This window comes from Acartia tonsa, chromosome 13 (assembly GCF_053477335.1).
Source record: "Acartia tonsa isolate MP-2025a chromosome 13, ASM5347733v1, whole genome shotgun sequence".
Classification (NCBI taxonomy): Eukaryota; Metazoa; Arthropoda; class Copepoda; order Calanoida; family Acartiidae; genus Acartia; species Acartia tonsa.
Genome location: NC_137272.1, coordinates 37,521,161 through 37,764,953, shown reverse-complemented (window position 1 = coordinate 37,764,953; position 243,793 = coordinate 37,521,161). Strand labels below are relative to the sequence as shown.

General features: G+C 33.9%; 5 protein-coding genes and 1 long non-coding RNA gene across 7 annotated transcripts; 1 reads left to right on the top strand and 5 right to left on the bottom strand.

The window, feature by feature from the left end:
• Positions 1 to 6,401: 6,401 nt before the first annotated feature.
• Positions 6,402 to 10,520, bottom strand: LOC145304412 (uncharacterized). The gene is made up of 3 exons (XM_080146293.1): positions 10,408 to 10,520; positions 9,672 to 9,738; positions 6,402 to 7,285 (listed from the first exon to the last, which is right to left on the bottom strand). The coding sequence occupies exons 1-3, from the start codon at positions 10,426 to 10,428 to the stop codon at positions 6,984 to 6,986; spliced, it is 390 nt and encodes a 129-aa protein (XP_080002419.1). The 5' UTR covers positions 10,429 to 10,520; the 3' UTR covers positions 6,402 to 6,983.
• A 4,537-nt stretch (positions 10,521 to 15,057) lies between these two features.
• LOC145335416 (uncharacterized) lies at positions 15,058 to 16,130 on the top strand. The gene is made up of 2 exons (XM_080181162.1): positions 15,058 to 15,126; positions 15,190 to 16,130. Exon 2 carries the CDS (start codon positions 15,202 to 15,204, stop codon positions 15,838 to 15,840), a length of 639 nt encoding a protein of 212 aa, XP_080037288.1. The 5' UTR covers positions 15,058 to 15,126; positions 15,190 to 15,201; the 3' UTR covers positions 15,841 to 16,130.
• Positions 16,131 to 17,205: 1,075 nt separating this feature from the next.
• Positions 17,206 to 66,194, bottom strand: LOC145303888 (uncharacterized). Its single transcript, XM_080145549.1, has 11 exons — positions 66,113 to 66,194; positions 65,585 to 65,639; positions 40,196 to 40,296; positions 37,702 to 37,775; positions 31,804 to 31,869; positions 23,832 to 23,921; positions 20,871 to 20,937; positions 19,858 to 19,917; positions 19,401 to 19,499; positions 18,638 to 18,756; positions 17,206 to 18,088 (listed from the first exon to the last, which is right to left on the bottom strand). The coding sequence occupies exons 3-11, from the start codon at positions 40,292 to 40,294 to the stop codon at positions 17,938 to 17,940; spliced, it is 825 nt and encodes a 274-aa protein (XP_080001675.1). The 5' UTR covers positions 40,295 to 40,296; positions 65,585 to 65,639; positions 66,113 to 66,194; the 3' UTR covers positions 17,206 to 17,937.
• Positions 66,195 to 73,913: 7,719 nt separating this feature from the next.
• LOC145335282 (uncharacterized) lies at positions 73,914 to 212,839 on the bottom strand. Its single transcript, XM_080181020.1, has 12 exons — positions 212,546 to 212,839; positions 174,343 to 174,399; positions 163,749 to 163,795; positions 109,565 to 109,730; positions 108,628 to 109,182; positions 108,086 to 108,379; positions 107,063 to 107,205; positions 88,177 to 88,244; positions 81,513 to 81,561; positions 80,358 to 80,450; positions 75,058 to 75,196; positions 73,914 to 73,975 (listed from the first exon to the last, which is right to left on the bottom strand). Exons 1-12 carry the CDS (start codon positions 212,721 to 212,723, stop codon positions 73,914 to 73,916), a joined length of 1,851 nt encoding a protein of 616 aa, XP_080037146.1. The 5' UTR covers positions 212,724 to 212,839.
• Positions 212,840 to 220,148: 7,309 nt separating this feature from the next.
• On the bottom strand, positions 220,149 to 221,856 carry LOC145335362 (uncharacterized). The gene is made up of 2 exons (XR_013885192.1): positions 221,481 to 221,856; positions 220,149 to 220,570 (listed from the first exon to the last, which is right to left on the bottom strand). It is a non-coding gene; the product is annotated as an uncharacterized LOC145335362 (long non-coding RNA).
• A 565-nt stretch (positions 221,857 to 222,421) lies between these two features.
• Positions 222,422 to 230,846, bottom strand: LOC145335361 (eukaryotic translation initiation factor 4E type 3-A-like). 2 transcript variants are annotated; one of them, XM_080181099.1, is made up of 8 exons: positions 230,239 to 230,846; positions 226,836 to 226,885; positions 226,371 to 226,451; positions 225,853 to 226,000; positions 225,390 to 225,512; positions 224,724 to 224,859; positions 224,451 to 224,541; positions 222,422 to 222,612 (listed from the first exon to the last, which is right to left on the bottom strand). In XM_080181099.1, the coding sequence occupies exons 1-7, from the start codon at positions 230,293 to 230,295 to the stop codon at positions 224,525 to 224,527; spliced, it is 612 nt and encodes a 203-aa protein (XP_080037225.1). In that variant the 5' UTR covers positions 230,296 to 230,846; the 3' UTR covers positions 222,422 to 222,612; positions 224,451 to 224,524. The 2 variants fall into 2 exon arrangements, with proteins under 2 accessions (XP_080037225.1, XP_080037224.1); XM_080181098.1 differs by having other exon boundaries at positions 224,456 to 224,541; positions 230,239 to 230,845.
• Between the last annotated feature and the right edge of the window lie 12,947 nt (positions 230,847 to 243,793).

Below are 243,793 nucleotides of genomic sequence, written 5' to 3'. Positions count from 1 at the left end.
TAAGTATTGGTTTTTTTTTAAATTGTTAATACCTGGAAACAAATGGGCATAATCTTTGGAATCCAACATTCCTAGTATTCCACCAATTTGCTTTCTCAATAGGGGTAGAGCTTGCAGCAAGATAGCAACTGGATACAAGAGTATTCCACCCGCAGAAAATATTCCAATAGATTTCAAAGTGGACATTGTGTATGCTGATATGGTTTTTGAGTTTCTCTCCATTTTAGAAATCTGAAATAACACTTAAATTCATTTCCTAATTCAGTCAATAAAAATCCGAATTTTTAAAGGTTTTACATTATTAAAAATCAATGCAACTTAAAAGCACAAGGTCAATTGCTAGAAAAGAACAACAGCAATTTAGTGTACATTGTAAAAAAATAAGCTAAATTCAAATAAAGATATATTTGAAAGAGATGGATATTTGTAATTTTGAAAAAGCCTTTAAGCTGTAATAATACCTTTACCACTTTAAGATTGTTGATTTCTTTGCATACATATTTAGATGTAACATTTACTCACAATGGATTTAAAGTTTTTCTGATGAATATGATAAATTAACAAGAAATTTAACCCGATATATTCCTAAGTAATAAGCTATGAATGTCAGTTTTTGAATAAAAGTTGTTTTTAAGGGTTGTACATAAATTTTTTTTGGGGGGGGAAGAACTCACAAAAATTAAACTAAGATGGGTAAGCTAAAGCCATCATTAGGGTTATAAAATTTAGGTTGTCATTCCCCCCTCCTCCCAAAAACTATCCTATTATATAAAGTAGTAGGTTTTTATGTCTGTAGTTTAAGATTTTGATAACTACTGAAAAATCCCAACCAAGTCCCGAGATGCTAGGGGCACAGCTGCTAGTATCATATAAATTACATAAAATTTATAATTAAATAATTTTTTTGAAAGAAGTAGAAACTTATAACAAAATGCATTAAATGTATTTGAAAGGAATAATGATTATCTATTAAAAGCAAAAAAGTAACAATCTGCTTTTATTAATGTTTACAATTATAAGTAGACAGTTTTCTATATAATTGGATTGTCTATTTAATGATCCAAAATTTGAACTTGTACAGAACTTATTCAGCAAATTACTAATATGCTAGGCATTTTAAACATAATTTTTGCTCAAAGGGTTGAATCCAAGCCAATTGAATGAATAATCTGCTTTTAGATAACCTTTACATTCTAACATTAGAAACATCCATGAAACAATTTTATTGTGTTGTATAAAAAAAAAACATATCAATGAATTAAGATATTACTAGAGTCTACACCCATACAGGGCGATGTTTGTTAGGATGCTGGTGATACCCACCAGACTTGCGGGAAGTATGCGAGAATAATTCAATAGTAATTAATTCCAAAACAAGTACTACGAGCTTGACAGAAAAAATGAAATTTCAACAAAAAAACAATAAAATACCATGTTGTATATTAGGGCGGGTCGATTTGCAATCTTTTTTGGATTTTCACATTAGTAGACATTGGCAGGGGTTACTGGGCCAATATAAAACCCTTTGAAACTTGAAAGGGGTTTTTAAATCCAAAAACAATGGGCGCGCAGGGGGTTTAAAAAGTGCCCACCCTCTTATAAAACCAAAAATTTAAATTACTTTAAACACAGGCATGTTGCATATCATATGACCGTATTGAAATGCTGATTATGAATCTGAAAACCGTTTTGAAAAATATTGCTCCTAGTTCGAATAAGATCTCATTAAATACCTAAAAACAGCTGATTTAGTCAAAATTGTAAATTGTGGTATGTTATTTGAAAATCATTTTAGACTGAAACAATATTTTTCAAATCGGTTAATAAAAAAATCGGATTTTTTCTTTACAAAGATAAAGATGAAGAATTTTTGTTTTTTTGGTATTCAATTCTATACCATGATTTTAAGGGCTTAGTAATGTTTTGATGTAGGAGAATAATTAATTTGACTAAACAAATTGACTATCACACTTGAACTAGTCATTGTTTTCCAAGTCAGAGCAATATTGGTTCTGCCCTGTTTGTATTACTTTCCACCCCTATGTTGGAAATTTAAAGTAATGGAAAATGTATTCTCGTATTTATTCGAATCCGGAGGATAGGAACCGGTTCTCATCCATACGAAAAAACTATGTCTAGCATCTTATTATACACAGCTTTCTACGAATATAAAAATGTACAATCAAAAGATTAAAATCAGTTTTTTTAGCCCGTGCCTTCGGCACCTCGGGGAAAAAAACTGGTTTTAGTCTTATAATTGTACATTCTATATCCACGGAAAGCCGTTTATAATACGATGAATAAGATAACTATTCTTTTTAGGCAATGTTATGGAAAAACCCAAAATTTACTTTCCTAGGGGATATATATGTTGTGACTACATAAAACTAAGTTAATATCAAAATGATTATGAATAAAGTGAAACTTTTAGGCATCAAATGAGAATATAAAACTAGGATTAGCGACTATAATAAATAAGAAACTATAAATTGGCCCTTAACTAATTGTTAAACTTATTTCATACTTATTTTGTTAATGAATTTTTGTTTAAAAATGAGCAGTGCATTTTGAATATTTTAGGCACTTGAAAATCCTAGTTTCCTATTTTTTTTCAATTGCTTAAAAGTTTCAATTTATATATAATCATTTTAGTAAATGTACTCTATGTAATATATTACTTTACAGCAATTGAGGTTAAAAGTGTTACCAAAGCAAACATTAAACAATTAATAATGGATTCTTGGAAATTTTCTTGTGTAAATTATATTGTTGACAGGACAAATTAAAGCTTCTCTACAAATTATAGCCCAACTTAAAGCTTGAATAAATCAGTAGTCGCAATTAAATATATTACTAAAATTAGAATTATGATTTATACTTATTTATGAATAGAAAAAAAAACATTTATTTAAAATGCTTTATATATTGGAAAACATGTTCTGGTACATTTATGAATCAAATATTTTGGAAAATCCGGTTTTTAAGGCATGTAATTTGTTGAAAACATATATGTACCAGAACAATTTTTCCAAATATATAAAGCATTTGTTGTAATTGTTATTTTCTATTCATGATTAAGTTTTAAAAAATCTTTTCTCTTGAAAAACCCTGTACAGTAGACCTGATAATGTTGGCTCTTCGGCACTTCAAAACCATAATACAAACATGTATGACAACAACAATTAAAGAAATTGTAAAAAATTAGTAAAAGGACATACATGAATTGTAATCACAGAGCAGCAGCACCAACTATTTGTTAAGACACATATTATTTTCTATTGTCTATTGCAAAGTTGATTAAAAGGCAAGATTACAAGCCTGGGATATATTTGAAGATTCCTTATTATTAATATTATTAAAATTTTTAAGGTTCCAACCCACTGCTTTGTAAAATTACATGGTATACATTTTACTTATAATAAAAAGACTTACAATGCAAAGTAGAACAATTGCTGTTTATCCATTAAAAAAAATAAAATTAGAATTAAAATAAAGAAAGATTCTTATAATTAGTTTAGGTGCTGAAATGTCCTAGCTCCCATTAAAAGTCTCTCCCGTTTGAAGAAAAGTCCCTAGGGGTAAAAAAGAAAACAATCCTTTCTAAAACTTATTAAGGGAATAAAACGCTTTTAATGATACAAATACTAATTTTAACAAATAATCTATTTTATCCTTTTCCAATTATCGAACCTAAATCTTTTGTTGATTTTAACCTCATTATAGCAAAGTAATGGCAGTTTCCTTAGCTGTTTTATTCATTATTTAACACTAGGTTTACAGTCCTCTATATGCAATGGTAGTGTGATATAGCTTTATTAAACAAATAAAAAACCTACATAAGGCTTAAGTTTGTTTAATGATTTTAGATATAAAAGGTATTGACGTAATATTTTCTTCTCATATGACGTCAATAGGATTAGTTTGTAATTGTTACATTTGTCTCTTTTTTTGGAGACATTTTTACTACCAGCTTCTTTGTTTGGCCCGTCGGTCATGCTTCAAAAATGAAAAAAAAATTTCTTTATACTTCCTTCGTATTATAGGATTTATACTATCCATCTTTTTTTTTCTTTTTTTTTATGACAACTGAACACCTAAGGTTGATTCTTTAAAAAATTGCCCTACTAATCGCTTAGTGGGGCAAAATTGTTTTCGTGAAAAATCCTCCAATATAATCACATGAAAAATCTAGAAAAATTAGGTAAATAAAATCTTATGTTCATAACCTTTCATATGATTTTGTTAACTTTTTGTAGATTTTTAATGTGATTTGGGTGGATATATCACGAAAACAATTTTGCCCCACTAAGCGATTAGTGGGGCAAACTTTTTTTAAGAATCCACCTCTGCTCTATAACTGATATGTCCGTCTAAGGAGGGGGGAGGGGGGGGGGTTATCATTTAAAAAATACATTAGATTACCGATGATTATGTGATTATCAGATAAAATAATCTGATTTTTTAAATACTGATTCCTAGGACAACAAAGTACAAGGTTATAAGCGAAGCATCTTATAATCAATTATTAAACATGTAAGTATGTCCTTAATAAACAATATCCTGTATTTATGCAGTTTTTCAACAAATTTACTTATATTTTTGCTTCGACTGTTATACATTTATATTCTGATTATTTAGTTCTGACAACTACAACTGTTAATGTTCGTTTCTCCTACCGTTTCAGAGCTTTCTTTTTTGGATTTTGCCATTCTTTGTTGGAATAGACACACCCAGTGCATTGTTTACTTTAAAGGCCATTACAAACTATAACATGTATTTTTTATCATGTTTTAACCTGGTGGAACTATTTAGTATTTGATCAAGAACATCAAAACCTTTTCATTTTGAGGGGTGGTAAAAAATCTTAATAGTAAAAAACGTAAAAGAATTCCTACGGCACTCCCAAATTCGTGTATTTTATTTGGGGGGGGGGGGGGGTAATCACCCCTTTACCCCCGTTCCTAAAGGCATCGTTCAATATTGATTACGAAATCCATATTTTAAACAATAGCCTTGTGTCCTGCATTTTTTTGGCATATCGGGTTTGGTGACGGTTTGCATACAGACTCAAACCGTAATTTCCTTTGACTATCCGTGGAAAACTGTCTATAATACGATTCGATAATTACCAATAACCTTATTAAAACTAATCAATGCGTAGTATTCAATTACTTAAAACATAAAAGACCAGAAAAAATTAAGGGCTACATATGATATACAAATATTTGGTGGAGAGAAAAAAAAGGGAAAATATTGAATTCAAATCGTTTTTAAATTTTAAAAATGTAATAGACAAGTAAAGTTTAGTGTTATTAACCACGCCACTAGAGACCTCTAGGGGTACTGAACGTCAGAGAGAGGGGGGATTCGTCGATTTATAAGATATTTTTTTGGAAGAAATCTAGGGACGATTTCTCTTGGGTGGGTGGAGGTACTGTCCAAAAAAATAGCTATAAACCTATGAAAAGCTATACTGTAAAGGAGAACCATATCGGTTCAGCGGTTGGCAAGGTCCTTCGGAACAGACAAACAGACACAGATCCTGTTACTTTTATATAAGGATAAAATATGATATTTAGATAATGTAATATTTGAAAAGGTTTTTAACCCCTGAAATTATCGAATAATAATAATGATAACACACATTAAATTGATTATTTATTGAATTATGGCATACATATATAATAATTGTAATAAAATTAAGCATAATTGTAACTAAGGATAAACAAGTTCAAAATAAGCAAAGGACAAACAGGCACAGTGGGTTATAATATTATAATAATAATAATAACACACATTAAATTGATTATTTATTGAATTATGGCATACATATATAATAATTGAAATAAAATTATGCATAATTGTCGTTTATCATGTAATGAAGGATGAACAAGTCCATAAGAAGCGAAGGACAAAACATCATTGATCGACAAATGGACAAAGTGAGTTATAAAGCAGATGTTCAGTGGGCATAAAGAGAAAGGTGTGATAATTAGTAATAGAAATCACGAAACCTTTCAAAAATGAATATTTTTTTGCAGCACGCCATACAGACAAAGTAAATTGTGTGCTGGATGCTATTTGGTAACAGGTATCTTGACGTGCAGACACACATCCAAAATCACATGTAGCGAAGCACAAAAATCATGGATGGGAATATGAACAAGGAGTATTTTCGATGATTTGTTAAAATTGAGAATATACATATATTGCAGGAAAAAATCATGAAACCTTTTGCTTAATTTTTTTTATATATTTTCTAGTGTAAAAAATGAGCCATCTTTCTTGAATAGCAAAAGAGCACATTTCCCCCATAGCGTTACGGACGTACTGGTAGACAAAATGTACATTAGAGTAACTTCACTACTCAAAAGTCAACTCTTGAGCTAAGTGTGAAAAAAGGCATTTGAAAGTATTTATTTAATTTTGATATCAAAATTACAATAATTAAAAAAATTTAGATTTTTTATTCTTTAGGAGACTAAACATTTTAACCTCTAAACTTTGTTGTAATATCAATTTAAAAAGTTATATCTTTGTTTGATTTTATTGCCTCAAAAATGATCAAAATATCAAAACAAATGTTCTTAATTAAAGTCGAGGTTTGACAGTTTAGATAATTAAATATACATAAATATTAAGTGCAGTGCATATAATAGTGCATTGTGATTTTTTTTTCTTTTAGAATTTTTATTAATATTTTTAAAAGTATAATTTCTAAAAAAATATAACTGTTGTAGCCCCTTAATTAAAATAAGTTTTGTATTAATTATAAATAAATGGAAATTAAAATTTTTCTCTAACATTTTTGAAATTTTACATTAAAAACAAAAAAGCTTAAAGAAAAAAAATATAAGGGCTAAATAATTCTTTCAGGGATAAGTAAATTTAAAAAAATATGATACTTCCCTCTCCCTTTTTCTTAGATTAAGGGAAGCATTGATTTACATTCCATTTACCTATCCCAGAATCCCTTTGGTTTTTTAGGAAAGATCATCAGCTTCTTCTCTTTTAAGACAATCCTCTCCAATAGGTAGACAGAAACCACTGGGGGGGTTTGGCTTGCAGCAGTAGGTTCCTTCTGGACAATGTCCATTCCCTCTGCACCGACATTCTTTTGGACTTTTGACGCATTGACCTGTAAGAGGGCAACAGTAGGTTCCGTCTGGGCAATCTCCATCTTTGCACTTACATTCTTTAGGATCTCTGACACATTGACCTGTACCAGGGCAACAAAAAGGTGTATCTGAGTGGCATCTTATCCGGCTGCAAGGATTAGCTTTGTCTAAAAAAGATTTTCAAATTGAGAAATCAAAACTTACAGGATAAATGATATTTATGTTCATATTCTTATTAGCAGTGTTGCTCTATCATTTCAAATGTCCCGCCGTCTGTCAACTATGCTTAGTTGGAAATGTGATTTGTTTTGGCATTTATTTTAAATTAGGCGGCTGGATTTTCTGTGAATATAATCTAGACAAATTAGCACCTAGCCTTAAAGTGTCTTGATCTTTTCAAACAAAGTGCCTGGTTTTTTTCTTATACCTAACCCCTGCAAGGCTTATTCCTTTAGCTCTTATACCTGCAAGGCTGCCCAATTAAAATAAACAGATCATGGAAAGAAAACAAAGCAATTCCTTAATTAGGACAGAAGTCACCTTCCTAGGAAGGACATAAGTAGCTTCCCTTATGTGAGAATTTGTTAGATGAAGGGCATAACTTGTCTCCCTTAACAAAGATTTTGCAAGCTGAAGGACATAAGTAGCCTCCCTTCACCACACAAAACCTAGCTTTTTGGTCCTTCACATAGCAAAATCTAGCATAAAATAGTTTATCTGTCCTTCACATAGCAAATTCTTGCAAAACATAGCATTTATGTCCTTCACATAGCAAATTCTTGCAAAACATAGCAAATTCTTGCAAAACATAGCATTTATGTCCTTCACATAGCAAATTCTTGCAAAACATAGCATTTATGTCCTTCACCTAGCAAATTCTTGCAAAACATAGCAAATTCTTGCAAAACATAGCATTTATGTCCTTCACATAGCAAATTCTTGCAAAACATAGCAAATTATTGCAAAACATAGCAAATTATTGCAAAACATAGCAAATTCTTGCAAAACATAGCAAATTCTTGCAAAACATAGCAAATTCTTGCAAAACATAGCAAATTCTTGCAAAACATAGCAAATTCTTGCAAAACATAGCATTTATGTCCTTCACATAGCAAATTCTTGCAAAACATAGCAAATTCTTGGAAAACTTAGCATTTCTGTCCTTAACATAGCATTTTGGTCCTTCACATAGCAAAATCTCACAAAACATAGGTTTTTCTGACCTTTTTCTACCAGGAGATCAGAACTAAATCAGAACACACATAACAAGAGTTTTTACATAATACATTAAGATTATCAATTATACATTTAACTCTGCATAAATTATGATAATTCATTATTATTACCCCTTAATAACCTCTTGTTATGTGTGTTCTGATTTAGTTCTGATCTCCTGGTAGAAAAAGGTCAGAAAAACCTATGTTTTGTGAGATTTTGCTATGTGAAGGACCAAAATGCTATGTTAAGGACAGAAATGCTAAGTTTTCCAAGAATTTGCTATGTTTTGCAAGAGTTGCTATGTGAAGGACAGAAATGCTATGTTTTGCAAGAATTTGCTATGTTTTGCAAGAATTTGCTATGTGAAGGACATAAATGCTATGTTTTGCAAGAATTTGCTATGTTTTGCAAGAATTTGCTATGTGAAGGACATAAATGCTATGTTTTGCAAGAATTTGCTATGTTTTGCAAGAATTTGCTATGTGAAGGACATAAATGCTATGTTTTGCAAGAATTTGCTATGTTTTGCAAGAATTTGCTATGTTTTGCAAGAATTTGCTATGTTTTGCAAGAATTTGCTATGTTTTGCAAGAATTTGCTATGTGAAGGACATAAATGCTATGTTTTGCAAGAATTTGCTATGTTTTGCAAGAATTTGCTATGTGAAGGACATAAATGCTATGTTTTGCAAGAATTTGCTATGTTTTGCAAGAATTTGCTATGTGAATGACAGAAATGCTATGTTTTGTGAGGTTTTGCTATGTGAAGGACAGAAAAGCTAAGTTTTGCAACTTGAAGGACATAAGCAGCCTTCCTAATGTAAGAATTTGTCAGACAAAGGACACAAGTCACCTCCCTTAAGTTAGATTTTGTTAGATGAAGGACATAAGTAGCCTTCCTTAGACCAATTTCCAGTGACTTCTGTCCTAATTAGGAATGACTTTGTTTTCTTTCCATGATCCAAATAAACTAATCTAACCTGACCTGACCTAACAGTAATAAACAAACTCAAACAACCCCACCTCTTATTTTGAACTAAAACGGGATGGGTGCTCAACAATGTGCATTGTGTTATAGCAACGCATAATTACCAGGGAGGGGGCTGTTTAATAAACTAGTCCTCAAAGTTTTATAATAATATTTTCTTATTTGTTTGCTGAACAACATTGGGGAGGGGGGGGGGGGGGGGGATTTTGTTAAATTTTGATTGGTTGGTGTTGAAATGTTTCAACCACAAATTGTAATCTACAGAAGCGGTAATTTTGTCTATTATCATTTGGGATGTCCGTCAATATATCGGCTATTGTATTATCCTTTTAGATCCCTGATAATTACCTATGGGCTTCCCTGGAGCCTCCTTCTGACCTACAGCCAGGCAAACCATCACCAACATTACTGGAATCTTAAATTAAGGAGGAACACAAAATATTTTTTGAGATGCAATAAGTTCCTTGAGTGTAAATGAATTATGACAACATCTATAAATACAGAATGCTTTGTGGCTTGAATATCAACAGCTATAAATGTATGGTAAATTAGTTACTTACGAATGGATGTAGAATTGTCAATTTAGGTTGCAATATCCAGTTAACTCGCACTTATTGGTCGTTTATCCAGTAGGAGGGGAGGGAATGGGCGAGATTGTTATTTTATCCCGCTGCAGATCCAAGAAAAATATAAATCCATTTAGGTGCTCAGAAAACAATAATATTTGTATGATCAAATAGTCAAGAAAAGAATTATTATTTTGTCATGTGCATTACATACATATAAATACGGACATTTATAGAGAAACTAAGCTACTAAAAAAGTGTAGAATTTATCAGGGCTCGGCAGCCCCACTACTATGCCTTCTGCAAGCATCGGGGAAATCATCCTTTTGCTATTCTAAAAAATCAGCTGGAAATCTAAACTTGACCGAATATGGCAATCCTTTTTTTTATACAAATTTTCTAAGCAGTCAGACAGATTTGAATATTAGGTTAAGTTACGGCTGATGTATGGCTGCTGAGCCCTGGAATATAAATTATTTGGTTTAATTTTTTTGGGTTTTACAAAATATTATACTTACGACAAAAATTTTGGAAACCATGTTGTTTCTTCAAGTTACTAAGAGGAACTGATTATTCACAAAACTAATGTTAACTTTAAATATCCTCTCCTACTAAAGATGGGATTTCTAAATGGGGTCTTTTTAAGTGAATATGCATTGGTACTAAATGGTTAGAATATTAAACTTTTTACCATAAAAATGAAATTAAACAAGGATGGCTACAACAAGAAGCAATACCAATATTCCCAATAACATTTAACAGCCAAGAAGATGTAAGTAAAATTGATTATATGAATTTTTACAAATAATTTCATCAATATAATAGTTATTAATCTATAAAAATACAGCCGTCTATCTTTAACAGCATAAGAAAAAAAATATTACTCCTAAATAAATTAGATGTACCATACATCTTGGGGCGACTTTTCTTGGGCGGTACTCTCCCCAAAAATATTTATAAACATTCCCAGGCTCTATGAGAAGCTACCCGGTAATAGAGAGCCATATCGGTTTAGTGGTTAGGTCCTTAGGTACACACAAACAACATCATATAGATCCTTTTACTTTAATATAAAGATAGAAGAAGAGAAAAACATTTTACTCCTAATGAAATTAAATGTACACTATCTTGAATAGATGAAGAGAAAAACATATTTCTCATAAAGAAATTAAATGTACTCTTGAGCATTACAGACAGACCGACAGGCCAAGAAAAATATTTACCGGGAAAATCAGCCTTCTATCTAAATAGGCAAAGGAGAAACTACCTCTTTAGAAAACATTATGACGATTATAGCATTTCAGACTGACTGACGGATTAATTGAAATTTTTAATCATTAAAATCAGAAAGCCGCCTATCTCAAAGTCGAACAAGTAATTGTATCTCCTTTCAAGAACGGACAGACAAACTGACAGATAGAAGGCTATACAACCAGCCAAAGTGAGTGGGTTTGCTGCTAAATTAAAATCAATAAAGTAAATTTTAAGAAAACGTAATCTCATAAAACAGACAATTATGGTTATTTTTTTTAAAGCGAAGCTTTTCTATACTCAGGGCCAGTCCGTCCTAAACTGTTGGCTCTTTTCGTTAATCTTGACATTTTAGAGTTGTCTTATCAATTTCAAATTTTGCATGATGATGCTTCTATCAATAAGGTATAATTTACTATCCACTCTATAATCGTTACCAGAATGTCTGTACATCCATTTGTAACATGTTGATTTTTACCTTTTTAACAACAATTTTATATTTTATATAATCTTCCTATTCGTCTAATTTTTGGAATACTGTTCCCATTACAACAATGATAAAAGCGAAACATCTTTATAATAAAGTCCTAAAAATGTGATTATTTCCATAACAGTATTCTGTATTTTAGCAGTTTTGCAACAAATTTACAATTTTGTTTTTTCTTATATTTTCTTATTCTACTTTTTCTGTTCTGACACTCATGTGGTCATCCTTGTTTTTAAACATTTTACTATTGTATCTATTGACGCCAATGTTTAATTGAGGCCCCTTCTTCCACGGTCCAGATCCAAGTAGAAATTATTGGATCAAGTTAGAAATACAACAAGGATGAAAACATCCATGAGTGGCAAAGAATAAAAAATCATGGATGGGAATATAGACAAGGAGATTTAATTTTACTATTTGATGATTTGTTAAAATTAAGAATATAAATAATCACGAAACCTTTTTGAAACAAAGTAAATTGCAAATTTGACGCTCATTGTCGTAGGGAATCCTCATAAAAAAATCAAACGTCGATCTTTAAATGCAGCTGAGAAAATCACATTTCCCCTGAAGCTGACAGACTGACGGATAGACAAATTGAATTATAGACCCTTGGGCAAAGGCCTAGTTTTTCTATCTGTGTAACTGTAATCTTTTGGCGACCAGGACATTTTTAGACAGCATCCGCCAACGTAAACCTGGGTCAACCAGCCTCAGTCACCACCAATTTCTTCAGCCATAAAATTCTAATTCAGCAACCCTAAACCGCTGTTAGCCCAAGTCACCCTCATTCGCAGCTGCAGAGATTAATCCCGACAAACACAAAAAACATTTCAAATCTTTCTTTTTCGCAGATTTATTTGCACTACAAGCTCCTAAGTTATGCTTAAATCTTATGTCATTTCTATTCATGCAAATTTGATAGGTTTTAGAATGCCAAGCCTAATCGCTCATTGTGGCTTCGACTGCAAAACCTAAAGAGATAAAACTTTTATTTGTAATTTACAATTTTTTTCTGCTTTGCTCCCCCCCAAAAAAATATTTTTAAAACTAAAATTAAAATAGTTGGGTCTACTACCCCCCCCCCCCAAAAAACCCCCCCAAATTTTTAAAAAAAATTTTCTTTAAAATCTAAAACACGAAAAATTACTTTGATTAAACCTCTTGGGCCAAAGCCCCTAGAGGCTAGGGGCGAAACCGCTAATATTCAATAAATTATTTACCAACATCACCTTTTTGTTGTAAGAATATTATCTACTAAAACAAAATCCTTATACTACAGTAACAGGATGTTTGTGTGTTTGTTTGTCTGTACCGAAGGATCTCGCTAACCGCTGAACCAATCGGGTTCTCCTTAACAGGGTAGCTTCTCATAGGTCCCGGGAAAGTTTATAACTATTTTCTTGGGGGTTGGGACACCCCCAAGCCCCCCAAAAAATGATAAATCCCCCGCCCCGAAATTTTTTTGTTGAATTTTTTTTAACTAAAATTAAAAATGAGGGGGAAGGGCATCCCCCCCCTCAAAAATTTTTTTTTTACTTTTTCTTTTAAAATCTAAAATAAGAAATTGGGTTATCAAATTCGACTTTTTCCTCTTCAAGTGCCCCTAGAGGCCTCTAGGGGCGTAGCCGCTAGTTTAACATAAATTAATACATATATCACAAGGTATCCAGCGATATCTATTAAATTACTTATTGCTACTTTGTAATTTTGAACAGAATTTGCATGTGCAAACTTTCCCACAATCTTAAACTGATTATTTTATAAGTTTAAGACATATCCAACAGACAAACAAATCTTTGATTGCACGATCTTTGTCTTAAAAGTTCTAGCTGTGCATGGTAATGAGTTACGCCTTTCCACTCCTATTTATTGTGACACCTAGGTTACTTTAATTGGTTTGACTGCTGTAGTTGGAATTTTGACAAGCGGTCTTTTCTCCCCCCAGTTACAATTTGCCTAACTTAAAAAGACATATATTTTGTGGTATCTATGTTAAACAGAAAAAAACAATCAAAAAACGACATACGGGTGGGGTAAATACGGTATCTCCCCCTACACTGATCAATTAGGGTGTCCCATAGTGTAGTGGTTAGCGCACTATGCTGTGGTTGGGAGAAACCTAGTTCAAGTCCCCACATAGACTTTGCACTTTGTAGTGTAGTATAATTCAGTTTTAAGTTTTGGCTTAAAAGTAGAAACATCATTTACTCTTTATTGCTCTGTAAAAGTTAAGAGAACATTTAAGAGAACATTTAAGAGAACATTTAAGAGAACATTTATTTAGTTAGTCAGTTGCAATTGAGAGTCCTTACACAGAATACTATCTGGTTTGGGGTCGAGTCTTATTAGACCAATTCAGCTATTTACAGACATCCTACTACTTCAACTAGTTCAACACAGACAAATATTCCACCTCTTCAGAGTTATACAGCTAATTAATACCTTTGTATTAATACCTTTGTAATACCTTTGTATTAATTAGACAGACAGTCATCCTGCTACTTCAGAGTTATACAGCTAATTAATACCTTGTATTAATTAGACAGACAGTCATCCTGCTACTTCAGAGTTATACAGCTAATTAATACCTTTGTATTAATTAGACAGACAGTCATCCTGCTACTTCAGAGTTATACAGCTAATTAATACCTTTGTATTAATTAGACAGACAGTCATCCTGCTACTTCAGAGTTATACAGCTAATTAATACATTTGTACTAATTAGACAGACAGTCATCCTGCTACTTCAAAGTGCATAGTTAATTAATACATTTGTATTAATTAAACAGACAGCCATCCTACTGCTTTGGTGTCCTGACATACAAACAGACATCCCGCTACTTCAGAACTTTCCAGCTTAAATAATCAGTAGTTTGACTTATTAATATATTTAACCATTTCTAAATAAAGTATACATATTTAATCTTATTTACCCAAAAACTGCATTTAATCCAATATAAATAAATACTTAAAAAACTGTTTGTATTTTGAATTAAATATTGAATCTACTCTATCATTAACTTATGTAAGTCCGTCTACATCTCATTTGGCGCAGTCTTATTGTGCTACGTGTTATTTAGACCTGCTGCAGAGTTAAAGGTGGGGGAAGTGGTGTTTAATTTGAATTCGATCACTTTTTGAGATTGTTTATCTCGGATTTTTCACAGTTTTGTTATATCTTTTATATTTATAACTTGATTTATATTTTAGGTTTCTGTGGAATTTCACTCTTTATCTTTTCTGATCTAAATTTCACGGTGAATCTAGTTCTAGTGCTCGGATATGGCTGATGAAAAAGGAGAGCGGGGTAAAGGTGAAGGCAAGCGTGGACGGCGGCCTAAGCGGCCTCGGGAGGCTGAAAGTCAGGATGATGATGGAACTCCCGACAATTGGGAGGAGGATGACGATGCTGTTGATGCTGGTTCCTGGTCAGTTGCAAGAGGAGCACGAGAGGTCTTTAGAGAGGTTGGAGGATGGTAGGACCAACAGGCGGCGGGTGGTGTACAGAAAGGATGATAGGGCTGGTCCCAGTAGAAGACAGCATAAGGATGGGCGGCAGGTGGTGTACAGAATGGATGATAGGGCTGGTCCCAGTAGAAGACAGCATAAGGATGGGCGGCCCAGGTATGAATTTAATGATGAGTTTCTGAAGTTTCTGAAGAATAATGATGATATTGGCAACGACGGTTTGGAAGTGAATCTTGATGCATGGGACAGGTGGCCGAGCGGTCAAAGTGGTCTGGAGGAGGGCGAAGGAGGGTCAAGAAGAGGTGTGGCCAAGCGTCCTGCTGTTGGGTTAGATAATTTGGGTTCTAAAAATAAAAATTTGAGAGTAGAGGTGACATGTATTTTAAAGGTGGAAGCAGTAGTTCAACAGGTGGAAAATGCTTTGACAAGTCATGGGGCCAGTGTGAAGGGGGCTAATTTAGACATGTCACAGAAAGAGGCAGAAGTTCAGAGACATTTGACAAATATATTCAGCGAGATCAGGCGCAAAATAAGTAAAGATCTACCTGCTGTACCTTGGCAGCTGCAACAGGCTGGGAGTACCAGTGGGGCGGTGGCTGCCAGTGAGGTGATGGTGGTTCAGGGAGACGTTCCAGATATTGGTGCTGAGTTGGAGGTTCAGACTTCAGTGCCTGCTGAAGAGGGTTCTGTAGCTGCTGCTGTAGATAATGCGGTAATGGCTGCTGATGTAGATTCAGATTAGTGAAGCCTTGACGGCGTCAGGAGGGGGAAAATGTAGTATAATTCAGTTTTAAGTTTTGGCTTAAAAGTAGAAACATCATTTACTCTTTATTGCTCTGTAAAAGTTAAGAGAACATTTAAGAGAACATTTAAGAGAACATTTATTTAGTTAGTCAGTTGCAATTGAGAGTCCTTACACAGAATACTATCTGGTTTGGGGTCGAGTCTTATTAGACCAATTCAGCTATTTACAGACATCCTACTACTTCAACTAGTTCAACACAGACAAATATTCCACCTCTTCAGAGTTATACAGCTAATTAATACCTTTGTATTAATACCTTTGTAATACCTTTGTATTAATTAGACAGACAGTCATCCTGCTACTTCAGAGTTATACAGCTAATTAATACCTTGTATTAATTAGACAGACAGTCATCCTGCTACTTCAGAGTTATACAGCTAATTAATACCTTTGTATTAATTAGACAGACAGTCATCCTGCTACTTCAGAGTTATACAGCTAATTAATACCTTTGTATTAATTAGACAGACAGTCATCCTGCTACTTCAGAGTTATACAGCTAATTAATACATTTGTACTAATTAGACAGACAGTCATCCTGCTACTTCAAAGTGCATAGTTAATTAATACATTTGTATTAATTAAACAGACAGCCATCCTACTGCTTTGGTGTCCTGACATACAAACAGACATCCCGCTACTTCAGAACTTTCCAGCTTAAATAATCAGTAGTTTGACTTATTAATATATTTAACCATTTCTAAATAAAGTATACATATTTAATCTTATTTACCCAAAAACTGCATTTAATCCAATATAAATAAATACTTAAAAAACTGTTTGTATTTTGAATTAAATATTGAATCTACTCTATCATTAACTTATGTAAGTCTGTCTACATCTCAGTAGGAAGTTAGGATTCTACAAATCAAGCAGCTCTAACCATGCTTTCCCTCATCCATGCTCCTCGTATGAGAGTGCCATTAGTTAGGGTGGCTTAATATGGAACACCTGCCAAAACTCTAGGCCAGGGTGATGTAATAATTGAGTAGCTTCCACGAGAATTGCGAGTCAGCTTGTAATGTAACATAGAATACAATCAGCTGTGCGCGAAGCTTGGCCAAAGGATTCTCACTTCCAGTCTCCGTGTGAATCTGAGTCCTAACTTCAGAGAATCATGGTTACAACAACAACAACAACACTGTTAAATTAGGAATAAATGCGTTTTCTCATCAGTTGTAATGTACAAAATAGCAGTGTTATAACTTTTCCATTCCATTTAATCCACAATGAGTCAAATAACTTTATCGTCCATTGTCTTATCGCCTAATCCCCTGAAAATATTTATTATAAAAATCCAAATTAATTTCAAATTTATTTAATAAATATAACACAAAAAATATGCATATGATTCTTTGCATTTTATGTACATACAGTCCATGGAGTTTTTTATCACAATCTATTATTTTATGCAAAAACAATATAACAAGAAAAACTATGCAAATACAAGCTTAGAAAATTAAAAAAAATTGTAAAAAAAATTGTTTGGACAATATTTGATTAAATAAAGAAAAATCACCAAACTTTAATAAAATCAGAAAAAAAACATAAACGTAATTTTAATCAATCGTAGTTTTGATTTTAATATCATTCCATCAAAAAAAAACGAAGCGGTTATGATTGTCTACTATACTAGTTATAGAGTAGCTTTAACTATTGGTAAGGAGAAAACAATGCTGTACAATTTTATTTTTACAAAGGTTTCGTGATTTAAAATATAGAAACTGAATTTGAACTTTTAAATTGAACAACTGCTTTAAGACCAATTTAAGACTATGCCAATTTACAATTAAAATGGTATGCTTAATATAAAAAATATTAAATAGAGCCTAGAATAAATTTATATATTCTATAATTATATATTATAGTTTATATCTTAAAATTAAAAATAACTTTCGTATTTCTTACAGATCCAACAATGTTCATGAAAAAAAGGGAATTAAAGACAATTTTCAAAGTTTATATTAATGTCTAATCTATACATATATGTGTTTTGTTCAACTATTTATTTAAAAACAGCCTATCCACAAGTACTTACAATTTTTCAAGGCAAAAATTCTGATTACTTTGATAATGCTCGTTTATATTATTAATTTCTATGAGGTAGTTTTCAAGTTGTAGACAGTGGCTGAATTTAGTTCTAAAGTTGACACATCCAGTGCTCCAGTAGTAATCTTGTAACATCCTGAAATTATCATCCTATTAATTTGAGATTTAACAAGATTATTGGGCAGTTTTCATCAAAGTTATTAGCGAGCACAGAGCCCCCCCTCCCCCCCTCCCAACAATCTTATTATTGAATATAAGGTGGGTAGTTTTTCGAGTTCTATTAATCTATCTTAGTTTAGGTAATATAAGGTAAAAAGTAGCCCCAAAAAAGGGTTTAAGTCTCCCGGCAGTGGTAAGAAATGAAGAAAAAAATCCATTCCCTATTCTTAATTTATTTCAAAATAAGGTTTCTGTGCTTGCCAGGCAGTTATAGTCAAATATCCGATCAAAGACTTCCCAAACGCCCGAAGTTTGAACCCAGACAACCAGCCCTTTGATTTTCTTTACAATCGTTATAGTTCCTAACAGTGCTTTCCTCCTTCTATTACAATTCACGACATGCACCTATCACAACAGCAGTAAATAGGATTTTTATTGTCTCTAGTCTGACGCATTGCGGGCCAGACTCGAACCAGAGACATTCATGACAAAAGGCGCGTTACTTCGCTTAAAAGTAAAATTTAACCTGACAAAAATAAATTTGATATGTTCTACTGGAATAACAAGGATAAGTATTGATATGAGGCACACAGCTTTATCTTGGATACATTCTTGCACAAGGTTGTATAACATTCGATGCTTCTCCTAGATATAAATAGAATATAGATGAAAGGATAGGTATAAAGATGAAAAACAAGGATAAAATAGATAGATAGATTGATGTACTGTTTATCGATTATAGATGGTTAAATATATTAGATGGATAGGTAGCTTGTAAGATAAATCGTTAGGTAGGGTAATCCGATAGATAAATGGTTCGGTAGATAGATGGATAGATTAATGATTAAAATAGTTAGATAAATAGAAGCTTAAATAAATAGACAAATGGTAAGATAGATACATAATTAGAGTAATTAAAGTAACAGGATGTTTGTATGTGTGTCTCTGTATCTGTGTGTCTGTCTGTACCGAAGGATCTCGCTAACCGCTGAACCGATCGGGTTCTCCTTTACAGGGTAGCTTCTCATAGGTCCCGGGAAGGTTTATAACTATTTTCTTGGGGGTTGGGACACCCCCACCCCCCCCTCAAAAAAAAAAAAAAATTTTTTTTTGCCTCTTCAAGTGCCCCTAGAGGCCTCTAGGGGGCGTAGCCGCTAGTTATATATATATATATATATATATATATAGAAAGATGCCACAGTTCAGCTGAATTAATCAAAAAATATTTTACGAATACTAAGTTACCCCCAAAAAACAAACACAGAATTGCTCTAATACATAAAGATTACCTCTAGTTGTTTGGAAAGGCACCATCCTGCTAGGTACAGGTTGTCATAAGAATAAGCTCCTCCCTCACCACATTCATCCTCAAATAAATCTAGTCCCTGCACATTTGGAAACATTATTATTGGTAGTAATTCAATTTCTACTTACAACATAATAAAAAATCGAATCTGAAATTTCTTTATTGCAATAGATTAATAAATGAGTTAATATTTGCTATTTTTAAGACATTAAATCAGAATTTTTAATGACGTATTCATGTTGTTTGTTGCTTACATGATATTTTTCTTCAAAAAGTGAGCTTTTAAGGCACAAAATATTTTTTCTTTTTTACCAATATCTACTAAGAAGGATTATGAGAAAATGTTTTATAAATATAGCACCTCATACTGGTTTTATGATAGTTATTTTTTTTTGTTTTACACATGAACAACGTATAAATTGTATAATAATTGTTTCCTGATCAATGCCAATGAGATCTGCAAACCAGTGAGACCATTGTACTTCTATTGTCTGCATTACCTACAAACAGACAGACATAACTATCTAATCAAAAGGACGTCCAAACTTTTTTTTTATTTGGGGGGGGGGGGGTGAGATAAAAATAAAAGAATATTTTTTTTGCAGGAGAATGTAATGCTGTACCGTTGGATGTGCAGGATACATGTGGACGCCTTACTTCTGGTTTTTCTGTTGGGGTGGGGGGGGGATCACCCTTTTACCCCCCCCACCCCCCCTTGGAGGTCCCTCTCTGAGAAAATAGGGAAAACAAGGTTGACCACATCCATAAAAGTAAAGCCCTGATAATGCAGGACAAACGAACAGTAACATTAGTAGAGTGTCAGAACTGAATAATTAGAATATTAATGTATAAAAGTCGTAACAAAATTTTGAGTAAATTTGTTGAAGAACTGCTTAAATACAGGATAATGTTTAAGGACTTACATTTTTTGGACTTGATTTTAGAAATGCTCCGCTTATGATATTGTCCTATTGGACATTCTGGTAAAAGTCTTAGAGTTGCCACGCTTTCTAAATACAAACTAACTACTACAGGAATCACCATGCAAAGTTAGAAATTGATAGGACAATTCTAACATGCCTAAATCAACGGAAAGAGCTAACTGTAACGGAATGACCGACGGACCGTTTCTAATTATAGAAAAGATTCGCTTTATAAAAGGAGTAGGGAGACCATTTGTTACCAATATTATATAAAATATGTGTGGATATTAAGATAGGGAAAATATTGTTTTCATTTTAGATTGCTACCATGAAACTCATTTACTGATCAGTTGTTCACCCAGTAGGAAGGGAGGGAATGGGTTAAAGTGGGTAAATTAGGGGTATTTTTATTTTAGCCCGCTGCAAGTTTCGCTTTGTTAGAGAACATGAAAATCGGATGTAACCTCCAAGTAAAAATATATCCATTTTGTTATCTAAACACTCTCACATGTAAATATAAATGTACTGACCTGTAATAAGAGATCTAATAGGGAAGAAACTTGTTTTAACCCATTTTCTTCATACATACTCGTTATACTAAATATAAACATTTATAATTACAAGCTATCCTTATAATAACCCAAGGATTAAATACAACATAAGTGCTCTTCAAGATCAAGACAAGCTAAATACCTTTAAGCTTAACCTTCATAATCGTTTTGAGGCCTTGACACCCACTGAAGATGATACTGTTGAAGAATCCTGGGAAGAAATCAAAACTGTCTATAATGAAGTCAGTAAAGAATATCTAGGTTTCAAGAAAAATGAAAAGCAACCATGGATTTCTCAAAATACCATCAACCTTATGAACGAAAGACAAGAGTTGAGAAAAAAAGTCCTTGATACAGAAAATGAGGCTGACAAAGCTTCTTACAATAGACTTAGCAAGGCCATAAAAAAGAGCGCTCAAAGAGATAAAAGATCCTACACTGAAGAACTTGCAACAAAAGCTGAGAATGCTGCAAGACAAAATAGGATGAAAGAGGTCTATGATATCACCAGAAAACTGACTGGTAAATTCAACAAATCTAGTTCACACATCAGAGACAAACAAGGTAATCTGTTGAAAACTGATGAAGATAATCTGAACAGATGGGCTGAACATTTCAATGATATCCTAAATGTACCCTCTTCTGAAGAAGAAGTTGATATCCCACCTTCTGAAGATACACTTGATATTCTCACTGAGCCCCCTAGCCTGCAAGAAATCAAGGAAGCGTTAAAGACTCTCAAGAATAACAAAGCTGCTGGTCCTGACAATATTCCTGCTGAAGTATTAAAAGCCGACATAGAACTCTCAGCCAAGTCCTTTTTACCCCTCATACACAAAATCTGGAATAATGAGATTTGTCCCGAGGACTGGAAAAATGGTCACATCACCATTTTACCAAAAAAAGGAGATTTGACTCAATGTGGAAATCATAGAGGAATCATGCTTTTATCAGTTCCCGGCAAAATTCTAAGCAGAATTATTCTAAGCAGGATCAAAACTAAAGTTGATGAAAAGCTTAGACCAAATCAAGCTGGTTTTAGATCAAATAGATCAACAATTGATCAAATTACAACACTTAGAATAATAATAGAACAATCTAAGGAATGGAACTCTCAGCTTTTTGTAAACTTTATAGATTACAAAAAAGCATTTGACTCACTGGACAGAACATCACTGTGGAAGATCTTGAGACACTATGGCATCCCAATCAAGATCATCAACATTATCAAATCTATGTACGAAGATGGTGGTGGTAAAGTGATGTTCAAGGGGAAACTGTCTGATCTGTTTGTTATTAAAACTGGGGTCAGACAAGGATGTCTCCTTTCCCCTTTTCTCTTTCTCCTTGCTATAGACTGGATCATGAGACAGTGTGAAGCAAGAGATGGTATTCAGTGGACCGTTACTGATCATCTTAATGATCTGGACTATGCAGATGATATTGGTTTACTCTCTACAACCAGACATCAAATGCAAAGAAAGACGAATAGGATTGCAGAAACTTCCAAGAAAATTGGATTAAATATAAATGTTCCCAAAACTAAAATCCTTAGAATAAATGCCACATCTCAAGAACCAATAAAGATTGGCGACATTAATTTGGAAGATGTTAGCACATTTGAATACTTAGGCAGTAAAATTGATGAATATGGTGGAACAAATGCAGATGTTAAGGCTAGAATATGTAAAGCTAGATCAGCTTTTGCTTGCCTAAACAATATCTGGAACTCAAGAACCATCTCTGTTCGCACAAAGTTAAGACTTTTTAACTCAAATGTCATGTCTGTTCTGCTCTATGGAGCTGAAACATGGTTTCTAAATAAAACCCATGAGACTAAGCTCCAGACTTTCATCAACAAATGCCTGAGAAGGATTCATAAAATCTTCTGGCCTAACATCATATCAAATAAAGATTTGCTTCTGAGAAGTGACATGAAAGATATAAGATCAGTGATAAAGCAAAGAAAATGGAGATGGTTAGGACATACCCTAAGAAAAAGTCCCCAAGATATTACTAGGCAGGCCTTACACTTTAATCCCCACCAGGGGAAAAGGAAACCAGGAAGGCCAAGGAACACCTGGAGGAGAGAGTTGGAGAAAGAGATGATTGATTTGAAGATGGAATGGAGTGATGCTGTTGCCTTAGCAAAGGAAAAGAAGAATTGGAGAGACCTTGTCCGTAGCCTATGCCCATCATAGGGCTACCCAAGGCATAAGTAAGTAAGTATCCTTATAATAAAGTAACAGGATGTCTATCAGTGTATTTGTGTGTTTGTATGTTTATACCGAAGAATCTCGCTAACCGCTGAATTGATCGGGTTCTCCTTAACAGGGTAGCTTCTCATAGGTCCCGGGAAGGTTTATAACTATTTTCTTGGGGGGTGGGACACACCCAACCCCCCAAAAAATTAAAAATACCCCCCCCCACAAAAAAAAATTCTTTTTAAAACTAAAATTAAAATAGTGGGGTCAACTACCCCCCCCCCCACCCCATAAAAAAAAATTTCCCCCTCCCTAAGAAATTTTTTTTATAGATTTTTTTAAAAAATCTAAATTACGAAAAATTGGTTTAATCAAACCTCTTGGGACAAAGCCCATAGAGGCTAGGGGCGAGGTTTATAACTATTTTGGGGGAGGGTACCACCACCCTCCCAAGATAAATCACAAAAAAATCGAAAGACTTGAACATTTAAAGTGCCTCTAGGGGCGTAGCTGCTAGTATCCAATAAAATGCTTTTGCTTTAGGTAAGGTGGTGGGTTCGAATCTCGGCTTAACATCACGATGGGGTAGGGTAACACCCCCCCCAAGAAAAATTGCTCCTAAAAAATACCCACCACCATAAAAAAATATTAAAATTTGAGGGCAACAAACTATCCTAATTCCATCATGTACCCCTAGAGGCCTCTAGGGGCGTAGAAGTGATAAAAATTAAACCACCTAATATGGGTTGGTTGAAAGGTATTCTGTTGATTGAAGCAATGTTGCAGAAAGTCGTCTTTTTCCAGGTTATTTATCACATCAGACCACCTGCAAATGGAAAAAATATTATATATAGTAGGACCTGTTTTATGGTTTGTTAAGATCTTTCCTCATATCAGGGAGGCTGCTTATCACTCCCGGAATGGTTTTAAGCTTTTTAATGTCCTCCCTTCCTTAGAGGTGAGAGGCGTAACAACTAAGAAAATATGCTTAGAAAACCAAATATTCTTTAAGCGTCTACTGGTTGTCAGAAAGATTATATTTTCAAGCCTTGGCCAAAATTATTAATTATTTATTATTTATGCTCCTACCTTTTGTGTTCACTAGCGGCTTCGCCCCTAGCCTCTAGGGGCTTTGCCCCATGAGGTAGTTTAAAAAAAAAAATAAAAAAATTTCGGGTGCCCCGAACCATACTTCCCCCACCCCAATTTTTTTTGAGGGGGGGGAAATTTTATTTTTGGGGGGGTTGGGGGTGCCCCACCCCCCAAGAAAATAGCTCAAAACCACCACAGGCTTCGCCCCTAGCTTCTAGTAATTTCGTAAAATTCGTAAAATTCGTAAAATTTGTAAAAAAAAAATGGGGGGGGGGGTTTGTTTTTGGGGGGGTTGGGGGTATCCCACCCCTCAAGAAAATAGCTTAAAACCACCGCAGGACAAATAGGTACATTCCCTGAAGAGTAGAACCCATTCGGTTCAGCAGTTACCGAGATCTTAAGCTTCAGACGGACAGACGGACAGACATCGTTCTACTTTGTATTATAGATATGTGATACCTAAGTAATTTAATTATAAAATTTGCAAATATCAGAATTTGATTGTGTTGACGAAGCCCAATCTGTACCACTTTTGCACCACTTATGACGTCATATTCTCCATCTCTTTTTTGGGGGATTTCTTTCATCTCCCTCATTGTATGACGTCAATGGAATTAAAAGTTGTGCAAAAGAGGTACAGATTGGGCTTCGTCGATTGTGTTAACTAAAAGTAATAGACTGTTATCTACCATAGTAGTTAAGCTATATAGTAAGTAATAAATGAAAAATCACGAAAACTTTCTTTTATTTAAATAATCCCGTATGTTGTCTTATGATGAGCAAAATTACGTCTTCTTTAGATTAAAAATATTGATGGAAAAGTTTGGACACTACTACTTTAGAAAAACCAATAAAAACCCAATGTTTTTAAGCCAAGAATAAAATAAAGGAATAAAGCACCATCAGAATTTGTTCAAACCATTCAAATCATTAAAAATTGTGGTTATGTAAAGCTTTTTATCATTTATAAAGGTTATTTTAGCTTTTATTTGCCATAAAACTAGTTTATTTCCAAAGAAATAACCGTAAAATTTTCGCTATCAGCTGTTTTTTAGGAGTATGTGTTTGAAAATAGTTATTTCTCGCATCATATTATAAACTGCTTTCCACGGATAAAGAATGTACAATTATGAGATTAAAACTAGTTTTTTTAGCCCCGTGGTGCCGAAGACACCGGCTAAAAAAACTGGTTTTAATCTTATGATTGTACATTTCTATATTCGTAGAAAACTGAATATAATACGATGCTAGACATAGTTTTTTCGTATGGATGAGAACCGGTTCCTATCCACCGGATTCAAATGAATACGAGAAAATGTTTTAAACCAGGAAAGGAATTGTTAGAAGATTAATTCACCTTCAGCTGTATTTTATATATGAAACAGGAAAACGCCTTTCTTTGAAAAGAAGTCATAGCGTAATGCAACGTTAATTTATCATATTAACCCTATAAACTAATATCTTTTTATTATGTAACAAGATTTTTAAAATCCGAAACATACTACGATGATCAAATTTAAACATTTTTTTTGTGAATGGACTAATAATTATAACCTGATTTTAAAATATAACTCTTGTTAGGGTTATACTAAGGAAGAAAAAAAATTGAGGTGCTTTCCCCAAAAGAACCTTCCAATCCCCCCTTGTTATTTTTAAAATTAATGAAAACAAAACGGGTGGATGGATCTTTATGCCTCATCGGGAGGTCTAACCCTGCACTGTAAGGCTAATACCTAAAGGGCAATTTTTACCCAATGAAACTTAACCTAACCAAGCTAGAGGTACAAATAAACACCAGAAAACATCTCCCCCTCTTATTTTTTTTATTTATTTTAAAATAAGTAAGAAAGGGGGGGGGGGGGGTTCTCTGCTCTACTAGACACTTGGAGGAAAACCGCCAAGATTAATCTATCTTTCTTTTGCCAAGCTAAATAACACCTCTGTTTGAAAAGTAAGACAAAATACATCTGCAATAACTATTTTTCATGTCATTGCAAAACCATCAGTCGAGACATTTATTCTAATAAATTTATAAGCTTTTTTGTCTATAGCGAAGGATATAGCTGACCACTAAACCATTATGGTTCTCCTTATCATTGAAGCTTCTTAAAGGTCCATTTTGGGGGATGGTATCTCAACACTTCCAAAAACATGACCCCCCCAAAAATTCGACTTTTTCTTTTAAAAAATTAAAAAGGGGAGAGGTTAAATTCCCTCCTCCCCCCACCTCAAGACTTATCTATTCTAAAGAGGAACTAAGTATGAAAATCTTAATTCTTATATAAAAGTAACAGAATATTTATCTGTCTGTGTGTATGTAGGGAATCCTTTGACCAATAAGGTTCTCCTTTACTGTGAAGCTTCCTATAGGTCAAGTAAATGTTTTTACTATTTTAGAGGAGGGTACCTCCACCTTCCAAACAGAAATCACCCCTGGAAATCCTCCTTCCCTTAAAAAAATAATAACGTAAAAACTAAGCTTTGAACTGAAGGGTTAACTTACCACCCTACCCTTTACCATCAAAGTCTCCTAGAGACCTCTAGGGGCATAGCAACTAGTTTTAATAATGAAATATATAGAGAGGATAAAATCTACCTTAGGTAAAAAGTGATATTTCTGCAATTTACAAATCTGTATATCCCTTGAAATATGTACATGTATTAATCATAGAATATAAAATAATGCATAGATAAATTATTCTCATTTGCCACCATTACATATTAATGATACAAACCATTTATCTAACATGATTAAAAAGACACTAGCTGACTTGTATTTTGGATGTGATGCAATTCACGTTAAAATGTTCCGGGACAAATTTTATGAACTGTAAAGGCTGCTAGCTGCCAAACAGGACAAAGCCCACATTTTGTCAAAAATGATTCATGTGACGTAATAGAAATGAGGGATTATCAATCTCTTTTTTAGGGGTTTTCTTTTCCTCTCATCTCTCTTATTTTTATGACGTCACATGGATCATTTTTGACACAATTTTTACATAATCTGGGCTTTGTCCTAAGCAGCTGAGGTCCATGTTTTGCCTGTACATCATTATAAGCAACATAAGAAGCAGGGGCGTCCAAGCTTTTTATTTTTGGGGGGGTAAAATGGCGAAATTTTTTTTACCCCCCCCCCCAAAAAAATTTTTACCCCGGGGGTAAAATTTGCTTGGGGGGGGGGAGGAATTACCCCCCCTGAAATCTGTTGGCAGGGGTAAAATTTGTTTACCCCCCCGCAAAATTTACCCCCGGGGTAAAATTTTTTGGGGGGGTAATTTAAATTTTATCAAAAATTTAGTATTAGAAATGCGCGCGAAGCGCGCAAAAAATTTTTTTGTTAGAGATTTTCTATTTTGGGGGGGGGTATTTACCCCCCCAAAATTGTTTGGGGGGGGGTAAATACCCCCTCCTAAATGGTTGAGGGTGCCTACGGCCCCCCCCCCTTGGACGCCTATGATAAGAAGGCCTATATATTATCTGGAAAAGCCAACAACTAATGATGAACAGGAAAAACTTAATTTAAGAAACATAAAATATGTCTTTTTTCGCGCATTTATGTGCGCTGCGAGATAAATATTCCTTAATGAGTAATGGCCATTCCAGTTTTTTTGCCATTGCTCCTGTGAAGGTTTATAACTATTTTGGGGGAGGGTACCCCTACTCTTCAAAGTGAAATCGCACCCCAAAAAATATATTCATTTTTCTTTTTCTTTTTAAAAACTAAAATTAAAAGCGGGGAATTTGACTCCAACCCCATCCCCTCCCATCACCCACCTCGAGTGCCCCTAGAGGCCTTTAAGTGTGTAGGTGCTATACAAGTTAAAATGAGTGAGTGTCTCTTATTAGAAGTACAAATGCATATAACAGTGTTGTGCCTGTCTGTTTTAATCAAAACTCAAATATTAATCTTATACACCTATGTATTTAATTTTTTTCATGGGCAGGATAATCGTTAGCTCTTTCCGTTAATTCAGACATGTTAAGCTGTTCTATTGATTTGAAACTTTGCATGATAGTTCCTATAAAAGTTAGGTACACTTACCGGAATGACCGTATGTTCATTTGAAACATGTCGATTTTCATATTTTTGGCATAATTTAAGTCAATTTAAGTCAAGTCCTTAAAATGAAAGTATATAACTTAAAAAGTATTCTGTATTCAACATTTTTTAAAAATTTTGTTAAAACTTGTACATTTATATGTAGCTTATTTAATTTTTTTCAAGAGTTAATGTTTGTTTGTCCTACCGTTACAGAGCTTCTCTTTATGGATGTCGCCATCCTTGTTTACTTATTTTTTCCCTTCTAATGTCCAATAAGTGAAGCTTCTCTATAAGTATGGCACACATATTTAAAACTAGTGGTGTCGCCCCTAGCATCTAGAGGATTGAGAGTAATAAAATAGCATAAAACCATCGACAACCAACATATGTTTAAACGAGATTTTGTAGTTTGGCAGCTACGACTATATAACAGCAATAAACATGAATAGCAGCTGCCGACTAACAGTACAAAAAGTACAAGGCAAATAACATAGTTAAAACGAAATGACTGGACAGGTATTGGATTATGTGCAGGGAGGATGGGAATTGAGGTGGTTTTATTAATATAAAACTCTTTACCCCCCCCCCCCCCTTTTATTATTTATTTAAGAAATTAATTTTCTCCTATGCCCAAACCCTGCGTGGCCTATACCTCCATAACATTGCGGGGCTGACCAGTACCCAAAATAGTCCGACAAAAATTACAAACAAACAAATATAAAACTACCTTTCCACTTATTTTCAACTAATTTCTTAATAGGAAAGAAGGGAGGGTGTGTGTGTGTGTGTGTGTGTGGGGGGGGGGGGGGCAATATGTGATCGACAAATCAATTTGAGGGAAATATTATTTTTGACCAATGTTCTTTTCCCTAATCCCTGATTGCATGCCAGAATTGCAAAAACTAATATGTAAGAATGATGTTGGCTTTACCCAAATGTATAATTGAGTGTGACCAAACAAGAATTGTTATATCCCAAAGAACTAAACTTCGATAAATACTTTAAACCAATTGAGTTCTCCATACTGTAGGGAAGCTCTCTACATGGTTATAAAAGTGGTTTTAAGCTTTCCCTCTGCTTTTTAAAAGCGAAGCTTTTCTATAATTAGGGTCGGTCCGTCCGTACGTCTGTAACGGATAGCTTTTTTCGTTAATTTAGGCATGTTATAATTGTCCTATCGATTTCAAATTTTGCATGGTGATTCCTTTAATAGTTTGGTACGATTTAGAAAGCGTAGCAACTCTATATTCATCACTAAAATGTCCGTACTTCCATTTTAAACATGTTGATTTTTTTACTTTTTTAACAACAAATTTTTATGTGATCTAATCATCCGATTGATCTGATTTTTGGTATATTGATTCCTGGGACAACAAAGTATAATATAATCAGCGAAGTAACTCTATAATCAAGTCCTAAAAATGTTAGTATGTCCATAAACATTATCCTGAATCAAGCAGTTTTTCAACAAATTTACTTACAATTTTGCTTTGACTCTTATACATTTATATTATGATTATTCAGTTCTGACACTGTACAAGTGTTAATGTCCGTTTGTCCTACCGTTTCAGTGCTTCGCTTTTATGAATGTTGTCATCCTTGTTTTACTACATCATAGAAAACAGAGCCCCTAGGCCTAGAAAAGAAAAGATTAGGCAGAATCTAAAAAAAAGTTGGAAGGATGATTTTTGGTGGGTATTTTATTATATCAAATAGTAAGTTCTCATTGTCTGAAGCTTAAAATCTCAATAACTACTAAAGTAATTGATTTCTTCACTTTGAGGAAAGCTTCACATTGGTCCGTGGGTAGTATTAGGCTATATTCTTTCCGAAACTAATCTTTACATCAATTTATAAGATTCGGTAATATTCTTCAAGTATAAAAAATACTTTTAATAAAAGATATACGGACATGGCAAAGTAATAGGACAGATGCGCTACTAATAATAGGGAATTACACAAATAATATAATGCTCCATAATAAAAATATTTAAAAGAGTAGTTCAGGCTGTCTGGCGATATTTTCTTAGAAATGCCAAGAAAGGAAGTAGTTGCAGTTTATACGGAGACAGTTTTTTTATTAGTACAAAGTAAAACGATGCTCTTTTGCCCGTCTAACTAGGTAAAGCAAAAGATGTCAACAACATCTGAACCGAAGTTTTGATTTTTTTCAGTTAAAAGTTTCTGGATTATTTTGCTGTTTGCCTGTTTTTGTAAAGTAACACCCATAAGACAACCAACTCTTTGATAGTATACTTTTTGGATGTTTATTTTATGGATTTTGACTTATGGGCTTTTTTTGCTTGCAAGGTCTAACTATTTTAGGAAAAACATCTTATAATTACGCATATTTCATATTTTAATGCCATCTTTAGTATGACGATGTTAGATCCTTATTTTTTAAAATTCAGTATTTCAGAGTCAGAGTCTACATTCAAATCAGGTTGTTTGGGTGATCGGACAAAAAGTATAAATAAAACTGAGGTGGATTCTTAAAAAAAAATTTTGGCCCACTAATCGCCTAGTAGGGCAAAATTGTTTTCGTGAAAAATCCTCCAACATCACATTTTAATGTAGATTTTTAATGTGATTTTAGTGGATTTTTCACGAAAACAATTTTGCCCCTCTAAGTGACTAGTGAAATTTTTCTTGAGAATCCACCTCTGGAATTTTTTTTACACGCGCTAGCTTATCATTACTGCAAAAAGACCAGCATCTTTTTTGTTTCCGATTTTTTACGTATCACCCTCATCCTATCTCAATATTTACTACTACCTAAAAAAGCTTCAAACTATAAAAAATCTAAATTTGAAAAATCAAAAATTTGAATGTATAATAATGTATAAATCGCTTTGTGGGTAAATTTTTTCCCCTTTTACCGGAGTAGCTGAAAAAAGCTTTTCCAATAGTTGGGTTATCTGTCGTACAACTTCGGAAATTAGGGAGCAAATGGGTCATTAATTGTGGGTTTATCTGCAAAAAGTAACTAACAAATAGCAAACAAGGATGACAACATTCATAAGTAGCAAATTAAGGACAAAAAATTTGAAGGACAAAAAATAAAGTAAGTAAAAAATGTGGGGAATAAAAATGAAACCTTTCTTTTAAAATAAACATTTTGAAAAAAACTATTGACCGACAGACCAAGTACATTGTATACCAGATGCTCGTTTGTACACGAAATCTTACCAAAATATTTAGCTTATCTTTAAATAAAATCCGTATAAATTACATTTTTCCCATAGAAAGAATAAACAGACTGACAAAGTACATTATAAAGTAGATTTATTACTTTAAAAATAAACAGCTAAATTTATATGTGAGGAGAAATAGAAACACCATGGAAAGTATGTTCAAGATGGAGTTTTCATCCGTTTTATTACACTTTGATACTATCTTTATTACTTTAAGTCATACAAATATAACCTTATATGTGATACCGTAGGCAGCCCCAAATTTTTTCAATTCCTCCCCCCCCCTAAACTAATATAATAAACTGATATAAGGATTACCTCCCCCCCCCCAAAATCAAAAAGTTTGGACGTATTTAATGCCTAAATAAAAACTATTTTACCTTACTGTATATGAAGTAGATTGTTGTTGTAGTTGAATAATAGGTTCTAATACACAATTCCACAGCCTAGATAGATAGATAGATAGATAGATAGATAGATAGATAGATAGATAGATAGATAGATAGATAGATAGATAGATAGATAGATAGATAGATAGATAGATAGATAGATAGATAGATAGATAGATAGATAGATAGATAGATAGATAGATAGACAGGAAGACATTGGTATAAATGTAGTAACAAAATTAAACAATCTAGAATTAATAAGTTTCTTTTATGTTAAAGAATTTTCAATTACACTAGTATTGTTGTACCAAACGATACTAGTATTTATAGAACTTTATTGTTGTGTCATATAATTTATGTACTTGTCTTATTATTGGAGACTTTTATTTCATGAAACAGTTGGATAATTGAATAATATTAATGCAGTTAAATAGCAACCAAGAAAATTATATTTCTACTTTACATCAGAGACAGCGTTATGTGGCACCAAAAAAAATAACGTCATACAATAAAGGTGACCAATGAGAGGCCAGTATACACTGTAATTGACCACTGGTAAAAATTATAATGGCCTCTCATTTGTTATTTTACATCAGAGAGACAGACAGTCAGACAGACAAACAAACAGATAGAGAGACAAACGAATATGAAACAGATTAAGAGTGTTGAGGCTAGAAATATAAGATCGATATTTGAAATAATTTAAGCTTAAAGACTTTATTCACCAGGGTTCAACAAAATAGATTTTTTAAAAGCGAAGCTTTTCTATAATTATGGTCGTTCCGTCCGTCCGTACGTCTGAGACAGATAGCTTTTTTCGTTAATTTAGGCATGTTAGAATTGCCCTATCGATTTCAAACTTTGCATTGGATTCCTGTAGTAGTTAGGTATGATTTAGAAAGCGTAGCAACTCTATAATCATTACCAGAATGTCCGTACGTCCATTTTAAACATGTTGATTTTTTACTTTTTTTACAAAACATTTTTATGTGGTCTAATTATCCGAATGTTCTGATTTTTGATATACTGATTCATGGGACAACAAAGTACAATATTATAAGCAACGCTACTCTATAATCAAGTCCTAAAAATGTAAGTATGTCTATAAACATTATCCTGTATCAAGAAGTTTTTCAACAAATTTACTCACAATTTTGCTTTGACTCTTATTCATTTATATTCTGATTATTCAGTTCTGACACTATGCAAGTGTTAATGTCCGTGTGTCCTATCGTTTCATAGCTTCGCCTTTATGGATGTTGTCATCCTTGTTTAATAATTATTCAACAGAATTAAAAAAATAAGGAGTCAAATTAAAGATTTTTTCCATTTTTTGTTCATAATGGCAATTTTCTTCTTTTTAAAAGCGAAGCTTTTTTATAATTAGGGTTGGTCAGTTGTCAGTCTGTCAGTCAGTCCGTAATGGATAGCTTTTTTTTGATAATTTAGGCACGTTAGAATTGTCCTATTGATTTCAAACTTTGCATGGTGATTCCTGTAGTAGTTAGGTACAATTTATTAACTCTAAAATCTTAACCAGAATGTCCGTATGTCCATTTTAAACATGTTGTTTTTCTAACTTTTTAATAACAATTTCTATGTGATAAAATCATCCGATTGATCTTATTTTTGAAAAACTGATTCCAATTACAATAAGGTACAATATTATGAGCAAAGCATCTCTATAATCAAGTCCTAAAAATTTCATTATGTCTTTAAACAGAATTCTGCATTTAAAAATTTTTGCAACAAATTTACATATAACTTTGTCAAAATATATTCTTATTTTCTTCAAAAAGGTGTTGCAAGCACCTAACTGAAGATCTAGATAAATTGAATTGCTTAGTAGTATATATAATCCTAAGTGTTCACAATGGTACTTTGGTTTTAATAAGATCGCACTGTAGATAATTCAAATACTACAACTAGTGACTTTAAGTTCAACATTAACCCTTACAGATCGGGGGGGAGGGGGGGGGGGGCTCCAAGAGCCCCCCCTCTAGTTTTTTCAATCTCATTTTTTTTGTAGGTAAGACTGGCTGTGACTTCATGACTTTTTAAGTTTAGTGATTATAAGCCGTAAGAGTTGATTTTATTAGGATATCTGTTCTGTGTCGGTCGTGGTGTCCGGTCAAAGTTGGTTGGGTAGCACAAAAATTAGAAAAAAATTCTAAATAAATCTTAATTTCTACATTATGACTTTTGTGTATAAGGTAGAAACCTAAAATTTTTTTGGTGATATATTGATACTTAGATATCAATGTTCTTCTGAGAAAAGTGGTGTTATGGCCGTTTGACCGCTCCCTGACCGACTTTATGACCGATTTTTGTCCGGCTTTTACTACAGACTTATATCATGAATATCGTGGCTTCTATTACAGCTAGAGACCTATAAATTTTTTTGGTAAAACCTTGAGCAACAATAAACAGAAAAAATATTAATTGGCGCCGCCAACCGCCATTTTACCGCCGTAACCGCCGAAAATGGCGGTTTCCGTTATTTGCCGTTTTTCAGAAAAAGTAATTTTTTGTTATGAAAAATAAAAGTTCGTCCTAAAATTTGGTCATCCTAGCTGCAAAATTGGCCGCTCTACAGCTGTTTTAAAATTTAGCGGCTGGCCGCTAAAAAGCGGCTAAGGAGCGGTCTGACCGCTATGACTAGAAAAAGTAATAATCTCTAAAAATACACATAAACCACCAGAAAAAATTTTTACGTCTTTATCTGTAACAGGAGCCGAGATAGAGGGGGGGCTCTTAGAGCCCCCCGCCCGATCTGATGAGGTGGGAATTGGGGCCCGATCTGTAAGGGTTAAGAGATTGGTGGTTAGCTGAATACCTCGAAAAAACAATGATTGAAACAATCACAAGATCAACGGATCAGACACATGTAAACGCCAATGAGGGGTGTAATTTTATTATCAGCAACACTAGAATACTCAAAATGCACTGCTATTTTTTTATTAAGGCTTGTATTATCAACATCTTAAAATTTCAATAAAAAACAATTTGGAACCTAGTAATAGTGTCTAACTTTTTATCTTTGTGACGTAACAAAAATCCATCTCTTTTTGGGGGGTTTCCTTTCCCACCTCCCCTCTCATCCTTCGATTTTTGTTACGTCACAAAGATAAAAAGTTAGACACTATTACTAGGTTCACAATTTGAATTGATTTTAGGAAACTTCACATAGGTCCCAGATTGGTCTTGGTTATTTCATTTTTAGATTTAAGCCTTTGGGCTACTGTATTCTCTTTTCTGATCCTTCAAATTTAAAGCTCCTAAATGCTATGGATGCAGCTGTTAACAGCACAAAAAAAAACAGGATGAACAGTGAACATTAGTAAAATATCTTTTGACTATAAATTTGAATAATTGAATGTCTATGAATTATTCACACTACTTCTGCAAATAAAGTACAAACCGAAGAAAAAAAACTTTTCAAGTATTGCAGCTATTTTAATGTAATTTTATCATAGCTTTTCTATAATTAGGGTCGATCCGTCCGTCCGTACGTCCGTAACGGATAGCTTCTTTATGTTAATTTAAAATTTACTATCAATTTCAAACTTTGCATGACGATTCATGTAGTAGTTAGTTACAATTTAGAAAGCGTATTAACATTATAATCAATACCAGAATATCTGTACGTCCATTTCAAACATAATGATTTTATTATTTTTTTTTAAAAAAAAATTTTATATGATATAATTATCCAATTTATTTGATTTTAGGAATACTGATATCTAGGACAACAAAGTACAATGTTATAAGCGAAGCATCTTTATCATAAAATCCTAAATCATTATCATGTATTTAAGCATTCTTGAATTGAATAATCAGCATATTAATGTTTTAAAGTCGAAACTAAATTTTTTTTCAGCAAATTAACTTAAATTTAGCTTCGACTTTAAAACATTAATATGCTGATTATTCAATTCAGTTCTGACACTCTACAAGTGCTAATGTTCGTTTGTCCTACAGTTTCAGAGCTTCGCTTTAAGGATGTTGTCATTCTTGTTTAATGTTATCCCATTTATAAATCTTAATCTTTAACAACTTGATTTAACAAGAAAAAGTTGATACATTTGTTAGACTTTTTATTAATGGGGTTAAAGATATAATTGATTGCCTTTGACGACAACATAATTCAATGTGAAACAAGGATGGCAACATCCATAAAGGGGAAGCTCAACAAATCAGACGAACATTAACAAATAAAATAACTTTAAATATTTATGAAACTAAATATTATTTCCAATTTTGGACACACACAAAATTTATATTGAATAATCTTACATAAATATGCTGTCTTTTGGTAAAGGAATTCTGCTTCCAATCGAAATTGACCTTATTATTTAAAAAGATATTTGCTAACGTCAAGTTTTTGACCGATAGGACGATTCTAACCTGTCCATATAAATGAGTAAAGCTGTCCATACAAAATATAGAAACGACTCCTTTAACAAAAGGAAATTTTAATTACAATTGCGGATTTGATTTAAAATTATAGAGTTGCTATGCTTTATGCCGTATTGTTACATGAATCATTATAGAATATTTTAAATTGAATGGGCGATTTTAACATATTTGTATTTACGATAAGAAATTTGAAAATATAAATATAGAAAATTTTCGCGTTTGAAATGCTATTTCAAGGTATATTCAATGTCTGTGTTCTCAGATTTTTTGTGGATGGGGACATTGCAAAGGATGAACAATTTTTTACTCCAAGTTTTTAATCATAAAAAACACTTACTCCTAATGATGTTTTTTTTTTACTGACGGTTATGCATCTAGGGGCAATTAAAATAGGGGGGGGGGGAGGGTGAAAGTTAACCCTCACCTTATTTTTTTTTCAGGCTCGACTTCTTAAAATAGGTAGGCCACCTGTTAATTTCAGCAATTTTTTTTTGACTGTAGAAAAATTAGTGGCAAATTTTTCTTGAGTTCACCTATCCCTAACCGTCTGTCCCATAAATATGTCATATGAGCTAACCGTCCATTGTAATTGCTATCAAATAAATCAAATAATAAAAATGCTTGGATTAAACTCTTAAATTAAGATAAGACTTTCTTTGGTCAGGGAGAGAGGGCAATGCCAGTTAAAATTATCTTTTTTAAAGTTACCATGGAAATCAAGTGGTCTATTAACCTCCATCCCTGTAAATATATTTCCTGGGAAGAAATTGTAATGGCCAGTTAAAATTAAGCAATACTTTAAAACATAAAAGTCCAAGAAATAAATCAAATTTAAAATGTTATAATTGAAATATTACATTTGCCCTTTTTAATCTTTATGTATGTTTATTTGAAGATTTCGCTAGTCGCTGGACTGATATAACTCAGGTTTTAGTAAAGCTCATCTTAGGTCATTGGATGATGTTTTTTGTTTAAAGGAGGAGAAAGAAATCACCTCTTTGAAGAATTAACTCCCCGATCTCCGACCAAATAATTCTTTATTTTAAATATAAAATTAAAGGATTACTTTTGTTGAGTTTTGAGTTGTACAGCAGATATTCATTGCCATAAAAATGAGTCACTAAACATTATTATGTATTGATCTTTTGTAGCATAACCGATAGGCCTACGAACCAAGTTAATTATAAACTGGATGCTAATTTGTATATGAAAGCTTAACAAAAAAAATCAGACGTCTATCTCAAATATAAGCCGAGAAATTCACGAACGGGTTTCAAACTACAGAGTAGCTTCGCGTTGAAAAGGACCTACAAGTTAAAAAACTAAATACTTATTGAATTTAGATTGGTTTGCTCCAAACTAGTAGTGTCCAAACTTTTCAACCGATTAATTGAATCCAAAGAGGGGGTAACTTTAACTATCATAATTGGGAAAACTAAATTCAAAGTGGGTGCGTGCCTGAAAACTTACCTATAAAGATGTTGTCCAGTCTCAAAGGAAAAGCTATACATTTTCTGGACGTCTGATAAGGTGGGGGAACATGTCTGAAATATAAAAGGTCAAAATTATGAAAAAATAATATTTAAATGCAGGGGCGTCCAAGTTTTTTTTTTTTTTTTTGGGGGGGGGGGGAGGGGGGTAAAATGGCGCGCAATGGGTAAAATTTGCTTGGAGGGGGAGGGGGGGTAATTATCCCCCCTGAAATCAGTTGGCATGGGTAAATTTTTTTACCCCCCCAAAAAAAATTTACCCCCGGGGTAAAATTTTTTTTGGGGGGTAATTTAATAATGTAATAAAGTACCTACCTGATAATGAAATATTTAGTAGTAAAAATGCGCGAAAAGCGCGCCAAAATTGTTTGGGGGGTGGGGGTATAAATACCCCTCCTAAATATCTGGGGATTCATACGGCACCCCCAAGGTAGGGGTAAATTTGAAATTGGACGTCCTTGTTTAAATGTTGAAAAGTAAATATTCAAATAAATTACTGTATTTTAGAAAGATAGTTTGTTATAAATCTTTTTATAATATCAACACTGACGTCATTTTTGGTTCTTGCTTTTCTCATTTATGCTTATTACATTTATTTCCAGAAGGTAATACAATATCCTATTTTATAAAGTAGTAAGCTTTTTGTTGTCTGTAACGAAGGATCTCGCTAACCGCTGAACCGATGGTTTTCCTTTACAGTGAAGCATTATATATATTGTTTTTTGGATTTTTCTTTCTTTTTTTCCAGATCCCTTCGAATATAAGGGCGCAGCCGCTGGCATAAAACAAAAAAAGATCGATGTCCGCATGTCTGTCCGTTTCAAAAAAAAAAAGAATAAACCTGATCCCACTTCCTGTAACAACGGTCTTAAATAGCACCTCCCCCCCCCCCCTCCCCAAAAAATATAAACCTTATTGCAAATAACTAATCAAGTTACTTCTTCTATATATTTTATTTCTATAATATCTGTCCTATATATTTCTAATGCAGTCAGGAAGGAAGGGGATATTGGGCTGTTAATTACACTAGTACCCAAAGTTGTATAACCACGCTATCTTAATTGTTGACTAAAAATCTTTGGGTATTTTTTCTAATAAATTCTCATAGGTTAGTTCAAAACTATCAGTGTCTAAACATTTCAACCAATAATCTTAATCTACATGATCAATGGGTAATCTTACTTACCCTCATTAGGGATGTAAATCAATTTATCGCCCACTGTCTTATCCCTTAATATCCCTGAGTAGAGCGTAGAATATTTGTGATTATGATCAGTGAAGGCGGGGGGAGGGGACATTGAGCTGTTTAAAACACTAGTCTCCAAAGTTTTATAATAACTTTTCTTATTCGTTGGCTTAAATACTTTGGAAACTTTTATTGAATTTGATGGTTTGTTTATTCATATGGGTGTCCAAACGCTTCAACCACTCATTGTAATCTACAGACGGGTTATTTGTATATCATCATTGGGAATGTGTATTGATCTATCGGCTATTGTCTAATCCCTTTAAATCCCTGGATATGATTAGAATCCTAATGTTTGTTTATGAACATGCATTCTGCATCTCTATTCTTTACCTCCATATAAATAATCTAAGGTTATCAAAACTGCTTGCAATATCTCCATGGGATCAAATGGTATAAGACAATGGACGATAAAAAAATGTAAAACCCCTATTTTGATGACAAAATTACCCCTTCTGTAGAATACATTATTGACGAACGTATGATAATCTCTTCCCTCTTAAATTGAAGTTTTCAGTGAAAAAACGTACTTTTGTCCCTTTTGTCTGAAATGGAAACAACTATGTATTATATATATTACACACTAGCGGCTACGCCCCTAGAGGCCTCTAGGGGCACTTGGGGAGGAAGAGTCGAATTTGATAACCTAATTTATTATTTTAGATTTTAAAAGAAAAAGTAAAACATTTTTTTGGGGGCTGGGGGATTTTTTTCTAGGTCCGATTTCTCTTGGGAGGGTGGTGGTACCCTCTCCCAAAATAGTTATATATATCTTCCCAGGACCTATCGGTTTAGCGGTTAGCGAAATCCTTCGGTACAAACACGCAAACACACAGACAAACAGACATACTGTTACTTTAGTATAAGGATTACAATGACTCTAGCATGACTGCAAAAACTTCAAACAGATAACTCTTTTAGAAAAGCATATTTCCACAATATTTCTACGTATAATTAGTTAAATTCAGGTCAAATAATGTATTGTTAAAATATCCGTTTCGCTTTGAAGCCTATTAATATCCAGTGGATTAGTACCCCTTCTCAGCCATACTGAAAAATTATGTATCATATCCAGTTTTCTACTAATATAAAAATAAATAATCATAATTCTAAAATCAATTCTTAGCCTGTGACTTCATCATCTCGGGGATAACAAAATTGGTTTTAATCTTTAATATTCGAAAGAAGCTGTTTATAATACGATGCGATAGATAACTATGATTACTACCTGTAATTGTGGATACATGTTGACTGCTGGTGGCTGCTGGGGCTGTTCAGGTGAATTCTTACAGGATTCTGGGCAACTTTGTACATACGTCAGTTTCATACCTGAAATATAGTAAGCGGATAAATATTCAGACAAAACATATATAGAAAAAAGTCACGAAACCTATAAATCAAAAGTCACATGCGATAAAAATACCTACGACCTAAAGGTTCAGCGGTTGACAAGATCTTATATAACAGACAGAACCCCCCCCCCATTACCTTATTTCTGAAACTATTTTTAACGCCAAATACCTAATTTATTAATTTGTTTAATTAGTAACTTTAGTGACTACCTTGGCTGCTATGCCAGACGTATTCCAAATCTAATAGTTTTAGTAGTATGATTAGAAATGAATTTGTCTCTAAAAAGGCACAACAGCACTTTTCTCAATATGCATAGTCAGGCACATAACGGCCCCCCCCCCTCCTCCCCCCATTAATCTATAATACAAACTAGAACGATGTCTGTCTGTCTATCTGTTTGTTTGTTTGTAGCGAAGGATCTCGCTAACCGCTGAACCGATCGGGTTCTCTTTTACAGGGTAGCTTCTCATAGGTCCCAGGAAGGTTTATAACTATTTTCTTGGGGGGTAGGACACTCCAACCTCCCCCCCTCCCCAGAAAATGAAAAATACCCCTCCCCCCAAAAAAAATAATTTTCTTTTTAAAACTAAAATTAAAATAGTGGGGTCGACTACCCCCCCGGGCCCACCTCCCCAAAAAAAAATCCCCCACCCCAAGGAAGTTTAAAAAATTTTTTTTTAAAATCTAAAATATGAAAAACTGGTTGATCAAACCTCTTGAGGCAAAGCCTCTAGAGGCTAGGGGCGAAGAAAGGTATGATAATATTTCGTGTGTTTGATTTCTATTTTAGTTTGGGTCAGTTAACATTGGATTTAATTTAGCCCCAAAGGGTTAGGGAACCGACCCATACATTTAGGGCGGCAAGATGTAACTCACTAAATAAAAGTGTTGGTTGTCTGTTAGATTTATATCCGGCAATATAATCTTTTATATTATAGTAAAAATCCCTACTTTTTATATTTTTAATTGCTGTAATTTTCTTATTTTTGAAGCTATATAAAATTTTTTCCAGAAAATGTTTATTTATATGAAAATTTTTAATTAGAAATCTCAAATATTTTTTTTGGCGACGGGAGCTGTACTTGGCAGCTGCCAGCAGACGTTGCCGACAGTGGGCATCTAAACGACAGCTGATTTTCATGAAGAAATTTTTTTACTACTTCAATATCCGGTTATCCGGCATTAGAAATCAGACGGATATCCGGTATCCGGCTAAATAAGTATCTGGCCCAACCCTACCAATAATAAACAAAAGTGAACACACCATGAAACTTAACGCGTTGTAAGTTACTAGCGGCTTCGCCCCTAGCCTCTTGGGGTTTTGCTCTAAGAGGTTTGATCAAATCAATTTTTCGTAATTTAGATTTTTAAAAATAAATCTAAAAAAAAATTTCTTTTGGGGGGGGGGTATTTTTAATTTTTTGGGGGGGTTGGGGGTGTCCCACCCCCCCAAGAAAATAGTTATAAACCTTCCCGGAAACCTATGAAAAGCTACCCTGTAAAGGAGAACCCGACCGGTTCAGCGGTTAGCGAGATCCTTCGCTACAAACAAACAAACAGACAAACAAACAGACAGACATCGTTCTACTTTGTATTATAGATTAACTAGGTATTTGTTTGTTGTTGTTATGACCTAAGCAAAGATGTTCTTTTGTTTTCAAAATGATGCTTCATTGATTGGTCATGATTGATTTAAAAATACAAACACAAGAGGAGCAATTTTGGATATTAATTGTTTAAACATTTTGTCTTTTCGGTCACAAACAATAACAAACCTTCATCAATATAGATACATTATTCTGAGTGGATTAAGTTAAAGAGAATCCCAGATAAAAATATCCTTAATACTTTTAAAACTATTCTTAGTGAGAAAGGGTTGTCAAATGGCGATTAGATATTACATATATTAAAATGATTAAAGACTAAACTTCGTTTTACCAGCATTAGAAGGATAAATATAGTCTGAAATATTTAGCCAAGAGTGCATAATTCACTTGAAAACAAGAATAGTTTTCAGGAAAACTTGTGCCTTTTTTAACTAAAACAATAAGGTTTTGCCTTTTTAAGCATAGCCGACATTAAGAGATATAAGTTTTCCGGAATTTTAATGTAGGGAGTAGATTTGAAATCTGCATCAAATTTTAAGGATTTTTTATAAAATTCATTTTTAGTATAATTCTTTATCTAAAAGCGGAAATACAAATTAAGTTAATTAATTTTGGCATCCGTGATTGGTGGATTTAAAAAATCTGCGCTCTGATTGGATGTCGTACATCATTCAACCAATTAGAGCGCAGGTAGTTTAAAATCCAACTATCCTATTGGTCAAAATTAATTAACTTAAAATGTATTTCCGCTTTTAGATAAAGAATTATAAAAAAAACGAATTTTATAAAAAATCCTTAAAATTTGATGCAGATTTCAAATCTACTCCCTATATTTAAATTCCGGAAAACTTATATCTCTTAGCCGACATACCAAAAATGTATACAGGAGATGCACATAAATAATATTAATCTTGACTAAAAATTGCAGCCGTCTATCTAAAATAGCAGATGATAAAATAACATTTTCCCAGCAAATGGTTTTTCTCTTTTTAGGCATGATTGACAGACAGACGGACAAAATAATGTATAGGGTAGATGCACATATGTAATAGGAATCTTCACTAAAAATTTCAGATGTATTTCCTTAATAGCAGCCGAGAAATACATGTTAAAATCTATTATTATATCACCGGTACAGCATAGTAAATACAACAGTCTAAAACAAATTCACAAATTATCAATGTCTAATAGTGAACCTCAAATCCGCATAGTTTGTCTTAACAAGTTGTTAATTAATTATTTGCACTTATTTTAGCCATGTTTTTGCATTCAAGCAAATGATTTTAATTATCAGCAAAAGTTTTGATTTATTTCTGTTTTTGTGTTTGTTTTCATCCTTTCTTAAAAATATTTAAAAATACAATTAGCGTGATATTGTGGTAATACGACAACCAGACGGACAGGCAGTTTATAGAGTTGCTACGCTGTGACTTATCATAACAAACCCTCTGCACTAATCTTATTATATCACCATTTATCTCATGACCGATGTTGACCCCGCTATCCAGCGGTCAAACTGGCCTGCCTAAATGTGGGGAGGGACTCAAACACGCAGCTATCACGCGCCCCTCACGCGATTATACAACCGGGAGGCGCTGCCTCCCCTTTTACCACAGCTGCCCCCACAGCCTGTCTACCGCCGGGAGCTAAGCCCTAGCGTCCCACACCCCCTTCAAACCTAACCATTGTTATAATCTGTTGTATATATATAGTAAACATTCATTGTAAATATTATTCAGTTAAATATATAATTTCTGTATGACTAAATCCTGCTAGTTTATTTTGGTAGAATAATTCAAGGCTAAGGCTCGTTGAACTCGAACTCGCAACCCTGTGAGCTGAAACGTTCGGCTTACCATAACTTGGTGTCAGCGTGTTTCAATCGAGCCTTACAGAAATTAGCCTATTCTACCTCTGATTGGAACCTTTGGCAAGTAAGGGGACAATCAGCTGCCAACTGAGAAGCCAACTGACCCGTGAGACGGCCTTTTTAGGTCGAATTTCCATCATTTTGAACGCAATATGTGGGCCTCTGGCCTACGGCAAGCAGATTTAGCCTGCTAAAAGCGCCAGTTAAGACGCTTTTTCCGTACCGTGTAGGAGTAGCGCTAGGTGCGCAGCCACGGTAATCGGATAATTTAGCTCAGACGGCTACAGAACTGAGTCTAAATTGGCAAGTGTAGCTGGGACAAGCCCCAGGACACCCAGGCCAAACCTACGAGACAGACAGCTGGGTGCTGGTCTCCTTGAGAAGGCAATGTGTGGCTGCGAAGCTTCAGCACACAAGTAAGCCCTACCGCTGCGACGGATAGCAGATTTTGAGCCACAGGCACGGCAGGACGGGACATTCCCTGCCGCTGCCTTCCAGGATTCGAACCCGAGGCGCTGTAGGACGGGCCATTCCCTGCCGCCATTTTCGGGATTCGAACCAGCAGCGCTGTAGGACGGGACATTCCCTACCGCCGTCACCCCTCTGAACCTTGCAGGACGGACATTCCCTGCTACCAGTGCTTCCAGAATCACACCTAGAGCTCCTAGTGATAACAACACATAAGTGTGTATAAATGTCAACCAAGTGATAAAAAGAAATATAAAATTGTTGACCCAGTGATAATTAATAAGCTCTAGTGATTCGAAGCTACAGTCTAAGCCACCATGGTAAGCGATACCACCATAGCTGCGGTTCGGCCACCACCGAAGTTTCTGCCAACCCCAGCCGAACGGGAGGCCCCCTTGTCTCAAGGGCAGGACCTCCACTTCCCCTGCCATATCAGGGTGAGGTTTCCTGACCCTGCCCAGCATGTACAGGTTGATGCCATGATCGATTCTGGCAACCGTGTACCAGGGTCTGCTGTAATTTCTGAACACCTCATGCACGCAATGGGCGTGCAACGCATGTTGATTCCGGACAACACCCAAATCCTGACTGCTAACGAGGAAGGCCAGCCCCTCCAGGTAATAGGAAAATTGAAAGAATTATATATGGCAGTCTCACACACCCTTATACTCCATCTGTACCACGTGACTGTGGTTCGGAATCTCTCCCACCCTCTGAACCTAGGAGGGTATTTTCTCAAGGAGTTCGGAACTAGGCTCTGTTTCGACATGCAACCACCTTGCTTGTGGGTGCGTGGGGAGTTTATCCCACTCCGTGGCGTCCCCATCGACCGGGAGACAGCCGAGAGAGAGCTGAGTTACGAGGGGCCTCTGCCAGGCCCACCGCCAGAGCAGCCGCGTGTGGTCGAGAAAGGCACGCACTGGGTGGACACTGCGCTCAACGCCCACAGGGGGACCAACCTGCTAGCCATGGGGTTGCCCCCAGTGCCCAAGGTGCCGCGGGAGAACCTGCCAACCACGTTCCCTGAGATTGCCAGCCCTCCAGAACCAATCTTCTCCGCCGACACCTTTATCAACGGCCAGCCGTGTCCACCTGGCCCCCTCTACCTGGGACCCCCAGCCAGTCAGCCAGCCAAGTCCGAGTCCAGACCCTTCAAGTCGCGGTCTGATGCACCCGGAGCCACACTCAACTCCCAGGAATCAGCCTCTCCCGGCGCCGTGCCCGTCAAGTCATGGCCGGCCGCCGCCGGAGCCACGCATGGCTCCGTTGCCTCAGTCTCTCCTAGCGCTGAGCCCGTCAAGTCGCGGCCGGACGCCCACGGAGCCCAGGCTGGTCCCAGCGCCCCGGCCTCTCCTAGCACCGAGCCCGTCAAATCGTGGCCGGACGCCCTCGGAGCCACACCTGGCTCCGACACGTCAGCCCCTCCCGAGGCCGAGCCCGTCAAGTCGCGGCCGGTGGGTCCCGGAGCCGAAGCTGACCCCGCACCAGCCACGTATAGGCTAAGCGCTGTCACTCCAACTGACGGCCAGCCACCCCAACTCCGCACGGCCAAGCGGGTGGTCTTGCCTGGCCGCGGTGTCATGGCTGTCCCTGTTGAATTAGTAGGACACCGCACCAAGGATGCCATCCAACTAGCTGCCCCAGAACAGAGGTTTGGGGAGGATCTTGTCATCCCAGAAGGCCTGTATGCCCACAGGCCTGGCTCCGCCAGTGTGTTTCGAGTGCTGGTGGTAAATGAAGGGGAGACGCCCCTCCTGCTGGACGCTGGCCTCCCAGTGGCTGGGGAGCTAGTCAAGCCTGACATTCTAGAGGTTTCTGACAATCCTCCCCCGCGTCTCCACTCGTTCCAAGAGCCTGTTGAGCCCCCAGATATGCAGGAGTTGTGGGAGGCCCTTGAGATGGAAGACAACGAGTTCCTGCGCAAGGACCCCTTGCTCAAGAAGGAGGTTTGGACCCTGTTATCAGAATACAGGGACGTCTTCTCCAACTCTACCCCCGGCTGTACGGATGTAGTCGAGCTGCAGCTGCGCCTCAAGCCTGGAACCCAGCCGATCCGCCAGAGATTTAGGGATCTGAACCCGCGGCAGGAGGCTGAGCTGGAGAAACAACTGGACACCTGGCTACAAGAGGGAGTCATAGAGCCGTCAGACTCCGCCTGGAGCAGCCCCCTGGTGCCCATCAAGAAGAAGGACGGGAGCACCCGCTGGGCCGTCGACTACAGAGCCCTCAACAAGTGCCTGGAACTGGATAGCTACCCTCTGCCCAGGATCCAGCAGTTGGTAGAACGAGCTGGAGGACACCGCGTCTACAGTGCCCTAGACGCGGTGGCCGCGTACTACACCATCCGTGTGTCCGAGGACAGCCGGCCCTGCACCGCCTTCACCACCCCCAGGGGCTTGTATCAATGGAAAAGGATGCCCTTTGGCCTGGCTACGGCACCATCTGTCTATTCCAGATTTATTGCCGGGGTCCTAAATCCACTAGGCACAGCCAACCTCCAGTCATACCTTGACGACATCCTGACCTTCCACCAGGATACCTGGGCCCATCTGGCTAGGCTCCGGGAGGTCTTGGAAGCCCACCGCAGGGGAGGAATCCGCCTCAAGCCAGCTAAGACCAAGCTGTTCCGAGCCAAGGTGGATTATCTGGGCCACACCCTCAGCCGTGAGGGGATAGCCATGCAAGAGGATTATATTGACCGTATTCTGGACTGGCCGGCCCCCAGCACCCCCAAGGATTTGCTGGCGCTTCTGGGGTTCTTTGGATACAACCGCCTGTTCATCCCAGAGTATGCTGACCTCACCTACGAGATGAATCGGCAGAAGACGGCCAAGACCCTAGCCTGGACGCCTGAGATGGAAGCCCAGCTGCTACAGCTCAAGGACAAGTTCCGTCAAGCCCCCATCCGAGCGCCGCCCAGATTTGACTTGCCGGCGGTATTCCAGCTCACCACAGACTTCAGCAGCCGCGCCATCTCTGCCATTCTGAGTCAATGCCAGGACGGCAAGGAGAGGCTGATTGCCGCCGTGGGGCGCAAGACAACCAACCCCGAGACTCGCTACCCGTCCAGGAAGGGAGAGATGGCCGCCATTATGTATGGAATCCGGAAATTTCACGGCATCTTGTCCTACCGCAGCTTCCAGATCAACACTGATTCCTCAGCCTTGCTGCAGATGAAGTCGCTGAACACATCCACAGGGATGGTGGCCCGCTGGCAAGAGGAGCTAGCGGCCCTAGATTTCACTGTCTGCCACCGTCCTGGCACCCAGAACACCAACGCCGACGCCCTCAGCCGCCGGGAGGACGCCAACATGCCGACGGCTAGCGCCGAAGAATTAGCAGAGCAGGCTGAGTATATCCACAACCTTTGCCAGCTAGGGGAGTCCGCAGCTAGCCGGCCCCCTGCCGCACAACTGGACCCAGCTAGAGTCTTAGAAGCCCAGACACAGGACCCTCTCCTGCTCCGTGTCCGCCAGTGGGTGGCTGATGGCAGAGCCCCAACTAAGGCTGAGCTGCGCGGCAAGGAACGAGACGAGCAGCAGTACGCTAGCCGCTTCCCAGCCCTGGGACTTGACGAGCATGGCTGCCTCACCACCACTGACCAGACCCTGACAGGGGAAAGAACAAGATACCTGCTGCCTTCGGCCCTCCAGCAGGACGCGTTCTTTCTAGCCCATGGGACCCCCATGGCTGGGCACTTTGGAATGGACGCGACTATCGCCCGTGTGGCCATGCACTTCTGGTGGCCCAACCTGGCCCGTGACGTCCGCCTGATGGTTCAGACTTGCCCTGAGTGTGTCCAGAAGGTTACCAAGGAAAGGTTGAAGCAAGGGATACATGTGCCCTCCCGCCAGGGGTATCCACAGCAAGTCCTGTTTATTGACCTGGTGGGGCCACTGCCAGAGACCCCAGCCGGGAACCGCTATATCCTCACCTGTCAAGACGGGTTCAGCCGGTTTGTCAGCCTCTACGCCATCCCCAACAAGCGCACCCTCACGGTTGCTGAAGCCCTGCTGCACCGCCACCTGGCCACGTTCGGATGCCCCCTGAAGATCCACTCCGACAATGGGATGGAATTCACCGGCCAGGTATTCCAGGAGCTGGCCTCCAAGCTTGAGATTGGCCTGACACATCCACCACCCTACAACCCGCAGTCCAACCGAGTGGAAAGATTCCATCGGACGCTCAATACAGGCATGCGTCTGTTCTTAGACAGAGACGACAACAACTGGGAGCCACACTTGCCTGCCATTGCCTTTGCCTACAACACCAAGGCCTGCAGATCCACCGGCGTGACCCCGTTCCTGGCCTACTTTGGGAGAGAGGCCAAACTTCCGGTGGACATGGTGCTCCGGCTGCCAGACACAGAATATGCCTCGGTTCCAGCCAACGTCCAAGCTCTCCTGCAACGCTACCATGCAGTGTATGACGCCATCCAGCAGAAGGAGGAGGGAGCCATCCGGAGGAGCGCGGCAGCCTACGAAGGCACGGCAAAGTACGAGGTTGGAGACTTGGTCTGGTACCTGGCCCCCCGCCTGGTGCCAGGGAAGGCAGCCAAGATTACCAAGAGATGGACTGGCCCCTGGAAAGTAGTGAGGCAAGCTACAGAAGTCCATTATGTCATCAAACCTGCCTCTCCAATCGCCAGGATCTCGGAAGTTACCGCGCATGTAGGCCGACTGCGCAAATACACTGGAGATGTGACTGCCCACCAGATTCCAACAGACATTCAAGGCGACCTGGACGGCGACGAAGATGCCACCGAGCTGCCGGTCGGAGCTGCGGCGCCCCCAGCGAGTGACCCAGGACAGTTCCCAGTGTACCAGCCGACCGCAGCCGCCCCACAGCCTAGCGGCCAGGACCGTGACCCAGTGGAAGAGAACCTGCAGGAGCAACCCAACGAACCACCGCCGCCGCCGCCAGCTCCAGAGCCACCCAGAGATGCCATCTGGAATCCTGATACGGACATGGAGAACCTGCCGGCCAGCAGCGAGCCTGTAGGAGGAGAAGCGGCCACTGCCATGGAAGAGGCAGCCCCAGAGGACGAAGCTGAAGCCATGTGCCCCCTGTTGATGACAGCCATCCCCATCCGGGTAGGAGCTAGGAGGCCCAGCAACCTGGATCAAGCAGGCGCCCCCATGGAATTTTATGCGCCTTCCTCCATCATCATTCCCCCCTTGGGAACCACCAGAGTTAGCCTCGGCCTCCGTGTCCAGCTACCCGCTGAGGCAGAGCTAGTCCTGCAGACGAGGCAAAATTTCCAGCGGCGGGGCTTGGCCGTCGCCAACCCACGCCTGGAAGCCAACCAGGAGTTGACAATGCTGATATCCAACCACAGCCAGACAGAGCAACGAGTGTCCCGTGGAGCCTGTGTAGCCCGAGCTGTCCTCCACCGAGCTGTGCCCCAGGAAGAGCCTGTCCTGCGCAGACATAGGTTGTCGTATCCCCAGGTTCAAGGCCTGGTGGCTCGAGAGCCCCGCAACCCTTGAAGGGGAGGTTGTGGTAATACGACAACCAGACGGACAGGCAGTTTACAGAGTTGCTACGCTGTGACTTATCATAACAAACCCTCTGCACTAATCTTATTATATCACCATTTATCTCATGACCGATGTTGACCCCGCTATCCAGCGGTCAAACTGGCCTGCCTAAATGTGGGGAGGGACTCAAACACGCAGCTATCACGCGCCCCTCACGCGATTATACAACCGGGAGGCGCTGCCTCCCCTTTTACCACAGCTGCCCCCACAGCCTGTCTACCGCCGGGAGCTAAGCCCTAGCGTCCCACACCCCCTTCAAACCTAACCATTGTTATAATCTGTTGTATATATATAGTAAACATTCATTGTAAATATTATTCAGTTAAATATATAATTTCTGTATGACTAAATCCTGCTAGTTTATTTTGGTAGAATAATTCAAGGCTAAGGCTCGTTGAACTCGAACTCGCAACCCTGTGAGCTGAAACGTTCGGCTTACCATAATATATAGATGTGTGTTCAGTTTAGATATTTGTTCAGAAATATCTTAATAACGGCTTGACTGATCAGAACACAAATTTCAGAGAAGCTTGGAATTCGCACAGGGCAGGTTTTAGGCTATAGCCTTTTAATTTAACAAAAAAAATGTGTAGCACTTCTAAGATTTAATCAAATCAAATTTGTTAGAAAAATCATAAAACATTGAATTATTGATTCCAACTCATAGAGAAAAAGATCACTGAAGCTAAAAGGTAAAATTTGCTAAATTGTGCAACATATTTATTGTATGTTCATCTCAATTTTCTCCGGGAGGGAGAGGACAATGCTGGCATAATAAATTTACTAACCTTCCCCCCACCAAATATTTTAGACATTGAGGATTTTATTCATTACACAAAATATTTTGGGTTAAGATTAATTCGGCACCTCGGGACTAAAAAACTAGTTTTAAATCTTATAATTGTACATTCTACATCCGCGGAAAGCTGTTTATAATACGATGCGAGAAATAACTATTATTGTCCATTGTCAAATCCCTCTACGCCTGATTTGTATATGATTAATGAACCTACAAATATCTCTATCAAAATATATATCAGGGATCTTAAGGGCTTGAGACAATGGCCGATTAATTGATGTACATTCCCAATGATAGTACACAAATTACCCATTTTTAAATTACAATTAGTGGGAAACTCAACCTAATGAACCAACTAATCAAAATTCAAGTCCCCAAAGTTGTTGAGCCAACGAAAATGAAAACAATATTATGAAACTTTGGGGACTATTGAAAGGAACAACCCAATGTACCCTCCCTTCCTGGTAACTACAAAAAAAAAGTGTTAAGGGCTTGGAAAACAAGGATGACATAATTTACAAAGAAACACAGCATATATGGACATAAATAAATAGAAATAGAAAGTAACTTCAGACATCTATTTTTAAAAGCTGAAATATCTTTTTTAATAAAAAGTGTATTCTCTTATTAAAAAATTAAAATTAAGTCTCTTGACTACTATAATGTATAATATCTATATATTGGCTATGAGAAATATTGAAATAAACATTCTAATTTCAACCTATTGTCTACAATTTAAATTATCACGTTTACTTTAGGGGAAAATTTAATAGTAATGTTGTTATGTACAAGCCAATCAAAATTAATTAACTCATTAAATCTTTGGTTTCTAGAATTCGATGTTGATTGGTTTTTATATTCTAGCAGTGTGTTAATTATTTTACTCTAATATAATGGGGTACCTTTGATTATCGTAATTGGGGTGTATAAAACATATCAATATAACGAAATAAATTATTGGAGAAATATAGGAAATGTTTAAATGAAAATGCAGTAGGGGGGCCATGGGGGGGGGGGTGGGGTGTTACAATGAAAATCAAATATTTGAAAAAATTGAGAAACATGCAAAAAGAATTTAACGACTTAATTTTTCTACAGTAAAAAAAAAGTAACAAAGCAATTTATTTGATTAAATTCATATGTCCAGTGTCCACAAACCCCATACCTCTCATATTTATCATTTTTTGTAAAGGAAAGTTTTTATATGCATTGAACGCCCCCCCTTCAGACCGGTGCGGCAATGGGCCCGAATGTTAAGGGTTAATAATGCCACACTGAAACTGCAGCATAGAAGTAAATGGTTTCAAAGAGGTATTATCCTATAGATGGTACTTAATGCTGCCATGTCAGGCTAGTGATATTAGTAACAGTGCAGTAGGGTAAGACTTTGGTCTATAAACCGGAGATACTTCTTACCATGCACTTTAAAATTTTCCAGGCTAAAGTTATTATAATAGCCATTCTAAATTAGGGTAGGGGGGGGGGGTAGGGTTAGAGGTTTTAGGGGGGGGGGGGAGGGGCACTTGCCAAATAAAAGATTTTATCAACACAATTGAGTTTGCAGTGCAAGCATACATTGCAAGCATATAAATAAAATTTCAAGTACTTGGAACTAGATATATGTACAATATAGTTTGGTCTGTCAGCTCATATTTATTAGTAATGCACTTGTATGATTATTTATTCCTATATTTTTATTATCATCCTTGTTAATATTAATCTCCTGTTGTTTGTGTGTATACAATACTTTAATTACAAGACAAGTGAACTTAATTGATCTAAAAGATATTTAATCACAATAAAATTTTTAAATCTGTTGCACAATTATTTATAATCGCCCCTATTTTAAAATCATCTAAAGCCTATTTTTAGTTTTTTAATTGAACAAAATTTTAGATTCTGTATTGTTCAATAAAAAAAATATGATTGATATATGACTAGGAGCTATTGTCGCCAAATCTGTGAACATGATATTTACACAATCAAACTAACTTATAGTAGCTACTCCCCTGAGGCCCTTTAGGGAACTTTAAGTGGGGAGTGAGGGATGATGTCGACCCCTACCCATTTTCAATTTCAGTTTCAAAATTAAAAAGTAAAAATAGTTATAAACCTTCCCTGGACATTGGCCATTGTAAAGGAGAACCATATTGGTTCATCGGATAGCGAGATCTTTCGGTACTGAGAGACATACACACACATAGATGAACACCCTATTACTTTCATATAATAAAAACTATAGTAATGTAGAAAATATAGACAAATGCACAACTTTGTTAAGGTATTATTCCAAGCTGTTTGATTTTGAAAAATATGTTTGTCATGAATCTTTAGTTTACTTTGTAGTATAGCATAAACATCTTTTCACCTATTTGTAAGGCCCACCCACTAAAGCTTTAAATGCACAAGTAGGGTGTCTTTTAAAAGTTTAATTGGTTCAGAAAGTTTTACTTAAAGATAAATAGAAACCAGGAATGTTTAATAGTTATTTTATAGACACATTCCGCGGATATTAAACTAAAAAAAAAGATTAATGCCACGGGGCTAACAAAATTGCTATTAATTTGATGATATTTTAATAGTCGTGCAAAAGTCTCTGTAATATGATGCTAAGTTTCAGTATGGAAAATTTATTAAATTTTTTTCTTCACCATGTATATACAATGTACATTTTACACATAAAAGTGTAAATAGACGTCATTGCACATTATATAAAAAAGTCATGCTTTAAAAAGTGCAATTTGCCATAGGCTAAGGAAAAAATATTTATTTTAAATTAGCTTGAACAATATTGGGCAAAACCTTAAAAATTTTTTAGGCTAACCTAATTTTCTAAGTCACACATATTCCCAGGGATCTAAAATGATGAAGTCTTTGGCCGATAAATAGATGTAAATACAGCAACATTTTAGGGGTTGCAACATTTTAACACTCTACATAATTAACCTAATAATCCTAATTCAATAAAAGTCCCAAAAGTTGTTAAGCCAACCAATAAGAATACTAATCATAATATTTTGTGACTCAATGTCCCCTCCCTCCCTGGATATTCCTTATTTCTATGTAGGGCCAAGGTAACCCTAACTACTTGGCTAGTATAGGAAATTTTATTGGATTTAGGCCATTGATATTAAATCTAGAAGGTAGACTAGCGTATCTAAACATAGGAATACCTTACTAAGTTTGCCTATTTAATGCATTTTTTCCATTGGGCTATTTATTTTGGGAGGGCGGAGGTACCGTCCTATTAAATAGTTACAAACCTTGCTCTATAAGAATCTTCTTTGTAAAGGTTAGCGAGATGCTAAACATACATACATACAGATACATATACATACATTCTATTACTTGTGTCGGCTGATAATGTGATGCAATAATGGTTTCATGGACAGAAAAGATTTGAGACAGCGCAAAATGGCACCAAAAATGACGTCATAGAATAAATTTGTCCAATGAGAGGCCAGTATACATTGTGATTGACAAATGGTAAAATTTATACTCTCCTCTTTTTTTTATCGTATGACGTAATTATTTTATGCCATTTTGCGCTGTCTCAAAAGATTTTTGTTGTTCTAAAACTATTCTCTTTCATTCTGATTTATAAGATTTATAATGTTGCATAGTATCATCAAACTGTCTCATGCCTTAATATCTTCTTTCACACTTTTTTTCACTAATTTTTGTCAAAGAAATATTGCCATCAAAAATTGCATTTGCACCACAAGCGCAGCACTAGGAGAGATAGCCTTTCTTTAAGAAGAACAAAATTGGCTCAGCTATTAGAATTAAATAAAAGAAATAAAATAGACATACTTGTTATATATTTATCTTACCTCTTATATTTTGACCAGTGACCTTAGCCCAATAAACTGGGGACCTTATCAAAACATAAAAATCTGAGCCTTTTTTCACAATTCGCTCCAAACCCCAATAAAAAATATGTGGTTTGATACTATGCTCCCCCATGTAAATTTATTTGTAGGGGGGGGGGGGGGGATTTAAAAACTAATTTTGGTGCATGACACTAATTTACCTCCCCCACTAAGATTAATTACGATACCTCTAAAGTTTTTTACCCCTCCCCTCCAAAAAAAACTTGGATGTCTTTGCTTCAGATATTTTTAGAAGCGAATCTACTCTATAATTCGAAATGTCCGTCCGTCTGTCTATCCGTATGTTAGAGACGGAAAGGGAGAACGTGATTTTCTTGGCTCCTATAAAAGATAAACACATGATTTTTTTTGCTCTAAATATTGAAATTAATTTTGTCAAAGAAAAATTATAATGAAAGAAACTAGTGCATTTTAAATTTGTTTTTGTTCTTAACTGAAACAGTTCTTGATTTGACAAAATTATATCCATAAATAGAACAAACAAATTTAATCATGTTTTTAATTAAACTAGGATAAAAACTTCCAATGTAGTGAGTAGTGATAATTAAAATAAAAAAAATAATAAAACAGTGAGTTATATAACAGATGTTCTGCTGTCATGAAAAATAGAAGTCTTATAAAATCACGAAATCACGACCGAAAGACCGACGAACTAAATAAATTATATGCTAGATGCTTATAGGTACATATAAAGTATATGCTTATATGCTTTACCAATTTTCAACCATCTATCTTAAATAGCAGCTGTGAAATTACATTTCCCCCATAGCATTACGGACGAAAAAGCATATTGAACTATAGAATAGTACAGTTTGAGTATAAGAAAATAGAGAAAATGAGCTAATCCTACTATTTTCTTTTACGTTATATTGGACATTTTGTATATGAAACGATAATATACATCATTATTTGAGGTTTAAAACCGGTTTTTACACCGCAGAAACGAATCGGATCCCTATCTATGAGGAAAATTATATCATACTTAAAAATAATAAAGCAAAATTGGCAAAAAATTGGCAAAAAAGTTGCATATAGATATTTATCGCATCGTATCATAGAAAGAAATTGTGAGATTAAATCCAGTTTTATTAGCCCCGCGGGGCCAAAGGCCCTTGCTAAAAAACTGGTTTATCTTATAATTTATGATTTTTATTTCAATATTCGTGGAAAATTGTTTGTAATACGATGCTATACAGTTGATATTAATCGGTTTCAAAACCATATATGAATAAGAATAGTAGAAAGAGAGTTCCCTTTTTGCTGCACTGTGCTTGATTTGAAATACAATGTCAGCTTATTTGCATATCAAAGCATTTCAACGAGGGACAGGGATATGGAAGGACGTCCAACTTTTTTTTGAGGGTGGTTTCAAAGGGTGTTACTTCATAAAACCTAATTAATATAAGACCTACACTCATAAGACCTAATGTGACATAGGACCTACACTCATAAGACCTAATATGAAATAAGACCTACACTCATAAGTCCTAATATGACATAAGACCTACACTCATAAGTCCTAATATGACATAGTACGTATAATTTATTATAAAACAAACTAAACATTTTACCAATGAAAGAATTCATAAAGTAAATATTTAAATGTAAAAGGTTTAGGATGGGTAATTTTATGTATCTCTGTAATTTTGAAGGGGTAGGATAAATGATTTCAGAGTTTGATGGGGGAAAACACCTCTTCATCCCATGCCTTCCCACCTTAGTAATATATAGAGCATATAAATTTAATTTGTTTAATGTCTCTTAGAACATAATATCATGATGTTATTTCAAAAAAATTATATAAAATTCCTTTTCTTGGCTTGTAAAAAAGGGGGGAATAACAAATTTTAATTAATTTAATTTTTAATAATTCCAGATCCTACATTCTTCATATTTTTTTATGTTCCCTGCAGTCACAGGTTGACAACTGAATAAGCCATTAGGGATACAAGGAAAACTAATGCAATATTAGATTTATTCAGAGAGAGAGAGAGAGTGAGAGAGAGAGAGAGAGAGAAGGAAAGTGGGCTCTTTATTACACTATTCCCCAAAGTTTAATAATATCGTTATTTTATTCGTTGGCTTAAACTTTGAGGTCTTTATTTGAATTTTAATTGGCTAGTTCATTAAGTTGAGTGTTCAAACGTTTCAACCACTAATTGTATCATTTGGGATGTACCTCAATTTATCGGCCGTTGTCTTATCCCTTTAGATCTCTGAGATTTACCCACCAAACATTCACCAAACATTTACAAAATATTTAAGTTTATTAATTGAAATTTTCAAATCTAATATTATTTAAATATACAAGAAAAAGAAAATGACAGGAAAATTAATTTTATACAACCTTTTATCTTTTTTTCTCTTTTAATTATAAATTATAAATATAAATTCTTGAAATAAGCTTAGGTCTTTCTAACTGTGACCCAAAAAGATCTTTAAAGTGACGTCTAAATTAAAAGTACCCAACCATAAAATTAAATTTAAAGGAATTGTAAAATTAAGCAAAACTATTTTACCTCAAATAAATATTTCACCAGTCAAATTTCGAATTTCCTCTGATCATAATGTGATATTTTTCATATTCATTAAAAAGTTTAACGGGAGAAAAGTTTGGAGAAATTGCTTTCTTTCTAATGAACCATACCTATTCCCTGGCATAAAACCACTATTCATCAACAACAAATTTAATCTTGCACTTAACACTTAGCGCTGATTTCAAATTGACTTTGACAGTACAGCTGGACTGACAGACAGACAAATAAAAATGTTTAACTGGAACAAATATGGATATGTAATGAAAATAGGATATACATGGATATATTGGCAGGGGAATTTTTAGGTTAATTTAGATTGCTAATAAAGGCCTCATATATTGGTCAGTTCGTTTATCCAGAAAAAGAGGGGAGGGTATGAGGTAAAGGGAATGGATGAAGGGTATCGTTAGTTTAGCCAGCTGACAGGAACACTATATTAGAGTCCATAAAAATCTGGTGCAACATCCAAGTGATAATATATCGATTGGTATATGCAATGCGCGCATACATACAAAGTAAGGAAAAACAAGGATTTAAAGGGATAAGCCAATGGCCGATAAATTGATCACCAATAATGATACATAAAGTAGTCCTTCTGTAGATTTAATTTAATGGTTCAAGCGTTTGGACAATATACTAAATTAAACAATCAATCAAAATTTAAGTCCCCAATGTTTTAACTAATAAAAAACGTTATTATAAAACTTTGGGAACTAGTGTAATAAACAGCACAATGTTTCCTGCCACCCTGAGCAAAAGATGAGTTTATTTTAATCATGATCACGACTATCAATTAAAATGCTACTTTATATTAGACTGTGAAGTTTTCAATTGAATATGTTTTTCTCATGTAACATAAAAAAAATTGAGAGTTAGAACCACTAAGAAGTCTTTTTTCTGGAAATGTAAGAACGATTCTTCTGCTACGTATAGTTACGGAGCTACGTGTTAAAATGTCCTAACTGATGTAAAACTTGACTTGCGAGTAAATTTTAAAATATAACAAAAATTAGAGAAGATATTTTGCAAAGAGAGATGCCTACATTTTTTTAATTTCAAATTGCGCGCCTTGTGTTAATAGTAGGAGCCAGATGGTAAAATGTCCCAAAATTTTCTCGCAAGTCAAGTTTAAAGTCAGTTGGGACATTTTAACACGTAGCTCCTAACCTATGCGTAGCACAGGAATCGTTTTTATATTTCCTAAAAATAGACTTCTTAGCGGTTCTAACGATGTGCGTAGTATTTTTCTACTATTAACACAAGCCGCGCAATTTTAATTTTAAAAATGTCCGCATTTAGGCTAAGTAAAGGATAGAAGAGCCCAACAGGGATAATACCCCGTAGTAGTAGGGCCCCGCAGGGTAAAAAAAAAATAAAGTTGAACGAGATTGAATAAACTGGTTTTCCACCTATAGTCCTCTACAAGCCACTTGTTAAAGTAGGACTGAAAAACTTGGATACACATATTATTATGAGACTTCAACGATAGTAAAAGAAGATAGCGCAACTTTAATCATAAAGTCTTTTATAAAATTTTTATACCTATTCTGTATGTTTTAAAAGAACATACTAATCTGTAATTGAAAATCGCTTCATTCCTTTTAGCAAATTTTATAGGAACTTTGAGGTAACCGAAGTATGAAACTGACGTCATACAATACAAATGACCAATGATAGGCAGTATATATTTAAATTAACATGTAGTAGGCCAGTATGAAGTCATTTTTAAAGCACTAACTTCAGTTTCCAAAGTATGTGTACACATGGTATGCCTGAATTACATACATTTTTTACCAATACGTCCCTATAACCATTTCCAGTTTGGCTTTGAAACCAATTAATGTCCGCTGGATTAGAACAGATGCTAAGCCATACTGAAAAATCATGTATCGTACCGTATTATCTCCAATTTTTTAAGAATAACAAAATGTACTATCAAATCTGGTTTTAATCTTTTAAGAATTTTTGATCTTTTCATTTTTGCAGAAAGCTGTTTATAATACGATGTGATAAATAACTATTTTTTCTATCTTTCTGTATATTCTAAACGCTCAATGTTTTTCTTAATGAGTAGGATAACTAAAAGCTTTTCCAATATTGTACGTAATCATTCTTGTTTAGTTTTCATTTTTTCACTAATCTAGACATATCTTAGTTTCTTATCGCTAAAACTATCACGCAAATTTGCGAAAATAAACGGTGTGCATCAGTTTTCACTGATACATTCTATAATACAAAGTAGAACGATGTCTGTCTGTTTGTTTGTCTGTATGTCTGTTTTTTTTTTTTTTTGTAGCGATGAATCTCTTTTTTTAGATTTATTTTTTAAATCTAAATTACGAAAAATTGGTTTAATCAAACCTCTTGGGGCAAAGCCTCTAGAGGCTAGGGGCGAAGCAGCTAGTATTTATCAAAGTATCCAAAACGAAGCTTTTCTATAATTTTGGTCGGTCCGTCCGTTCGTGCATCTGTAACAACTAACTCTTTTCGTTAATTTAGGCATGTTAAAATTGTCCTATCGATTTCATACTTTGCATGGTGATTTTTATGTACAGTTGTATACAATTTAGAAAACGTAGCAACTCTTTAACTGTTACTAGAAAGCCCGTATGTCCATTCAAAAAATGTTTATTTTTAACTTTTTTCTACAAAATGTTTGGTATGATACATGATATTATTATTAAAATAGACATGTTAGAATTATCTTATTGACAAATTTATGTACAATTTTGTTTAGGTCTAGAAATTAATGTTCTTCTTTTAAATTTCTGACACTCTACAGGAGTTATTGTTGGAATTCCTTCCTTCTGATTGAAAAGGTTCGCTATTATTGGATGTCTTCATCAATTTAACATGACAAACGGACCTTTTTTTACTTTTTTCCCAATTCCTAATTAATCAGTGAGGAAGGGGACATTGGGCTGTTTATTACACTTGTCCCAAAAGTTTTATAATTACAATTTCTTATTTGTTGTCTCAACAACTTTTGGGGCTTTTATCGACTTTTGATTGTTTAGTTCATTAAAAGTGTCCTAACTTTTTAATCTGATTTTAATCTACAAAAAGTAAATTTTGTGTATCATCATTGGGTATGCATACCAAGTAATCAGCCATTGTCATATCCCTTTAGATCCATATAAATAGTTAAAAACCTACCCATTTTATACTTGCTTTATGCGGTTGTGAAACAAGTGGAGGTGATCGCACACCGCCTGAAACGGCCCGCAGACCTTATTTTTCAAATGTGTCAAATAAATTTGTAATAATGTTATTAGCCGCCTCCAAATATGCTGAAAATTGTTAACAAAGGTAGCACTACAAGGTGTAAAGGAATAGAAAAAAGGGCTTTTATTTATCAAAATGTCAGTAGAATAAACGTCACGGCAATTGTATGTCAAATATAACACACTTTTATTCAGTGCTATGTAATCAGGATTACTGAAGCTCTTTATATTGCCTATAAAAAATGATGTCATACACTACAAATGACCAATGATAGGCCGGTATAATTCTTAATTGACCAAGGGTAGAACAGTATGACGTAATTTTGTATAGGGAATATATAATGCTTCAGGTTTAATAATTGTGTTAGAATCAACGGCTTGTTGGTTCGTTATTATGTCACCCAATACCACTTTAAACTACTCTCATAAAGTCAACATAAATCATTTATTTTGTATGTTAACAAAATTTTTCTAATTTGTTAGAATATGTTTATATGAGAATAAAAAATACATTTTTTTATATTGTTATTAACCTTCAGATTAAAAAAGAATTAGCTTTTTCCTTTTTTAGTACTGTAAACTATTATGTTATTATCTAAATTATGTAAGTCTAGGCATAAACAAGGAAAACCCTATCAAAAAGAGCGGAACATAAGAAAATATATATTCGTTATTAATTTGATCTGAATTGAAATAAATAAATAAACGATTAAAAAAAATTATGGTAATACACCTTTTACAAAGGCAAAAATGCATAAATTCTAACCTCTATGGTCAAGTAAACCACAGCCAAAAAATCTATGCCAAATTTCAGCACTGAAAATTACGTTTTCTGATGGAGAAACAAACAAATTGAAGGAAAAAACAATTTTATAAAGTGTGTTACTTTTTTATATGTTTCATCATTATTTGGCCACAACTCAGTCAAAAAATGCTTACAAAACATACCTTTTTCGGCCTAAAATACTCAAATAATTCCTTTACAAGCCCCATCAAAGGCAAATTTGGGTGTTACCTTTTTTATGCTCAGATACCATAAAATCAATAAAAAATTCTAATTTATCAAACTTTAAAAATGAGAGAAAAGTATAAATAAGTATTTTTTTTATTGATTTTATGGTATCTGAGCATATAAAAGGTAACAACCAAATTTGCCTTTTTTGTCAATTTTCCTTGAAATATGGAGATATCTCAAAACTGATTGATGGGGATTGTAAACACTTTTAACTGAGCTGTAACCAAATACTGATGAAACACATAAAAAAGTAACACACTTTATTAGATTCGCTTTTTAAATAGGGTAAAAAATTAAGTTATATTGTAATGGTCAAAAGATACAAAAGTTATACCATAAATAAAAGCATTTTCAAAAACCAATGGATATAGAATAGGTGGATATTGTAACGGAAAAATTTAGTTGTCAATTTAGATTGCTAATATAGTTCTTGTATATTGGTCAATACGATCCTCCGATTCTCCTTAACAGGGTAGATTCTCATAGGTCCTGGGAAGGTTTATAACTATTTTGGGGGAGGGTACCACCACCCTCCTAAGAGAAATTACAATAAAATCGAAAAAAATTGAAATATTCCTGCCGCATAGTGTCGCTAGCGTATGAATGTATCTACGTAGCGCGTAGTGGCGCTGCGTAGATACATGAATTTAACAGCTGATTGACCAAAGACAAATTATTTCTCAAATTAGATATTTTAAATAAAAAACAAACATTTAAATGCCACTAGAGGCCTCTAGGGGGCGTAGCCGCTAGTAATATAAAAAGGGTATAGGGGTATCGATATTTTAGCAAGCTTGGAGAAACATTTTATCAAAGTAGGCGCGAACCTCCATGTACTCTATATCCATTAAAATACTGTATATACTCACAAGGTACACCTAAATTTGCGTCTTGCGAATTATTAAAATTATAGGGTAATTTTAAATTTCACATATTCACTATACACTTTGATTAACATATTTTATAGCTCTATTAACTTTTTTGTGGTGTATATCAGTATAAAGATATTAAAAGCATAAAAAAATGTATCTTAAAGTAAAAACAAACTAAAATTAACAGGATGTATGTCTGTATGTGTGTGTGTGTATTTGTCTGATTGTAGTGAACACTCTTCATATGGTTCCCCTTTACCGAGAAACTGCCTTTGGGTCAAGGAAGGTTTATTTTTTTTGTGGGGGGGGGGGGGGGGTGGAAATCGCCCCCTACCCCTGTCGACCACAGAAAAAAATACGTAGCCGCTAGTAACAATATAATTGGAATAACTTTTTCTTGAAATAAAATGTTAAAATATAAACCAACATATTCTGTACATTTCTTACAAGGCGTACTGTGTTTAAGAGTAACAAAGCTTTAGAAACTTAGATTTGGAAACTTAAAACAACTCTAATTCACAATTATAAAAACAAAATAGAAAATATTTAACATAAAAAAAAGACTTGAGGATTTATACATGGTTTTGTAACTTTCCCATACATAACGCATTAAAATGAAAATTTCTATATCCCCAAACCCTGATACTTTAAAGTTTGACTTTACTACATAAGTTAGACTTATAAGTTTATTGAAAGTAAGTACCACTAAGTAGGAAGGGATAAAAGCTGTAAGACGGATGGCAGGATTTGTGGCTTATCTAGGAAATGACAACTTAAAAGCTGTTTTTACCAATGTAATCTTTATATAAAAGTAACAGGATGTCTCTTTGTTTTTGGGTAGTGAAGGTTTTTGACTATTATGGGGGAGGGTACATCCACCCTATAGAGAGAAATCATTGAATACTGATCATATCTTAGCCCCAAAACAGGGGCAATAAGAAAAATATAGAATAGTACAATAATCTAATATTTATAAATTTAAAAACTATAAACTTAGCATTTGCGCCCCTAGCAACTATAATCTAGCAATTCATACCTAGATCAAAAAATTAAATTAGCCTAAAACCATCCCAGACATTATATGAAGCTTCCCGAAAATTAATTTAGTTATCAGCTAGATCTTAACAGCCAAACAAGAAAAAATATTGGCATACTCTGATTTACTTGATTAAATATTGGCATACTATGTTTTACTTGTGGGTATATTGGCATACTCTGCTTTACTTGACAAAATATTGAAACACTCTGCTTGACTTGATCCAGAAAAACCTTACTACTTTATGTAGTGGGATAGTTTCAAACTGTATAATTCAAAGAAATAGTCTTTGACAACCAATAATATGATACACAGATAGTTTATTTTAGTTTGACACTATCTAAAAGAGGCCATGAAGTATTAGCTTTATAACATGCTTTTAGTCACATGTAAGAGGGATAGGGAGTTACAGTTTTGGGTGTAGTCCCTTTCGTGGCAACGCTCCTTAAGGGGCGATTCTTCGCTTTTTCACAGTAGCTTTTCTCCTATTTCTAGCCCCTACAGGGGGCTCTAACCCTGCGGGGCCAATTGCTAAACCCTGTGGGGTAATCACTTAACCCAATATAACCTAACCTAACCTAACCTAAAATAACCTATCAAAAGCAATTTTAAAAATTCGACGAATCGCCCCTTAAGGGACTATTCCCGAATTTTTTTCTGCTCCAAATTATTATAACAATTTAATATTACAATTATAATACAAGGTAGATTTTTATGTAAAAGATATTTTACTAACCTTTTATTTAATAATATAATATTTTTCTTTCATAGACTTTAACATTTAAACTAAACTTTAGTACAAATTAAAGTAAAAACAAGAATCGTTTTCATGAAAACTGGTGACTTTTTAAACTGAACTAATAAAGTTTTTGTCTTTTTTTAGCATGACAGACACACGGTCTAACAAACAATGTATTGATCAGATCCGTATAATTTTTAGGAATCTTGATTAAAAATTGCAGCAGTCTATCTAAAACAGCAGTTGAGAAAATCACAGTTCCCCAACAATAAAGTTTCATCGACAGACAGACGGACAAAATAATGTGTGTTTAGAGTAGATTTACATATATAATAGGAATCTTCACTAAAGCTTTAAGCTGTCTATCTTCAAAATATGCTGAGAAACACATTTCCCCAATGGCATTACGGACGGACAGACAAATTGGACGAGGTGTTAGGACTCCAGATTAGAATATTTTTCAGAGGTTATCATCAAGATATCGAAAACTTAGTTTCTTATTAAAGGCTACACTTTTTTCTTCAACAAGCAATCCCTTATTTTCTACAGAATTCAATGAGAACAAAAAGTTCTATGTTCATATCTCTCTAATTGTACTTGGTTGGGATTATTCAGGGATCTAGAGGGATAAGACATCACATCTCCAATGATGATACACAAAATCAGCCTTGCCAGAAACGTGTGAACACTGAACTTAATAAGCCAACCAATCAAAATTCAATAAAATCTCCGAAGTTGTTGGGCCGACGAAAACATTATTATAAAACTTTGGAGACTTGCGTAATAAAAAGCCCAATGTCCCCTCCCTCCCTGATAGTACTTGGTTTTGATTATTGCATAACTCATGGATGAGTCATAGCTGTCCATCTACTTCATAGTCAGGGTTGGCTATGCATTTAAGTATAAAAATGATACTAATTTGTTTTAGTAGATAATGAAATGTAAAAACTATAGATGTAAGTCCAGTTTTGATGGCCCCGAGGGGCCACATACTTAAACCAACAAAACATGGATTAATTTTTTATTTAACGCCCTCCCCCCTATTATCTCAGTTCTTATTAGAGCTAGAGGGCTAAAAAATTTGTGCAAGACCCCTGGTTGATAATGAATTTTCGACCTTAAGTAAGTCAAAGTCAATTTTCGCTTCCTAGAAGATATTTTCGTATTTTATTTTATTTTAATGCTTTGTTTTAGTCAAAAAAAATATTTTTGCTCTTTACCTGGATGACACTGCCAGGTTTTCTGGCATCCTGTGCCCCCAAGATGAAGATATTCAAAAAATTTCAACTCTTAGTTATGTGTCATACCCATACTTAAAAAGTCACGCAGTTTGGGCTCTTTATCTTTCACACACAGAAAATGAGATAGAAAAAACCGTGGGGGGGGGGGTCAACGCCCCCCCCCCCCGACCGTTAAGGGTTAAGTAATATTCAGAGAGAGCGCGGACAAGGGGCTGTTTACTACGCAAGTTCCCAAAGTTTTATAATAACATTTTCTTATTATCAGTATTTATTGTTATCAGTGGTCAAACATTTCAACTACTAATTGTAAACTACAGAAGGGGTAATTTTGTGTATCATCATGCACATCAATTTAACGGCAATTGTCTTCTCTACCTGTAGATCCCTGAACTGGCCTCATATGTATAAAAACAATATCATTACCTGCATTTAAACAGCCATTAAATCTGCAAAGCTTACATCTTTTTCTTGTTGTAAACTAAAATAGAACATTTTTAAAATAAATATTCATCGATTTTTAAAATCACGCAACCTTAACATTTAAAAATCTATATTAGATTTACATCTAGCAAACTAAAATAATGTATTCCAGTAGAAGTAACATGATCTGTGTCTATCTGTTTTAACTAAAAATCTTTCTAAATGCTGAATCGATATGGTTCTCCTTTACAGTGTAGCTTATCATAGCTTAGGTCCTGGGAAGGTTTATAACTAATTTGGGGGAGGTTACCACCACCTTCCTTAGAGATGTCACCTCTGAAAAAATGACCCCCAACTAAATTATTTTCTTCTTTTTTTAAACAAAAAATTGAAAAAATAACTTCTCTTTTTTTAATATCCTACGTCTCCCCCCCCCCCCACACCAACTTTAACCCACCAAAACTTTAAGCTATAATTTTACGAATCAAAAACAAATAATTGTAGAGTAGCTTCGCAACAAAAGATACTTACATGAACAGAACAATTTTGATTTCCCTGGCATTTAAACTTCTTGTATCCAGTTGTCTGTCAATCAGCATTAGTTTACATTTGAATATAACAGAAAAGCAGCTATATCAGTTGCGTGACAGAATCAGTTAAGACTTTACAGAGAATATTTCTTTGAAAAGTTAGCTTTGAAAAGCTTTGCCTTGGGAAACTAAATCGACCAAGAATTAATACTCTCATATACTTGAATGATATATGACAAAATATAATAAAAAAATGTTCGTCTGCTATACGTTTATTATACATGTATTTTTAAAGCCAATATTGTCCTGCTGTGACGTCATAAATTTCAGGATAGGAGAAGGAAAGGGGCGAAGAAAATCTCTTCAAAGGAGATGGGAGAAATGGGGTTCTTCTTTCCCTTTTCCTTTTTCTTTCCTGAAATTTATGACGTCACAATAGGATAATATGGGCTTTGTCGGTTTCCTTACCCACTTTTCTTCTCATCCCTTCTTTTTAGACGTATTTTTATGACGTCAAACATGACACTTTCCGCTATCCCATAAATCTATTTCATTTTCACTGTAAAAAATATTTTTAAAATCAACACAAGTATTATATACATACAGGCTAATAATCACTGATTAAAGATTAAGACAATGATAATACACAAAATTTCCCTTCTGTAGATTAAAATTAGTTGTCGAAAAGTTTAAACACTCAACTAAATGAATGAACCAATCAAAATTCACTGAAGTCCCCAAAGTTGTTAGGGCAACGAATAAGAAAACGTTATTATAAAACATTGTTGACTAGTGTAATAAATAGCACAATGTTCCCTTTATCTCTGCTTATAATGCATTCAATTCATTGTTATTAGATTTTTGCAATTTTTCAAAAGAAGTCTTAAAGGAATTTTTTTTGCAAATTAGCTTGAAAAAGCATTGATTTAGAAATAGATTGAGCTGGCATAGGAAATAGGAATATTTTATCGTTTAGTGCATGTAATTACAATTCTTTTTACCGATATACAAATTTATAAATTGTGTTTGCTAATTCTTTTTGTAAATGCTATAAATGTTACTAGCAGCTACGCCCCCCCATGAGGCCTCTAGGGGCAATTGAGAAAGGGGGGGGGGGGAATTCGATAATTTAATCATTTATTTCAGGGTTAAAAAGCAAAAGAAAATTTTTTTTTCTTTTTTAGGGGTGATAATTCTTCTTTTCTTAGGAGGGTGTTGGTACCCTCTCCCACAATAGTAATAGAACTTTCTAGGCCCTATGAGATGCAACCCTGTAAAGGAGAATCACATCGGTTCAGAGGTTGGCGAGATCCTTTGATACAGACAAACATCCTGTTGCTTTATAATAAGGATAGATATCTGAAAAATTATTTGGCAAACTTTTTTCTTTTTTTCAAGCGCAAAAAAGTGCATAACATTAAGTTAATATCAGGCTAATATGAATTTAATCAAAAATTTAATGAGGAACTCAACGTTGTCGCTACCTTGTGATAATGAATATAGAATACGTGGATATTGTGAGATATTTTCACATAACCCAGCTGGCTAATGTAACAATATCCCCATCCCCCACTTTACCCAATCCCCTCCACTGACCACTAACTAATATCTGAGGGCTATAATAGAAACCTTAATTGATACAAAAATTCACAATATCCATGTTTTCTATATCCACTCTGGTGGTGAAAAGGGATCAATCAAGATTAGGTTGGACTTGTGGTCAACACAATTTTTAAAAGCGAAGCTTTTCTATAATAAGGGTCGGTCCGTCCATCCGTCAGTCCGTCACGGTTAGCTCTTTAATTTAGGTATGTTAGAATTATCCTACCCTTTTAAAACTTTGCATGCTGATTTCTGTATTAGTTGGGTACTATTTAGAAAGCGTAGGAACTCTATAGTTAATACTAAAATGTATGTACGTCCATTTTAAACATGTTGATCTTTTACTTTTTGACATAAAATTTTTGTATGTTAGAAATATCCGATTCATCTGACTTTTGAAATACTGATTCCTAATACAACAATGTACAAAGTTATAAGCGAAGCATTTCTATAATTAAGTCTAAAAAATGTAAGTATGTCATTAAATATTATTATGTATGTATGCAGTTTTGCAACAAATTTACTTACAATTTTGTTTATACTTATGCAATAATAATCTGCTTATTCAGTTCTGACACTCTAGAAGTGTTGATGTTCGTTTGTCCCTCAATTTCAGAGCTTCGCTTTTATGAATGTTGTCATCCTTGTTATACAGTACAACTATTCTCAAATAGGCAGGAAGGGAGAGAAGAACAATGGATTATGAAATAGACTAGTACCAAAAGTTTAATAACCTCATTAGTTTTTAAATATTTTGGGTACTTTTATTATATTTTGATTGGTTTGTTTCAAATTAGAAGTGTCCACACTTTTCAACCAATATTTCAAAAAGTATGATCATTGGGGATGTATGTATATACATAATTACTGTCTTATCTCTCTAGATCCTTGCAAATAGTTGGCTGATTTCTGTATATTGAACGTAGAAAATGATGTCGCTCTAATAAATTTTACTGTATAATTGTCCTTCTGAATTGGTTTATTTTCATTACATTTCAAACGCTTAAATGGCCGTACCTAGCCTTGTTTTTTTTGCATATTGTAATTTAACACCAATCTATTGCAGTGCAACGCTATAAAGTTCACAACAATGTTATACTATTTTTAGCAGGGATCTAAGAATAAGACAATGGCCAATAAATTGATTATTTCCCCAATAATGATACACAATATTACCCTTTCTGTAGATTACAGTTAAGGGTTGGCACGTTTGGATACTCAATTGAATATACAAAAAAGTACCCAAAGTTATAAAACTTTGGGACTTGTGTAATAATCACTCCAATGTCCCCTTCCACCCTGATTTTATGTAACAGATCCTAAAGTCATACTATTAGTTTTATCACATAGAATAAATATGAAAGTTAATGCTGAAATTAAATTGTGATTAATACCTCTATAAACCTGTTCCCTTATATATTAGGACAAAATAGTGTTTATACATTTCTGCTTCAAATATGAAAAAGAAAAGTTTTAATCTATTTTAAAAATTTATATTATTATCAAAAAAGTTTTATCACATAGAATAAATATGAAAGTTAAAGGTGAAATTGAATTGTGATTAATACCTCTATAAACCTGTTCTCTTATAAATTAGGACAAAATAGTGTTTATACATTTCTGCTTCAAATATGAAAAAGAAAAGTTTTAATCTATTTTAAAAATTTATATCATTACCAAAGAAATGGTTGATGTTAGATTTAATGGCTAAAGAATGTGTCGTAACTTTTGTGATTAAAAAAAAAAAAATAGCTAGTCGGTGTTTTTAGTAAGTATTAGATGTAAAATCATCCAGAAAATTTAGATATGCTTTTAAAATTCTGTTGAGTAATTTAAAAAAAAATCTATTTTGTTGAAGTCCGGTGAATCAAAACTTTGAACTTTGGGAGCTCGTCACGAATGGGTTAAAACAAAATCACAAAATTTCGGACACATTCTTTGTACTTTTTAATTGACACCACTTGAACACCCTTTGAATACACCACTTTGTGTAAAAGTCCTCTCTATGCATAAACATATATAACTACAACTTTTTATGGATCCATGTGAGCGCCTGACATAGCAGTAGTAGATAGCATTTTTTATATCTCTAATATGAAGCAGTATGGTCCAGACTCTATCATAAAAACTCCTCAGCGGAAAGAGGTCATACTAGCATTATTGCCTAAGACCCGGTTCAAAAGTGTCCCACCAATCTATAAAAGACATTGAGGGAATTATATCCTTACTATTATGCTAATTTCAAAAATTAAATATTTTTTATATGAACACCATTTTTGAACCAAGGGGGTTATAAAATCTAAAGTGTTGCAAATTTGTAATTACATAATTAGGCGAAAGGGGCAAAAAAAATTCGGCTCCTAGCGGAATTTTTTTTCATGTCATTATGAAGTTTAAAATCAAATACAGTACACGTGAATCGAATTTACCAATGTTTTTTTTGGAAATACCTATTCTATTATTTAATGTACTAAGTTATTTTAGGGAAGCTTCACATAGGTCACGGGATGGTTTAAGGCTATTTAATTTCTAGATATAATCTTTGGGATATTTATAAGCTTTTTAACTAGATGCTAGGGGCGGAGCCGCTAGTTTGCATTTAAGTATTGAACCATGAAATAGAAGGAATTATCGTTCCCTTGAAAAAAAGCTTAAAACCATCTTTAAGGTTAAGTAAACAATTCCCTAAATATATCCAAAATTTCAATATTTTATATTTAATATAAGACATTTTTGAGATCTTTTGAGGTCTTTTAGCTCATAAGGTCATAGTGTTGGGGGATAATTTAAGATTTCTAAAAATAGTAAAAAATTCGTCATATTCTGAAAATGATTTTATAGCAAAAAGCCAAAACTTGGTAAAGAATGAGCTGAATTCAGGGAGGGCGAGGACAATTGTAATCAAATTATTCTACATCACTTTTCCCCTTCTGTAGTGAACCAGAGAAAGAGGGGATAACGAGCTGTTTATTACACTAGTCCTCAAAGTTTTATACAAAGTTTTCTTATTCGTTGGCGTAACAACTTTGGGGACTTTCACTTAATCTGATTGGTTTGTTTAGCGATCAAACGTTTCAACCACTAATTTCAATCTTCAAAAGGGGTAATTTTAAGTGTCATCATTGGGAATATACATCAGTTTATCGGCCATTGTATTATCCTTTTAGATCCCTGGTAGTGCACAGGTAATACAAACTTTTTTAATGGGGGGGGGGGGGGGAATTGACAATTAATTTTCAGTAGTCCTATCCCAAAAGTCCCTGCAATGGTTGTAAAACTAATAAATCATGAAAACTAGTTGAATGGGGGGAATATAAATTGTTTAACTATTTCATGCCTCAACGCCATAATAACAGGCTTTTAAATTTAAATCATAATACTAAGTTGTTCAAACTTTACATTGGAGGCCTGCCGTGGGAAGTTTTTAGTCCAAAACAACCTCTGCGTATTCCAACAAGGATGGCAACATCCATAAAAGCGAAGCACTGAAACGGTAGAACAAACGGACATTAACACTTGTATAGTGTCAAAACTAAATAATAATAATATAAATGTATAAGAGTCGAAGCAAAATTGTAAGTAAATTTGTTTAAAAACTGCTTGATACAGGATAATGTTTATGGACATACTCACATTTAAAGGCCTTGATTATAGAGTAGCTTAGCTTATAATATTGTACTTTGTTGTCCCAGGAATCAGTATACCAAAAATCAGATCAATCGGATAATTAGATCACATAAAAATTAGTTGTTAAAAACGTAAAAAAATCAAAATGTTTAAAATGGACGTACGGACATTCTGGTAATGATTATAGGGTTGCTAAGCTTTTTAAATCGTACCTAACTACTACAGGAATCACCATGCAAAGTTTGAAATCGATAGGACAATTATAACATGCCTAAATTAACGAAAAAAGCTATCTGTTACGGACGGACGGACCGACCCTAATTATAGAAAAGCTTCGCTTTAATAAAAGGCTCCTAAAGAATTCCATTTAATACCAGAATTTTCAGCCGACCCAATGAGAAGGCCCTCACTAGATAGATACTCTTAGAAAAAAAATATATTGTTGTTGCATTTTTTATAAAAGCTTGGGTGCTTTTCCTCAATGATCACAGAAACCCACTCTTATTTTCTTAAAGATTGTAAATAAAGGAATAAATTACTTTTTTTCTGTTTGCTTACACTCTATGGGTTTGCCTTTACCTTGTTTTCAATATAACCCATCCTAAGGTAAAGAACTTGCCAAGCTCTTTAAGGGAAACCGCCAAACCTTGCATATAAAGATGTTTGTTTATGATTACAAACCTGAAATTACTAAAGACAACATATCCTTTAATAATAAGTCTTCTGTCTGAAATTTTAAACTTGTGATGTTAATGTTTTGGGCCTGTTAATGGGCTAAAGCATACCACTAACAAAGTAATGCCTTCATGTGCTTGTCATACAGGTAGATGGAGATATATTTAACATCTTGTATTACGCCGCAATTTGGGTCTAGACTCGAACTGAACAAACGGAATGGTTAAGCCAAAGTTGCTGTTTATTCTGTTTACTAAATTAGTTGGATCTTTGTTATTTCTTCAACAAGGTAAAGTTACATAAATGTACTATGCACAAGGACAATAATGTTCATTTGTAACTATTCTAGTCAGACATTAAAAAAGATAGCAGGGGTTAATTTAAGGTTGTTGGGATTTCTTTTAATTAGAGTAGCACCATTCGGTTGTTAATCACTGTATAATTTAACCCCCCTCCCCCACTGCAGGAGCTAGGAGCTAAGGTTAGAGTTCACATGGAACACAGCTAGCCGCCGATAGGACGTTGGGTAAATCAGAGAATAGCTGCGGATTGTGTTGTCCTCTACTTTCTTTCAATACAGCTCTATAAAAAATGGACAAATAAGAAAAAAATATTAGAGTTAAATGATCATCTACTCAGCAATGTTGATCGATTAAAACAATTTAATTTATTTTTGAATTACCTTGTAAAATTTACTAAAATCCTTTAACATTCAAGAATAGTTATTTCTCGCATCGTATTATAAACGGCTTTCCGCGGATATAGAATACAATTATAAGATTAAAACTAGTTTTTTTAGCCCCGAGGTGCCGGAGGCACCGGCTAAAAAAACTGGTTTTAATCTTATGATTGTACATTTCTATATTCGTAGAAAACTGGATATAATTCGATGCTAGACATAGTTTTTTCGTATGGATGAGAACCGGTTCCTATCCACCGGATTCGAATGAATACGAGAAAACTTATTCAAAATTGTTTTTAAATAGTAGTTGCATAACCTATCGTTCTATCGTTCAATAACGTATGTATTAGGGTTGGGCCGGATATCCGGTGTGGCCGGATATCCGGCCATTTTCAATATCCGGCCGGATACCGGATATTGAAACTATCCAGCCTGATATCCGACTATGACTTTTTTTTATATTTTACACCAAAAATCTCTGCTTTTTAAAATTTTAAATGGCTACAATTTTTTTATTATTGAAGCTAGAAGAACATTTTTTGAATATGTTTATCTTTATGTAAATTTTATATATGAAATCTCAAAAGTTTATTAATAAATTTTTTTTGCTACTTTAATATCTGGTAATTTAGCCGGTTATCCGGCCGGATATCCGGTAATTTGGCCGGATAACCGGATATTTGCCGGATATCCGGCATTTAAAATCAGCCGGATATCCGGTATCCGGCCAAAAAAGTATCCGGCCCAACCCTAGTATGTATATCTTATGGAATAAGCCTTTCTCTAATATCATCGTTTTTTTAGAACAATACCTTATCCTGATTCCATGAAATTGAACCAATAATTACAAGTAAAATGATTTCTCGTATTCATTTGAATTCGGTGGATAGGAACCGGTTCTTATCCATACGAAAAAACTATGGCTAGCATCGTATTATATCCAGCTTTCTACGAATATAAAAATGTACAATCATAAGATTAAAACCAGTTTTTTAGCCCGTGCCCTCGGCACCTCGGGGCTTAAAACTGGTTTTAATCTTATAATTGTACATACTATATCCGCGGAAAGCAGTTTATAATACGATGCGAGAAATAACTATTCTGAGCCAAAATTAAAACTTTTATTTTGTGTCTAACCACAAAGTATAACATTTAGCCAGTGCAAAACTTAAAAGGACTCTATGCAAAGTCAAAATTTGCGAAGTTAGTGTAGGTTTTACTGGGGTGGTGTCGGGTTCGAGTCTGGGCCACACTGGGTCACACTAAAGACGTTCTGTGCTGTACGAATGACACTAATAATGGAGCTGGGAGTATGCCATGGCAAATAAAAAGGCGCAGCTCATTACCATGCACAGTTATGACTTCCTGACAAACGTAATGCAATCAAAGAGTTATCAGTGAAACATACCAAAAAGAGTTCAAACATAACCTTCCCCTTATTGGATAGAAGGAAATAAAAAAAACGTTATTCTAATTATTCTTATTTCTCCTTTTTTTATTTTGTGGATGGAGATTACTTTAAAAAGTTTTTCTCATAAACTACAAATTGCTTAATTATTACACTTATATAACTATGTTTGTATTTGTGTTTCTTTTACCACTTATATTTATAATTATTGCAGCTGCTGCCCTAACCTCTAGGGGCTATGAAAATGAGTCAAACCAGATTAAAACCAACCTAGGATAAATATGAGGCTTCCCTGAATAGTTCAATTAAAGAGATCCAGTCTCAAACAAAAAGCCTTACTACATAATATAGACTACTTTTTAAAGTCACTGTTCACTGGCGAAATAATATTTGTAGATTAAAAGGATATATAGAATACTTGGATATAATGAGAGATTCTCGCATACCCTGCTAAATGTTTCTCCATGCTGGCTAATATAACGATACCCCCGTTCACCCTTTATGGCTTTACCCCATCCCCTTCTCTGACCATGGACGAACGTATTGACCAATAACTAAGGTCTATACTAGCACCCTAAGTAGAAGACAAACATTTCCCTGTCACAATATACTAGGGTTGGGCCAGATATCCGGTGCAATATAATCTTTTACATTTTACAACAAAAATATCTGCCTTTCAAATTTTAAATGGCTGTAATTGTCTTATTATTGAATCTAAAAGAACAATTATTTTAATAGTTACTTAATTTTTAAGTTTTAACCTTAATTTTATATAATAAAACACCAGCTTATGAAGAAATTTAGTTTTTGCTACTTTAAAAACTTGTATTTTGGCCGGTTATCCGGTAATTTGGCCGGATAACCGGTAATTTGCCGGATATCTGGCGTTGGCCGGATATCCGACTGGATACCGGATATCCGGTATCCGGCCAAAAAAGTATCCGGCCCAAACCTACAATATCCACGTATTCTATATCCAATGTAGATTGTTCTAAATTGTCTGTGTAAACTAATGTTTCCTGAACTGCCCGTCTGAAGAAAGCTCGGCAGGATGTACAGGCAATACCTCCATAATAATTGTGTCGTCCAGCCTGAAAATATAAACAAATATTATCCTTATACTAAAGTAACAGGATGTCTATGTGTCTGTCTGTGTGTCTGTACCGAAGGATCTCGCTAACCGCTGAACCGATCGGGTTCTCCTTAACAGGGTAGCTTCTCATAAGTCCCGGGAAGGTTTATAACTATTTTGGGGGAGGGTACCACCACCCTCCCAAGAGAAATGACAAAAAAATTAAAATTTTTTAAAATTTAGAGGAGACTTCAACGTCAAATAAGGTGGTATCGTACATAAAAAATTAACTTTAACAAACAACAACATTTAAAGTGCCACTAGAGGCCTCTAGGGGCGTAGCCGCTAGTATTAAGATAATTCCATAAGAATTGTTTCTGTTACTGTAGTACAAAAAATGAATAATAAAACAATAGAGGTAGAATATACGTAGAAATTATGGCAGGGGAAAAATTGGTCCATTCGTTCATCCAGTATAAGGGAAGGTGATGGGGTACAGATGGTGGAAGAGGGGAATTTTAATCTAAAGTAGGGGTAATTTTGTGTATCAACATTGGGGATGTACATTAATTTATCGGCCATTGTCTTTTCCCATTAAATCCCTATGTTCAGTTACAAGTGCAAAATAACCACCTGACCTTTATATATATCTATTGTTTATAAATCAAACAAGGATGACAACATCCATAAAAGCGAAGCTCTGAAACGGTAGGACAAGCGGACATTAACACTTGTATAATGTCAGAACTGAATAATCAGAATGTAAATGTATAAGAGTCAAACCAAAATTGTAAGTAAATTTGTTGAAAAACTGCTTGATACAGGATAATGTTTATGGGCATAATTACATTTTTAGGACTTGATTATAGAGTTGCTTCGCTTACAATATTGTACTTTGTTGTTCCAGGAATCAGTATACCAAAAATCAGACCAATCGGATAATTAGGTCAAATATAAATTTGTTGTTAAAAATGTAAAAAAATCAACATGTTTAAAATGAACGTACGGACATTCTGGTAATGATTATAGAGTTGCTACGCTTTCTAACTCGTACTTAACTTCTACAGGAATCACCATGCAAAGTTTAAAATCGATAGGACAATTCTAACATGCCTAAATTAACGAAAAAAGCTATCCGTGACGGACGGACGGACGGACCGACCCTAATTATAGAAAAGCTTCGCTTTTAAAAAGGAATGTTGTAAAATGAATCACTTTTAAAGGCCTAAATGAATCCTTTTATTGATAAAATTGTCTAACTGTCTAATTGTTTCTTATTATTGCATTATGTATTTTGACAGATGTATTAAGATGCCTTTTTTTTCTAAAAATGGAACTCAAATAGTCCCTAATATCCTGTACATTCGTTAAGATACATTTAAAATTTGCCATTATTCTATTAAAAAATAAACTTTTCAAGATTATTTCCATATAAGATAATCATACATGTATTTTACAAGAAGATGATTTACGTTCGTCGTTTATTAATGTTTAATTATTACCCCCCCCCCGTACACTTTTTAAAGAACTTAATTTAAAAAAAGAGGAGGGATGCTAGTTTTATCGTTATTTCTACGAGAGTCCCTCTACCTAAAGACAATACATACTAACCTAACCTGACCTAAAGTAGGAACTTTTATTTCCCATCATTGATCAAACAATGTACAAACTTACAATTCAAGTATTAATCATTATTAAAACAGCAACAAAAAGAGCAATTACATGACACAGGTGATTGGAAGTATATCTTTGCAGGGATCTAAAGGGATAAGACAATGGCCGTTAAATTGATTTACACCCCAATTATAATACACAAATTACTCCTTCTGTAGATTACAATTAGTGGTTAAAACGTTTGAACACTGAACTTAATGAATCAACCAATCAATAAAATTCATAGGAGGTCCTCAAAGTTGTTATGCCTACGAATAAGAAAACGCTATTATAAAACTTTGTGAACTAGTGTAATCAACAACTCAATGACCCCATCCTCCCTGGATTGGAAGTATATCTTTGTGTTGCTCAGACACAATATTGTGATATCAAACAGGGGTACAGTGATATGACATTGAAAGATAGTTTTCACAAAAGCACAAACATTCATGAAGGGAGGGGACAATGGGCTGTTAATTACTCCAATCATGATTTTCTGGCTTAACAACTTTAGGGACCTTAGTGAATTTAATTGGTTGATTCATAAAGTTGAATGTTCAACCGTTTCAATTACTAATTCTAATCTAGAGAAGAGGTGATTTTGTGTATCATCAGTGGAAATGTACATCAATTTATCGACCATTGTCTTATCACTTTAGATCCCTGCTCTTCAAAGAACAAAAAATTCATCAAGGAATCAAAAATACAACATTTCCAGCTTTAAAGTGGATCCTTCTATTGCTGAAAATGATTAATGCAATACAGATTGTAGACCTAGATATTAAATGACCAACATTAAAATTAGGTTTCTGTAAATTTTGTTTAGAGACTATTAGGAACCTAGCATCAAATTATTTTTTTATTAAAAGACAGTAAGTTGTAAACTGAAGTAAGTTAGAAATAAATAATACTTGACTGCCATTTTTTTAGCATTTAGCTAGATGATAACAATAATTTTAGAAAGCTTAAATATTTATTATTGCATATTATTGATCTTTAATAAGAAAATGAGCTCTGAAGTCGTACATTCACTTTACATCTACATCTTATAAAATAACTTGAAAAGAATAATTTCATGCCGAGGACCATAACCCTGCGTTGTCCTAAACCCTGTGGGGCTAACCACTACCAGGATTTTTTTCTGGGCTCAACAAGGCCATTTCAGGAAAATCGCCCAATCTGCTTATGATCATTTATTACCCCTTTTAATTATAAACTATTGAGTCTTTTTGTCAATTTGAAAGATTATGCAAAAGTGAATACACAGAATTGGTGGATGGATGTATTGCCTTTGAAAGATGTAAAATGCTTTTAAAGCCGTCATTGTTATGTTACTTCATCTTAAGATTGCGGGTGATTATACAGTTCAACTCCCCAAAAATTTAGTATATTTAAAAATAATCAGTAACAGTAATCCACGGATATTGAAACAAAAAAATATAAGATTAAAACAATTATGTTAATAATTATATGATTTTTATTTTAATATTCATGAAAAATTGTCTTTAATACAGGATTTTTCAGTATGGCTGAGTACCGATTCTAATCCAGCGGATATTAATCGGTTTGGAAGCAATACTGAAAATATCATTAAAAATTTCTAGATAATTGATTTAGTAAGAACACCTTAAGATTATATCTTGTTTTACAGATCCCTCTATATAATACATACAAAATCAAATACTTTAATTGGAGTTTTAAATAATCTATAATTTGATTTCAAGTACAAAGCTTCCGCTATAAACAAAACAGAGGAGAGAGGAAATACAATACACAGTATGAAAATTGTAATTTTTTTTTATTAAGTATTTTATAAGTATTTTGAAGCAACTTAATAATTTATCGTTTTAATACCAATATTTTAAGAACTTTAGATATTTATTACACAAAACATTAAAAAAAATATTTGTAGATAATTATTTTTGAAATGATTTTAAAACAAGGGAGGGGAGATATGTTCTTTTTCAGTCCTGAAACCTACATTCAATCATTTTAACCTAACCTAACCTGACCTAAAGTAATAAACATACAAATTAAAAAAAAAACTCTTGTCGCCACCCTTTTAATTTTTTATTGCAAAAAAAAGTGGAGGAGGGTTTCTATGCTTGACAAGGCAATTGAAGGGAAAACGCCAGTTTTAATGTTGCAAATTTATTTTATCTGTATTGCATAAACAATCAAATGTGCAAGCTGTTTTACTTCACATTGATATAATCGATTTCAATTCTGTCCCTAGTACATTTAAAGATACTGATTTAAAAGTTAAAAATTAGAAAATTGGTATTAATACCTCTGGGGAAATACGGGCTTTAATCTAGTTTCCAAGGTAATATCCCAACTAATGCAGATAACTAATTCTTTCATTGCGAGACCTTTGTCTGGAAGTCCTAACTTTGCATGGTAATGAATTGCACCTGTTTTAGGTCAAGGTATCGCCCCCATTCTAGCTATCAATGTTGGGCATCTGACATATCATTAGTAGGTACAGCTTTCAACATCTTTAGTTATGACCCGATTTCGCAACGACGAATTATAATAAATCATTTTTAACTACTGTTTTTTTTAACTCAAAACTTTTATTAAGCAATCCTTGATAGCGTTGGTCAGAAAGATTTTTAAACAAGATAGACATTTAAGAAATTCATACAGCCAAATATGAACATTTCAAATATACAAGAGTAGGTACAGCTATTCAAACATTCTAATCATTCAAAGTTTTTATTCATTTATTTGTAAAAAAAGAATATAAGTAAAAAAGAGAAATACAATCAAAGGTGTGCGTCATGTGAGTGTTAACTCCTAAATTCATTTTGAAATTTGATATGTCAGCCTTCCTCTTATTGTACCCCCTAATGGTTTTAACCCCCCCCCCCCCCGAGTAAATTACCCTGCACGCCACTGCATACAAGGATCAATCATTCAAAATCAATCGATATTTTTTGAGGAAGTTTATGAGTTTATATTATTTCTTGAATTCAACGTGTGAATGAAAAGACATCGTAAATACTCTACATTTTAACCAGAATTTCAAATAAGGATGACAACATCCATAAGTAGCTGATACTAAAAAAATTCATATGGAAATACGGGCAAAGAAATCACGAATATGATTAAATAAAAGAAAAAAACCCATAAACCTTTCTCTCTTATTTTTTTTATATTTATATTTTATAGCACTACTGACAGATCGATAAAAAAAAAAGTACACACTGGATTTTAATTGGCAAAGGGAATCTTCACACTAAAATCAGCCGTCTATCTTGAATTGCAGAGCTGGATCATTAAATCATTTTAGTGGTGAGCCATATCGGGGTGAGTCGAATTTCAGCAAATCACAGCGCGGCATTTCATTAAATGCTGTGCTCTCATTGGTGGAAAGTTGGCTCACCCCGATCTGGCTCACCACTAAAATGATTTAAAGATCCAGCTCAGCTAAGAAAACCAAATTTCACCCATAGCGTTATGAACTGACTGACGGATAAAAAAAGTGAATAATAGAGTAGCTCCGCTACTAATAAAATAATTACCTTATCATGGCAAATGGCACAAATAGTTCCATCCAAATTTGTATTTTCACTTCGGTAACCTTTCTTTCTCCCTCGTTTGATTCCCTTCTTCTGCTAAAAAAAGAATTTATAAATATATTATTGATATAAAAAAAATATTTTTTAATTTGACTTATCGATTATTCTATAAGCAGCAGGTTGAAGTGTCAAAAAAAACTCTTTTGCTACTAATGAACATATTAATAGCGGCTGCATCTCTTCCATCAATGGGTCCTGTATTCTAAGTGGAAAGAAGGTGCAAGAAAAATAGCCTTAAACCATCACAAGACCTAATTTCTAAAATAACAAGGATGACAACGTCCATAAAAGCGAAGCTCTGAAACGGTTGGACAAACGGACATTAACACTTGTATAATGTCAGAACTGAATAATTAGAATGCGAATGTATAAGAGTCAAAGCAAAATTGTAAGTAAATTTGTTGAAAAACTGCTTGATACAGGATAATGTCTATGGACATACTTACATTTTTAGGACTTGATTATAGAGTTGCTTCGCTTATAATATTGTACTTTGTTGTCCCAGGAGTCAGTATAACAAAAATCAGACAAATCGGATAATTAGGTCACATATAGATTTGTTGTTAAAAATGTAAAAAAATCAACATGTTTAAAATGGACGTATGGACATTCTGGTAATGATTATAGAGTTGCTACGCTTTTTAACTCGTACCTAACTATTATAGGAATCACCATGCAAATTTGAAATCGATTGGACAATTCTAACATGTATAAATTAACGAAAAAAGCTATCCGTTACGGACGGACGGACGGACGGACCGACCCTAATTATAGAAAAGCTTCGCTTTTAAAAAAGCCCAAGACCATCCTGTTTGCCAATTATAGCTTCCCTAAAATGTTGAACTCAATATGTTTAGTGGTAAGCGAGATCTTAATAAACCGGGAAACAACATTACTACTTTATTTAAAACTAACAGTTGCATCCTGAGCAATGAGCATCTAGGGACTTCAAAGGGGCAGAAAAATTGCTTTAAGCAATATGTAAAGGCTAGAACCACCCCGAGACCTATGTGAATCTTCCCTAAAACTCAACTATTTCTTTAGATACAAAAATCTTTAGCTTTAGACATAAAAAACCTTACTACTTTAATGGCTTACCTTTAAAGAATTAGGTGAATAACATGACAGTTCTACTGATCTTGGTCCACTAAAATGATAAAATAATTAGTACATTTTATTGTTTTTATTTGGAAGATTTATAAAATTTCTGATTATAACATTTTTTAACCTAATCTAACATTTATAGATAAACATGAAAGCTATAAAACTTACAAAGCTTTTGACTTTTCTTCCTGTCATTAATTATAAATAATTTTGTTATATGTATCTTGTAAAAATTACTGTTTTTTATAAATAATAATATCCAAGAAAATATGAATATTTTTTTCAATAGCCAAGAAAAACAACACAATATTTTTTGCTTTTTTAGTATTTTTTGCTATCTATAATACAAAGTAGAACGATGTCTGTCCGTCCGTCTGTCTGTCCCTTAAGATCTCGGTAACCACTGAACCTTCCCAAAAAAAATTACCCCATAATTTTTTTTTGAAAAGTTCAAAAATAGTGGGTGCACCTCCAATTTTTTATTTATTTATTATTTTTTTTTATTACCTCATGGGGCAAAGCCCTTAGAGGCTAGGGGCGAAGCCACTAGTAGACTATACGATAACTAAAAACCAAACTGGCATCTTGTAAAAAGCAAGTTCGTAATTTAAAAAAATGTTTTGTGGAGCATTCAAAATTGAACTTGATTTTAATTACAAATTTATTTATCATGACATTTCAATCTAGTAGTGCATTACAGGGCTCGGCAGCCGCTGTTAAACATCTTTATATGGAACCGCCAGTAATTATCAACTGCCGCTGTTCATGGATAAAAGGAAAAACAGCAAACTTTCCCTTAAAGTGACTATTCGAGCACAGAACCCCTTCCACCATCTTTCGAGAAAAGTTGAAAACATTAGTTTTTACCCTAGACTAGGTTAGGTAATATTCGGTATAAAGTAGTCCCGCAGAGTTAGGGCCCCTCACAGGTGTTTGGCATCAAGAACAAATTCTTCACCCTTCATTTAAAAAACAAGGATAATAACATCCAAAAGTAGCGAAGCATAAAAAACTCATGGAAATGTATACGGACAAGGAGATACAGTGTGTTTTTTTTATGAGAACTTTTTTGAAAGCAATTTTACCCAACTTATATTTATCACAATTTAATGATTAATGGCTTATTTTCTTCGTTTTTTAAGGGAATTTATGAAACAACAAAAAAAAGTTACAGTTTTTGTTGAAAAAGTACAGTAAAGTTGAAAATTAAAAACTTAGGTGACAACATCTAAAAATGGTTTTAGCGCATTTTTGTTATGCTCAAATCTTCTACCCTTTGCAAGAAAAAAATTGGATTTTCAGTAGTCGACTTTGGGGGGCCAGTACTTTCTTCCTGATTGAGATATGGCCTTCAAACTTTGACCTATGCTAGTACATGTCCCCAATAGTATCTGTATAAATTTATAGCTCTATATCTCAACTTTGAAGCGTTTTGCAGCCATTCTTGCAAAAGGTAGAATATTTGAACAAAAAAAAATGCGCTAAAACCATTTTTAGATGTTGACACCTAAGTTTTTAATTTTCAACTTTACTGTACCTTTTCAACAAAAACTGTAATTTTTTTTGTTGTTTCATAAGGTCCCTTAAAAAACGAAGAAAATAAGCCATTAATCATTAAATTCTGATGACTATAGGTGGGGTAAAATTGCTTTCAAAAAAGTTCTCATAAAAAAACACACTGTATAAATAAAGAATATATTTATTTATTAAGAAATCTTTCTCACGAATTTTTGTATTTTAAATGTTTATATTTTGTATGATGACTGACAGGCTGACGGTCAAAGTAACTACATACTGGATGCTTAGAACAACTGTAAATTTAATTTTGTTGCTATTTTTTTTCAACAAAGCGCTGCCAAGCCTTGGTGCATTTCAAAACAATTAATACAAAATAAAAATGTGAAAATAACAGGTTAAAATTTCTTTTTTTTGATGCAATAATAAACCAAGCATTGCATCTGATAAATATGAATCTATATACATTTTAACACTAAACTAAAACTTATTGGCATTTTTTCGTCAATATTACAGCTACTCTAAAATTATGTATCTTTAATGGCCCTTAATATGTCAGTAAAAGAGGTCTTTAAATGATATCTAAGAAAACTGACTGTAATTTAAAGATTTTAGTAAAGAAATAAATTTGTTTTACATCTAATAATAATATAGCCAAAACCACTCCTGGACATAAGTGAAGCTGCTCTAAAACATATAAATCAATCGGTTCTGAAGTTTTCAAAATCTTGAGCTACAGAGAAAAAACAACCTTACTACTTTATATACTAGGATTGTGAAGAGAACTGTGCACTCATTTCCACAAATGATCATATCTTCATAATGTTTCAAGTTGCAAAGCCAAAAAATGATGGAAGGACAAATGGACAAGGAGAATTATATACCAGTTCAGTGTTAAAAAATTAAAACAAAGAAAAAAGAATATGAGGACACAAAAAATCACAATATCTTCAAAGTAAGAATGTATTTAATCTTTAAATCATAACCGACATACCGACGAACAAAGTAAATTATACAAAGGACGCTTACGATACAGTGAATGTATAGGGACGGACTTACATACAGTGAAGTAAATTACAAAGTAGCTCCGCTACTAAAAATACACATTATCAAATAATTTTTAAATTTAATTTAAGAGGTTTTCCAAGGGGAAGGGGTTAGTTTGTTGTCAATTTAGCTAAATCTCGTGCAGAAATTGATTGATACTACTGCAATGATAAATACCCATCTATAATGCTATGTTATTATAAGTTGCATCTTTCTTTAGGGGTAAAGTGATAAGTCTTAAGAAGATTAATAATGAACAATAAACATTTGTTTGAAAATTTGAAGTTGTGAAGTTGGTGGTGGTAGGGGGTGATTCCAGTAATGGCGAATTAGTTATCCATGACACTGAAACATGAAGACCAAAAAGCTTAGATTAATTAAGAGGTGAGGTTACACATTTTCTGTCCTAAAAGCCCAATTATTATGTAAAGTAACAACTAGCGGACAAACAAACTTTGATTACAAGACCTTTGTCTGGAAGTCCCTAAAGTGTATTATCTATAATACAAAGTAGAACGATGTCTATTTGTTTGTTTGTTTGTAGCGAAGGATCTCGCTAACCGTTGAACCGATCGGGTTCTCCTTTGCAGGGTAGCTTCTTATAGGTCCTGGGAAGGTTTATAACTAACCCCCCTTAAAAATGAAAAATACCGCCTCCCCCAAAAATTTCTTTTAAAAACTAAAATTAATATAGTGGGGTCGACTACCCCCCCTTCCAAAAAAAAATTCCCCACCCAAAGAAATTTTTTTTTATTGCTGCATTTGAATGATTAAGTGGGGGGGGGGGGGTGAAATTAGTTTATCTTCTTTAGTACTATCCCTATCTTCCTGGATTCTTTTCCTTAAGCTGCTGCCAACGTATAATAAAAGACATATCTCTTTAAAAAGTATAAACATTTCACATTTATAGATCAGAGAGCTGAAAGAAAATAAATATATAAAATTATGTTGTGCCCCCAGCTCCCTATTCGAAGTTGTTAAGAAAGGGAAAAAAATCCTAAAACCCTCACAAGACTAAAATCTAAAAATTACGCGGCCAGAATTTACAGTTCTGTGGGGGGAAGGAAGGGGGGGGGGGTATATAAATTTTAATAATAATACCGAGTTTTTTTTTATAAAAAGACTAACAATTGACTGCATAGTAATAAAGAAGTATATATTTATCACAACGTTTTACTAATATATCTTATAAATTTAAATCCATCCCATTCCAGACCTTTTTCAATTGTTAAACCCAACTTTTTGGAGTAGGCAATTTTTCATTATTTGTTACAGTACACTACATAGCAGGATTCAAGGGATAAAGTCAGTTTTTAGTTTATTAGATAAAGGGAGGGTTCTAAAGGGATAAGACAATGGCCGATAAATTTATGTACATCCCCCATGATGATACACAATATTATTCCACCTATATATTCAAATTATTATTGGAAAAAATTAGATACCTAAACTTTAATCCAGCTCAGATTCAATAAAAGTACCCAAAGTTTTTAAGCAAACAAGTAATGGGAGGGATCTAAATGGGTAAGACAATGGCCGATAGATTTATATACATCCCAAATGACGTCAAACATAATTACCCCTTTTGTAAATTACAATATGTAGTTGAAACGTTAAGACACCAAACTTAAGATTTTTATGATACCAATATTTATTTAAAATGGTGTATCTTTAATATCCATGTAAAGTATAGATGGATAATGAGCGGGTATCTATCTTGGGTTCTATTGCTTTATTTAGTACAATATTTATCAGGGATAAAGGAATAATAAGCTGTTTCCTTTAAAATGCTCAGCCGAGCACATAAACTCCCTTCCCAACTGATTTTGAAATAAATCTAAAATAAGGTAAAGATGGTAGTATTTTGTGTGTAGTGTAGTGTAGTGTGTATAGGGTAGGTTAGGTTAATTTTTGTTCGGTAAATGGTAACCCCATAAGATGGTATGGGTCCCGTAAGTGTTAGGCTCCCAGCAGGGGTCTGTCATAGTAAAAAAAGTCACCTCCTTTTATTCCCTTTAAGACGGTACAATTAAGAAAGTGCTTTAAAAAAATCTTTTTAATAAGTGAGTCTGCAATTAAAAAAACAATGTTTAAATATATTTCAAAATAAGAAACTGGTATCAACATATTAACCAAACCCTAAACGCTGGAGTTATTAATGTTGTCTAATTCAAGTAATGATAGGTGATTTTGCCAGTTTGTTCAGATGTCTAGATTAATGCAACCTCTTTGAAAACACGAGGATGACAACATCCATATGTAGTAGGATATATATAAGTTGGAAGTAATTTTAATGTTAGATTTGAAATCTGCATCAAATTTTAAGGATTTTTTTTATAAAATTTTTTTTTTATAATTCTTTATCTAAAAGCGGAAATACAATTTAAGTTCATAAATTTTGACCAATAGGATAGGTGGATTGGAAACTACCTGCGCTCTAATTGGTTGAATGGTGTGCGACACTTAAGCTTCTTCAATAAGAGCGCAGATAATTTTTAATCCACCAATCCTATTGGTCAAAATTTCTAAACTTAAATTGTATTTCCGCTTTTAGATAAAGAATTATACAAGAAACGAATTTTATAAAAAAAAATCCTTAAAATTTGATGCTGATTTCAAATCTCCCTCTAACATTAAAATTCTTTCCAACTTATATATCTTAATATGTAGCGAGGCTTTTGAATGTAAAAATGATAAGTTTATCGTTGTCAACAGCTTAGAAAATGCGTTGTATATCATAAGACCAACGGACAATACCAATAGACTAACGGACTGGATATTTATTGAAAAAATCACGATAAAGTTAATTTTAGATAACAGATGGACAGAAGGGCAGAACATTTCGCTACTAAAAAGAGTTCTTTATTAGGGATCTAAAGGGATAAGACAATGACCGATAAATATATGTACATCTCAAATTATCATAGACAAAATTGCCTATTCTACATATAAATTACAATTAGTATTTTTCAAATTAAAATCTAGAAAAAAAATCACGTGATAAATTACTCTAAAGTTTAGTTTTAGATATTTACTTTACATCTTTTGTTCCGATAGTAATTTTTGTTGTAAAACTTGGTAAAATGAATGGATCTGAGGGTTAAGACAATGGCCTATAAGTTGATATACATTCCCAATGATGATTACCCACTCTGAAAACTAAAATTATTGGATAAAAAGTTTAGATACTAGCATTTCGGAGTTAACAACTCAGAATTCAATAAAAGTTCCCAAAGTAAAGAAGCTAACAAATTACATAAAGAGTATAAAAATTTGGGTTTAGTGTAATTTACAGCTTCTAAAAATCAAAGGAATGTCTAGATTTCATCAACAAAACAAATATCTTATTGGCTTCAAATTTGCAATAATTAATTTATTAGTAAGAGTAAAAAGTCCTTATTTTTTTCCGTAATTGTTCATAGTTGTTGATTAAGATTGAAATGTCAAGATATTTATTTAGTAATTACGGGCGTTGTTTGCTTTTTAAAACATTAAAATGCAATTACCAATTTAGTGGTTTTTGCAAAGATAAGACAGCCGTAGAAAAACTGTTTACCTTTTTTGACAGTAAGCAATATCAGCCCTTTTTTAAAATATGTTTTCAATAAATATTCCACATAGCTTTCAAATTTGTCTGTCAGTATAGTAATGCTTTAAATTAGAGAGAAAACTCACATTGGAGTGAATATTAATTGATATTTAAAAAGTAATTAAATATTTAGAATGTAATGAAATAGACTATACTAGCATTGGTAAATGTTAGCATATCCTTAAAAGTAACAGGATGTGTGTCTGTGTGTAACGAAGGATCTTGCTAACCGTTGAACCAATATGGTTCTCCTTTACAGTGTAGCTTCTCTTGGGTTGGAAAGATTTATACCTTTTTTGGGGTAAGATATGATCACCCTCTCAAGATAAATGGCCTCTTCAAAAAATAACCCTAGTTAAAAAAAAAATATTCTAAAACTAAAATTTGAATTTGAAGGGCGCTTCTCCCCCAGCCTCACTTCAAGTGCACGTATAGGCCTCTAGGGGCGTAGCCGCTAGTTATTTATATAATAGCTGCGCTTGTCATGCAATAATTATATTTTTTTACCTTTCCTCTGATGAAGAATTTTTTGAAACAACTAGGTAATCATCCTTCCATGTAAACTGGAAAAACTCCTGAAAAAAATATATACATTAAAAGTAATCATTTTATATGTTTTTAATAGTTTCGAGTGATTATGATAATAACTATAGCATTCTTATTCAAGCAGGTTGTAGTTTACTTAGAAATGTTCGTCAATCTATAATCTGCGTTGACACTACGTTTTATGTAAGATCTAGCCTAATATAATCATGTATCAAAATGTTTTCGAAAGAAATATTTAGCTATTTTTTGTTTTGTTTTTAATAATTTTCGACCTTCAACTCTTTAGTTGTGGAAGTAAATTGTTAAAAAGAATACGCGCCAAGAAATTCATTTAACAGTGTACAGTTTTTTATTGGTTTAAAAGCCATTTTTGTTGGTTTTTTGCTCCCTGTCTATTTTGTTATCACTGCGTGTCTGAATACTTATAACTTTTTTACCCCCTTTCCAGGCATAAAGTGATAGAAATGTTAGCATTTATGACCATAGGAATATCTATAATACAAAGAAGAATGATGTCTGTCTGTCTGTCCGTCCGTCCGTCCGTCCGTCCGTCCGTCCGTCCGTCCGTCCGTCCGTCCGTCCGTCCGTCCGTCCGTCCGTCCGTCCGTCCGTCTGTCCGTCCGTCCGTCTGTCTGTCTGTCCGTCCGTCCGTCCGTCCGTCCGTCCCTTAAGATCTCGGTAACCACCGAACCGATCGGATTCTACACTTCAGAAAATATACCTACTGGTCCTGTGGTGGTTTTAGGCTATTTTTGGATGGGGATGGGACCCCCCAACCCCCCAAAAACAAAAAAATCCCCCCCATTTTTTTTTGTAGGAGATATCCTTGGTCCTTCTTTTTTTTTTTTTTTACGAATTTCACCTTATCATCTCTTGGGGCAAAGCCCCCAGAGGCTAGGGGCGAAGCCGCTAGTATTTATATATATAGTGCTCTCCACAAAGTTTCCATTGAGCACTGAAACCCTCTTCATTCCTATTTTTTAATTAAAAAAAATAGATAGTATTTTTGCATTGTCTATCATTTACGCATAGCTTTACCCCTGCGGGGTTACCTAACATCCAAAATAACCTAACCTAAACTAGCCAAGAAGGCATTTCTAGGAAAATCGCACAATAGGTCGAGTCATTTTACTTTAATAATCTAGTTCCATGAAGCTTTTCTATCTGTGTGTTTGTGGGTCTTTTTAAAAGCGAAGCTTTTCTATAATTAGGGTCGGCCCGTCCGTCCGTCCGTAACGGATAGCTTTTTTCGTTAATTTAGCCATGTTAGAATTGTCCTATCGATTTCAAATTTTGCATGGTGATTCCTTTAGTAGTTAGGTACGATTTAGAAAGCGTAGCAACTCTATAATCATTACCAAAATATTCGTACGTCCATTTTAAACATGTTGTTTTAAACATTTTTTTACTTTTTTTTAACAACAAATTTTTATGTGATCTAATCATCCGATTGATCTGATTTTTGGTATATTGATTCTTGGGACAACAAAGTATACTGTTATAAGCGAAGCAACTCTATAATCAAGTCCTAAATATGTAAGTATGTCCATAAACATTATCCTGTATAAAGCAATTTTTCAACAAATTTACTTACAATTTTGCTTCAACTCTTATACATTTATATTCTGATTATTCAGTTCTGACACTATATAAGTGTTCATGTCCGTTTGTCCTACCGTTTCAGTGCTTCGCTTTTATGGATGTTGTCATCCTTGTTAAATGTAGAAACAAATACTTTTATTATTTTAAATATACAATAAAGGTTCACTCTTTGTTTTTTCTATCCCTTTCTTTCAACAAATTTTAAGATCTTAAGGTGTAAAAGGGTTGTTTAATGATTTATTTTTTGTCAAAACAACTTTACGATAAGGGAGCTATTTTACTTTTTGTAGCTTTTTAAAAGCAAAGCGTAAGTCTATTTTTAAAAGCACTGATTTTTAACTTTTTTGACAACAAATTTTGGTGTGATTATATAACATCTAACTCATCTAATTTTTGGAACAGTGATCCCTAGGACAACAAGGTACATTGTTGTAAGTGAGCATATCTAGAATCAAGTTCTGACACTCTTCAAAAGTTGATGTTCATTGTCCTACCGTTTGGTTTAAGAGTTCAATTTTTATTTTTTGAAAATGAAAACCATGAAAGGCATTTTAATGTTAAATCACGTAGCTACTCTAAAGTTTATGTGTTTTTTTGTTTGTTTGTAATGTGTGTGTGTGTGTCTGTACCGAAGGATCTCGCTAACCACTGAACCGATATGGTTCTTCTTTACGGTGGAGATTGGTCCTAAGAAGTTGTTACATAACTATTTTGGTGAGGTAACACTTAATCCCAAGAGGAATCGCCAAGGAAATAATCACCCCTATCTTTTTTACTTTTTCTTTTAAAAACCATAATCCTTATACTAAAGTAACATGAGATCTGTTTGTCTATTTGTGTGTTTGTGTGTCTGTGTGTTTGTACCAAAGGATCTCGCTAACCGCTGAACCGATTGGGTTCTCCTTAACAGGGTAGCTTCTCATAGGTCCAGGAAGGTTTATACCTATTTGGGGGAGGGTACCAACACCCTCCTAAGAGAAATCGCCCCTAGAAAACCCTTCCCCCCCCAAAAAAAAATGTATATATATTTTTTAACTAAAAATAAAAATACGAAAGAAATTTTTTTCTTACTTTTTCTTTTCAAATCTAAAATAATAAATTGGGTTATCAAATTCGACTCTCCCCCCTTCAAGTGCCCCTAGAGGCCTCAAGGGGCGTAGCCGCTAGTCCTTATAATAAAGTAACAGGATGTCTGTTTGTGTGTATCGATGGATCTCGCTAACTGCTGAACCGATCGGGTTCTCCTTAACAGGGCAGCTTCTCATAGGTCCTGGGAAGGTTTATAGTTATTTTGATGGATTGATTAATAGATGTTTTCTGTATCAGTATTGATGGTTTTATTGTACGGGCGTGCGAAGCACTTTGTCTGGGTGGTAGGAGGAGGGGGAGGGGGTGTAATTTTTAAAATGTTGTTCAAAGTTCCCAACGAGACTATTTTTTTTCTACAGGGAGGTATCAGGGGGTATTTTAAAAAGCAAACCTGATTTTTAAGGAGAGAATAGAGCTTTGGCTTAATAAGAGATATACCAAATTGTATTTCATTTATTTATTCCCAAATCCATCTATTGATAGGGAAGGGTGAAGGATCATCCACCTCCCCGCTTACCCACTCATAATGCATTCTTGATCTAAAGAGCAATTTAGAAAGGAGTGATGGGGCAACTACTTCGGGGAGGGGGGGGGGGGCAGTAATTTGAGAGTGCAAATTCCCTAAAATGCCCCACTAGATCGCACGCACGTGTTTAATTGCTTTTAGCACACAATATTAGCTGATAAGAAATATGTTTCTGCACTATAGATAAAATACAAAGCAATATATATTAGATGACTTTGATGAAAGGAATATTTTAACTAACAAAACTTTTTAACCTCTAACTTTCCTAAAAGAAAACTAATCAAAAATAAAATGAACTATATTGCATTTCTACATGATGATCTTAAATGTTATCAATAAAGAAAATAAAACATCATTAGATTGAAACAAATTAAAATGCATCATTTTGGCTTAGGTATGGATTTTGAAATCTATAAATTTATTTGAAACATATTTTATTCCCTTTTCGGGGAACACCTTTGCCAATAAATGAGCAAAAAAGTTGTAAAACTAGCCGAAATACATGTTAGCAATTAGGGCTAACTTTTTGTGTCTAAGGTATGTGCACAAATTGGTTAGAAAATAAGAATAAGGTTTCGAAGCTTAACTACATATATTTTACATCGGTTGTTTTGATTACTGCTTAATGATTAAAGTATGCCCAACATACTGACCTAACTCTAGTAAACTATTATTTTATTTTTAGCAATTTTTTTTACTAAATACCTAATCTTTTTACTATTTTTGGCAGACTTTTACTATGTGAACTTTATATTTATACTCTCTATTTTTATATCAATTTTCATTCAAGGAAACTGTACTTTATTCTATGAAAGAATAAGTTAGCTTTAAAAACGTGAAACCAAAAAAAAGTTTCAATATTTTTATTCATGGTAAATTTTGCAATAAATTAATGTGTCTTATTTTTTTGTCTATAAAGCAAAATTATCTTGCTATGGCTTTATATTCTAACATTTAGTTATCTTTCTTTTTTTGCTATCACTCTATTTATTTTATCTCTCTCTTTCTCAACATCTGTCTATCTCTCTGTGTGTCTCTTTCTCTCTCTCTCTACCTCTATCTCTTTATCTTCCTACCTAAAGGGTGAGCAAATAAAATGCGTACCTTTTTAAAATTAAAATTGCGCGGCTTGTATTAATAGTAGAAAAATGTTATGCATATCGTTAGAACCGCTATGAAGTCTATTTTTAGGAAATATAAAAACGATTCCTGTGCTACGCACAGTTTAGGAGCTACGTGTTAAAATGTCCCAACTGACTTAAAACTTGACTTGCGAGTAAATTTTGGGACATTTTACCATCTGGCTCCTAAACTATTCGTAGCACAGGAACCGTTCTTATATTTCCAAAAAATACAGTTCATAGCGGTTCTAACGGTATGCGTAACATTTTTCTACTATTAACACAAGCTGCGCAATTTGAAATTAAAAAATGTAGGCATCTCTTTTTGCAAAATATCTTCTCTAATTTTTAGTTATATTTTAAAATTTACTCGCAAGTCAAGTTTTACATCAGTTGGGACATTTTAACACGTAGCTCCCTAACTATACGTAGCAGAGGAATCGTTCTTATATTTCCAAAAAATAGAATTCAAAGCGGTTCTAACGATATGCATAACATTTTTCTACCATTGACACAAGCCGTGCAATTTGAATTTTAAAAAGGTACGCATTTTTTTTGCTCACCCTTTACCTTTCTTTCTGACAAACCCCAAACTGTCCAGTTTTGAGCAAGACGATTCCAGTGACGTCATATACGTTTCGGGAAAGAAAAAGGGAATGGGGGAAGAAAATCTCTTCAAAAGAGATCGGAGAAAAGAGAAGAGATGTTCTTCCCCCCTTCCCTTTTTATATGACGTCACAGCAATCGTCTTGCTCAAAACTGGACAGTTAAGGGTTTGTCTTTCTTTCTGTGTTAATCAACAGTGTTAATACTATTGGACTTAATAATCCTTTTTTTATAGAAATGTGTCCATATTTCGCCATATATGTATAATATGTGGATATTGATAATGAATTTTGTCCTCAATTTATGTTGCTAATATTGTCCTCATGGTCATGGGTGGAAATGGGGTAAAGTCATATTGGGGGGGGGGGGGGAGATGGGGTGTATTTTTATATTAGCCAGCTGGAAGAAACCTTTTATCAGGGTATGCGAGAATCTCTCACAATATCCACGTATTCTAAATCCAGTGTCAAAACTAATCACTCAATTTACATTCTGAATTTTAAATAGATTAATCCTCTAAATTTAAATAAGAAAGAGAAGGATGTAATTTGGCAAAATAGGAGGCCGGCCAATTATTGGCGGTTTCCCTCAAATAACAATTGGAAAACAAACTTTTTTCTAGGTTAGGTTAGGAGGTAAGTTTTAAAGTACCTCCAAATGTTAGAACTCTGCTGGATTAGATCCTCCGTCCACAAGAGATAGAATCATATTTCTACTTTAAAACTTCACATTAAGACCTTGTTATTAAATGCGCTAAAACCATTTTTATATGTTGACACCTAAGTTTTGAATTTTACTGTTGGATCTACTGCAGTTCACGGTAAAATATTGCTGGTAACGAATATCGCCAAAAATCTATGAATTTTAAAGGCTGCTAGCTGCCAAACGGCTAAAAGTACAGATCATGCCCGCGTACTGTTTTAAGCGGCATAAGGAGGCCTACAAATAATCTGGAATAGCCATAAATCAATAATGAATAATTATCTCGCAGTGCAGAGAAATGCGCGAAAAACGCCTATTTTACGCGTTTTTTCTTCAGTGAAGCTTTCCCTGTGCATCATTGGATCTTGGCTATTCCAGATTATTTGTAGGCCTTCTTATACTGCTTAAAATGGAGTGCGGGTATGATCTGTACGTTCAGCCGTTTGGCAGCTAGCAGCCTTTAAAATTCATAGATTTTTGGCAATATTCGTTACCAGCAATATTTTACCGTGAACTGCAGTAGATCCTTACTGTTTTTTTTAAAATATAAACTTAAATATTTTTTTGCTTTTCTATTAATGGGTATAAAAACGAAGAGAATAAGCCATAAACCATTAAATTCTGATAACTATAAGTGCAGGGTAAAATTGCCTTCAAAAAAGTTGTAGTGGCTTCTCCCTTATCCTCTAGCGGCTATGCCCCAAGACGTGATTAGATGTCCAACCCTCCTTTTTGTGTCAGTTTGTTATAATTTACGTAGTATTTATTTAATACCCATATTGTAGGACATCTTTTAACAGAAAGAAAATGTCAATTTTTTGGGGGGAGGGGAAATTTTTTTAGAGGCCAGTTGTGTCTCACCCACCAAGAAGAAATCTGAAACACACGTTATGACCAGTAGGTATATTCCCTGAAGAGTAGAATCCAAACGGTTCAGTGGTTAGCGAGATCTTAAGAAGATCAAGACGGACGGACATCAAGCTACTTTGTATTATAGATAAAAAAAAATAACAGGATGTTATCATTTTTGTTTACTCATTTTAAGTCCTAGTGCAAAACCGATAATGTAACATGAAAAGAATTCAGAACATGTTAGATTTTTATCATCAACGATGTTGAGATAAAACAGTTATATTTACGTTTTGCTATAGCGTAAAGTAAAACATGGCAATTTGATTAGAGAGAGTCTTAGCTTAAATATTGTACCTTGTTGTCCTAGTAAGCATTATTGTCCAAAAATCAAATGAAAAGCATAGTTATATCAAATAAAATACTTTTAAAATCAGCTTGTTTTAAATGGATGTACAAAATTTCATGTAAAAAAATCATATATGTAATACGCTTTCTAATTCATAACTAATTGTTACAAGAATCATAATCAAAAGTTTAAAATCGAAATAACAATTTTACATGATAAATCGTCAATGTTAAAATTGATATTCATTAATTACATTTACTAATTGAAGAATTTCTTCGCCTTTTTCAATTTCCACTAACCCTGCCTTTCGAGAAAGCCCAATCTGTCCCGATTTTGTATCACTTTTGAAAAGTGCGATTCCTATGACGTCATATAAAAAGGGAAGGGGGAAAGAAAATCTCTTCCCTTTCCCCCCCATCTCTTTTAAAGAGATTCCCCCCCCCCCTTCCCTTTTTCTTTCCCGAAACGTATATGACGTAACTGGAATCGCACTTTTAAAAGTGATACAAAATCGGGACAGATTGGGCTTTCTCCTGCCTTTCTATTATATAAAGTAGCAAAGCTTTTTTGTATGTGGCCTAAGATTTCAAAGCAACAGAGAAGCTTCACGTAGGTAAAGGGGTTGGTTTAAGCTAATTGTAAATTTAAGTATTATTATGGATTTAAGCTATTTTGTTGTCCTTACCTCCCCCTTCCAATTAAGATTCTTTAGATTTTATGGGCACAGGGTATTTTTTGTCTGTTGCTAAAGATCTCGGAAATGACTGGTTTGAATGGATTGGAAATTCTTTTCAGGGTATAAGGTTTATATATGTAATATGGTGGTTTAAGGCTATTTTACTGACATATCCGTCCTTCCCTACAGGCTGGGTACCCATTAACTAGTCCTTTTATATAAAGTAGTACGGGTATTTTGTCTGTAGCTTAAGATCTCAATTACTGCTAAAGTGATAGGGTTTTATATTTTTTGTAAGCTTCACATAAGTCCTGTATTAGTTTTTGGCTATTTAATTTTTAGATTTAAGTTTTGGGATGGTTTTAGCTGTTTTACTCCTTTCTGCCCTATTGAATACAGAGCTCCTAGGTGCTATGGGCGTATCCGCTAGTATGACAATAGAGTCGCTCCGAAATAAAAATACAATAATAGCTAAAAAGCGTGGACACTATATTTGAGATAAATCTCGATATTGGCAGAGCAATTTAATCCGTATATGATCAATGGAGCGCACATTGTAACATTTTTTTTCAGGCGTTTTTGTCTACTTTTTTTTAAAAGTAGCGCATCTACTTTATAAGTTGTGTATATCGCAACATGGCAAAGCTCCAAACCATAATGAAGCAGCTAATAGTATCTCCAAAAATTTGGGCAAATTTTACATTGCTTGGCCAAACTATCCTAATTGACGTCATATTAGAAGGTAATATGACGTCAATCGGCATAGTTTAGCCAATGTTTTAAAGACACCATAAGCTGCTTCTCATATAATTAATAAACATGGTGTCCTTGTTAAAACAAGAATGGTTTTAACCATAAGTTAACAGCTTTAAAGAACAATTAAGAAACAGGAAGGTAATAGGTAAATTTTTAAAAATATGTCTCAAAATTGACGAAATTCAAACTGCATAACTTTTGTGTCACTTTTGATTCCTGTGACGTTATAAAATGAGGAAGATGAGAGGAGAAGTGGGAAAGAAACCCCCTAAAAAAAGAGATGGAGAATATGACGTCAAAAGTGGTGCAAAAGTTATGCAGTTAGGTCTTCGTCCTCAAAATTTAAATCTTTCAATGAAAATAATATTATGTAATGATTAATATAATGAACAAGAAGGATGACTACATCCATAAGTAGTGAAACTCATAAAATTTAAACACATTTCATCAACAGACAGAGAACCAAAGTAATTTATTAGGTAAAATTCGTAATAAATTTTTAAAACTGCTGACAAAAAATATAATTTTGTAAAGAAGTTTAATGTTCCCTAGAGCATTACTGGCAGACAGATAGATGTTACAAAAAAACAGCCTTTTACCTTTGGCAAGTAAATCATATAAAACTAGGTTTATATTGGTGTTTTGAAAAGAACGTGTCCTAAATTTTGTGATTTTTCTAAAAATAGCTATTCGGCGTTTTTAGTAGGTATTAGATTGAAAATGATCCATAGAATTTAGATATGCAATCGATTTTTTTTATAGGCCTCTTATTTTTAAAGTAATTTAAGTTTTTTTTAAAGTTGGTTTTAAGGTACTAAATGAAAAAAAAGAAAATTACCATTATGAACAAGATCTTAAATTAGAAACCTTACTTTGATTTCTGTTGAGTAATTATTGAAAAAATCTATTTGTTGAAGCCTGGTGAAACAAAACTTTGAACTTTGTTTGTGTGGTAAGCCGAAGCGTTTCAGCTCACCGGTTGCGAGTTCGAATCCAACGAGCCCTAGCCTTGAAGTATTCTACCAAAACAAACTAGCAGGATTTAGTCATACAGAAATTATATATTTAACTGAATACATTTACAATGGATGTTTACTATATATATACAAATAGATTATAACAATAGGTTAGGTTTGAAGGGGGTGTGGGAGACAAGGGCGTAGCCCGCGGCGGTAGACAGTCTGTGGGGGTAGCTGTGGTAAAAGGGGAGGCATCGCCTCCCGGTTGTATAGTTGCGTGAGGGGCGCGTGATAGCTGCGTGTCCGTGCCCCTCCCCTATTTAGCCAGTCCAGTTTGACCGCTGCGCAACGGGGTCATCTGCGGTCATGAGGTGAATGGTGATATAATAGGATTAGTGCAGAAGGCTTGTCATGATAAGCCACTGCGTAGCAACTCTGTAAACTACCCGTCCGTCTGTTGCCGTATTACCACAACCTCCCCTTCAAGGGCTGCGGGGCTCCCGAGCCACCAGGCCTTGAACCTGGGGATACGGCAGCCTCTGTCTGCGCACGACAACATCTTCCTGGGGCACAGCTCGGTGTAGGACAGCTCTGGCTATACAGGCTCCGCGGGACAGTGGCCGCTTCTCCTCCTGCAGGCTCGCTGCTGGCCGGCAGGGGCTCCATGTCAGCATCAGGGTTCCAGATTGCATCCCTAGGCGGCTCTGGGGCTGGCAGCGGCGGCGGTGGTTCGTTGGGTTGGTGCTGCAGGTTCTCTTCTACAGGGTCACGATCCTGGCCGCTAGGCTGTGGGGCGGCGGCTGCCGGCTGGTACACTGGGAACTGTCCTGGGTCACTAGCTGGCAGCGCCGCAGCTCCGGCTGGCAGCTCAGTGGCGTCCTCGTCGCTGTCCAGGTCGCCTTGGATGTCTGTTGGAATCTGCTGGGCAGTTACATCTCCGGTGTATTTGCGCAGTCGGCCTACATGCGCAGTGATTTCCGAGATCTTGGCTGTTGGAGAGGCAGGTTTGATGACATAATGGACGTCTGTGGCTTGTCTCACTATCTTCCAAGGGCCAGTCCATCTCTTGGTAATCTTGGCTGACTTCCCTGGCACCAGGGGGGGGGCCAGATACCAGACCAGGTCTCCAACTTCGTACTTGGCCGTGCCTTCGTAGGCGGCCGCGCTCCTTCGGATGGTTCCCTCCTCTCGCTGCTGGATTGCGTCGTACACGGCATGGTAGCGTTGCAGGAGAGCTTGGACGTTGGCTGGGACTGAGGCATACTCAGTGTCTGGCAGCCGGAGTACCATGTCCACCGGAAGCTTGGCCTCTCTCCCAAAGTAGGCCAGGAACGGGGTCACGCCCGTGGATCTGCAGGCTTTGGTATTGTAGGCGAAGGCAATGGCAGGCAAGTGTGGCTCCCAGTTGTTGTCGTCTCTGTCCAGGAACAGCCGCATGCCTGTGTTGAGCGTCCGATGGAACCTCTCCACCCGGTTGGACTGCGGGTTGTAGGGCGGTGGATGTGTCAGGCCAATCTCGAGCTTGGAGGCCAGTTCCTTGAATACCTGGCCAGTAAACTCCATCCCATTGTCGGAGTGGATCTTCAGGGGACATCCGAACGTGGCCAGGTGGCGGTGCAGTAGGGTTTCAGCCACCGTGAGAGTGCGCTTGTTGGGGATGGCGTAGAGGCTGACAAACCGGCTGAACCCATCCTGACAGGTGAGGATGTAGCGGTTCCCGGCTGGTGTCTCTGGCAGGGGCCCCACCAGGTCAATAAACAGGACTTGCTGTGGATACCCCTGGCGGGAGGGCACGTGTATCCCTAACTTCAACCTCTCCTTGGTGACCTTCTGTACACACTCAGGGCAAGTCTGAACCATCAGGCGGACGTCACGGGACAGGTTGGGCCACCAGAAATGCATGGCGACGCGGGCAATAGTGGCGTCCATCCCAAAGTGCCCGGCCATGGGGGTCCCATGGGCCAGGAAAAACGCGTCCTGCTGGAGGGCCGAAGGCAGCAGGTATCTTGTCCTCTCTCCTGTCAGGATCTGGTCGGTGGTGGTGAGGCAGCCATGCTCGTCGAGTCCCAGGGCTGCGAAGCGGCTGGCATACTGCTGCTCGTCCCGGTCCTTGCCTCGCAGCTCAGCCTTCGTTGGGGCCTTGCCGTCGGCCACCCACTGGCGGACACGGAGCAAGAGGGGATCCTGTGTCTGTGCCTCTAAGACTCTGGCCGGGTCCAGCCGTGCTGCGGAGGGCCGGCCAGCTGCGGGCTCCCCTAGCTGGCAAAGGGTGTGAATGTACTCAGCCTGCTCTGCTAATTCTTCGGCGGTGGCTGTCGGCATATTATCGTCCTCCCGACGGCTGAGGGCGTCAGCATTGGTGTTCTGGGTGCCAGGACGATGGCAGACAGTGAAATCTAGGGCCGCTAGCTCCTCCTGCCAGCGGGCCACCATCCCTGTGGATGTGTTCAGCGACTTCATCTGTAGCAAGGCTGAGGAATCAGTGTTGATCTGGAAACTACGGTAGGACAAGATGCCGTGAAATTTCCGAATTCCATACATGATGGCGGCCATCTCTCCCTTCCAGGATGGGTAGCAAGTTTCGGGGTCGGTTGTCTTGCGCCCCACGGCGGCAATAAGCCTCTCCTTGCCGTCCTGGCATTGGCTGAGTATGGCAGAGATGGCGCGGCTGCTGAAGTCTGTGGTGAGCTGGAACACGGCCGGTAAGTCAAACCTGGGTGGCGCTCGGATGGGGGCTTGGCAAAACTTGTCCTTGAGCTGTACCAGCTGGGCTTCCATCTCAGCCGTCCAGGTCAGTGTCTTGGCCGTTTTCTGCCGATTCATCTCGTAGGTGAGGTCGGCATACTCTGGGATGAACAGGCGGTAGTAGCCAAAGAACCCCAGGAGTGCCAGCAGGTCCTTGGGGGTGATGGGGGCCGGCCAGTCAAGGATGCGGTCAATATAATCCTCTGGCATGGCTATCCCCTCACGGCTGAGGGTGTGGCCCAGGTAGTCCACCTTGGCTCGAAACAGCTTGGTCTTGGCTGGCTTGAGGCGGATTCCTCCCCTGCGGTGGGCTTCCAAGACTTCCCGGAGCCTAGCCAGGTGGGCCCAGGTATCTTGGTGAAAGGTCAGGACGTCATCAAGATATGACTGGAGGTTGGCCGTGCCTAATGGGTTCAGGACTCCTGCAATAAATCTGGAGTAGACAGATGGTGCTGTAGCTAGGCCAAAGGGCATCCTTTTCCATTGGTACAAGCCTCTGGGGGTGGTGAAGGCGGTGCAGGGCCGGCTGTCCTCGGACACTCGGATGGTGTAGTACGCAGCCACCGCGTCTAAGGCACTGTAGACGCGGTGTCCCCCGGCTCGTTCTACCAGCTGCTGGATCCTGGGCAAGGGGTAGCTGTCCAGCTCAAGACACTTGTTGAGGGCCCTGTAGTCGACGGCCCAGCGGGTGCTCCCATCCTTCTTCTTGATGGGCACCAGGGGGCTGCTCCAGGCGGAGTCTGAAGGCTCTATGACTCCCTCTTGCAGCCAGGTGTCCAGTTGCTTCTCCAGCTCAGCCTCCTGCCGCGGGTTCAGATCCCTAAATCTCTGGCGGATCGGCTGGGTCCCGGGCTTGAGGCGCAGCTGTAACTCTACTACATCAGTGCAGCCGGGGGTAGAGTTTGAGAAGACATCTCTGTATTCTGACAACATGGTCCAGACATCCTTCTTGAGCAGGGGGTCCTTGCGCAGAAATTCGTTCTCCTCCATCTCAAGGGCTGCCCACAGCTGCTGCATATCTGGGGGCTCAACAGGCTCTTGGAACGAATGGATACGAGGGGGAGGCTTGTCAGAAACCTCCAGAATGTCGGGCTTTACCAGCTCCCCAGCCACGGGGAGGCCGGCGTTCAGCAGGAGAGGCATCTCCCCCTCATTTACCACCAGCACTCGGAACACGCTGGCGGAGCCAGGCCTGTGTGCATACAGGCCTTCTGGGATGACAAGATACTCCCCAAACCTCTGTTCTGGGGCAGATAGTTGGATGGCATCCTTGGTACGGTGTCCCACTAGTTCAACAGGGACAGCCATTACACCGCGGCCAGGCAAGACCACCCTCTTGGCCGTATGGAGTTGGGGTGGCTGGCCATCGGTTGGAGTGACAGCGCTTAGCCTGTACGTGGCTGGCACGGGGTCAGCTTCGGCTCCGGGAGCCACCGGCCGCGATTTGACGGGCTCGGCGCCGGGAGGGGCTGAGGTGTCGGAGCCATGCGTGGCTCCGAGGGCGTCCGGCCACGATTTGACGGGCTCGGCGCTGGGAGAGGCCGGGGTGCCGGGACCAGCCTTGGCTCCGTGGGCGTTCGGCCACGACTTGACGGGCTCGGCGCTGGGAGAGGCTGAGGCATCGGAGCCATGCGTGGCTCCGGGGGCGTCCGGCCACAACTTGACGGGCACGGCGCCGGGAGAGGCTGATTCCTGGGGGTTGAGCGTGGCTCCGGGTGCATCAGACCGCGACTTGACGGGCCTGGACTCGGACTTGGCCGGTTGGATTGCTGGGGGCCCCAGGTAGAGGGGGCCAGGTGGACACGGCTGGCCGTTGATGAAGGTGTCGGCGGAGAAGATAGGCTCTGGAGGGCTGGAAATCTCGGGAAACGTCGTTGGCAGGTTCTCCAGAGGCACCTTGGGCACTGGGGGCAACCCCATGGCTAGCAGGTTGGTCCCCCTGTGGGCGTTCAGCGCAGCATCCACCCAGTGCGTGCCCTTCTCAACTACACGCGGCTGCTCTGGCAGTGGGCCTGGCAGAGGCCCCTCGTAACTCAACTCTCTCTCGGCTGTCTCCCGGTCGATGGGGACGCCACGGAGTGGGATAAACTCCCCACGCACCCACAAGCAGGGGGGTTGCATGTCGAAACAGAGCCTAGTTCCGAACTCCTTGAGAAAATACCCTCCTAGGTTCAGAGGGTGTGAGAGATTCCGTACCACAGTCACGTGGTACAGATGGAGTATAAGAGTGTGTGAAACTGCCATATATAATTAATATAATTTTCCAATTACCTGAAGGGGCTGCCCTTCCTCATTAGCAGTCAGGATTTGGGTGTTGTCTGGAACCAACATGCGCTGCACGCCCATTGCGTGCATGAGGTGTTCAGAAATGACGGCAGACCCTGGTACACGGTTGCCAGAATCTACCATGGCATCAACCTGTACGTGCTGGGCAGGGTCAGGAGTAGGAAACCTCACCCTGATGTGGCAGGGGAAGTGGAGGTCCTGCCCTTGAGACAGGGGGGCCTCCCGCTCGGCTGGGGTCGGCAGAAACTTCGGCGGTGGCCGAACCGCAGCTATGGTAGTATCGCTTACCATGGTGTGTGTGTGTAGACCGCTGGTGGTGGCTTATACTGTAGCTTCGAATCACTAGAGCTTATCAATTATCACTGGGTCAACAATTTTATATTTCTTTTTATCACTTGGTTGACATTTATACACACTTATGTGTAGTTATCACTAGGAGCTCTGGGTGTGATTCTGGAAGCACCGGCAGCAGGGAATGTCCGTCCTGCAAGGGTCAGATGGATGGCGGCGGCAGGGAATGTCCCGTCCTGCAGCGCCGCTGGTTCGAATCCCGAAAGGTGGCGGCAGGGAATGGCCCTTCCTGCAGCGCCTCGGGTTCGAATCCTGGGAGGCAGCGGCAGGGAATGTCCCGTCCTGCCATGCCTTTGGCTCAAATTCTGCTATCCGTCACAGTGGTAGGCCTTACTTGTGTGCTGAAGCTTCGCAGCCACACATTGCCTTCTCAGGGAGACCAGCACCTAGCTGTCCGTCTCGTAGGTTTGGCCTGGGTGTCCTGGGGCTTGTCCCAGCTACACTTGCCAATTTAGACTCAGTTTTGTAGCCGTCTGAGCTAAATTATCCGATTACCGTGGCTGCGCACCTAGCGCTACTCCTACACGGTACGGAAAAAACGCCGTAAACTGGCGCTTATAGCAGGCTAAATCTGCTTGCCGTAGGCCAGTGGCCTACATAATGCGTTCAATTGATGGAAAATCGACCTAAAAAGGCCGTCTCACGGGTCAGTTGGCTTCTCAGTTGGCAGCTGACTGTCCCCTTACTTGCAAAAGGGTCCAATCAGAGGTAGAATAGGCTAATTTCTGTAGGGCTCGATTGAAACACGCTGACACCAAGATGTGGTAAGCCGAAGCGTTTCAGCTCACCGGTTGCGAGTTCGAATCCAACGAGCCCTAGCCTTGAAGTATTCTACCAAAACAAACTAGCAGGATTTAGTCATACAGAAATTATATATTTAACTGAATACATTTACAATGGATGTTTACTATATATATACAAATAGATTATAACAATAGGTTAGGTTTGAAGGGGGTGTGGGAGACAAGGGCGTAGCCCGCGGCGGTAGACAGTCTGTGGGGGTAGCTGTGGTAAAAGGGGAGGCATCGCCTCCCGGTTGTATAGTTGCGTGAGGGGCGCGTGATAGCTGCGTGTCCGTGCCCCTCCCCTATTTAGCCAGTCCAGTTTGACCGCTGCGCAACGGGGTCATCTGCGGTCATGAGGTGAATGGTGATATAATAGGATTAGTGCAGAAGGCTTGTCATGATAAGCCACTGCGTAGCAACTCTGTAAACTACCCGTCCGTCTGTTGCCGTATTACCACATTTGCACGTCACTAATGGGTTAAAACAAAATCACAAAATTTAGGACACGTTATTTGTAATACATTATCGGTCTAACTTAAATAGCAGCTGAGAATTTCACATATCTCCAACAGACTTACAGACTGACTGACTAATATACAACGTTAGTCAAAGAGTAGCTATGTCATTTATGTCTATGCAATTTAAAATGATGCTTCAGTTAAACATTATTTAAGTAATTGAAAATATATTTCACTCAGAAAAGTTAAATTAAGCACCACGTTCAGTATGGAAACGTCAGAATCTTAGCAACAATAAGACATTATCGTCCTTGTTTTGGTTCTCTAAATAAAGATGATAACGAAGCTTTTAAATCAATTTGATTCAGTTACCCCAACCCACTCAAGGTTGTCCAACAATGCAGTTAATAGATAGTATTAGAAGTAAGACGTCCAACGTTTTAATTTGTGGGCGTACGGCACCCCCATATTCATTTTAGGGGGTTAATCTTTAAATCATAGACACTAGGACTTCCAAGGTTTTTTTTTAGGGGAGTGGGTAAAAATTTTAAAAAAATTTGGAGCCTACGACAACCCCAAATTCATTGAGGGCGGGGGGATCACCTCTTTACTCCCCCCCCCCATTTTACGTCCCTAATTAGTAGTATAACTTATTGACATTCCCAAACCCCAAAAACGGAGTTTTGCAAAGATATTAAGGGATAAGACAATAGATGACAAATTGATATTCAACCTTAATGATAATATACCAATTTACCCCTTTCTGCATAATAAAAGTATTGGTTAAAAAGTTTAAACACTACTAGTTTGAAACCAAAAGGATTAAGTCAAAGAAAAAGGTAACTTTGGGTACTAGTGTAATTTACAGTCCAACGCCCCTTAGTCCCTGGAGTTTCTAGACTTAAACGCAGGGAATTTTAATTCAATTTTAATAAAGAAAATTCAGTCCTTAAAATCCTTATACTAAAGTAACAAGATGTCTGTGTGTTTGTGTGTCTGTACCGAAGGATCTCGCTAACCGCTGAACCGATCGGGTTCTCCTTAACAGGGTAGGTCCCGGGAAGGTTTATAACTATTTTCTTGGGGGGTGGGACACCCCCAACCCCTTCCAAAAATGAAAAATCCAACCCCCCCAAATTTTGTAAAATTTTTTTTAAAAATTAAACTAAAATTTAAAAAAGGGGGGGGGGGGTGGGACCTACCCTCCCAAAAAAAAAAAATTCGCCTTCCCCAAATTTTTTTTTTTACTTTTTCTTTTAAAATCTATGGGAATAAGAAATTGGGTTATTAAATTCGACTCTCTCCTTCTCAGGTGCCCCTAGAGGCCTCTAGGGGCGTAGCAGCTAGTATAAGAATAAAATAATATTTAATTTTAATCCTTATTGTAAAAACATATGTCTAAAAAGTTGCTTTAATTGAGATATGAATCAGGAAAGGAGGAGGCAATGTTGCTTAAATTAATTTCCAATATGGTTTCAAAACTGATTAAAAACCGCTGGATTAGAACCGGTTTTTCAGCTATACTGAAAAATCATGTATATCATACAATTATGCACGAGAATAAAATAAAAATCATCAAATTAATACCAGTTTTGTAAGCCTTGGCATTCGGTTTTAATCTTAAAATTTTTCATTTTAATATCCGCGGAAAGTTGTCTATAATATAATGCGATAAATAACAATTATATCATTTCTCCTTTCCAACAACTAAATCAAAGACAAAAGCAAATTTATCTTCCACTCTCCTATCCACGAATCCCTGGATACAAATGGAGAAAATATGCATTTGTAAACAGTATGAGGAAATTTTATTGATTTTTAAATGGCTGGTTAGTAATGATATATAGAAACAAGGATGACAACATCCATAAAAGCGAAGCACTGAAACGGTAGGACAAACAGACATTAAAACTTGTATAGTGTCAGAACTGAATAATCATAATATAAATGTATAAGAATCAAAGCAAAATTGTAAGTAAATTTGTTGAAAAACTGCTTGATTCAGGATAATGTTTATGGACATACTTACATTTTTAGGACTTGATTATAGAGTTGCTTCGCTTAATACATTATACTTTGTTGTCCCAGGAATCAATTTACCAAAAATCAGATCAATCGGATGATTAGATCACATAAAAATTTGTTGTTAAAAAAGTAAAAAAATCAACTTCTTTAAAATGGACGTACGGTGATGATTATAGAGTTGCTACGCTTTTTAAATCGTACCTAACTATTAAAAGAATCACCATGCAAAATTTGAAATTGATAGGACAATTCTAACATGCCTAAATTAACGAAAAAAGCTATTCGTTACGGACGTACTGACGGACGGACGGACCGACTCTAATTATAGAAAAGCTTCGCTTTTAAAAACTTTCATTTTGAGTCATGAAAACTTTTATTTCTGGTTTAGAGCTGTATTAATAATTGACATAAAACTTTGGGTAAGTAAATTTATGGTAATTAATATAAATCCTCAATGAAGATAAACCAAAATGCCCCTGTTGTAGATACAAATTACTGGTTGAAAAGTTTGAACACTACTAGTTTGGAACCAACCAATCAAAACTCAATCAAGCCAATCCATTAGCGATATTATTAAAAAAATTTTGATATCAGTTTAATTTACAGTCTAGCTCCCCCCCCCCCCCTCCTCCCTTCTCTAAATTTAATTTGATTATGGGAGTAAGTAAAAATATGGGGAATAGTACCTTTCGTGGCAACGCCCCTTAAGGCGCGATTCGTCGTATTTTTAAAATGGTCTTTTATAGGTTATTTTAGGTTAGGTTAGGTTATATTGGGTTAGATGATTGCCCAATGGGTTAGGCAATTGGCCCCGCATGGTTAGAGCCCCCGCAGGGGCTAGCAATAGGAGAAAAGCTACTGTGAAAAATACGAAGAATCGCCCCTTAAGGTGCGTTGCTACGAAAGGGACTTTATCCCTATTTTGATAGAGCACTATAGACAAATACTAAAAATAAACTTACCGACATGTTGACAGCCGGCTGATCTGGGCTGATAGTTGTCACGGTATTTGTCTCTAGATCCCCGCAGCTACTGTTGCTGTTACAGCCGTTCATTGCAGCAGCTGAGCCGTTCATTGTAGCAGCTGAATGCAGCAAAACAGGTTCTTGTAATATAATACAGGTTAATTATAATTTTCCCAAGGATGACAATTTTCGTTATAAAAACAAGGATGACAACATCCATAAGTAGCGAAGGTCAATAATTATGAATGGTTATCAGGAAAAAAAATACTATAGAGCAGTGTACTATATACATTAAACTTGATAAACTAGGCAAATCACGAAACCTTTAAAATCACGAAAACTTAAAAATGTAGGAATCGATCTAGCACCGTAAATAATAATAGACAAATCTTAGTGAAATTTAATGGAACATATAGAATATAAGCATATTCAATCCCTGATAATTTCAGTTGTCAATCCTGAATAGGAGTCGAGAAAATCCCGAAAATCTAAAAATCTAGGATTTGATCTAGCACCCCAATTATAAAACAAAACTATATTTAACTTGGTGATAATATGTAGAGTGTTAAATCAATTAATCCCTAAAAATTTCAGCACTCTATCATAAAAAGGAGTTGAGAAAATCACGAAAAAAGATGGACAAAACAAAGTATAGTATATCATAGGAATCTTCACTAAAAATCACGTTTCCCCCATAGCGTTACGGACTGACTGGCGGCCTGACGGATGGACAGACAAAGTGAATAATAGAGTAGCATCGCTACTAAAAAAGTGTGTTATGTCTTTTGAAGCGTGAACGACGGACTAATTGATCAATTGAATTGCATACTGGGCGCTCTTTAAAATAAAGAAAATCGTAACAAAACAAATTAGCAACTGATAAAAATGGAATTTCCCTCATGGCGTTACAGTTTGACTGATGGACGGACAGAAGGACAAAGTGAAATTATAGTGTAGCTTCGCTACTAAAAAAAGGACAGCTACTCTTTTGTCTGTTAAAGATTAGTTATTTAAATTAACCTGTTTCGCTGTAGTGACTATAGGAAAGACTAGTTTGAGTATCATGTTGTTCATGTGGTGTATTTGTCAGGTAAGCTTCATTATGGCTGTTGTCACTATGTTGTTGTGTTGTGCTTGTTAGGTAAGGTTCACTATGGTTGTTATCACTGTGGTAGCTGGCATAGCTCACATTAGTAGCTGGATACGCCACATTTATGCTCACAGTATTTGTAGCTTCCAGGTTATGGCTGTTAGCTGCTGCCAGTGAGTGGCTGCTCAGGCATATTTGGTTGGGGGAAGAAGCAGTTGTGAGATCTGTTTTTTTTTTCATGGGTTATAAGAAATAAGTTTCTAAGCTCTAACTGGGTCATATCCATATCCAAAGATATTAAAATTATACATACAGCCTTTAAATCAGATGTGTGTAGTATAGGAGGAATACCTTGGCCTTTAAACAGGTTTATATTATTGGTACATTTAAGACGTATGACCAATTGAAAACATTACCCTTGATTATAAAGAAACTAAGCTACAAAAAATAATAATTTTTACATAACCCACACCTATGTTATGATGATTTAAGCTTGGTAATCGTTCATGGCAAGATTCAAGAGTTGGCAACCTGTCCTGACAGCTTTCCATGCTTGGCAACCTGTCCTGACAACTTTCCATACTTGGCAACCTGTCTTGACAACTGTCCATGCTTGGCAACCTGTCCTGGCAACTTTCCATACTTGGTAACCTGTCCTGACAACTTTCCATACTTGGCAACCTGTCCTGACAACTTTCCATACTTGGCAACCTGTCTTGACAACTTTCCATACTTGGCAACCTGTCCTGACAACTTTCCATACTTGGCAACCTGTCCTGGCAACTTTCTATACTTGGCAACCTGTCCTGGCAACTTTCCATAGTTGGCATCCTTGGTTCCATGCTTGGTAACCTGTCGTCTATACTTGGCAACCGTGCTATACCTGGTAACCTTGTTTGGCAAGGTTCCAGAGTGGCCAGCTTGGTATCACAGGTGTCCAGGTTGGATATTCTGCCAGCCTGATGGTTGGAGGTAGCTAGGTTGCCCAGTTTTTGGGCCTTGGAGGTACATAAGGTTTCTAGCTTCCCTGAAATCATGAAAATAGTTAGATTAAAACTGTGATAATTCAATAATAAATAAATAAGAGAGTTAATAATAAGAGTAGGGATTAGAAGGCCTAGGTTTTTATATTACTGTTATAATACTATGGTTTTAACTAGGATCTTTTAGGGATAAGACGTGAACCATATAATGATAAACAAATTTACCATCTGTATGTTGAAAATATTAGTTGAACAGTTTGGACACTATGCGTTTTGAAACGAACCAATTAAAATTAATAAAAAGTACCAAATTTTTTCAAACTAACTATAAAGATGATGTGACTAGAAAAAATTGGGTACCAGTGTAATTAACAGTTTAATATTCCCGGCTCCATGGGTTCCGAAAATTTATATATGTTTACTCACCATGGTAGGAATCTAAAGTTGTTAGTTTGCCGTCGCAGTCTAGCAGAACTGTTTCTGAACCGTTCAGTTTGACCTCCGTCAGCCCGTGGAGGTCGGCTCCGTTCAGTTTGACCTCTGAAAGTCCATGGATAAGGTCAACGCCAGCGGTCACAGCCTTGAAGAAGCTCTGAAAATAAAAGATGAATTTGAAATTGGTTTTTCAATTTTTTTTTTTAATTTCTACAATTTTAAATGTCCGTATGTATGTCTTTGCTTCTTTCAAGGGTGGACGACTTAATTTTTTGGGGCTTCCAGTATATAATTTACTTTGACTGTTGTCTTGTCGGTCATTTTACAAAAAGGTAAAATAAAGTAGGTATTATCTTAGTAATATAATGTTACATTATCTGTCTGTTTGTCTTTTAAGATCTTATAAACGACAGGACAGACGGTTTATAGAAGAATAGTTATCGTCGAAAACATGTTTTATGCTGGGTTTTATATATTTTCATATTTAATAAAATATTCATTAATAAAATTTTAAAAGAATTAACTGTATTTTAGCATTGACATTATTAAGTTACGGTTAGACATGCGGACCTATCTTAGTAATAGATTAGCTTTGAACTTAAAAATTAAACTGTACTAAATAAAACTTAAACCATATTTGAAAAAATGGGCACAAACTTAAAAACTCTGAAGTAAAATTTAATTTTGTCATTAAAATAAATTAAGGATATACACTGATACAGGCAACAATGACAAATGTAAAAAAAATACTAATAAAGAAAATGAAAAAATATGCGAATCAACATTCTAAGAAAAAAAAAGAGAAAAAAGAAATTCATTTCTAGTATGGCTTTGAAACTGATTGATATCTGCTTGATTAGAACCAGCTATAAGTCATACTGAAAAATCATGTACAATATCTTGTTTCTTTTCTTGTTATCTAGAAAAACCAGATTTAAAAATTCAGGCTAATCTTTAAACTGATTTGTAAGCTGTCAATAATTCAAATTTTCTATTCTAGTTACCATACAAATATTAAGGCTTGACAGCTGCACATTTAATTTTTAATTTATGCAGTGTAAGAGGACATTGAACAGTAAATTACATTAATACACAAAGTTTTAGAAAAATGTCTTGTTATCCCTTGGGTCAAAAACTTTAGGTACTTTTATTGATCTGTGATTGGTTAGTTCCAGGCTAGTAGTTTTCAAATTCTTACCAATAATTATGATCGGTATAAGGTGTAATTTTGTTTATCAACATTGGGGACTTACATAAATTTAACAACAATTTTCCTATCCTATAGGATCCCTGAATTCATACTTCTAACATGTTCATGAAAAAAGTATTGAAAATAATCATAAGATTTAGCCATCAGAAGAAAAACTGTTTCATAATTAAAAATTTTAGGTTTTGATAGGGGATAACCCCATTTTATGACATTTAAAATGTAAAGCTTTCTTTAAATGCCTAACATCTTAACTCTTTTCAATAGGCATGCAAATTTTGTTATGTTTTTTTGCAAAATTGTTAGCACACTTTGTGGATGTTGAGTACAATTAAGTAACCTGGATTAGTAAATCTAATCCCCCATACTCAAAATCCTAGTTCTTTTCACATACACAGTTAGAAAATATCCGTTTATTTGGAATTTTTTAATAAATATTTATTAATCTCGGGGATCTAAAGGGATAATATATTGGCCGATAAATTGATGTACATCTCCAATGATTTTTAGCAAAATTACCCTTCTGTAGATTTCAATTGATGGTAAAACTTTAAATTATCCGACCAATCAAAATTTAATAAATGTCCTCAACGTTTTTCAGAAACTTTGGGGCCAGTGTAATAAACAGCCCGATGTTCTCATCCTGCCTTTATTTTTTTTTATTTTTGTGAGGTTTCTTTTTGTTAAAAATGAAACTTATATTTTTGAAGGTAAGTTAATCAATAAAAATACAATAATGTTTTAACAGTTCCAAAATGAAATATTTTCTCCCACAGTGTTCCGCCGAGCTTTTATGTCGAATCCAATCTCTTTTCAAATATAAACAATTTTTGCAGCGCAAGAAAAAAAATGTTTTTGCCATCAACTTGAGGTTGACACAAAACAACACATTTAAAAAAAATAGCAAATAGCTAAATTTCAAATGAATAGACTAACAAAACATCAAACTTACTGTGTTGGAGAATTAAATCTCAATTTCTTAAAAAGGTAAAATATTTGTTTCTTAATTTTAGTGGATATAATTTGGATATCTACTTACAGATTTGAATTGGGATTTGAAAATGAATTAAAAACTTGTTAGAAATTCACACTAACAGTGCATGATTTATATCAAGGACGTCCAAGCTTTTTATTTTAGGGGGAAGTTGGGTAAAATGAAGGGTTTTAAAAATTTTGTGGGGGGGGCAATACAATTTATTATTTTAAATTTTGAGGGGTAAAATCTGGGTTTCAAAGTTTGAGTGTGTTAATCACCCCACTATTCCTCACAATGGACGTGTTTGATTTATAAAACACAAAACACATAAATATCAATTAAAATCATACACAAAAAAACAGGCTTGACAATTTTTTCACACTATTGCAAAAACATAAATTTTGCAAGCGCAGTATAAAAAAGACTCTATATTTGCCGCTGCTAATGTTTTGTTGGGTGTCAGAATCTGGTTTTTAAAACATCAATCTTACCATCCATCCTTACCAGGGATCTAAAGGGATTAGAAAATGGCCGATAAATTAATGTACATCTACAATGTTGATACACAAAATTACCCCTTGTGTAGATTACAATCAGTGTTTAAAATGTTTGAACAATCCACCTAATGAACCAACCAGTCACAATTCATTAAAAGTACCCAAAGTTGTATCAAACTTTGGGGACCAGTGCAATATCCCCTCACTCCCTGCATCCATCTCCGCGCAACACTTAACATTCTGGCGGCAAAAAACTTTTCACCAATTGTTGGGCTCTGATGAAAGAGGTTTAACAATAGAATGGCAATATTTTGATTTTAGAATGCGCAGATGATTTATAATAAGGTTTTGTTTGTCTGTCCAACTGAAATTTTCATTTACATGACTATAACGTTAGATTGTAGTATTTAGTAAGCCAATTATAAAACTATCCCATAAACACAGACAAACATCCTGTTACTTTAGTATATAGAATTGCTATTCTAAGAAATATCTTTTGTTTCTATTTAAATATTAATCCTAGATTTACAGATATAGAGATGTTTTATACTCCTTTAACGTTACAAAGCAGTTTAGATTTGCTCAGTTTCATAATCCTGTAACATATAGTAGTACGTTTTTTGTCTGAAGCTTAAGATCTCAATAACCACTGAACCGATAGTTTTCTTTTTTTTAGGTAGCATCATGGTTTTAGGCCATTATATTTTCAAATTTGAGTCATGAGGCTATCCTGAAAGTTTAGGGCTATTTTTTAGCTCCCCTCCCTCTTTGATTAAAGGCTAGGCGAGTATCCGCTATCATCATTAAAAGTTATATAAGAATATAAAAGTTGTAGTCAATTAATATTTCTGATTTAAATGACATTCTTTTTGATTAAAAAGTTAAAAATCTAAACTTAGGTAAGGTTAAAATCAGATATTCAATTATTTTTAAAATCTGCCAAAATAAACAAGGAAGATATAGTACACTTTCTTAATCCGCGAATTGAAGAAATTTCCCAAGCCAATATAAAAGATACCTTGAAAATACCATTAAAATTAGTATTGGTCATGCCTATTGTATATAGAATAAGTGGATATATTGACAGTGGTAAATTGGTCAATTTAGTTTGCTAATATTTGGAACTCATTTATTGGTCAGTTCGCTCATCCAGTAAGTAAGGAGAGAAGGGTGTAAAGGGGGTTTATGGGGGGTATCTTTATTTAAGCCAGCTAAGAGTATCAATTTATAAAAGTACATGAAAATCTGGTGCAACATCCAAATAATAATATAACGATTACATGCCCCCATCTGGTATCAAAGTAAAACTTTGTACTTTAGTTACCATGGACATTAAGGGATAAGACAATGGAAGATAAATGGATGAAAACCCTCATTATGATATTAACAAAATAACCCCTTCTATAGATTAAAATCATTGGTGGAAAAGTTTCAACAAAATTAGATTTTTCAAACAATCAATATTTTTAAAAGTCTCCAAAAATATTAAGTATAAAGTTATAAACTTTTTAAAAACACTTTTGGGAGCCATTACAATTAACTGTTACCTCCCTCCTTGGTAGTTATTAACCATTAGGACTTTAACCCTCTGCTATACCCCATTAACAATTGTGACTAGTATAATTTACAGTCCACTATCCCACCCCTCCCTGGTATTTACTAACCATTAGCTCAGCTGAATTTGAGTTTCCGATTGTGTACGTATCAGCCCCAACCTATCTCAAATATTACTACTAGCTAAAATGCTTCAAAAAAAATCAAATTAAAAAAATTAAAATTTATAATTTATAAATCGTTTATACATTATATCGCTTTTACCTTTGACCGGAGTCCGAGTAGCTGAAAATTGCTTTTGCAATATTTGGGTTATCTATTGTACAACTTCGGAAATTAGGGAAGAAATAGGCAATCAATTTCCAAATGATCAACAAATAAGACATTAAGCCCAGGGATCTAAAGATATAAGACAATATCCGATATATAAATTCCCTATTATGATAACAAAATTACCCTTTTTGTAGATTACAATTCCATTACAATCAAAGTGGAACTGAGCATAATGGTCAACACAATCAAAATTCAACACAAGTCCTTAAGCCAACTAATAAAATATTAAAATACTTTGGGGACTAGTGTAATAAAATACAGCCCAATGTCCAATTCCTTCCTACATTAACCCTCTGAAACCCCATTAACAACAATTTGTCAAACAAACAAATAATCTGTTAGAAATATAAGGGAACTTAATTTAATAAAAATATTTTAGTAGCAAAGTTATTTCATAATACACTTTGTCTGTCCGTTCATCCGACAATCCGACCGTAAATTTAATTTTTTTCCGGTTGGTACTACAGATAGGCATCTGATATTTCTGGTGAAGATTCCCTGTTTCAATGAGCATGTAATTTATAATTTACTTGTTACGTTTGTCTGTCGATCATTTATATTTTGATTTAACAGTATAATTATTTAATCAGTTTTGCAACAAATTTAGTTACAATTTTGTTAAGATTCATGCATTAATATTCTGCTTATTCAGTTCTGACACTCTAAAACTGTTATTCTTCGTTTGTCCTTCCAATCTAGAAATTCGCTTTTATAGATGTTATCATCTTTGTTATTTTTTGATTACTAGAATATGTTTTAATTAAAATGTCAACTTGTCAAAAGAATTTTGAAACACCCTATCCATAAATTATAGTGTATTATAATACTACACATTTAATACATACAATTATAAATTAAGCTTTTATAAATTTGATTTATTATATGATTATTGTATTAGACATAACTACTTTTCTATTGTAAATGCAGGGATCTATAGGGATAAGACAATGGCCGATAACCCCAATAACGATACACAAAATTTCCTTTTCTGTAAGTTAAAATTATTAGATGAACTTAATGACCCAACCAATCACTTAAGTCACTTAAATCATGTTAATGAGATGCGCCTGTTTAAAGGCCAATTCATTCCTTAAACCCATTAAGTCGTAAAATCTTTTAGCAATTAGTACAATTGTGGTATCCGCCTAGGTTAAATGGCAGACACCAGAGTTCAAATGACTACGGCAGTGCGAACAGACGTGGACACTTATACTATAGAGAAGCTACGCTTCTCTAGCAATCACTAAATAATAAACAGAGTCTATTCAGTTGTTCCTTTATTCAGGGCCTAAGGTTTACTAAAGTTATATACAACAAACAATAAATACACAGATAGGAATAAGTAATCATAAACAGAATCAATATAATACATATACAATAGTCAGTTTGGGCAATAATGATCCCCCATCCCTGGAAAGGGTGGGGGGGAATTAACAATACAGCTTAACCATAATAAGGCTGTCAGAATCTATCATTAATTTTAGGTATAGGGAGGGGGTCGGCAGACCCCTTCCCCAGGACTCGGGGGAGGGCCCTCGGCCCTTCCCCGAACCCAGGTCAGGGTTGCCATAGGCATGGCTCACGGTTGCCGAATACCACACAATTCTTAACGTACAAATGACGCGGTTTGGTTCAGGTTCGAACCCGACAACTTTCCGAAAGCAAGTAGACACTCTATGAATTATTCAAACCAGTACTAAACACCCCGAACAATTTAAATCTGCGGATCATGTAAGGAAAACGAAGTAGTGGGTTTCATCTTATTTTCACAGTAGCTTTTGATAGGTTATTTTAGGTTTGGTAAACTTTGTATACTGCCCTGCATGGTTAAGATTGGACCAGCAGGGTTAGAGCCCCCAGCAGGGGCTAGAAATGGAAGAAATGCTACTGTGAAAATGCGATGAAACCAACTACTTCATTTTCTTTCCATGATCTAAATTTTCCAACTGATTCAGTATGTAAATCAAATTAAATTCTAATGAATTGTCTTTAATCATTAGTTTTTCTGTTATCTACATTACGAGGTAAAAAGATGTCTGTTCGTCTGTTGTTCTGTCTGTCTGTCTGAAGCTTAAGATATTTGAAACCACTAAACGTAAAAGCCTCTACTCGTCAGGGAAATATAGTTACTAGCTTTTTTTTAATAGTTGGACCATCCTCCCCTAAAAAAAAAAATTCGAACCACCTCTAATAAGTAAAAAATTGCTTTAGATATAAAAAAAAGAATTAAACTTCTTCTAAAAGTGATATAGGTATTTTTTTCCTTTTTTTGTTTTGTTTTTAAATTCCCTTTTCCCTTTATGAATTTGCACATTTTAATCCGCCAAAATAAGTTATTTTGCAAATGGAAAACCTTATTCCCTTTTTAGTTTTATTTCGATTAGATATAGTAGAACGATGTATGTCTGCTTGTCACTTCGTGTGTCTGAAGCTTAATATCTCAGTAACCACTGAACCGGTTGGGCTCTACTCTGCAGAGAATATGTATACCTACCTATGTGATGGTTTTAAGCTTTTTCTTAAGGGGTGGGGGAACCCATCCCCCCCCCAAAAAAAAAGGAAATTATAAGAGTACCCAAAGTTGTATTCCTATGTCATCTTATTTGTTGGCTCAAAAATTCTTGAATTTTGATTGGATGATTCATATCTGGTAGTATCCCAGAAGCAGCTTATAGCGCCGAAAAAAAATTACGAAATACAATACAAATGACCAATGATAGGCCAGTATACACTTTAATTGACCAATCGTAAAATTTGGTCTATCATTGGTCATTTGTATTGTATGACGTCATTTATTATAGGCACGATAAGTTGTTTCAGTGTCCAAACTTTTAAACCAACCGGAGTAAGGAGTAATTTTGTTTATCATTAATATTAAAGTATATTCATTTATCGTTCGTTGTCTTATCTCTCAAGATCCATGGGATAACTCAACAGATTTAAGTTTTGAAGAGCATATTTTAAAGTTGGAGCCCCGTATGGTTAAAGCTAGGGATCTCAATGGATAAGACAATGGCCGTTAAATTGATGCACATCCCAAATGATGATACACAAGATTACCATTCTGTTTATAAAATAAGTGGTTGAAACGTTTGAATACTTTACATAATTACAAAACCAACCAAAATTAAGTAAAGTCCCCTTAGTTGTTATGCCAACAAATAAGAAAACAGTATTACAAAACTTTGGGGACTAGTGTAACAAACAGCTCATTGTCCCCTTTCTCAATCTCTAAGTCAAAGTCAAAATAAATTTCAAAGGAGGGGGGGTACTAAAATCTCCAAATGCAAAAATTGATTTTACTATAAATCCTAATCCCTTCTTAAGTATTGCATCCACAGCAAATTAATTTCAAGATTAAACACTTTTATAAATGCTACTTTATAAATCTGTATTACAAGCACAACAACTCTATAGCCAATAAGTTTGAAAGTTCTTTCGCATGTAAAAATTACATTTGATTGGGCTTGCAAAGGAACCATTTGAGTATCTCAGGTCGAAAAAGGTTTGTTTTGTGAGCATTTCTAACCAAGTTGTGGCAAAATAATGATGAAAGATATAAAAAGGTAACAGACTGTACATGCCCAATGATAATTAAAATGATCCCTTTATCTAACAAATAAGATAAGTAAACTGTGTTCTGTTTATTAAAATAGTCCTAAAAGTCACATAAAACGTTTTCTTTCTCGTTGGCTTACAAACTAGGACACTTTTATTGAATTTTGTTTGGTTGGTTCATTAAATTGAGGGTCCAAAACACTAAGTGTAATCTACAAAAGAAGTAATTTTGTGTATCATCATGGTTGATGTATATCAATTTATCGTCCATTGTCTTATCCCTTAAGATTCCTGCTTTGTTATAAGCCTTCATGACAAATCCAAAAAGTACAAACAAACAAACAAATTACATTGTAAAAAAAGATGTAGAATTGTATTTTTAACAAGTTTTAATGAAACATAAAAAGACATCGTATTTATTTAATTTGTTTAAACATGAGAAAACCCTAAAATCAAAATTAGTAAAAAAATTTACCTCAAGCTTTCTATACTGCCTATAAAAATTGACGTCATACTGGCCTATCGTTGGTCAATTATAATGTATTCTGACCCGACATTTGTAATTCAGCGTATCATTGATCAAATTAATAGATTGGTTTGACTTTTAGAAAAGCCTCTTTGCTATCACGAAGTGAGAGGACATTGGTCTTATTATTACCCTAGTCCCCAAATTTTCATAATAATGTTTTCTTATGCGTAGGCTTATCAACTTAGGGGACTTTTATTGAATTTTAATTGGTTGGTTCATTAAGTTGAGTGTGTAAACCTTTCAAAAACTTATTATAACATACAGAGAGGGGTAATTTTGTGTATCTTCATTAAGAATGTAAAATGTATATCAATTTATCTTATCCCTTTAGATACCTAAAGAATGTTAACTAATGATATCTTTATTGCAAAATGCACGAAAATTTTTACTTTTATGACCATTTCATGTTTTATTAATTTAAATGTTTATTTATATGTTCATTCACTGCATCAAAATTTCATAATCGAAAAAATACACAATTCCAAATAATATAAAGCCAACAAAGGCGTGCAAATGGTGGGTGTAGGGGTCTAGGTGCTCAATCTCCTAAACCCCTCGACACCCCTCTAACAAGAGTATACACCCCCCTAAAAAGACAAGGGGGTGTCAATTAGGGTTGGGCCGGATATCCGGTCTGGCCGGTTATCCGGCCGGATACAAGATATTAAAACTATCCGGTTACATGATATCCGGCTGATTTTTGACGCCGGATATCCGGTAAATTGCCGGATATTGAACGTTGGCCAGATATCCGGCCCCCTGACAAGATAAAATAAAATAACATTCCTCTTGTTGTCTTTAAAACACCCCCCATCGATTTTGGTTTAATGTAGGTTAAAGCCTGGTAAAACCCTTTGCACGCCACTGAAAGCAAATATAAAGATAAAATTTTATAATTATTGCTGATCACATTTGTATATATTTTACATGTGAGGAATTTAATTCACACTCAGTGTTTATTTATAAGTCTAATAAAAGTTGTCTGCATAAATTAAAGCCATAGTGGGAGGGCCGGGACATTGGGCTGATAATTACACTGGTAACTAAAGTTTTATCATTACATTTTCTTATTTAAAAACTGAAGCTTTTATTAAATTTTGATTGGTTAATATAAAACTAGTAGTGTTCAAAGATTTCAACCAAAAATTTTAATCTAAAGAAGAGGTAATCTTGTTTACAATAGTCGGAGATGATTATTATTTTATCGTCCGTTGTCCTATCACTTAGTTAATATTTTATTGTTGTTACACGCTACAAATTTAAAGAATTACCCCCCCCCCCCCCCAACCCCGATGTGTATTACATGTACATTATTTATATTTATGTATTTTTAAATTTTTGTTAATTATATCTTGTTTTTTTTCAAAGTTACATTTATTAATTTTTTGCTGTGCTACTTATAAATGTTGTCATCCTTGAAAAATAAATCAAGTTTTTCTCGGATACTATAATAAAAAGTTTAAAAAAACTGGCGTTAATTTTGCGATCTTTATATACATAATTTTTCAGTATGGCTCTGAACAGTTTCCAGTCTAACGGATATCAATCGGTTTGGAAGCCATACTGGAAGGGTACTTCTTTGATGAATAATTTCTATCCATTGTCCTCCAAAAAGGATCATATTAATTACTATTGTATTTAATGTAGACAAAATATTGAAGGAATTTAAAATTGTTTTCCATTACCCCCTCCCTGTATCCCTGATATCAAGGAGATTAAATTAATTCATTGTCCTGAAAAGCGTAAATAAAATTTTTCTAATTACATTTCAATTTTCTTAAGCACTCGTCTCTCTCTCTCTCTCTCTCTCTCTCTCTCTCTCTCTCTCTCTCTCTCTCTCTCTCTCTCTCTCTCTCTCTATCTCTCTCTCTCTCTCTATCTCTCTCTCTCTCTCTCTCCCTCTCTTTCTCTCTCTTTTTTTTATCTGTCTCAAATCTTTTCTTTATTACTTTACTTGCCTACTTTACTTGTTTACTAAAGATAAAGTTGTTGGCTTTGTGTACTGTGTATCCGTATAACTGTCCAGTAAGATATCATAAACGGTTGTACCAATTGAATTAACTAAGGAAGTTCCAACACCCCCCCCCCCCCATCAAAAAAATATGGTGGAAGGGTGGTTATTAACCAACCCTCAATTTTTCGGATCAACTAATTTTACGAAAAAAAATACATTTTTACAATAATTTAAGTGGATTGTAGAGTATCGAATATTCTACTGAAAGACTGGATCGAAGGGGTCAATGGGATGTTTGTAACACTAGTCTTCACAGTTTTATAATAACGTTTACTTATTCGTTTGCTTGACAACTTTGGTGACTTTTATCGAATATCTGTAGGTTGGTTCAACAAGTTGAGTATTTCAACCACTAATTATTTAACAGATGGGATAATTTAGTGTCTTGTCATTGGGAACGAACATCAATTTATCTGTCAATGTCTTATCCCTTTAGATCCCTGAGTGAAAGAAGTAAAATGAAAGGCAGTAAATATTTCTACGGTAGAAAAGATAATAGAAATAATTGTCTGGGTCAAGCAACGGCTTCAGGGATGGGACAAGCCGAGATAAATTAATCATCCCCTCTGCCTATTGAGTGGAATTCTGCCTTCGATTTATAAATATTAAGAGGGAAAAATTTAATTAATAAAGATGGGGGTTCCCCTCCCTCCATGAGAAATGGTCAAGCAAGGATGATTATTTACATTAAAGGACATCTAATAATTTTAATCTAAATGCTTTTCAAAAAATATTTATAATTACAATGAAAAAATGTATTTGATTTTGATTCAGTATCCTACCCAATATCCAATATAACCTAACCTGACCATACCAAAAGTTATAAATAAACAAACACGGTAACACCCGCTTAGCAAGGAGCTCCGTATGAAAGCACATAATTGTTTAAGGAGTAACTTGGGTTTGAAAACTAGAGGAAAGATATTATGGTGTGCATAAAATTCCGCATATAATCCCATCCACATAAACTTTACAAAATACAATTAAATTACTAGCGCCTACGCCCCTAGAGACCTTTTCATGGGGGTGAGTTCTACTCACACATTTTGTATACATATATTTTAGGGGGAAAATATCCCTTCTATTTCTGTACTAACAACCTAGAACTCAGGAAGGGAGAAGACAATGGACCTTAAGCTACACTCATAGACGTCCAAGCTTTTTTTTTTTGGGGGGGGGGGTAAACAATCTTTAAGTGGGTGGGGGGTAATTTAAATTTTATCAAATATTTAGTATTAAAAATGCGCGCGAAGCGAGCAAAATTTTTTTTATTAGAGATTTTTTATTTTGGGGGGGGAAATTGTTTGAGGGGGGGAAATAACCCCTCCTAAATGGTTAGGGGTGCCTGCGGTACTCCCAGGGTAGAGGTAAAATTTAAATGGGGAGGGGGGTAATCGCCCCATTACCCCCCCCCCCCCCTTTGGAGGTCTATGGCTACACTTGTACCCAATGTTTTATAATCAGGTTATCTTATTCGTTAGCTTAAAAACTTTGAGTACTTTTATTTAATTTTAATTGGTTATTTAAAACCTTTAGGGGCAAAACTTTTCAACTAATTATTTTGACCTCAAGAAAGGGTGAATTTTTAAATCATCATTAGGGATGTACAAAAATTTATGGTTCAATGTCTTATCCCTTTAGATCCGTGATACAACCAAAAACCTACAACACGGCCCTCTATAACTTCATTGATAAGATTTTATCTAAATGAGTAATTTAAACAATTTAACTGGGAAGCAAGGTTTGTTGAAAATAGTTTCTAGACTAGAGACACAACTAACAAACTCTTGGCTACTGATAAAGAAATCTAATAGTTATTTCTCGCGTCGTATTATAAAGGGCTTTCCGCGGATATAGAATGTACAAAGCTGGATATAATACGATGCTAGACATAGTCTTTTCGTATGGATGAGAACCGGTTCCTATCCACCGGATTTGAATGTATACGAAAAAATGTCTTATTAATATTTACCAATGATTATATTCTCTATATTCGTCCGTATCTCTTTTCTTTCTCATATCATGTCCAATAGTTTTCCTTCTTATGTATGGTTAATTATTTGAATTGCCCTATCGATTTAAAACTTGACATGGTGATTTCTATAGTAGTTAGATACAATTTAAAAACTGTAGCAATTCTACAACCATTATAACAATTTAAGCAATTTTGCAACAAATTTACTTAAAATTTTGTTTATACTTACACATTTATATTCTGCTTATTAGATCTTATTGAGAACAAATGTTAATGTTCGTTTGTCATTATGAATGTTGTCATTATTATTTACACTTATTTTGGTCAGGATGCTTTTCAACAAACCCAAAATTCTAGTAAGTAGGAGTCTATACCATTTCTTTTTAATTAAGGGGTTAAATGCAGGCAGGCAGGGGATATTGGGCTGTTTATTACACTAGTCCCCAAAGTTTTATAAAAACGTTTCCTTATTATTATAGGGGGACATATATCTTGATTGGTTGGTTTATTAAGTTGAGTGTCCAAACATTTCAAGCACTAATTGTAATCTACAAAATAGGTAATTACGTGAATCATCATTGGGGTTGTACATCAATATCGGCCAATGACTTATCCCTTTAGATCCCTGGGTAAAATGTAAAGGTTCTTGACTTATTGAAGCCTTTAACATATCTAACAAACAAATTTATCTTCCAAAAAAAGGGGAAAATTAAAACTCTACTTTCTAATTTAAACCATTTTAAATGTTTGGTATTATAGCTGCTAAATAATTCACTTTCTCTGTCCGACTGTATGTCAGTAATGATTTTTTAGGCTGCTATTTGAGTTTGACTGCAAATTTCTTCTTTTTTCTTTTCCTCTATCTCCTCCTATGAAAACTAAACATCTTCTCTATAACTCAATTTTCCCGTTTGTTCATTGATACTTAATTTTCATTGTGCCTCGCTACTTATATATCTTGTTATTCTTGTTGTATTTAAGAAAAACAATTAAAAAATAAAAGCATTAAACTTCGTTATTTACATTGTTTGTACGTTAAGATCTCGATAACCACTGTAAAGGTTAAGATATTTATTGTGGATGGTTTTGGGCTGTTTTATTTATGAACCAAATCCCTAAGGTCGATTTCCGCAGGGAGAAACAGAATATAGGGCTGTTTATTACACTAGTACCCAAAGTCTTATAATAACTTTGGCTTAACAACCCTGGGAACTTACAATTAATTTTAATTGGTTGGTTTATTTAGTTCGTTGTCTGAACATTTCAACTACTAACTATAATCTACAGAAGGGGTATTTTTTAAAATCATAATTTGGGATATACATAAATTTATCGGCCATTGTCTTATCCCTTTTTTTAGGCTTTTGTCTGAATATATCATATATTAGATAAGTATTCATTAGATGCTGTGGGCGAAAACTTTAGTATTTAAATATAAAAATGTCCCTCCCCCCCCCCCAGAAAAAAACATGTTTTGTTTTGTTTTTTGAGCTAGTTCTGCCTTTTTATATCAAGCCTTGTGTGTGTGATTAAATTTCTAATAATTCAAGGAATTCAAATTTAGTGTAATAATCGATATATTATTACGTGGATTGTGCACCAGATTTTAATATATAATGATAAAGTGATACTCGAGCTGGCTAAAATAAAGATTCCCCATCCCCTCCCTGCCTACTGAATCAACGAACTGACCAATAAATGAGGTCCATATTAGCAACCTAAATTGACGACAATGTTTCCCCTGTCAATATCCACGTATATCCTATATCCATTGTTGTAATATCTAATTAAATTTTGATGGTAAAAATGACGGATTATGACTAATTTCAATCATATTGGGTTAAACTTAATTTTAGGGGTAATTTGATATTAATATTACCTGTTTCTAAAGGGACTATAACATTATTATAACACAGTAACTTATGCTTTTGCTAGAGGGCTTTTTTGAAGTTATATTATTATTAATTACTTTAATTTATTTTCTCGTATTCATTCGAATCCGGTGGATAGGAACCGGTTCTCATCCATACGAAAAAACTATGTCTAGCATCGTATTATATCCAGTTTTCTACGAATATAGAAATGTACAATCATGAGATTAAAACCAGTTTTTTTAGCCGGTGCCTCCGGCACCTTGGGGCTAAAAAAACTAGTTTTAATCTTATAATTGTACATTCTATATCCGCGGAAAGCCGTTTATAATACGATACGAGAAATAACTATTCCAGTACGAAATCAAAATATTTGTATAGTACAAAATAATCATGGATCTTAGGGGATAAGACAATGGCCGATAAACTGATGTACATCCCAATGATAATACATTAAATTACCCTTTTTTAGATTAAAATTAGGGGTTAAAACATTTGAACACTCAACTTTATGAAGCAACCAATCAAAATTATAGTTGCAAGTCTAACCAATAATTTAAAACGTCCGTTTTCCGTCAAACTTTCCGTAAGCTATGCTAAAGGAGATATATAAATTAATCGGCTGCTATTTAAAATAGCAGGCTGATTTTTAAAATCTAATTAACATGTAACGTCGGTCCATGAATCAATAATGCTACATTTAAGAAATATGTATGTTATTTACTTTTCTCATATTTAAGGATTTTTTTTGTTGAGATTCCCGTAGTAAATGAGCATCTACCATTACTTTCATCTTTGAAAACTTTGGATGATGTCATCCTTGTTTCTTAACAAAGCAATTTTGAACCAAGTATCCTTAATAAGAAATCCTTTTATAAAAGTAACAGGATATCTGTCTAGCTCTTCCGAAGGATCTCCTAACTGTTTAACCAATATGGTTCTCCTTTACTAGCTTCTCAAAAATTGACACCACCCCTCTCCACTTCAAGTACGACTGTTAAGGGTTAATCTACAGAAGGGGGTAATTTTGTGTAAAATCATTATGGATGTACATCAATTTATCGACCATTGTCTTATCCCTTTATATCCCTGATGAATAAGAACACATACTTGTTCTACAATAAACTTTTTAAAAGTGGCTTTGCTGTAAGCAAAAAGTGTGTACTGCAATCTATTAATTTTATTCGGTGTCTGAACAATGAAAAATTGTTGTATCATGAACAAAAATTAAGATATCGTGGTGAAAAATCCAGGAACAAGAGATAGATAATAAAAAAGATTCCAAGTTTATTGTGTTGACTATTTGGCTTTAATAAAAAGTTGTTAATTTGCAGCCTAGCTTTTTTATACTAGCGGCTGCACCCATAGGGTCATTTCAAGGAGCGATTGCTATTGGAAGGGTTGTGTTAACCTTCCCCCCTTTAATAGTTGTAAACCTTCCCAGGACCTATTAGAAACTACATTGTAAAGGAGAACCATATCGGATCTGCGGTTAGATACACACAGACAGAGAGACAGACATAAATCCTGTTACTTTTATATAAGGATAGATATACAGAAAAATGTAAGACTTAGGAAAACCTAACTTCTAACTAGACCAGCCTAAGAATTTTTTTTTGCAAATTAAAAAACGCTTTTGCCTTCTAAATGTTTCGTAGTTTTTTTTCTGTTGTTATATTTATAATATAACGTTAGGGGAAAAAAAGAATTATAACTTTTATAAAAAGTTAAAAAATTTATCAATACGGATCCATTACACGTGGTGGCTAGAGGAAAATAGGTTCTCCATATAAGATTGTATACAAGATTATAAACATAGTGTTTATTCATTAAGGTAAATAATTTGGGTTGGGCCGGATATCCGACTGATTTCTTGATATCCGATACCCGGCCAGATTTCTGGCCAACGCCGGAATTTTTTTTTTCAATTAGAACCAGTTTTCTGCCATACTGAAAATTCATGTATAGCATCGTAATACAGACAACCTTCCACGAATATTAAAATAAAAATCATTAAATTAAATTAAGTTTTCATTTTAATATCCACAAAAACCTGTCTATAAAACGATGAAATAAATAACTCATTTAGTTTATGCTATGAAATTTTCTGCTGTTTTTGTAAACATTGTTAATTTTAGCAATTCCTCAATTCTCCTTTGAACCGATTACCCCCTTCCCTTCTTATGACAAGATGCCCAGTGCAATTTTTTCATTGGGATAAAGTGATGTTCAAATTGATTATTTATGTTGAATGAATTGACATATGAATATACTTATTTGATCGATGACATTGTCGCTATTTTAAATGGAAACTTAACTATTCTTATTTAAAAGTAACAGTATGTAATTTTGTGTGTCTGTCTGTAGTAAAGGATCTCACTAAATGCTGGATCAATATTGTTATTTTTTACAGTAAAGATTTTTATAAGCCCAGGAAAGGTTATAACTATGTCAGGGAAGGGTAACTGCACACTTCCACGAAAAATACTCCCCACCCCAACAGACAAAAATATTATAATTAAAAGTGGAAGGTCGAGTTCCCCCCCTCCCCTCTCCATCCATAATAAGTGCCCCTGGAGACCTCTAAGTGCGTAGTCGCCAGTAGTTAAAACTGCAATATAAGCCAACATATTATTTATCCATTAATGCCTGTAATGTTTCTTACATTATTAATTGCCTAAAGAATCAAGACCCCTGTTTTTCCTACACTTAGATATGAGGAGAGGTGCTATGATAACGGCAAGTAAGCAAGTTGACGTTCCCGCATTTAGGATGAATTTATTATTATAATTATAAAATTAGAATGTTGATGATGATTCCTGTAAAATTTAGGTACGTTTTAGAAAGTCTAAAGCAACTCTGTACTCATTACCAGAAAGTCAAATTTTACATTTAAAACTTTTTGACAATCTTTTTTTGTATGATATAATTATTCTAATCATGTAATTATTGAAAAAAATATTCCTAGGAGAACAAGGTACACTATTTTAGGCGAATCATCTATATATTAAATTCATAAAATAAAAAAAAGTAATTATGTCCTTAAACAGAATCCTGTATATAGGCAGTTTTGCAGAAGTTTGTATACTATTATATTTAAACCTTTTAGATTAATATTCTGCTTTTTAAGTTTTAACACTCTTCAAGTGTTCAGTTATGTTTGTTGAAATAAGAGCTTAGCTTTTATTGAAGATTTTATTTTGGTTGTTTTAAATGAATGTTTATTATCTGAGCATAAAAGGACATGTCCCTAGGATATTTGGTATTTATAGCCGGCACAATAATAATATATACTCAAACTTTTTTGTTAGCATAACACAGTGTGGAGTTTGTAAGGACTTTTCTTTTCTTGTTAGACGCTGCTTAACAAATCCTATTAAAATTGTAAAATAAAAAGGTTTTCTTTCTCAATAACTACTGAACTGATTGGGTTCTCTAATTAGGGTAAGCTTCACATAGATCCCATTATGGTTTTTGTCTATTACATTTTCAGATTTAAGTTTTAAAGTGATGGTTTTAAGCTATTTTCTAGCAGCCCCTTTCTGTTCCTTTGAATGCAATGTATGTCTATCTACTCGATAAGATCTTGCTAACTTCTATCCCAATTGAGTTCTTCTTTGCAGAAAAGCTTTATAATGGTCTTGGAGATTTAATTCTATTTGGGGGGAAGATAGTTTAACCCACCAAAGAAAAATCGGACGCGAATTAACAAACAATAATCCACTCATATTCCTTACTAATATTCCCTATTTTTTTGCTGGTAGCATAACAACTCTATAATTTGCTGATGGCTTTCTTGTGCACGGGCCTTCATCATTCATATTACCCTTCATGTCGTATGTAATTTTAACTTTGTTTTAATAGAGCAATTAGGTTTTTAACTAGCTATTTGGCACCTATAGAAAAAAAAGTATGCCTAAAACAATTGATATATTATTACTTGAATGTTGCACAAGATTTTCATGTACTCTGATAAAGAAAAACTCACATCTGGCTAAAATAAACCCCTTTTACCTCATCTTCTCCCCTTCTACGGGATGAACGAACTGACCAATGAATGAGGTCCAACAGACGACAAATTTTGCCAAAATATAATCACGTATATCCTACATCCATTCCTACAACGTTTAGTTTTTATCCTACAATTGTTCTCGTATCCAATCGAAACCGGTGGATTAGAAACCGGTTCTTATCAATACGAAAAAACAATGTCTAGCATAAAATTATATCCAGTTTTCTAAAATGTACAAACATAAGAATAAAATCAGTTTTTAGCGCGTGCCTTTTGCATCTTAGGTCTAAAATAACTGGTTTTAATTTCTATTGTTTTAATCTTATAATTGTACATTTTATATCCGCGGAAATAACTATTTTTAATTGAAAAATTGTTTTCATTAAATATCTATCTTGTTACGTTCTTATGTAAAAAAGATAGTAATTTTGTCTATCTCTTCAGAAAAATCTCGTTAACTGCTCTATCAATGTGGCTCTTCTTTACAGTGAAGCTTCTTAAACGTAAAGGAAAGGTTTTTTTATTTATTTTTCTAGACCGATCTGTTTAAAAAAAAATTTTCACTACAATTTTTTTTTTAAACTTACAAAATCAATAAAAAACACAATTTATATTGTTCTTTTAATTCTCTTGTATTTTTTTTGGAAAAACATCAATTATATATATTCTTAATTATTTTTTGTGTGTGAAATGCTAAGTCTAGTTTTAAATATTGGACAGAACATATAGGAATTTTATCTCTAGTCCAAATCTAATTTAGAGACTTTTTTTGGTAGATTAGTTTCTACCAGGGATTTAAAGAGATAAGACAATGGCCGAAAATTGATGTATATCCATAATGATTAGTTAGTGTTTGAAACGTTTCGACTCTTAACTTAATGAACCAATCAACCTAAATTCAAAGTTCTTAAAAGTTAAGCATAGGAATAAGAAAAAATATATCATAAAACTTTGAGGACTAGTGTAATAAACAGCCCAATGCCCCCTCCCTGAGTTTCTACAATGTTTGGATAGTATCGCTAAGTTATTACGTATGTCTGTCTGTCAGTCTATGTTTGTTGGTTTCAAGAAAGGAAAGTAAGCCAATTTTAATTTTATATTTTGTGGAAAGTTCTTTAAAAAACTATAAGATGTTGGATTTGTAGATAAAATCAGTCAGTTGTTAGCGAGATTCTTCACTACACAGACAGACATCCTTATACTTTTATATAATATTATGCATAAATATAATATAAAAAGAAAATTAAAAGATTGTTAAAAATCAAGAGTGAAACCATAAAAAAGTGGAGTAAGAAAATAAGAAAAAAAAGTAACAAGAGAAAATTAAAATAATATGTAATAAAAGGTGATAGAAAGAGATAGACAGACTTTGACTTGATTTTTTAAAGTTTTAATCTTTATTTTACCCTTTAGTTAACATTAAACCAAAATATCTTTAAAAGAATGAAGGTGACTGCAAATTTTAATGATTTTTTTAGAGATACGGACATTTTTATGGATGGTTTTGGTACCCTCCACAAAATAATATAAACCTTCCCTGGACCTGAAAATCTACATAGTAAAAGAGAACCATATCGGTTAAGCGGTTAAGGAGATCCTTCGGTACACAAACAGATAGAAAGACATCCTATTACTTTTATAATAAAACTAGCGGCTTCGCCCCTAGCCTCTAGGGGCTTTGCCCCCAAGAGGTTTGATCAAACCAATTTTTCGTATTTTAGATTTAAAAGAAAAATATTTTTTTAAAAATTTCTTTGGAGTGGGGGGTAATTTTTTTTTTGGGGGGGGGGGGTTGTACCATCCCCCAAGAAAATAGTTATAAACCTTCCCGGGACCCATGAGAAGCTACCCTGTAAAGGAGAACCCGATCGGTTCAGCGGTTAGCGAGATCCTTCACTACAAACAGACAGATAAACAGACATCGTCCTACTTTGTATTATAGATTACATTGTCACTCAATCCCTGAGGTAAAAATGACTCTATCTGATTTAAATATAAGGCTAGAAATAAATCATAGATAACCCAAAATCCAGGGATAATAGGGGATAAGACAATGGAAGAAAGATTAGTTTAAATTACCAATGACGATTAGCAAAATTACCAAATTTGTAGATTAAAGTTGTTGATTGATAAGTTTAAATTCTACTAGTTTTAGAATTAGCCAAAATTCTAAAAAAAGTACCCAAAGTTTTAAGAACTGTTCACGGCCTAAAATTTGTCATGGAAAAATATTAATGATCATTATCTAATCCACACCTCTAATATTCCAATTGATGTTTATCATTTATAAAAGCAAATTTGTGGATTGATTAAATTATCGAGAAAGAGGGGACAATGGGTTGTTTATTACACTAGTCTTCAAAGTCTTATAATAGTGTTTTCTTATTCGTTGGCTTAACAACTTTGGGGATCTTAGGGAATTTTGATGGGTTGGCTAATAGTTAAGTGTTTAAATGTTTCAACTAATAATTTTTAGCTACAGATGGGATAATTTTGAGTCTTATCATGAGGGATGTACCGGCCTTCCATTTAGATTCCTGGACTTGTACTTAAAACAATCAGAGGAAAATTTGAGAAAGACATTTTGTCAGAGATAGAGGGGACAATGTACTCTAAATTACACAGGTACCCAAAGTCTTTAAAAAATCTCTCTTGTTAATTGCCATAAAAACCTTGGTTAATTTGATCAAATCTCGATTGGTCGTTTTAAATCAATTTATCCCTTAAAATCCATACATTTTTTGTTTGGAAAACCAAAAAAAATTTCTTTTTAATCCCAGGATATATGTAGATTTTAATTGAAGAAAAATTTGACTTTTTTAATTTTGTGCTTTTTTAGGAGGCTTATATTTTTAATAACTTCTTATTTCGGCTTAAATTTAATTACGTTTAGATTGAAATGTCCACAAAAAACATTAAAAGTCGATAAAACGTATTTTTTTCTCTTTTTTTTATTTAAGACACCTTGTGATTATGAAGATAAGTTTATTACATAAAAGAAAAAAAAGCTCTTTTTTAAGAAGCACAGATAATTTTAACTAAACGTTAATCCGTAAATTCGAACATCACAAAAAAAACTTTTCTGACACTGGTTTTGTTATAAATTTTGTTTGGTTGGTTCCAACGAGTAGTGTCCATACTTTTCAACCAATATTATTAATCTACAGAAAGTTTTTATTTTAACATTTATCAGGATATGGATGCTACTAACGTACATTGTTCTTGTTAATCTAAAAGCATATTTTAATCCATTTTGTGTTGACTAAAATTTTGATGTGTTATCAAAAATCCTCTAAAATTGAGAAAATAAGATTAAATTTTGATATGATCTTGCCATGTACTTTTCAGTGGCTTATGTAAAAGAGTGTTTAAACAATCTGTTAAAGAAATTTATTTTCTAGCTAATTCTAAAAAAACCTGTGACATTGACATAACATTGTTCGGAAAGGTGAAAAGTTTAAATCTCAGCCCAAAACCAAGTCATAACTAAGATGTTAAAAATGGTTCCTACTGCAACTATGTCAGGTGCGCGACATTAATAGTAGTGGAAATGCCTTGGCCCCAAACAGGTCTAATTTATGACCATATATATTTAACACTTCCAGATAAATATCGTGTGATTAAAGGGTGTTACCCATACAATCATGCAAATTACTACGCAAGGTTTGGTTCATGTCCTCTATGGGCTATCCAAGTGGGAGTCTTTTTAAAAAAAGAAAATTGAACGGAGCCAAAAGAAAGGCGTTTTTGATCAAAGCTCTCCCAAGTTGAATATATAATAATATGTATTTTTAGAATAATTAAAGTATGGATAGCGAAAAGCAATATTCCCTAACCAATCGTCTTCAAGTTTTTTCACTATGATACAAATTTCAAGTTTTTATATTAAGGAAAGATTATTTTTCTACCATTGACGTATTCCTCTCTTTTGAAAAAAAAGTATTAAAAGGGATATAAAGGAAAAGGACATTGGCCGATTAATTGATGTACTCCCCCAGTGATGATACACAAATTTACCCTGTATGTTGATTAAAATTAGCGGTTGAAACGTTTCGATACTCAACTTAATGAATCAACCAATCAAAATTCACCAGAGTCCCCAAAGTTGTTAAGCCAAGGAATAAGAAAACGTTATTATAAAACTTTGGGGACTAGCGTAATAAAAAGCCCATTTTCCCCGCTCTCTCTGGAAAAGGTACTAAATGATGGAAACACTATAGATATAAGATTTCAATCATTTTAACATCTCAGTGGGGTTTTACCAACAAGAATTCACACAAAACGCCATAGAAATTGAATTTGAATTTTATACTACTATACAAATTTTAAAATAAATAGTTTGTAAGAAATATCTGTGTTATATTATTTTATTTACTAGAAATATTGAAAATATCGGGGGGAAAAAAGGACCAATTCTTAAAAGATTAATATACACACATATAATGTTTGGTGACTCCCGTTTTAGAGGTCTTTAAGAGCAAGTAATAAGGACTCTATATTATTATTTAAAGTTTTTTTTGAAAAATTAAATTAATTACCCATTTTAAAAAATGATAATTCATAAGAATTTGTGGGAAGATTAATTTATTGACCCCTGTATCTTTGTGGAAAGAAACAAAAATAGATTTTAAGGGGATATTCTCAGAACTTTTTGGCTGTAATAAAAGAAAGAATCCATTACCAAACAAAATTCTCCACAATAAAATATAGAAGGTCAGATTGATGCTTTTTAATTGCGCAGCTACTTAATGAATAAGGTTTGTCTATTTTGCTGAATGAATAATTATTTAACGAGGTAAAACACATTGTGAATGATAGTTATTTCTCACATCATAGTATAAACAGCTTTCCGCAGATATAAAATATACAATTATAAGATTAAAACTAGTTTTTTTAGCTCCGAGAAGCCGAAGGCACGGGCTAAAAGTAGAAAACTGGATATAATACGATGCTAGACATATTTTTTTTCGTATTAATGAGAACCGGTTCTAATCAACCGGATTAGAATCGGTTTCGCATATGAATACAAGAAAGTAATTTTTTATCCAATATTATCAAAGTAAGAAAATATCATCAACAATATATGAAATGAAATGTCTTGTAATAAATATCAACGTCCTAGAATGTAATAGATTAATAAAATGTGATTAATACTTGGATCTTACACCAGATTATCATGTACTCTAATAAAGTAGAACTCGTAGCTGGCTAAAATAACGATACCCTATCCCCTCACCTCATACTGGATGAACAATAAATTATAAATGATGTCTTGTAAGCAAACTATTTGACAACATTTTTCCTCGCAATAATATCAACGTATATATATTACTAACGGATACGCCCCTAGAGGCCTCTAGGGACACGTAAAATTGTTTCTTTTCAATCTATTTTAAAATCAGCTATTTACCAAATTATTTTTTTGCCGTTAGATGGTGATAGTTATGTTTTTAGTTAATTGCAAAAATGTTCGCAGGGCTGCTTTTTTACTATTTTTATTTCTGTCGATTTCTTTGGGGAGGTTGGTGGTACCCTCCCCCAAAATAGTTATAAACCTTTTTATGACCTATGAGAAGCTACCATGTTAAGGAGAACCCGATCGGTTAAGTGGTTAGCCGCATCCTTCGGTACAATCAAGCATCCTGTTACTTTATTATAGGGATATATCTATTGCATAATTGCATAAAGTGCATTATTGCAAATATGAATGTAGTTGTGAATAAATGGGGAAAAGTATCAACACTACTAATTTTGAATCTTATACAGTCTTGAGGCCATTTCTAATGACAACAGACGTAATACATTTAGATGGTCCATCTGATCCCAAAATTATTTATTCTGAATATAATTTACACAAGAAAAGCTTTAATTTAAGAAATGCAACTATTTACAGATGTCTTATTATCCGAACAAAATGAAAATAATATGACCTTTCCCCCCAATAGCTGTACACAATTTCAACCAATGCCATGGCCTGGTTGTACTTCCACTGTTATCCTATTAGCTGATTTAGAGAATATGTATCTAAATTATCTCTAATCCAATGGCAAGGCATTATGATATATTGATTTTACTGAAACTAGCACGAATTCAAAATATTAAGGGGGGGGGGGGGGGGTAATGCAACCATCTCGTAATCAGTGAGCAAATGGCACTTAGAATTCGAATTTCGATCTGAACTTTTGTATGAGTAATCCTTGGTAGGTCTATTTTCCCTAAATCGAACAAAAAGTTGGAAAGGTAACGGTTAACGGCTGGCGGCTCAGCGGTTTTTCCATTTTTTGGATATCTATATTGCAAATTAGTCACGAAACCTATCTCCACATAATACTCTTTTCTACTCCAAAACGCTATCAAACGGTTCTACACGGTAGCTGTTGATACTAGAAGTTTTAAAAATGGCTATTGCTATCATTTAACATGAATTAAACCAAAAATATGTTTTAAAAAGTTGATTCTTATGTAATTGATGGTGGATTTACCCTGAAAATAGGCAAAAAAACGGCTAAACGGCTGCGCCGCCAGCCGTTACTTTTCCAACTATTTGTTCGATTTAGGGAAAGTAGACCTACCAAGGATTACTCATGCAAAAGTTCAGATCAAAATTCGAATTCTAAGTGCCATTTGCTCACTGATTACGAGATGGTTGCATTAACCCCCCCCCCCCCCCTTATATGATAATTATCTATCGGGCAGTTTTTCTTGATACTCGTACAGGACGTCCAAGCTTTTTATTTTAAAGGGGATATAAGTAAAATGAAGGATTTCAAAACTTTGAAGAGGATAATCTAATACATTTTTTTTAATTGAGGGGATTTCTAGGTTTTATTGGGATAAAAACCCCTTCCCCCACCCTTAAACAGTTATCTATGAGTACATTTTGCAAATCAGCATTTTTTTCATGTGTAGCATCTTTCTCGTATTCATTCGAATCCGGTGGTTAGGAACCGGTTCTCATCCATACGAAAAAACTATGTCTAGCATCGTATTATATCCAGTTTTCTACAAATATAGAAATGTACAATCATAAGATTAAAACCAGTTTTTTTAGCCGGTGCCTCCGGCACATCGGGGCTAAAAAAACTAGTTTTAATCTTATAATTGTACATTTCTATATCCGCGGAAAGCCGTTTATAATACGATACGAGAAATAACTATTCTTTAACTTGTAACAGCTGTGATATATTTTACTTTGTAAAAATTAATATTTTAATGTTTTCAACATATCAATTAAATATTTCTTCAACTTAAGAATCAAATAAAATAATTTACAATGGTGGTTACCCTCTTATCACATGTATATGTATGTACAACAAATTAACTTATTGAGATTGAGTCAAGAGCCCTACGGGGATATTGCTTTATAAGGATAAGGCCCCTTAGGTTTAGATACCCTCGCAGGGCAAGAAATATACTTATAAAATAAAAAAAATTGGGGTGATCCAAAAATAAATTTGCAATACCCAACTTAAAACATCCTCCCCCCCCCCCCCCACATAAAACAAAAGTTTGGACACTTGGACAAAATTTTGCTTTCAATTTTTAAGCTGCATCGTAGGAGCACAATGAACAATTTTTAGGGCCAAAAATCTGTGAGAAATCACGATCCCAATTTACAGGGAGTCTAGAATAAGAGATATAAGTTTTCCGGAATTTTAATGTAGGGAGTAGATTTGAAATCTGCATCAAATTTTAAGGATTTTTTATAAAATTCGTTTTTTGTAAAATTCTTTATCTAAAAGCGAAAATACATTTTAAGTTAATTGATTTTGACCAATAGGATAGGTGGATTTTAAACTACCTGCGCTCTAATTGGTTGAATGATGTACGACATCTAATCAGAGCGCAGATTTTTTAAATCCACCAATCACAGATGCCAAAATTAATTAACTTAATTTGTATTTCCGCTTTTAGATAAAGAATTATACAAAAAACGAATTTTATAAAAAATCCTTAAAATTTGATGCAGATTTCAAATCTACTCCCTACATTACAATTCCGGAAAACTTATATCTCTTAGTCTAGAATAGGACAATGGAAGATAATTATCTTCCCCTAAATATTAATGTAAAATTATGACGTTTTAGGTAGTAAATAATGAAGAGGGAGGGGTTGGGGGGTGGGGTGTAGACATTAGTTATTCCCTCCCTGCTAAAACTACTTCTTTGTTTTGATACATTTATTAAGAGTCTGCGTACAAAACAGTAGAATAATAACAAAAGAGAAAATTGAACAATATTTCCAATGAATTATGAATGCTGCTCAATAATTAGCGTCCTTCAGTCCGTCCGCACTAAGGCAGGTTGATTTCCAACTTTTTAGAATTTTGCATTTTTTTACATTGGCAAGGGTTACTGGGCCAATATAAAACCCTGTGAAATTTGAAAGAGGTTTTTAATTCCAAAAACAACGGGCGCGCGGGGGTTATAAAATGTGCCCGCCCCCTTATAAAACCAAAAATTGAAATTCCTTCAAACACAGACATGTTGCATATCAAAATGACCGCATTGAAATGCTGATTACAGATCTGAAAACCGTTTTGAAAAATATTGATTCAGTCTGAAATGATTTTCAAAAAACTTGCCAAAATGAACAATTTTGACTAAATCAGCCTTTTTAGGTACTTAATGAGCTCTTATTCGAACTAGGAGCAACATTTTTCAAAACGGTTTTCAGATTCATAATCAGCATTTCATTGCGGTCATTTTGATATGCAACATGCCTGTGTTTGAAGGAATTTTAATTTTCGGTTTTATAAAAAAACCTCTTTCAAATTTCACAGGGTTTTATATTGGCCCAGTAACCCTTGCCAATGTGAAAAAATGTGAAATTCCAAAAAAGTTGGAAATCAACCCGCCTTAGTCCGCACGTCCTAAAAATGTAAGTATATTTATAAAAAGTATCCTGTATTTACGCAGTTTTGCAACAAATTTACTTTCAATTTTGCTTCGGCTTATAAAATTGTATTCTGATTATTCCCTTCTGACACTTTCCAAGAGTTAATGTTCGTCTGTCCTACCGTTTCAGAGCTTCGCTTTTATGGATGTTGTCATCCTTGGTTATGTGTGACTGATTGATACGCATTTTAGGAAATAAATCATTCTTGGTGTATTATCTTTGCTATAATTTTTTTAAAGAGAGTTTGAAATGACTTTTATTAGATATTTTATTAGTTCCCTGGGGGGAGAAGATAATGGATATTTATTTTATCAATAACCACCATTAAATTGAAATAAAATACCTAACCATTTAAATTTTTTGAAAAAAGTGTTATGTAGTTTAACATTAGAAATACTACCGACTGCGCCATTAGCATCTCGGGGCTCTGTATTCAAAGGGGGAAGAAACATATGTTAAAATCATCCCGAGGCTTTAATATAAAAAATAGCCTAAAACCATCCCAGTACCAATGTCAAGCTTCCCTGAAAAGGAGGGCTACATACAAAAAACGTACTACGTTTATAATAGGATAGTAATATAAAATAAAGTGCATTTGAGAATAATGTTAAAATTGTTGTTATTTTTAATTTTGGAGATTTTAATTATTCACTAAAATTTAAACTTAGCCATTAGTGTAAATTTGTAATTTCACTATTTACAATTTCAGTGTCCATAGCTAACCTTTCATCGAAATATTTTTTATTTCTAATATATCGCATCAAAAGGTGGTCAATGGTCATGAATTATGAAGATTATCTGCCATTGACTTGCTATTGTACTTAACTAGCAGCTACTCCCCAAGAGTTTTTTTTTATAGGCATTTGATGGCATTTAAGGCGGTAGGAATCGACTTACTGTCAATTTTAATTTTAAAAAGAAAACAGTTAAGTATTTGATTTTTTGATAGCATTTCAGGCGGTAGAAATCGACTTACTGTCAATTTTAGTTTTAAAAAGAAAAAAATAAGTATTTTTTCTTGGTTGATATATCTTGGGAGTGTGGGGGGTACGGTCCATCGGTTAAGCTACAAAGAGACAACCTGTTACTGTTATGTAAAAACAAGCAGGAAAATGGCCTAAAAATATCATCTTAGTTTGCATAACATTGACAGTCGTTAATCAAGATGCATTTTACAAAGACTCGGGATTTCAACATCTTAGTTAAGAAATCTGACTATAGGATATAAAATATCATCTCTCATTGACATAGTCTTAAATGTTTCACCAGTGGCTGCGCCCCTAGCATCGAAAGACTTTTATTTAAAGATTGAAATAGCCTTTAAACATCCCAAGACTTTATTAGTTTAAGCTTAAGCTTCAGAAAGAAAAAACCTTACTACTTGATATAATAGGATAAAAAGGAAAAATGACTAAAAATATCATCTTAGTTTGCATTTAATTGGAAGTCATTAATCAAAATTCGTTGCAGAGGGCCTCGGAATTTCGACAAGTTTGAGTACAAAAACATGACAAAGAAGCATATAGAAGCTGACTAAAAGATTATAATCCTTCTAAAAGTCTTAAAGACAATTATAATGCCTCCCAAAAAGCGTATCAATTATTTTTGTGACTTGAAATTTTTAATATTATTTTTCATGGTTCAGATTCTGTATCTCAAGGAGTGGGCAGAAAGGGGAGGTCAGGAAAGAAATAGTCTAAAACCATCCCGAGACCTTATAAAGCTTCTCTAGAAGGTACAACAAATCCTGACCAGCATTTTCTAAGATCTTTAGCTTCAGTCAAAAGAAAACCCTATTATTTTATTTAATAGGATAGGATAAGATATGAGAATATGACCCAATCCAGGGTCATCAATTTCGTAAATACACAATCAAGAATAAATTTTAAAAAATCATGGTTATCACCGCCTAAGGCAAAACAAAAAAATCAAATATTCAAAGTTTTCAACTGTTTTCTAAAAGTTCTTGTTGTTTTAATCATATTGATCAAAGTAAATTGCATTCATCTGAATGAATTAAAAGTAATAGATTGTTTTTATATTTGAGCTTTCAATACTATCAATCAATTTTAATGCAGGCTGGGTGCATTTATTGTTTCACGTCCACCCACTGAAAATTATTCATTTCTAATCTTTATGTTAGTTAAACATGCATTTCTTATTAGTTATATTTCCATTACCTCGTAAGGGCGGAATTCTCCTTCGATTTAAGTGATCATCTAGAGAATCCAGAGCATCATCCATGTGTAATGGGATGCGATACTCTAACACACAAGGATACCAACCCTTTGATTGCACGACCTTTGTCTAACTGTTCTAACTGTGCATGGTAATTAGTTGCGCCTGTTTTGGTCCAAAGCATTCCTCCTACTCTTAATATTTAGGTCAAGAACTTGACATAGCAGCATTAGAAACCATTTTTAACGTCTTAAGTTATGACGCGGTGTCGGCCCGAGATTCAAACCTATCACCTCCCCGACGATACGATAAATAACTATTCTTTATCCTTATCCGCAGGCCAAGAAGTTCTAAAATGCATAAGCAATGTTAGCCCCACCCTAAGATCATAAAAACAAACCTACGACCCTTGTAGGACGATTTTAATGCCATGTTTTTTTTAACAAGTAATAAATTAATGTGGGGTAGCAAAGCATTAATTAATAAGGTGCTTTCCCTCAAATTGGCCATCGATCCCGAAACCCCTTCCTATTTTAAAAAAAATTGTGGGGGCCCTCATTCTAATTGTCCAATATAACCTAACCTAACAAGACGTTACAATCTAAAATATAATAAACGAAAAAGTAAACCCCCTTTATTTTAACTAGCGGCTACGCCCCCTAAATGCCTCTAGGGGCACTTTATTCCTAGTTGTTGGAACTTACAAGTTACACTAGAGTGTTTTAAACAACAGTCTCGCCCTATAGAGGTAATTAATCTAGCTACGAATCTTTTGTTTGATTGGCCCTATCAATAACAGGAGTATGTTAATTTTTTAGCTATACAATGATGCAAGCAACAAAAAATAAACAAAAACGGATGAAAACCAATAAAATCCATTATAAACTATGTCCAATAAGATAATCCCCCCTCTCTCCCCCAACCCCAGGGGTTAATGTTCTGTAAGCGCCCTTGGACTGCACATTTAAAGTACAAATCAAATAGTGAACCACTCGTAAATCTTTAAAGTGGGAGATGGACTATAAAGTGTGTAATGTCTTCTGCATAGAATCAATATTCGATCATACCTATATAAAGTTATTCATTACATACTTATATAAAAGTAACATAATAATTCTCGGTGTGTCTATCTGTCTGTGTGTACCGAATGACCTCGCTAACCACTGAACCAATATGGGTCTACTTTATATACAATGTAGCTTCTTAAAGATCCAGGGTAAGTTGATAATTATTTTGGTGATTTGTACCACCATCCTCCCAATAGAATCATCCTTAGACAAAAATACCTCTCACTTCATTATTAAGTGTATCTAGAGGCCTCTAGAGGCGTAGCCGCTAGTTAACGCTTTAGTAATAATTCGATGTGTTTGATGTTTATAATAGTTTTCATGCGATATTGATTGCTTCCCTCCTATATAGAGTTGGAATTACTTACCTAAAGAGAAACTCTTTTTTTCTCATTTATTTAGTGATTTTATTTAACTTGCCCCAAAAGAAAGGTATTAGTACCTTAGAAATTCCCCCCACCCATTAAACAAGGATGACAACATTAATAAAATCGAAGATGAACTAACTAGAAAGCTTTGCTTTAAAAAAAAAATATTTTGGGGAAATAAAAATTCGTTCTTAATATTTATCTATTAGTTTGTTTTGCTTAAAAACTAAATTTTATGACTGTACTAAGGTGGTATGATTTAATGTCTTGATTTGGAAAGATTGTAAAGGTGATATAATAGTACGCAAATATGTAAAGGTAATAGTATTAAACGCGTGGATACTCTAGGATTAAGTTTTATCATCATTAATGTCTGTACGTCAAAGCATTTGATTGTTTTCTCTGCAAAGCGTTCACTTATATAAAACTAACCCCAACCATTTTTATCCTTATTTTGACTTTGTATTATTAAACAGTGCTGAACCTTTCTTTAATTTATTTTTAAAACAGTATTTTTTGTTGTAAAAAATGGTAAAAAATGCGCCACTTATGGACATAATTTCTCTTGAAATTTGATTGACCTTACACTCATAAGTATTTATACAGTTTACAAGAATTTTGTCAAAAATATAGGAATAGGTCATTGGACGATTCTATTAAATCTTCCTCCAAAACTAATATGTTATATTAACTTTGGTAATTTATAATAATAATTTGTACCTGTTATCATAAAATAAAACAAGGTTTGAAATATACCCATAATATATTTAACTATGATAATATACTTAATTATCTATTTTATTTGTCCGTTAAGATTTCGCTAATAAAGCTGAACTGATTTAGTTCTCCGTTTAGGTAAAGCGTAGTGGTTTGAGGTTTTTATTTATTTTTAAATTAAGGTTTTAGAATGGTTTTAGGATATTTTTACTGTCCTTCGTCCACTAGATGCTAGGGGTGAAGTAGAAAGTAAGTTAGAAAGTACTTTGTATATATGATTTAATCTTACTATGCCTGAAAGCAATTGGTGTTGACCCTTATTTAATGATATTGGTAATTGTAATTGTTCAGTAAATTGTGTGTGCGAATGGGGCGTTTGTCCATATTTAGGTATGGAGACCGCTCTTCTATGAGTACTACTAAAACCTACATTTACTGTAATACACATAGACATTCTCATCGTCGGTTCGTTTGTTTAGAATGCTTAACCCTCTATTCCCACAAGTATAATACGAATTTGGTTGAGCTGGTGGAAGCTCAACAAAAGACCCACGCGAAGTACTATGTTGCTTTAAGCTAAGAATAGATGGTTGGTTTTGATATTCGATCAGAATTATATAAGTATATTAAGTATTAAGGAAGGAAAGTGTTTTTATAAAGTGTATTTATATTACAAGTGCATAAGTTAAGTATGAAAATATTTACAGGATAAGTGTTAAAATTATAAGTAGAGTAGGACAGAAATGTGCCCTAAGTCCCAAGCAGTGAATTGTGCTAAGTGTTAGAGTTCTAACACAAGGCCTAAGCTCAATTCATGCTAAGTACTAAGGGGCCTAAATTTAAACTACAATGCATGCCAAACAACTAAGTCATTACCTTTTAAAGCCAGAAAGAGAAGTTGATGGTAGGGGAGTTAATAAATAACTGAATAAATTCAAGAGGTACATGCTATAACATTAGCTCTGGACCAGGATTTTAGTGTTTGTCTGTGCAATTAAATGTCTGTGTGTTAATATGTGACGTAAATCAGGCATGGTTGTAGGCATACATATTTGTACTGATTGTTTATATGATTACATTAACAATAAACATAATATCTTTAATAAACATATACTATTAGCAAATCACATACAGATTACCATGAATAGGCTAGCGTTACCCATATATGGTGTCATATAGGTAAAGATAGGCCTATGAATGCATAAATTGATACAAATAATGCCTTGGGCCTAGCTAAAGTAATTGTGTCTTGCCCCTGAGTGCTACTAGATAATTGCAGGGCACGCGTCAATCAAATATTCATAATCTGCTCTATAAAGTGTTGACTTTATATCAAGCATAGATAGATAGTTGTGGATGCGAAGCATTTCTGTAAAAGTCTCATATGTACGTTCAAAGAATTTGAAAATTGAGGATCGCATCTCCAATGGGGGTAAGTTGTTAAAAAAGAAAAAAGAGAAAAAGAAAAAGTTTAGTAGTCCCAGTATAGGCATATATAATAAACTATAGATGTATTCCAAGCCAACTTAAATACGCTTTCCATTGAGAAAGTAAGCTTTGCGTATTTTCATGGCTGGGTATACAAGATGATAAACCTCCCAAATAGAATACATTCTTTTCTTTAGGGGTTTAGTTTTATCTAACATTGTCACATCAATAAATGTTTTTGCGTTGGTTATTCTGGATAGTTCAGCTTCTTCTGATGATGAACTAGGTGGTGAAATGCTCTCTTTCGAAGTGTAGACTGAGGTTGGGGGTGAGGTAGATATGTAGCTAAGGGCGTCCACTTGTGCTACCTCGTTGCCATTCTCGTCCAAGGTGATTGAGTGATTTTCCAGGTCATAGTAGAGTTGGTTGAGGTCATTGGTAGAGAGGGATAGTGTGCTGCTGGAGCTAATGTCACTATCGGTCTCCACTCTACTATCTTCTCTGGTATTCAGGGCTGTATTTAACAAGAAATTCCTGATGGTGATGGACAGGTTCTCTGAGAATCCATCGTACTCTGGTGTGGTGATAATGTTGTTGTTCTCGTCTATAGCGTCAAGGTGTTGACAGGAACACAACCGCAATCCGTCCAAGGTAGGGTGGTGGTAGGGCTCCAATACTCCATGATCATCTAGGTTATCTCCAGGCTGGTCCATGGTAGATCCTAAAAAGAGTTAGTGCGCGTGCTCCAACCGGTTCCTTGGGGTATCCTGGCTATGGTAATCTAAACAAAAGAACTTTTAATAATCTTTTATTAATCATTTTATCCCTGGGATATTCTAGAAATTCTTTTCGTTACAGATAGACCTATAATGGATTGATTAGTTATCTCTATTTCTGTTAAATATAACTGTTTCCTGAATTTAAACAATATTTTTATATAAAAATTATAAGTACAATTAATATTTACATATCGTATTAAGTTCTTTGATTACATTATTCGTATATATGTATAAATATAAGATTTTACTAACAATAGTTGGTAACCCTTGTTTGTATATTTTGTATATGTACATATGGTTTATACCATTGTTGGCATTAGCTGTATTTATTTTATTTTTAACACGAATAAATTTTAATCAACTTGAAGACTAATGTCTTACATTACATCGCTGTTAAGTATACCTTTTAGACTTAATATCTACAAAATATATCGTTCGACGTCCGTAATTAAATTTTACGTAACAATAAGTTGTCAACCCTTTGTTTATGTTTGGGCGGTCAAAAGTGATAGGGGTTGGATTTGAGCGAGGTTATAAAAAGCTGGCGGCCCAATAATTATGCTCATTTTATCAACAATTGTCTTTGCGAGCGGAGCTTGCGTTCGAGTGTTTAATTTTACCGCTAATTCCAAGAGAATTTATATAAAAGTGATAAAATATAGTAACCCGTTTGTTTTATATAAATGTTTTTATGTTATAGATTGTTGATATGCCCATTATTGCATTCGTTAGCCTCTATTTAAGACTCAAGAATCTTATTTTCTTCGTCGATAAGGCCTTTATCACTATATTTTTGATCGAAAGTGGGTTAGAAACAATATGGGTATATCTTCAATCTATGACAATTTTGTTTTATATAATATTTGTAGTTTTGATAGGACATATCTGAATCATCAGGTAAATTGACGTACCTTGTTTTGTTTACGTTTTCCGTCTGCAAAAGTTAAATTCGTTCATCATAAGCAAAACTTATATTGATACAGATATGTTCCATCATTTTATTTGTTTTAACATTTGATTACAGCGTCCCTTTTTGTAATCAAAATTTATTGAATCTTGACTTAAATCTTTTAAAACAATTGTGCTATAGGTTTTAAAATAAGATTTTCGTTTTACTTAATTCAGTTATAATGACGCTAATTGATAGGTTATTTACGTTACAAGTAACTCAACCATATTTATTTTAAAATGGTCGCTTACAAAAATTATATTTAGCTAGCTTTATCGTAGGTACTTTTAAAACGTCATTGAAAATATTCAGATTTAGCTAGTGCATAAGTTTTAGTTGCTTGATACATCATAATGAAAATGTTTTGATAGCTCAGCGATAGCTATTTTTAAACGTTGAATCATGTAAAATTAATTACACATTCTTTAACTTAATTGAATCTACTTTTAAATAATAAAACAAAGTTTTAATGTTTGAATAGCTTAACGATAGCTATTTTTAAGCGTTGAATCATGTAAGATTAATTACACATTCTTTAACTTAAATAAATTTTACTTTTAAATGATAAATCAAAGTTTTAATGGTTAGGTAGCTCAACCATAGTTGCTTAAAATACTGAAAAAAAATATTCGTGTGTACAGTCTTTTTCATAAAATTAATTTTACTATATTGCCTTTCAGAATCACTAGTCCTCTATTCTAAATTTACATCCGCTCATTATGTATATTCCGGACAGCCTGGACGCGCATCAGAATATTAAGGAGAGATTCGAGGAGTCGATGAGAGCGGCTGCGGCCACTCTCGCCAATTCCTCGCTTCTCGAAACCTCCTTAGACGACTCGAGTTCAGTGTACAGCGACGCGTCTGGGATGCCAAGCCTTGCTGACGTTGATGACTATGGGAGTACTTTTGATACTGTAGAGTCCGAAAGGGATCAAGGGGAGATGTTTGGCAACGAGCATCTCTCACTGATGCTTAGTAGAACGATACAAATCATCTGGTCTCTCCTCAATTCGGTGATGCAGAACTCCTGCGGTGACATTGGTGACGATGTTGCCGGAGGTGATTCTGGGTCTGCCGAGTCGAGGAGAGACCAGAAGACGAGTCTGGACGCACTCAACATGGATGGCTTGTTCAACATGTTGTTGGGTTTAGGCTTATTTTCTTGTGCTCTCTTAGTGGTCTTCTTCGGTGCTGTAGGGCTTGAGACTCTAACTCGTTTAGATAACACCTCAGACAGGTCGCTGGCTCGCTGGATAAGAGATGTATGTACGCGCCTCCGTGATATAGGCGTCCGGACCATTGAGCTTCTTCACTGCGGTAACAGGACTAGATCTGGAGTTACGTCGCCAACTGTGGAGCCGTCGGATACAGGCATGTATGAAGCCGCGTCCTCTGTGATGGATGATATTCTGTCAGATACACAGGTGAGCTTTTCTTCTGTTGTATATTTTTTTTTCTGTTTTGTATTTTTTTTTTTGTATAGCCACCCGTTTTGTCTAATAAAGCATCATGATGTTGCAGGGTTGTTCTGTCCTATTCTCACTTCCTCAACGTTGACTTTCGGCTCTTCCATATATATCGCTCACCGTTTGTCGTCGTTTTATGTCACCAGAGAAATCCGCTCGGTTACCGCAATCAAATTGAGATACCAGTTAACATTTACTAAAATCTTAATTAGCAAACTAATAGTATTTCCCTCTGGGAAGGTTGAGAGTCTGCTCGTGCCGCACGTTTCTCATTGGGGTTTTAAATGTTAGATTAAGACTTTAATGTTTTCTTTTTGTTTTAGGCTCCCTCTGCTAGTCCATCAACTCCAGCTGAGGTGAGATCCAGAGTTGGGCTGTTTGCTGTACACCGCCTGTCTGCCACTGAGGATCGAGTTACTGGAAGTAATGTGCCTGCGGGATTGGGCACCCCGTCGGGAAGTCCTGGCTTCCGTCCATTGATCTTTGATCAATCAGAGCGTCTTCATGTAAGTATCCATGCTTTAGTTTTTCTATATTAATTTTCAGAAAGAGGCTGTATATTTGTACACGTATCTAGAGGTATTTGCAACTAAAATTCTTTTATTGGTAGAATATTAATCTTAAAATGTATGGTTGTATAAGCATTTTTGAACCGTTTTAAGATTTTAATTCTATTATAAAGTGGGTCGAATCGCTACCTAATCATATAGCTTTACAGGATTTTAGACATTCTCATTTCCTGATTTTCCTAGATTCTATTTTGGTGTTGTGATTAAACTAATAAAATCTATTATATTTTAGGCGACAAATTCAATCCCCCTGACGCGGTTCTACACAACTATGGGGAGGTGTAATCGGGCCAGTACTGAGAGGACAGCTGAGGGATCCAGCGACAGCTCTTCATTGAGCTCTATTATGTGCCTTAGTCGCATTGAGTCTCCATCTGCAGCTGATTTGTCTGAGGTAAGTTTGATAAGCTCTTATGATATTCTTATTTTCTTCGTTGCAAAAATTACGTAACTTAGACTAGGCTGTTTAGCTCAGTTAGCTATGCTTTTAGACAATAATTTTACTTTAACTATGGTGTAGTTCCTTCCTAATGGTCAACATTAAGAGTATGGATAAGTTATTTAATAATCTAAAAAAAGATTGACTCGCAAGCATGTATGGATAAGCGTTGATACATTTCTTGTGAACGTTTATTAAAATGATTGTCTAATAATGTCCCTTTTCTTATTTTAGGATGTGGATAGTATAGTCCCACTGGTCGACGATATCAAGGACGTTGATCTCCCGCCCATTAGATTTAATGCGGTGAGTGATGAGATCGAGTACCCTACACCACTGAGAGTTCTCAGTTTGGAACGTCTGCGTCGCTCCATGCCTACTCCAACTCCTGCCATTTTGGAAGAAATAACGTCGGCGGAGAATAGCTTCAATTCGGCTACGCATTCCTCAGATAATAACAGGACAGAGGATTCCGGCGTTGAGGGAGTCCCTCGACGTCGGGGTCCTACGTTCCCTAAACGTACGCCGTAAAGTGGCGCTGTTAGCTTGGTTGATATGACATACAAATTTTAAGACAATGACCAGTTTAGACAACATGTGACTAAATTTACAGATTTTCTAATTCTTATGTAACTAGTCAAAATAGTGATCACTATGAAGTAAAGACTTTTGTTATTAGACGTTATGACTTTTTATACTGTACAAAACTAAATATTAATTTACACTTCTGCCATTATGTTATGTATATACATGTTTAGTCTGTAAGGATATTAGTATGTAAGGAAATGATTATAAGGTTGTATTTTCTTTATGCCCATAATTTAAAACTTCATTCAATCTCAATTACTTTCTTCGTAAGCGAACTAATTTTTTTTCTTTTCTCAATAGTATATTAACAACTGTAATTACAGCCTTATATCACCGTATATTCATTCTTGTTAGCTTTTAAGGGTTATGTATATATAGATATTTAATCGAACTTGCACCTCAGTACCTTTTCTCCAAATTTCATTTATATCCATCCCTGTGCATTAATCGTGAATTTTAATTGTGCTGTGATATAGAGAGGACTTGTAAATAGCATATACAAATTTTTTTTTTTTTGTAACCAATATCTAAGTAGACTGAAAGACTGACGTTAGACAAAGTTATTTAAGTACGCTTATTCAAGTATTTTTAAGAAAACTCATGTAAAGACTGTTTGTGATTCGAGTAATTAAAGTAATATCATTGAGCGGATGATCTCATTAAGGAAGCTTTATTTAATTAATAAGGCTTAGAATAAATAGCGTTTCCTTTTTTTTTTAAATTATAGAGCTTAACATCCCTTTTAAATTTCAATACAATATTCATAAAGCTTAATGTTTTGAGGTAAAATGTTCTTATGTCCCTTTAAATTTAAACCTAAGTCTTATTTCCAACAAGTAGAGTTAAATTTTTGGCTCACATTGGCTTGTTGTTAGGCTATGTGCCTTTTATATATATACAAATTCAACATTTAGCGTTCAATTAATAGTATTAACGATCTCGAAGTTTTATTATGTGCCAATATACAGCTTATGTCCAAATTATATTAACTAAGATGTTAAATTGTCAGAAATCTTCTTACTATCATAATGTTTTTCAAATACTGTAAAATAAAAATTTATGTTCTGTTTTCAAAATTGATTTAATTTTATATTTTCACCAAAGAGAAATATTTGTCAAAAATTTTATACCTTTTCTAAAGATTATTTACTTTTTGTTAAAATAACTATAGAGATTTTAAGTAGCATATACACTGTTATTTACTGATTTAGTATTTGTTGTGTACAACTCCCGTTTACGTAGCTACTCTATAAGTATTACTGTCTGTTCCTTAATTTAGTTAGATACATAATTAAAGTGTTATTTTTACAAGGTGCTTAAACTAGCTTACATTCACTTGATTTGTGATAACTTTTATAAATAACAAAATTTCTTGCTATGTTCTTTTTGATATCTCAGCTATGATTTATGCGATTAATTTCCTACCGTTTTTATCGCTCTTATTTAAGATAAATTTTTTCAATAATTACATAGAGATATATGAGAATATAAGTATTTTACATCAATACACATATGTACAAGAGGTTTTATACTTTTCATATGCAAAACTTTTATATCGTTAGGATACGTCCGTACGTCATTGTTAGAAGTCAGATTATAAGAATCAGTTTTAATCTAGTTTACTCTTCGTGGATAGTGGGGAGAGTACAATGTCCAGAAATGAGGAGGACTGTGTCTCTCAGGTTCTCTATTTGGCGTGCTACTGCCCGTAATTCGTCTGTTATAGTCTGTCGGCTTCTATACTCTTGCTGTCTATACCGTATAACCAAACGGTTGTATGCGTCTCTATAAGTGTTTCTAAGTATACGACAATGCAAGTATCGTACAATACGACTAGGTTGGCTGATTCCACAACTAATTTTAAACGATAACATTTCTTTAATCATCGTAAGCAAGTTATAACAATATTCTACTAGGTTCGCGAAGGTCTCATGTAGAATTTGTTGTGATCTAGGCATAGGCTTTCGGAATCTAGTTTGCATTTTTTATAGATTTTATAAAATATTCTGTTAAGACTTACGTGTTATGTGATAACTGTAGTACTTCACAAGGTTGGTGATTTCCTCACTTGTGGATATGTTATAGTAAACTGACTCAATTTCAGGATAAAATTTAAGTTATCGTTATTGTTCACTACTACTAAAATTCTGAGTGGGCGTTTCCTGTCCGAAGTTATAATTAAAGTTTTGACATATTTTTTGTATGTAGAGTGGTTATAGTTTCTAATAACTAATCAAACTCATCACAATTCAAGGCATATATATATAGGTTGCCTAATAGTACTGCTATGTTTGTATACTTTATACAATTTGTATTAAATGTTTTAAATAGTTTTTGTGTATATATCAGGGTGCGTATTTAACATTCGTAACATTCGTATATTTGTACAATCTGTATCAATCGTTTGACTCTGTTTGACTATACAGAATCAAAACTTTCTATATGCAATTTTATGTAAGTGTTTTTGAAGGGATCGACTTTTTAGTCGACGTATATTGCATATAGTTGGTCTCCCCTGCTGAAGAGAAAAGATGTATATTTTACCACTGGATATATAACCTTGAGTGGGAAAATTTTTCATGAATATGATAACTTAGTTATCAGATTAGAATAACATATTATCATATTGTTCACAAGTTTACAGGGTAAATGGAAATGTAAATTATGGTTGTGAACTTGTGCCATTCCGAAATCTGACATGTCTATCATTTATTTTCCTAAGTCGTCGACCTCCGGTAATAAATACAGAATCTAGTGTCATGTCCTCATCGGCACTTGAGTCTTCTATGTCTGTCTCAACCATGACACTTTGGTTGAGTTTGACTTCCGAATTAGCGGGAAGTTCTCGAGATCTGTTGGCGAACATACAAACCCCCAATACCAGGAACCATCAAGTTTCAACAGCAGGTTTGAATATAGATTTATTGATGAAATTATTTCAAAGTCCTGAAATTACAAAATCAATTAGTTCATAATTCCAGTTATTTATAACCACGTAATCTTAATTGCTTTTTAAAAATCATTTTTCTCTACGGTAAAGAATCTTTGGAAACTTTGGCTTTAAAGGAAAATTATTTGGTTTAATAAATCATTGTTAAATGCAAAAATAAAGGCACATAAAAATACTAAAACATATATTAATCATAATTAAGTTTCATGCTTAGCTGGCTAAAGCCTTTTTAAAACTACATATAATCGTCCTATACACCATTCTTCTTAATAAAATTAACAAATTCTACCTGAAGTTCTTATGGTTTCAAATCCCTGGTATACTAGGGTCGTTCACGCACTATGAGACCAATGATAGGCCCAATTTTGTTCTCCGAAATCTTCACACACTCATATCTCATTCAAAAGTAAGAAACGTGGCGCATCAACATATATAAACAATCCATGCCGCGTCACATTATGAAAGGAAAGTCAAAAAAGACGACATTTGCGCTTAGTTTTAGGATAATGATAAGGAATTAATTTCGAACTTGATAAACACAAAGCTTCCTCGAAAAGAGGTTAAGACAATGTCCGAATCAGAGTCTAATGGTTTCTTATTTTGTGACGCTTGCTTTCGTGTTTCTAAGGGTGAGTGTGCGCGTATTCCTGGTTGCGGATCCTTTGAATTGACCGGGAATATAAGCGGAAGTGTGTCATTTTTAACTAATGTGGCTATCTCTTGATTTGTGAGTTTATTATAAGGCTTTGTAATAATTCCCCTTATTTCCTCTGGGAGGGTGTCAAAATGTTCATCAATTGGCTTGAACTTTTTGATTTCGTTGAAAGAGTATTTAAATATTTCAGTTCTCTTGTCAGAAATTCTTTCAAGCTTGCAACTGTTAGGGCTTACATCCAAAACTCTATAGGGTGAAATATGATAGACAGGAGTAAGATTTGGGTTAACACCAGGTGTAATAGTGTTATTTCTAACCAAGACAAGATCTCCTATATCAAATTGTTTGTGTATGCGGGTTTTGTTAATATACTTTAGTCTTGCCTCCCTTCCCTTTTCAATAGCTTTTGCTGAAATGTCCAAGTTTTCTTGTATACCGTCTGAGAGGTCTTGCACATAGGCTTCTGTGCGAGCTATTTCAGGGTGATATTCATCCGATTTTATTGCTCCAAAGAACAATTTGGACAGGGAGCTGCGTGTCCCGAATAATAGTTCCATGGGTGAAAATCCAGTCTTTGGTATTTTAGTGCAATTATATTGTCGGACTATTAACGGTAGTAGATATAACCATGAGGTTGTTGAGTCTTGCGCCAAAATTTTAATGATTGGCCATTTTATTACTTTGTTGCTAGCTTCCACCAGTCCTTTAGAAGGTGAAAAGTATGCAGTAGAATACAAAACTCGGATGCCAATAGAAGCAAAGAATATCAAATTTTGCTTTTCTAGAAATGATTTTGCATTGTCACACAATATTTGTCTGGGGGAGAAATTAGGATAGAAATAAAACATGAATTTATCTATAAATTCACGGGATGTGAGTGATTTCATGGGATATGCAAGAATCATTCCTGTTAGTTGGCAGACTATAGTGAGGATATGATTATAACTACGATAGGGGGGTAAGGATTGTATATAGTCAATACTTACACATTCAAAAGGTCTTGAAATTGTACTATAAGTTCCTACTTGTTCTAGTTTTGTAGATGAATTTTGAAGTTGACAATTTAAACAAGATCTAGTGTAATTTCTAACATATTTCTTAAGGTTAGGGTGGAAGAAATTTTGCATATTCAAAAGCATTTTAATTTCTCCACTATGTACTAACAAAAGATGAGTATAGCATACTAATACTGGTAATAATATGGTTGGGAGATAAACTTTTAAATCTCCTTTAATCTTTGTAAACAGAATTGTATCTTTAAGTTCGTAGTTCTGTCTTTTATAAGTGTAGGTGTTTGATTTAGAGGTTAGACAACGTGTGTAAATATCAGAGTATTCCTCTTTTTGGTTTGCAATTATATTTTCTATGCTAATCCTTTCTTTTAGGATTTCCAAAGGTCTTAGTACTTTGCCTATAACTCTATGTTCTGCGGCAAGAGAATTTATGGTGATTTTGGGCTTTTGTTGCTTTGGTTGTGGGGGTTGTTCATCATAACCCAAATAGTCGGGGTTATCTATAATGAACTGTGTCCAGTCCTCAATAGTCCAAACTTTATATTGGGGTAAGTTATCTTCAAACCCAGATTTAACAAATTTAGGTAGGGCTACCTTTTTGATGCTTGGTAAAGTAGCCTTATATGCCCTTGTTAAGAAATCTGCCAAATTGTCTTCTCCTCTTAAGAAAGACATTGTTAGCTTTGGTATTAGAGTTAACAGAGTGGTATTCCACCTCTTCAATTTATTAACAGCTGTTAATGCTTTAGGATTGAAGAGATAGTAAGCACATTTTGCGTCTGTTAACAAAGTGCATTCACAGCTTGGACCTATTAGAGTTCTAAACGAGTTTGCTGCATAGATAATTCCTAGGATTTCAATGTCTATGATATGTAATCTTGACTCAGCAACGGTAATTTTCTTTGAGGTGTATGCAATAATTTCAAACATAGACGCTAAAGATTTTAAATTAAAGCTATTGGTTGATGAAACCATTGCGGATCTTACTATGTGTTGCTCCTTGTGTCCATATAGTAAAAATACAAAAGGGGGTTTTGTTTTGTCTGAACAGTGTTGAGTGACAGGTTTGACACCCTCTATATTTGTGATAACTATCACAGGGCGGTACATAGCTACACTAAGAGCTTCAAATATGAGTTGTTGCGGATCTAGGTATACATATCCATGCTCTAGTTTGCGAATAAATTCTAAGAATTTATCCCTATCATTATTAAATACAAATTGAATATACTTTTGTCTCAACATCGTAGAACGTATGATTTTTGATGCTCTTTGCAGGATGGTGGTCAAAGGTGTTTGAACTTTATTTAGTTCCAAAAGCAATTGTAAAGATATCCCAAGACTATTGTGTACAGTGTCTTCAGGATAGCCCAAAGTTTTACTAGCCAAATATTCAAATTCAGGTGGTCCATCTTCAGACATACGTTTAGCATAATCCTTAATGTTTTCACCTTCAATCTGCAAAGGTAGGGGTAAAATTGGTAATCTGTTATCATAAATAACATGGTGTACAGGATCATCGAAGTTTAGCCCAGGGGGTAGGGTTTTAGCCTGTAATTCTGGTGTCACTATCTGCGCTAAGACTGCTGAATATGAGCCAGTTGAGGTGCCGGCTGCGTCTGACAAAATAATCTTAGGTGCCGATAAGTTAACTAATTTGCTAAAAATTGGCCCTGAAGCTAAAGCTTTCTTAATATCCTCGAAGGCTTGTCTTTGTTCTGGAGTTGGGACAAAAGTTTTACCTAATCTAGTAGATGTAAGTGAAGTTAGAATATGTGTAGGAGCCATAATATCAAATCTTAAATGTTTATGCATACTTTGTAGTACACCCATAAAAGATCTCATTATAGTAATATCAGTAGGCATGGGAATATTTAGAAGTTTTTGTACTCGCCTTTGATCCACACAGCAATAATTATGCGAAATGAAGAATCCAAAGAAATTTACCCTACTTTTAAAAAGTTGTGATTTCTTTAAACTAATTTTTCCCTTATGCGTGTGTATTCTCCCCATAACTTTCTTCAAAATCTTAAAATGTATATTCAATGATTCTGATCTAGTTTTAGCTAGTTCAGTTGAGACAATGAAATCATCATAAATGTGCTGGACTTCTGGGATAGGTGAGTATACCATTTTGGCTAAATCACCGTCCATTACAACATTACCATTATCATCATAAACCAATTCCCAGTGTAATATCTTTTCCATAAAGCGTGATAGACTTTCAGGTGAAGTTTTAATGCCAGTTGGTAAGGATGTGTGTCTAAAAGCTCCTAATGGGGTTGCAAACAATGTTAGGTCTCTGCAAGAAGGATCTAGCGTTATACTATGAAAAGCGTTAGCCATGTCACTACTACTATGCACAAATTTATCCCTTAGTGACTGAATCAAATTTTCTGCTGTGGGTAGCAGTGCAGGTTCAGACTGCAGACAAGGATTCAATTGTTGAAAATTTACAATTAAGCGAGGACAGCTCCCCTGATCCGACTTTGGAATCAGATAAGCTGGGCTTGCATAGTTGTTATAGGAATCCCCATCCAAATTAGCTCTTTCAATGGTGCCGTTCTTTAACAAAAACTCTAAGATAGATTGCATTTGCATTTTCTCTACGGGTGATAAATAATATAATTTCTTATGCTGGGGTAAAGTTTGACCAGGTTTTAGTCTAATTGTATAATTGCCCAGATATTTGCTCATGTTACCTCTATCAGTAGAATGTGTAGATATGATATCGGGGTAAGATTTTAGGAATATGTCTTCTATATAATGTCTTACCTCTGGTGGATAGTCTGACAGCACCACAAGATCCTCTGGTTTAACAAACTGGTCCTTAGGCACACTGTAGCCAGTAGGTTCCGTTACATAGTCCATGAGGTTATCAGATTCAGCTATATGTTTTAAGCCAAGTTCAATAACGTCAACACTATTTTCAAAAAGTTTATTCTTTTCAGGATCTGGTGTAGTTAGAATTTCATCAATATTAGAACGGTAGTCAGATAAGGCTACTCCTGGTACTGGAGTGTCATTGTTTATAGCTGTAGGATTCGGTATATATCCATCAGCTAAAGGAAAAGATCGTTCTACCAGATTGATGGCGCTGTATTTTGGTAGCTATAAGAGTTGAACTGAGTTGTTTCTGGTGTCTAGTGAGATCTGATTGATGGCTGGAGCATTAGCTTTCTCTGCGTGTTGCTCCAGGGCTTGTACAATCTCATCTAGCTCAGTTGTCACAGATACATTGTGTAGGAATGATTGCGTAAAATCAAAGTCTGTGGTGATCTCCTTGACTACAAATTGGTTGCTTGGTTCCAAGTATCCGGTGATAACAGTGTTAGTGATTGCATGTTCAGTGACATTTGTTATCATTGCTCTTCCACTGAGTTGTCCTCGGTTGTTGACAGTCAGTTGCGTTTGTCCAGGCTGAATTTTGATTCCTCCATTTCTATCATTGGCAATGTGGTCATCGCTGAGAATGACTTTTGTTCCAGGAGCCAAGTTGAAGAAATGGTTGATGTTCATCTCTATAGTCTGAGTTTCATTAGAGTCAATTTTGTCAATTGTCCCTGTGCAGAGTTGTAACTCATAATCAGAACAGAACAGGCTATCTAGTACTCTCCCAGGATGGAACATAGAGTATAGATATGGTGCTGGCGGGTGGTTGTCCGCAACGAAAGTCAACCCTAATTGGAGATCTCTAATGCCATTCATTCCGATGATCATAGGTGTGACATTCTTGTGTTCCTCAGGTACAATCATAAACGGTACTGGTCTATAGATGCCTGATAACTGTGTGAGGCGAATCATGAGAGTTATTTCTCCAGCTACTGGGATTTTGTGTCCAGAATAGCTGACAAGAACCATGTCACTCTTTTCCAGATGGTTCTTAACCTCATTTTGTTGTACTCCAAATAACATACCAAAATAGCTGGTTGACATGATATTTCTGTCTGCTGCTGAGTCAAACAAAGCTGTCATGTATACATCGTAGTTTCCATTTGACATACAGCCGGAGCAGTTCAGGTACATTTTCCTGTTTTCATCCATGATAGCTGCCGAACTATCTACCGCTAAAATCTTGGGGTCATTAGGATCCATTCGAACGGTGATAGCGTTAACCCTACTTGTTCTGCCACGCTCTTTGGATTGTCCATTGGCTTTGGCCTCAACCCATTCTTCATATGCCTGTCTAAACACACCACCAGGTCTTACTTTACCACTATGGTACAGTTCCATCATTGCTGGTCGTCCAGGGCATAGGTGTTGAGCGTGGTATAGGTCTTTGCCATACTTCTTGTGACAGCTTGGGCAGTATCCGGATGTTAGTGCTGTTTGATATTGTCGTCCTTGGTCATCGCACAGTAGTCTGCATCCATCTGATATTTTGTGGGAATTTTGACCACATGCACCGCAGTAGCGCTTATTGGATGTACCATAGGAGATATGATAATCTTGTTTGGTGTTCTTTTGTGGTTGTCTATCTCTATTATCCCTGTTTTCTCTGTTGTAGGTTTTAGGATAGGCTGGTTTAGCAGTAACTTCTCTAACTGTTGGCCTTTTATAATAGCTTGACGTAGCGGCAACTTTAGCAGGCTGTTTGTCTCTATTCATTCTTGTATCCCTGTCATGTGAGTAGTTGGTGTTATTTGTCTTTTTATGAAGCGACAAATCTCCGTTGTAACTGGCTGATACACCATTCTGCTGTAGGTCCATATCTAGGTCTTCAGTTCTAGGATACATGGAAGCGGTCAACTCATGATATGTAGGGGATCTTCCAAGATCATGTCTGAGATTGTGATGGTTTTCAGATGCTATATTGCGGCTATTTGTTGGTAAGCTACGTTTGAGTGCCTCCACTGCAGTTATGTTGAATACATTCTGTCGTTCCTTCTTGTCTGTATAGTGAACAGCGGCTCTGCTGGCAAGATTCTGAATGGTACTGACAAGCTTAGGGAATGACATGGCTTTGGTTCCCTTAAAAGCTATCAGCTTAGCTTGAGCTTCCTGTGGGCTGATGAGTATATCGTACTGTAGCAGTAAGCTATTGTAGACACTTTCAATAGATAGTCCAAGATTGAAACTCTGCTGGATAGTAGTATATGCTTCGCCAGTTGTGGTTCTAAGCATAAAGGTTTCGAATTCTGATCTTGAGAGGTTACATAATTCCTGAGCAGTGTTCATCTCTGACAGATAATCAGTAATGTAAGGAGGTTTGCCGTCTCCTTTGAAGCAATGCTTGAGAGGGAAGGTTCCATTGGCTAACTTAAGCTTTTGATCGTTGCTTAGGGTGCTCTTGCTTGCATAGCTGCTTGGTGGTTTAATTCCAGTTTGGTTGGTGAAGTTACTGAAGTGTCGTTGAGTGCGTTTGTCATTCTCCTCGTGTACAATACGCTGGGCTTCTAACTCAACTTCACGTCTTTGTTCCTCTTTGTATTCCCTCATACTCTGTGTGTAGTTGGTACAGAAGTTCCTCATCATTTCTGAGTCCACACGTATGTTGGGGTTACAAAGTCTTATTGTATCCAGGAATTGTGGGAACAGGAAATTTCCCAGAGGATCTGATAGTGTTGCTCTAACATATCGATCTCTGATCAATGCGTCTGGTGCGTCCTCGCGCATAGGTATGGATCTTACAGATTCCGTGTCTGGTTCTGGCGTCTTGGTTCTCTCACCATTCTGTTCTGGTTCCTCCTGGTTGGGCATCGGTTCCTCCCTTCGTGTATCATCTCCTGCAGAAGCTGCATCAGCTGACGGAGTTCTTCTTCCAGGCGTCGTCGAGTGTCCTCGACGTGGAGTGTTCGCCTTTTCAGCGTTGTCATCTTTCTTACTTTTATTAAATAATGGCATTACAGCTAGCTTAAAGCTTTTAAACTTTCTATGAGTTCTTTAAAGAAGCTTATGAGATGTTGTACTATTTTAGGATTTAAATAGCAAAGGTACAAGAAGAAACTAAATAATGCGCCTAAAGTTAAAACAATCAAAAATTGTTTACAATAACAAATTTTTCTTTTAAAATTGTTAAATATAGATGAGTATGTATTGTCTACTTCACCTACAGTTGTTTCTACGTCGTGAATGCTTGCGAGTGAGCTTTAAATCTTATTCTGGAGTGTGCGCTAATGCACTCTTATCCTTAATTAAGCTCAACTGTAGAAACACTTCTACTTAGATTTATTGTATATTTGCCTATAAAGCTAATGTGGGTTGTTTAGCTATACAAATTAGCTATAAAGTTAAATAGAATGTTAAGGTTTGCAGCGAAGTTAATTTGGGTATGCTAATATACTATCACAAATTAACTGTTATTTGCTTAGGCGTCGACTTTTCCTAGCAAATGTTATTGTTGAGAAAAACAGCAATTTATAATCCTTGTTGAATTCTTACTCCACTCTAAGGATATGTAGCTTACAATCTGCTTATTCCTGTAAGGCTTTATGAATATAACTTACTAAGGTTCACTCCCAAAGGATCGTCTATATTCTAATAGTATTGCAACAGTTTTGCCTGAATATCAAAGATCTCGCACCCAATACTTATAGTTGTATTAGGGTATGCCTACCAATCCTACTAAGTATTATTCGCGAATTATTATGGGGCTTCACTTGTGATTTCAATCCTTATAACTATATTATTGAGACTCAATTTAGATTGTCCTATATATATGAATATAATCAGTTTGTTTTCAAGGTTATTATAGACCGGATGTGCTCCACTTAATTAGTGAGAACACAATATTCTATGTGTCTTACTGAAGTGTGATATCCTACGCAAGGTGATCAATCTATACGCTGGAAGTTGTCAATCAAACTCTTTAAAGTAGACTACAGAGTTGGTGTTATTGTTTGGTCAAATATTATTGAAAATCAAATTAGCTGAATTAGTGCACTTTTTTTTCTAAATGGTAACAATTTTAGATTATAAAGATTATGAACTATATGTACACACTTTATTTTACTTGGTTATAATCTTTATGCTAATAATCCTAAGTAAAATTAAATTTTCTCAATGGTATAAAAAGAAAATTTTTTCTTTCTTTGTTTTAATCCGGATTTTTATAAAGACAGTAGAGTACTTCCAATATTACTTGCTACTTCTTTTAGAGACGTCCCAAGACTCCCAATATAGGCTGCTGCAACCTTTTGCTGCGTTTGGTTACTAGAACTTTGTCTCTTATAAGTGTGCTTTTTAATTACATATAGGGCTTAGGTTGTTGACTATACTTTTAAATCACTAATATTCACTATCACTAATGATTGATGGTTTATAACTCTTCTCAAGTTGTCTGTTGAATTCTGGCGGCACATGAAATAGAAATTTTAGCATTAGCAAAGCAAGTAAAAATTTAGTTTTCATGTCCTACTTATTGTTGAGTGAACCGTTTATTGTATTTATGTATATGTTTGTAAGGAATATACAAACAAAAAAAATTTTTTTTAAGTTAAGATTGAATTAAAACTTTCTAAGTCAAAATAAAATAGAATCACTCTAAGTCCAAAGTTGGAAAATTTTGACTAAGTCCAAAAAGTTTCTAATGAAATTATTCTAAGTACAAAATCAATAAATTTTTGCTTAGGAAAAAAATTATGAAAATATCTTAAGTGCCAAATTAATAAATTTTGACTAAGTCAAAAAAAAAATTTTTATTGAAATTATCCTAAGTACAAAGTTAGTGAATTTTGACTAAGTCCAAAAAAAAATTTCCTTTCAATGAAATTATACTAAGTACAAAATTAGTGAATTTTGACTAAGTCCACTACTTTTCAATGAAATTATGCTAAGTACAAAATTAGTGAATTTTGGCTAAGTCCAAAAAAAAATTTCTTTTCAATGAAATTATATTAAGTACAAAATTAGTGAATTTTGACTAAGTCCAAAGACTCTTCAATGAAATTATGCTAAGTACAAAATTAGTGAAATTATCCTGAGACAAAAGAAATAGAATCACTCTAAGTCCAGACGTGGAATATTTTGTCCGAGATGAAATTTCCTAACAGTCCATTCACAAAGCTACTTTAGAGATTGCCCTTAAGTCAAAAGAAATAGAATCACTCTAAGTCCACTATTGGAGTATTTTGACTAAGTGCAAATCTCGCTAAGTTAAGGATTTTAAAATCATAAAGTATTAGAGTGTTAGAATTATCCTTCACCAAAAGAAATAGAATCTCTCTAAGTCCATAATTGGAATATTTTGGCTAAGACAGAAATACTCTAAAACAAAATTTTCTCTTAAGTGTGGAAAATGAAATTTGTTAATCTAGTTGGAAAAATTGCAATTATTACAAGTCCGAATTTTGGTAAATTTCCAACCAAGTTTCCAATTTCATAAAAATTACTATAAGTCCAGAGATTCAAAATTCTCTCTGTAACAAAAGAAATAGAACGGTGCTAAGTCCAAAAGTGGAGTATTTTGCTCAGAGCATCAGGAAATCTCTGGAATTATTGCTGATTGCATACAGTAATTTGTTTATACTTATATCATTCCAACCGATCGATGTTGAGAATATCTTTGAGACTTTGAGATATTTTGTTTTAACTCAAAATTTTGGAGGCAATAGTTATTTTGATACATCCGCATATAAATCAGAATTGCATTAGGAATATAAGGCCTAGGCATGTATAAGTAAGTGCAAATCTCAGAAAATTGGTTCTAACGGTACCAAAGTATTAGTACAGTTTAACTTGAGTATAAATGCTACAAGTTTGTAATAATCTTTTGGCCCTTTACTACGACTCAAGAGTACTAACTGCTTTCGGCATATTGTTTCAGAAACATGGCTCCAAAGACAATATGTATCCCAACTAACAGCGTTTCCCGTGTTCTATAAGATTTGCTCCTAAGTTTTCATTTAATAAGACAGTTCAAAATGGTCCTTTACAAATAGTATTTTGATAGCTTATAAATGAAAAGTTACTCCATGCTTGATTCTTAATAAGTTCTGGTTTAAGTATCAAAGATTCAAGTATTTCAACACTTAGAGAATTTTCGAATAAGTAAAAATCATACTAAGTCCGAAGATTTATATATATACTCCGCCACCTAGCACAACTTCTAAATTTCAAAACTCTGACTAAGTCCAAAAATCAAAATTTTGCACATAGCTCAATCATAGATTATTCCAACCCAAGTGTTTTACTAAAGAGAGGCGGACATGGAGGTGCCGGTGTGCTGGTATTCTCTAGGGCCTCTAGAGTGTCAACCAGTGCGAGTGTCCTTATAGGGCGGCGACCAATGGCCACAAATATGCTAGCATTCTCTAGGGCCTCTAGAGTGTCAGCTAGTGCAACTGCTCGTACACGAGGCTCTCAATTGCATTTGTGTCGTGCCTTTCAGTCCCTATCTCTTCAAACGCCTCATAGTCCTAACCTTGCTCTCAAATAGTTTCACAGGTTTTGGAAAATCCGATTTTGCCATAACTACAATTATTCGATTTTGGTAAAAATACCTGCCTTAGGCGGTTCGGGTACGGTAAGGAAAAAAAGAAAAAAATTTATGAAGTAAAATTTTTCCAAGATACAACCGGTAAGTTGCACCATTGTGTGTGCGAATGGGGCGTTTGTCCATATTTAGGTATGGAGACCGCTCTTCTATGAGTACTACTAAAACCTACATTTACTGTAATACACATAGACATTCTCATCGTCGGTTCGTTTGTTTAGAATGCTTAACCCTCTATTCCCACAAGTATAATACGAATTTGGTTGAGCTGGTGGAAGCTCAACAAAAGACCCACGCGAAGTACTATGTTGCTTTAAGCTAAGAATAGATGGTTGGTTTTGATATTCGATCAGAATTATATAAGTATATTAAGTATTAAGGAAGGAAAGTGTTTTTATAAAGTGTATTTATATTACAAGTGAATAAGTTAAGTATGAAAATATTTACAGGATAAGTGTTAAAATTATAAGTAGAGTAGGACAGAAATGTGCCCTAAGTCCCAAGCAGTGAATTGTGCTAAGTGTTAGAGTTCTAACACAAGGCCTAAGCTCAATTCATGCTAAGTACTAAGGGGCCTAAATTTAAACTACAATGCATGCCAAACAACTAAGTCATTACCTTTTAAAGCCAGAAAGAGAAGTTGATGGTAGGGGAGTTAATAAATAACTGAATAAATTCAAGAGGTACATGCTATAACATTAGCTCTGGACCAGGATTTTAGTGTTTGTCTGTGCAATTAAATGTCTGTGTGTTAATATGTGACGTAAATCAGGCATGGTTGTAGGCATACATATTTGTACTGATTGTTTATATGATTACATTAACAATAAACATAATATCTTTAATAAACATATACTATTAGCAAATCACATACAGATTACCATGAATAGGCTAGCGTTACCCATATATGGTGTCATATAGGTAAAGATAGGCCTATGAATGCATAAATTGATACAAATAATGCCTTGGGCCTAGCTAAAGTAATTGTGTCTTGCCCCTGAGTGCTACTAGATAATTGCAGGGCACGCGTCAATCAAATATTCATAATCTGCTCTATAAAGTGTTGACTTTATATCAAGCATAGATAGATAGTTGTGGATGCGAAGCATTTCTGTAAAAGTCTCATATGTACGTTCAAAGAATTTGAAAATTGAGGATCGCATCTCCAAAATTAATCTACAAACAGTGATGTACGGTAGAAGGGGGGGGGGGGGGTGTAACAATAGTATTTTACCCCACCCATTCCCTCTCTGAATTGCTATGCACGCCACTTTCTTATTCAATAAAAATCACAGAAATTATACATAATAAAATTAGTAGGTAACAGTAACAAGCCCTTTCCACTCCACAGGAGGAGCATAGGCCGCAGACAATTTGTCAGTGTTTCTGTAACAATGTGGCTTTTCTTTATGGATATGGGATAGGGTTGTCAGCCCTAAGCCCTATGATTGAGTGTAATGCATCCATTTGCCCATCAGACAACCAACCCTTTGATTGCACGACCTTTGTCTGAGAAGTTTTAACTGTGCATGGTATTAAGTTGCGCCTGTTTTGGGCCAAGGCATACCCCCTACTCTAACTATTTATGTCGCGCACGTGACATAGCAACAGTAGGAACCGTTTTTAACGTCTTTAGTTATGACGCGGTGTCGGACCGAGATTCGAACCTATCACCTTCCCGACGACGAGCGAATGCGCTACGTGTTGAGCCACGGAAGCGGGTCGCAAACAAATTAGTGGTAAAGATAATTTACTGTTCAATGTTGTTTATTTGACTGGTCCTAAAAGTTTTGTAATAATGATTTCTTTTTCGTTGGCCTAATAACTTTTTTGATTTTTATTGATTCAGGTTAAGTGTTCAAGCATTGATTTAATATACATACTTTTCTTTTCCCCCATAATTTAAACTTTTTAGAAATATTGTACATTATTGAAAGGGGTTAAATCAATCCACAAACCTTTCTTTTGCCAACTTCTAGACAATCATTAATTTAAAATTTAATGTTCTAAACCTGATTCCTGGTAAATGTAAGAATAATGTCTTGATAATGATATTGACTCAGAGGATTAATGAACATTCCTAATGATAATAAACAAAATAACCCTTTCTTTAGATTTAAATTTATTCTAGAATAAAACTGGTTCCTACCTGGTCTAATGCCTGTAAATCTTGAGTAATGTCTGAATTCGTCAGATCTAAAATAAAAAAAGAAAATAAATTTTTAATTTATTAACCCTTCAATTAAATATATTCTATACTCAGGGATCTTAGGGGATAAGACAATGGACGATACATTGACATAAATGATGATAACATAATAACCCCTTATGTAGATTTGAATTATTGGTTGAAATTTTTGATCGCTTAGAGTGTGGAACACAAATAGTAATACAAAGTAGAATGCTGTCTGTCCGTCGGAGTGTCTGTCTGTCTGTCCGTCTATCTGTCTGTCCGTCCGTCCCTTAAGATCTCGATAACCACTGAACCGATTGGATTATACTTTTTAGGGAATATACCTACTGGTCCTGTGATGGTTTTTAGGCTATTTTCTTGGGGGGTGGGACACCACTAACCCACCCAAAAATAAAAAGAATCCGCATCATTTTTTTTGGATGATGCAGATGATACCAAGTATTTGGTGCTGCACCACATGTACAACATTTTTTTAATTACCTCTTGGGGCAAAGCCGCTAGTAAAAATATATAGAAGTACCCAAAGCTTTTTACCCAACAACTAAAATATAAACCTTTGGGTACCAGTATAATTAACAGACCAATGTCCCCTATCTCTTTTTATAATACTTATGGGTGATTTCTCATTGGAGGGTAGTGGTAAATATTTAAAAACCTTTCAAAGACCTATGAGAAACTTTACTGTATAGGAGAACCATATTGGTTTAGCGGTTTGCGAGATCCTTTGCGTTTTATTTAACTCTCATTGACCCATCTAATATTTACGTAAAAAGCATAAAAGAATTTTTAGAAATTTTGGCATTTTTATAACCCTTAAAGGTTAATAAATTCATTATCTTTTACATATAATGGCGCTAATTATTATACATAGAAAAGTTTTAAACAATGGATATAAGAAACGGGTGGATAGGTATATGCATCTAGAAAAAAACTTTTCCATGAACAATAATATATTTTCTTTAGTAGCGCACATACTCTGTTTGTTGACATAAAAAGTTCATGTGGTATTCTATGATTTATTGACAAAACTTGCTTCAAGTTTGGTTTGAAAAAGTGAAAAAATGGGATTTAATTTTTTTCTAGATGTGATTTCTCTTTGGTTGGTGAGGTAACCTCCCCCCCCCCCTAAAAAAAAAACAAAAAAACAGTCATACAGCCAGATACACAGACCGTGTTACTTTTATATAATAACTAGCGGCTGCGCCTCTAGAAGTTTCTAGGGGCACTTAAGGTGGGATGGGGAAAAGTTGACATCCCCCACCTCCAATTTTAATTTGAGTTTTTAATAGTAAAATTTAAAAAAAAATTCCGTGGGGTCAATTTTTATTAGGACGGTGGAGATAAAAACCCACAAAATAATTAAAATTATTTACTGAAGCTTCACTGTAAAGGAAGAAGAAATAATTCAAATAAATAAGATGAATATGTTCAGAAGTTATTAGACATTGTGATATATTAAGAAGAAAGAATAAGAGAAAAAAAAGAGAAACAAACATAAAGAAATAAACAACATTTTATCTTTAATTTTCATTTTCTTTTACTCGGAGTTTCATGCTTCTGCAATCATCAGAAAGATATTTTATATATTTATTACTGGAAAGAGAGTTAATTAAGCGGAAAAGATAAAGAAAGAAAAGGAAAGCAAAAAAATTAAAACAGCAAGGGTAAAATTTTTATACTGCTAAACTAAAAAGTTACTAGCATTGAAAAAACACCCAATATTGAAGGAAAAATCATAAATTTGCTTTAATGGTTATTTCATAAACAATGTATTGTATATTCATCTTAGCTATATAATTAATCAAATTTTAGTAATTTTAGTATTTTCAGTATATACCCATTAAGAAACAAACTAGGACAATAATTTTCAAAAGTAGCACAATATTAGAAATATATATTAGATTGATAGAGATAGAGAGAGAGAGAGAGAGAGAGAGAGAGAGGGGGAGAGAGAGAGAGAGAGAGAGAGAGAGAGAGAGAGAGAGAGAGAAAGAGAGTCAGACAGACAGACAGAAAGAGAAAGAGAGAGAAAGGCAGAGAGAGAGAGAGAGAGAGAGAAAGAGAGAGAGAGACAGAGAGAGAGAGACAGAGAGAAAGAAATAGAGAAAGAGAGACAGAGTGAGAGAAAGAAAGAAAGAGAGAGAGATAATGAGATAGAAAAATAGATAATGAGATAGATTTTGAAAGATAGATTAAGATAAAATTAAGAGCTATAGAACAGTGTAATTCAGACAAGACTACATAAAACCTTTATTATAGAGTAACTTCGCTACAAAAACCTTTACACTTTCCTAGTCAGAATAAAAGGCAGGTTAAGTAATCTTTCAGTATGACTAAAATAACCTGTACTACAGTTTAAACCCAAACTTTAGAGCCAACGAATAAGTTAACTTGTTTAAGTGTATTATGCAATAGAGAATGAATTGATACACATCCTCTAGTATAATAAACAAAATAACCCTACTTCAGTTTAAAATTATTGATTAATCATTTTGGACACAACTAATTTAAAACCAATCAAAATTTAACAAAGGTACTCAAAATTTTGAGCCAACAAATAGGATAACCTAGTTTTAAAACTATGGGTACAAGCGTAATTTACAGTCCAATGTTCACTCCCTACCTGAATTTTTATATACTAATATTTGATAATTTTTACATAATTTATCTATTCGTATATTCATGTTTGTTGTATAAATAGATAAAAGATCTATCTATAAATTTATATCTGGATGGGTTAAATAACCATTATTGCATATTTATGTATAATAATGTTATATGTTTGTGACCTTTTAAAGGGAAACTCTGTCAGAGAGAGAGGGGACATTAGAATGTTTATTACACTAGTCCGCAAAGTTTTATAATACCGTCTTCTAATTCGTTGGCTTAACAATTTTAGGGGATGCTGTCTAAAATGGTGCAAAAAATGAGGACAAATTTCAAATTGTTTTGGCGTGTGACGTCATACCCCCATCTCTTTTCTAGGGGGTTTCTTTCCTCCTTCCCTTTTCTTTTCCCTCACTTGTGACGTAAATAAACAGCCCCGTCAAATCAATTTGAAATTTGTCCCCATTTTTTGCACCATTTTAGACAGCATCATTTTAGGGACTTAAAAACGAATTTTGATTGGTTACTTTATTAAGTTGAGTGTCCAAACGTTTTAACAAGAAATTGTAATCTACAGAAGGGATATTATGGTGTATTAACTTTGGGGAGGTACATCAATTCATCGGCCATTATCTTATCCCTTTTAGATCTGTGCTTTAATATTTTAGTGAAGCTACTCTATAATTTAATTTGTACGTTTCCATCTTTTTTTATAATTTCAAGGGTGTTATACAATAGGGAGGGTGCGGGGCTTGCACCCACCCAAAACATCTTAAACCTCAAAACTAGGATAAACCTCCCCCCCCCCCCATATATCAAGCTTTTGAACACCTCACCCCCCCCCCACCCTTAATTAAAAAATCTTAAAAAGGCTGAATCTTGGGAAATAGGTAGTGTCCCTTGAAAAATTAATTTTATGACTATTAGGTGAACTTTAAATACCTTTCTCATTTATTGAACAAAAACAAGTATGACAAATTTCATAAAAATCAGTAATGGATATTAAATTGTAAATGATACTTTGAATATAAAGAAATATGATAATTAACTAAGATATTATAAGCATAGAAATTAAGGTGGTTATTTGATACAAGCAGAGAAAAAGACACGCCAATAAAAAGCAGACTCCCTCTAAAAATCAATATGTATGAAAGCAACAAGAGAACGTTGTCATTGTGTCGACTATCGATATGTCAGCTAAAACCACTTATGATTAAAGCAATAATGCAATTAAACCATCGAATTGTGGATATTTTGTCAGACAAAACCACTTTTTATTAAATGTGGTGGACTAGAACCATCCAAATTGCATATATAACAAAGCTGTAAATCTTAAAAAGTACTTTAAAATTCCTTTTAATTGGGAGATTCTGGACATAACCAAGCTATATATATAGTAGCTGCATTAAATGTGGAACTCCAAAAAATGAACAATACTGAAAAATCAATGAAAAATAAGACTTTTAGAACACACAAAGCGTGGAAAATGTTTCACATGATCTCAGCTGAATAGAAACTACCAAGCCCTGAAGTTTTAACATTTATAAATCAATTTTATCCACTAAAAATGTTGAAAATTATACTTCTTTCAATCTTTAACTATTTAAAAAATCATGATTATATAATAAAAGCTGTTTCAGACAATATTCAAAAGCAATTTCGGCAAAGTTTAAAGAATCCGCCAATTATGTATTCGCATATTTTAGTCAAACAAGGATAATTGTACCCATATAATCTATAAAACATATTTGTTTATATCATAAACTGTAAAATCAACTTTTGTTAGTTATTCTAAGTCTTAGTTCTTCTTTAAAATAAAGCTTCTTATAGGTCAAGGGAAGGTTTTAAACTATTTTTGGGGAGTTTAATAAAATATGACACGCCCAATATGATTTTATTTTTTAAACTAAAATTTAAAATAGGCTGGTTGGCTTCCCCCACCTACCTTATGAGCCTCTAGAGATTCTAGAGGCGTTGCCATCACATAGCATCTTCAGGAAAAGCTTATTAAATTCTAATCATTAAAATATGTATGTAAATAAACAAGGTTTATTTGATTCTCTATATAAAAGGATGTTAAGAAACAAGAATATATTTAGCATCCAAAGAGTTTTTCTTACCCTTCCTGAAATTTGATAATGAACTTTTCCTAAACCCATAACAAGCTTTACTGTAAAGGAGAACCATATCGGTCCAGCAATTATCAAGATCGTAAGCTTCATACATTCATGCATACTAACATCCTGTTACTTCTCTATAAGGATAGTCTAGGCTAGCTAATATCTACAAAAAGTAGACTTTTGTTTAAAAATTGCCATTAAATTTCAGTTTTTTTATCTGAAATAATGTTTGTTCCTTGCTGTTAGGTTACTAATGGACAAAACTGTCCTTGTTTACGAAATAAACGATTTTTATATAAAATATTTTTCATCTAAAAGAATGGTATGTAATTTTGATGCCATTTAAAGCGATAAACGGAGAGCATAATTTTAGGGTTTAAATTTTATAGCGCTATTCCGAGATTATAATTGAAAATTATGTTTTATGAAATAAATTATGAAATTTTGTACAAATTGAAACTTTTTTATTGTGTATATAACAGAATGAGTGTCTGTACTTTTGCTAACCGCTGAACTGATATGATTTGTTTTTACAATGTAGCTTCTCATAGGTCCTGGTAAAGAACCCGGTAATAGTGTCTGACTGATTATGACGTAACAAAAAAAATTAGCCAATGAGAGGCTACTATGAATTTTACCATTGGTCGATAATGTCCTCTCATTGGCTAATTTTTTTTGTTACGTCATAATCAGTCCGACACTAATACCGGGTTCCCTGGTAAATAACTATTTTTGGAGAGGACACCATCACCCTCCCAAGAGATATAGTCCGTAGAAAAATCCTTCCCCAACTTTTCTTTAGCATTTTGTTGCGGTATGTAAACTCTTTCCCCCCATTCTCAATTGCCCCTAGAGGCCTCTAAGGGAGTGGGGGGGGGGGGGGATGTAGAGACTAGTTTCATAAAAAGTAGATATAAATATGAATATTAAGCAAATCTTCTATTGGGGGGGGGGGGGGGGGTTGTTTCCCCTGACAATGAAAAAACATTTCTCTCGCTGTTTGGACTTCACACTCCTTGACTTGCTTTAAGGCTGGGGTCAGAAATTATTTGGTGGTCTTTGCGCACCCCTCTAATAAAACATTGTACATGCACGCCATAGATTTTTCAAAATTAGTGATATTCAACAGTAAAACTGAAGAATTTCAAAACTGCTTCGTTGCTATAAAACTAAAACTAATTCAATAAATAACACTTTGACTAAATTACAAGAAGATAGGATTACTGAAAGCAATAAAATCCGCCTACTTTTTTTAATTCGTTAAATTGGCATTAAATGTAAAAAATAAGTAACAATTTTTTTCAAAAGTGACAAATAAAACTTTTTTATGCAAGTATAAATTAATCTACTTTCAAATATCTAAGTAATTTAACTTGTTCTTCTTTTGCATTATTTTATATTGAACACCTTTTTACAAAAAGTCAGGGCTCGGCAGCCACGTGTCAACCGCGACTAAGCGTAAAATTTAAATAGGAATTGCCATATTTGGTCTGGGTTAGGTTTGACTTCCAGATGATTTTTTAAATAGTAAAATATTGACTTTCCTGAGGCTTACAGTCGGTTAAAGCACTGCTGCCGAGCCTTGCTTAAAGCATACATAACTGAAGGCTTGAAAGTGAAAAGTTTAATCACCAATTTTTGATTATTTTTATTATTCTTTAGTTAACCAATAGTTGCATACTTTGTTGTTACGACTGCATTCAATGTTATAATGCAAAAAAATTAAATTATCTATGATACTTTTTCACTTACATCTGCCCGTCCGTCATTAGACAATTAGATAATGAGATTATTATTACCTAGAACTAATTTGTATGTAGGTTCCTTGGTAATGTTCATTAACTCAGCTGCTAGTTGTAAGATATATACACTTTATTTTCTATTTAAGTCTTTAATTTCCATTAATCATCCTTGATATAAAAACAATATTTTAAAACGACCAAGCTAATATTGCTTGATTCACTTCTACAAGAGACTGAAGAGGGTGCAATGTCCACCGAAATATATTTCAATAAAAAACTAAGAAGTATCAAAGACTTTTTCACTCAGGAATTTATCATTCATAAAAATCTTTGGATATCGTAAAACTATTTTTCAGCTGCGAGGTGCAAACCTTAAAAAAAACATCAAACATAAAGCAAATTGGCCGGTTTGTTTGTGTCCAATAAGTTTCTTAGTTGTTTGGTTGCATTCTACATAGAATCATCTTTATCATTGATCATAAAAAAAATATAAACTTCTGTTAACAAATTTTTGTATCCCTAAAAATTGGTAATTTAAATTGCCTTCAATTATGATGTAAAAATACAAAAAGCTTGCAAAATTAGTTTTTCTTATGTTTATACGATGTTTATAAAATTTCACTATTCCTAAATTAGCCAAATCAATTATAAGCAGTTATAAAATTTGTTTAAATATCTATCTTTTTGTTTATTTACTTATGAATTATTGCTAGATATTTTTTTAAAATTTAAAATTTTTTATATGTGTTGTTTTAAGGTAAATCCTAAATTTTAAGAATCAAAGTTTTTATACTTATACTGATTGTATGTTTGAATGCATTTTCGGCTGTGAATTCTATTCTCTTCAGTACCCAAAGATTTATAATCAAATATTCTTCTCATTAACTGCTTTAAAACTTTGGGTACTCTTAATGAAGTTTTATTTGTTGGTTCAAACACGCATTTACCAAACTTTTAAACCAATAACTATAATCTAGAGAAGGGGTAATTTTGTAAAACCATCATTAATTGCCTTATCATTCAAAATCCCTTTGTATGCCTGTTCAAAGAATTTTTTAATTTTATGCAATTTTACTCTTGTTAATGTTTTATTTAAAAAAGATTAATTTGCTAAAGTGTTAATTTTCACTGATTTGAAAATGTTGTCATCCTAGTTTGAATTACTTTTCTAGCGTCTATCCATACCAGTTTTTACATTGTTTTTAAAATCATTTTCTCATGTATATGGGATTTGTTTTAAAACCATATTGAAAAAAATCTAAAACTTACGGTTGTGCCACTAGCATCAAGGTGCTTTGTATTCAAAGAGGTAAAATTTTGATATAAAATGGACTAAAACCATCCAATGGCTTATAACCAGCTCGGAACCTATATGAATTATAACTCAATCAGGCCAGTAGTTAAAAAACCATTACTTCTTTATATAAAAGACAATAGTGTAACACAAGGACGTTTTTTATCTACAAGTAGCACAGCAATAACAAGTTAATAACATATTATAACTAAGGTGCAGAAAGGGGTCCGAGTTTTATGGGTTAACAAGATGAAAAGATATATTTTTTTAAATGATAACAAAAAATATCATTCCGTGTTCAAACCCCAGAAAGATTACAAATTATTTTCTGAAACCTACAGTCATACATATCGTACTACATTGGCAGATAGACAGCCAATTGCTAATATAACTTTAAAAGTTATTCTATGGCACACTTAATCTAAAAAATACACGCTTTACTAAAAGTGTAATAAACATTAATGGTCTGAAAAAGGCTTAAAATGATTACGCAATTGTCTGTTCTTCAACATAAACTGAGACAGCTATTTATTTTATTTAACCCTTAACGGTCGGGGTGGGGGCTTAAAATTTTTAGCCCTCTAGCTCTAATAGGAACTGAGATAATTAAGATTGATTAAGGTGCAGCAACGGGCCCGACTGTTAAGGGTTAATATATTTTTTTTCTTCTGAAGAAAAGTTATGAAATTTTTTTTTTTGCTATCGTCAAGCTTTTAATCATCCAATTAGTGGATTAAAATTTAGATTTGACAAAAGAACGGTAAATGTTTTTCTTCTGTGCATTTTATTACCCTAGGTTAGGTAACTTCATTTCACTTTTCAACTAAATCTAAAATTCAGTCGTTTTTGAGAAAATTAGATTTGAAAATTTCAAGTTTGATTTTCATCCACTAGGAGTTACCGCATAATCATGACAAGAAAAGCAAATATTATTTATTTAAAATTTTTAACAACTTTTCTTTTATAAAGTCTGTCATAAAACCTCTCTATATATGATTTATTTAAGGTTGAATTTCAGTGACCTTAGCAGGGGCGTCCAAGCTTTTTATTTTGGGGGGGGGGTTAAATTTTTTAGGGGGGGGGGGGGGTAATTCGTGTTTGGTAGTGGATAAAATTAAACTTGAAATTTTCAAATCTAATTTTCTGAAAAACAGCTGCATTTTAGATTTTGTTAAAAAGTGAAATGAAGTTACCTAACCAAGGGTAATGAAATGCACTATGTCCCAATTTAGGTTCTGACACAAAAGTCAAATCACCTTCAAACGCACTGTGTGTAGTATATCCACAATACCTTCTTAAACTGAAATGTTTCACTACAAGATAATTTTTAAAAATGTAGTAGGCATTTTTATGTTAAAGGCGTTTTTTGAGATAGGCGTTTTCTGAAATGGGCGTTTTTTGAGATGGGTGTTTTCTGAGATAGGTGTTTTCTGAGATAGACGTTTTCTGAGATAGGCGTTTTTTTTAGATGACCCGTAAAATTTTCATTAATCTCAGTTTCAATGCAATGTTGCTGTATAAAATGTAATACAAAATGACGACTGCATTGCTAATTCACAAAAGAAATGTTTACTTTAAAAATTGCTAAGAATAATTAACAAGATTTATACAGGTTTTCTGAAACCATTTGCTTCTCCTCTAATTTTTTTTATCTCATGGGTTGTTTGTCTGTCGGTTGGGCTGTCAGTACTCCCCTTCCTTTAGCTTTACTTCTCCCCTATTTTTTTTCTGTTCCGTCCCGTTTTTTAGCCTTAACCATAATAATGTTCCAACCTTTAAACAGATTTTACACAGCTTCGTTACTAATAGTATATCAGCCGAGGTGGCCGAAACTAATCGCAGCAGCAAACTTTGGACGGCAAAGACGTTTAAGCCTTGATTTAACATGGTATGTCTGTACAAAGTATTGAAAATAAGCTTTAAAATCCATATATTTTGTTTGTCATCTACAGTATAGGTTATCTAGTTACTTAGATATTGTTACGTGGATATTGCATATTCTCGCATAAACTGAGAAAATATGTTTCCCAGCTAGCTAATTTTTACAATAGCACCCATCCACCCCCCATTATGACTTTGTCTAATCCCCTACCATGGCGACCATGGATGAACGCATTGATCAATATCTGAGGACTACATTAACAACCTAAATAGATGACAAAAATTCACATATTCTATATCCATTTTTCTTACGTACTAAAATCCTATTTAGTATTGCATTACAGAATATCCTAGTCATCATTTTGAATAGCAAGGGACATATCTATCTATCTATCTATCTATCTATCTATCTATCTATCTATCTATCTATCTATCTATCTATCTATCTATCTATCTATCTATCTATCTATCTATCTATCTATCTATCTATCTATCTATCTATCTATCTATCTATCTATCTATCTATCTATCTATCTATCTATCTATCTATCTATCTATCTATCTATCTATCTATCTATCTATCTATCTATCTATCTATCTATCTATCTATCTATCTATCTATCTATCTATCTATCTATCTATCTATCTATCTATCTATCTATCTATCTATCTATCTATCTATCTATCTATATATCTATCTATCTATCTATCTATCTATCTATCTATCTATCTATCTATCTATCTATCTATCTATCTATCTATCTATCTATCTATCTATCTATCTATCTATCTATCTATCTATCTATCTATCTATCTATCTATCTATCTATCTATCTATCTATCTATCTATCTATCTATCTATCTATCTATTTATCTATCTATCTATCTATCCTATTCCTACTAACCTGCTAATGTTTCAGTGAGGGGAGTGGAGCTAAGTTGATATAAGGAGATATCATCCTGTAAAACCATTTTATTTTATTTCAGCAATTTATAATCCTATTATTAAAAGTAGTAGAGTTTTTTTTTGTCTGTTGCCTAAGATTTCAATAATTTCTGAATCGGTTGAGTTCTCTATTTGATGCAAGCTTTACATAGGTCCCAGAATGGTTTTAGGATATTATTTTTTGGGATGGTTTTATGTGTTTTTCCCAGAATGGTTTTAGGATATTATTTTTTTGGGATGGTTTTATGTGCTTTTTTTCTTGAATACGGAATATTTAGAAGAAATTTTAGCAGTGTATCTTAAATATATTATACATGCAAACCGACTTTTGAATCATAGAGTAGTTTCGCCCAAACCCCATTTTTTTAGGTTATTTACTTTAAAATAGACATTTTATATTGATACTAATCTTGGTCAAATAACATTTTATTGTATGTATAAATGGATAATGATATACAATATGAAGATGTTGTCACATATTCTCGTATACCCTGTTTAATGAGATATTTAAGTTGGAGGGGATTTTAATGTTAGAGGGAGATTTGAAATCTGCATCAAATTTTAAGGATTTTTTATAAAATTTGTTTTTTGTATAATTCTTTATCTAAAAGCGGAAATACAATTTAAGTTAATTAATTTTGACCATAGGATAGGTGGAATGGAAACTACCTGCGCTCTAATTGGTTTAATAATGAACGACACTTAAGCTTCTCCAATCAGAGCGCAGATAGTTTTCCATCCACCAATCACAGATGTCAAAATTAATTAACTTAAATTGTATTTTCGCTTTTAGATAAGGAATTATACAAAAAACGAATTTTATAAAAAATCCTTAAAATTTTATGCAGATTTAAAATCTCCCTCTAACATTTAAATTCTTTCCAACTTATATATCTTACTGTTTAATGTTTCTCCCAGCTGGCTTATAAAACGCATCCTTCATACATTATGACTTTACCCCATCCCCACCCTTTATCACGAAGGAACGTATAGACCAATATCTAAGGACCATATAAGCAACCTAAGTTGAAGACATAAAATTCCCCGACACAATATCCACGTATTCTATATCCATTTAAGTATATTGTATAATAATAGCGGCTTTCTGAATACCTTCAAATAATAAAACTGGAATCTAGTAAAAGTGGCTGACTCAGATTATGACGTCAAAAAAAGAGACCAGTATACACTGTAATTGATTAATGGTAAAATTTATAGTGGCCTCTCGTTGGTTATTTTTTTTGACGTCATAATCTGAGTCATCCACTTTTACTAGCTTCATAAAACTGTATATCTAAATTTGTCTATAAACCCTGAAGGGAACGGGACAATGGGTTGTTAATTATAATGGTACCCAAAGTTTTAAAAGCTTTCTCATGCGTTAGCTTGAAAGCTTTGGCAACTGATATTAATCTTAATTGTTTAAAATTGTAGTATCCACACTTTTCCACCAATTATTAAAACTAGAGATGGGATAATAATAATGCTCACCCTAATAAATAATTGTACGTAAATTTATCACCTTACGATCCCTAGTAGACGGACGTCCAAGCTTTTTCAAAAAGAGCGAAAAACTAATGTGAAACTATTTTTAAAAAGGCTGGATTCTTAAACACTCTAATGTTTACAGTACATAGTTACAGGGAGGGAGAGGACATTGAGATGTTTATTATACTAGTCCCCATTGTGACATTTTCTTATTCGTTGGCAATCTTGGGGACTTTCATTGAAATTTTATTGATTAATTCATTAAGTTGAGTGTCCAAACGTTTTAAACACTAATTGTAATCTTCGGAAATGTTAATTTTGTGCATTATCACAGGGGTGTACACCTATTTATCGGCCATTGTCTTATCCCTTTAGATCCCTGACATGGTTTACAACCCCGAGATTTCAATTTCGGCGGTTTTGAGGTATTTTAGAAGAATAAAAGGTTTATTTTCAAGAATAATAGTTTTATCTAAAATCTAATTTTTATTACTTTTCTTTAAGTTGTTTTATTTTCAACTGAAAATTAAGAGTGTTCAAAAATGGAACATTAAATTTAAAAAAAGACTTTAATCTATCAAATTCAGTTTTTAAGATAGTTATTTATCGCATCGTATTATAAACAGCTTTCCGCGGATATAGAATGTAAAATCGTAAGATTAAAACCGGTTTTTTAGCCCCGAGGTAACAAAGGCACGGGCTAAAAAAATGGTTTTAATATTATGACTGTACATTTTTATATTCGTAGAAAGCTGGATATAATACGATGCTAGACATAGTTTTTTTTTCGTTTGGATGAGAACCGGTTCTTATCCACCGGATTCGAATGAATACGAGAAATATATTTATTATTACTTGGATCTTGGATCACCAGATTATCATGTAGCTGGCTAAAATAAAGATCCCCAAATCAACCCTCTTTACCCTATCCCATCCCCTCCTACTATATATGAACGAACTGACAAATAAATTACATCCATGTTAGCAACCTAAATCGACGACAATTTTTCCCCTGTCGCATTCCACATATATTCTACATTCATTGTTATTTTTGCGATTTTTAAGGAATATTCATTTTAAATGTAAAGTTCAGCTACATAAAAATAATCTTAAGTTATGGATGTTTTTATCCTTATTATTTCTAGTTGATTGCTTAAACAGTATACCTACTAGATTTGTATGTGATTACTAAACAACTAACCATTTCATTATGTTTCCGTGCTTACTTTTAAAGCCGAAGCTTTTCTATAATTATGGTCTATCCGTAAGTATGTTGTATGTTGGAATTATCCGATTACTGATTCCTATTGAAACAAGGTACAATGTCATAAGCAAGGCATCTCTATATAATCAAGTCCTAAAAGTATGTACCTAAAAAGGTGAACTGAAATTAGTTTCCGAATGTGAACACATTTTCCTAGGTGTTTCCCAATCTTATCTCAATATTTGCTACTAGCTAAAAAACCTTCAAACTTCCAACAAAAAAAAAATCAAAATTTGAAAAATTAAAACTTTGAATGTATAATGTATAAATCTTTAATACATTCAAATTTTGATTTTTTTTTTAAGTTTGAAGGTTTTTTAGCTAGTAGCAAATATTGAGATAGGATTGGGAAACACCTAGGAAAATGTGTTCACATTCGGAAACTAATTTCAGTTCATCCCTAAAAAGGATCATGTATTTAAGTAGTTTTGCACGAAATTTACTTACAATTTTGTTTGGACTTATGCATTATTATTCCGCTTATTCAGTTCTGACACTTTACAAGTTTGATATTCGTTTGTCCTTTCATATGAGAGCTTTGCTTTTGTGGATGTTGTCATCCTTGTTCAACATAAATTTCGACACTAATTTACATCTATTATTAACCATAAGATAATTAGAAGCCTCTAGGGGCACTTAAAGTGGGTAATGGTAATTTTTAATTGAGAGGGTGGAGATTCCCTCCCCCCCAAATAACTAAAAACCTTTCCTGGACCTATAAGAAGCTTCACTGTAAAAGAGAACCATATATTTTAGCGAGAACCTTCGCAACAGACAAAAAAGCTTACTACTATGTATAGTAGGATACTACTGAGATATAAGGTCCTACGACAAACGCAGGAGTCCCAAACGTCGGAGTGGACACTTAATCTAACCTAACCTATTTTAGACCATCTTATAGTTTTTTTTATATGCCTAACCCATGCGGGGGGCTTATTTGTTCATTCATATCTTAACCTAACCAAATCTGTATAGAAATACTTAATAAATTTATATTTTAACACTCCTGCGTTTGTCCACTCCGACGTTTGGGACTCCTGCGTTTGTCCTGGAACCAGATATAATAAAATAGTCCTTTCTTGTTTGTTAGTATTAAAAAACATCCAGGGCAATTTTGAAGGGATTATCTGAAATATACTCTCCCATTTAAAGTTCATAATTGTAGTAAAATAAAACTTTCAGGGATCTTAAGGGATAAGACAATTGACCATAAATTGATGTACATCCTCAAAGGTGATGCACAAAGTACCCCTACTGTAGATTACAATTAGCAGTTGAAACGTTTGGACAACCAAACAAAATTCAATGAAAGCCTCAAAGTTGTTAAACCCTACGAATAAGAAAACGTAATCAAAAACTTTGGGTACTAGTGTAACGTAGTTTTGCTACTTCGCAGTTAAAGTACTCAAACTGCGTATTTTAAATACCAAGTATAAAAAACTAAATTAGATATATGATTTTTTTCTAAACAAGGATGACAACGTCAATTAATAAAACCATTCAGATTTTAAAACCTCTAAGACTTAAAATAAGTATATAAAAAAGATATCAGAGGTGGTTTCTTTTAGCTCACTGGCTTACTAAAATGAGTAAGGCTTGCTAAGAAAATTTGTAAAAAATCCTCCAAAATCACATTAAAAATCTACAAACACTAAACAAAATCTTATGTTAATAACCCTTTTATGATTTTATTTAATTTTTGTAGATTTTTTATGCGATTTTGGAGGATCTTTCACAAAAATTATTAGCGAGCCTCACTAATTTTAGTGAGCCAGTGAGCCAAAAAGTTTTTTTAAGAATCTACCTCAGTAATCTACTTTTCTTGGTGGCTTTATACTGGTTGCTTGTCTTTTAAAGCAAATTGCTTACATCGGAAAAGAAAAAACAGCTTAATTACTAAGAAGCTTCACTTTGCTTTTTTATCAATAAAATTATACATGGACATGTAATAGAATATTTTAGATAGGTTCGTAGCTCGGGCAGATACCGTGTCATGACTAAAGACAGTTCCTACTGCTGCTATATCAGGTGCGCGACATGAACACAAAGACTAGGGGGAATGCCTTGGCCCATAAACAGGCGCAACTCACTATCATGCATAGTTAGGACTTGCCAGACAAAGGTCGTGCAATCAAAGGGTTGGTTGTCTGATGGATGTTACTTAACCTAATATCCTTGGGTGTTAGAGTATCGCATCCCATAAGACGTGGATGATGCTCTAAAATTTCTAGATGATCACTGAAATCGAAGGAGAATCCTGCCCTTAGGAAGTAATGGTAATAATTCATTAACACAAATAAATTATAATTTTTGACACCGCTCCCCCTAACTCTCTTATTGAAATAAACCCATAGCAAATTAAGTATGGTCCCTACAAGACAACATCCATAAAAGCGAAGCTCCAAAATCAGACGGTAGGACAAACGAACGGTTTCAAAAGCCTACAGTTACAGACATCAACATGCAAAGTCAGAAATCGATGATAGGGCAATGCTAACATGTCTAAATTAATGTTAGGCCTATCCGTTATGGACATACGGCCGGACTGACAGCAAATATAAAAAAGAGATAGTTATTAAAATTGGTAAATACTTGTCTCTTTGATTGGTGTTGATATTCTTTTTAAAAAAAAGTTTGAAATAAATGAAGTCGTAGTGCAATAAACATAAACACAGTAGGAAACATTTAGTCAAGGATGGGGGATAAAGCTAAAAAAAACAAAGGACATATAACATCAAGGGTATCTGTTTTTGAGAAAGCTTTTTAGAGTGCTATAAAAAATTACGTCATACTGGCCTACCATTAGACAATTACAATGTATACTGGTCTGCCATTGGTAGTTTAGTCTGTGTATTGCCTATCATTGGTCATTTGTATTGTATGACGTTCTTTTTAATAGGCACTATAAAGAGCTTCGTATTTGAGGTTTAGGAAAGTACAGATGAATAGCCTAGATCCATCAAGAGACCTATGTTAAACTTTCCTAAGATAGAGAACTTAGTTCAGTAGTTATCGAAATCTTAAGCTACGGGCAAAAAAACCTTACTACTTCATATAATAGGATATATAAACTTCTTTTTATCTTTCTTGATAAAACTTTCTTAACAATTGTCCTTGTCCGTGCGAATAACTAGAACTGCTGCTGCTATCCGTTTTGCATATCAGGTTGAAAACTGCAATAATGGATATAAGAAATACATGGATATTTTGACAGGGTAAAATTATGTCGCCAATTTAGCTTTCTAATATGGACCTCCTTGATTGGTCAGTTCTTTCAACAAGTGTAAAGAAATGGGATAGGGTAAAAAGAATGGAATGGGGGGAAGGTATCGTCTTTTCAGCCAGCTGCAAGCATTAATTTATTTGAATACATAGTACATACAAATCTGGTGCAACATCCAAATATATCCATTACTGCAATAATTTCATTATGGTGCCATAGTATACTGCAAGCATGACAAGGACAAGTCCATGTACTAAGCAAGGGAACTGACAAATGGCCCCGGAGAAATGCCCTCTCCCCCCACCTCATCAATCCCATATTTGTTTTTATGTAAAACCTTTGTCAGTTTAAGCTTAAAAATATTGATCCATCTATCTACAAGTTATCTTAAACGTATAGCATTAAATCTCCCTTTTTATTGATATAATAAGATATAAGCTTCGACTGCTTATTAGCTACTTGTTCTTGGTAAATCTAAATAGGTTATTGAATTTGGTGGGCGAAAACTTCTTCGTAGTATCATTTTAAAATAATAAACAATAGTTAAATTTAAAGTGTAGGGGACTCTAAGCTTTATTTAGAAGCTCGAACGAAAAATTTAATATAGTAAATCTAACCCAAAAATACTAAGTACAAATTGTTTGAGATGGACATACTTACATTTTAAGTTTTGATCATTGAGATGCTTTGTTTATAAAGTTATACCTAATCGAAACATTGTCCTAAAAAATTAATATTCTAATACTCTAGGGATTATACTATCCTTTTAATAAAGTAACAAGATGTATGATTGCCTGTCTGTCTGTTTGTTTTTATTTAACGAATGATCTCGCTTACCGCTGAACCGTTCGGGTTCTCCTTAACAGTGTAGCTTCTCATAGGTCCCGGGAAGGTGTATAATTATTTTGTGGGATGGTACCACCACCCTTCCAATAAAAATCGATTTTTTACGTGTAGAGACTTGAACGCAACATAGAAATATTACGTATCATTTAAAAAACCCAAATATTTAAAGTGCCACTAGGGGCCTCTAGGGGCGTAGCCGCTAGTAATAAGTAAAACATATTAGGAATCTTACTAAGATGAGTAGTTTAATGATGAAGGAGACAGCGTAAAGTGGCACCAAAAAAATGACGTCATATGATAAAATAACCAATGAGAGGCCAGCATAAATTTGACCATTGATCAATTACAGCGTATACTGGCCTCTCATTGGTCAACTTTATTGTATGACGTCATTTTTTTGTGCCACTTTACGCTGTCTCATGCTGAAGCATGAAGAGAAGATTTGTATTTGCTACTGTATAAATTTAGTACATATGAGGAAATGGATACACACCACACCTTTTATAACACTGAAATATTTAAATCCTAATAGCTGTGGACAAAATAGGCAGTGATAATGGGGATTACGCCATGATTTCAGGGATACGACAATTTACGATAGATTATTACCCCCCCCCCCTTTTTTTTTGTTTAATTTAGTTAAATGAAAAGGGAGGGAGAAATGGGTGGAGATTAACTTATGAACCATAATTCTCTCCTTCTCTTGGATGGAGCCTTAATAAAAGGTGTGTTATCATTGTAACAAATTCATATCTGTTAACAATAAATAATAAATATTACATCTAAAAGTAGCGCAGCATAAGAAAATTTACAATTTTTTGATGAAAATAAGAGAGAGAGAGAGAGAGATAATGAAGAAATAACAGTTAAATGGTATTTTTAATATATCTGAAAGCAACGGCAAGCAACTAAGTTCTATTCAAAATGAATTATATTTTTTTGTACCTTTAGTTAATTGAGTAAGTTAGTTTTTGTGCCTATTTATTATGCTTTGGAGATTAATAATGTCTTCGCCTCTAGGGTTTCACAAAAAGTCCACAATAAAAAAAATACATTTGCATTATAACTAAATATTCAAATTTTTCCTTTTATTCAGGGTGGGGGGAGGGGGTATCCCGCCCACAAAGAAATAGCCCATGACCAGTAGATAAAAACAGTAACAGTAACAAGCCTTTTTCACTCCACAGGGGCAGCAAAGGCCGCTGACAATTTGTCAGTGTTTCTGTAACAATGTGGCTTTTTATGGATATGGGATAGGGTCGCAGCCCTAAGCTCTATGATTGCGGTGTAAAGCGTCCATATGCCCATCATACAACCAACCCTTTGATTGCACGACCTTTGTCTGAGAAGTCCTAACTGTGCATGGTAGTAAGTTGCGCCTGTTTTAGGCCAAGGCATTCCCCCTACTCTAACTATTTATGTCGCGCACCTGACATAGCAGCAGTAGGAACCATTTTAAACGTCTTTAGTTATGACGCGGTGTCAGACCGAGATTCCACGAGCGGATGCGCTACGTGTTGAGCCACGGTCGCGGCATGACCAGTAGGTACCTTCTCTAAAATACAGGCCAGAATTGGTCCAATGGGTTCGCGAGATCTTAGGTTTGATCCGAACGGACAGATGGACGGACGAATAGACATCGTTCTACTTTGTATCCTAAATAGCTTTTACTGATAATCCTTAAACTAGAGTAATAGGATGTCTATCTGTTTGTCTGTGTGTTTGTACCATAGGATCTCGCTAACCACTGAACCGATCGGGGTCTCCTTAACAGGGTAGATTCTCATAGGTCCCGGGAAGGTTTCTATCTGTTTTTTTTTTTTTTTGGGGGGGGGGGTTACCACTCTCCCAAGAGAAATCACACAAAAAAAACGATTTTTTACGCAAAGATATTTCAACGTAACATAATAGGTATCGTAAAAAGACTTGAACAAAAACATTTAAAGTGCAACTAAAAACCTCTAGGGGCGTAGCCGCTAGTTAAGGTAAAGTAAAAGTGAAAAAAAGCTATACTTGCGATTCTTAAAAATTTAAAATGTGTTACATGAGCGGAAATCAATGTATACCTCAAAAATAAAAGTTTAATGCAAAATTTCTAAAGGGCGTTAAAAAATGTCTTCTGCTATCGGCTTTAAATGTTAAGCTTAAATTTAATTTAAACATAATATCTGTCTAATAAAGAATAAAACAAGGTTGACAACATCCATAAGTAAACAGTAAGAATGAATAAAAATGATTTACTGAACTAACTGGTTTTACATTAGATGGTAAAATGGTCCTGGATATATTTACAAGAAAGTTTGGGTATAGTCCCTTTCGTAACATCGCACCTTATGGGGTGATTCTTAGTATTTTTCACAGTACCTTTCTCCTATTTCTAGCCCCTGCGGGGGGCTCTAACCCTGTGGGGCAATCACCTAACCCAATAGAACTTAACCTAACCTAAAATAACCTATTAAAAAACATTTTAAAAATGCGACGAATCGCCCCTTATGGGGCGATGTTACGAAAGGGACTATTCCCAAAAGTTCATACGTCTATCTTTCATAGAAGAGGAGTAAAACGTTACAATTTCAATTCCCGTTATTAATGAGGAAAAGCTGATAATATGAGTTATAGAGAAGATGCACATTGATAGTAGCGAAGCTACTCTATAATTTGAAATGTCCGTCTGCCCGTCATAATAGATTTTGTGCTTCGCTCGATGTTGTCATCCATGTTTAATGGAATCTAACATACATTAATCTTTAATAGTATACACGAAAATTCTACACTAAGCTTACGAACAAACGGTCGGACAGACAATTGTGATTATACATGAGATGTGCTTTTTAGTTTAGATTTTGAAAAAAAAGTAAAAGTGCAATATTCAATTTTACACACAGTTTGAAGCCGACAATTAATGCATTTTTGTTCTCGAGTAATTTTTGTAAGATTTTTTTCACACAATTTACACAATCACCAAAAAACAAGTGAGCTGTAACGTCATTTTATTTGACATTGGTTAACCGACAGAAAGACATATCCCAGCTAAAGAAAAGCTGCACTTTTCAAAGAAATATGATAGAAATGCAAAAGTTATCTAATCTGATAAAAAAAAAACAATTTATGGTAGAGATCAAACAATCAAACGACATGAAGTTGCTATTTCTAATATTTTTCCTGGTAGTAAATTTTACTTATTAAATCTCGAACAATAAAGTGTTACAACTAAATTTTAACCTTATTCCAGGTAAGGTGGGGGGGGGGGGGTTGCATTAATTGCCTTTCTCCCTTAATTTTTTGCCTCTTATTTTCAGATTTTTTACCGCTATCATCGTTTTTGAACGGTTGATAAGGTTTCTTGATATCTCTTATAGTTTCTCTGGAAACTAATTATTTGGTGTAATTATTTATCTAGACCTATAAGATTTATGTAAATGAGAATCTTATCGGTTCAGCGGTTACCGAGATCCTTCGCTACAGTCAAAAGGCCTTACTACTTTAAATAATAGGATAAAAAGAAGCATGCCATTCACGCTTGGTTTTTTATTAAATGAATAAGTTAGGGTACAATGTTTGGCACTTTCGATATAAGTAAATGATAATAAAAAACCCATAGAATGCGATAATAACTTCAGAAAAATCGAAGAAAATAGTTTTAATACTTAATTAACGTTTTTAAGTTTTCTTCAAAAAGTTTAGATAAGATGCCTTTAAAAGTCGTCTATGATTTTGTCAGGGATAAAAATGTAACTTTAAAATAAGAATTACAACATATTTTTTCAATTAGTACAAAGTAAAATTTTGAACATTTTATTGATCAGTATATTTTTTAAAATGTGAAGTAGAAACCTGAATATTTTATCATGAAAATTGTGTTATGATTTGATTGTCTGCTAGATTACAAGAAAAAAGATACTGACAGTACTTGTTGGTTCTTTAAAAATAATTAGGTAGATTACTTTCAGAACCCCTCTTTTTGCAACGTTATTTCAATAGAACAGAGCTGTAGTCTTAGTGTACTCAATATCTAGACAGCCAACCATTGTTTTAGAATTGTTCAATTTTTTTAACTTCTGATAAAAACAGAATTAATGGTATTTTTGTAAATATTATACCTCCAAGAAATGGCTATACTTCCCAATCATATGTTGTGTGATATTTAAGAGGAATTATTTTGATATAATGTCATTAAAATATTCGTTTAAAAAAGTGCTATTCTAGCTTATACTTTACATTTTAATGTGTATGATAATTCAAATAAAAGATAATGAAGATTTATATTATATTTAATTGTTATAATTATAAAGAAAAACCTGGAAACAGTAAAAAACTGACTTTATTTTATTGACATAGGGAAAATTTTGTCAAATATTTGAATAAAAAAACAATATGAAACAAAATAAATTATTTTTAATATAGTCACAAAAATGCCTTAATGAGTTTAGGAAATATTTCATTTTCTAATCATGTCATTTAAACTCTATTCCACAGAATACAGTGTAAAAAGATGTTCTCGTTTTAATTTTAAGTAATTTGAAATGCATTTTAATACCTTTTAATAATTTATTTTTTGAAACATCTTTTTATAAAATGTTATTGATTTTTGAAGTTATATGTTAAAATGTTTTTAAATTTTGTTAACATTTTGTTTTAAATGTAGAAAATTGGTAATTCTAAACATTCAAAAAATGATTTTATTAAATTTTCATCACTTAAATTGCATGTTTGATGAAATTTTCAACTGATAATTCAAGAAAAATCGTTTAAGTTTTATTATATTTTACTTTGAAATGTTAAAAAAATATAATTATTGTCAAAAATGTGGAAGTTATACTTTCCTCAAAAAAAGACCTAAAACATGCAAATTAACACGTGTAATGAGATTTTTTTTCTTGCAGGTTTAATTTTAAGTAATTATTGATATTTTTTGTAAAAAGAATTTTATATAAAAAGTTTTAATACTCGAGCTATGTAGTGGTTCTAAAAAAGGTTGCGAATTTATGCAATTTTCTTGCAAAAAAAATTTTCTAGGATTTTAAAAATAGCAAAGGGTGTTATTAGACGTACTTACAGATACAATTGCAAAGTCATTTTGGCCAAACACTAAAATAAAGTTTTGACATCTGAGGGTCCAACCGTGCATTAGATGTAGAATATACGTGGATATTATGACATTGGAAAATTGTTGGAAATTTAAGTTGCCAACATAGACATCATTTGTTAGACAATTCGTTTTATACAATATGAGGTATAGGGGGTGGATTATTCTAGCCAGCTACAAGTTTCACTTTCTTATTGTACATAAAGTCTTGTAGGCTTCCAGTAATAATAAATCTATTATAGGACTAGAGAAGAAGATTGCTACCTAAATTTATGGATATTATTTGATTGATAGCATACAAAGAAAATCAATTTCAAAGTTGAAACTTTTGTGTTCATTCGATTTAGCAAAGATTTCACTACATTTTTCTAATAGAAAGCCTTATGCAAGGTTTGAAATTGATAGGAATATTCTTACATGTCTGACTATCAATCAATGTTTGTGTTATCTTCTGATGAAGGGACGTTCAAGCTTTTTTTTTATCTTGAAGATGGTAAAATGATTGGTTTTAAGTTTAAAATGAGGGGCTTTGAAGTTTGTGGGGGAAAACTCCCCTTTACCCCCACCCTTGGACGCCCTTGCTGTGAGATGATCGGACATAAACACCTTTAGTGTAAAAATTCTTCACTTTAAATACAATTGTACATTAAAACCTAGCAATCTGATTGTATACTGCATTTTGATATATATGGCAAGTCTATGCCATAAATTGTTTTTTTTTTATTTGTATTAGCCCCTAAATAAGAAAACTGTTTCTATCAAAATTTATCAACAACAAAAAATAATTTCGAGTAAAAATTATATAAAATTTCCCCCATAGGGCTTTGACATTTAATACCAATTCTCATTCTACTCATAGATAGGAATAAGGATTTTAATTGAAACTTTTCTCAGTACTTCTTCCAACTAGAGTGCATATAATACCCTAGGCGATCATTCATTCTATTTGAATGTTTTTTCTAATCATAGAAGGTTAAGTAACATCCCAATGCAACCAATCCTTTTTGTCATAACCTTACACTTAATTTTGCATTGTTAATAAACAATAAACATGCCTGTTTACGAGCAAAGATATTCCCACTACTTTAGCTTCACGCTCCAGACATAAAGATTTTTGGTATCATTTATAATGTCTCTTGTTTGTTACAGTGTGATTATGACTCGAACACCTCCTCAACGACAAACGACTATTTGCACTAATGTTACGGGTGATTCATGAACGATTAGGTATGTCTGTTCATTTTTTTTATATTATATTTATCCATGCGGCCCTATTTTAAATGTACAGTCCATGGATGGGGTTTAAAAGTCTTTTTTCTCCTATATAATCACAAAAGCTATTGTGTTAGAGTTAGCAACTTACTTTGATGTTTTTTTTTAATAGTCTAGAGATATAAAATAACTGCTTTAACACATGTCTGGAGTCAATAGTACATATACAAACTGAAATAGTACATGCTTATGTACTCTCCCCCCCCCCCCCCCTCATATCTGTCTATTTCTCTCTCTCTCTATCTCTCTCTCTCTCTCTCTCTCTCTCTCTCTCTCTCTCTATCTCTATCTCTCTCTCTCTCTCTCTCTCTCTCTCTCTCTCTCTCTCTCTCTCTCTCTCTCTCTCTCTCTCTCTCTCTCTCTCTCTCTCTCTCTCTCGAGATAGTATGTGCTATTGTACACTTTTAAAGGGCATATTTAATTGGTTTTTTTTTCAAGATAGTCGAATTCCAGAGTTCAATTTATACTTTACATTATATACAAATGGGTTGTCTAAGGAATGTTTTATAAACAGCTTCTAAAAGTTTAGGTTTTATTCTTCTCTTATTTTGAACTAAAAATCTTATTGAAATACAGTTGACCATTATAGAATGACATTAAGACGGTGTATAAACTAAATTTTAATTAATAGAAATATTTTTTTCACGTATTCATTCGAAACCGATTAATATCTGGTGGATTAGAACCGGTTCTCAATCATACGAAAAAAAACTATGTCTAGCATCGTAATATATCCAGATTTCTCAATTATATAAATATACAAAACCATTTTTTGGCCCGGGAAGCTGTTTATACTACGATGCAAGAAATAAGTATTATTTATCTTTTTCTTATTATCGGACTTAATTTTAATACTTTTGTCTAATTAGTGATATAAGGAAAATGAACAAATAGATGGTCATTGCTGAATATTAACAATTTGAACATGTTTCGGTAAGAGTTCTAATACTACAGGAGCTTATCCATTCATTTCCTCCTCGTCCTAACTTAACCTAACCTAATTCAAAAGAAAGCATCAAATACGTTTCTTTGGTGTTTTTAGTGATCTAAATTAATTTAATCAATTGCCCAAAATGAATAAATTAGTTTTTTTTATAATCTTTATGTACAATCGCATAATAGAGTTACTATGCTATTTCTCATAGTTACAGGAATCATCATAAAGGTTGGAATGAAAGAATGTCTAAACTTATAGCGAAGGATGTCAGACATACCATAGAAAACGACAAAGTCAAAAATGACTCAGAATGCGCCATATGACGTCATAAAAATGAGGGATTATCCATCTCTTTATTAGGGGTTTTCTTTCCCACTTCTCCTCTCATCTCCCACGTTTTTATGACGTCATATGGCGTCATTTTGGGCTTTGTCACAGAAAACTTATGGATATGTGTACAATACGTTGTTGTTGTAAGATATTCTCACCATCCCTTATAGAATATTTCTCCTAGCTGGCTCAAATAGCGATATAAAACGACTTTACCCCATCCCATCCCCTGACCATGGAGGGACATATATATGAGGACTATATTAGCAACCTCAATTGACGACAAAGTATCCACGTATTCTATATTCATTATTGTATTATTTCTGTACTGCACAATAAAACATTATTGGTACCGTGTATTGATCACCAAAATGAACAAAAAGTCCGGGTCCTATAATCTTATTTGTGATGATCCATAAAAGTCAAATAAATGACAAACAAAATGTTCAAATAAATTGCTAACCAAAAATCAAGGATTTGAAGTATAAAGATTCTCGATCTAAAAAATAAATATGATGAAGAGCACCTTCATTACAAATGTGGATGTCTGTCGGACCTTCAATCATAGCTTCGTCCATAGCATAAAATGGGGTATTCCTGTCCAGTTTTTTGTTTAGGAATGAATATTTCTTACCCGAGGGAATAAATGATGGACCGATAGGTCATCATTTATTCATGAGGGAATAAATTTAGAGTATAGATGTATAAACAGATAGCTACAAACATTCTTTATTCAAAGACCTAACCCATTGCAGAAGGTTGTTTATCGATATAAATTTTGCTTTCTCACTTAGCTGCTAGAAAGCTCATATGCTGTCATTGGAATAAGGTTTGAAGAAATAATCAAAATCACCAACTTGTTGGTATAAGGATTTGGGGGACCTTTATTATTTATTAAAGTCATCTGACCAATTGTACAAGAGTTGAAACAATTAAATCAAAAGATTTTAGTGTAAAGCTATTTATAAATAGGACTATCAGAATAAGATATTGCTATCAACAACAAAAAATAAATGTTTTGCCTAGTTTTTGTAAAAATTTAGAGCATATTTATCATTTAATTTCAATGCTATCTTTTCAAAAGTGTTTCCATTAATTTGTTTGTGTTTTGTATTCAAAACCAGTTTGTTCTGTGTTATTTTATTTGAATATTTAATTCAAAGACAGCTAATTTTTTAAAATAATAAACTGGAACGAATGTCGGAATTTTCTTATTAAACATAATAATGTATATATAATTAGAATAGTAAGGCCTTGAAAATAAGCGATGAATTATTAGATGATAATTATCAGTAAATTTAACAGAATTTAAACGTCATTATTACAAAGCTAGCTTAAAAGTTTTGACAAAAAATAATAATCCTTTTATTCAAATACTATAATACATTATAACAAGGATGATAATATCAAGTGTAGCAGCATTTAAAAAAAAATGTCTTTCTAAAATCAGTTGATTTAATGAATAAAATATTGAAAATATACCAATGTACAGATTTTTATGATTTTCAGGAATTGAAAATAATTACATACATTTGGTTGCTGATGTAAAAAGCAGAGAAAGGCATGTATAGAGTCATAAAAGAGCTAAAATATAAAATAATTTACATATTACATATTGTTAGGATGTAAAATCCTTTTATAAAAGGCAAATACAGAATATTTTTTATTTACAAATTCATTGAAAAAATAATCCGGACTTACTGATAAAGTGAATTATAGAGTAGCTTCACTACTAAATATAACATATAAACAGACAAGCGCAGCAGATTTACGTAGGAGCTACGGACAGTTCTAATATTTCGGAAAGGGGAAAGGAAGAAAGTTATCTTTCTAGTACTGGGATAAAAATTTTAAAGCCCCCTCATAAGGAAATTATTTTAAAAACAATTTAAACCTATATTGCTTTTAATTTGAAACTTAATATTGCTATTTTTAAAAATTGGTAATGAAATCTACTTTCCGAAATGATTGTATTTGTAAGCAGCATGCAGTGAAAATATCTTACAGAAAGTCCAGATTTTTTACAGTTTTTATTATTTTTTGACAACACTTAAATTGTTTTGTTTACTCTATTAATTTTAAGATATATCCATTATTTATTTAGTACAAACACAAATACATGTTTAATTTTATAGTTAGGGCATTGTTTCTAAAAATGAAAAATACTGTATAAAACTCGGCCATTCTTTGGTCCAAGCTGTCAAATTTCTCAAGCTATATGAATGTGTTTGTAGGTCTTTGCCATAGTTCTATATACTCATATACCATCGACCCCTCTATACTCTAACTTTATTCATGAGGGTAAGAAATATTTATTCCTAAACAAAAAACTGGACAGGAATATCATTCTCATTTAACCAAAAATTTATGCTAAAATAAATGCATGAATAAATGATGACCTATCGGTCCATCATTTATTCCCTCGGGTAAGAAATATTCATTCCTAAACAAAAAACTGGACAGGAATATCATTCTCATTTAACCAAAAATTTATGCTAAAATGTGGTTTAATTTTGGTTTTTAATTTTCATTTATTTCCCTGGTTTCATTTTTCTTTCTTTTAGTAATTTATAAAAATTCTAAAATCTTCCAAAAAAGAAATAAAAATCTTCTAAAATCATACCAGGGATATAAATGAGATACCAAGGAAATAAATGAATATTTACATCCACTATTTAAGGGGTTGTTTATATGGGAATGAATATTTACATCCACTATTTAAGGGGTCGTTTATATGGGAATGGCTATATATTCAAAGGGTAAGAAAGGAGCAGAAAAATATAAAAAAAACATCTAAAGGTATAAATAAAAATAAAATAGCCTAAAACCATCCTACTTTAAATTATATGCTAAGAATGCCTAAAGAAGAGAGCTCAATCAGTACATTAGTTATTGAAATCTTATGCTTTAGACGAAAAAAAACATACTTCTTTATGTAATTGGATAACATTGTTTAGTACATATTCCAATTCCTTTTAATTCTAATGGTTATTACCATTAGGTTAATTTGAAAACGTTTTTGATTCAAGTTCTAAAAGACCAACAAAAAATTCCATTGTCATACAGATATTATGAACTACATCTAGCCTTTTTTTGTTTTTGTTTTTTATTTGCGAAGCTACTCTACTTGTGTTTGTCTGTCCATCTGTCTTTCATAAAAAATATCGGATACTCTACTAGGACTCTTTTTAAGGGGGTAAGGGGGAATATTTCTAGAAGCGATTCATCTTGGAAGGATGTAATTAAAATTAGTTATAATTCTACCCTAGACCAATGAGAAGTTTCACTGTAAAGGATATCCTTATCGGTTTTCCGGTTCGCGAGAAATTTCGCTATACACAGACAGATAGACAAACAGACATTCAATTACTTTTATAAATATATCCTAAGTTAAGGACTTTTACAATATTGAAATGATTTTTAGTGCACTGCACGCCTCTGCTTCTTGTGAAAAGTTTGGGAAATCGTTCGTATCAATCGATATATAATTAGGTGGATGTTGTACCAAATTTTAATGTATTCAACAAAGTGATACTCGCAGTTGGCTAAAATAAGGATATCCTCATTTACCTGCTTTACCCCTACCCTGCTCTCCTACTGGTTGTTCGAACTGGCCAATAAATGAGCTCCATAACAGCAACCCAAATTGACGACAAATATTCCCCTGTCAATGTATCCATGTATACTGTATCCATTATCGTATCATATTTAATTATTGCAATGTGTGCTACAAACTAATTGATAATCCACAGATAAATCAACATATTGAAGTATGGAGAACACAGTAATAGTATCTGACTGATTATGACGTAAGAAAAAAAATTAGCCAATGAGAGGCCGTTATTGACCAATGGTAAAATTTATAGTGGCCTCTCATTGGCTATTTTTTTTGTTACGTCATAATCAGTCAGACACTATTACTGTGTTCAAGTATGGACTTCAGATAAAAAAAGATTTCATTTCGTATATTGAACTTTTTGGTGGTTTCCTCTTAAATAGTAGAGAACAGAAAACCCTCTCCTTATTTTAAAATTAATTAAAAAATATATACCATGGGGGTATTTTTCATATGGTAGTGTTTTACCTTAGGTTAGGTTGAATTAGGAATTTAGGCAATTGGAAAGATCTTAAATAAACCATCAATATAAGTACAAATTTTTAGTTGTCAAAACAATTTTGAATGTAACTCTATTATTAAGAACTCTTGTATGCTTAATCTAAATTTATTTTGTCTAAAGTGCACTACAAACAGAACAAAGAAATGTATTGTAAAGCTGTTTGAACATTTGAACCGAATTTAACAGTGAGGGAGGGTACATTGGATTGTTTATTACTCTAGTCCTAACAGTTTTATAATAACTTTTTCTTGATAGTCGACTTAACAACTTTTGGGACTTTTATTGAATTTTGATTGGATGCTTCATTAAGTTGAGTATCCGAACGTTTCAACACTTAATAACACTTTAGAAAGGGTTATTTTGTGTATCATCATTTGGAATGTACAACAATTCGTCATCTATTGTCATATCCATTGAAATCCCTGATAATAAATCACAAAATACAGACAGACAAACAGATGAACCCCTAATATTAAGTAGCTATGCTACTTAAAATAGGTGTACGTTTTCAAAGTTGGACATTTGAATGATACGTTAAGTTGGTATCTTATTAGATTATCTCGCTAGTGTTCAAACACACAAACAAATTATTTAAAAAGCAAACACACCTACAAGAAAAAACTTTTCAAAAAGCAAAGTTGCCCACAAAATATAAAAAAATAGCCACTCTTGACATATTATTGTCCCAATTTATTTTATGTTTTTTTAAGAAACACCCAACAGACTCCCCCGTCCTTTTTAAAGTGCCCCTAGAGACTATAGAAGCATATCCGCTAGTATAAAAAAGAGGCCATAAACATTAAATTAATCATCCCTCAATTTAAATGTGGTGAATTCTTCCTTGATAGTATATATTATTTAGATAAAAGGTTGTTAATTAGAATCACAGTAATTATCATATCATCCCCTGCTATAAAAAGGGATTTGAATAGTGAGTAGAAAAGTATCGTTGATTAATGATTTACTTTTTTTTGTACTCAGGGCTGATAGGAAAATTAAATATCTATAAAACAAAAACTGCAATAAGATCCAAATTCAAAACATCATAAAATCATCTAATTAATAGGATTGAAATAAGATAAACTATTTCCTTAACAAATATAGCTAAAAAAATATTAATCCCCTTTGCGGCTGCTCTAATATCATCTATGTACTCTGGGAAAATCGGCCTTTTAAGAGAGGGTAGCATGCGAGTTTGCCATCGATATCGTAGCAGAGTAGCATAAAGTACTGCTGATCTCTATTCGGTTCTTTCTAAAGTTTAAAAGCCTCTCAGATCTTATTTCTTACTTCTTTTTATTTTTATTCTCTCTCTCTCTCTCATCTTTCTCTCACTCTCTTCTAATTTATGCTACTATTGTGCGACTTCGCCCCATACTCTGCTACGATATCGATGGCGAACTCCTTGCTTGAAAGGCCAATTTTCCAACTTTTATCACCAAAAAATTAGGTGTTAACCCATTAGTGACGAACCGGCTTTTAACGCCCGGTTCTCTAAAAACCGGTTTTCAGTTTCAGGATTACATCATGCTCGCATGAGCCTACCCTTAACTGCGCTGTTTTTCAATTCCCCCCAGAGAGAAGCGTTTCTATCTATTCGGTCGGCCACAATCTTTCATCGAAAATGGGTGAACCAAGAAAAACAAGGTGATTTAAAATACCCCTTCTAACTTTTTTGTTTATGAAGTAAAGTTAGTGATTTTTTTTCTTGAAATTTAAAGTTTATTGGCAACTACATTCATTTGTGAAATCGTTTTATTCAAATTATTATTTTTTATATGATTTTTTTATCGTTTAATTCTGTTCTATATAACTCCGGTTCGGCGTGAGTAAAAATACCCGCTAGTTTTATTGCCCTGCTCGGCGCGAGTAAAGATACCCGGTTTTAACTTTTCAACCATTAGATATATTAGATATTTTTTATCATTTATTATTCTCTTCAAATGTAAAAATTTCTTTATTTCCCAATGATAAATATAATTGATAGATAGATAAATAAAAGGATCGATAGATAGATAGATAGACTGATATATATGGATAAGACAATGGCCGATAAATTTATGTAGATTCCCAATGATAATCAACAATTGTTAGATAGATAAATAAAAGGATGGATGGACAGATAGATAGATATATCTTGGTTTAGACTTTATTACATAAATATTTTTAAGGGGTGGGGGGGGGGGGATATGCAAATTTGATGGTTTTAGGCCATTTTTGTTATCTTGATATTACTGTATTATTCTATTCTTTTGTTTGTGATATTTTTTAAATACTTTAGGCCAAAGATATGTGATAAGTCTTTTCTAGTCTTTCCTTTATCAATAAAAATTATATTTTTTTATATATTTGTCAATTACTGATACTACTAGAATAGTTGCTACTCTATAATTCACTTTGGACGTTCAAAAATTACATTATCAATATCCCTCCCATTATTATCAATACAAATATTAGCAAAAGTTTTAAAACTTCCTCGAAATGGGCTTTTTTAACCGAAAAGGGCGGTACCTACAGCCAAAATCTTAAATGTGATATAAATTGTTTTGTATGTTAGTTGAAGCTCTATCAATTACATGAGGTTATGTAGTTTTCAATTACGGATCGTATCGTAGTTTTAAAAAGTGTTCATCTCACTTTGGGCGTTCAAAAATTACATTTTTAACTTTTTGGGCCAAAAAACCGGGTATTTAGGTCGAAAACGGGCTTTAATGCCAGGGGAAAGCACCAAAAAACGCCAAAAACGGTTATTAATGCCGAAAGGTTTCTTTACTTGCGCCGAACCGGGTTTTTTTGCAACTTTCCTGTGCACGCCACTAGAGCAAAACAAAAAAATTGGAATTCCATTTTTACCATTATAAAGCTTCCCTGAGATTTTCAGCTCGATCGGTCCATAAAAGTGGCGCTCGGCACTAATGGGTTAATTCATAGTGAATGGGATTCGACGTAGCATAGGAATCAGTTCATATATTGCACGAGCTCGAAGGCGAATCTATGGCGAAATATCTTGCTGGGGTATTATAAACAGTTTTCCGCGGATATAAAATGTACAATTTAGGCCCAAGATGCCGTAGTCACGAGCTAAAAATTCTGGTTTAATCTTATAATTGTACATTTTATATCCGCGGAAAACTGGATGTTATACGATGCTAGACATTATTTTTTCGTATTTATGAGAACCGGTTCTAATCCACCGGTTTCAAATTAATACGAAAATAATTGAGAGAATAATACAGCGACGATTTTCCTCTGTCTTTATCCATGCATTTAAGAAAGCTTTTTATGTAGAATGAAAACATGTTAATTATTAAAAGCTGATTAGCAGCTACACGATTCCTTAGAATATCTTAATAGAATATCTACATATTAAAACTATTAGGAACTACATTATTTCATAGAATATTCAAGTAGAATATTATTCTACCTATTAGGAATTATAATACACTTTATGCTTTACGCTATATTTTTAAAAAACAATCCTAAAATTCTTTTAAAAAGCAAATCAGCCATCATTTTACAATGTAATACTTGCATCTTTGTAGTTTACTGATATGAAAAAGCAAACAAAAATTACAAAGTCAATTATAGAGTAGATTCGCTTTTAAAAACATGCGCTTATAACTGAAATAGATTATAGATTAAGATAAAACCGTGGCTAAACATGTAGCGCATCCGCTCGTCGCCGGGGAGGTGTTAGGTTTAAATCTCAGTTCGATACTGCGTCATAACTAAAGACGTTAAAAATGGTTCCTACTGTTGATAAGTCAGGTGCGCGACATAAATAGTGAGAATAGGGGGAATACCTTGGCCCATAAACAGGCGCAACTCACTACCATGCACTATTAGGACTTCTCAGACAAAGGTTGTGTAATCAAAGGGTTATTTGTCTGATGGGTGTTACTTAACCTAATATCCTTGGGTGTTAGAGAATCGCATACTACTACACGCGGATGATGCTCTGGATTCTCTAGATGATCACTTAAATCAAAAGAGAATCCTGCCCTTACGAGGTAATGCAAAAAGACAAAAATAGAATTACAGTTTCCACTTAAAAACTTTTGGGAAAAATAAAAATTTACCATCCATTGTCATTTCCTGAGTACAAGAGTTTAGATTATGGAAAGCTGTTCTAAAAGCATTTTGCTTTTAATCTAAGGATTTGCTAAATCTTCCAAAAAAGGAAACACTTTTGTTGATCATTTTAGATTGTACTATTTTTAACTCTAGGTGCTTCGTCCCTAGCCTCTAGATGAGGGCGGGACGATTCATAAAACTTTAAATTCACGACGACATTTATTTTGTTTAGAATTCTATATAATGTTACTTTGTTTGGGGACTTATAATTTGCCTGATTTGTAAGGCTTCTTATATTATATTTATAACATTTTTTTAATATTTCTTGAGAGAAAAAATGGAATTTTTTGTTTTTATAATTCTATTCTAAAAAGCCTATTTTTACACTTCCGGATCTATAAAGCAAACTTATTATTCTGGATTTTAAAAAATTTAAAACTAGTAAGTTTATAAAATTAGATGATAAACCTAATTTAGACACGAAATCTTTCTAAAATACCTCATTAATTAACTATAGATATCATCAAAATAACAATATTTATGATCACTAGTAGCGGAGCTATAATAAGATTTTTTAAATAAAAAAATACTCTGACAAAATATCCATTATTAAGGATTAGCAAGCATGCTTTATTTTTCAAAATGGGGGGAGGTAGTAGGCAATCATTGTTAAGTATAGAACTTTATCAGGGATCTAAAGGGATAAGACAATGGCCGATAAATTGATGTACCTCCCAAATGATGACACACTATATAAATTACAACTTCTGTAGATTAAAAGTAGTTGTTGAAACGGTTGAACACTCAACTTAACAAATTAAGCCATCAAAATTCAGTAAAAGTCCCCAAAGTTGTTAAGCCAACGAAAAAGGCAAAGTTTGGGGACTATTGCAATAAACAGTCCATTGTTCCCTCTCCCTATCTGGAACTTGATGAACTTGGCATTTTACCAAAAAAATGTCTAATTCATAAAATCTTAATCTTCTAATATAAATAAATTAGGAATAAAAAATAAAAGAAAAAAAGTTTTTATGTAACAATGTCTTGTTGATATATAACATGAATAGCGGCTACGCCCCTAGAGGCCTCTAGGTGCACTTAAGGAGGGAGGAGATTTTGTGGGGGTAGTTTTTTGTAGGGGCGATTTTTTGGGAAGTTGGAGAAACCCTTCCAAAAAATATTTGAAAACCATCCCTTCACATATAAGAACCTATATTGTAAATGAAAACAGTACAGCGGTTAGCGAGATCTCTCGCTACGTACAAAAAAAGCTTACTACTTTGTATAATAGAATAGTGGCTTCTCCAACTAATAGTGTTTAAACTTTTTACAAATTCCCTAATTCTGTATTTAGTACAGGGATCTAAAGGAATAAGACAATAGACGATAAATTGATATACATCCCCAATGATGAAAAAAAAATTCACGAAATTATTAGGCCATCGAATTAAATAACGTCTTTATAAAACTTTGGGTACTAGTGTATAATTTACAGTTCAATGTCCCCTCCCTCCCTCCCTGCTTGAGTGTCATTGAAAGAATCTGGATTATGGATTGATGGGTCAGTGACAACAAAAGATAGAAAACCACAATCAGAACAGAGACAATTAATACTAAAATACAGAAAGAGTGAGGACAATGGACTGTTTATTGTACTAGTCCCCAAAGTCATATTATAACGTCTTCTTATTCGTTGGCTTAACATCTTTGGGGACTTTGAATTTTGATTAGTTAGTTACTTAAGTTCTGCCTTCAAAAGTTTCAACCGCTAATTTTAATCTACAGAAGGTTAATTGTGTGGTACATAAATTTTTCGGCCATTGTCTTATCCCTGTAAAAACACTGACTAAAATAGGTAAACCAAACATCTTAGAATTTTAAAGCAATGAAACTCAAATACACTTAAATTTATCAAGCATTTTCAAAATTTGTTTAAATTAAAGGCAAAAAGAAAGCTTAGGGGGGGGGGGGTGTTATTCTGTTTTAAAATACAAAAAAATGTATTTTTATGTGTAAATTCTTGATGGGCTTTACATTCCCCCTTCCCTTCCCCCTTAAAGAAATCATATGACCTAACCAGGATCTAATAAATTCCCTGAAAATTACAAATTAATCATACCATTCGTACACGAGATATTATTAGACATACAGTCATCCATCCACTTTAATGTATTTATAGAATTAAATTTCAGGATCATTTTCTATGTGACACTTTGAATCAAAACTACGCATAAAACCAGAAGATAACACCATTTATAGCATTTTCTTATTTTAAACTAAAATCTAAAAAATTCATTTAATTATTTGATATTGGCGTTGCTACAAAAGACCTACTCTACAAAAGACCTACCCCTACAAAAGACCTACTCGTCTGTTCTACAAAAGACCAACGCCTACAAAAGACCTACTCTACAAAAAATCGTAATGCTAGAAGGTCATGGCCGCAGAGCTCGGCCCCCTGGCCTGCCTAGCCGCGGGCGCTCGGCCCCCTTGCCTATAACCTAACCTAACTTATATGTAATAATGTATGAATGTTTATCGTACATTAACTTAATTATATTTTAGAATTTCGTTGATTTACAAAAAGTGGTTGGTAGATTTTTTCAAATTTTAATATTTTTTTTACAATATTTAGGTAAGGTTAAGTTAGGTTATAGGCAAGGGGGCCGAGCGCCCGCGGCTAGACAGGCCAGGGGGCCGAGCGCTGCGGCCATGTATTGATTGTGTATTACTTTATTAATAAATTTGATTTTTATATAACAATATATATTCGTAGGTCTTTTGTAGAGTAGGTCTTATGTAGGGGTAGGTATTTAGTAGAGTAGGTCTTATGTAGGGGTAGGTCTTTTGTAGAGTAGACCTTTTGGTGGGTTAGGTCTTTTGTAGAGTAGGCCTTTTGTAGCAACGCCTTGATATTAAAAAAAGAAAAATCTTGTCAAAAAAAACACATTAACATAAAAATAACCTGCAAAAGTAATATTTAAAAAGAAAGAAAATTCAAACCAAAATAATAAATAATTTTACGCCACGGATTTAAAGAGAAAAGGCAATGGACGATTTATGCACACCACAAATTATGATAAACAAAATTTGTGTATATCCCTGAAGTGTCCACCCCGCCTACCATATGTGTTTATCTTTCTGCGTTGAGCTGATAAGGCAAGTAGAACTATCATCCAAAACAGCTAAATATGAGTTTTCTCATATTATCCTATTACTAGCGGCTTTGCTCCTAGCCTCTAGGGGCTTTGCCCCAAGAGGTTTGATGAACTAATTTTTCGTGTTTTAGATTTTGAAGAAAATTTTTAAAAAAATGTTGGGAGGGGGATTTTTTTGAGGGGGGGTAGTCGACCCCACTATTTTAATTTTAGTTTTAAAAAGAAAAAAAATGTGTGGGGGGGGGAATTTTTCCTTTTTTGGGGGGTTAGAAAATAGTTATAAACCTTCTCGGTACCTAATAAAAGCTACTCTGTAAAGAAGAACCCGATTGGTTCAGCGGTTAGCGAGATCCTCCGCTACAAACAAACAGACAGACACCGTTCTACTTTGTATTATAGATATAAAAAGTAAGATTTTTTTGTCTGAAAAAATAGATCTCAGAGATTAGTGATCCGAAAGGATTGTACTTGTCCAAGAGGCTTTATAAATGTCTGGAGGTGGTTTTAGGCTTTATTCCTGGACGCTGGGGCCGAAGCAACTAGTCTTACGCAAGGGCTTTTTGTCTGAAGCAAAATATACCTGATATGGGTTGACCAAATGAGTTAGGATTTTTAGTTGAGCTTGAAATTTGTCATATACTGCTTTTTATAGTTCCATAAAAACACAAGAAAACTTTTAAAGCCAAAGCAATAAAAAAGTAGGCCTTTTTACGCATTATTGAATAAACGCACACGTTTCTAAAATATTCAAAATTTTCATTGTGACCAAATCAACTCAAGTTGATGACGTGTAAGAAAATGCCGATTTTCAAAGTCATACGCAATATTTAAATAGTGAAGCAAATTTCATACATCAATTTCCCCGGTAAATATTGATTCATTTACTAAATTTCTCTATAAGCTGAAAGCGATTCATGCAAGATTTTTGATTCGCTAGGTCATAAAGATGCTTTTTTCTGAAACTGCGAAAACTGAGGTTAATATTTCCTTCCAATATGGCGTATGACCGCGTACTGCTTTGAGAGATGACATTATAATACCCACCATCACTCAAGTCCATCAGCATAAATGAAACAAAAATCAGAGAAAAAGAAAATGATTTAGAATAATGAAATATTATTTATTGGAGTGTTTTTAAAAAAAGTTAAACTAGCATCTAGATTAAACTTAGATATCAATATTTAAAATTGTAGTTTTAAGCGAACATAAAAAAATCATTTTGTTTTCATTATACCAAAGAGAGAAAAAATCAGTTTGTCATAATTTGTCTGAAAATTTATTTCTCCGCTTATGTCCTATTCCTATTCAGAGAGATAGGGGACATTTGGCTCTTTATTACACCAGTCCCCAAAGTTTAAGAATAACGGTTTTTATTCGTTGGCTCTACAACTCTGGGGACTTTCATGGAATTTTTATAGGTTGGATAATGTAGTTGGGTGTCCAAACGTTTTAATCACAAATTGTAATCCACAGAAGGTTTAATTTTGTGTATCATCATTGGTGATTTACATCAATTCATCGAACATTGTCTTATCCCTTTATATCCCTGTGTACCTATCTCTATCCTGGAGTATAACTTGTTTACTGTCTTTGCTTTTCTTCTATTTTCAATCTGATAACAAAATTAGAAATAATTTTATATTTTTAGGTTTTGCTGTAATTTAATAAGTTATAGAACAAAAAAGTGTATAAAACATATTTTTTTATATAATTAGGTTAGGTTAAGTGTGGATATGGTAAAACTAGGTTTCTAACCTAAAATTTGAGAATGACTATATATTTAAAAGTTAGTAGAGAGGGAGGGGACATTAGACTGTAAATTACACTGGTTCCAAAGTTTTATAGTTTTTTTTTACAAATTTAAATCTACAAAAGAGGTAATTTTTTATTATACAAATATGTAAATAAATTTATCGGCCATTGTTCATACTTTTAGATAATTTTATGAAATGAATCTTAGTTGAATTTATAAACACTTTTTTATTTAAGCAAAAAAGTTTAAAAACACTTTAATACTAAACAAACATTATTAAAAATATGCCCAATTTTTTGACAAAATAAATATTGACTCAAAAAAGGAAAACAGTTATGCAAATGGGTATATTTTAAAACGTGAAAAACCATAAGGTAGATAGGAACAGTGACCTTTAATATCAAAGATTGTAATTTCTATACTAGTGGAGACAAATTTAGATTTTTCTATTTTTGCAGGGATCAAAGGGATAAAACAATGGCCGATCAATTGATTTACATCCTAATAATGATACAAAAATTTATCTCTTCTATAGATTACAATTACTTTTTGAAACAAACCAATCAAAATTCAATAAAAGACCCAAAAGTTGTTAAGGCTACATTTATTATCAAAAGAAAGAAATGCAGTAATTATTGAGTAACTAACACGACCATTCTAGGAAACGTTGATTAGGATATATTTCTACTTTGAAACAACAAGATTAACAACATCCATAATAGAAAAGCTCATCTCAATAGTTTAGTTTAGAAAAGAGTGTAATAAGATTTTTAGAACTGAAGATTAAGAAACTTATTGTCTAATTGTCCAGTGAATCACCATTCCAAAAATAGATATCATACAATAATTTTATGATGCAATCATATTTAAATTTGACATATAGACTTTCTAGTATAGACGAGCAGATATGATTTTTAATTGTACCTATTGTTACTGAAACCACTACGTATAGACAGACGTACTGTTGGAGGTGAACAAACAAGCCGCACAGAAGTATAGACTGACCCTAATTGTAGAAAATCTTGGCGTCTAAAAACCAACTAAAGATAGATTAAACAAATACTTACTGGAAAGAACATTTTTGGAATAAGTAAAATAACAAAAAAAATAATGGAAGAAAAAAAGAGACTCATTATGCACTCTGGTTTTTTATGAACTGTCATAAGATAAAAGTAACATGATGTTTGTCTGTCATTGTGTATCGAATGATATCGCTATCCACTGAACCGATATGGTTCTCCTTCTCATAGATTCTTTTATAACTATTTTGGAGGAGGGTACCACCACCATCCAAAGAGAAATCCCTCCTGTATTTTAATATACTTTTTCTTTTCAAATTTTAATTGATTGGGGGAGAGTCAAATTACCACCCTTCCCGCCGCACTTATTGCCCTTAGAGGCCTCTAGGGGCATATCCGCCAGTGATATATAAAGTAATTTACTTTTCCTTTTATTTGTGTAAGTAATTTATAAAGATTGAGAAGTCATAATTAAACTAATTACAAAAACGTTGTAAAAACGATAGAAACGAAAAGTAAAAACTAACAGTATACATTCATATACACTGTATAATAGATATTTATTGCATCGTATTATAAACAGTTTTCCGCCTATATTAAAATGAAAAATTGTAAAATGTAAACCATAGGTTGATTCAATGATTCTTAAAAACAAATTTTGTCGCTACTCGCCGGTGAGGCAAACTTGTTTTTGTGATAAATCCTCCAAAATCACATGAAAATCTGCAAAAATTAAATAAAATCTTATGTTAATAATCCTTTTAAAATTTTATTTCATTTATGTAGATTTTTAATGTAATTTCGGAGAATTTTTTAAAAACCAATTTTGCTTTACCAGCGAGTAGCGACCCAATTTTTTTTTAAGAATCCGACTCAGTTTCAGTTAAAATATTTTGTTATACATATTCTTATTCATAGATGAATACAAGGTATTACAATGTTTGTTTACCCTACCGTTTTATTTTAGAGCTTCGCTTTTATGGATGGGGTCATCCTTATTTTTTTCAAAGTTAATCAACATAACATCTTTTATTCAGTATCAATAATTTTACTAAACAGACGTCTAGAAAAAAAAATCCAATTCACTTTTATTAGCGAAGCTACTCTATAATTCAAAATGTATGTCTGTGTGTTCGTCTAAATTGTTTAAGGGAAAAAGTAATTTTTTCAGCCCCTATTCAAGATAGAGAGCTGTAATTCTAAATCCGTATTCCCATTATTATGGAACATATTTCAGTACAGAACATCCAAAGTGGTCATTCAAATGAGGTTTTTGAGCCGATTTTCAAAATCATATTTCTTGTCGTTTTGGGTCAATACATAAAGGTCAAATTTCGTGAAATCTTTTAATGTTTTAATGCTTTGCTTCTTTTGGATGTTGTCATCCTTGTTATACTTGAACTAAAATATCTCATTTTTCTAGGAATCTTAAATAATTCTAAATATATGAGAAACACGGATGGCAAATCAGACGGACAGACATACGAACATTAACAAATCTAATATCCAACATTATTAAGATTAGATTAAGATTAAGATTTAAAATAGCTACAAATTCATTCAGTTAAAACAGACATACAGACTTTATGCAGTAGTTTATAGAGTTGTTACGTTTGCAACCAAGAAAATGGGAAGAGTAACTTAGTTTTCTTTTCTTTTTTAAACTCACTAGAAGCAATTTTGAATTTAAAATTAATAGTTAAAACAAAACATATTTTGAGTAGGCGTAAAGGAAAGGAAAAATTGACAAAAATGACAACATCCATAACTAGCATAGCATGGATGGACAAACGGACCAAGTAATTTATATCCTGGATGATCATCACTTTAGGAAATCAAATAAATTTCAGTCATTCTTCTTGAATAGAGACCAAGAAAGTTAAGTTTCCCCCATACAGATTCTTTAAGATAGAATGACGTACATACGGACGGGCGGACATTTCGAATTATATAGTAGCTACGCTACTAAAAATGAATCGAGCTGAATATAAATTACTTATTATAAAGTACTCTCATTAAAAAATTGCTAAAGAAACTGCATATTAATTATCCTTCAGAAAATCTATGAAGACAGCATCCACCAATGATTTATTGTTTATTTTTATAAACCCTTTATAGAAGTTTATAAAGGGTGTTAAAAAAACCGATCGCTTCACTCTTTTTGATATCAACCCTACAGTTTTGGTCCAAAACTAACAAAAAATGAACCAAATCATGTCCAAGCAATGACAATTAGAAAAAATTATTGATTTTGATTTCTACTTACCTCTCCTGAGCACTACAGGTAGAGTCTTAGCCCTTGTGAAGAATTTTTCCTTACATGGAGATCAAAAATCAACAAATCGTCTTAAATACTATAAATTGTGTAGATAGACCCCATAATGTTAAAAGATTTTGATGGGGCATGTAAAGACCTTTCTATAGACACCTTAACTAGGTTTCTAACTCAATCCTAGCCAATTTGGCAAAAAAAGACAGACCCATCAAACATTGAGACATGAAAGGTCTATCTAGTTATTGATGTTAGACAGATCTTACTTTTTGATGCCAAAATGGCTGAGATTGTGTTAGAAACCTGGTTAAGGTGTCTATAGAAAGATCTTATCATGCCCCATCAAAAATTCTAAACATTATGGGGTTTATCTACAAGATTTCAAATACTTTAGACAATTAATTCTTTTTAGAAAAAGACAAAACTGTAAAAATTTGTAATAAAATATGCACTCTCTCTGTCTTATTGATGCCAAATTGGCAAGGATTGAGTTAGAAATCTGGTTAAGGCGTCTATAGAGAGGTCTTTATATGCCCCATCAAAAAATCTGAACATTATGGGGTCTATCTACAAGATTTCAAATACTTTAGACAATTAATTCTTTTTAGAAAAAGACAAAACTGTAAAAATTTGTAATAAAATATGCACTCTCCATGTAAGAAAAAAAATTTCATTACAATGGATAGGAATCGAGCTGTAGTGCACAGGAGAGGAGGGTAGAAATCAAAATTCAATAGTTTTTTTCGCATTGCCATTGCTTGGACATGAATTGGGTCATTTTTTGTTAGTTTTTGACCAAAACTGTAGGGTTTATATTGAAAAGAGTGAAGCGATCGGTTTTTTTTAACACCCTTTATATATTGTATGTAGGCTTAAATACATTTTAAGCTAATTTTAAGCGATTTAAGTTCAACATAAGAAAACATCGTAAATTATTATTTTCTTTCTCTTTCATAAAAAACTAAAAAAAAACAAGGATATAAGGGATAAGACAATTAGCTAAAAGTATATATGAATTCCAAATAGGGAAAACAAAATTACCTCTTCTGTAGATTAAAATTGTTATAATTTTCATAATTTTATAAAAGTACGCAGATTTAAACCAACGAATTAGATAACTTGGTTATTTAATTCATGGGTACTTTATAATTTAAAGTCCAATGTCCCCTCCTTCCATAAAAAAAAACTGGAAAGTACCCAATCTATCTTTTTTATATAGGACCTTAAAAATTACCTAGATTTTTTTTAAATTTAATGCCATAAAATTAACTGCTTTAACCCTTACAGATCGGGCCCCAATTCCCACCTTAATAGATCGGGGGGGGGGGGGGTCATATTGACCCCCCCTCTATCTCGGCTCCTGTTACAGTTTACAGAGACATAAAACTTTTAAAAGCGAAGCTTTTCTATAATTAGGGTCGGTCCGTACGTCCGTCCGTCCGTCCGAGACAGATAGCTTTTTTTTGTTAATTTAGGCATGTTAGAATTGTCCTATCTATTTCAAACTTTGCATGGTGATTCCTGAAGTAGTTAAGTATGATTTAGAAAGCGTAGCAACTCTATAATCATTACCAGAATGTCCGTACGTCCATTTTAAACATGTTGATTTTTTACTTTTTTAACAAAATTATCCGAATGTTCTGATTTTTGGTATACTGATTCATGAGACAACAAAGTACAATATTAAAAGCAAAGCAACTCTAAAATCAAGTCCTAAAAATGTAAGTATGTCCATAAACGTTATCCTGTACCAAGAAGTTTTTCAACAAATTTACTCACAATTTTGCTTTGACTCTTCATTTATATTCTGATTATTCAGTTCTGACACCATACAAGAGTTAATGTCCGTGTGTCCTATCGTTTCAGAGCTTCGCTTTTATGGATCACAGTTCTTTCGAAGGTGCTTTGACTTTTTTTTCAGAACCTAAATTGGGACATAGTGCATTTCATTACCCTAGGTTAGGTAACTTCATTTCACTTTTCAATGAAATTTAGAATGCAGCGGTTTTTGAGAAAATTAGATTTGAAAATTTCAAGTTCAATTTTCACCCACTAGGAGTTACCGCATAATCATGGCAAGAAAAGCAAAGATTATTTATGTAAAATTTTGAACAAGTTTGCTTTTATAAAGCTCTTCATAAAATCACTCCTGAAGTGAGTTAATTAATGGCCATTTTTATCAGTTGCTTTGCTAAAGTCACGGAAATTCAGCCTTAAATAAATCATTTATAGAGAGGTTTTATGACAGACTTTATAAAAGCAATATTGTTCAAAATTTTAAATAAATAATCTTCGCTTTTCTTGTCATGATTATGCGGGGACTCCTAGTGGGTGAAAATTGAAATAGAAATTTTCAAATGTAATTTTCTCAAAAACCGCTGCATTTTAAATTTTATTGAAAAGTGAAATGAAGTTACCTAACCTCGGGTGATGAAATGCACTATGTCCCAATTTAGGTTCTGACACAAAAGTCAAAGCACCTTCATACGCACTGTGGGATGTTGTCATCCTTGTTTTCTGGTGGTTCATGTGTATTTTTAGAGAAAATTACTTTTTCTAGTCATAGCGGTCAGATCGCTCCTTAGCCGTTACTGTTTACAGAGACATAAATTTTTTTTCTGGTGGTTCATGTGTATTTTTAGAGAAAATTACTTTTTCTAGTCATAGCGGTCAGACCGCTCCTTAGCCGCTTTTTAGCGGCCAGCTGCTAATTATTAAAACAGCTGTAGAGCGGCCAATTTTGCAGCTAGGATGACCAAATTTTAGGACGAACCTTTTTTTCATAACAAAAAAAATTACTTTTTCTGATTATCGCCGAAAAACGGCAAATAACGGCGGTTACGACGGTTGGCGGCGCCAATTAATGTTTATATCTGTTTATTGTTGCTCAAGGATTTACAAAAAAAATTTTAGGTCTCGAGCTGTAATAGAAGCCACGATATTCATGATATATGTCTGTAGTAAAAGCCGGACAAAAATCGGTCATAAAGTTGGTCAGGGAGCGGCCAAACGGTCATAACACCACTTTTCTCAGAAGGTCATTGATATCTAAGTATTCACCAAAAAAATTTTAGGTTTCTACCTTATACACAAAAGTCAAAATGTAGAAATTAAGATTTATTTAGAATTTTTTCTAAATTTGGTGCCACCTAACCGACTTTGACCGGACGCCACGACCGACACAGACCAGATATTCTTATAAGATCAACTCTTGCCGACTTATAATTACTAAACTTAAAAAGTCATGAAGTCACAACTCTCTATCTTACCTACAAAAAAATGACATTGAAAAAACTAGAGGGGGGGGGTCAATATGACCCCCCCCCCCCGATCTGTAAGGGTTAAAGATTAGCTTTCTGGCATGTTTGTTATATTATAAATCTTTCAAATTAAAAAAAATAAAGTTTAGATTAATAGACCTTAAAATTAAATCTTAAAGGATTAATTAAGAATTTTAGTAGGAGTAGATATATGCAGGGAGGGAGGGGACATTGAGTTGTTTATTACACTTGTTTCCAAAGTTTTACTTTTCGTTGGTTTAACAACTTTGGGGAATTTAATCGAATGTTAATTGGATGGTTTACTAAATTGAGTTTCCAAATATTTTAACCACTTATTGTATTATACAGAAGAAGTAATTTTGTGTCTCATCATTGGGAATGTATATCAATTTAACGGCTATTGTCTTACCCTTTTAGATCCCTGATATATATGACATATTGGCTATAAACAAAGCTGCTATATAAGCCAATTTATCAATTTGTATGTTTATGCTAAAAACATGATTTTCCCGGCTGTAATAAAGATTGGAGGCTGTGATTATTTTGAAGATTCCTATGACCAATAAGAAGCTTATGCTTCATTCCCGTAGTTCGCTAAATGTGAAAACAGTAAAAGTGTCTGACTATGACGTCAGAAAAAATTAACAATTAACCAATAAGAAGCCAGTATTCACTGTGGTAAAATATATAGCGGCCTCTCATTGGTTAATTGTTAATTTTTTCTGACGTCATAGTTCGACACTTTTACTGTTTTCCTAAATGTTGATTTTAAGTTGCTTGTTTAATTAGTTAACTAACTCGAGGCTATTTTTGATCTCTTACCCTCTTAAAGAAAGCTGGATTAATTTTTACCTTTTAATAAAGTAAATAAGTAAATATAACCTTTGAACTATATAAGCTTTGGTCACAAATCTAAACTAGCAACCTATAGAGGAATTTTTTAAGTTAGACATACAGACAGACAAATGTCTTCATGTATACACAAAACTCATAGGAATGAAAATGACTCAATAAAAAATGTAAAAATAGTGCAAACATTTCAAATTGTAATTAATTGTTGGAAAAGGTAAAAGGAATACGTTATTTCTGTAGGGTTAAAATATTTAACACTTTTCGTTTAAAAGAAAAAAGGATCACATATGAAAAGGGTTTGTAAAATAACAAATACATCAAAATTACAGTTAAAAATAATTTTGCTTAGGTTTTATAGAACTTGTTTAATCTTTTTTAAAATCTTACTAAAAATTGCATTTTGCACTTTAAAACTATGATTGTAAAATTAATAGTTTCGAGAAAAAAAAAACATTTATGAGTAGCGAAGAACAAAAATAAAATAAATTATCAAAAAAGCTTAACAAACGTTTGGCGTACATGAATTAAATACATGAATACTGGACAGAAAACTGTTTAATGAAAAAAAACAAGGAAGACAAAATCCATAAAAGCGAAGCACTGCAACGGTATGACAGACGAAAATTAATTCTTGTAGAGTGTCAAAATATAAATATACGAGTTTTGACAAAATTATACGTAGATTCGTCGCAAAACTTTTTGATTTAATACAGAATACTGTTTATGGTCGTTCTGACATTTTTAGGACTTCGCTTATAATATTGTACCTTATTGTAATAGGAATCAGTACTCCAAAAATCAGATCAATCGGATGATTATATCACATAAAAACTGTTGTTAAAATGTAAAAAATCAACTTGTTCAGAATGGACTTACGGAAATTCTGGTAACGATTATAGAGTTGCTGCGCTTTTTTAATAGTTTTTTTTTACATAGCTTCATTACTAAATATAAAGCTAAAATTAAAGTCTTATTGAAAATACACTTTTTTATCTTAAAGGAAAATCTATTGAATTTTAAAATTCAAGACTAAGCTAAAACTACAGCTTGACATATATTTTATTTGCACTTATTTTATACTAACTGCGGAGTATAACTTTGTAAATAACTAGCGGCTTTTTAAAAATAATACGTTACCTATCTATGTTTGCGTTCAAGTCTATATACGTAATTAAATTTATTTTTTATTTTTGTGTGCTCTCTCTTGGGAAGTGGTGGTAACCTCCCCCAAATAGTTATAAACCTTCCCGGGACCTATGAGAAGCTACCCTATTACGGAGAACCTGATCGGTTCAGCGGTTAGCGAGATCCTTTGGTACAAACACCAAAACACACAGACAAAGAGACATCCTGTTACTTTAGTATAAGGATAGTTGATAAATCAAATGCTTAAATTCTAATTTCTATTTCATTTTTTAATTTTGTTTAAAACTCTCAGAATCAGGAGAAAAATGCATATATTGTCATTTTTTATAAAACTAATAACAAGAAAACTTAAGTATTATTTATTTAGAATTTATTTCAATTTTCCAGTTATCCTTGATTTGAGAAAATCAAATAATAAGGATTAATTTATCATCTCTTGTTGTCATAAAAAGTAAAAATACGTTTCTAAAATAGACCACCCTTCCTTTACAATCTATTATCTAAAGGGATAGGACAAAGGAAGATTATTTTTTGTAAATCTCCAATGAAAAGAAACAAAATTAGTCCTTCTATAGATTAAAACTATTAGTTGAAATATTTGTTTAAACCAGCCAAGTTTTGATTTATATATTATCTATAAACCCAAAGTTTTTAATTGAACCAATTAAAGAGCATGTTTTTAAACTTTGGGTACCAATGCAATGTAATTCATAGTAAAAAGTCATCATGAAAGTTTTTATGGATTAGCTACCCATATAAAATTTTATCATTCAGCTAAAAATGATTTATGTAGAATACTAATGGTTACGGCCCTGGAGGCCACTAGGGACACTTGAGGTAAGGGGGAAGAACCCCCCCCCTCGAATTTCAAATTTAGTTTTAAAAAGAAAAAAAAGTAAAGACATAACAAAAAACCCTTTTTTATAATTTGTGGAAAATTCGTACTTTTTTATAAAGATATTTTAAAAATTCTTGTTTTAGTTTTTTTACTACAAATGCAATGTAAATATCCATTTAATAAAATAGAATTTGTTAAAAATTTATATAAAACTTAGAATAGAACCTATTTTTTTTGTTTTGTAAGGTGTATAAATCGCTTCGAATTATAGACAGCTTTCCGCGGATAACAAAAAGAAAAATTATATAAATTATACAATTTTTGGTAGCCCCGAGGGGCCGAATGCCGCTGCTATAAAAACTGGTTTTACTTTTATGATTATTATTGTAATATTCATGGAAAACTGTCTATTACTCGATGCTGTATATGATTTTTCAGTATGGCTGACAATCGGTTCTAATCCAGCAGATATTACTTGGTTTTGAAGCCATACTGGAAAATCTTTTAGGTTTCTTGCTTTTGTTAGGTCCTATTGTTATATTTTACAAAAACTACAAAAAAACTGTCTTAAAATATTTGCAAAGTGCCAGAAAAAGGCAAAAAATGGTCAACTTAGTTGATGCAAGTGGAAGATATATGGCTTCGAATCCGATTGATATCCACTAGATAAGAACCGGTTCTCAGCCAACTGAAAAATCATGTATTACATCTAATTTTCCACAAATGTAAAGTTTAAAAATCATAAAATTAAAACCAGTTTTGTTAGACCATTTTGTTTTCTTTTTGTCGCGAAAAGCTGATAATTAATACGATAAATAACTATATAAACTATTTTATATCCACTTGTTTGCAATATCATTTTATATCCAAAATTAAAATTGTATTCACTTTTTAATTATCCTTAACATAAAATTAAGAAATTTATATATTTGGTTAAATTCATATTTTTATATTCATGAAACCATTTTTTGGCAAAATTTTCTAACAATCCTTTTAACTTTTTTGAGTTCAATAACTATAAGAAAAACAAAACATATGTTTATAAAACCAATTCTAATTTATAGTATATTTTGAACAATATTTATTAAAAGAAACCATAACATTCCCTGAAAATATGACAAACAGACATTTGGGATTTGTTGTTTAACTTCAAAGTATCTATTTCAATATTTATAAATTGCTGAAATAAAATAAAAATTGTTCCTTAGAATCACGATTTAAACCATTCTGTTCTTCATTCGGCCGCTGCGGATTTATTTTAATCACTGAAATTCGGCAGCTTTGCTTGGCCGTCTGATGATGGTGGCTGCCAGCTGCCACCCGGCTGTAACCGCTGCTATCCTCCTGCCAAAAGCAGTCCATTTCATCAGCAGTGCTAAGCATCTTTTAAGCTGCTTTTCACTTTGTTTAAAAATCAAATTTAAATATCACTTATTTTTTTTATTTTTATAATCCAACATTTAATAATTCAATGTTGTCACTCTTAAATAAATTCATTAACTGACGTCTTAACTGCGGACAATTAAGAAGCTTACTAAATGATCCAAAAGCTACTACTCTCCTCTGTTTGTCTGTCGCGTATTTTGTACCGGTCACACAGATTGGTCGTTCGTAATCAACACACACACACACACACACACACACACACACACACACACACATACATACATACACACACCCAAACTTTGGGTAAGAAAGGGGAAAGGCACATACTTAGTTCTAATCAAGTATAGAAAATTAAGAGAATTCCAAAATGGGGGGGGGGGGTGTCTAATTCGTAGTATGATACATTAAATAGGCTACCCACATGGTAACTATAACACATTGACAGACAGACAGACAGACGGACGGAAGGAGAGATAGACTAACCCACTCAAACACACACGTACACACATTTAAAGCTTCTTAGCGCACTTTGACCATACGAAGAAATGGTCTAAAATTAAACGGCATTTTATGCTCTGAAAAGCAGATAGAAATAGGCAGAAAAAGTTTAGTGTGTTTAATTGTAAACTCTCTATGAAATGTGTAAAGAAAATTTGAATGAGTATAGGAAAAATATATATGGTTGTGTTATTAAACAGGAATCTTATAAAGGGATAATTAGTTAAAACTTTTGAAACTCAATTGAATGAACCAACCATTTAAAAGTTAAGAAATGTCCCCAAAATTTATTGAGCTAACGAGTAAAAAAACGTTATTTTAAAAGTTTTGAGACTATTATTTTATTCTGCTTATTTAGTGATCAGTTCTGACACTCTTCAAGTGTTAATGTTCGTTTGTCCTACCATTTCAGGGCTTCGATTGTATGAATGTTGTCATCCTTGGTAATTGTAAGAACGAAAAAACTACATATGCTGGCTATTAATCATGCCTATTATACGTTAAATAGTTTAATAAAATACTTTTTTATTATTCATTTATTATGAGGGCGGTTACGGGTTCAATAATTTTTTTTTTGTAAACCAATGGCTCCGCCCTTAACCTATATGTGGTTTGTCACTTTGGACCCGCTTCAATATTTATTCAGGTTGTTGAAAAACAAACATCCATAAAAGGGAGGCTCTGAAAAAGTAGGACAAACGAACATTAGATTGTTGTAGATTGTAATAACTGAAAAATCAGAATATCAATAAATAAGTATGAACCAATTTGTTGCCAAACTGCTTAAATACGGAATACTGTTTAAGGACATACTTACATGTTTAGGACTTAATTATGGAGATGCATCGCTTATAACATTTACCTTGTTGTATTAGGAATTAGTACTAAAAAATTCAGATGAATTAAGTAATGAATTAGTATCACATAAAAATGGTTGTTTTAAATGGATTTATGTACTTTCTGTTAACGATTATAGAGTTGATAGGCTTCCTAAATCAAACATAATTGTATAACTGTTGTAGGAATCAACATGTAAAGTTTGACATCGATAGTACAAATTTTTTTAAATGAAAATATCGTACCCTAATCATAGAAAATCTTCGCTTTTAAAAAGAATACATCTTTGGATAGTTGGAGGGGGGGGGGGAATAAGTTTTGGAATGAGCCGTTTTTGAGATCATCATGGACAAATAGACAAACAGTTAAGTTATTCTGATACTTTACTAAATAGAATTATCAGCTCTGTTATAGCCAAAGAAATTGCTTTTGATTGTAGATGAAGTACTCCATAGCATATAATTTGGATATTTTGATAAAAAAAATATCTAAATTGTACTTTTTTATGTAAACATTCTATAATAGCGAAGCCTAATAAACTTGATTATTCAAATATAAAAAAAAAAAAACTATCAAATAACATATAAGGAGACTGCACTTTCGATATGAAAGAAACTTGTGCCGTAACAACTAAGAGATGCTAAGATTTTAGCATTGTACCAAATTGTACCAAGAATCACCATTTTCATCATAAAATTAAAAGAATAATTCTAGCTTATGAAAATTGGCTACGTTTTCTAAATTTTACACATAGCGATTCTAGAGCAAGAAACTTTAACTTTCAGCAATCAACAAACGAAAACTTCAGTCCTATGTAATTTTGTGTCCAGAATCATAATCTGTTAAAACTAAAATCCTATGTCTTCCTATTTGCAATAAAATCGCATTAAAATTGCAACAAATATTTACAATACCTTATTTTCATCTTATAAGAAACAATAATCCATTTTGCTAAAATAAAAATTAAAGTTAACCATTTATTAAATACTTTCATATCTTTAAATTTGCAAAAAAAGATATTTTTTTGCAGAATAATGCCATTTATGTCAGCGATATAAAAAGTCTCCTTAAAAACAGATTGTTAGAAAGAAAAAAAAATGTAAGTATTATAATATGTTTTTCTGAAGTCATTTAATAAATTTATACAGTAAAAACCAGAAGTGTGCAACTTATTTCAATGAAAAGCCAAAAAACGTAATTTGCAAAAAAATTGCAACCCATAAATCACCTAGAAAAATAAACTTTTAACCAAACTAAAGTAATATGTTTTAAAAAACATTAAAAAATATTAATCTTTTATAAAAGAAAGTTTGTTAGAAAAGTTCTAATCAAATAGAACAGGGCAAAATTATTTTTTCAAAATGTAAACAAACACTTAACTTTGAATATTTCTATACTTTTTCTAAAACTTAAAAATCAAATCGTACTTAAAATCAATGTTTTATTTGTTAAATCTTCTTGTGGCGAGATTTTTAAATGTTATTTTTTCATATGTATTGAATAATCATAAAAAAAAGAAAAAAAATTGCATTAAGCCGATTCATATATATTAAATATTTCCTTATAAGGCAGCAAAATAAAAAAAGGTGTTAAATAAAAATTATTTATATTTATTTCTTAAGCTGTATAACTTTTTAAAAAATTTTAAAACATGATTTTTGCTAAAATAGATATTTTTTCATTAAAAGGAAATATTGTTTATCAAATCAGCTGTTATCAAAGAATATATCGTTTTCTTATGTTGGGCTACGAATAGTAATTTCAAGGGATCGACAGCCGCGCACAAGCCTAAAATTCCGCAGGTGTGCAAAATAAGATTTTAATAAGGAGAATTGTCTGTTAAGAAACAAGTTTAGATTTTCAGCTTAATTTTAAAGATATAATATGACGATTTAACTGAGGCTTACCCGCGGCTGTTGAACCCTGTTAATTTAAATTAAAAACTATATATCTTTAACAGTCTTTAACCCTCAAAAGTAGGACCCCTTTCCGCATCTTAACCAGTTGTACTTAGCAGCTCCGCCGCAGATGGTGGTTGGCGGGAAAACTTTTTCATGAAATTTTTTTCATGAAGCTTTAGTTTAAAATTTTTAGTTTCCAGCCTAAAATATGAGAAGTAGAATGTCCTCCTTATTGAACAAAACTCAAATAAAAGTTGGGTACGATTTAGGAAGCGAAATAGCTATATATTTCTGACCACAAAATGCTGATTTTTACTTTTCTAACAGCTTTTGTTGATATAATTATCATATTCATCTGATTTTTAGATTACTCACAACAATTTTATAAGCGAAGCATCTCTATATTCAAATGTATGTTCTTCAACAGTATTTACGTAATTTTGCAACTTTATGTACAATTTTGTTTAATAACTACAAATTAATTGCCTGCTTATAAAGTTCTCACATTCTACTTTTGCACGCATCTGGGCCCTATTTTTTCATTTGCAAATTGAATACATGTTTGCGGGAGATAATTTAAATTTCGTCTTGGTTACCGCAAAATAATGCAGCACTGCTTTGACTGTAATAAAAAAACTCCAATGCTAATTGCCTAATAACACGTTTTTTATAGTATTATTTCTTATAAAATCAAATACGAACGCTAATGCATTAACAATCTGTTATAAATTACAACAAATTAATATTATTATTTTTTTTACCACTGGGAGTTATTTATATGAACATTTATGTTATGTTGTGAACATTTTAGCAGACAATTATTTATTTTAAATTTATAAAGGTAAAATTTTCAGGGATATAAAAAAAAGTTTAGATTTTTTTTCATTTTAAAAGATAATTTAATTAATTGTCAATAATCGTATTTCAATATAATATATTTTTGATAGGCAATATATTAGTCCTAAAAATTGAAAGTCGTCGTACTGATTTTAATGATAAGGTTTTCAATTTTAAAAAAAAACTTAAATATCTCTGAAGAAGGGGAAAGAAGGATTTAACTGTAAATGAAAACATGAAATATAGGCCTTAATTTTATCGCCACACTTTGCGGATTCTTGCGGAGAGGTGTGGATAGTATAATTCGCCTCTGACTCGATGTGTTTACCCACATCATATAATAAATCATCATTCATAGTTGAGGTGAACAATATCAAGCTATCATATAGTGACGAATGGATGTGCGAACCGACTATTTTTTGGTGTGGAAAAGTCCCGCTGACCAATAAATTGGAAGGTTTCGTGACTACTCAGCTGCTTAAAATTTAGCTCCCAGGCTTTAATTAAATCAAAATAATCAATAATAATAATAATATTTCATTATCAAGAAGGATGACAACATCCATAAAATCGAAGCTCAACAAGACGGTCAAACATACGGACATTTATAGATATTTGTAGAGTAACAACGCATTTGCAATTCAACACTATTAAATCCTTATAACAAAGTTACAGGATGTTTGTTTGTTTGTTTGTGTGTCTGTTTATACCAAAGGATATCGCTGACCGCTGAACCGATATGGTTTACCTTTACAGAGTAGATTCTCGAAGGTCGTGGGAAGGTTTATAGCTAATTTGGTGAGGGTACCACCACCCTACCAAGAGAAATCGCAAAAAATAAACAAAAAAAACGCCACCTTGCGGAGATTTTTGGTACAAGCGGAGAAAAAAATGTTTTTGTTAAGTAGGTGATTTTAAGATAGGTTGACAAAAACAATTTTACGTGTCCCTAGAGGCCTTTGGGGCTTAGCCGATAGTATTTTAAATAAAATTAATTACCCCCCCAACCCTCTCCCACTGACAACAAAAAAGCAGTGAACATTAGAATTTAGTAGAGGTGGATTCTTAAGAAAAATTTGCCCCACTAATCACTTAGTGGGGCAAAATTTTTTTCGTAAAAAATCCACCAAAATCACATTAAAAATCTACAAAAATTAAACAAAATCATATGTTAATAACCCTTCTATAATTTTGTTTATTTTTTGTAGATTTTTATGTGATTTTGGTGGATTTTTCACGAAAACAATTTTGCCCCACTAAGCGATTAGTGGGGAATTTTTTTAAGAATCCACCTCAGAAGTGGGTTCCATTCTATTTGATTTCCCACGAGGGAAGGGGCAAAGCTACAGTTGAATACAATGGCTACTGCTCTTACCCAGGGAGTAAGGGAGGGGACAATGGATCGAAAATTCAATTTTTAAGGAGTCTCAGACTTTGGGGACTGGCTTAAAGGGAATGTGCACGAATACAGCAGATTCTTACTGATTTTGGGGACTTGCGCATCAATGCCCCGCTAATTAGCTGAGCTAGTTTTGAATATGCAGACAGAAAAGTTTGTTACCTATCGATGGTTTTAACAAATATTTTTTACCAAGAAAATGTCTTTTCATGTATAGAAACTCTACTGTGATATTTATGTATTAAATAATCTAAGAACCGCTTGAATTTTGGGGTCAGTTATAAATATATAAGAAGGGTTGTGGTAGTTCTAAACAAGATTTTTCTAGTGATTAATTACAGAATGTTTACTACATTGTGATGTGTTGATAATTTAATTTTCAAGTAAATGATTTTTTTCTTAGAACTAATTTTGTTCTAAGTTTGGTTACCATGATCCCTTAACAATTTTGGTAAAATTTTCTTGAAAAATCTGGTTTTTATTGCTTTTCAGCGAACCCTCTTAAATTGAATTAATTGCCCATTGTCCCCTCCCTTACTCCCTGGCTCTTACCTTATAATGATATAAATCGCATCGTATTATAGACAGGTTTCCGTGGATATTTAGAAAATGAAAAGATTATAACCAGTTCTGTTAGCCATGAGGGGACGAAGGCCGAGGATAACAAGATTGGTACTGATCTTATGATTTTTATTTTAATATTCGTGGAAAATTGTTTATAAAACAATGCTATACATGATTTTCAATATGGCTGAGAACCGGTTTTAAACCAGCGGATAATAATCAGCTTCAAAGCCATACTAGACATTGTATTATCGACGAGAAGGAAACTGTCCCAATTTTGTATAAAATTTGCGGAACAAGTTCTAGTTACGTCACATACGTTTTGGGAAAGAGAAAGGGAAGGGGGGAAGAAAATCTCTTCAAAAGAGATGGGAGAAAAGGGGGCTTTCTTACTATAATAGGCTGAGTTGATTAGACAAAAAAAAATTATATATAAAGATGCAACGAGTGCAAACTGCAATGTTTGCTATGCTCTTTGTAAATCTACTTTATGTTGCCTTTCCATAGATAAATTAATTTGTATTTTCTAGAAAATAATTAACTTTTAAATTCATCCAGCTTGGATAGGATATAGGTAGAATTTTGTATTTTGCTTGTTTATTGCCCCTACAGGGCCATATCCTAACATAGAGAAAATAGACAACATAAAGAGAAATCAACGAAGTACAAAAAGAACTTTCTTCTTACTCGAACTAATTTATTTTTAAAAACAGAACTGAAATATATGACTGCTAGCGGCTACGCACCTAGATGCCTTTAGTGGCACTTAATTTTTTTTTTATATTTAAAATATGTCTATGTATTTCGATTTTTTGTGATTTCTCTTGGGAGGGTGGTGGTACCCTCCCCCAAAATAGTTAAAAACTTTCACGGGACATATGAGAATCTACCCTGTTAAGGAGAACCCAATCGGTTCAGCGGTTAGCGAGATCCTTTGGTACAGACACACAGACAAACAAGCAGACAAACATCCTGTTACTTTAGTATAAGGATTATGCATTATATTTTATTCGTGTTCAGAAAAGCATGGAAACAGTATTGAAATAAAAACTGCGTCCCATGGCTATGACGGCATCTTAAATTTTAGAGGATATTATCTGCACTAGACTTTCTGGATCTAGTTGATTTAATTACATTTCCCCGAATGCCCATTAATTTGACATTTTTCACCTATTTATAGCCACCCATAGGTGGCTAACTCTCCAAGGCACTTCTACCCCTTTAATTACCTAATCGAGGAGCTTAACTCTGCGGGTCAATTATAACCTTTATAAACTAACGTTACCTAAAAGCCTAAACTGTCTAAATATTCTTAGTTATGGGCAATGTGTATCAGTCGACCGGGTCTACCAAATAGTTTTTCAAAAGTCTTAAAACAGAAAAAAATAACAGTTTTAATTTTTATTAAACATAAATAATTGTATATACATAACAACTACAAACTTTAAAAAAGGCTATATAATTTCACAAATCATGGTGAAAACAAGGATGACAACATCCATAAAATCGAAGCTCTAAACAGCAGGTATAACAAAACTGATTTTAAGCTTTTAATTTTCATTATCTACAGAAAGCTGACTATAATACGATGCAATATATGACTATTAATATACAAAAAATACAACATTTTATACTTTATCACAATAAAAAAAAAACAATTATAAACAACATTAACTAGATTTTGAAAATTAAATAAAAAAGGGATAAAAAAGTAAAACTTTTGATTATGTAAGGTATATTTTTTGTTTTCATCTTTGGGAACTTTTCTTTAGTTTTTTAAAATGAAAAGTTTGATTTGTCCATGTTTTCTAATTAGTTTTTATGTAAACAAGGATGACAACATCCATAAAAGCGAAGCTCTGAAACGGTAGGACAAACAGAAATTAATGTAAATTGTATAATGTCAGAACTGAATAATCAGAATGCGAATGTTTAGGAGTCAAAGCAAAATTGTAAGTAAATTTGTTAATAAACTGCTTGATACAGGATAATGATTATGGACATACTTACATTTTTAGGACTTGATTATAGAGTTGCTTCGCTTATAATATTGTACTTTGTTGTCTCAGGAATCAGACCAATCGGATAATTAGGTCACATACAAATTTGTTGTTAAAAATGTAAAAAAAATCAACATGTTTAAAATGGACGTACGGACATTCTGGTAATGATTATAGAGTTGCTACGCTTTCTAACTCGTACCTTACTACTAAAGGAATCACCATGCAAAATTTGAAATCGATAGGACAATTCTAACATGCCTAAATTAACGAAAAAAACTATTTTAAAAAGTAAAAAAATTAACATATTTAAAATGGACGTATGGACATTTTGGTAATGATTATAGAGTTGCTACGCTTTCTAAATCGTACCTAACTACTGAAGGAATCACCATGCAAAATTTGAAATCGATAGGACAATTCTAACATGCCTAAATTAACGAAAAAAACTAATTAAAATTTTTAAAAAATCAACATGTTTAAAATGGACGTACGGACATTTTGGTAATGATTATAGAGTTGCTACGCTTTCTAAATCGTACCTAAGTACTAAAGGAATCACCATGCAAAATTTGAAATCGATAGGACAATTCTAACATGTCTAAATTAACGAAAAAAGCTATCCGTTATGGACGGACGGACGGACGGACGTACGGACGGACCGACCCTAATTATAGAAAAGCTTCGCTTTTAAAAAGTAAATGCAATGTTTACATACCCTGAGACAAATAGTAAAAAAGGTTTGACTGTTTTTTTAACATTTATATAAACAACTATTTCATTATGTAAAACATCAAAAATTAACTCTTTTCATATGAAAATAAGGGTAAAATGATATTTCCATTCCACTTTTTTAAACAAACAATTGAAATTGTACAAAAAAAACCAAAAAGATATGCATAATTTATATTTTTAGACTAGCAATTATTTCAAACAAACTGGTATATAATCTAAAAGTTCTAAAATTAATTTTATCAAGTAAGGTTACTCTTTTTTGTTTTTGTGATAATTAATCATTTATATAGTTGATATTCTATACATGAGTTTTGTGGTGTGACTTTAACGGATTGGACCAGGTTCATTAAAATTTCACTAAGGGGGGGGGGGGTTAATGCAAACATCTCGTAATCAGTGAGCAAATGGCACTTAGAATTCGAATTTCGATCTGAACTTTTGCATGAGTAATCCTTGGTAGGTATATTTTTTCCTAAATCGAACAAAAAGTTGGAAAAGTAACGGCTGGCGGCTCAGCCGTTCAGTCGTTTTTTTTGCGTATTTTCAGGGTAAATCCATCATCAATTATGTAGGAATCAACTTTTTAAACATATTTTTGGTTTAATTCATGTTAAATGATAGCAATAACCATTTTTAAAACTTCTAGTACCAACAGCTACCGTCTAGAACCGTTTAATAGCGTTTTGGAGTGGAAAAGAGTATTATGTGGAGATAGGTTTCATGACTAATTTGCAATATAGATATCCAAAAAATGGCAAAACGGCTATCCGCAAGCTGTTAGCCGTTACTTTTCCAACTTTTTGTTCGATTTAGGGAAAATAGACCTATCAAGGATTTACTCATACAAAAGTTGAGATCGAAATTCGAATTTTAAGTACCATTTGCTCACTGATTACGAGATGGTTGCATTAACCCCCCTCCCCCTTATCGACGGCGGTGTTTTTAACTGTTGTCCGGTTACTAAACACTTCCGCATTTTTTCCAGCGTACTGCATGTCACAAAAACGGCTTCTAAATGCGGCGTTGAATGTTACACTGCCGCCTCCGCCGTTACCACCATGACCGCTACAACATGCGCAGTTGTAGGACACTCCCACGGCCTCTGGTTGGCTTTTCTGAAAAAATATATTAACTATTAATGAATTTTGATTGGTTGGTTCATTAAGTAGAGTTTTTAAACGTTTCAACCAATAATTGTATTCTATAAAAGTGTTAATTTTGTGTCTTAACATTTGGGATGTACATCAATTTATCCGTCATTGTCTTATCCCTTTTAGATCCCTAAGTTTTATATATTATTTATATCAACGTATTATAGACAGCTTTCCTCGGATATTATGCAGATAGTATGACTGAAAACTGGTTCTAATCCAGCGGATATACCATCTCCTTCCTCAACCTTAAATCATATCCTTATAATAAAGTAACAAGATGTCTGTCTGATTATACCAAAGGATCTCGCTAACCCCTGAACTGATATGGTTCTCTTTTACAGGATATCATCTAAGGACCTAAGGTTCTTTTTTTAGGGGAGGGAAAAGAAAGTAGAAAGGAAAGAGAAAGCGCCCCTAGGACCCGCCCCCCCCCCCAAAAAAAAAAAAAAATATTAGGTCATTAGGCTGTTTATTACACTAGTTCCCAATATTTTATAATTACGTTTTCTTATTTCATGGTATAACAAAGGGGGGAGAGAGAAAGAATATTTACCCCCATCCACTTACAGTTTTAATTTCTTTTAAACTTTCGACGGAAATTTTTGGAGAGTGAATTAACAGGTATCTAGAGGGATGAGACAATGGACGAAAAATTGATGTACAACCCCAATAATATTATAATGATACTCAAAATTTCCCCTTCTTTAGATTAAAATTACTTGTTAAAATGTTTGATCACTCAACTTAATGAATCAATGAATCAAATTGACTAACATCCTCAAAGTTTTTAAGTCAACGAATAAGAAAACTTTGGGGACTAGTGTAATAAACAGCCCATTGTCCCCTATTTCTTACTGATTTTTACTGGTACCCAAACTTTTATATAGATATACACAGACAGTCATTTACCCTGTTACTTTTATATAAAGTGAAACTTGTAGCTGGCTGAAATAACAATTCTCCCCATCCCCTCCCCTCCAACTGGAAAAATTAACTAATAAAGTAAAACTTGTAGCTGGATTAAATAACAATTCTCCCCATTCCTCCCCTCCAACTGGATAAATGAACTAATAAAGTGAAAATTGTAGCTGGCTAAAATAAAATCCCATCCCATCCCACTGGATGAACGAACTTACTAATAAAAGATGTTCATGTTAGCAAACTAATTTTCTCCTGTCATAATATCCACTTATATCCTATTATCATAATCAGGGTTCCTAAGGGATAAGACAATAAAGGATTAATTGATATACGCCTTTTATTTATTGATTTACAGCTTGCACACGCTGCTATTTTGTACTACCCTATCAAGAATTATTTAAACGAGATGGTTCCATTAAACCCCCCCCCCCCTTACTTCAGATTTTTTTTACGTTTTTTATGTAAAATTTGCTTTAAAATATTATTAGATCCTTGTCTTGGAGTAAATAGAGGTTTAATTTGTAAAGGGGTAGTTTCACGAAAGGCATATGAAATTAATTTAGTGAACCGCATATTTTTTCCTGGTTAATTAGTTAAACTACATATATATGGCATATATTTGAAAGAATTTTAATTTTTTACCACGTAGTTTTTAAGATATCAAGACTTGAAAATCGTCTTTTTAAATTGCATATTATGAAAAGAAGATTTTTAAGTTTTAATATTTTCAAAACTACGTCGTACAAAATTGAAATTCTTTCAAATATGTGCCATACAAATAAAGTTTAACAAATTAACTAGTAAAAAATATGCTGTTAGCTAAATTAAATTCAAATGTTTAGACACCCCCTCCCTCCTCAGGAAGGTTTATAACTGACCTAACCTGAAACTGGATCCCTAACTGGCTTCTCAGGGAACCAATGGTCTCTGTACCTCTGGCGCAACACATCGATCAGGGCATCGTGGAACCTGTAAGTTAAACACAATTTTTTCATGGGACACGGAATAAATAACAATTAAATAACATTAACAAATGAACGGTGTCTTAATCTAAGAAATATACTTGAAATAGAATGCAAATGATGTTACGGAGGAACAACGGAATATTAATGAAGTTTGTGCACTAGGTACTATACAAGCTTCTTCCATACCTGTGTCCATTTGTTGTGGTTGTGATGTCAACATGGTGGGTTGTGGTAGGCCAACAAAATTGCCAGCTTCGGTGGTTTTTGATAAGGCTGTGGCAGCGTTGTTTAGGGATTCCATAATGGCCGCACTTAACCCATCCTAAAATTGAATAAAAAGATTTTTAAGAATACATACAAGTATGATTGTCATTTTTTGGCATTAATGTCAATTTGACATTTACTTAAGTATAGCTTTGAAATTTATCCGGTGGATTAGAACCGGTTCTAAGCAATACTTAAATTTATGTAGACAATTTTCTATAAATAATGAAATAAAATCATAATTGGAATTAATCTTATAAATTTTCATTTTAATATCCGCGGAAAGATGTCTCAAATACTAGACCAATATGCTCGCAATTTATTTTTCGGCTATATTAATCAATATTCTATGAATAATAAAATAAAATCATAATTGGAAATAATCTTACAAATTTTCATTTTATTATTCGTGGAAAGATGTCTCAAATAACTAGACCAATATTCTTCGCCAAATATTTTTACTCAAATGTGTCAAAACTTCCCCCCCCCCCTTGACCCAAAGTGTTTTATTTTATGTTTTTATACTATACAATTGTTAGCAATTCAAATTTTTTCAGGGGTATAAAGAACCCTAATAGTTTATCAGACCTGTATAAGATCATCCCTGGGGCGAGGGGAAACAGAGAGCCCCGCAATATTGTCTCCAGGGGCCAGGGAGGAGTCAAATTGTTCTCCAATGGCGGCCAATAGAAGCTCCTTCCAGACACGAACCTAAAAATGCAACAGGGTGATTTTTTCTGTAAAACGTATCTATTTCTTTTATTTGGATTCGTTGATAACACATAGAATGACTATTGGTTTTAACAACAACTTGATGAAAATCACGTGAAAAGCGCTTAATTTTGGCAGATTAATGCAAAAAAAAAAGAAAAAGATCCAAAAGGTAGGTATGTATAACGTTGATCTAAAATATTAAAATTTGTCCTTGTCTATTATGTTCTCCAACAATTTACAGGAGGCCTACATCGTTATTTGTCCCCGGCCAAAATTACTCAGCTTGTCAAAAATTCGCCAACATCACCCTATTCATAATGACAAACATCTAACTTACAGTGTCCTTCTTGTAGCACTTGAGCCTCCAGGTGCCACCCTTGGAGATGACGGGGTCCTCCCACAGGGGCTGTCTCTCCTCCCTCATCAGGTGATAATAACTTCTGATTGGAAGATCATGACATGCGGGGATATGATTAAACACAGACCTAAAGTAAAGAAAAGTCTAATTTAGAATAAACTAAAATGCTAGTATGTATAATAATCCCACGTCGTCTGGTCGATTTAGTTTTAAAAATTAGTTTGTACAGACCAATCTTTTTTTCATTAAACTATTATAAAGCCCATGTAAAATATCCTTGTAAAGGACAATTATTATACTATAGACGCTTAGTATACTGATTGAAAAAAAAATATTAAAAATCAACATTCAACCAAAAAAATAAAAAAAATATGAGAATGAATAAAACTCTCGTTTTTTCTTTTGACTTCAAAATCAAATAACCTAACTTATTTGTCTTCGAATATTTTTATTTTGCCCAAAAAATTATTATGTTGCAATACTTAACAAATACTTACCAAAAACCCTGTACAGTAGAGAATGTATAAATTTTCTTGAGACTAGCAGTATACTCGGCAGCCGTAGACCCCTTGTTTGCTCTAAATATTATATAATAGTTAGCTATTTATCGCATCGTAGTATAGACAGCTTTTTTCCGCTATTAAAATTATAAGTGTAAAACCAGTTTTGTTACCTCAAAGAGGCCGAAGGCCCCTGTCAAAAAAAATGGTATTATTTTTATGATCTTTATTCAAATATTCGTGGGAAATTGTCTGTATACGATGCCATGCATGATTTTTCAGTATGGCTGAGAACCGGATCTAATCCAGCGGATATTAATTGGGTTTTTTTTAATAGCCAGGGTTGACAGCAATAGAACATTGTTACGATAGGAGGTCAGCTATCCCTTACAGACGTATCTGAAATTTAGAAAAGCATTTATTTTTTATGATGTTTAATGAATTATCAAATAAGATGCTTACTTATCAACCCAAAATGTCCACGACGTTTGTAAAGGCACTCCTAAACTGTCCTGAAAAAATACATGAATTAAAAATCATGATCAATAATAATAGAAAATATGTGTTTAAATTCGTACATACAATTCATACCTATGTTTCAATGACTTTAATTTTAATCCAATTCAATGTGATAATAATATATTTTTCTGTATGTATTAATATTAACCCTTAACCGTCGGGGGGGGGGGGGGGCGTTGAACGCCCCCCCATCCGGTTTTTTCTATCTCATTTTCTGTGTGTGAAAGATAAAGAGCCCAAACTGCTTGACTTTTTAAGTTTGGGTATGACACATACCTCACTATGTTCCTGACAGTGACAAAAAATCGATTTTTACATTTTGGAAAATACACTTTTAAACAATTGTTTAGTAATATACACAAGTTTTTGGAAATAAAGCCGAAAGAATTAGCTCTTTACTATGAAAAATAAGAATTTGATGTGTAATTACACCAGAGGTTTGGAATTAAGTTCCTTTTCATCAAAGTAAACAACTATTTTTTCGGTCAACTAAACTACATTTCAAATCAGTGTGAACCCTTTATTTTTAAAGCTATTTTTGAGTATTATATATTTTTGGAATCAGTATATAATAATTTATACGTTTAGCCTTTAAAAGAAGTCAAATCTCCATTTTTTGTTGTAATTGTAGGTACTTTTCTAGACATACCCGTTTCTTGTAAGATAAACAATTTTCTTGAAATGAAAATTTTACGTTTGGGTCCAGAACTAAAAATGGCAAAGGATGGCAATAAAATCCTCTTGTATGAGTAAATTAGAACTATGTATAATATCATAGAACCTTAGCCTAATCTCCCGAAATCTAGCGAAGTTTGCTTTTTTAAGCTCTTAAGTAACTAGGGTTAACCAAAAAATAACAATTTTTAAGTCATAAAAGTAATATATATTTCTTATTACTTAAAACACCTATTCAATTAAACTTAAAGTAAAGAAAAGTTTTAAAATCAAATAAATGATTATCCAATAATGTTTAAGCTCTTATCTGAACTATACCTTTTTATTAGGGGGGGAGGGGGGGGGGGTTGCTCGATATATATTAATCTTGGATCCCATTAAAGCTAGAAGTCTAAAAATTTTGTATGTGTTTTGCTTGATCAAGAAAAAATATTCTGATTTTATATTTTTAACATTATATACTCCCTTTACCCTTTTATTGAGCAACCTTTCACAAAAGGTTCTTTCATACTTATTAACAAAGAAGAGTAGAATTTATGTTGATTAAGATAGAAACTGTTTCCTTTAAAGTAAAATGAAAATAAAAATTAAAGTCTTACATATCTATGATCTAAAGGGATAAGATAATTGCCGATAAATTAATGTATATCCCCAATGCTAATACACAAAATTGCCCCTTCTATAAATTACAATTAGTTGTTGAAATGTTTGGACACTCAACTAATAAACCAACCAATCAAATTAATAAAGTCTAAAAGTTGTTATGCCTACAAATGAGAAAACACTATTATAAAACATTGTGGACTAGAAAAATAAACAGCCCATTGTTCCATCCCTCCCTGCTAAAAAAAAACATACAGAAAATGAGTAAGAAATTGACTGATCTGTATGTAAACTTTGTATTAGAAATCTCAAAATATAAATTTCAGGGGCAGCAGTCTGCGGTAAAACGGCTGCAGTTTTTCATTAAATTTTAGTTGGTTGTGTAATGTTGTTAGATTAGCTTAAGTTTAAAATTTGAAGTCTCTAAGTCAAAAATTGAGGTAACAGGAGCTAATTAAAGATTTCTTGAGACCTGCAGGACCTCCAGATAATACCTGGAACCGGAAATTTACTTGAACAACTAGATTTCATATTGGGATGTAGTATTATAGGATATTTTAGTATTTGGTAAGATGAAATGCTAAGTTTAAGTCATAAAAAAATATTTTTGCTCTTAACCTGTATGATCCTGCCAGGTATCCTGGCATCCTGTGCCCGCCAGGATGGAGATATTCAACTTTCAGGTATGTGTCGTGCCCATTTTAAACAAGTCACTCAGTTAAAGCTCTATATCTTTCACACACAGAAAATGAGATAGAAAATACCTGTAAGGGGGGGGGGGGTCGCCCCCCCCCGACTGTTAAGGGTTACCTAACATTGATTATTGGGTTGTGCAATATCTTTTGATATAATTCCCGTCAATGTAGCTCAAAAACAAAGGAAGTTAAAGCTTCTGAAATGTGCTTATTAGACTATCTTTACACCCCCCTTGACGCCCTTTGTGTAAAACCCCTATTATAAGTATTTTTCACAATTATTTTAAAAGATATATGTATAGTTATTGCTTTTTGAATAAAATTTCATTAAAATGTTCAAATATACACTCTCTATGATTTTTTGTCATTTTTCGGGATTTCTGGAACACAGTGTACCTGAGAGTTGGAATTTTTTGAATATCTCCATCCTGGCGGGCACAGGATGCCAGCAAACCTGGCAGGGTCATCCAGGTAAAGAACAAAAATTTGTTTTTGATTTAAACAAAGCATTTTATCTTACCAAAATACTTAAATATCCTCTAGTTGTACATCCTCATATTAAATACAGGTGTTCAAGTCAATTTCAGGTTCCAGGTATGATCCTGCAGGTCCTGATCCTCCAGGTCTCCAGAAATCTTTAAAATGCTCCTGTGGCCGCAATTTTTGACTTAGAGACTTCAAATTTTAAACTTAAGCTTATCTTACATGTCTACATAATGTATTAAAATTTCATAAAGCTCCGCCGCCGTTTTCCCGCCGACCGCCGACTGCGGCGGCTGGCAGCTGCCAAGTACAGCTGCGGCCGCTGAAACTTATGTTTTGATATTTCAAATATAAAATTTAAATAAAATAAACATTTTCTGCAAAAAAAAATTTCTTCTAGCTTTAAAAATAAAAAAATTACAGCCGTTTGAAATTTTTAAGTAAAAAAGGACCTAAAAACTAAGGTTGTTAAATAAAAGGGTGAAGGAAGCGGAAATTGACCTTGACTTACTTAAGGTCGGAAATTCACCATAACACAGGGGACTTGCAAAAAAAATTTTAGCCCTCTAGCTCTAATAGGAACTGAGATAATGAGGGGGGGCGTTGAACGCCCCCCCCCACGACTGATTAGGGTGCGGCAAGGGGCCCGACTGTTAAGGGTTAATTCTTAGTACCTAATCATATTCTTTCATTATTATTAAGTGTTTTTTTTAAATCCTGACAATGACCAGAAACGAACGATTTCTTACAATTAAAATAAGACTAAATTTATTATTAGATCACAGGTAGGTATGCATTATCATTAATGGTGAAGTAACTATAATATTGAATTAAAATCAAATGTACTACCTATCCTTTTCTGAATTATTCAACAATTTGATAATATTTACCTGTGATGAAAATTTATTGATTGTAGCTGGAGAGAAATTACTGGGAGAAAAGGCCATTTCTGGAGTTCCATTCTATAACAATAATGCATTTGTATTGAAACAAGGATGACATCTATCCATGTGTAGCAAAGTATCTACCTACCAGGTGTATCTATTTCGCTGTATACCGGGAGTATAAATCTATATAAGAGCATCTAGGGCCTAGGGGCTCTATATTCGAAGTGATATGGAAGGGGAGAAAAATAGCTTAAAACCATACCCAGGCTTATTTATAAAAATAAAATAGTCAAAAACCATCTCAGGGCCTATAAGAAGCTTCCCTCTAAAGGAGAACCATATCGGTTCAGTGTTAAGCGAGATCCTTCGCTACAAACAAAAAAAGCTTAGTACTTTATATTATAGGACTAGCGGCTACGCCCCTAGAGGCCTCTAGTGGCACTTTAAATGTTTTTGTTTGTTAAAGGTAATTTTTTATGTACGATACCACCTTATTTGACGCTGAAGTCTCCCAGATTTTAAGAAAATTTTAAATTTTTTTGTCATTTCTTTTGGGAGGTTGGTAGTACCCTCCCCCAAAATAGTTAAAAACCTTCCAAGGACATATGAGAATCTACCCTGTTAAGGAGAACCCGATTGGTTTAGCGGTTAGCGAGATCCTTCGGTACACACAGACAGACAGACAAACATCCTGTTAATTTAGTATTAAAATATCTAAATAATGCATTTCTAAAATAATTTTAATATTTACAACAAATTTTAAAATTGTTATGAAAATTATAACACGCCCCTTTAACTATAAAAACAAAAATAAAAATAAAGATCAGCTGTTGATCTTTGATCAGCAATGAAAATTGAAGATTTAATTTATTTAAAAAGTAGCAAAAAAAATAATTTTGTTACAAACGAAGGAAGCAAATACGTTTTTTTTTAAATTATTGATTGTTTTTATGATTTTTAATATTTTTTTAAAGCATTAAAATTGGTAATTTTAAAATAAGTTGTTAATTTTATTACTATCAACTCTTACTATTTATATGACGTAATTAGAACTTGTGCCGCAAAAATTATACAAAATTGGGACAGTTTCCTTCTCGTCTGTATTATCAAATCTGACAAGATCAGTCATATCACTAGACTCTGACATCCAACTTTAATATAGAAAGCTATCGTTTCATCTATTTTCAAATCTTAGTAATGTATATATGTACTGCCAGCTTCGCCCCATATCCTCTAGGGGCTTTGCCCCAAGAGGTAAATAAAAAGACATTAAGTACCTCTGGTGCTGCTGGTAGTGCGAATGGGGCGCTTGTCCAATATTATGGTATGGAGATCGCTCTTCTATGAGTACTACTTAAATCCTACTTTTACTGCAATACACATAGACATTCTCAGCGTCGGCTTGTCAGTGTAGAATGCTTTTCCTTTTATTCCCACAAGTATAATACGAATTTGGTTGAACTCGTGGCAGTTCAACAAATACCCAAGCGCGGTATTATATTGCTTTAAGCTAAGAATAAATGGCTGGTTAGGATGTTCGATCTATATCATATAAGTATATTAAGCACTTAAGAAGGAAGATAGTTTTATAAAGTGTATTTACATTACAAGTGAATCAGTTAAGTATGAAATATTTACAGGATAGAAGATAATAAACATAAGTAGTGTAGGACAGAAAAGTGCCCTAAGTCCAAAGCATCTAATTGTGCATAGTGTTAGATCTTTAACATAAGACCTAGGCACAATTCATGCTAAGTACTAAGGGACCTAAATTTAAACTACAATGCATGCTAAATTAACTAAGATCATTACCTTTAAGCCAGGAGAACTTGATGTTCAAGAGTCAATGAATAACTGAGATATTTTAAGAGGTGCAAGTTATAACAACAACCATTTACCAGGATCTAAGTCCTTGTCTGTTTGATAAGGTGTTTGTATGTTAAACTTGTGATGTAAATGAAGCTATGGCTATAGGTATACTTAGTTTTACATAATTGTTACATGATTACTTTAACAATAGATATAATGTTTTATATAAGCATATAACGATGTTCAATCACATATAGATTACCATGATTAGGCTAGTATTACCCATATATGGTATTATATTGGTAATATTAGACTTATAAATGCATAAAAATACATAAAAAGTGCCTAAGGGCTGACCAGAGTAATTGTGTCTTGTGCCTGAAGTGCGCGCGATAATTACTATGGCCTGTCAATCATTATTCAGATCAAACTTTTATATGGTATTAAATTTATAGAGAATATAAATAAAGTGAACTAGATGCGAAGCATCTCTATAAGAGTCGTGTTTGTACGTTCAAAGAATTTTGAAATTTGGAGGTCGCATCTCCACTGCAACCACCACATATTGTATACTATACACTCCCTACCTCCTCTACACCTCCCTTGTCAAAAGCTCTTGATGCAACCCCCCCCCCCCCTCTAAACTGGCTAAGGGAACACTATCTCTAACAGTAGCTCCTATAAGCAGGCATTTGATTTTTTTTAGAAATTTTACAAGAGGCCTGCTGGAGGCAGAGGGGTAAACGTATTTTATAGAATAGTTGTGTTTTGTTGGACCCCCAGGCCTAACAAAACTCATTTAAATCCTGTAAATTTTACATTTCTATCTGCTTTAAACTGTCTATAATACGATGCAGTAGGACAAACGGACATTAACACTTGTATAGTGTCAGAACTTAAAAATCAGAATATAAATGTTTAAGAGTAAAAAGTAAATTTGCTAAAAAACTGCTTAATACAGGATAATGTTTTTGGTCATACTTACATTTTTAGGACTTGATTATAGAGTTGCTTCGCTTATAATATTTTACTTTGTTGTCCTAGGAATCAGTAAACTAAAAATCAGATTAATCGGATGATAAGATCACATAAAAAGAAGTTGTTGTTAAAAAAGTAAAAAAACAACATCTTAAAATACATGTACGGACATTCTGATAACGATTATAGAGTTACTTCGCTTTCTAAATCATACATAACTACATGAATCATCATGCAAAGTTTGAAATCAATAGGACAATTCTAACATGCCTAAATTAACGAAAATAGCTATAGGTTACGGACGAACGGACGAACTGATCGACTCTAATGATATAAAAGCCTCGCTTTTAAAAAAAGAGCATAAAATACGACCCTAACCATTGGTGTTATATAAGTGTATAAAATTTTTATTCGCATTCTTATCTAAAAAGCAATGCCAGGCGATTAAAATGAGGTATGAAACACCATCTAGCTCCAAAAAATTATATTACTACAGCAATAATTGGTTCAGCATTTTTGGTGACTCAATTTTAAAATTTGATTTGGAGCAAGAGAAAAATGTTTAAAAAGCATGCTCTTTTTTGTCCCAGGTGCAAATTAATGGTATCAATGTGTTCGCAAATATCGTATCTACAGTTTAAAACACGTCAATTATGTATATATAGACATTGAGTAATCATTTAGTTTGCCCCGAATCTTGCTCTGGTGTTATATAAGTGTGTACAAATTTATTTGTATTCTTATCTAAGAGTACATGCAAATTTCTGCCATTAGCCAAAATGGTCAATGGTATTATATTTCAAGTGTCACTGAAAGTCTAATACTTTAGATAAAACAGCGAGATACTTTAGCGTTTTCCCTAAAAGTTCCTTGTTAAGCACAGAAACCATACTCCCTCATTTAGGGTTGGGGTTGTTTGTGGTTTGGTTAGGTTATATTGGGTATTGGGTATTCCCGTATGGTAAGGTATCTATAATACAAAGTAGAAGGATGTCTGTCCGTCTGTCCGTCCCTTAAGATCTCAGTAACCACTGAACCGATCGGATTCTACTCTTCAGGGAATATACCTACTGGTCCTGTGGTGGTTTTAGGCTATTTGATGCTGTCTAAAATGGTGCAAAAAATGGGGACAAATTTCAAATTGTTTTGGCGTGTGACGTCATACCCCCATCTCTTTTCTAGGGGGTTTCTTTCCTCCTTCCCTTTTCTTTCCCCTCACTTGTGACGTAAATAAACAGCCCCGTCAAATCAGTTTGAAATTTGTCCCCATTTTTTTGCACCATTTTAGACAGCATCATTTAAAATTAGTGGTAGAGTTGGGGCTTCTCATCAGGTACTTAATTTTTTCAAAAATTATTTAGAATTTGTGGGGGCATATCCAGAAGTAATTATTTTTTTTTCTTTAATTACCTCTTGGGGCAAAGCCCCTAAGGGGCTAGGGGCGAAGCCGCTAGTTACTATTATAGGATCATAGCGTTAGGAGAAAAACTTAGAGATCTAAAAGGATAAGACAATGGCCGATAAACTAGTGTACGTACATCTCAAATGATGTAAATAATTCTTGGTTGAAATGTTTGGAAACTCAACTTACTGAACCAATTAATTAGAATTCAAAAATCAATTCAAAGATTTAAAAAAAAAAACTTTAGGGAATAGTGTAATAAACAGGCCAATGTCCCCAACCTCTAAAGATTACATTTTTTATTGCAAAATATAAGTAAAACTGATTAAAATAACTGTATTTAAAAATAAGGATGACAGCATCCATAAAAGCGATAGGACAAACGAACATTAACACTTGTAGAGTGTCAGAACTGAAAAATCGGAAGATAAATGTATAAATATCGAATCAAAATTGTAAGTAAATTTGTTGAAAAACAGGATAATGTTTAAGGACATACTTACGTTTTCAGGACTTGATTATAAAGATGCTTCGCCTATAACATTGTCCTAGTTATCAGTATTCAAAAAATCAGATCAATCTCACAAAAATTTGTTGTTAAAAAAGTTAAAAATCAACATATTTAAAATAGACTTACGGACATTCTGGTAACGATTATGGAGTTGTTACGCTTCCTAAATCGTACGTAAATACTACAGCAATCACCATGCAAAGTTTGAAATCGATAGGACAATTCTAACAAAGCCTAAATTAACGAAAAAAGCGTTCCAGACGTACAGACGGACCGACCCTAATTATAAAAAAGCTTTGCTTTCAATAAGTCATGTTTCATACGAGAAATGCAAATATATATATATTATGCAAAGATTTTATCTTATTAGATTTATTTTGTCGTGAGGTGTACTGCGAGTGTTAGATTTTATGAAAATAGAATATTAGAATGCACAAAATATTAATAATTATCTTATACACGTTGTATTTGTAGTAATAAATGCCATGGAGCAAGGGAGGGGACAATGGATCGAATATTCAATTATTAGGGATCTAAAACCTTGGGTACCAGCCCAAAGTTTTCTTGAAGGATTTACATGGGTCACCTCCGGGTTCTAGGGACAAATGTAATCCTTTATCACTACTTCACAGGACTACAATCTCTCACCAATGTCTCCTTTCCAGATCAGTGACGCATTAATCCCTGTTCGGCAAGTATATCTAACTTTAGAATGGTGGTATTATATGACACCGATCCTAAACCCAGATACGCTTAAGAGATAGTCTTTTGTTTATAAGCCCTATTCCGAAAATGGTACTAAGACATTACTGATAACTTTATACTGTTATTTAGTCTAAGAATTTTTTATTCCTAGGTAACTAACTTTGCCAACACTTTTGGACTGAAAGTATCTACTGTGATTACTAGAGTCATGCGAACATGACTACAATATTCCGTTCTACTGCCTGTATCCCCGTGAGGCGTGAAATTCTTTGTTAGGTACCTTTGTCAGGTAAGAAAATCACTAGGCTAGCTCCGAACCGATCTTCCAGAGTATTAGCAAAGTAAAACTACCTTTAAGACGTGAACTTATTCAGAGTTCTAATCCGAAAATGTTAAATTGTCCGAATAGATAACGATCTCCAATTTTCCTGGACTTCAGAAGCTTGGGGAGGAACGGTTGTTAGTATCGGCCGTCAGATAGCTAGCTATAATCAACCGTTGGTAGCCGAGCCACCACCGTATCTCCCTGTGTTATTCCTATTTAGCCCCGTAGTGACTTGCGACTTATTGGTACCGCGTACCGCGCTATAGGAGTTCTCTTCAGAACAAAAACTTGGAGATAACTATCCGTCCGGATGCCTAAGCTTTTAGGCCCTAAGAAGGCCTTACCCTTAAATTTATCTCAATTGACCAACATCAAAATGATATTCTACAATTTATTTAACAAAATATTATGAATTTTATCTAACAAAACTTTTTATTTTTTAGGTGTGTTTTAAATGAAAAATCCTAAGTTTGAGCCGCCAGGACCCTCCAGAAAATTCCAAAGCAAGAGAAGGGAGTCTTCCCTTAAATTTTAGAATTTTTTAAAAAGAGTCAGTGTGATATAGTAATTCCGTATAACGACTGATTGTTTCTCTCTTCCAGGTTTACTTTTATAGGCCTGAAGCCTTAGGAAAAAAGAGAGACAAAAAGGATGACTTTGATTTTTATGTTGATTTTTATGTTTTATAGGAATTGGCGACCTGATTATTAAGATTTTGCATTTAATAGTGTGTGTATATCTCAACTAAATTACAATATTCATTTCATAAATTAGTAAGATCACATTTTATTTTATTTTACATCAAGAATACATTAAACTATTGGTTTCAAATTAGTTTTTCTAGTAATGTTTTTTCAATGTCCTCTTTAATTTTTACAAATTTTCATTCTTTTAATTTAGTTTTTCTATCACGAAACCTCTAATTTTATGATTCTTGTGTTGTTTTACTAATGTTAATTTATACTGATAATATTTGCTAATAATTTTTTAGCTGTACTATGACCATTCTATTAAAAGGGTTATTGTCTCTAACATTACCTTTTAGGGTCTTCGTTTTATAAATCTTATTTCCCCATTTTAATAAATAGGTCTTTATAAATGCTTTTTTACTTAAGAATTATATTAAATTGTTTTAAATTTGTCTAATTTTGATAGTATTTTTATAGTCTTTTATTTTCATTAGAATAAATACATAATTTAAAGTATGGGTTGGATTTTTCCCCAGTAAAGCTACTCTACAAGTTATTCATAGAATCGGTTTAAGGGAAAAGGACGATCCATGTACCCCCCTCAAAAAGAAAAGCTCGATTATAACACGTTTCAGGAGGCTAAAAATGACCCGTGTTTCATACAGCCTTGTTTTTTGAGGTGTTTTAAATCATAGGATATCTTTCGTTTATTATTTTAATGATTTTTTTGTGTTTTTGTACAAAAAAAATTTCTAAATACTATATTTACTATATCATTAAAGTTTTTATTTTCATAAACATGAAGAGACCAAAAATACTTATACCGATGGCTAAATGTCGTCTTATCTCACATATTTCGCGAATGCCGCGTACACACCAGAGTACGCCATATTGAATAACCATGCCGCTTTTAGTTTACTTTACGGTGGCTTCACGCTGAAATTTCTTATTTTTCTAAAAAGGGAAAAATACAGTGAAAATTCACCTTTTATAGGTTAAAAATATGAAAAAAGCATGTGTAAATGCATAAATTAAGGCTAGGTGATAATTTCAATATATTTTCCCTTCGAATTAGCCTTCGGTGATAAGTTTTTTTGTTTTGTCGAATGAGGAATCAATTCTTCATGTTGATATTATTAAAAGTGATTCCTATTTTTCAGATTTTTCGATTATTTTATACTTTTTCATTTCCTGTCAGGCATTATGTTAAATGAAGTTGCCATGGGGAGGTTATACTCGGTCTTGGCCGAGTATAATCTCACCATGCAACAATTTAATGCCCTAAACATTTATACCGGCGGTAAGCTGGTAGAAATGCTAGGGCAGCCAGGCAGGGATAAGGAGGAGGACCGGTTGTTTCTGCAGGTAAATATTCTTTTTTATTGTTCCGGCACTGATCCTTAATCCTGTTTTTTCTATGGAGACTTTTTACTATAATAGATAATGTTTTATCAAATGAATATTTCAATCACAATAATGTATTCCCTTAATATTATTAATTTTATATTTATTAGAATCAGCTTCTGTTTTTGGTTTAGTTTTCTTCTTTTATTTGCTGATTTTAATAAACATAAGATGTTATTACATTAATTACAATATTTTCGGTCATTATCGCTTAGTTTCAATGTAAATCATTTTTTTATCAGTTTTCTTAAAAACTCTCTATTTCATAATTTAGAATTGTATAATATTTAGTCCCCCTATTGCGGTAGATAAATATCTTTTTCGGACTAAATTTTATACGTATTTTTTTAAAGAAACTTTTTTCATTTTCACAGTCATATAAAATTTCAAACATCCCTGCATCATGCTTATCGCATAACAATTATTTTGTGTTTGAATTTTATATTTTATTTATTTTATTCTGTTTTAATTATTCTTTTTTGATAAATAAATGATTTTCCTTTTTTCAGGACGTGCTGTATCAACTGGAGAAGGCCGGACTGGATATGATCAGCCCCGCGGATCCAGTGTCCGGCGACGTCTTAATTGCCACCCTGACTCTGATCTCTCTGTTGATTGTCCTGCTCGCTGTTAAATTCCGTAAGTGCATAGTTCGTTTTATTCGATTTTGACCGATTTTTTAATATATTTTAACTTTACTACTTTATTTGCTGAAAGTAAAATACTCAAACAATTTAGCCTCTTTTATTTGTGTATTTTTCAATCAGTTTACCATATTTTAAATTATTGGTCAAAGGAAACGTCTGATCAATGTCACCCTGTTCCACTTATATTATCAACATAAGAGCAGCTAGCAGTGACAAAAAGGTATCATTGATTAGATATTTCCCTGAATATATTATATATACTATCGTATTTTATTATTTTAGTCAACCTAATTATAGAGTAGTTTTTTTCCTTTTTTAGCTTTAGGTTTTTGTGGTTTTTTAGCCAGCATTAGCTTTTTCGTGTTATCTTACTTTAAATTTTATAAATTTTCCCTTTTAAAAGTAGGAAATTTTGCTTTGGATTTTAAATTTTGTTTTGGGTTTTGATTAAAAATAAATTTTGCTTAGGGTTTTTTGGGTAAAAATTTGTTTTGGGTTTTGAGTAAAAATAAAATCCTTTTTTGCGTTTTTGTTTCCAGTGGTTGATTTTCATTACATTTGATTTTGTAGTCGTTTGATGGTCCTTTTTGTTGGAATCTTCCTGGTCTCATGTATTTTTGTCTTGTGGTAATCAGGATTATTGTGGAACATATTGAGTTTTTTGTCTATCATTTGTTGTTGAGCCCAGTCCAGTTGGTGTCTATTGAGGCGTTTTGTAATTCTTATTAGTTTGCTTATAGTTTTTCTGTTTCCTGGTAGAAAAGACATAGGCCCAATTTCTATGTCGTACACAGGGGTTTTTAGAAACCAATTTATGAAGAAGCGCCCGTCCCGTCTGGCTTCATTTTCCAAAAAGGTCCATTTATGATCCCCAATTACATTATATTGTCGTTTTAGTATTAGAACAACTTCTGACATTTTTCTGCAATCTTTGTAGCTTCCCAAAAAGTTATGTGTACACAAAATCTTGTCTTGGTTAAAGTCTAGATAGGGGATATCGGTTGTTCTAAGATATTCTAATTGTTCATGGTATTTTTCGTTCCATAGTAGGAAAGGATCTTCAACCTCCGCGGCTGTTACAGGTAGTTGGCTAACGCTGTCCATAGGGGTTGGTTGGTCCATTGTACACGCCATGCTTGGTTGGTTGACCTGTTGGGTTGGTTGAGGGGCATTAGCTATGTCCTTGTCTATTTCAGCAAAGATGTCGTCTAACATTTCGTTATAGGCAGGGAGATCCTGAAAAGTGAGGTTTAATTCCGTTTCTATGGTTTCCTCCAGGCTTGGTGATGATGGTTGTAGCGTATTCGCAGAATTTGCCGGGGCATCGTTGCAGTCAATGCCAAGAACGCTTTTGACTATGGTTTTTCGATAGTAGTTTAGGTCTTGACCGCCAAAGTTGAGTGGTTCTCCCCTGATCAAAGCAACCGCCGTTTTACAGACGTAAAGACCACAGTCAGTTAGGTTTGTTTGTTGTGGCGCATCATTGACGATACTAACGGTTACTGGCGTGTTTAGAATTTTTTCTTCTACAAAAATGTGGTGTAGTTTTTGCAGACTTTCAACAATACTTTTTCTATGATCTGCTAAGTCCCATTGAAGAAGCGAATCATAGTATTCTATTAAATTGCTTGATTTATAAACTACGACGAAAGCCCAGTGGTTTCCCCTTAGGTGAAGGGGAATTAGGACTACTTCTCGATTTAACATGGTATTTAGTTGTCCGTCATATATTTGGTTTAGTTCCTCTCGGCTGTTGCTTTTTAGAAATTCGCCAAAGTAGGTATGTAGAATAGAGACATTTTCAAGATGACCAAGTTCTTCCACTAGAAAGGCAAATATTACTTCCCCTCCCATCCATTGATTAGGACACAAAGTTATCATTTCAGATGGGGTAATTGGACGTCTGTATTTTGGGGTGTAAACGGTCAAATTCCTCTCAACCAATTGCATTAGTTCTCTGGATGGGAAATCTATATGTTCAGCTGATAACATCAGCTTCCTTAAGGCTTCGGTTAGGACAGATTGGTATTGTCCCTCGGGATAGGTTTCATATTGCCCAATATAATTATTTTCCCCTTCAATTGGAGCTGTCCTTCCTGAAAAATTATCAGCCATTGTCAATCCTCTCAATTGTCCACCTGAGCGTGGCTGGGATAGGCGGGAATGCCCTGACAAATACAGGTGGTAGAACCACCCTGAGCGGTGACGCTGTATTTGCGGGACTTTACAGCCGCGGCTAATAACTTCTCGTCTTTTAGGAAATGCACACTCTGATTGTTTATTCTAAAAATATTTAAAAATCATTAAAGATTCTGTTTATTCCTTTATCCCGGATTAATTTAGCCTTTTTTGATTAAGAATAGGAAAATTATTAATTAGTGATTGGGATGTATCAAAATTGTTTTAAAAGTTTAGTTAAAAATGGAGAAATAAGCATTGGTTTTAGAGGTATCAGGTGGTAATTTATCATGTATGGTTTATTAAAATTATTTTGTAATGGAAAAACTGTGGTTTACCTTAAAAATTGTTCTTCTACAAAACTATTTCTATTTGAGTTATAATCAAATAAAAGTTAATTATGATTCCAGATACATGTGTCCAGCCTCAAGTCTTAATTGTAACTGATTTAAATTTGATTTTGAATTATTCTTTTATATTTTTTAGGACAATATGGAGGTTTTTATATGTTTTTATAATTAAGCAAAATTAGATTTTGTGACATAATAATGTTAAAATTTGTGTGTCGTAGTTTTTTGTAAAGCAGTCATTTTCGTTTTAAATGTCTAGTTATTGTCTTTTGGTCTTTTTTGGAATTTTAATGGTTTTTTCGGTTATCCTGGTAATTTCTGGTACTGTGTGGCTGTTGTACAATTTTCCTAATTTGTCGGTCTAAAAATATATATATATAGATACCTAAAAATAAAATTAGTAGTAAGGTAATTGGATGTATGTTTTTTCCTAAATAAACCTGGACCTTTTAATGATATTAATTAAGATTTTAGAGGATTTTATTTATTTTTGTTAGGAAATTTTTTTGTGCACACTGGTGGCCGACCTTTCAGACGGCTGGCCCTTGGAGGTTAACGAGCTCATATTCAGTATGCCTAATTTCTTGTTGTTTGCAACAACAACATTTTGCCAAATTTTTTGCGTCATTTTTTGTGCAAGGGAACCATCTGAATTCTCCTTCGTTACTAATGAAATAATTACTAAAGCATGTAACAATGACTATGAGCACGTTAAAACCTCCAAAGGAAATCCAAACGAAAATTGCCCACCAGTGTTGCATTATAAAATCGTAAATTACTCCTAAAATATCATTGAAAGATCCGGTTTTTCCAAAATGTTTGTTAATAATGTCCGGCGTCATAAGAAAGCTAGCGATAGGATTTCCTTCGTGTTGGTAAATTTCACAGGTAGTGTTGCAGGCATAAGTTAGGTCCTCTATTAATTCTGTGTGTGCGTCTGCTGAGAATGTAAAGGTATAGTCACAACTTTTTACTACATCCTTTATGCATTTGTTGTCCTCTACTCTTATATGTCTCCCTAGGCAATATACAGAGTGATGATGGATTAGTGTTTTGTCACAAAGGAGCTCTGGGGGAAAGGTAGATGAAAAAATCGACGTTTCTCGCAAAGCCCATTGTGGCACACCACCAAACCACATCGCTTTGTATTTGTATCCATAATGTTTATCAGTATTAAAGGCCCATAAGTAATCATCATGGTACAGCATGCTTACTATAGGTTTATCAGCAGCTACTAAATCCACGCATTCTCGTAGTAAAGTGGGATCAATCACTTTAGGTTGATCCTCCAATGGGATAATATTAATTAGATAATTTGATATTAGGTCTATTTCTTCTATGATACGGTGGTATATTCTTTGTCTCAAAGGTGTTTTGGTTCCTTTTAAGATGTCATAGATTTTTTGTATTCTGAGGCCTAAGTCAAATTCCTGTAGCTTTAAGGTTTTTCTAAAATTGATTTTGGAATAGAGTGGTGTAAATCCACTATTTGGTATAGATTCTAGTGTATTCTGAATTTTTTCGCTATTTTGTGTTAATCTTGCTAAAATTTCAGTTAAAGTGTCATATTTTGTTTCCAATCTTATTAATCTTTGTCTAGTTTCAGGAGTTTGTACTAAGCTTTTGATCTTTTTAATTTCACCATAAGCTAGATTAATTTGAGACAGAACTTCTTCGGATGTTCTGAAGTCTGGATAATCAGATTCGTCATCACCCTCGTCATTGTCTCCATTTTCAGATTGTTCTGACCTATCGTTATTATTTTGATCTCCATTATTATTATTTTGTCCTCCATTGTTATTGTTTTGTCCTCCATTGTTATTGTTTTGTCCTCCATTGTTATTTTCTTGGGATGATCCAGCATTGACTGGAGGTGTTTCACTGTTTGTTGGAGGTGCTTCACTATTACCAGGAGGTACGGCGTTCGCTTCTGATTGTCCTCCATTATTAGCTGGAGGTGTTTCGGAGCTTGATCCTGCCGGTGGTGCAGGATTTTCAGAAGATGAGGGAGTTTCATTCTCCACTTTTGGTCCGCTGAGTGGTAAATTATTGCCTTCAAGTATTTGTCGTTTTAGAATACGATTTTGCTTCTTTAAATCCCTATTTTTCCCCATAGTTCTCTTGAATAGGCCTCTAAGATAGCGGTTTTTTAATGTTTTTGATTTTAACATTGAGTCAATGGAGATTATACTATTTTGTAATGCGATTTTTTCAGCAACAAGTTTTAGTTCTTTATTTTTTGCCACTGCTTTGTCATTTTGCAGGGTTTTTTCCATTTCAATCCCTTCATTGATGTATGAAGTAGCAGATTGAAGTTGTTCTTTTAATTCTGAAATTTCTTGTGACAATTTCTCTCTTATTTGTAAGATGTTTCTCCCATAGTCTTTTTGAGCATTTTCTTTTTCTAGTGTTAGGTCTTTGATAGTTTTTTGGCAGTCTTCCAATTTATTTTCTAATAAACCCCTTTTTGTTTCTATTTCTTTTATTTCTTTATTTAGCCAGTTTACCTTATCATCTTTAAACCTATCTTTTTGGAATATTAAGGTATCTAATTGATTTT

What these genes read in the sequence shown, in the direction of transcription:
- LOC145335282 (XM_080181020.1), bottom strand. Translation starts at nt 212,723, where the DNA reads ATGCTTAGCACTGCTGATGAAATGGACTGCTTTTGGCAGGAGGATAGC. An exon ending in AATTCTTCATCAGAGGAAAG is followed by an intron (nt 81,562 to 88,176) that starts GTAAAAAAATAT and finishes TTATCATTTTAG; the next exon opens with TGGACCAAGATCAGTAGAAC. An exon ending in ATTCACCTAATTCTTTAAAG is followed by an intron (nt 80,451 to 81,512) that starts GTAAGCCATTAA and finishes TTCTTTTTTTAG; the next exon opens with CAGAAGAAGGGAATCAAACG.
- LOC145303888 (XM_080145549.1), bottom strand. Translation starts at nt 40,294, where the DNA reads ATGAAACTGACGTATGTACAAAGTTGCCCAGAATCCTGTAAGAATTCA. An exon ending in TTTCAACCAACCCATATTAG is followed by an intron (nt 20,938 to 23,831) that starts GTGGTTTAATTT and finishes GTTTATATTTAG; the next exon opens with TATAACGAGTATGTATGAAG. An exon ending in TATTAGATCTCTTATTACAG is followed by an intron (nt 19,918 to 20,870) that starts GTCAGTACATTT and finishes GTCTGTTTGTAG; the next exon opens with GTAATGCAGACAATAGAAGT.
- LOC145304412 (XM_080146293.1), bottom strand. Translation starts at nt 10,428, where the DNA reads ATGGTTTCCAAAATTTTTGTC. An exon ending in TGGTTTCCAAAATTTTTGTC is followed by an intron (nt 9,739 to 10,407) that starts GTAAGTATAATA and finishes CCTTAATTTAAG; the next exon opens with ATTCCAGTAATGTTGGTGAT. An exon ending in GGCTCCAGGGAAGCCCATAG is followed by an intron (nt 7,286 to 9,671) that starts GTAATTATCAGG and finishes AATCTTTTTTAG; the next exon opens with ACAAAGCTAATCCTTGCAGC.
- LOC145335361 (XM_080181099.1), bottom strand. Translation starts at nt 230,295, where the DNA reads ATGGCCTTTTCTCCCAGTAATTTCTCTCCAGCTACAATCAATAAATTT. An exon ending in TCAATAAATTTTCATCACAG is followed by an intron (nt 226,886 to 230,238) that starts GTAAATATTATC and finishes GTATTTTTTCAG; the next exon opens with GACAGTTTAGGAGTGCCTTT. An exon ending in TCTACTGTACAGGGTTTTTG is followed by an intron (nt 226,001 to 226,370) that starts GTAAGTATTTGT and finishes TCTTTACTTTAG; the next exon opens with GTCTGTGTTTAATCATATCC.
- LOC145335416 (XM_080181162.1), top strand. Translation starts at nt 15,202, where the DNA reads ATGGATGATAGGGCTGGTCCCAGTAGAAGACAGCATAAGGATGGGCGG.